Source organism: Orbicella franksi, chromosome 2 (assembly GCF_964199315.1).
Source record: "Orbicella franksi chromosome 2, jaOrbFran1.1, whole genome shotgun sequence".
In the NCBI taxonomy this organism is placed as follows: domain Eukaryota; kingdom Metazoa; phylum Cnidaria; class Anthozoa; order Scleractinia; family Merulinidae; genus Orbicella; species Orbicella franksi.
In genome coordinates this window covers 22091678-22380035 of record NC_138146.1, presented here as the reverse complement: position 1 = coordinate 22380035, position 288358 = coordinate 22091678, and the positions used below count along the sequence as shown (strand labels likewise).

Sequence of the window (288358 nt, the reverse complement as noted above, 5' to 3'; positions counted from 1 at the left end):
CCGGTGAGAAAATTAAAAAACCCTCAGTCGCACAGTGCTTTAAAAACATCAGGAAACAGTCAGGAGACTCTCTTACATTGATAGTCCCGTGAATGAAGGTCTATTGTACTTTGGTGGGTTGGTGGTTTAAGCCAATTTTGAGTGCCGGTCTGCAGGTATATTCACATTTATCTGGCGGGTAATTTACAGTTAAGAAATCATCGCGCGGTTGTGGGAAATCATAAATTTAGCTCGTGGTTTTTGGTTTTTCCGTGTTTTTGTAGCGGCAGTCTAGTGAAGGTAACGTAAATTTAGTGAAGGTAACGTAAATTTCACAATGAAATAAATAAAAAATGAAATAAAAAATGAAATGAAATAAATTTCACAAGCTCGTTTTGTCCGTAAATCCATGTTAGAATTGACAGGCCGCACAAGAACAGACAACACACCCCAGGCTCAAAATGTCTACGTTTACGTTTCGTAATAAACATCCCTCCGGAACAGCCCACCGGACGTCAAAACTTTTTGATCGAAGGCTACTGAAGGAAGTTAGAAACAATTTGTTCTGTTCTTAAGATCTTGTGGTCTTTGTGAAGAGAAATACGATTACTGAGCTAACATTTTGTAAAAAAAATTGTTACGTACTGTTAAAAGATCGGTTGTGATGATGTTAGGAGAAAACAAGAGCGATCTGCGGTTTCGAAGGCACAAAACTGTAAGGCGGTCTGAGGAAGTGAATTAGCCTGCACAGCTAGTGGGTCATACATATTTCGTGCACGTTTTTCGGGTTAAACACAGATAATCGCGTTAGCGCGATATAGCTTTGCAGGTGGACCATACCTCAACAATCTGTGATAGAACATCAAGTTCTTTCCTGTCTGTGAATTTTTGTTATGTCTTCCGAACATAATGCTGTGATACAACTGAGACCGAAGGTTACCTCGCTAGAAAAAAAAAAGTTCATGCAAACAGTCCCATGCATTGTTTCATACTCCTGTACGTGATGTCATTAGAATCCTCCCAAAATTATCTTAGTGTGTCTCGCAAATTGCACGGCGCAAATGTCCTCGGTCAAAAACAACATACTGCGAGGTATTAATTTTCTCAAATTGTGAAGCAACATCGATACAATGCAAAAGAAATGTGTAAACAACGCTATTTCAGTGACAATCTTGTGGCAGAAGCGTTGCATCAAATCTACTCTTGGTGCTTTTACAACGAGGGACGAATTTCAGTAAGGTAAATTGGAACGAAGATTCTTTGCTCGTTGAAGTGTCAGGTAACACATGAACAATTTCCTTAGGAGTCTTTTCACCATCCTGATTTTAAACTGAATAAAGAGTTCTCTATTATTTGGAATGTTATGGCATGGAAAACATTCTGTTTTTGTTTTTTAAACATGGTCTTTGCAGCTGTGTGCTCTTCCTTGAATATAACAAGTGGAGCCATTCTTACGGGTTTTTGTTTAAGCCGCACTGCTAAGCGACGGAGTTGTGTTGGTACGATACGAATCTACTATTTTGATTGTGGGCCTTTGTCTTCGGACCTGTTTGTTTAGGTAGTGAGCCATGTAAACGTCGTAACCGGTCTTATTGATTGTGCAAATCATGAACTGTGACTGGCTGACTTGTCATATTAGCAAATAACTTCACGAATTAGTTTCCATGCACATGAGTTGGCATTGTCTTTTTGAAATCATAAACTTAAAAAAATTAAGTGAATATCGCGTCCATCGACAACTACCGCCAAGCAACAAGATGTTCTAGGATATTTCTCAAGGTATCCCATGAGGTATCGCCATTATTTTGCGACCTCGTGGTTGCAAATAGTAACCACAAAGTACCAGTTGAGGTATTTTCAACCCGACTGACCACAAAAGACAGAGGCGTAAGCTTAATCTTTCTTTCACCAGCCTTAAACACTTCCTAAGCCCATTTTTGTTCAACAATTAAATGGCCCCTTCACAAAAGAAAGATACCGAGAGATAGAGCACTGTTTTGTAACGATTCTGTGCACGGCAAACACTCTCGTCTGTTCAAAAGAGGCTGTTGAAGCGAGTGTGCTTGCAGTCAGAATCACTCGCGTGACGCGGTGCGCTTTAAAATGCACGTGGGAAGCAGCCCTAATGCGGATCGCGTAACAGAGAAGGAGCAAGACGAAACCAACCGTCTGGATGAGGTACACGAGGACAAAAAACTGTCTTTAGCATTGTCCCACAAGAGCGCATGAGATATAAACAGATAGATTTTCGACAGCGTAACAGCTAAGCTCTGTTTGTCGAATTTATTCAAACCTTTGTCTCTCACATCAGGAAGGACAAAGCGCCAAAAAAGCATGATTTTGAATTCTTGAACAAACTTCACCCACGCATTGCTTGTACTGTTTGATAATGTGGAAAATAGATCATTGTGATAGTATATTGGTTATTGCGAAATCCAATCCGATAGAGAAATTATTGTGTCGAGAAACAGGTAAGCTAAACCCAAGAAAATTAAGTCTAGGACTGATGCCTTAAGTTCATTTCCATGGAGGATGAATAAAATACCCTTCTTGGCTGGCAGTCTTTTGGGCACTGTTTACTCTCCATACTGTGTGTGAAAAGTTTTCGGTGTTGTCAGCAAAAGGCAGGTTTGTGTTGCTAGGCACACACTGTGCACCTTTGAAATGTCGTGAAAACGGAATAATTTCACATGAACAACAACCTAGTTAAACTGTCAAGTGAGTTTACACAATGAGGCCTATTGTTTCCTTTTAAATGACAAAAGAACGGCTAAATGATGGGACACGTTTTGAGCTTGACTAAACTGAAATAGAGAAAACAAATCTAAAAAGTTTAGTGAGGAGAAAGCATACCATCCGAAGTCAACGAAGGGTAATATTTGATCACTAACAGTCGCCTTTCAAATATACTCAAACGAGGTTAATAATGAAGCATTTTGGAGCTCATATACCCAAAAATACACTTAGTCCTTGCTCCCAGAGGTTCATTATTTGCACGTGTTCTCTTTAAGCCGATTAATATAAACTGACACCTAGTTGTTCAATCTTTGTTCCGTTTTACAAGTTCGCTTTACGTTAAAGACAGTAAGCGTAAAAGAAGCAGTTTTCAAAGCTATAGATTTCTCCAGACGTTTACTGGATTCAGCTCAGTACAATATTTGCACGTTGTTGTGTTGTTTGAAATAAACAGGAAAAATGACGAGCAAATTTCTTTTCAGTTCGTAGAGCACTTTGGTGGCAATGTAATTGTGCTTTTAACGCGCTTTTAAGCCGCGAGTTCTATTTTTTTAATTCATCGTATTTTGTCAAACCAAAAGGCAAATGGGGTTTCCGTGTTTTTTCACCGAAACGGTATTGTTGAAAATATTATTTAACGATAATTTCTGTTCTGCTCTCCGCTTTGGTTAATTGATTTGATTTGCATAACAACTCGTCGGAAATTAAAGAAGAGCATTGCTTTAAGCAATTACTACGAAACACTTAGCAAATTTTAAGGACGAGGATCAAGCGGAAATTTTTACCACAGCAGGGAACTGACGTATAACAAAGTATTGCTGAGTTATTATCTTGAATCTGGAAAAACATCCAGAAAATAACTTGCTTACCGACGGACTGATATGGTGTTTAAACGCTATCAGAATTCATAAATCTACTTCAAGAAGTCACATAATTCATTTGCTGGGTTACTCATCCAAGCTGAAACGAACAGGAAATACGTCTTAATCCAACACTAAGCAACAGTTATTATGCGTGTTGTTTTAAATTGGCTACATTTGGGCTTTAAACATTAGCATAAGAGAAGGAAAATCCTCCAAAACAAAACTCTTGCTGTAGGCAGTTTATCAGCTGGCGAGCGAGACGAAAACACCACAAGCAGAATTGATTCTTTAAGCCTTATGTATCTTTTGTGTCGTGTACCGAGTGATGTTATCGAAGCAAAAGAACGCACTTTGTTCACGCTTAATTAATAGGAACAAAGCGGCCTACATACAAAACTAGACAATTGTCTCTATAAGTGGTGAACTGGGCTTCTTAACACGTCCTTTGCAATGTTATAGAAAGCAGAGAAACTGCGTTGTTTCCCACTAAACATTCAGCATGAAAACCGAGTGCTGATAAAAAAAATCAACGTTTTCATGATACTGCCTCAAAGTTGAACAAACCAAGTTTGATTTGTTAGTACAGCTGTAGTCGATCAAGCCACAAAGAGAGCTGCATGACATGCGCAGTAAGCCTACTGGACCATTTTGGTAAATTACTGAATTGTACGAGTCTTTTAACAAAGACAAAAGTTTGTATCAAGGCGACCAAGCGGCCGGCAAACCCGTAAAGGTGAAAACTCGTTAGGCTCATTATTAATAAAACGGCAAGAGTCTTTGTGTTGTAAAAGACATTTATTCGTTTTGCTCGTGCTGTTTAATTATCTGCCGCCATGAACTTTAAAAGACGCAAGCGGTTGAATATTTTTTCATTAGTATTTGATGGAACAATCATTGCTACCTCATACGCGTCAGCTTTCGACTGTTACATAACTTTATCATTTGAATAATAAACTATTAAAGGCCGTCGATCGCGCATAGATTGAAGCCAATAAACTTGAACAAGGCGTAGGGCCGACAACTGTACTTAATGGCACTGTTGTTAAAATAACTTTTAAATTGAGCGTTTCGAAGGCAAAGCAAAACGGACTAAAGAATGCATTTCAGAGAGACTTTTGTCCGCTAAATACACTTTTGCACTAAATTATGTAAATTCGCTATGTTATACAGGGATATTTACGGTCATTAAAAATTTTTGTGTTCATCAAACACTTTCAGTATCACAACTGCAAGTTTACTTTTTCGCATCTAGTTCCTCCAAGCAAGAAAACTGAGAACAGAAAATACGGCCTAGCCCTGTTATTTTCCAAGCGAAAGTTCAATGGCAAGGAAGACGACTGAGAAACGATCCCACTATCTCCTGCCTGAATTAAAAGAGCAAATCTTCTGTTTAATTTAAAGTCATATGCGCTAATTTCAATTTCTGTGGGTCACAGAAAACAGGAAGACATTATTGTGCATTAAAATTGTCTTGCGTAAAGGTTCAAGATACCTCTTGTGATGTAATCTCACGGAAGGACATCAACTGTTCTTTTTACCTCTCGTCCTCTGTAGATTCTTGTTTTTTTGAGGTTCCCTCGGTGTTCTTATCCTGTTTGCTATCTTTGCCGACATCCAACAAGCTCTCTAAGTGTTTAATGTACCTGATTGCGGCCCGTAATGTCTCTACCTTTGACATCCGCTTATCTGTAGGTTCGTCGGGGAGGTGTTCTCGAAGGCGCGCATAGCCTTCGTTGACGTGACGTACTCGAATTCGCTCCCTTTCGTTTCTCTTGCGAATGAAGGCTGGTTCAAGGTTATAGTCATACAACGGGTGAGGAATCGGCATAGTCATCGGCGGTCCATAATACGGAGGCAGTTGACTGAGTGGAGGATTCTCACTCGGAATTCCCAGCTGATAGCAGGTTGGCATTGAAAAGGCAAAATCTGGATACTCCATTCTGAATTAATTAGAAAAAAATCCCAAATCTCTGGAGAAAATCTCGAAGCGGAAGGGTCTTTTGCGAAGCAGGCAGTTGTAAAACCTGTAGGCAACGATCGGCGAGAGATAAGACGGTGGTCGAGCCTTGTTGACGAAATGTATCAATGTTGTTCACGAGAGCAAAAGTTAAACTAAAACGAGTTTTTGAGCGCAGTTTAATAAGACTCCACCTGCTGAGCCAGCCAATCAGGTGCCGCGTTTGTTTTGACAAACAATTAATTGGATTATCACAACTTTCGATCTCGAAAAATAAAGGAAAAAGAACCGCGTGTGCTGCCATACTAGAATTACACTCGTTAAATAGGGTAACAGGAGTGGAAAACAAGCAAAGTTAACGTGGGAGATTAAAACATGGGAATGTATGGTTGCTCAATGTTATGCTAATTGCTTGTACGGTTTAACACCTTGAGACCAGCCTGGGAATACACAGACATACGGGGACGTCATTTTTCTATAGATTTGGAAGCTCTCTCGATGAACTTAATTGAGCTTAGGTATGCTGTAAGCACAGCAATTTAAACAGGGGGCAAGCTTATGACGCAGGTTTAATCTTGTGTCCGATGTGACTGTTCTGCTTTACAATGTGAGTTTAATATCGGAAACTACATGACCCCCTCATTCAGACAGGGCGGGGGTCTTTGAAAGAAAATCTACAACACGCGGATTGAATCCAGCCACCTATTTACTGCTAGACCCCCGAGGTGATAGTGAAAGACAGATTCGAAATTACACTGAGCGAAGCTGCTGACAAACACAGTTTGGCCGACTTGGAAGTCCATAGAAGACAAACACTCAGTCCAGAAGAGATACACCACGAAAGCTTGAACTAACGATGACTGAAAAGCAGACTTCTCGGGGAATTAAACAGGATCGCCTGTTGGAAATGAGATTCGTAGGTAATAAAGAATACGTGCTTTCTGGGCTTGAATGAGACGCAGAGAACAATGGGTTATCGTGGTGTTGCAGTTCACTATAGCTTGTAATGGCAGCATTCTATATTTAGTAAACACACCTTTGAAATGGTCAACTGGATTAAACAATACATCAGGCTCTTACATGGTAGAGGTGAAAGCATTTTCCTTGGCCCCTGAGTAATCAGGCTATTCCCATTGGCTCCAAAGTGACGTCAGTAAGGGAGTCTGCCCACCGAGGCCTTGTTTAACACATGCTCATGGCATTTGTTCAAAGCACGTTGGACTTCGATTGACCGGCACGGCTGTTGCTGAGGCTCACACGTCCCAGAACACTTTTTAATCGTCTCATTTTAAACACATAGCATTGAGGTTGGCTGAAATTAATTGTTAGCACCTGCTTATTGTATTGAACTTTTGTTCCACTTGGAAATTCAGCTCACTCTCGCGGCGATGAATACAACGCGAGGACAATGCATTTTATCTTGCAAACAACCACAGAAAATCCTCAAAATACACGCCATATTGTTGCAGCTTAGCTGGCTAGCTACACTCTGCTAGTGCGCTGTATAAAAGCAGCACCAGAAACGAAGAGAAGGAACCATTTATCCCTAGGGCACGAAAGGGGTACATCACACCCTATTTTCGTCCCCCTCAGGGAGTTCTAGAATTGAACGTCTGATCAAGTCGAAGAGAATTCTTTTCATAAACATACAAAGCTTGTCCTCGATTGCCCGAAGACAATACTTCGCACAAAAGAAATTTACTCTAATTTCCATTCGACACCTTTCGCTATGTTGTTTTTACGCTAAGCACTTCACGCTACAAGGCGAAACGAGACAATGTAGAAAGGGGTCAAAGAGGACTTCTCTCCCAGGCTATATTTGGATAAGACTGAAACATGATTGAAACTTAACCTGACACTAATTCGACATCATTTGTTGAAGCACATGGAAAAGTGTATCGCTTAAGCAACCTGCGAGCAACAAAAGTAACACACAAGCTTAGCTAATCAGCACTCAAATCTTCAATTGATTATCATAAACGCTTTGTAACAGTTTAAAATTGCTATTATGCCAGAGACAAAATCGATGCTGCGTCTATTTGACTCTTAATTGCTTAGCACGAGGAAAAACAACGAGAAATGGGAATCAATCCAGTTGTTATTACCCTTGCGAAAGTGTTTTTGTCTCGTTGAGTAGCTCGTTATAGAAGTCAGTTGAAACTGTACAAAAGGAACATTTTTCTTCTTAAATACATTAGGCTAAACGCAGAAATCCTAAGTCTTCAAACCGCAGTCTGGAGTCCAAATAGGGCCAAAGAGAGTCTTACGGCATAAAACGGTGCGTAAACGCCCGGATAATTCCTCGACGTAAAAAGAAATTCATCTATGTGGGCTCGTTTTAATAGATAATCATTTACAAAGCAGTCTTTTGTTATATATTTGCATACTAATGAGGTGTTTGAGAAAAAGCGAAATTTACGACGGTTTGCTGTGGAACAAACGGGCTTGGCAAAAAGTTCTATCACCTCGCTACTCATATAATCTTCATTAACACCGATTGGACTTTTTGACCAGAGATCTTTTTCGCTCTTCAACGAAAACCAAACGGAGACAGTTCATTTCAATTAACGCAAAATTTGGTAAATATTCTAGAATATTCATGAGCTTTGGTGCAGGATAATAGAAGAAAGACGATGGAAGCAAGGCGGACAGTCGCAACTCGATCGAAATAAGCTGTGTTTTGATCGTGTGTAAACAATGAAACGACAAATCAATTTTTAATGATGATGAATGAGAAAGGAGCACAAGTGTGACTTCCACTTTTTTTTTAAGAAGTAATAATAGCCAAATAAAACAGAACAAAACAAGGAAGCAGCTGATTTTCTTTCCTTGACGCCTGCAGACAACAGAATTCTGGTTTAACAATTCTTTGCTTAAATGACCTAAGCAAGATCAAGAAAAGAATTCATCTCAGTACCTTGTTAAGTATATAAGCGCTGACTTCAGCGGTCAGAAAATTGTCATTAAAAACAACTTGACCTTTTAAATGGTCTCGATTATTTTACTCCTAGCAAACTTGATGCGAGGAAAACGCTTTGGGCATTCTTGCATCGTAATTTTAATAAGAATAATTATGCTTTTCTTCGGTTGCCTAATTGTAAGTTTATCAGCTTTAGCCAGAGTCATCCTGTTTACGGCGCAGGTGAACGGTTGCCAACCGGCGGGTTTAAAATGTCCACACCTGGAAATGGATAAATCACTGTTACCTAACCGAGAAACTTCTTTTGGAGAAGCCTGTTTATGCTCAAACGATTATTTTCATAAGCCCTAGCTAATATTACTCCACAGTTACAAGTTGCGATTCGCTTAGTTGATTTAATGTCTATCTTAACAAAATTAACGTCCATCGCTTCTGACGACTTAGGGTAAATTTATACTTTCGTGATGGCTCTGTTCTATCGATCTTTTCGAATCCTTTTCTTTATCAAAGCCCGGTACTCGGGACTGGCTTCGCATTTTATTCTGCTTTATAAAACAGTTGACTATGAGAGCCATGCCATATGCAAACAAATCTGGAATATTAATTTACTTCGTATAAAAATCAAGGAGGAATTTTGGTCCCGTACTTAGACACAGAAAATGCCTGCTAAGATCCGTCAAAGGAAGTCTGAATCATTTCCATAATTTCCGGCGTCTTCGCATGAAACATCGATTCTCTTCGTCACGGGAAAGCGAGCAGATGGACATATATTGTTTACTCCTTCTGGCAAATCTACCTTTCGCAAGCCGATTGGTCTGACTTAACAAAATATAAACGCATTATAAACTCGACAAAAGAGGCAACACGCTAAAAAGAACAGCTCCATGAACTCGCATGACACGGAAAAGAAAATGAAGCTTTTCTTTGCGTTTTCCTGATAATTGTTCCCAACAAAGTAGGCTCGAGTTTTTTGCAAGCTCACGAAGTGACACCAGTTTATGCGCCATAAATCCGTTTGGGACCTTAATTTGTAAGCTCATGCAGAGATTCAAAGAAATGTAGTGAAGAAAAAATAATTCTTTGACTGAAGAATACAAAATTTTGACCCTCGCTGCCAGCGCAGCGCAGTGATGCTCTCAAATAATCAAACTACAGCTGAAGAAACTCTTGATAGAAAACAAAAAAGGCATTTCACACTTGAAAAAGTCCATTTAAAGTCACCGGCGACACTTCACACTGCGGGCTTCGACATTCAAGTGTTTTCACAATTGTCACGATGTTAATGAAAACTCATTGAAAACCCCAAATTGCAATTTACTGAGGTTTTCAACTGAACAGGTGAAATAACTCGTGGACGAAGAGAGCAGGCTTTCGTCACTGCACTGAGTGTGAGAAGGCTTGCGAACGGAGCACATTGTTCGGACCGATAAGCTAAAGAGCATAAAAGATCCACTGGCTAATCCTTAGGTAAACACGCTTTCAAGAGGCTGCGAAGCGACAGAAAAGTCTCATAAAGCAGTCAAAGCTTTGATCCTCGCTTTACACGGAAGTTAAGCCTTTTCAACACAATAGTACGTGTGGTTCATTGCGTGATGAAGAAAGAAAAAGACTCTGTGTATAAAGCGAAGAACAGTGATCGCTCAATGTAACAAATCAAAGCATTGAAGCCGAACAAAGGCTACACGTTCCTTATTTTATATTCCTAAAGACGATTGGTTATTAAGAGCCGCAAACAGTCATCAACACATCGTGCTACAATTTGAAAGTTCTTGCCTCACAAAAAGCGTATTTGTTCACGGATGACTGTTTCTTTCTGTTTGGTGAGTTGTGGTTTTAACATATTGTGTTGACGGCAGGGATATCTGATGGACACACGTAGAAGCGTGCACAGCAAAAGCGAAAGAATTAACTAGACTTTGAGCACAATTAAACGAGCGAGTAAACAAACATGGCAAACTTTGATGGTCAGTCAGGAACTTTGTTTACAAATCTAAATTTACTTACTTCATTTTGTTCTCATATCATCCGCGTCAATATTCAGCGAAAGGTGAGGTAAGTGTACTAAAAATGGAATATGATAAGCGAACTTTTCACTGACTTAGACAGGCGTTGCGACTCAACAGTTGTCATTTTCAATAATAAAGGAATTGAAAAAGTTGTTACCCGATTGAGGTTTTCTAGATTTGACTTATTTTCGTCAGGAAAAGCCGAAACGATGGCTTTGTGAATTAAAGTTGCTCGTTAAATACTTCGTACTGATTTCTCTGCGGCCAAAATTAAACCCTCGCACTAATCTTTTAAAATTCAAAAAAGACATAAGTAATCTCTTAAATGTAGTTGCTAATTTATGTCGTGGACTACACAAAAAACCTTAAACACTTAAAATATCACTTTTGCGGACTCCCGTTGTTCAGTTAGCTACATGCTTTTGTAATAGTCCTTCGGCTTATCATTCAGTTCTGTTGCGTAATCTACGTAAAATTTCACCGTCGAAAAAGGTTGCGAGAGAATTTCAAATTGAAATACAATTGGTTGTGGATCCAGCTGGTTTTTGGTTTAACCCAAGGCAAAACAGCAACGCCATCGTAGTCATATTCTATGGCAGAGCTGTCACAAAGTTGAAAGTGAATATTTTCAGCTGATTAAACACGTGAATCGCAAGGCTGAACTGAAAGCCTTTTAGTGTAGAGCAGTGAGGCACGTTTCAATTTTTAATACACAAAAGAATTATGTTGCCTTAATTTGTTTCGAGGAAATGAAGTTTTGACTAAAGTTCAGACGTTTTTCTTTTCACAAAGGTTAACTCAACTTAATGTTTTTGATAACAAAATTTAAATCGTTTAGAATGGTTCGCAGATAGCTCTTACTGGTTACATGTAAGACATAAACAGTTTGGTTTTTCTGTAGGTGGTAAACGGTTGCACAATATTCTGAAACTAAATTTAAATGGCCAACGAAGACAAAGTAATCGTGTTCATAATAGAGACGTCTTTCTTTCATTGCTAATGAAAAATTCGCTTTTACTTTGTCATAATTTATGCTAATTGTAATTGCACGCTTTGCGGCCGTGGCGAGTGACCTCGAGTCAACTGCTATTTTTGTAGAATAGAAGAATCTTATTGGGTTTTGGTTTGACCGTAAAATCCCATTTGTGGTAAGGTTTTGAATGCACTTGTAGCCCTTGAAAATATTTAAAATTGCTGAAACGGTTTGATTCAAAGACCCTTCGGGAAAGAACCTGCGATAAATTGCGTAGCGCAACGAAAACGCACAAAATTACTCTTGACAATGCTGTAAAGCTTCATTTAAATCTTGAAATATCTCTGTCCGGCATTGTCTGTGCTTGATCAATTATTGCCTCTGAATTTCATTGCGACAAAATGAGCACACTTGGCGATTGTCTAGCGATGACCGAATCAATAAGTCTTCTCTCGAACTTCATAATCTGTCAGACAACACGTTGCGTCGTTCTGGGAGATCGTGATATCGTGATATCAACCAAGTCAAAGGAAAGAAAAGCGATCTCTTTTTCAGTAAAGAGAGAATTTTGTGAAACTGTAATTTAAAGGTGTAAACTCCAAAGTGTGATCAGCTTTGAGATCTATGTTTATTTTTCTGCATAAACACAACTTCCACTTTATAGGCGATCTGCTAAACTCCATAACAACAATGATCAGTTCTAAGCCACGTAAGGAGAAACTTCAACACGATGGACTTGTCATAACTTGAAAATCAATTATCCCTTCGTTTTAGATTACAATCAGGCTGGTTAAAAGGTCCATAAAATTAAATCAGAATGATAAAAGACAACACTTAAACTTGAGACAAAATGGATAAAACACCATTTGTTCGAAGAGCACGTTTTTCAGAAGTGCATAGAGAAATCTCCAACTACTCGGGGAAAACAACGAGGCATACGTACATTGAAGGAACCTTGTGGAGCCCGTTGTTTTTATTGTGTGGTTTGAGTCATGTCCGTAACGAAATAACGTCATAAATTTCAGGCAATTAACCTGTTTTCTGTTTGCGCATAATTAAGCAGTTAAATCGCAAGAAAAGCGAGGGCTTAGTGTTACACAGGAAAAGAATTAATCGCTTAAAGTGCCACTGAAACGAAATTTTCGTACTCTCTTTTATTAGCCCAATTTGTAGTTTCAAACGTGCTTAAAATAATGGTGAACTTTATTTCTGTCAAATCCTAACGGAAAGTGCTTTTTTTAGCTGCTGAAATCGACTTTTTGGAGCAAAACTGTGTCCGGGCTCTGGAACCGAATTTAAGGACCTTGTGACGTCACTGGTTGTATTCACGCAAGAAGCGCTATAGATTCTCTCTTGTTTTCACTTGATTTATTAAGTCTATTTTTCATATTGTCGATACCTGCTAGTTTTCTACCTTGTAATTTCTGTCCAGTCTTGACAGGAAATACATATCATGAACGTTGGAGGGCGCCAAAGAGTGTAGATTCACCAAAATAAATGCTACAGATTAGAACAGCTCAGTTACTTTTCGAACATCTTGAGTACTCGATTGGAGATTTCGAAGACGAGTGTGGCAACTTTTATATCACGTCCTAAAGCCTAAACACGATATTTCGTCGTCTGTTTTCAGCCTGGTTCTGGAATTTGGATTCTCACGTTTATCTAAGGTCTATTACACAAGGTTCGAATATATCCTCGGCAACTTTACTGCAGTAAAAGCCGTAAGCGCATCAGCCATCCGCACAATCACGAAGTTATTAACGGTCCACAAGTTTTGAGTCGAGTACTTCTTTGCACACAGAGGGCATCTTTTTATGATACTAATAAGTGAGAGTTCTTGTGGTAGACAAAATGTATCTTTGAAAATTGTGATCCGCAGCAGGGTTTGCTTTATTGCCGCATACGTATCAGTGTAAACAAAGCGGGAATTTCGCTTCTCTTTTACACGTATCTCCCAATTGCAATATTTCACGGTCGATGGATTACTTTGAGTTCTTTAGAACATACTTATGTCTATGATCTTCATTTAATGGTATCCAAATTCAAAGCAATTCGTTAAAACGTCACTAGTTTACACTCCTTTCGAAGGTTTATTAAACAGAATTTGAGCTAATTTGCATATATCATCTTTCGCCGTCGACATTGTCACGCTTTCTCTCGTTTCCTGAAAACATACCTGTAGGGTCATGGCAGCTTAGTTTACCTTTATAGTTTAAATTCGCTCCCTCACATAAAAGAAGAGGGTTTCTTAAATTGTTGCTGATTTGATAACTTGTAGGATGTAACAGATGCAACTGGACTAAAGGTCACTGTAGCACAATCTCGTCCGCGGTGAAACTCACAAAGCGTCCGGTTTCCTCGAAGCGAAGCGACTCGAAACTCGAAGCGTTGTTGCTGCGATTCGTGCAGCAGCAGTCCGGATAATAATTTCAAAAGCCGCTTTCTCTTGTTTTCATGTCTTTTTTACTTTATGAGTGTAGATATTGTTTAATTGAGTGGTGGCCATTTCACCAAGAGTCCCGATCATTTTGCGATCCAAGAACTCCCACTCGTTTGCTTGCTTACATAAAATATCCTGCAAATATCCAATTAAATAGACTGAAAAGCCCCAGGATCGACTCTCCACCTCTTCTTGTCTAAGGCTACTGTTATTATCTGCTTTACAGCTCTGAGATGTCCTTAAGATGTTTTTTTGGGGGGCTTCGAACAGTATTCTCTTCTCCCATAATCACTCTAAATTTTCAGCGCGGCATGAGAGTAATACAACCAGTGACGTCACTAGACTGTTTTGGCCGCGCCAAGATGGCCGCCAATTTTGGGCTTAACCAGTCAACTTCGAACGGCTGAAAAAGCAGTTTTCGCTTACCGTATGCGAAAAAAAGTCCGCAGTGTTTCCAAGTAAGGTTGAAACTTTATTACTAAGCAAAAATCTCACATACGAAAATTTCGTTTCAGTGGCACTTTAAGGCAGTGCCTGAAGGAACTTAAGGAACAAAACATCAATTTTACACTGAGATAGCTTTTATGCTACGTGGCCACCGTTTTCTTCTATCAGAAGGAAAGGAAAGGGTTTTGGGTTTGTGGTTACGGCAAAGAACTCACACTGCGCACTGAAAAAATCTTACTGTAGACTGTTCCAGGCGTTCAATTAGTTGGGGTCTTAGTTGGGAAGCAGCGATCGTCATTTTTCTACTCGCCGTTATTTGCACTATTAAATCCCGTTTTTCTGCACCCCAACTCGCCGAACTAGCTCAAATTTAAAGTTCTGCATTTAGTTACTCTTGCGTGTCCAAAGCAGCAACATTGTCTGCCATGTTACTAGTGGCATGTAAATTTATTTGGGCATAAATACTGCATTGATTGTTTAATTTCAAGTTACACAAGTATACCGCTGTACCATTTACAATGCCACTAGACACCAGTCTCTTGAATGTTTAGCTCCAACGTCGGAGCAGTCGACTCATCAAAATGAAACAGCGATTTGTTATTACACTTAATAAAGATCTACGCAAAATATAAGATAAAAGATAAAAGATATAAATACCTTTTCAGAGGCAGAACGTACCTTAACCTTAGAGAACCTTTTCTTAGGAAAACAACAGAAACGGCAGAGAAAATGTAGGCTCGATTTCTACCGCTCACTTGAATCCGGGCTGCTCTTCGACAAGAGAAAATGAGGTGATCTCTTGTTTTCGAACAGCAGCTGGTAACCGCGCCCAGAGAAAATGGCACCTGCGCACTTCACGTGAAATACATTATCAAGTTATTGGTACGCGCTTGTTAGCGGCTCTTCTTCCATTGGAAAACTCGGATATTTCTCTCTTTTTTTCGTACCATCACTTATTTTCTCTACTAATTACATTTTGTTAAGAATTCGTTAAAACATCCGCGCCGGTCCAATCTCAAGGTTCCCATAAGCTCTTTCTTAGTCCCTGGGGCTGTCTCGGCGTGACCAAAACAAAAAGGGAAATAGTGTCGGAAAAAGGTTGACCTGCGTTCCTTTGGAATGATCCGGATCAGGATCTATGATCCAAGATCACTCAGATCATGGTGCAACAAAAGGAAACGATGAATCTTCTTTGGGCAACAACTCATCATGTGCAATCAAACGAACCGGAATCATGAATCTCGATCATCATTAAACACTGGCTTATGAGCTCGAGCTCACGTCAACTATCACGGATAGAAATAATACTTAATACAGGGTGTCCGCTCTAAACAGCTGGTTCTAATGTATTGTGCAATAATAGTTAATTATTAACCCTTTTCTAACACAGTGTAACACGGTGTAAGATTAAAGACTGCTCATAGCGCAATGTCCAATCAGTCAATGCATCAATCTAGAATAATCTACTTAGCTGTAAAACGACATCGCTGAATAATGTTAAAGGAGTCTGAGCTGAACATTTAGAAGTAAAAAGTCCTTGAAGTGCTCACTTATTGCAGGTTTTGTACAACAAAATGGCTTACCATTGGTGTCTGCCTCCGCTTAACAGAGGTGTCCGAGGTTTGTTTTACAGTAAATGCGGGAAGAAAATTTAGGGACTCAAGCTGGTGTCCACAATGACTTGATAGAGGGTGTCCACTTAATATGGGGTCCGCTTAATGCAGGTTTCACTGTAGCGCACTCGTACAAAAAAGACGGGGCTGCTCATCGGAAATTTTGAAAAGAACCCCTAAGAGTTACCAAGATCCTGTTTTGTGGGCGTGGCTTGAAATTCTTTTCTCTCCTAGGAGGTACCAATTCTCACATAACACATTATCTCTTGTCATATTTTTTTCGGCTCAATACCCTGAAAGATACCACAAAAGTTCCCGCTGTGGACCGCTTGAGGCTTAACACCCTGAGAGGTAGGACGAGCACCCCCGTGTTTTTTACATGGCAGTCCCCCCCCCCCCTGGTGAAACACTCGCCTGTCGGCTCGTGTTCCGCACCATTTCTCGTCTCCCAAACTTCCACTCGCGTTTCTATTAAACAATTAGATTATGATCATGAGCTGGAGATTTCTATCGCGTGGTAGTTGACTAGGGCTGCGCCATCGTCAACTGTCGCGCGATAGAAATCGAGAGCAAATAATCTAATTGTTTAAGTATAAATCTACTAGTTGTTCAAAACTTAATCTAAATCCTCGTCACAGACACTTCGAAAACGCCAAGAAGCGGCCGTCATTTTTGTTAACAAGCGCACACTACGCTACTCCTTATCTATCACAGGATAGGGAGTAGCGTAGCCAGTCAGAGAACGGCATTCGTGATGGAACGCTAGTAGACTTATACTAAAACTCGATAGAAACACGGTACATGTAATCTATTTTTTAAATGTTATGTTCTTGTTTGCGAAGTTTCTCTCGGTTAGTGACAAATTAAAGGTATAATAAAAAAGAGCGTGACTCCACTGGTGAGAAAAAGGAACGTCTGACATCGTAATTAAGCGGTGTAATAAAAATAGTTTTACTGCAACACTCTATGGTACACCTGACAGTTATTTAACATTTATATTCGCTGACTTCTTCTATGGTGCAGCCTTCATTACAGCATTCCTCCACTGCATCATCCAGTGATCTTCGCTTTAACATATGACTGGACGTAGACTTAAGAAAACTACTGGCTTTTTGAGCCGACATCGTTTCTCCTGAAGATCAAAAGAGAGTTGATTAAATAAAATAAAACAATGTGTTTGGCTTTTATGTCTGAGAGGCGCGGGGGCCTAATGCTGTTACAAAAACGGTCGTATTCAGGTGAACAATACTGAATCAAATTAAGCTTATGTGGAATTTCTTTTTAAAAATATTCCGGGGAAATTTAGGTGTGCCAAGATCTTGAACCAGTAGCTTGTCGTTTCCATGGTTATTATGTTTCGTAGGGAGGCTTTTCTGTCCAAATTGAAAGTTTTTTCTTTCCTCAGGTTAGTTTTAGGTTTTAATACTTCATTATATAAATTTTGAGTTCCTTCGACAGCTTTTACGAATTCATTTCACGTTCTTAAGATATTTTCGACTTAAACAATGAATATTAGCTATTCTTTGACAGTCGGAGACTTTTAAGAAACATTTTGTTGTTTGGTTTAAAATAAAATAAACAGCCTTGATAAACATTGCACATCAACGTATTTTTACTAAACTTGACGTTTCGTACGCTGAAAATACATTTTCAAAAGTGACCGTTACAATTTTTTTGAACTATTTATATCGTAGTATTAGAGGTCCAGAATCTAAAAAAGGATAATATAATTGTTCAAAAAATTGTAACGGTCAGTTTTTAAAAGGTAGTTTGTATAGCATACGAAACGTCAAATTTAGGAAAAATACGTTGGTGTACAATGTTCATCATCGCTGTTTGAGTTATCTTTCAATCAAATTACGATGGCCTGAAAATAAGGGTTTACATTTGCGATATGGTGCCATAAATAACACATGACCATCGCTATGATAAACAATGCGGGTGCTTCATACTGTGCATAGCAAAAATAATTTTGGTCATAAGGAAGGTACAAAGGACGTATCAAAAACCAGGGGAAAATGTCTCAATATGTCTCAATATGTTTGATGTTTCAAAGCTCTGATTTTACGGAAATTATTTCAAAATTAATTCCAATCAAATAACATTTTTCGTGCCATATTTGCTTAGTCTTGCTGCGCTTTGATTGGCCGAAGAGAGCCAAGTGATCCAGAAGAACGAAATCTAGGGCTAATGCCATTAGATGATACCGATTCTAAAGGTGGGTCCAGGCTCCTTGCTCATCGATCCCAGTTGAGTCAGATAACCAGTCTAACAAGCTCCCATCAGAATAGGACGAAAACAGATATTAATTTTGTGTCGCTAGATTTCTTACCAAGTGCTCGCTTGTGCGCATGTACTCCACATCGATGCCCACAGCATTGTTCCCATATTACTCTAAAGCTACCGCCGCAGAGATGACGAATTTTACCCACTTTCTGTTCACAACACACCTGCCACGTGATCGCAGAAAGCAATACCAAGAGGTACAACGGGAATGTAAATAGTCTCATCTGTAAATTAATAAATTAATTTAGCAGTTAGCACAGGAGCCTTGCATAAAATAGTTTGTTTTGAGTGTGCCACGTCGGATGTCTTCTCTAATGCCTGTAACAACTCGTAACACAAACTTAATTTACATGGGCAGACAGAAGTTAACATTTTGAGCCGATACTTCATCCATCGAAGCCTGAAATTTTCACAAAAAGTGGCAAATGAATTAACTTTATACTTCATTTTATATTTTATTTCTAGTGTCAGCTTATATTGTAAGCAAGTTGTATTCTCAGTTGTTAGCCTTTTTATATTAGCATACAAAAGCAAATTTTTATTTTGGATTTGCTTCTTATTTATTATTATACATGACTTTCTCTGGAGTGTTTCTCGAGAGATTGCAGTCAAATTTATGTGGGGCATGCACAAAAAACAACTTTAAAAAAAAAATCTTCTGGCTTTTTAAATAAATCTTCTGGCGTCAAAAGAGGAGACGCCTCCAAGCTGTCCAGAAATCAAACTCCCTCAAGGCCGGTTTTGACCGGTACATGAATCACTGTTTGATTGACAGAGTTAAAAGACAGTGCAAATCTATCTCAACTCTGTCTATCTTTTCTCTCAGAGAAAAACCGCAACAAAAAATGCTATTCTCGGCTCTAAAACGTCGGTTTTGCAGCCAGTTCATGAAAGTGTCATGGAGTGTGACCCGGGTGAAAATACCAGCATGACATACATTAGCATCCCGCAGAATATCATAAGTTTGAATGCAACACAACATAGTAAAGTAAGTCAAAACGTCCCCATTATTGTGATCATCGATATTTCGCGCGTGAGCCCATCGTCCTAGCGAAGGAAGTTAAAGGATTTTAGATTTGAGTACGAGTACCATCAGCTTAATAATATATAGATTTAGCCAGACCTAAAACCGAAGCTCCTGGGCCGGGTTGTTGAAAGCCCGATTAAGCTAACCCAGGATAAGTTAGAATTCTGATTTGAGTTTTGTAACTTTGCGGTGAGATTTTCTGTTTATATTGTTTTGCCTCCTGTTTTGAGTTTTAATAATCTCTAAATTGGCAAAATATAAGCAGTGAAAAACATTTGTATACAAGAAAAAATTATACTTTGGTTAACTTTTAATCCTGGGTTAGCGTTAAACGGCTTCCGAACAACCCGGCCCTGATAACAGCAAGTTGACCTGACATGCGTCCGCGATCTAATCGAAAACCAGTAGTAGGTCAGCGGTCAACTTCGAAAAAACGCGTGACCTCGATGAACTCTAATTTTGGGTGATGGACAAAACACTGACCCCCAGTCCATGGACTACCCTAATGGACTACCCTAAAATGGATTACCCCTAAAAAACACTATTTAAGATGAGTGGTATGTTAAGAAGCTGCGATAAAACAAACTTTTTGTTCAAGGAGGTCCACGAATCGCAAATCTACAAAGAGCTGAGAAATCTCAAAAGGAAAAGAGCTACTGGCTTAGGTAACTTTCCACCTGGCTTGCTGAAAGATGCTGCTTCAGTAATAGCAAAGCCGCTGACCTACATTATCAATTTATCACTTAGATCTGGAACTGTTCCGGCTGAATGGAAAGAAGCCAAAGTATTACCACTCTTTTAGTCTGGCTCCTCAACTGAGATAGGCAATTACAGACCAATATCACTTCTTCCCATCCTATCAAAGATCTTAGAGAAAGTGGTGTATAGTCACCTGGTGTCCTATCTAGAAAGTAATAACCTCCTTCCTGATAATCAATTTGGTTTTCGTTCTAAACGCTCTACTGAACTGGCTGTTACATACTTCACAGACATAATAAGGAAAGAAGCTGATAATGGCAAGGTATCGGGAGCAGTTTTTATTGATCTGTCTAAAGCTTTTGATACCATTAGTCATTCAGGCCTACTAAACAAACTGCCCTTTTATGGGATTTGTGACAATGAGCTGAAGTGGTTCACAGATTACCTGTTTTTACGAAAGCAGACTGTGCAATACAACGGTGTTCTTTCAGAGCCCAATCCCGGTTTTACTGGGGTTCCACAAGGAAGCATTCTTGGGCCGCTGCTGTTCAATATATATTTTGCTGATGTTCACAAACCTCTTCAATCATCCAGAATCATCACGTATGCCGACGACACGGTAATCTTTACTTCTTCAAGCAATTTTGATGTTATCGAAAGGAATCTAAATGATGACATCAACAATCTGGCAACTTGGTTTCGCAAGAATGAACTGATCATAAATCTCAAAAAAGGGAAGTCAGAGGCGATGATCTTCGGAACTGCACAAAGGTTGAGTCGTCTCCAAGGTAAACAGCTCAATCTGACGGTAAATGGATTACATATAAACAGCACAACAACCTACAAGTACTCGGGTGTCCATTTAGATCCTACATTGAGTTTTGAAACCCATTTCGACAAAACCTACAGGAAAGCGGCCGGGAGAGTCACTCTACTGCGGAAAATTCGTTCTTCCATTACTTGTGCAGCTGCAGAAAGCATTTACAGGGCTATGATTATGCCTGTTTTTACCTATTGTAGTCTAATCACACTAAGCTATTCAAATACGCGCAGGCAACTAATTCGCAACCTCGAACATCGTGGACTAAGCTGCATTTCCTCACTGACTGCAAAACAAGACTGTCATTCGTATTCCATCAGTTGACAGTTATTTGAAAAGAAAAGTCTGTCTGTATGTTTTTGATTGTCTAATTGGAAATGTATGTACGCCTTTTAAGAACTATTTTACAAGGGCAAGTCACAATGTCAACACAAGAAATAGATTTTCCTCGATCGAACTGCCGAAAATGAACTTGGAGTTTGGCCGTCGGAGTTTTTCGTTTTTAGGGGCTTCAATTTTTAACAGTTTACCGGCGGACATAAGAACTCTGAACTCTAGGCTTTTATTTAGGCAAAAGGCCAACGAACGTTTTTACTTGTAATTTTTAATCGTGAGTTTTTATATGTTTTCCAATGTACGTAGTTTTGCCTTTTTAACTTTTTACCTTTTTTAAATTTTTAAATTTTTAAATCTTACAGGAACCCTTTGATAACAGTACTTTATAGTACTGATGGGTTAATCCTGTCTAAAGATTCGTTTATTATTATATTATTATTATCATTATTATTATTATATACTTAGACTGCACGGAGGATGCTTTTCTTTTCGTTCCGCATCGCCTTCAGCCGCCATTTTGAATAACTATACTGAATAAAACAACCGCTGAACAGAAAACGCGTAGATTCAAGCCACTCGAAGTGTCAGCAGCACATGCCAGCATGGACAGCTCAGGTAACACCTTCAATAACAAAATCTGTTTCCATCTCATAACTTGAGTAGCCTCCAGTACAGGCGGATTAGCGGGCTCTAGCGCGATACATGAGCGCGCGCAAAGCGCGAGGCGAGAAAAATCTCGCCTCGCACTTCGCGCTCGTGTATCACGCTAGAGCCCGCTAATCCGCCTGTACTGCAGGCTATAACTTGAGTTACAACTGGACGTTGTTGATTGTACGTATATTTGAATTAATCCTCAGATGAAGACTTTGATGAGTTTTGTAAATCACATGGGAGCAAGATATTTGATTTGATATGAGTCTACGCTTTTTGTGTGCAGCGGTTATTCAGTATATTTATTCAAAATGGCGACTGAAGGCGATGCAGAACGAAAAGAAAAGCATCCTCCGTGCAGTGTAAGTATATAATCGCAGCTTCTTAACATGCCACTCTTCTGAAATAGTATTTTTAAGGGGTAGTCCATTTTAGGGTAGTCCATTTGGTTAGTCCATTAGGGTAGTCCATGGACTGGGGGTCAGTGTTTTGTCCATCACCCTAATTTTGAGCTCCCGATGTGGTCACGCGAAACTGGTCACCGGATACCTTGTTTTGACAGTTGTCAATTGCCCATAACATGGATGCCCAATATCAAAGAGGGCCGCTATAAACCAAGGCAGCATTTCTCTGTAACCTATAGAGTGTGTGCATTGTCATGCAATAAAAAATAAAATCAAAAATTATTCAGTGGATAAAGTCAAGAAATTGTGATATTATAGACAATAAATAAAGAAGACAAATGTAAAACTTCAAGGTAAAAAGCTGTTAAAATTGAGTCTTAACTTTATCGATCTGTTTGATCATCATCAGAGTGAAATAATATGCATACGCTCAGTGTTCAGAAAGGGGTGTCTGGAAACCCCGAATAGCGAATAGCGAATAGTCGCGAATAGCGAACAGCGAATAATCCCGAATAGCGAAAGCGAATAGTACGAATAGTGTGAATAGTGGCGAAAAGTCTCGAATAGTGGCGAATAGTGGCAAATAGTGGCAAATAGTAACAAATAGGGTACCCAGTATCTCGCAGTTAACCTCGTAGCAACTTAGGATGGGATTTTTCCTCTAGAAAGCACAGACGCAAATCAGGACAAAAGGTGTTTCTAAACGTAATTTCTTCTGTTTTAACCGCTGCAAAAGCGCAAATACGTCTTTATTAGGATACCCTTGTGTTTTCTGTTTTCTGTTTTCTTAATGTCGGCGATGGACAGCCTACCAGCCTGAGTCCGGAGAAGAAAAGGTAATAAATTCACTGAAATTCTGTTGCTTATTTGGATAATTAATTAACGCTGGATATTAGATCTAAAGCGGTGACTATTGGCGACTATTCATCACTATTCACCACTTTTCGCGACTGTTCGCCACTATTCGCACTATTCGAGACTATTCGCACTATTCACGACTATTCGCTATTCGCTATTCGGGTTTTCCAGACACCCGGAGTATGGCCGCCATCTTGTGAGAACGAGCAATACCGCTAGCCATGAGAATCATAAGAAAATCAATTCATGGGTCTCTTTTTCTTTCTTGTATGAGTATGTGTTCCACTTGGCGGGCCTTCGGGCCTCCGGAGCTCCTCGCTACCAGTTCACAAGCTCCACATTATCACGTCACATACCCATCTCATCCCATGAGCTACCCTCTCTACCTAAAACCGACATGAAGAGCAAGGGCTCTGGAAACGTCACTGGTTTTATTTCGAAAGTCCTATTCGTACTCAATCTCGAACTCGTAGTCCAATCTAAAGGTCCCTAGGCCAAATTTGGGTAATGGTAAATACCTAGTCTTACGCTTTTGAGGAGACGCGGTTGGCTCATGGTTAGTGCGCTCGTCTCCGGATCGAGCGAGCCGTCCGGGTTTGAGCCCGGGCCGGGGTCACTGTGTTGTGTTCTTGTGCAAGAAACTTTACTCTCACGGTGCCTCTCTCCACCCAGGTGTATAAATGGGTACCGGCGAACTTAATGCCGGGGTAACCCTGCGATGGCATGGACTAGCATTCCATCCAGGGCGGAGTAGAAATACTCCAAGTCGCTTCATCATACGCGCGGAAACCGGGATAAGCTGGGACCTGATGGGCTATTTGACTTGTATGCAGACTTAACCTTACACTCTTGAGTACACGTTCAGGCTTGTTGGGTCTCGCCATGGATGTTTGTCTAGACTGTATCTTGCCAATATACGAATCATTGTTCATCCAAACTCGCCTGATATTCCGTCAAAGCGAACCAAAAAGTCATGATCAGTTATTTATGTATTACCCTTATCAACGTCAAGTTGGTAATCGACGACCGAAATGTCTCATTTGCCCACCAACACAGCAAACCAGTTTTTATAGAAACTAACCACTTTCTCGATTACGCACTGCCAAACGCGAGAGAAAAAATGGCTCTACGAAAAATTAAGATAATTAGATCTTTGTGTCTGTGGTTGTCCAAACGCAGATATTAATTTTGAGCCTTGGTAGTCTTCCTGGAGAGTTCAAACACTAATATAATGAAAAAACTATTCTCTCTCTTTTTTTTTTTCCTTGGATAAAAATGCGAGAATAAATCAAAAGATTTGTATCTATATTTCAACGATGGGCGGTACGACTGACATTTAAACTGATAAGCAGATTTATATTAGCTACTGTTTTCTTTAAAGTCAGAGACTTAATGGGTTCCCCTTATGACGCGAAATAATTAAATTCCGTGTCAACCAGCTTTATATCAATATTCTAACGTTTCATCAACGAACTGAAGACCTAATGGTCGCCATCGAGGAGTAACAAACAGGAGAAAAAGCCATTAATAGTGTAATTAGAGCGGTTTTCCATTGAGTGTCGAAAGTAATTGGTTTTGCATTGCTACGCTATGCGATTGGCTTAAATTACTCGCGCCATTTATTCATCCAACCAGAAGTAAAACCAAAACCAATCATGACTGGCTTGCACTCATATTTCCGCGCTTTGCGTCAGCTACATGGCCTGTGACTGGTTAGAGTGATTACTTTGCTTTTGGTTTTACGACACTCATTAGACCTTTTTAGCTGGGGTGGTTTGTTGCCCCATTTCAGACCATGTGATGATTAGAATTCTTGCTTTCAATTTTGAAATAGTCGCGTGTATATAAATGAATAATTTTTCGATGGATATGTAAACATCCTTTAAATAGAGAATATGGCGTGGTCTGTAATGGATAAACAAACCGCTCAAGCTAAAAGGGTCTAGTGAAAACGGCTCTAAAGTAAGACAATGTTTCGATTAAAGAGCTCTCGCGAAACAACGGCTAATTTTTGTCATTTCAGGACTTCATTAGCAAATAGTCATGAAAAACGAATTTTATCACCGGAATATCCATTTTTAATGTTAGACCTTAAACGAAGCACCACGAAGGGAGATGGCTGTGAATCTATCCAACTAGAAACCCCTTCATAAACTCGACACTTTTTTCAGTCGAGCAGTGCTACGCAAATTCTAGAAAACGAAGTAAGAAGAAGCTGAAGAAAAAAATCTGCAAACCGCTCAAAAAAGATGGAGTATTAAACTACAAAAGATTATGTAGATTTTTAGTCTGGCAGATGATGACAAATTCCGTGGAATGGGGAACCTGATATTATAGATCACACCTTCATATTTATAGAAGGTCTGTTCACAATACTTTTCCCGCAGCCACGAGGCAATCCGACAATTCAATAAAACGAAAAACGTTTATATTAAGCCGACATCTGATAAAGCAACATTTGGCTAACACGTATTCAAGTTGAAAGACATATATAAAATTCAATTACACAAGTTTATTTAAACGATATTTCATTCCTGCACCACTAAGCTACATATTAATAAAGCAGTTCACCAACGTAGTTGCTTCGTAGCTTAACTCAGGATAATTAAAATTCTCTTGAATAGTCATGTCGATAATATTTAGCTCATTCGCGAAACGAACGTATTTAAGTATTTCTAACGTATTTCTAAATTCTTATACAACAGATGACCTCTCTTACCATGAGATAGGCATAACCAGTAACTTTTATGATGTCTAGGCGGTTAAGACGAAAAAATGGAGTCAGGACTTAAGGAACTAAAACCCAAGAAACATGCGTCCCAAGAAATTTGGACAACCTTCACCAACTCGTAACCATAAAACTAAACGTATCTAAAAAGAGACTTCACTCCTTAAATCGTTTTATGGTTTACTTGTCTTGGATTGGGATTTGTGAAGCGACGAAGTCTCCGCCTGAAATAACACACCCATTGAATTCCAGACTGCGATTCTTAGAAATAATTGTCAAGATTTCCCTTCCTTAGTGCTCGTGGTACTTACACTTCTCGGAGCGTCAGAGCTAAAAATGTGGGTATTTTGGAACTGGCTGATTTATGAAATCACTTATATAGTAAATGCACTTACTTTGGCTTGCTCTGTGTAGCTCTGGCCGGTCTGTTGGTGATTGTTATCTCACAAAAGCTTGATATAACTGAAAACAGGTAAGGAACAAAATTCAACGAAATATAGTCTTGCCTTCGTTGAATGACAGAGTACCTTGTCTTTTAAAGGGAAGAAAAGTAAACAAAGCACATCCGAACATGACACCCAGCCATCCGTCACACTGCAAAATCGATTTTCTTTGCGGATGTTTTTGAGGTCAGTTTAAAATCGTACGTTTTAATATCGAGGTTATAGGTTGGTGTGTGATACAGAGCTCTCGCCGCGAATTAATGGAACTGGCAAAATAAGGAATTGGAACGGCCAAGGAAGTGCAAAGTAAGCACGTACAAATGAAGCTTAGGAACTCGGTTCTTTTTGAAGAAATACACGAAAAATAGCGTCTATTTCGCGTTATGCTACCGCCTGGTGCTGAAGCCTTCCAGTTCAAAGATAGAAATACTACTTCTCTTTACTGATCGCTACACAAAGCCATAAAGGTTAGTTCTGAGATTCTGGCGGCACATCAAGACAGTAACTCCTAGTACAGTTGATAACTAACTCAATTCTCACTACCTGTTTGCTTGAAAATTTACAAACATCGTATAGAGAAATAGTATACTGATCAAGTAGTTTTAAGTGATATTGAAAAGGCAGGTGCCGGAGAAAGCAAATACCATGTCAGATTGTGATCATCACATCATGAGAGCAAAACAAACAGTAAAGCTTTTAATCAAAGCTGCCTTCACAGTTGTTAAGACTTGAATAGTGGCTTATAGAAATATAGTTCAAACAAATTGATGGCAAATTTGCCTTGGCCGTGAAGTCGCCATCGCAAAAAAATAATACGTCTCTGTTACTTGAAACAATAAATCGCACAATAGATATCTAATTCCGTCGGTGGTTTTAACATTGAGGTACGAAAAGTGTCTCACAGGATACTTGATAACGTTGGAATAGACGCTTTTTAACCCAGCGACAATCCGTGATGGTCCAAAATCCAAATGGCTATAGCTACTTGCATCTCAAAGAAAATAGGACAGGTTTACAAACATTGTTAAATCACACTAATTCTAAAAAGGAAAAAGTACTCCAAATGACATTTCAAGTCAAAAATAAAAACAATAAATTTGACAATGTCAAAGCTATGAATGTCAATAATAAGAAACCTTTAAGTTGACAATGTACGATTTAAAATAAATAACATGTGATTTGATTTTGAGTTTATAGAAACTACCTTAAATACTTAAAAACACACTGTCGGCTGAGACGCTATTTTAAAAATTGCTTTTAGTTCATTGTTCCAAAAGTCGAACATTGGAAGGTTTGTCAACGATCTATCAATACCAAGATATTTATCAAGATAATCATGACGGATTTCTTTGTTTTCCAAACGCATCTTTCTACAGTTAGTTTTACCCTCAAGAGTGCCTGCCTGTAAAAATCAGACAAATTCTTAATTTCGCGGCAAGGGTCGAAAATTCGATTTCGCTCATATTCTTATGGTAGATAGGCTAGGGCATGACAAAAACTACTGGATGGTTTTTTTGGCAAAATATCCTTTTATTTCAAAGAAATATGCAAATTACCAAATTCCGTTAAAATCGTCATTTGACGCACCATTTTATTAAGCAAGTTTGATAGCCTCGCAAGCAAAACCACATCATTCTTCCGTCTTTAAAACACTCAAATATTTTTGTGCAATGTTTAAATGTGTACTGGGTTGATTTTAGGGAATGTTGCGTTGTCTTTTTGGGTGCAAAATAATTAAATTTCGAAGACATGTATTTCATTCACTTAAAAGTACTTCGTGAATATAATTAATTTTCACCATGTGCGAAACCTTCAAATGGATCAAGCTTCTGGTGGTTGAATCGCAGAAGGATGGTCTACAGATTCCTGCAAAAATTTCTTTGGGCAAATGATTGTGAGCGACGCGAGAGCTTTTCAAAGTACGTCAAAAATGCAAATATTTGACCATCCGTCGTCAAATTTCAATTTACGGGTTAGACGTATATTTTAGCATGTGCCACACGACTTGACCTATAATAAGTTGAAATAGACACAGAGCTGATAATTTCGAAATGTTCTAACCTTATTTGTTGTAAAAGGCAGGTCCAAAGCCGATTTGACGAGTTTCTAGTGGATCTCTCACCATTCGTCGCACATAAAGCAGAAGTTTGCTTTTGTTTACACAAGGTTAACGTCCGATGTACATCGCTTACTGTCAACCTATTATTGGTCGAATACTATGAATCTGCATCTAAGTCTAAGACGGCTGAGTCATTTGCTTTACGCTTCGCCAAAATATTGGGTTTGATCGATTGCTGACCATTGCTGATAAGCGTGTCGGCGCAGCACAATCTTACAGCCGTTATTTGTTCGTCACGCAATGCTGTCACGGCATACGCTGCACATTTTGATCTATTTTGTACAGAGTACTCTCAGGATAAGTGAAACAATTTAATCATTGTTCATCTGTTTGTTCATATATATAATAATATGTGTATATTTATAAAATCGTGTTCTATAGTGTATGTGGCGTCGGTCCAAATCACGTTTGTTGTACGTTCTGACGTTTCAGACAACAGCTGATAAAGCTAGTGCCTGTACTCACTAGAATTTTAAGAAAATCGCCATAAGCAAATTATAGATCAATGAAGCAAGAACTAGCTGAAATAAAAATAGGAAATCACAACGTGTCTAATTCGTGAGAAAAACAGACTAAATTTAATTAGTAGTTACGTGAGTAAATAGCCCTGGCCATGCCATTTTATTTGGCGTATTTTGTTTGCTTAGTGGCGAGGCATTGGTATGTAACAGAAAAAAGTGGACTGTTGTCAATACCGTCCAAAATTATCGTCAGCAAAATATTGTAAATAAAACACCTATTGACCGGTTACCTCCGCGGCCACCATTTGGTCATTCCGATAAGGGTTTCATTATTGTCTCTACCCCTATTAAGCGGCCACCCTAAAATTTAAGAACTTTGTTTTGGAAAGGGCGATGGCGGATAAGAGTCTGAAATTGAAGGTGCATGACAAGTGATAATTCAAACACACGTCTATCATGATTGTCTTGAATTGACTCCATGTTCACCAAGAAATTTATAGCCCGAAAGTGAAAAATTAAACATTCAAGGTACACCAACCTCTATTTAAGCGGCTAGCTCCATTAAGCGGTCACCACCCATTTCCCCGAGGGTAGCCCACTGTATTACATGGAAACCAAAAATAATTGCATGGCGCGAAAAGACCTAGGTTTGAGTTGAGCGTTGCAGTATTACGCAGGGCATGTAGGTAGCGGTGGTCGGGTAAAAGATAACAACAGGGGCAATGGTAAACTATTCATTCTTTTCATTTCTTAATTCAATCTCTTCCTACTCAACACGATTGTGTGCTCCCAGTGATTCAAAGCCTTACGGAGCCTTACGCATTAGGATAGAAATTGTCCTACCCCTACCCCCTAAAATGGAATCACAGCATTGCGTGACGAACAAGGAACCGCTGCAAGCAAGGATTCAAGCCATCAAACCATGATGATCAAACGTAATGTTTTGGTGTAGCGCAAAGCAAGCAACTATCTACAATTGACTTAGCCGTTTTTGACTTAGATGCAGCGGTGATCATATGTGTCGAAAGAAGGTCACAGATTCATGGTATTCGACCGTTAAATAAGTTGACAGTTGGCGATGTACATCGGACGTTATGTAAACAAAAGCAAACTTCTACTTTACGTGCGACGAATAGTGAGAGAAACACGTCAAATCGGCTTTGGACCTGCCTTTTACAGCAAATGAGGTTAGAATATTTCGAAATTATCAGCTCTGTGTCTATTTCAACTTAACAGACGTCAAGTCATGTGGTGCATGCTAAAATATACGTCTAACCCGTAAATTGAAATTTGATGACGGATGGTCAAATATTTGCATTTTTGACGTACTTTGAAAAGCTCTCGCGTCGCTCACAATCATTTGCCCAAAGAAATTTTTTGCAGGAATCTGTAGACCATCCTTCTGCGATTCAACCACCAGAAGCTTGATCCATTTGAAGGTTTCGCACATGGTGAAAATTAATTTTAGTCACGAAGTACTTTTAAGTGAATGAAATACATGTCTTCGAAATTTAATTATTTTGCACCCAAAAAGACAACGCAACATTCCCTAAAATCAACCCAGTACACATTTAAACATTGCACAAAAATATTTGAGTGTTTTAAAGACGGAAGAATGATGTGGTTTTGCATGCGAGGCTCTCAAACTTGTGTAAAAAAAAATGGTGCGTTAAATGACGATTTTAACGGAATTTGGTAATTTGCATATTTCTTTGAAATAAAAGGATATTTTGCCAAGAAAACTATCCAGTAGTTTTTGTCATGCCCTAGCCTATCTACCATGAAAATATGAGGGAAATCGAATTTTCGACCCTTGCCGAGTTATTTTCCATTTTTATGGACAGGGACTCTTAATAACCGGTTGATTATAAAGATAGCGATCAAGCCGAGGTTTGAAACCGCACATAATTCAGTAGAATCTGCTAAAAGAGGGTGGTAAAGGGTATTTTCGTGACCCGTAATCGGCCCTTTTTATTTCCAGTGAAATGCGAAATAGCCATTTTTTTCCTCGTGAATCGTGATTTCCATAGTCGCCGTGAACCGTGATTTCCCAAAACGATCTCTTTTATTTTCCGTGAAGCGTGAAATGCCAATGTTGTATTTTTCGTGAATTGTGAAAGGGCTGCTTTATTTTCCGTGAAACGTGATCTATACCCCCCCCTTTACCACCCTCCTAAAACGCTTCCGAATATCGGCAAGGATGGAAAGGAATCGAAATAATTGCAACACTCCCGCAACACGGCATCACTCAACCACACGCACTAATATCAACACACGTTGATTGGATCATGGAAAGTTTGAAGATAAACCGGATAATAATACACATAAAAAAATTACTCGAGTCTGATTGGCTAAGAGCAGTGCAGTTCAAGTGTAACACCAGTGCAAAAAGTGTAACATCAATGCAAAATGTGTAACACCAGTGCAAATTACACATCGAAATTCTGGATTATGATTGACTGAAAGACAATAGGAACTTTTCTAAGAAAATGATATCACGTAAAATGATGACGAAAATTTTGTGCTGAAACTTTGAAAAAAGTTTTCTCAAATGAGCAAAAAAGGCTTCAAGAAAGTTCTTCCGACACTTCCTCCGCGCGAATTTTTTCATGTTTATATTATTAATAAATAATCATACGGTTTTTCTCTTTCAATTTGGAGTTAATTTGCACTTGTGAGAACTCGAAACCGTATGATTACCTATACTTAGCGTATTCTGATTCCCGCTACTCCGCCCCTAACGTGATAACGAGTTAGTAAATTTGGAACCCCGGCGGACTCATCTTACAGTCGAGCTTTGTGCGAGGTCATACAGTATACAGTCTAACCTCCGGTTGCGACCACCTCTCGTAAGCGACCACCTCTCCTCAGCGACCAGTTTTCCAAAATACCAAACGTTTCCCAGTCAAATCACTATATTTGGAACCCCTTGTAAGCGACCACCTCTCGTAAGCGACCGCGATCACTCTTAGAGCTAAAAGTTTAAAATTCTCTTCTAATTTTAACCTCCCTTTAGCGACCACTTGACAGATAATAAAGAGTAAATTGGATAATAAGGGCTTGTACCATCATCGCATTCCTGGGAAGTACAAGAGACGGAAATTTCTCAGTGGGAAGTACCGGATTTTTTCTCAAAATTGACTTTTCGCATGAATAAAAACATTTAAAATATGGGGAAAGTCTTTGCAGTTAACATGTGCTAAGGAGGCAAAATTTTGACCCAATATGGTCTAAGCTCTCGACCAGGCTTGGAATTTCGGGTGGTCGCTTACGAGAGGTTTGACTGAAGTCAAATTTATTTACTCATCAGCGTGATTACAGTTGGACACGACAAATATATTTGTCCAGTTCAACCTGGTGGAATGGTTAGTTTTGGAGGCAATAATCTAATGTTTTGATCTCGCTTCTTTGCATGGTGACCTCGGGCAGAGGGCAAAGCCAAAGACCGACGAAAGTCCCGGTTAAGGCACGTGGGGAACAAGGAAAGTTTAGCAATGCAATTAACTAAGAAACACCTTACAAAAGAACTGCTTTGGTAGAAACGAAAGAAAAGAACGTTAAAATTGAAGCAAAATCCTCCTCCCTTTGTTACAGACTCATCAATCTTCCGCCAGTTACTTTGACTTTATAAATTTTAACCCCACATGATATACCTCCTTACTTCCTTCGTCATTCAAACTAGATAACGACACAGCTGCATGGTTATTCAAATATCCAGCATAATATAACGTTTGCTTGTTCCCATTACTTCCGGTTAGGTCTTAACCTTTTTATCTTCTTTTCATAGCAAGCAAATTCCTACCCTCTCTCTTCACCCACTCTCCGTAATTAAGCCCCCTTTAAAAAATTCTTTAATTGCAACCAAAATGCTTTATGTCCAACTAAACGTTATCAAAATTGCAACTATGCACTCAAAACCTAAATGAAACGTCTAAATGCGAAACACCAATTTGGGAAATTTGTGGCATTTTTTAACTTCTCTTTGCCATTTTAGCGACAAATGTTTCTCATCTCTCTTGTTTATTCAGGTTACAACCCATACACACTTGTTGGGGCAGGTAGAGCTTGCAAACAAGGGATAGTTAGTTACATTTCTCTACAGTGAAGATCAAGGTGTCAGTTCGCTTTCAGGAACATTTTTCACTTGAACAACAGAAAACAGAAGACGACCAAGACTTCGAAGTGACCCAGGAAACTGGACGTTTAGTTTCGTACTGAAGGTAGATAACACGTCTTAGTTAATCGGAGAAACATGGCTAAAAATTATTTGGTAATACCAAGAAATCACTAAATTGACAATCTTGTGTTTAAACCCCTTTTGGTCGGAGGCTTTTAGAATGTTAAACTGAGTGAGTAGATCTCACTTTTCAATAAGCTTCCTGGTTGCATAACGTAAGCATATTTTTTTCAGCACATATACCAAAACTCTTAAATCCCAGCACTCCTCATTTAGAATGAAAAATCAAAGGAATCGGCTAATTTTTGCTGCCCACTGAAACGGGAGAGTCAAACGTTCAATCAACACACAAGGATATAGGCTCGTGCCAATAAAACCAAAAATCGGTCAAGATAAGTTATCAACATGCGTGATATATCTCGGCAGTCCACCGCAGATAACGCAACGAAATTAAAAATAAATACAAGCTTTACAGAGTACATGAAACAAGAAATATGTGATAGAAACCGACGTTTCGGTGCATCTTGCGCCATTATCAAGGTTACATAATGCAGGTTATGTTGGGGACACAAAGGGCCACCTTCACACACGCGTTGAGGGACACCGTCAAAAGGCGTCATCTATTTACAAAGATTATTCCAAAGAACATAACAGTGCTGTTCCGACCAATTTCTTAGCACGCTTAAGTGTAATCAAGAAATTCACGGACAAATTTGACTGCCTTGTTAATGAAATGCTTTGTATTCAAGATCTTAACCCAGCAGTGAATGTACAGTCTGATTCTCTTCGTGCTAAAGTATTCATGTAATTAGCTTGGTACTCTCTTATGCAAATTCGCTTCAACTTAGCCTCATCACAAACCGCTATTTATCTTTAATTATGTAACCTTGATAATGCGCAAGATGCCCCGAAACGTCGGTTTCTAATACTAATAGTTCTTGTTTCATGTGTTTCGAAATCGTTTCTTTACAGAGTAAGGGACGTAATTCAGTAACAATGCAGATCACAAGGTGAAAACAAACCAAAGCAGCTTAAGCTGGTTGCGTTGTGACGGTTGTAGAGGAAGTGGTGGAAGACGAGATAATAACGAGGAAATTTCACGTTTAATTTGGGGCGTGGTCGATACCCTGCTGATGAGGGATAGGGCGAAAAGAAAAGGCCGCAGGAGGACCTGAGAGAGTCTGTTTCAAACACTTCAGCTATTATTGCATGCCCGTGTAAACATGCCAAATACTAACCTTGGAGCAGAAATATCAAACTGATGTACGCTTATGGTGAGAACGGTACGAGACTGTGGGCCAGTCTGAACGAGATGTGATGAAAACAACACCAAAGTGTGGTGATGTTAACTCGATCGAACTGCGCTTTAAATGCGATGAAACGTAATTAACCTGCGCCGGATTTAACCGGCGATGACACGTGTACCATCGTTAACTGCTTCCTCCTGTTAATCATCGAGAAGTGTAGAAACCTTTAAAATATTGATTACTAAGAAGTGCGAGGTGAAATCTTCAAGAAAAGCACAAATTATGATTTTGGCAACACGGAAAACACTGTTATTTACAATAGGTGTCTATTAACAAAAGCCACAAGCAATGCAACAACATGGTATTATGGTAAAAAGAAAAAAAAGAAGAACTCTCTGACTATAGCAACAAAGGATTGGAGGTTATTTTAAGCCTACCACTTGATGTCACCGCTGGAGGCCATGTATTTAGGTCAGTTACGGTGTTAACTTTAAAGCACAACTTTTGAAAGACGCCAAGCTTAAAGTTGTAACCAAGAATTAATTAACGCGTCGCTCACTTAACAAGGAGCTGCAATTAAAAACGGGATGGAGGAGATTAATGAAAAGAGTGTGATCTTTTATTTGTCGTAGAAACTTTTCAGTGGCCTTGAACCAGAGGTGTTACTATGAATCGGTAGCATTGCTAAATCATGCCTCGCTGAGAATGAAATTAATATCCAACTAAAAATACTAATTCTTATTACTAACTCTGAATTATTTCTTTGGAGCAGTTCTGAGAATTTGAAGGAACATCAAGTTGGTAGGCCTAGCTGATTATTTCAGGTCTTTTCTCTCGTCACCTGTGTGTTTAACTGAATGAGTTGATTTCGTAAACAGAGAATACATGGACCGGACCGGACAACGCACGCCAATTAACGGATTAAGGTGAGAACTTCACTACAAAACAACTTTACGTTCAAACAAGTTTCGAGTTCACTTATTGGGTTAACGGCTCCTGAAGCCTGAACTATTCAGAATTTCTTCTTGAATTACGTTTACATTAACATTAACAGCCAATAACGACTTTTAATTTTGAAACAAGTGAAGTAGGTATCTCGAGAAAATTACTCGCGGCTTGTGATGAAAATGAAAAAAAAAAACTCTAAATACACAAGAAAACCGCAGGTTACACGAGTCTCGATGAGCGATTATGGGACAATGAGCGTGGCAGTAATTGCTGTGTACCTGAAACGTGTTGGAAAGTAAGAACAGGTCATAATCACGAATAAACAACTGGTTAGGTGGGCGAAATTATCCATAATTCTTTTAAAACAATTGTTAGCCTTAACACTGAAGACAATATAAGTCATTCTGGAATTCCTATAAATATAATCTTGAACAAAAACCATTGAAAAAGGGTTAAGAATACAGGAAGTAAATTTGACGAGGTTTTAAAGGCCGTTTCTTTTTCTCCTGCGATGCTAAGAGACGGCGTCCCTACACGTGCGATTACACGGTCATCAACGCGTACTTATACTGAAAGAGCAGCATTTTATAATGAAAGCTAAATAACTAGTCAGCGAGACCACGTAATTCTTCAGGCAACTGTTAATTTGACACTGAAAACAATATCATTCATTGTTTCAGAACGCAAGCTGCTAGAATAGAGATTTCAATATGATTGTTGGTCGGAAGACCCGTCGAGCACCTGTGTACGCACACTACGCACACTACCACGAGCCGAGCAACATACAAGCGGGAGAATCAGATGAACTTAGGTGTTTTTCACATAATCAACTTAATGATGTCTCAAAGGTCATCACTGATATTTGCCTTTAGAATTTGTGTGTTGCTTGGCTAAAACAGGTCCCTACTTCACTCTTCTGTTCCAATGTCAAGGTATCAAATTAACGCAAACGCATGGCTAAAAGCACCATTAACTGCAAATTACTTCGCCCTGTTAATGTCGGTTATCACAGGTGACCCACGCTTTCTATATCTGCACTGAGTCAAAAGAAGAAATAGGCTGATAGGCTCCGATCTTATCGATCAATATGCCTTCTTTCCTTTAGTTTTAAGCAGCCTGAAGGGAGTCAACAGGCTCTCTTATCGGTGTCTTTATGATTAGTCAAAGATAAACTTAAGGGTTGCAGCACGAATGATTGGAGAGAACACGCAATCCGTAATGATTCAGAAAAATTTCTCGCTAAAAATTGGGCCGATCCTAGTTCCACTGTAAACTAAGCGGTGAAATGGAGAAAAAATTCCTCTTTCACTTATACAGTAATTCATGGCCTCATGAGTCAAGGGGCCTGTTTCTCGAAAGCCCCGGAAACTTTTCGGGCCTGCAAAGCCATTTTTAGTTCATCTGTATCTAAAACAGAAACGTGTATACGCCTGAAACTTCTTGTCTGAAGGGAACTTCTGGTCGTCTTAAGAATATTCAAATAAAACAGCTATGTAATCATAAGGTTTGAGATTTTGCTACGGCTTTCCGCGAAAACTATTCGGGATCTTCCAGAAACGGGCCCCTGGAGGCGTAACCCCCATTTGATGGCTTCTAAAACAATGCAAGAACGATAGGAGCTGCGATAGGTCTGCGTAGTGACTGTCGACACATGTATATGGTCAAGTCTGTGTGAAGGTGCAACTAATCAGCCTTACCTGAAAAGGAGCTCGAGACTACAACAATGCCGGTAAAATCAATCCATCCGGGAGGAGTTTCGTGGTTGTTGACTAACAACGTTACCTTCTCGCGCGAGTCAGAGTTTAGGACTTGATGAGTTGAACGGATCGGAAATGAGAGTAAGTCTGAAAACCTGACAGGTGAATGATATTTGTAGTGTGGACTCTTGATTGGCTGTTAGCTGTTAGCCACCAGGCGAATTAAAAAACGGTCGAAAAATATCTGAGACTGTTAAAATCATCGTTCATTGGCGTCTCTGTGAGCTGTTTAAAAATAAAAAATGTTGCAGAATGTTTGACTGGAATCTTGGATAGCTAGTTCTCACACCGCAGTGAAAATGTTTCATAAACCAAACAAACAAGGTCCGTCTTCAGTTAACAGGGCCTTGATCCATAACAAAAAGTTGGAACCCGAATGAAGCTTCTAGTCGATAAGTTTTACAACATCTCACTTGACTTCCGCCTTCTAGCTCCTTGTCCACCATCCCCCAAATCCCAGGTGTACAGTAGTTATGTTATAGTTCTCATTTACCTTTTATTCTGTTCAATTCTACCACAAATGGCCCTTTTCCTGTTTTCGTAAATTGATAAAAATTATAACCCGGTGCCCACTGTATGATAAATCAGTAGTAAGGTATTTATCAAAACTGAACAAGGTTATAGCTATCAAATGGGACGTAAAAAGATACAAAGCTACTAAATATATAAAACCATGCTATTTCCAGTGTTGCAATCGATGATAGACATCTTTAAGGTCTTTGAAATCTTTTTTTTTTCTGTTATGAATCTCGGTGGCTTCTGTCCACCTACCTCAGAACTGCAATGTTAAAGGTGTCGCAAGTTATATTCCTCCGACTATATACCGTAAAGCATGTCCCATACACTGGACCTTAACGTCAGGCTCAATTCAGGTAGAATTCTCATCACATAGTGGCGCGAGGTTGTAGCCTCATGTTCCACTGACAGGAGCGAAAAAAATGAGTGAGTGAGTGATTGGCACTAGGTACAATTTAATACTTCCATTTAGATCTTTTCAAGACCATTTTAGTGCCACAAACACAGTGATTGCATAATGCACCATACGGTACACTCTGAAGATATCGGCAAAAATGTTTCGATTTTGAAACAGATTCAGTTAAATTGTAGGAAAAGTATGAGTACGGTAATGGGGATTTGGATGCAAAATTTCTTTAAGGTGAAAGAGTTATGCAGCCAGACATCGACCTCGGCTAGTTGAGAAGGCGGAAAATGATGTCCACTAAGGTTTGTTAACACTGATAGCATTTTCCCCTTTTAAGACAATCAATGATATTCATGGAAGTAAATCGATTTTTTTTTTAAAGTAAAGCTCGAAACATAAGCTCAGTTTTTTTACTAATTGCCGAACATTTTTTTTTTTTCAGTTCTGAGAATGTGGCAAAAAAAACAAGTCAGTATTTTTCTAGCTGATAATTTTATATATTCTTATCACTAGCCAGCTTAAAAATGTATTGATACAGTAATGCGAAAATACATCTAGATCACTCTTAGGATTCTGAGGGGTTCTAAGCAGGTGGGGAAAAAGCAAATAATGATATTTGAGCCACATTGTGCTATTAAGAAAATTCTAATTTTGCTGTGCAAGTAGTTTTTTTTCCTTTAGTTAAACAACACATTTCCCTTCAGGTTTTCAAAATGATCACCAACTTTGCATGAACTGTGTTACACGTTAATAACTATCAAAGCTAGAAAATCGAGGAAACACAAGCTGTTTTTGCCGCAATAAGTTCACTATATGTCCATATCATTAATTTTTTCTGGATGCATCTTGTTAATTGACAGCTGAAAAGTAGAAAGTCTTCCTTTTACACTTTACGACTGCATAACATATTAAGTGAGTTCTATTGACACAAGCGCGAGCGTAAAGAGACTAAAGAGCAAATGACCAATATATCACCAGAGCAGGTAAAAGGGAAAAAAACGCCATTAAACGAAAAAAAAACGTAAAAGCGTGGGCGAAAAAGACAACCGACACTCACCCACAAACAACTAATGCAAATTACACCGAGCATATGGCAAAATGGAATAAGTTAGGAACGTAACCATTTTTGTTTTCGTTTTGCGCAGATCTTGTTGTTATCAATCAAACCAAGAAGGAAAACTCTCGAGGTACCCTCGCAAGACCGATATTTGAACACAATGACAATCATTGACACACTTTGCGACGCAGGTAAACGTCAATAACGACTGGTGGTCGTGTTATGTAAATTGTCAAAATGAAGCCTTTATTGAAGCAAACCGCCCAACTGGTCCTTAAGACTTTTTTTATGGCCTCAGTTATTAAAGTGGTAAAACTGATGGGCCCGACATGAAAATTATTCCACTTGAGCGTTGACAGGTCTATGTTCCTATATTAAATGTTTGAAATTAACCCTGAATTATTCAAAAGCAACTTTAATTTTCCCTTTATATAAACTGGGTACAATCGAAAACGCTTTTCATTATTTGGGGCAAAATTTAGATCAGGACAAAATAGGCGTCTTGCCTTATTTGTGTACTTGTCTAATTAACTTCACGATAGCATCTTAATGGACTTGTCCAGAGAGGGGTTTAAGGGGTTTGAAAAACCGGTTCTTCAAATAACTCGTTCAATATCGTACAAGATCAAACGTGCTCAACAGGTATCTTAAGGGCATTTACACCAACATAACGCTCAGTATAGCGGTCCGGGACTCTTCTCGTGAAGCGTGCGGCGACACCTGAAAAGAGGTTATTTCCCGAATGTGAGACATCGAGCGTTAAATCATAAACCAAACACCCTTATCACACACTGTTTCCTTTATTTCCTTCTCAAGCTGTTTTGATCTCCAAGCGGTGTATAAAATTCAAGCTAAGTCACGTGGTGCTCTGCGTTACCTCAAACTTAAGTCCTGGGCGGAGTTTTTCTGTTAAGCTTTAAACGCAAAACAGGACCAAAACCCAAACATTCACTTGTCTGGATGAGAGCGAAACAGGCGCGAAACAAAACCAATAATTAATCGGTCTATTGATGACTAAGCATGGCGAATTTTTCTATTATTCTGGATAAAAGAGAGATTGTTTTGTTTTTTTCCTCGATCAATGGCCATTGTCAATAACATAGCCCGCCAACAAAAAGAGAAGAAAACGTAGTTTCAGAATGCCCGTTAACATTAACCGAGAGTGAGATCTTGAGAGCTTCCCCTGTGCAGCACGGTTTCAGTTAATTGAATTTCAAGCGTAGCTTGATAGAAACGACCTTGATCTCAATAACTTCACCAGAATCGTTGCTTAGTATGCCAGGTGTAACTCATCTATGCACGGCGCGTGCGCAGTACAGCCTCTTGACCAACAGAACCCAGTTAGTATGAATTATTGAGGGCACGTGTCTTGCCTTCTTTGGCAGCAGATGGCGCCAACAATTGGAAAACTCATACAGAGCAAAATTGATCTCTCAGCTAAGGTCTGTAAATGAAAACTGCTTCTCATCAATGAGTGTTTTCCTTTGCTCGTTAATAAAAAACATCGGATCAAAAACATAATGGCAAAAATTCGAAATCGTCGAATATTGGCGCCGATATAGCGAGTTAAAACCCTCCAAGATAATTTTCGGCCTAAACTGAGAAAAGTTAAAGGCGCCTTGGGGCAAAATAACTTTCGGTGACTGTAATTTACATGACGCACTGTCCAATTTTCACATCATGTTCTGAAAAAAGTTTTTGTGTTTTTTTCTTCTTGTACTAGCAATTTTTATTTGTCCTGTCATATCTTTGTCATTTCTGAAAAGCATTAATTAATAACGAACATAATAGAAGACCCATTATCGGAGAAAATTGCGCCTCGCCGAATTGATTCTGGGAGAATACAGGTCATGTCCAAATGTCGGTAATATTTTCACTGAGGTGTTAAAACAAGGTGGTAATACCCCGCTGTAAATTCAATGTATTGAATATGGCCACGGTCGATAATCAAGGAAATGATATTCAACTCTCTGTGCGCTAAAGATAACAACATAATCGGCCTTTGGCGCGCGGAAAACCATTCGAGTGTCTTTCGGGCGCTGCCATTGGTCATTGTCTTGCGCCACCAGCCAATGGTATTAAAGTAATCCGTTTGACATGGCGCGTGTCAGGGCGCTTGACTGAATTAGCACAACAAACATACGGCGCGAGCCTGGCACAAGGTCAGAATATCCCCGAGTATAAATTGAAGTGCGCACGGCGCTAGCTCGACTCAAGACTGCATTGTATTGGGCGAGAAGCCGGCATAAACAATGTCTGTGAAGGATATGCCAAAAAGTTCAGCTTTTACAATCCCAACCACGACTATTTGCTATCCGCATCAAAGAACTGAGGAAGGTGGTTCGGATGTTTTGCGGCCCCCAGCTAAACTATCGCTGTTGTCACCTGTACTGGGCCAAACCCGCCGACGAAGAGCAGCTACTAGTGCCAAGCAAAAAGAACCGGCCGTGGTAGCGCGACGGAACGCGAGGGAGCGAAAGCGCGTTAAACTGGTCAACGACGGTTTCATGCGGCTGCGAAAACACGTGCCTACGGACCCTAAAAACAAGAAATTGTCCAAAGTTAAAACGCTGCGTAGCGCAATCGACTACATTCGGCACCTGCAACACGTTCTAGCGATGGCCAATAAACATCAAATGGAAGCTGAACATGAAGCAGCTGGTCCACAAACCCAGAGTTGGATAACCGCGTCTGACTTTGTAAGTACTACAATCAGTGCATCACTGAGGCCAGTCAATGATCAACTCTACGTACGCGTACTACAACTCGGCCAAACGCGCCGCTCGCATCGCATCTGAAAAGCGCGCTTGCCGACGATCTGTTGTTAAAATGGATACAACAGGTTCTTTAGCGCATATTTTCAGACTATGGCTTCTTTTCAGGCGCGATTTTGTGCCTAAGATACCGTAGATTTCGTCAGCAGTTGATGCGGTGTTAGTTTAACTTAGCCGTCGTCTGGTGTAATTCGCCTCGATTCGGCATCGTTAAAATTATTTGGCATCGCACCGAATCACCTAGCACTTGTTTCTGTATCAGTCAATTTCATGGATAGAGTTTTAAAATCTTGTACCTTTTATATTTACACCTGTAATATGCTAAGCTTATTCTGAATATTTACCGCGAATTCTTCGGGGGATACAGAGTGTATTCAGTATTTTAAACTATTTTTTCTCTTGACAAACGAGCGACATCTCTACTCAGGAAGTTCAAGCAGGGAGAGCTTTCCGCCCCGAACCAGATGGGTTTGTTAGTCTGTTACTGCACTGTTTGTTCGGCATATTTTTTAATTCCTCACAAGAAAGCAACGTAAAATAGCAGCGAATAAGCACATATATCTGATCGTGTTGGAGAAGATGTCCTTTACTTGGGTAACGCCCATGTAGTATATGAAAATTTATTTTATAAGAGCGCGTCCAGTCATTTTGACTGGATTCGTTTTGAATAATTTTCTTACAAGCTCTAACTCCACCTTGTTGTCTGTCTTTTGTCTTTTAGAAAACCGAAGAGGAGTACAAAAATGAATTTGGCAAGACGGTTTTCGCCTGTGGTCAGCCAAGAGTGCGGACGGCGTCGAACGTGCCAACATCGTTCTGACGGGAAAGCGCTCAAACATGATCGAAATTTTGCGACGAAAGACGCTTCGCTAGATGAGCATAAACAACTGGTAAAAACTCACTGAATGAGCCACAAGCTAGTGGCAACAAGCGCGATGAAGCCAAATTGGACGCAAACGAAAATGGGGAAAAGACGTTTTCCGCAAAAGGATCCGAGAACAATTTCATGTTTGCGACGCGGACTTATCTAACAGCCGCCAGGGAGAAATTTGGTTCTTCAATAAACAGAATAGACAGCCCAAAATGGTCAAGACGAAAATTCAAAATATAATTATTTATACGCGGCCTTCAAGCGCAATTTAACATCTACAGACAAGATGAGCTGTCAAACACTTCCCGCTTATCTTAGCTTCTTGTTGGATTGCCGAATAAATTATTTCCTTTTGAAAGAAACAGCGAATTTTGTAGAAAAAAAAAGAAACAGAGAGAAAGAGAGACATATATATATCTATATATATGTAAAATAAATCAAATTGATCTTATTCTCTTATATTCTGCCTGTAAATTATTTTTCTTCTCAGAAAAATTTTCCTTCAACGAGATAAGAAGACACTGAAAGAAATTAAAATCGTTGATGGGTCAGCAAAACGTGAATAAAAATATCTATTAAAATAAGAACAGTTTTCGTTCTATCTTTCTCTGGGAAAATATTCTTCGTGGGTTGAAGCAACTATTGCCACAAAGAATTAATTATTTATTGAAAACGACTGAGTCGCTCAAAAGGAAACCGGTCATTTACATTTCTAAGCAGTACTCGATCTGCGGAACAAAAATTAAGCATTCATGTAAATTGGAAATTCGTCAAAAGAGAGGTTAAAATACTTCACTTAAACGTCGGAAGCAATAAGCTACCCCTATATCAAGATTGGATGGTACCGCTAGTTTTAGAATACGGCGCAATAAAACCCTCGATTCTTCAGTTTAAATTTTTTGTTGTTCGTCTCTTTGTCAAGAAAGTGAAATTTTTGAGTATTTCGCGCAGCGAGAAGTTTGTGCATAATTTCCTGCTGCCCTTTCAACTCAGCCTCTACGCATAGAATTTGTTTTGGTCTCGTGGGTTGTCAATTTCCGAGTGTTCCGATCGAAAGAGACACGTGCCACACACAAAACCACTGTCACAATTATCACTGGCTCTAATTACGCTTCGGCAAACAATACCATTGGCTCGCTAATACAATTTCATTGTGTACACGTTTGTATGTCCTGTGCCACTCATGCAAATAATCCATTTCACCATCGCCGCAAGTTTCAATATAGAAACGGATGTGCTTCCATGGACTATTTAGACAAGCAGTTAAAAATATGAGATCTTATCTCCTCGTATCACCGAACTTTATATTTTCAACCTGCTAGTCCAAGCTATCACGCATGCGTCACACTCTCGAGATTGATCCACCGTTTTTTTTTTAGCGCGTCCGTCAACATGTACGAGGCCAGCGTAGACAGCGCGCCTCTCTGTTGTGTTGGTTCATTGCTCGTCATTAACTCCTTCCTAGACCAAGCGGTGTGAAGTATTTTTTCAGATTCAGGAAGTACATCAGAAGAGTTTCGCGCCTCTGTTTGGGGAAAATTAATTGCTTCGGAAAGTTTCCTTCATGCTAATGAGGTGGCAGGTGTTTTTCGGTTTTTTGAAAGAGAAGAATCTCACACGCATTAGTGAAGAGAATGGGGAATTCCTCCCTTCCGATTTATTCCAATTGAGTCCATTTCGTTGCCGATTCAATAATCCTCGCCCATTTGCGACGAGATTATGGCGCGCGGTTTTCGAACACAGATGAAAAGAAGCGCCAGAAATGGGTCTCTGGCACGAAACATTAAGTGCGTTATGAAAACTACACAATTTAGCCGGAGAAGACAGGCAAACTTAATTAGGAACGTCTGCGAGAAAACAAAACTCAATAACATACGTTTTGAGTGTAGGAACATATTGACTTGAAATTTGACCAAATAAACATGGCTGGGCTCCATAAAAAAAAGCGATTTCGCTACATTTTCATTTATGTCAGATTGGGGATCTTTTTGTTGTTGGTTCAGTTAAGCGGCCACACAGCCGGCAAAAGCGCCGAACATTTAAAAGAGGCTTCCACCAATTTATACTCAAGCGATCAAAACTCAAGTGTAAAAAATTCAGAAGCGAGGCTAGAGCGAGAGTCCCAGAACATCAGGAGACCGGGCACCAATAGCTAAATGAATTAATTGCACATAACCCACAGAATTCTACAGAAATTTATAGCTATCTTAGTTGTTTTGAGTACCCGCGCCAATTGATGTTATTGGAGCAAAAAGACTTTGAAAATGAAGAATTTCACTTAGGAACGGTTTAAAATGAAAATCCACTTTTGAAAGATGTTAACAATCGGCTTCCACAGCTTTGCACAGGAAACTGAGATAAGGACATGCTCTTTGTTCTCAAGCTAATGCGTGAAGCGTTAAAGACACAATTTCGAAAGTGTTCGTAGATCAATCTCTCGGAAAGATCTCGCGATTAAACACGACCTGCGGTTTGATCATTAAGAAATGAAAAGAAAAGATTGATTCGCGTAGATCCCATTACCTCGTTGTTCGACAACGTATTTTCCTTTCTTTTTTTTTTGTACAACTTCTCAGTCCTTCAAATATAGGAAGACAAGATTTCTTGAAAACAATAATTCAAACATAACAATATACGTAATCTTCAAATGCATATATTTACAGGAGTATAAAATAAGTATGAGGCACAAAAGATTTAGCGATTTCCTTTAATTCTATTCAATCCAGTGGAATATGAATAATTTGCAAATATGCACGAAACAAAATGCAAAGAGCAGGCGATGAAAGTCGACTTCGTTTTGTGATATTTGGTATGGAAGTGTAGATTTGGACACTGTGTTGTCACTTGGTAGATCAAGGTCGGTTTACAGTCAAAACTAAATATGCTTCCTCGGGCGGGACTTGCGGGGGTATGATATAGCTCGTCCTATCATGAAACAGGAATAAAATATTAGGCAAGCTGAGACATTCTGCTCCGTAAAAGCAAGAAATAAATTAAACGCGATTCTATCATTCCATATCGAATGGATTAAGATTCCCGCAATCGTCAAGTTCTAGAAATTCAGTTAATGAGGCGTTGGCAAAAAGTCGCCTCCCACAAAACTGCGTCTTGACATAATCACTTACCCCCGCAAAAATTACAAGATATGCACTTAAATAATTTGTCTTTTTGCGGCTTATCTCGTGAGAAAAACACATCAAACAGGATCGTCAAAATGTGGCAATTATAAAAATAAAAATTGAGTCGTAGCATTGTTAGCTCTAGTAATTTAGAAGAACGAGGCCTCGAAGAAACACATTAAGCATTTGTAGATTGACAGATGTCAATTAAGTCGCGGTTTGTTTGAATGATTGAAAATCAAAAGTCGGCTTGAAGAAATTGAATGCTTGTGAAATGTAGTGATGAAATACTTTACTGCGCACGAGTTCGTCGCTCTAAATTATTAACTTGCGCCGCCAGCCGTCATCTTCAAAACGTAAAGCTTTCCTTGTAAGAAAGATCTGAAACAGAAAAAGGTCAACTTTCCCTCTTAATGGCTGAAAAACGCAGTATATTGATAAAAGTAACAACACCAAAACACGAAGCATGAAATCAAGTGCAACTTCAGTCGATTCACTTTCCTTCGACGCAATAAATTTATCATTTTGCGGTTTTACATTCAAAAACTGAGAATTGTGTTTCGTTTAATTAAGACTTTTTCGTTTCCTTTTTTACCAAGATATTTACCTTCAGATTTAAATAAAACGCAGACTGCTATTTACCCAACTAAGCTAACCTCTGCCTATAGCCAATATAAATTATTATGGTGTTTCACTTTCAAGGTTGTTTTACATATTGACTTCCAAGAATTTAATACTGCGCGTACGAAATATTAACATCACATACCCTCCGTGCGCGCAAATGTCATACTCTTATTATAATTATTATTTTTTTGTTTTCGTTCCTTTCCAGCCTTTGTTTCATTTCATGGAGCGAATAGTAAAAATACTAAAGAAATCTACACTTCCTCAAACATGTTTTATTCATTGCCAAAAAGAAAGAAGAAAAACCAAAGAAATGTTTGTTCGTAATTCTCAATAGTTGTGTTTGACTATAAGTTAATTTTCACGAATTCGACAGTTGAACATGAACGTTTTATTACAAAATATAGCCATATGTCCCTGTGTTTGTTTAGGGAAGTGTTCTAGTGAACAGATTTTATTTTGTTCGGAAATGTGTAAAGTAAACTTGCCTTGAAAAGAATTTGCTCTGACTTTCATTGTATTCACTCGCACGTGTCATCATCACTTGACACAATACCGCACTTTACGTGAATAATTCACTTCCCTGTGAGTGGATAATTCACTTATTTACCTGGCGTGTTTTGTCGGCTTTTCGTGCTAATTCACTGACAATTTTTAGGAGAAATAGCTATGAGAGTTAACGCGTCGCGGGTAAGACGGAGACCTTCGTTAAAAGCCAGCGACCAGGATGTTTATGGTGTCAATGATTAAAGGGGCACAATATGAGGTCAAACAACAAAGCCCAACAAGAATGAACACAAGAATTGGAGATCAATGATTAGATTAAAGAAACAAGAGAACATAAGATCTGCACAAAAGGATTTAACAGGCACAGCACCGGTCAGAGGACGATTGCTAAAACTAAGGATTTACACACAATGGAGGGAAGCGAGAGATGATAGCCATGACAGAATGGATGGAAACAATCGAAAAAAAAAAACTATTTCAAAGCCTCAAATAAAAATTAAAAAAGTTCAATTTAAAAGTAAAACCTTCGTTTGCCAACTACAGTTTGGTGGGGCAATGTCCTTTCTACTAAGCACAAACAATGCTCGCAACTCTGGCAATTTTTTTTTTCGTAAATTTGCACTGCCTCTTTGAAGATGCGATTCTACTTTGCCAATAGATACGTGCTATGATGTAGCTTTAAAAGCTCTTCTGCACAATGGATAATAATATAAGCAAGCAAGCAAAAGCAAAATAAGATAGAATACTCCAGACACACCCAGACGTTATCTTATTTCCCCTATTCCGAGAAAGGAATTCAGTGTTCTACGAATTTTCTCCTTTCATTCGTTAAGACATTGACAAAAAAAATAAGTTAAACGCGCGTGTTCAGAACTATTGTTCTAAACGTTCTAATTAACGGCCGAGGTAGATAATTTTTTTTTCCTTTTTTTAAAGAAAAAATTCCTTCCTAGCGTAGCTTAGAGATTTGAATACCTTTTTGTCTCTTTCTCCAAACCAGATCGAGTCAGCTTTCGTTACAGTCTTTACTTTATTCTTTTGAGTTTCGATAATTACTGTTTTTTCTTTCTGTAACAGAGGTATCATTTTGAAACGATGGACCAAAGAAGGGGGAAAAAAAGGCACAAAAAAAATGATCATGTAAAAAGATTTTTTTATATATATTTTCCCACGGCGACGCGGTAAATTGTTGCCCCTTCTTTAAAGTATTAAGGTTTAAAAACAACCGTCGCAAACGCAATAAGATGCAGTGTATCAAGTTACACCAAGAACTTCATTTCGAAAAAAAAAACGAAATTTGTCGGTTTTGCTCTCTCCAGTATTATACATAGCAAAGCTTTTGACTGAAGAGGAAACATTCCTTCCAGTGTAACGTGAAACTCGCTGATATACTAAAGTCAGCAGGAAGCCAAAGGCAAAACTCCACCAGAAATTTATTATTATTTTTTTTACTAGATCACTTTCTCTTTAGCGCAAAATTAGAGTAGACGACAGAATGATAATTCTAAAACCCCACATAATGTATGTGCCCTATTTGATTCCGAATCTTTCAGGACGCGCAAATGGTCCACTCAAGTATCCTTAGTTCAACGTCTCTCTTCGTTACTAATTCAACGACATAATTTCCTTGGCGGAACCGCGGAACAAGTTTGCTTTTGTGCCACGTGCTCTAAGAAAAAGGCTTAAACAGTACCACACACGTGACCTCTGCACATTCAAAACAATAACAAATACAGAAGCCACAAAACCCAACTATACTTGAACATGATTCGAACAAAGCTCGAGCGTAACACACGTGTTACAAGTCAAACGCAACAATTAAAACATATGTTAATCCTTGTATTCAACGATTTTGTTCTTCACTGCCGTGATTGGTCGCGTTAATCACGAGGTGTAAACAAGACCTTTAAATTACGGAATCGAAGAGAGAATCATTGTTTAAGGTTTCGCGGTGCTAAGCGCTTGGCTTTCGCCCGTAATTGATAGTGAAAGTTGATGTAAGGGCCCATTACAAACTTGAGTGATCTGGGGGATCAACATCTGTCAGTCATTGTCTGCGATATACACTGTAATGGTTTCACATCGCGAGCGAATGGTTAAAAATTGTGAATACACTACAGGTAGTGGAAAGTTTCACCGTCCGTGCGGCACGCTTCGCGACCGATTCACTCGCCCAATATGTGGTCGATACCTGCTAAACCATCTGATATTTGCACGCAGGAAAAGTTCTAGAAAAGCACACTCTCCGTGTTTCACATAACAATTAACTTCACTCAATCATGCTCTATCTTGTATCATTACATTCATTTTAATTTGGGAACTCGTCCCCTTCGCTAGTATGAACGCTTTTTTTCACGAGTCGAACAGACCACCGTGGCGGACCAATATAAGAAAACCAAATTATAAACAAAGCCACGAGCCGCACTTAGCTCCCTTCAAATATTTACTCACTTAATTAAGTTAAAAACGTGTAAAATAAGACGGCGACATGTCTTTTTTTCACGCCAAGTGCATATGTGTGAAATTAAACTGAAACCACAAAGAGTCACCAACGTTATGATGTTTATGTCTAGGATATTTCAGTTTTTTTTTTCTTTTTTTTTTTTTTCTTTTCGTGAGTTCAAACAAGCGCGACTAGTTTAAGAACACAATGCAAAACAGTTTTGCTCTAAGTTGTTGTCTACATTACAATTCGTCCTTCCCAGGAATTTATTTTTCAGCTAGACAGTATTTTCTCAGTGACGACAACATTCAACTTCCCAAGCTTAGTCCGCATTCAGAGAGCGCAGAGATTCTTTACTTGTTATGGCGCCAAATGAAAAATGCCTCAGGAAACAACTAGAAAGACTCCAGGCGAACACAGAAACGCGCGTTTTTGTTTTTTTCGCAGTTGGATGCCACTTATTTCCGATGTTCTTCAATGGTCAATCGCGTGACAAAAGAGCTTTGTTTCAGTCACTGTCGCTGCCTAGTCGGTTATGAAAACAAGACGGAAAACTCATAAGAGAGCTGTGGCTGCACATAACGAGTGTATCTTGAGTCGGAAAAGCTTTACATGATCAAGGAATGAAAAAATTATGAGGATGTCAAAGCAGACAAGTGGCACCGAAGGATATAACGACCCGACTAATAGCGCCGTCACTCAGCAACTCAAATGTCGAACAGCTTAATTGCATTCAGTGGACGTAATTTAGAACAGTACGCCCCGGGGAAAGATTCATTAAAACCACTTGAATGATACACCAACAAACGAAATAAACGGTACATGAAATGTTATGTTAAAGCAACACGAGAGATCTAACTTGCATTTCTTAGTAAACTATATAATTTGTCAAAATTTGTAACAAGTTTATACAGGAAAGTGAGTTTGTTTTTCTATGTTCACATATTATGAAGATGTACAACTCGTAGAGTTTGTTTTCCAGCTGTACTTCCGCATAGCTGTTAGTCTCCTCGCCGTTTTTGAATATTGTCTTTGATTCTCCTTGAAAGAATCGAATATACTTAAAAAAAAACCCACATTTTTCTTCACGGTACGTCAATTAACAAAAGCTAACGACCTTCTGGCCCAATGTGTTACGGAAAGGTGCTGGGAACTGTAAGAATTAGTTACTTCTGGGGGTAACCAATTCTTCTCAATAAATCTCGATAATGGATTGAATCAAAACACGAGATCTCCACAGCTTATGCTGCATGTTTTCAAAACAATATTCTAAATGTGAATAAGTACCGCACGCGATCAGAGTACCTTTGCGTTGTAGGGGGCAGGTACAAAAGGCAACATTAAAGTAACCCAGAGCACCATTTGGGTAGTTATTCAAAACCTTTTTTGTATTTGCGGCACACTTGTATAGAAATCTATGAAAGAAAACTCCAAAGGAAAAATTTTATTCCGGGAAAAACAAAGCGAGAGAGTCGCGCTACTGACAGCTACAAAGGAGCACTGGTTCTCGTCCGAACACCAAAAATAAGCTCTCCAAGGCAGGGTTATACTCCAATGGCTGATTAAATAATTCCAAACTGCTTTTCTTCAGCTCAAATCTCAAACTCAGACTTTGCTTTACGACTCGTTAATATCTAGTGTTTAGAAACGGGCAATATAATTTTTACTCAGTACATTGTAAACCCATACATGTAGACTTTCGTTTATCAAGCCTCGATATTACGCTGCTTGCAGCCACCCGTGACTCAAGCAAGACATAAAACAATTTCTTTTACCGCATTTTAGTTCGCTTCCAATCAAAATGCAATTATTCTAAAAACCAAACTAATATTGTTCACATACACACCATGTAACGTAGACTATGAGAAGATCATTGTGCAAGAAAGGGAAACCACCCATTTATGACAGAGAAAAATTAAAGAACATTGTTGCAACTTATGAAGACATCAATGATCATCGCAGTTAAATACACAACTTAAGCAGCTGTGAAATTAAAGCCCGCGATGCGATGATCAATCATGTCTTTATATCTTTCTCCGCAGTTCATATATATGATCTTTCATATATTCACTTGCATTGTTGCAGCTTCTATAAAATAGCCAATAATTTTTACGCACCCCGGTGGGCGTATGATCTTGAGTCATACATGTAAGTTGATAGAAAAGTAAGCGAGAGACGTTTTAATGAGGTTACGACCTACATTGTAAACTAAAAACTTCTTATAAAGGAGCAGAAAAATACATTCGTATATTTCTTACTCGTCAAGTTTACGTTGTTTTTCCAACGGGCATTAAAACACATCAAACAAATTTTTATTTGAAAGTGAAACCCTGCCGTACCGCAAATTGTTTTACCAAGATAAAATACACCCTGTAGTTTTTTTTTATATACATGTGAGGAGAATGTTTCCGTCCAAAAAATGCTTCTTTTTTTTTTCTTGTCTGCACTCTTCGTAGTCAGTGACCAGCCCCAAACTCCACCGACCAATGTTCATCTAGTCCAGCTCCTTTCGATCCCAAATAGCAGAGCAGAGACTGGGCCACAGCTTGGATGCAAGACGATCACACGGTTCCGTTCTCTTCGGATCAATGCCATTCAGGGCTGGCCAAGGACTGATAAGATACCTCATGAATGAGTTCTTGAAGTGCCTCTTGCCGTCAAAACCAGCGAAGTGGCTCGGGTTCTTCTGGAGGGGTATCTGCCTGTTTTTGGGCAGATTCCTGCGCTTTTACGTCTTGATTTGGAAATAAATCGGGAAACTTGAAGGTACCGGCAGCCTGGAGAAGGAATGACAACATTTCTACGTGAAAAGACAAAGGTTAAACTGCAGCAGAGCTCCAAGAGAAAAGTGTGAAGTGTGAAGTGACAAGTGTCAAACTTCAAATCTCCATTACCAGCCTAACATTCAGGTTTGTCGGCTTGCAGTATATCGAGCAAAACACTCTAAAAGAGCTTGCATATAACAAACTGAAGGAACACAAGTTATAACTGAGTATTTTTAGAACTGACTGGTAGATTTGTTTGCAGAGGAGTAACCAAGGTACATGTATACCAGTACTGTACATACCAGCGTTACATATGCCACTTTATAATCTGGGAATTTTTTCTTCATAAGCTTGTCTTTCTTCATAACATACTTTGTTTTACCTGAAGGACAAAACAGCAGGTCAAAGAAAAAAAAAACTTTCTGGTTGCTTTATGCCACAATTGACAAATTGTTTTAAAATAATCTAATGAAAATTCTGTTCTGTACTTGACATTTCAGTCAATTGTCATTATTGAACACGAAAGAAAACTGTAAAAAAATGCCTTGGCCTCTCCTACTTTTTACATCATTTATTTGCATTTCTTGTTGAGGGGGGGGGGGGGGGGAAGGGGGCACCAAGCGTCTGCACTGATTTCAATCTCTTCTTTCTAAAACAGCTTTCAAGCTTTACAGGTCAAATGTTATGATTTATCCTAAATAACGGTAAGTCAATATCATGTGGGAACACTTTGGTGTAATAAATCAATCAATCAATCAATAAATTAACTTTACACCAATGATATTACTTGGTCAGATGAGTTTACATTTCTATGGCAACCCCACCAGTACCTGGGTTTGATAATTCATCAGAGCCACAGTGATTCCCAAGAAAGAATGAAAACAGAAATAGCCGAGTCATCCAGTGCTAAATTGAAACATTAAACTAGACAGTAACTTCAGCTTACCATGGGCTATTCTGGTGTTAACCTTGGCAATGTCAAGCTTGTAGATGCTGGTAAGGTAGTTTTTAATGTCCAATTTCGACATGCTGGAATGTAACAACATATGAAATGTGATCTTTTGCAGGGCTTGTTGTATTTAATCATAGGTCTTACGTACATGTAAGCTGTTTCAAGAAACAAAAGTAATTAATTGCTGTGACAAAGCATTTTACTGATTTGACTTAAACAACCATACAGCATGCAAGCATAGTGGCTTTCAACTTTTTGCATGTGGTATCTGAATGAAATAAATATTGTTGCAAAGTCTAGAACAAAAAAATATTTTGATTTTGAAGTTAGGGGGGCTAACTTAAAAAATGCCAAATGAAAAGGGAGAGGCTTTACTGGGGTATTAGAGAGGTAAACAGAGAAGGGGGAGCTTACTAGAGTTTCCATGGTATTAATTCATCAGACAAAAATAGCACTTCATGTTTCTTTTGAGTGATATTTTGGGATTGATAGAGTGGGGGAAGGCCTTATGCGCCACTTGGTATGAAGAAGTTAGGTGAAGGTGATAGTGGGGGGGGGGGGTGGGGGGGCAGGGGGCAGAAGGTTTGGTTGATGGCCCTCAATCAATACTAGAGATGTAAAACTAAGAATCATATTTAGCGCTACATTTTGTTAACAACAGTGCATACTATTGCTATGTAAATACCTTTTACCTCTTTGGGGTAATGAAAAGGACAAAAACAAGAATGCAAACAATACAAATAAATGAAATATGCCAGACTATTGTTTTTATTGCTATATGTCACATCAAAAGAGACAGTCTAACCAAATGTACAGTAAGACAATATATTATTCTCATTAGTCAAAAATTTAGATTCCTAGGTCGGCTTTTTTTCCTTTTTTGGCTTGGCACTAATGAAGACTGACATACCTTCTATTCAGTTTGATAGGTCGACATCCCCATTGTTCAAATCCTACAGTTTAGCTAGGTCCTAGAGAACTTTGTAACAAAGTGTGTGCTAGTCCTATCTAATTCCTATTGAGCCATCACGAATAAAACCTCTATGTATCTATGCGTATATAAGATGCCGTGTGCAGTTTCAATTTCCCTGCAAAATTTCTGTCGAGTTTAGTGCAAGTTCCTTTAGTTTAAGTTTCAGCAATGTGAAGATTATTGTGAACAATCCAAACTCTACTTTGAGCCTTTGACAAGTTAAGATGTTTACCCACACTTGAGTATTTTGACTTTGTTTGTTCACATTTTCATTGAGTATTTTTGACTTTGCTTGCCTACATTTTCATTATAATTAATTCAAAGAAGCAAATTTTTCATTGACAATTTTAAAAACCATTATTAAGCATTTTCGTTTAACCATTGCTCAACTGACTGTGGCATGTTGGGATCCTAATGACCTTTGTTTTCCTTCACCTTGCATTGTTAGAACTTTGTAGTCAATCACAAATATGACATGTTTTAGCACCCAAGTTGTTGTCATCATGTTATAAAAGAATTGGCTCATGCTTTTAGTTGTGCGTAGTATATCGAGTTAAGGATACACTTGGGAAGTTTGGAGAGAACTCAAGAAGCTAGAGTTGCTCACGGCTATCGCCCTGAGCAACTCTTACCCTTCTTTCATGCTCTCCAAACTTCCTACATGCATCCATAACTTGATATACGCATGCTATGCATGACCCAATTCTTTAGTATCTAACCATATTACAATAGCCCAAGATTGTGAGATAATTTTAAATGAGCTCTACACTTGCCTCATGTAAACCGTCACTTGAAAACAGAGTTGAACATATCATATTTGAGACCATCAAGATGCAGACAAAAATGGATTATCAAGCTGTCAGAAATATGTCTGAACACTCAAGAGTATTAAAGAATATCCAAAGGAGAAAGTGATTAGCACCCACTACCATTAGATCAACCCATGGTGAAAAATGCACATTTTTTACCACAGCATGGAAAGTTTTAATCTATTTATGGACTGTCTCCATAAAATGAACAGACTAAATTGATTAAGAAACTTGATTGGTTATAACAATTCCCTTTCTCACAACGTATTGTGAAACAGTTGTTTGTCACCAGCCTGACAGTCTTCAACTTAAAAGTATTACATTTTGTTCTTCTTTCAGGTATCACAGGGTGCATCCCCGGGGTGCATCCTACAGTGCCAAGAATACTCTATAATAAGTAACACCAGCAGTACAACATGATGATAAGAGACCACCCCTGTGATCCTGTAATGCATTGTTTTGTTAGAAATAGGGGAAAAACAATGGTCAGCAGTTGTACTTAGTGCACAAACAATAATTTGGTCTCTTGATTTGCATTTATACGGCATTTACTATGGATAAATCCTAAACATACTTATAATTTCTCGATTAACATACTTAGCAAAGCTGTAGTTACATTATTTCCTTACAGAATAAGTTAATGTAGAAATTAGAAAATGTAGAATTACTGTAGAAAATCATTTTCAAGCTATGAACAGAAATTTGCAGAAATCAGCTTGTCTCTCCGACACCTGTCAGTAATAGAGTTTAAAGGATAAAAACGTCTTTCTACTTACTCCATAGGAACATGTAACTGAACCACGTTATCTGGTTGTTCTTTTCCCGGTCTAACAACCTTCATATACCAATTACAAAGGAATATTCGAGCTTGCAGTCTCGGATTTCTAACCACATGTCGGTACGCCATCTTGAATGAGCCACTATACAAGGAGGTCTGGAACTGAGTTTACAAAAATGGAACCAGAGAGGGGAGGGTACAGGTCTTCGTTCCCAGATTCCCATCAGAAGATGGATACGTCTCTACTCTAAACGCACGTGGGTACGTACTTCGCGAAATCCAGGGTACTTACCATTTACATGGGAAAACCGGAAATTCCAGTTGGAAAATCAAATGGTTCGCGCCATTCCATTTGGGAAGCTTCAGAAATTATGGGCTGTGATTTGAGGTGATGCTATTTTTCTGCTCTTTTAAGGACGGTGCCTACTAAATACAAAGGTTTTTGCGCCAGGTAAGGACCACACGGAAAAAGTAGATCTTTGCAAGGGCTATTGGAATCCACAAAGAAAAATGGGGGTAGCCACGCATTTTTTCGAGACACTCAGCCTTGAATCTCAACAAAAATGCAGACATCAACATTTTCCTGAAAAGAGAAGGAAAGAGGATATTTCTTCACAGATTTCCATAGAATTCGCCTTTACATACAGAAAAGCAAACACATTTAAAAGATCTTTAAACTACATGGCAAATGGTGACAAAAAAAAAAAAAACATTTTTGATATGTTTTTAATAACAAAATCGTTGCAAAAGCGCTTTTAACGTATCTGACAGCCTTCCTCTGGTTCAGCTAAAATACAGTCTTAATACCTTTTGCTCACAACCAGAAACTAATCACGTATTGAATAGACTTGCCACTTCCATTTCATAACATAAAACATAGGGGTAACCACGCGTTTTTTATAGTTATTGATCTTTTTTGAAAACTTTTACGGTGCCCGTTACATTTTTTCCTGTCACCTCCCCAGTAAGTGAGACATTTGCGTATCTCGCAATTGTTTTGCGCGCGCACTACGCCATCTGCAGGTGCATGTTTACAGTTGGATTTCAGTATAATTTCCGACAGATAATAGCTAGATTTTCAGCTGGAAGACGTAAACAGTTTGTGGTTAGCGATATGCTGTTATTCTGGTGTTCCTGGTTTAAGTACAGGTTCATTAAACTTGATTTGGTCACAGTAGGAAAATTTTGCTTTCATTTTAGTCGTGTACACGATAGCGTAGTTGATTGCGTCAATGTCAGCCCCAGCGCGCGCGTGGAGCTAAACCATGGCTTGCGCGAGTGATGCGCAGAAAGTGTGCGTACTAACAAAAGTAGGCACCGTCCTTAAGTCTCTGTAGCTGATGTGGACATACTTTGTAGCGATTCCCTCTCCCGCAACGTCGCATTTAATTGTTTAATGTTTATGCCTGAAATTTCCAACCGGACGGTTTTTGTAAATGGTAAGCACCCCAGATATATATTTATACATTTATTGGCAAAAACTTCTTTAATAATTGAATAGTTTGACGCGCTCTAGTCTCTCCTTTTAAACCTACTATCAACTATCGCAAGGGCTGACGTAATTACCAGGAGCCCATGGGCTGCTGCAATTACTGAATACTCAAAGTTTTTTCTATGTTTTGATTTATGAAACCTTTCCCTCAAAACGTAGGATAAGAGGAAATGGCGTTTCCATTTCCCTAAAACTTAAAAATTTCCTGCGAGGCATGCCCCTAAACCCGGCTAACGGCTTCCGCCCTCGGCGTTCTAGTAACTTTCTCTTCGGTGCTTACTCCACATGAAAAATACACGCTCACCCTAGGCCCCTGAAAGGGCAGGTTATAATTGCGGTTAATTAGGCAAAACTCTTAAAGTTTTGTTTGATAATGAGACATTTTCAAAAGCTCTCAGCTGAGAAAATTAAAATCTCCCTGGATACTGCGTGGGGGAGGGGGGTAATTTTAACTGCAAATAGATTACATTTTGTCTTGACTAATGGGAGAGACTCGTTAGGGCCATAACCTATGTTTGTGTGTCATTTAGTTTTAACAGAGTTTTGCGAACTGAATGATACCAGAGAAATGCTCAAATCAAATTATAACTAGTGGCCAAGCCTGATTCTCGCGAGCTTTTACTGTTAACTGAAAATCAAGTGGCAAGCTCTCTTGTCAGCTTTTAGAGTAGGAGTCGGAGAGAAGGAGAGGTTTCCAGCTTTGATTAAAATGTCAGTGTTTTTGACAACATTTTTAAACTCTAAAGAACGGTTTTGAATTGTTTCCGTTTGGGATAAAGCCACGTCAATGCCCTTACCTATCCATATAATCAGTCTCACGCCGGCTTTCAGTATTAACAATCGCACTCCACCATTCTTCTGGATTCTCAAGACTTCGAGAGAAAGTCGCAGTAAGTACTATAATGTAATTGCATTGAAGTAAGACGCTATTTGCAGTGTAGAATATTCGCGTTTGTAAGACGTTTATCACGAAGTGGTATACTGGTTATTTCAGGCTTACGTCCAAAGTAGTTTCCTAAGACCTCTTTCATTAGGCATCGGCAAATACCTCGGCTATTGTTGATAGGAACATGTAACTGAATCACGTTACCTGGTTGTTCTATTCCCTCTCTGACAACCTTCATAGTAAATACATACTAGTTATTCAACGTTTTCGAGTGGTATACCATGGAATATCCTACAAGTCACTTTTATTTTCTCGGTATACACACGAGGTTGGGTGTAATACCGTCGAATATACAACGGTTTTCCTGTATTCTGATATTGGTTTTATTGTCTATGGCACGTTCTAAAAAGGAATATAGTTGTCAGAGGATTATTAAAGTATTTTGATCACAAGACGTTGTGTGCGTAGGGTCAGCATAGTAAGTTATGTAAGTATTGAAAGTGTCATAATCCGCACTGTCAGTATTGTACCTAGAGCAAGTATTTTATTGTATGTAGGGTAAGCTAATTAAAAAAATATATACTGTAAGTAGTGTAATTAACGTGAGTATCATAGGTATAAATTGTAATTAGGTAAAGCATTGAAAGTAACGGAAGTATTGCAAGTGCCGCAATTAAAGCAAGTGTCTAAATCAACGTATTGTACGCAGTGCCGCATAACAGTAAGGTAAGCTAGTAAAATGAAATTTATATTTGAAAAAGAAATTACTAGGAATTTACGAGCTTCGTACCACATGCCGGTACGCAATCTTGAATGAGCAACTACACAAGGAGGTCTGGAACTGAATTACAAAATTAGAAACAGAGAGGGAAGGGTACACTTCGTCGCCTCGTAATCTTTTCCAGAATATATATGGCTTTATCGGAGGAAGGCAGGTTACATTAAAATTATTGCGGTCAATTAGGCAAAATCCTTTATAATTTAAGTGTTCGCCCAGAACTGCCATGTTTTGACTGACAGTGAAAACCTCTCAATAGCTCCCAGCTGAGATAGTTTAAATCTTCCTGGATACTGCGGGGTGAAATTTTACTTGCAAATGTGCAGGTTACTTTCATGGTCTCAGCTTTTGTCTTGACTGATGCGAAGGACTCATAAGGACCCTAGCCTGACTATCCGTCACTCAAATTTCTCAATTATCATTTAGTTTTAACAGAGCTTTCAAGATGAACCGTTATTCTAGAAATGCTCAAATTGTTACCGGTAGCCAAGCCTAAACTTACTGATAAATGAAAATCCAATACCCCATGCGGACCCTGCCTGCTGTAGAATATAATTTCGATTATACTTGGGCCGGGCCAACCCAACAGAAAGTCTTCAACTCTGATCTTCGTATTTTCTTCCCCACTAGCGGTCGAAAGGAGAACTTTCCAAGATTTTTCAGACAGTGTTCAAACATAAATTAAAATAACCCCCTGAAAACCTTTAGAGTAGGCGACGGAGCTGATGAGAAGGAGAAATTTCCAGCTTTGATTTAAATGGCGCCCCTTAAAACTTCCTGACACTTCTGGTTGTCAGAGTTGTCAGTATTTTGACAACATTTGTTAACTCTAAAGCACATCTTTTAATTGTTTCCGTTTCGGACAAAGCCACGTCAACTCCCTTGCCTACATGTATTCATATATTCTCAAGCCGGTTCAGTATTAACAATCTCGCCAACCCTAACGTAACTCTACAATTCTTTTCGACTCTCAAGACCTCGAGAGAAAGTTACGGTAAGTGCTGTCACTTGAAGGAAAGACGCTTCTTGCGGAGTAGAATATTCGGGTTTGTAAGTCGTTTATCACAAAAGAGATACGCTACTTATTTCGGGTTAATGTCCAAAAACGTTTCCTAACGCCTCTTTCATTCGGCATCGACAAATAACTCATCTATCGTTGATAGGAACCACGTTATCTGGTTGTTCTTTTCCCGGTCCAACAACCTTCATATACCAATTACAAAGGAATATTCGACTGGTTGTTAAGCCATTATATTAAAGCATTTTGATTAAAAACGGTAGGGTTAGCATTGTAAGATATGTAAGTGTTGAAAGTACCAGTACCGAACCTAGTGTAAGTGGTGTAAGTACTTCATTGTATGCGGGGTAAGCTAATACATATATATATCTTGTAAGTAGTGTAATTACCGTAAGTATCGTAGGTTTACTTTATTTACCCTTGGCAGTGCTTATAGCAGAAAGGCTAGTGGGGCCGAGCAAATATCTGAAACAAATAATCTAAATTGAACATCACATTGTTAAGGATCCCAACTGGCCGAAGGCAAACCAGTTGGCTATTTACAAGCGGTGGCCGAGGATTTGAACTCGAGGCACCGTGAAACAAATCCAGGTGGTGGTCAGAGTGGAACTCGAACCACTCTTTAGGGAACGACTCTTTAGAACTCCCTGTCATCCAAATTTCTCAGTTATCCTTCAATTTTAACAGAGCTGTCGAAACCAACTGATTACTGAGAAACACTCAAATTATAACTGGTAGTCAAGCCTGAATCTCGTAAACCTTTTACTGATAACTGAAAATCTAGTACCCCATGTAGACCTTCCCTCATGCAGAATGGAACGATATATTTTGATTACACTCGAGCCGGGCCAACCGAACATAATGTCGTCAACTTTGATCTTTGCATTCTCTGCTCCAGTAGCGGTCGAGAGGAGGAGAACTTTCCAGTCCTTTCCAGGATGTTCTAGACAATGTTCAGACTTTAATTAAAATACCGTCCCCGAAAACTTCCTGTCGCTCGCGGTTGTCGGAGATGTCAGTGTTGGCCAATCAGTCAAACCTGCGATAAAACAAAATCCTGTTTACTAATATCACACGCTAGAGAATTGGATTCTCGAAAACCACATTAGAAATGAAATTGAAAACCATAGGTTTTGAAAGATTTTTCATAGCGCAGTACAACTACAATATATTTTTTTCTTGTTAGTGGGAAATTTCGCCCCGAAAATTCCGGCGCATGTTTAAAATACGTCACCACGAAATCCGTCTTGAAGTAGTCGGCAGGGACTCGTGTGTGGGGAAAGCATTTTCAAGGTTTTGAATAGAAAAGATAGTTAACTCCTACGTCCGCGAAGTTTACTTCCAAAATTTGCTTGAGGTCCCTGTTGAGTGATGCGACATGCTATGCTCTTACGTCACAATAAATTAAACTCCACCAATCAGATTTTAATAGCATTCGTCAGCTCTAAGCTACAACTTAAATTTCGTGTAAGAAAAACCCACACAAATGTCCTTGGCCTACCATATATTCTCACGCCGGCTTTCAGTGTTAACAATCGCGCTAACCGTAACTTAACTCCACAATTCTTCTGGCTCAAGACTTCGAGGGAGAGATACTGTAAGTATAGTCATTTAATTGTAAGTAAGTCGCTCCTTGCAAAATAATCGGGTTTATAAGGCGTTAATATAATTACAAAAGGGGTACACTGCTTATTTCGGGGTAACGTCCAAAGAAGTTCCCTGAAGCCTCTTTCATTCGGCATCGACAAATAACTCTGCTTATCGTTGATAGGGGCATGAGCCATGTTGTCTGGTTGTTCTTTTCCCGGTCTAACAACCTTCATATACCAGTTACAAAGGAATATTCGAGCTTGCAATCTCTGATTTCTAACCACACGTCATTACGCAATCCTGAATGAGCAACGGAACTGTTTTACAAAAATAGAACCAGAGAGGGGAGGGCAAATTTCGTCCCCTCGTTATCCGTTCCCCCTGAGAGTTTTTAAAAGGGAACTTAAGCACGCACGTTTTTGAGACGCGGACGGTAACCGTAAGTGAGCTTTTTTCACTTTAAACTTGTCCTCACACAACCATATTCACATTGCTAAGTATCTTTTCTTCATTAGAGATGAGTAGTATAAAAATCTGGGGGACAATACGGTCCAAGCATGCGAAATCTTCTCTTCCCGTTGCCGTCCGCGTCTCAAAAACGCGCGTGCTTAAGCTCCCCTTTATGGGCTTGGGGAAAGTAGCTTACATTTGCGGTTAATCTAGCAAAATTCTTTAAACTCTTCGTCGTAACATTAAATCTGACGGCATATACATGAGATGTGAGACGATATTTATGATCATTTTTAACTACTTTTATATTATTTTTCATTCTAGACTTAGCTAGACTAAATATTGTACCCACACTATTTTAATTCGCCAATTTTTTAAAACTTATCATATATTTATATAGGAGAATCTTTGTTTACAATATTTGCCTCATTACCATAAGCGATACAGTTTCTGATGGAGCTACAAAGAGATTAATACTGAATATTGAAAGGGCACAGCGCGATTAACTGTCCCAAGGAATTTGAGCGCGATGTATTGAGTGCTTTTTGTGCGACGCGGGTTTAAAAGCTCAAAATTGTACAAAGAATGTATGAGCTCATTTGCGCTTTTGCCACACAGAAATTTTGATGTTTTTGAAAGCCAATTTCTCCGCGAATGTTACACCCAAAGAGCCAAAAATTTCACTACTTACTAAGTTTCACAAGCTCTAAGTTTTTTTTTAGTAAAATCGTGTCTAGCATGATGCCTTCTATGCGCAAAGTCGTATGTTAATAAGGAAAAATGTAAACAATGACGTCAGCAAAGATTCGCCTATACTTCGGACTTTGCATATGATGCGTGAAATTTTTTTCAAAGATGATTTCTGCTTGACATTTTTTTCATTTTAGACTTAATTACGAATCAAAAAATTTTTAGGAACGGATTTCACTAAAAAAGTTAACGTTAAAGAGTAACGACGTTTCGACCGCTCGACGGTCATTTTCAAGTTGAAAAGTAAAATTTTTGTATGCGCCCAAATATATACAATCGATTATAAGAATGCTAATGAGACACTGACTAAAAATATTTACATAGAAACAATACAAGAAAATTGCGGCATGAGTTAATTAGACAAAATATTGTTATCTTTAATTAGACAAAATATTGTGACAATCGTTACTTTGAAATCATTTTTACAAATATCATATATTTATATGCTTCCAATGGAGTTTTTGTGTTTCTGTTTTTATCTTATTAAATCGAGAGTTGTTCAATACAAACCACTTGTTCAAGTGGTGAAGGTTAAAATTCAAGTCGTTCAAATGGCACGACTCGTAAAATGAGGCTTTTTTTACCATTTGTACGATTGGTTCAAATGGTGAATGTGGCACTTTTCAACGAGATAAAATAAAGAAGTACTTGGAGAATGTGATACTATTCAATGAGATAAAATAAAGTACTACTTGTCCTTTTGCATGTCATTATAGACACTTCAAATATTTCAGCTCAACGTTAAGGTAGGGGCCTTGTCAACTCGTACAACTCGTGCAGCTGGTGAACTGTATCTCATTTTAGTATAAATCTACTAGCGTTCAATCACGAATGCCGTTCTCTGATTGGCTACGTTACTCACTATCTATTCTGTGATAGATAGTGAGTACCGTAGCAGTGTGCCCCCAGTGTTAACAAAATTACGGCCGCTTCTTGGCGTTTTCGAAGTGTCTATAAAGAGGATTTAGATAAAGTTTTGAACGACTAGTAGATTTATACCAAAACAATTTGATTATTCGCTCTCGATTTCTATGCGTGATAGCTGACGAGGGCGCATGCACGTTTAAATCGTAGCGTACCTGAAAACTAGCTCATGGTTAAGCGTACTGACCATGTTAAAAGACTGAGTATTGGATTGGAATGCCACCGGCAGTTTTTGATTGATGGTTGAGAAATTTTCAAAAGCTCTCAGCTGAGATGGTTTTAAAAAATCTTCCTAAATACTGCGTGGGTGAAATTTTACTTGAAAATGTGTAGGTTACTTTCACGGTTTCAGCTTTTGTCTTGACTGATAAGAAGGGCTCGTTTGGACCCTAGTCAATGACTGTCCGTTACTCAGATTTCGCAGTTATCCTTTAATTTTAACAGAGCTTTGCGAATTGACTGATACCGGGGACATGATGCTCAAATTATAACTGGTGGCCAAGCCTGAATCTCGTGAACTTTTACTAGTAACTGAAAATCCAGTACCCCATGCCTCCATGCAGACCCAGCGACGTCAGCGACGAATAATGGAACGACATGTTTGATTACACTCGGGCTGAGCCAACCGAATAGAATGTCTTCAACTCTGATCTCCGCATTCTCTTGCCAACTAGTAGCTGAAAGGAGACCTTTTCAGGATATTGCAAACCTTAATTAAAATACCGCCAATGCAAATTCGGTTGTCTGTCAATGTCAGTCCATCAATGCAAACCGGAGATAAAACACAACTGTTACATATATATATATATATATATATATATATATATATATATATATATATATATATATGACCGTTTCAGTACGACGTGCTAATATTACACTCTTGAAAATTGCCTTCTCGAAAACCACTTTACAAATGAACTTGAAAAACAGCTTTTGAAAGATTTTTCATTGCGCAGTATAATCTTAATTAATATTTTTCTCTCGTTGGTGAGAAACCTGGCGCACGTTTAAAATATGCCCCTACGAAAACCGCCGTGAAGTATCAGTCGCCACTGACTCGTCTGTGGAAAAAGCATACTCAAAGTGCTGAACAGAAAAGTTAGTTAATACCTGCGTCCAAGAAGTTTACTTTCAAAATTTGCTGCTTGAGTGAAAAACACTATGCTATGCTCTTACATCATCAATGAGTTAATCTCCTCCATTCAGTCTTTTGCGTCCAACATGATTCAGAATTCTATGTGATGCGGACAAGCTCTCCTTCCCCCCCTCCTTCCTACTCTAAGCGCTGCCAAGCAGGAGGGTTTGTTCGCATCCTACTTCTCCACTTCCCCTTCGTCTGTACAAATATGGGCGGTATTAAAGTGATATACGTATAGGTAAAGCTCGGTTTCTAAAAATTATAGAGTACATTTTGGTCATACAGAAAGTAGACTTGTAAGTAGAAGATTTCTCAGTCAGACCTTTAGTTTCATTTGATTCCCAAACCTTTCCCAGCAGTCATTTTTAAGCAACAATTCTGGGCAAGGTTTAAGCTGGTTGAAGTTGACAGAAATGGTGGTGCATGGTGATACCAGCTGATCAGAAGTGGGTGTGAAGAGACCTGCTAGCAATTGCAAGAGTGGAATGGTAAAGCTTCCTCTTCCGCCTGTCCACTCTCTGTCAATAAATTCTGTCGTTAATTATTATCAGCTGGATGAATAAAACTGATGAGGGAACATTCAGATTGTACACATACATGATTGTCGCGTGGTTAGAATAGTCGTCTGTCCTGACCACAGATTTTCCTGATATCAAAGAACGAAGAATCAATTGAGTAAATAGAAATTAAAGTGAGTTGTCCAGGGTCTTTCTTACTTAATACCCTGATGGTTCAGCTGCAAACATAGCTTTACTATGAGACAAAAAAAATTCCAGACAAAAAAACTGAAAAAGCTTATAGAAAAAAACCAGTCGTAACTACTGTTTTTCTTTTTTCAAGTAATTGTCAACCAACGGCATGCTTCTTAGCTCCTTCTAAGACTGAAAATTCTAAAATCTCGTAGGTACAACTGCAGGTGAAAAGGTTTTTTAAATTTAATTAGGAATTTAATTAGGTTTTCCTTTGGCCATTAGGAACATTTTCAGACGGTGAATTTCATTTGTCTGGTGCAGTAATGCGTGTTTTGATCTGTGAAATCTCTTCATTGACCCATCAGATCTGCGTCAAAAAAGTTGCTGGAGAACATTCCAACATGACCTGAATCGTTTCTCGAAGTCTCCTTCGTTAAAAAGAACAAAATTTTGTTTGTCTGGTTCTCTCATGAAATATTTAGCGCTGCCATCGTTACAATTGTATTACTAGGTATTCCCTTTCTCAACTGTTTTCTTCATGTAACCAAAATATTGTCTAATTAAATTCTTCAGTTTAAACCAAATGTTTGATTCAAAGTGCCAATTCCAAAAAGCGAATCGCACCCCGTCTAGTTATACTGGACTTTAAAGTGGTAATAATAAACCGAGACAACAATTGTACAACAGAATTCTGTACGCATTACATGCCTATATTTCATACAGAGAAAAACTTTGACTTGGCACCTCTGACATTTGTGGTCATATCCTCTGATTCCAAAAATACACAAGGTAAATCAGGCGATCATTGATGAGCGTTGCAAAACAGAACTAACGATATTTTTCTCTCAGAGTCATAATTTGACCTCATTTAATTCGATTAATTGTATGCTTTTTATAGCTCTTAGGGACCCTTGTGCGCGTTTAATATAATTGACAACATTCGTCAGCCCTAAGCTACAGCGTCTAATTGTTTCCGTTTAGGAAAAACCCACGTAAATGTCCTTGCCTATCCATATATTCTCAAGGCAGCTTTCAGTATTAACAATTTCGCTTACCCTAACTTAACGCGACAGTTCTTCTGGACTCTCAAGACTTCGGGAGAAAGTTACGGTAAGCAATTTCATTAAGTAAGGCCCTGCTTGCAGTGAAGAATATTCGGGTTTGTAAACTAGCGTGAATCACAAAACAGGTATATATTTCTTACTTCGGGCTAACGTCTAAAGAACTTTCCTAAAACCTATTTCATTCCACATTGACAAAGAACCAAATCCATCTTTAAAACAACTCTATATCTTCGTCGTTTTACCGTTTCGTGTTCGATTAGTTTAAATTATTTGTATCTTGTTTATGAATATTGCAGTTTCCTTAAAAATAGAAACAACAAAATACAAGAGAGAAAGGCCGCCCGGCCAGCTGCTGGAATTGTTTGTATCTTTTTCGTGAGCATTGCAGTTTCCATTTAACAACAATAAGATACAAAACAGATAAGACCCCAGCTGTTTCTAAATTTAATTTTCTGTAGGTGGGCCGGTTTACTTAGAAATTTTATCCCGCTTGATTATTCTTTATTCCAGGTATATTTTCTAGTCAATTCCACAGTGTTAATAGTCCAACTTTTCTCTGACATTTATTATTCATAGCGTCAAAAAGCCATTAAAGTCTTCTATTGTCTTCAGTATTTGAACACAAGTCCTTCCATTAAGTAGTTGAGTAAGACGTAGTGACATCTAATGTACTTTCTATGATTATACACTACTCACCAGGGGGCTTTTCAACTTTTATATAATGTTAAGAAAAGTAAACTATAAGTAATTGAAAAGGCCAATACGACTTTTAAGTTTACTGACTGTTCAATGCTGAACTGAAACCTTTTGGAATAGGCCACGCAATCGACGGATCAACCAAGTGCTACAAAAAAAATTCCATGATGATGCCATCTTTTAACGTCGTGTACATGTTAACACAAAAATCGAGAGTCGAGGGAGACGGCAATGAAATGTGTCCATTTATCCCAATTAATTGCAGAATCTAAAAAGAGTATTCAGTGAACTTGTGTATGATACAGGTACAAAATTAAATTAAGAGTATTACATTACAGTTGATTATGTGAGGCTGTACCAAGATAGAGCCTGAGGGTTTGGGTCATTGAGTGCTCCTGTGGTTCAGTGAAAAACGCCAACAGCAACAACAGAAAATATCTGGTTATCACGAGAAACACAGGTATATAATGCAAAGCCGTTTGCCCTGTTCGCGTTTTGAAGGAAAAAGAATGGTAAACAAAAAAGGAAATAATTAAAAAAGAAGGTAGTCTTCAGTCTCAACAGCTCCTAATCACCGGTTATTCGTGTCTTAAGTTTGAAGCTACTGCTCTTTAAAGTAAATATCCTGGTTTAATTACTATTTCTATGCCGGAATATTTAGGGATAATCAGTTTTCGGTACATGAAACTATAAAATTTTGGCACGCACAAAAACATGTATGGGGAAAAAGGAGGATGTGCCATTCGATAATTTGCTAAGTTGATGAAACCGCTTGAGCCTGGGTAGCAACAAAGGAGGAGCCTCCGAACGCAGGGATCGTGAAAAATCCACAGAATGATCAGCAAAACCCAAAGGCAAACGCCTCAGTTATTTCCCAGTCATTCTGGATATAAAGCGAAAAAACCTTAATCATCATCAAGCTTTATCTCCGAAAATATTGCTTCACCTGATTCAATTGATTCCCGACCAAGTAGGCTCACGTTCAGCCTTTCCATAATGGGCGGATCCCGAGGAAAGTACTTTGTTTTCTTGTCTTTATCTTTCGGTTTTTCAAGCGCGGTCTCTTTTCCATTGGCGTGGGTAGTGATCAGCTAAGCTAGCCCAAGAATAGAACCGCCTCTCTTCCTGCTCCCTTCCTGGAGCCATAAGCGGAGGTTGAATTTTCCAGGTTATAATCAGGCTAATTGTTTTTACCATCCTTCAGACAAAGAGTATCTTTGCTTGCTTCATGAGCAATATCTATCTACTTCATGAGCAATATCTATCTACTCTTTAACTGTTGCATGGATCGAATTTTCAAGCGGAAATCTAAGAAGAGCGTTAGCAATACTCCTCAAAGGTAAATTTGTATTTTCGTTCCCAGTTACTCGTGGGCTCCTGAAGTTGATGAAATGTCAGAAAAAAAATAATCATTCGTTTTGTGTGTGTCGCGCAAATAAATCAGTCATGCAAATCACAAATCAAGCAAGCAATGAAAAACGCCCACAGAAAAAAAAAGATCAAAGAAAAATTTTTTTTTGTGAAAACTGTGTATCATACGTAAATATCGAATTTGCTAGAAACCAATCAAATTCTGTAGCATTCCATGATTGAGGAGGGTAGGAGTTGTGAATTTCTTAGGCTAACCTGTTTGATGCCAAATTTAACAAATGGTAAACGCCATAGCGTGTACTATTGAGTTATGGATGCACGTGGGAGGTTGCTGAGCACGAAAGAAGCGTAAGAGTCGCACGAGGCGATAGCCGAGTGCGACTCTAGCTTCTTGAGTGTTTAGCAAACCTCCCAAGTGCATCCATAACTCAATAGTGCACGCTATGGCGTTTACCATTTGTTTTATAACACAACAGTGAGACATTGGAACAACAGAAGTCTTTTTATTGAGCTACATCACAAAAAATGTTCGTGTAGTCTTACATGACAAGAGAAAACAAGCGCGCGAAAATTCATTCATGACAACCGACTGCACACCAGTAACTCGATAAAGTTTCATCTTCACACAACTGTGAAGACAGTTTCGCATTTCTGGGAGAAGGACGTCGGCCATTACTTTAGAAACAATGTCTGTCAAAAGATCTGCTTTGTAAGCATTAGCACACACGTCAGCAGCGTACACCCATAGGCAAATAGTAGACGCTAAATTAACCAATCAGAGCGCGCGCTTTGCTTTAGTTATGTTATAATTTTGATTCTTTTTAACTTTTTGACTCACAATATTCAATAACCAAAGCTGTCTACAAGGTATACCAAATCCTTGCACTGTGATTGGCTACTCGAGCTCCCATCCCCTCCCCAACCTCTTGCTCCAGTCTGGATTACCCGTTGCGCTCCCCCAAGAAAAGCGGTGTTCTTTATGTCGTGCAGTTATTATGTCGAAAGAAAGTTGGTAAATTCAAGCCATCATGAATGAACAAGCTTGGTCAATAACCCATATGTTCTGATGGTTGCTACTGAAATTCTCATAGAACTCAGTCGTCACACAAGAAAACAAAGGAACTTGCTCATCTCAAAAGAATCTACTTAGACTACGAGTAGTCCCTCTTTCGCTTAGTCCGTCGTGCGTGACGCGAAAGAAAACCGCGAGAAAAAAATGGTTGATTTCGCTCGGCCACTTTTTTCTCGCGGTTTTCTTTCGCGTCACACACGACGGACTAAGCGAAAGAGGGACTACTCTTAGTCTAGAATCTACTGTGAAAAAGCATCATAGCGCTTTAACATTTCACGATCAGTCGGAGCTAAAGAGGTCTAGGATTAAGATTAGGTGTGGCAGCCTGAGTCCACTTGACTTGACTTGCGAGAACGACAATATAAGACATGTTGGGTTCTCTTGAGTGCCTTCATGCACGTTCGTTGAATTAGAGATGTTAAAATTAAACGTACCTCTGCATATCACTAGCAAATCCTGTATGACAAGCCATTTTTCCCAATTTCATGTGAAATATGATTTTAACTGAAACTAACGAACAATATTTTTGACTTGTTTGTTATTTTGGGTTGTTAATGGTACCCAGACCGTCTAAGATGACTGCGCGCTCGCCTGCTAAATTTTCCGTGGGTAATTCTCGTCCCAGGCCGCGAACCTTTTGGACAGCAGAAAGATCGCCGTTCGCGGTCTGTGTGGACGAGAATGTCCGCAGATTTTAACTATTATTTCACGCTCCATAACTCATAGATTCGCCTTAAGTCCATCTAAAGACTACTAGGGTACCACTTAAGAACGTAATAACAAAAAGAAGCTGATTTCTCACGGTATATTAAACGATTTTCTCGCTGCTTAGCAGATTCCTATATTTTGTTTAAATATTTAAGAGAAAATCCGTGCAAATATTTCAGTTAAAAATATGTGACTCCTCTTCTAATCCTCATAATTTGTGCTCAGAATCTTTCTTAAGTGACGGATAAAAAAGGGCACAAATACTTACAAATATTTTCACCGGCAAGTTCAAGTTTTTTTTGGAATGCCGGTCATTTTCAGAATGACGAATATAGAGGTAGCTTACGTATTGCGGAGTGATAATCTTTGAATCCCACTCAACTGAGCAATCAAAACAAATTTGTTGTCTCAATTCGGAATACTGAAGATTTCTCACAATTTTCAAAATATCTTATCCAGAATAACCCTCGTTAATTGTCCTTGTAAATTAAATTTGGTGGCATTGTATCCTTTCAGAAACTCTCAAGTTATCAGGAATTGTCAAACAATGCTCAAGGATCAGAGAACAACATTTTCAATGTCATTCATCCGCATTTGGTGGTGTAAAGCAAATTTTGTAAGCGTCTGTCTTTTTTCAGCTTACAAGCGACATTTTCTTCGCAATTCTGTATGAAGAAACGTCAAAGGAAAATGAATTGTTCGATAGAAATCAATTGTTTATAATCATTTGTTTTGTTTTGTGCTCCCAAACGAACCGCTAACGAAGATGAAAGCAAAGAAAGTATTGGGACGAGGCTTCTCAAGCTCTCACTGTTCCTGATAGTTAGAGCATTAGTCAGATATTTTAGTAAGACAGGAATTTAGGGTAAACGTCTTGACAATGATAGGAAATGTAAGGAATTCATTGCAGGGAAGTAAAAACATAACGTTATTGCCTGCGCGCTAATGTATACATGATCTACGGATTAAAAGCCCGCAGTGTCTAAATAAATTCGTTAATCCGAAGAGGTTGACATTTTTCCGTTTCAATTAGAATTACTTACCAACTTGGGTAAATAGAGCGAGTAAACTTATCCGGTCGCTAACCAAGGCCTAGTCTGCCTTTATGAAAAAGATTTTGAGGTTAATTGTCAAGATTAGACAGATTGTCCGCATTCTTAAACTGAAATAACGTAGCACGATATTTTGCTAGACTTGTTAAAAAAAAAAATTAAAGACCATATCCTATATTGAGAAGAAAATCTTTTTATGGGGTATTAAACAATTTTACTACAAGCAATGAACTAACAACTCGCAGCTAAGATAATCCAGACTGAGTAGACGACTATCGCTCGCAAAGAAAGCTATGTAATTGTTTTTGTAGACGGCAGACAGAACCAGAGAATCAAGAAAAATTGTAAATCCGATCCCCACTTTCAGGGGCAACGTGCACGCGATCGTGGTATATTTAACAAATATTCCACGAGCGTGCGTTGGATATGAGATCGTAGATAGACAACGAGGCGCGTAGCCGGGCTCCGTGTTGGCTATAATCATCTCATGGGAGCGGAATAATTGTATTATTAAAACGCCTGCGAAATATACAAAATCTAACTAACATAACAGTAAAAAGCACCAAAAACTTATGAGTACGCTTAGCATATTTATAGAGCATACATGCTCATAGACCTTGATGGCCAATGCCCAGGCCAATGCCCTTGAATTGCATTATCCAGTGATTCAGTTTTTCAATAAAAGCGAATAGACAATAATGAACCAACCAATCAGGTTCTTGGATTTGCAGTAGAAAACGATGTGATGATGTAGTAATTTAGGTTCAGCTGTGAAAGGAATGATGTAAATCATCGAAATATCAGTTCTTCATATTGATTAATTGGGAGACTTTTTTAATGTTAGTTCTAGGAAAAAACTGTGGGAGACGCGGTGACCTCATGGTTAGTGTGCTCGTCTCCGGATCACCGGAGCGGTCCGAGTTCGAGCCATTTTGTTGTGTTCTTGGGCGAGACACTTTACTCTCACAGTGCCTCTCTTCACCCAGGTGTATAAATGGGTACTGCAAATGGGTATTAATGCTGGGGGTAACCTTGCGATGGACTAGCATCTCATCAGAGAGGAGTAGAGATACTCCTAGTCGCTTCATGCTACAGATACCAGGATAAGCTCCGACCTGATGGGCTATTTGGCTCGTAAGCAGAGCTTTACCTTAGTTCTAAGAATTAGCTAATACGTTGTATCTCAACACAATTCCAAAACTAAGTGATGATTTTCAATTCTTTGAGCTTGTATGAAACACCCAAAAAGCAAAAAGTAAACAGTTGTCAATCATTCTTGTGTTCCAAAAAGCGTTAAAGAAAAATTGTGCTTAAGTAAGATGTAAGTTGGTTTGCCGTTTTTTTGTGGCGAAAAAATGACGACTGCCAATTTCAAAAATAGGAGATGTGCCTGCCGTGATGCGGAAATCCGACGCCAAAAAAGCAGCGACAAAATAAAATTCGCGTTATTAAAATCAGGTCATTTGGAATGATCCGGCATGACTTAGTTGTGTAGAAATGTTTACATACCGGTGATAATTAAATTTGCCAACATTAGAAAAATAAAATCTAATTACATACACCCTTCGCCCCACACTAAGGGAAGGGTGAAAATCTCAAACCTGTATAGCTGTTTAAAAGTGACCACCAAACTCTTCATCATAGCAAACACACAACCTCAGTAACCTTTGAAACTCACTATTTCTTTCGAATCTTCGTTAACTGTTCACCATTTTACCCGTTTTTGCAATCTACGTTTTGAAAGTATCCGTACATATTGCTGCGTGCGGTGCAAAAATAGGCGCATGGCATCGCCGACACTTCGGAAGCTTGTATTTTGTTTTCGTCGAGTACACCAATATTGTACAAGGGAAGCGGTTTGCTTTATCTGTTCACCAATATTTGACTTGTTTGCAACCCGGTGGACTTGCTTTACAGCCGCCATCACAAATTACGGAAGGAAAACGCGCTCCCCCACAACTCACTGTCTGGACTGTATAAATATTTCCCTCAGGAGCTACCCCGCTAAAAACTGACAAACAAAATATATTCATAAAAAAAAAAAAACAGAATATGCGCAACACTGTCTTGCACTTTAGCCCGATCTAGATGAGATTGTTGGAGACGAGCTTCCGGAATGGAATAACGTAGGACCCATGGGAAGTTTTTTTTCGTGTTTCTTCCCTGTCCCACTCCAGCTGTATCCAAACTTTGCATACAGACAGTTCCATCTTTTGTCTCCAAACCAACGTTTGCAGGGCAAAGCAAGGATGGAAATGTTTCTAAAGTCAGAAGTTAGTTATGGCTCATTATCAGTCAATGCATGTCCTGTCCTTTTTTTTTTCATTTCAAGAGGAGCTTGTAGCTGGCAATTAACCATGAGAGGCTTGTCATGTCCATAGCCCACATCGTGCTTAAAATGGCAATCTTTCATCACAGCGAAAAATAATCTTCTTATCTCGATCCACCATTAGTATGTTTATTTTTCCCATTATCTCGCAGTTTGAACGATGTTAATGGAATACAAGTACTAGATATAGTAGCGCTTATCTTTTGCTTCAAATAACTTGGTATTGTGAACATGATTAAATCTTTCACCCATATATGTTTAATAAAGTTCTCCATCTGTAACCAACACCTGAAAAGTAGCCATACTGATGTCAAAAACCTTTCAGTATAGATAATCCACCTAGCATGCAGGCCAGTCGTGGCTCAAGGCGGCAGCGCAAAGCGGTGGTCCCCTTTTCCATTTTCATCACTCCTGTTTAGGATTTTAGTGGTCGTATTGCACTCCTCACACAACGAAATACAGGTAAAACATTTTCCGAAGAGGCAATTCCTTTTTCGCATTGACTCAAACTTGAACTTGTTTGTTACTTTGGTTATAACCTCTCGCAGTAACCAGTGGCATAATTGCAAAAGTTTCCAGGTTCCAAACTCTTGATTTTGCGACGAGAATGAAAGCGCAAGACAAGTTCAGGACTGGGGCCCGTTTCTCGAAGTTCCCGAAAAGTTTTCGTCCCCGGAAAGCCGCAGCAAAATCTCAAACCTTATGATTTACTCACATATTCTTAATATATGAAGAGAGGTTCCCTTCATACAAAAAGTTTCAGGCGTTTACACCTTTCTGTTTTTAGATACAGATTAATTAAACTGAAAATGGTTTTGCCGTCCGACAAGTTTCCGGCGCTTTCGAGAAACGGGCCCCTGGTCAGCACAAAGAACTGAAGCAGAGACTTTGGATTACATTTTACGTTAATAGTTTAGACATTGAACTTTCACTTTGAGCTCCACAGGACTTTGGTTCCAATAACAAATGACACCGGTAGATCCGATGCAACCTTTTGAGAACGTCTGCTTGGTTCACCCAAGACAAAAGCAGAAAATCGGTTTACACAGACCGAACAGCTACAATAGGAAAAGCTGTGAAGTAATTCTATGACTTGGCCTTTGTTCAACCTGCAATTAAAAATATTGACCGTATATATTTTGTTGTTCTATCTAAGAGTAAACCAAGATAAGAAAGGTGATTGCGGTGTCATGATTTTATGAAATCCTTTCAACTGATTACTTTACAAAACTTTTATGTCTAATCACTCGAGTTTCCAGAACTTCAGTTGCAAAGGTTCTCTAAAGTTCGCACGGTCATTTGTTCAATTAGGAATTAGAAATTTAACGTTCACGGTCTCCCAAGTTGATTAATATCATTCACGTCATATAGTAGGCCAAGGTGACTGATATTGCAGTATACTTCAGTATTTGTCTGGCATGATATTGTTGTTACTATCAATGTCACCTATTTTAACCATGCGAAGGAAGTGAACAAAAGGCACCTTTCTATGAAGAACAAAAAATAGTTTCAAAGGGCATATCGACTGTTATGTAATCATCACGTAAGCCTAGGAGATTAAGAGAAATGCTTTGGAAACTCGACACACCAGGTGTTACTTAATTTACTTTACTGCAGAAAAACAGATTAAACATGTTCAATTCCAATTAGAAAAGACAAGACATACTTTTCTCTGTTTCTATAGACCGGTTAAAGCAACAATGGCATTCGGCCAGTTACGTAGCAAATCGGCTCTCTATCAGATGGGCTAAATTTAAGACTGTTAAGTACAACTCGGCAATATAACGAACATCCCGCGCGACACAATCGCAATGATAGCGTTAATAGTCCGGAACGTGTCATTTAAAACTGACTACGTAGAGTTAATTAAACCACGAGGAGACGAATCAGTTCTCAATACGAGAGAACATTCTCTTTTCTTACTAAAGCAGTAAGGTATACAATAGAAATAACAGCTTAGTTGCTAGGGAAACCGGAGATATGCGCCGCGCTACTCGAGGCTATTGAATAGAACCATTACATCGCACTTTTTCAGGGAGTCGTACTATTTCGCCAGTACCGTTTGTAGACACATTTTACAAAGTGCCTTGCCAGTCACAAACATAAGGGCGTCAGTGATTCCTCATAAACCGTAGGGTCTCAAGGCTTCCGGCTCGTGCAGCCATGTGTACTTACTGCAGACTTACTTAGTGAACTGCTCGCGGGCTAAGTCATAACAGCTTCGATTCATATACGGTTGTACACTGCTACTGTTTTACCCCGACTAGGTTTGATCTCTTTCTGACTGGGTTCTCGAGGATCAAAAAACCTTAAACCCTTCGTCCTATTAGGGTCTATTAGAAAACAACATCAGATCTGCTATTTTTCACTTTGGAAAGGGTTAACGGAAATAAAGGCTTGTTTTCAATATTTGTAAATTTGGCCGCGAGCAAAACCGCCATGTCATCATGTGGTCGCGAACTGCAATTAACACTGACCCGTAATTACAATATTTAACTCCACACCCACAAAATCAAAAATAATCGCACGAAACGGTTTTCAACTTCCCCAAATACTTTTTCCTCAAATTTTTCATCATGAATTTGTGATCTGAAAAAAAAAAAAAAAAAACGTATGATACCAAGAAACATCCGAAAAGAAAGGAAACACATTACAATTAGTGACAGGTCTAATCACAATTCTTGATAACCAGCTTTCGCCTTTTGGTCTATCCATTGAAAACCGTCTGCGAAAAAAAAAAGAGAGAATTCAACGTAGTGTTATTTGCGAATATAAGACCAGTATATTTTGAAATACTGGCCCACTTTAAGAAGTACTACAATAACATGATATGAGATACGATAAGAGAAAAGCAGATATTTTCTTATCCGGCCCGTTTTTCCTGCGAAAAATATTGCGGGAGTTGTCGAGTAAGCGGACGCACGACGGTAGAAGGAATTATTCAATAACGGCTACTTTTATGGAGAGATAAATTGAAGCAAATCTGGAGAATGTTATCAAGTTACTCTCTGACTTGGGCCAGGCATTTTAAGTCTCCTACGAACTTGCTATTTTAAACAAAAACCTTTAAATGGTCTCACATCATGATACTGAAGCACCGGTTGGGAAGCCTAAAGTCTTAAACAATTTTATTTTGACGACAAAGAACAGTAAACTAATTTATTAATTTTGTAATGACATTGTCAGATCACAAACAATACGCGAGTCAAAATTGTGGTGTAAACTTCACTAAAAAGCTATGCCTCGTCCCCTACATATTTTTGTAACATTCCTGAAAGGTAAAAATATAGATGATGGTAACCGCCACTGCTTGCGAAACTGAAGAGAATCCACGAAAGTAGATTCCTGTAAACATTTGCGTAAAGCTTAAGCTATATAAATCCCAACTGTAAATACACGCCAAGAATATTTGGTTGTACAAATTAGCCACACACCACTACGTGACACCAAACTGTGACGTGGCGTGACGTTAATGAATCGCTATTTTAGGAATGCCCAAACAAGAGCGCGGTATTTGTCTGATCATAAACTAATCCCAATTTTAGGCAAAAGTGCATAGGCAAGATAGTAGTAATAAGAGGAAGTTTTGCTGTTTAACTGGATTCTTACTTTAGCTCGTGCTTACCTTTTAGTTTTGTCGTTAAACGAGTTCGTGCGTTGAATTCCATTTCCAGGTTTTCACACGTGACTGCCGTGACATAAGCGTCGTGTCTTCTGGAATGTCCCGGAATTTGATTTCGTAAGACAGACAAATCACGGTAGTTCTTATTCTACAAAGCAAAGAAGCGAAAAAGAGTCATTCCTCATTGCTTGACGGATGTTTTCGTCTATTTATAAACGTAATTATTATTTAAAAATAATAAAAAAACACAGACCCTGCGGCGGCCACTGAGGTTAGATAGATGTGACCTTGAGGCCGCCGATAATAACAACAGGAAGTAACGGCATGTCATCAGTTTCATTTGTTTTGGTTTTCCACGCCCTTCCCGCCTTACTCAGGCCATAAAAAGCGCCAGTCCTCTGTAGTTGGCTAGTTTTAATCGTATTTTAATAGCGTCAACACCACTCTTGACTACATTCTCCTCCAAAAACACTCGAGTCGCCTGGTACTACAAGAGCAAAGCTTGGAGGTCCTATAGAAGTTGATTGATTTTGAAGGTAAGTGGTATCATAGAAGATTCAACACGCAGTTGAGATATTTTGTAAGCGAAGTTTAAGACAAACAAAGATCTAGACAAAAAGCGCAGATCATGGTCGGGATGTAAAACGAGCTGTGAAGCGTCGCGTGAAGAGAGGCAGTTTCAGTGAACCTATTTGTTAAAACTATCTGCGACGGTTCTAGTGAAAGGTGTCGTAGAATATTACAAAAAATAGCCGAGTAGATGACATCTTTTACAGCTCCTCCGTTGGCATAAAAAAAATGAGCTTCCAACCTCTACATTATATAGTAACTGCGGTCAAACGCTGGAACAAAAGACTGTATTTAGATTTTGCTTCCATTTTGGACAAGAAACAAGTAAAAGTTCTTCTTTGTTGGATTTTGAGGATAGTGAAACTGTGGATCTTTAAACAACACTAAAAAAAATAGAACTGTTTCACAAAGAATGACTAAGGCATTAGTCAACGTGACAAGGGCAGGAAAAGCTTGATCAAGGCCGGGAGGCATAAGTACAAAGCGTTAATTAACTAAGTTAGTGCGGAAAACATGCGGGCCAAATTCGTGTTTGATCCCTGTTTCTCACTTAAACCAGCTGGTTCGAAACACAAAGGTGTTGTGCTGTTAAAACTGTTCACCGTAAAAAACGCCTCTTGCTGAAAGAAAATCAAATCAGATGGTTTTTGTGTGTGTTTTTCAAGACTATATATTCAAGGAAAACTATTTAGTAAAATATCAAACGAAGAAAGATCTTCCAGCTGGGATAATATTTGTTCAGAAGAAGCTTAGAAATATTGTTTACTGCAGTTGAAAAACGGTTTAAAAATTTAGCAAGTCAATTTGAAGCCAAATGGCCGGGTTTTCTCAGTATTCAGACAAGACCCAATGGGCCTTCCTCCGGATTTCCGTTGATTTTATTTTATTTTATTTTATTTATTTATTTTTTTTTTTGAAATCCAGAGAAAAAGTTTTCAGGGGTTTAGATCAAAGACTTTTCCAGCAACGCTGCGTTATTGTTACATTGTAATAAAGTTATGTTACGATATAGTTGATTCATGTTATAGACGAAATCAACGGCTTTCCGAGGGAGCCTTGAGCACACATTGTTTGGCGACACAGCATCGATCTTTTGAAACCTATAGTTTTTCACAACCGGTCAAGTTTCACGTTCAAAACTTCGCAAAGTGAATACCAAAGACATTTTAACATCTTTTCTTTTTATATTTAGGAATTTTAAAAGCTCCATACCAGACAAAATCTCGGATTCTTTTTGGCTACATAAACCGCAAATCTTCTTAGCGAAGTGAAACATTTAGCCAACCAGATTACGCCGGCTAAAATCGTGGGCGGTATTCGTTGAAATGTTATTTCAAAGTAAGTTGATTTTGTAGGAGCGGCTCAGCTTTGATGTTTTATCCTTTAATGGAGTTGATTCTTGTTAATCAGGAATGTTTCGCCTTAAGTTTGAAATCCTGTTAATTATTTCTTGGCGAGTATTGTGCGCCAGACGCGCGCGTTTGAGATAGCTCACACAACAGGGGGAGGAGTGGGGGGATGAAAGGGTAGTTCTCAAAATTTTCGTGGGGGTGTGTCCATTTCAACCAAAAAGTGTGATTTTACCCTGCTACCCATATCAGACCTGTACTTAACGTCAACGATACTCTATATTCTCTATTTTAGACCAGACTATACCCGGGAACTACGTTAGTTTGCTTAGAATATCTGAGAAAGGGCTTCAAACTCCCGGTGTTCATCAAGTCGCACTTGCTTTTCGAGAGAGGAATAATATTCGATATGGGCTTTCCTGGAATCCAGGACAGATATGCACAAAATACACCCTAGATATTTCAGATCAAAACTTTCAAAGTCTATATTCCGTTGAAGACCAAGACGGCTCAAAATTCACACCCTTTTCACCACACATATCTATATAGTTCATGTATCACCCCCCCCCCGGAACCCATACCTCGTGTAACGAACGCCAAGTATTTGACTATACCTTCTCAGTTTCAACCCTAAACTGTCTCATAGTCTCGTCTATGAACTGTTACAGGGTTGATTATCTTACTATAAACCGTCACGGATGTCAAATTAAAACATTTGACTAATAAGACCGTTGCTGATCATATGAGTGTTGCTTTGTACAAATGTTACTGTACTCCCTGCAAGTTTAACAAATGTTGTTCCGGCAATTTACGGCCAACGTCACGAACGGTTCCTTCACGAGACCATCACGGAACCGTCATATCTATTACCAATTTAGACCATCCCGGGTTTTCGGCTATCACGGGAATCACCAAAGTTCCTTTGCTAGTTATATAATCAATTAAGTTAGTAGTCCTTTGAACGTTTCAGAGGCCAAAGTTGAGAGTCGCACACGATAATCCTCAGGTCGCGGGAGACAAAATGAAAATATTTTCAAGGTTTGGTCCGTGCTGGGATGTTGAAGTGGTCCTCAGACATTTCCTTGATTATGAGAATTTCAGAAAGGTAGCTTTTGAATTAATTTAACTGAGAAACTCTTCACGTGCGAAGCCGCCGAAGGAACGTGCGAAGTCGCGTGCAAAGCCGGTCATGTGAGCTCAGAGTCAAAGTGGAAAACACCATGAAATCCTTGTAATCAGTGTAGGCGCGACTGTCAAAGAAACGAAATACAATAGTGGAAAACAACCCTTTCCAGCGATTTTCGTGGCCTAAGCAAGGAGTTTGAAAAGCGTGGATAAGAGAATCAAGACATCTCTTAGTCTTGATACCCTGCGACGCGTTTTCACAGTCGCAGGTGCATTGGTGTTATATCAGCTACCTTCTCACTGACAAGCTCTGAATATTTGGTTGTCTTCGTCCGCGAAGGACGAATATCGTCATTATTCGCAGAAAAAAGGCTAGGGCAACAGGCGTTACGTGTATACACAAGCCTCTTCAACAATTGTAACTGCATCAGGAAAACGTGACCAGATGACCGCTTGAGAATACGCCGTATTGTAGAGTTTTGGAGCAATTTTCCACTCGAGATCTCATCAGCCTTGAATAGCTCACATTCTAGTTTAACATCTTTTTGGAAGCAAAAGGAGTGAAAACTTTCATCAGGTATTTACAATATGAAATAATGCTTTGAACGTTTTGCTTTTTTTAAATAAGAGCTTAAAGTCTGATAGGCTGGCGCTTATAGAATTTCAGCTTCGTTTATTTTATTTTATTTTATTTTATTTCTTTCCATTGCACTGACGGGAGAGAGAGTAAAAAACAAATATTTGCAACTTGACAAGCAGCCAAATAGTTATCGTGTTTCAATAATGTAGTAAAGATCTGCAGAAACCAAGATGCAGTTTCGCCTTTAACAACAAAAAAAGTTAATTACCTCTGGGATATTCCCGCGAGTAAAAGGGAGGCGGGACGCTGGGGGTGGGGGGAGGTGGGAAGGTAGGGAGATGGGAGGGGGTAATTTCCGTAGCAATGCAATCTCTAAATAAGGATATTGTGTCCGAGTCCGACTGTCTTCGTTTTCGAAAGATGGGGCGGGGAGGATTTTGAAGCCCTTCTCAAATGTGTACACAAACCCCGCCATTCCCGGGTAACTTAACGGGTATCAGCACCAATCTTCGATTTTAGGGCCAGGGGCCCGTTTCTGGAAACCCCCGGAAACTTTTCGGGCCCGTAAGGCCATAGCAAAATCTCGAACCTTACGATTACAGAGCTGTTTTATTGACATATTCTTAATATGAACAGAGGTTCCCTTCATACAAGTAGTATCAGGCGTACACACTTCTCCGTTGTTAGATACACATGAACTATAAATGGCTTTACGGGCCCGAATAGTTTCCAGGCGTTTCGAGAAACGGGCCCCAGGTTTGAAAAAACGGACAAGGATGAGGATTATTCTAGGATGTAAGAAGGTGTGTCTGGTGTCATAAGCATAAATACACAGCTTCTTTTCTGGGAAAAGAAAGAAAGAAAGCTAAGGAAAGAAAGCAAACAAACACGCCCTAGTAACAAAAAAAATCACAACACGCTTATGACAATACAGTAACCTTTCTCGGACAAAAGGTGTCGCTCTCGAGATTTTGGAGTCAATCGCCGAAAAAACTGAGCACTGATTACGAGTAAACTATCTCAACAAAATTCATGGCAAGTATTGATAGCTTTTGATTGCGTTTTCAATTGCTATTTGAATGGGTGATACGCTTATCTTTAATTACCTCACAATTTGCGCTTCACTTTTTTTTGTCCTGCTCGATTACTCAATGTCGCTTTGTCAGTCACAGATCGTAGACAATAACTTTTAATTCAGGAAAAGCGAGTTTGTCAGCAACAAACATAAATCAACTTTCTCACACGGTCATGCAACTTCTGAGGCACCATATAAGCATTCCTACTGCAGCAAAATCATGCACTAAATTAACGAAAGTGAATGGTGATTCTACGTTTTTACTCAGGTGTCAGTGATGTTTTTCAAAGAGACAACGTCGACAAAATACAACGGCCGACTACGTGACTAATGACTCACACGTCGCAGTTCAAATAAAAATGGGAATATGAAATGTTCCGGATTTCCTTTGTAAAACAAACTGCATTCATTTTGCGCTTATCAACGTAATTATGTACATCAAATAAATCTGAAAATATGTCGAAATGGCGATGGGCGCACGCGACATTGGCTTTAACTAACTATTTATCATTTATTTATGGTCGTATTTTGTTTGCCCAGAGTTTGCAAACAGAATGTTTCAAAAGTTTTAGTTTTCGTGGAAATCCACGGCCGGGTTCACCTTTCGTAACAAACATTAATTTCAGCTTTTATGCGACTCAAAGATAGTTCTGCTCTCCTGCCCTTTTTAGAGACTTACAGCATATGATGTACTCTCCACGTCTTTTAAATGGTAAATAGCAACGCCTCAATGAATCAATATTACCTCTACGTGCATGTTAAAAACTCCGGATGTTTGACAGTTTGTATAACAAAAGCGCCTGTTTTGCAACCCACGTATATCCGCTTAGCAGTTCAGTTATAACAGTTTCAAGCGAACCCTCCGATACAACACGTTCTCGCTAGTATTCAGTTCCCAACATTCTGGAAGTTAAAAACTTGATGTTATTGAGCCTAAAGGTTCTCTAGATTGAACATTTTAAACTAACAATTTAATTGATCAGTCGGCTATAATTATTAGACCGGGATTTTGATGTTTTATTTCTCTTTTATTTTTCAGATGAAGAACGCATGTTTCTGGAGCATTGTGGCACTCGTGGCAATTGCTTTGTGTCTTGAAACGGCAAAAGGTATAACAAAAGTCACCAATTGTCGAGAGTACTTTCTCGCGATTCGTTTGAATCACCAAGTAAGAGGCGTAACAAAAAAGCACATAACACTTCTCGTTCGACAATCTTGTCGAATAATGCAATCTTGTCGAATAATGCAAAGTTTTCAATTGGATTTTCATCTGACCAGTTTGGCGCTTCTTCAGTCTGACCAACCTTTTTTACCTATAAAATTGGAATGCCCTGCTCTGTGAACATCAATCCAGTTTGCATACGCGCAATAGATGTGTCAGTTGTACAGGAGGAATCTCGTTCCACGCAGCACACTGCCATCACAGGAGAAAGAGAAACTTTCTTTTCCCTAACAGTTCCTTCGTTTGAACTGAGACTACAATATAAATGTGTAGAATTCGTGGCGTGATAACTCTTCTTTGTACTTTGACAGGAAAGCTGTATAAGCTAAACGAGGTAGGATCACGTAAAACTGTCGCAATATTCTGCGGAGACCGAATCCGAGCCCGTTTTGACCAGTTGTGCCCCCAAGGAGTTAGAAAGCGAAGTAAGTTGACCGCAATAGCCATTTTCACGGTTAATTTTTCTACAATATAATCCAAAATATTTTAAAAGTCCAATGTGGGTATTGTGTTTATTATCTTTCAAATAATTTTTTGCAACACGCCGGATTTAAAACTGGGGAACATCGTTCGTAATTGCATATTCCCCAGTTTTAGCTGCAAGCTGAGTCATATTCAGTCACCTGACGCGTTCAGACTAATCGCGTCCGAGCGAAAATATTTCATGGTTTATAAGGGATAATAGCGGAGCTCCTGTGCGCCGAAGTCGTGCCGCTGAACAATTACATAAGACATAAGATCCTGTGATAGCATTAACGTTTTTAAAGAGAAATGCGTCAAGCTTATAAAGAAGGGGTATGCAAATATTGAACATTTCACAATTTCTTAGTGTCCTCTAACTCTTTGTATCGCATGCACCAACAAGATTTTAGTCCATTTTATTGATGTTAGTAATTTTACCAGTTTTATACTTATTATTATTCATAGTTAGATATTTTTAAAATCATTGTGATTTATATTTTAATTGTTTAAGGGAGGGCCACGAGTTTATCAGTCAATGACTGTAAAGTGTTTTTACCCTCATTAAATAAAGTTACTTACTTACTTACTTACATGCTCACAATTGATCATTCTTTGAGTTTCTTATCCAAGAAAAACAAATCCCCTTTTTTCTTTATCGTTTAGTTGTTGCAATCTGGAGCTCCGCGTTTAGGCTTGGCTATATCTATATTATGTGGTAATATAAGCCTGAAATTGATTAACGCTTAGCTAATTCTCTTTGTTTGATGATTTGTTAGGATCAGCGTTGATGGACGAACAGGAGGCGCTGAGTTTTCTTAACTACCGGTCACCAAGAAGTGCTGCAGACGGTTCCACATCCGGTCGCACAAATATTGTTGAAGAATGTTGCCAGGAAGGTTGTGCAAGTGAAGAAATCCTTGAATACTGTTGATAGCGGACTTGAACACTTAAAAAAATAGTAACTTATTTAACAGAGGTGTTGTATATCGGTTGTATATTGTATTTTAAGATGTATTTGTCTAGGAGAACGTATAACAACAATAAACAAGAGAGAATGAACTTTCTTGGAAAACGATAAAACTAGATTTTTAAATTACATATATATATAAATAGAAACAAATAATAAAAATGCTAGGTTATTCAGTTAAACTCAAAATATCAAGTTATTTTGTATTCTGACAAAGTCGAAGATTTTCACCCGTCAATCCAACGCCACCTTAACAATTATAGCTAGAGTAACACTGGATTTTAAGTTGGATATAACGCGCGCTCTCATTGGTTGAATCTAACATGCGCAATTATGGGTTGTTTCGTCTCGGGAGGCCTCAAAATTCTCGAGCCGAGTCTCCGATACGACATACGAACAGCAAAAGTATGAAAAAGAGCGAAACAGTTTCGTTTTGTTTGTGCTCAGTTATGTTTATGTTGTCGTACCTTCGCTTACTTAATGCTTATGTTTTTGTTTAAGCGCTTAAGAAAACCAGCAGGACCCCATCCTACAAGCGTATGTCACAACATTTTTACAGATCGGTCTATTTTTAGGCTTCTATTCCCGCGAAATAGGTCAGTTCCGGTCTACATGAGCGCGCATTGGTAAGGAAGAAAATGGCTTAACCCGCATCAGGACACCGTCACTTCTTCCGGTGAAATGATGACGTCAGTTAAAAATTAAGTCCGTGTTTGGGATTGGTTACTGAGGTTGCTGTGGGGGCGGGGGGAGTCCTGAATTCGCGGTAAATTCAAACTAAAGATAGATTGGACTGTGAAAACGCCGTGACAGGAATATGGGATAACTGCACGCTCCCAGTGATGGGCTCCTGAAACCAGACGATTAAGCCTGCTTTCATTGTATGCTTGGGGACCGCGGCGGGGTTGGTGGGGAGATCAGTACTCAACAGTTACTTGCGTAGAGGTGCTACAGAGCCATTCAAACCCTGACCCGCTTCAAGCGGGTCAGGTTTTTTCTCCGGGAAATCTCTGATTTTCCTTCCTTACCTTATATTAAAGATTACTCACCATTGCGACCCGGTTTACGAACCTTAAATTTGTGAATATGCCACAATCTATCGCAAATGAGATCTGTGTTTGTGGCTGGATTTAGTTGCTAGGAAAAACTGACAGGAAATGCCTTGAAGAGTTTAATCATGTTTGAAATCGGTACAACACCCTTAAAACCACACCCTATCTCAGAGCCACTCTGTCCAGCAGTAGCTTGCGAGCAGCAAAGGCGAAGCCACGAGCGCGGAGTCGGCGTACAGCGGCACTTCCCCGGATCCGATCACAAATAATTTTCACGAAATGACCAAATAATTGTATGAGAAGGAGATCTACTGCCAAGTCAATATCGCTGTGTTTTCAGCTACACCTGCTGTGTGTAACACTGAAACACAGTCCGATGAAAGAATAAAGGGGCAGCTAACTGCCTGGTGGTGAGTGGTACCTCGCGTGCGTTTAAGCTTAAGATTACCCAGGAGGTTAGTCAATGGATACGTTTTATTCCGGAAAAACGCTGGCAAAACCGTAACAAGAAAAGAAAACTGGAAACACGCCTGTCAGAATACGGCATAAATTTACAAGAGCTTTCACTAGTGCATTTATAGTAAAGAGTTTTTTTTATATAAAACCTGTTAACTCAGTGATAACCTCTAACCTGTGTAGATAACACTCTGTTATGGTGATTCAGATGAAAACCATCGGTCTTTTTTTGGTCATTTTGGTCACTTCAGTTTCTTGAACTTTGGCTCTTTAGGTCGGAACATATTTGGTTCGAACAACACCGTCCGCTCTATAAACACTTCTACGTCTTGTGCCAAACAAGGTAAAACGCAGTTTTACAATACATTCAATTCATGACCTTTTACTCGATACCTACGTAGCTATAATACATTGCCGGACTCTAAGAACTGGAAATGCGAGTCTATAATAAAGTAGGAAAATTTCGAGAGGCGATCCGATACATGTCAGCCCAAACTGTTGAACAACAAAAGAAAAAGATAACGTAGAGAGTGGAAAAAACAATGAACAAGCCAAACAGACTGTGAACGCATGGGGAAATTCCCAGTTTTGTTGGCTAAAACTCGACGCGACAAATATTTACTTTACGAGGGTGTTCAGTAGACCTGGTATTGACGGTTTTCCCGTGAACTCAAGTAACTGACTACTAAATTAACACACTTCACAAGACGAACAGAAGGCTTTGTCAGTTACACATTGAGTTTGTATGTTTCTGTCAGTTAGCATTTCCTGAAGTACTCTTGTGGAAAAATGGATGCGTTAGCTGACGTGAATCCTTTTTAAAAGCAGGCAGTTTGAACACAAATGAAGTGAGTGTCGACCAAAGCTTTCTTCGCCGTATTTTCCCGCTTGTTAATTTGCTTTTCCCGCGTCAGTCGCTGGTTTTCTTCCACTTGACTTGCGTTCTGTACAAAACAGCTGAGCAAAGGCAAAATTATTCTTAGGTACCCCGCCCGCTGGAGTTTAAAAGTGTAAAAGGATATTTTGTTCAGTGTTGACATACGAAAAATATCAATACAATGGTAGTTAACGGAAGAGTGTTTAACGAACAAAAGACGTTTGTAGAAACAGGTTAAACTTCAAATGATTGTGCCATATTTTTACAACACACAAAAGGTGCCCTTTTTTGTTTTGCGGCCACGTGGTTCCGAGGCGAATGTGAATAAAAAGGAAGTTCATCTCATTTCTCGAATCCTGATACGGCAGTAGAAACCGCCGCGCGCGTTAACAGCGGGTTTAAGCTGGTTTTGGAGGACACATTCCCGCCAAAATTGTGAACGGAACACAAGGTACGTAAAAAGCAGTTTGATATAAAATCAAGATTTATCACAAGCCTGATCAAACATACTCGTTGTGCTTTTTTTAGGATAGATCTAGTGTTTCCCACAGACGATTAAACAACAACATGGCACAAACGATAAAAGAAACGTTTTCAGTTTTAGCTTCGTAGAAAAATTGCTTAGCTATAAATTATGACGTTACGTTTTAGAACAAGGGTGTCAAGAAATCCCTTAACATTTTTCTTCTTCTTCCAGACTTATTTACATTTCTCTCACCGAGAGTCAAAACTGACTTAATCTTCTGTCATTTTTATAACAAGTGCAGTATAGTTGAGGATACCTTTGCTTATTTTCACATATGACGCGGACAATTTTCAGCTTTATGTTATCAATGAGGCAAACCGTTATGCTTCATTCTGGTAACAAGGGCTTGCGTAGTTCGAAACGTAATGCCTCGCCGAAACTGAATAAGAACACAAAAGAGTACGCCGACAATTGTTAACATTTACATTTATCATTTTCCCCAAATATTATATTACCATTATTCAGTTTTAAAATTAGAACCACCAATACGGTACATGGAAATTATAAGAATGATCGGTAGAAATCGAGGTTTCGTTCTAGTTATAGACTCCACAAACGGTATCAATAATAACATAATAAGATATTGACTTGATGTACGAGAAATACTGCGGGAGACATGTCGATGTTGTCTATGTTCATTAGTGTTTGGTGCGTAAAAGATATTTGTTTTACACGTTTCGCTTTCTCTTGGAACATCTAGAGAAGTTTGAAAGTCTAAATCGCTAATTAGTTCAGCTTCAAATAAAATTCGAGACTTAGTCGGGCTATGAAAAAACACTTAATATTGTATTGGACTATTTTTCCAGCTGCAGTCATTATTCCTGGCTTTTATCATCAATTGAGGTTTAATCTAGAAGCTGTTTAATCTCTTTACAAACTACAAAAATTTGCATGTAAAATTAAATTTTCAGATCATTGAAATAGCAATGTATTGATAACCATGTATTGCTGTCAATATATGATATTGAAAAGCTTCCTAAGAAGACGGATTTTGCTCATCGTAATTGAAAAAGTAAAGAAACAGTCTGGAGTAACTTCGTACTATTTTCTGTTTTATTTCGTTGTAAGTTGCTATACAAAGAGTTCTTATGTTCCTGTTTCTCTGAATTCGCTAAGTGATTCAAGAGAAATCAGGCACCGAAAAACTTACACGTGTGTGATTCTGAATAGATAAAAATCACATGCCAGTAAGGGACTAAGGGCGAGTATTAACTACGTTGCAAATCGTTTGTTCAGTCGAAAATTACTGTATTGGATAACACTAAAACCAAAAAATATATATTCATTTCACACTCCATTTTTGCTTTGTTCCATCACACAAATTCGTTTCATCAGTCACTTAAGGTAATAACCAGGAAGTACGACAATATAGGTTATTTTTAAAGGAAATGAATCTGTCAGCGGCACATCTCTATCAAAATCTGCTATGGAGCGCCTTATGCATGCTTTAATTTCTTGAAAACTTGATTACTGCAACATTATTCTTTATGGTCTTCCCTCTTACAAGCTGGAGGAACTACAACCATGGCAAAATACAGCTGTAAGGCTGAATGCCTGAGTGTCAGAGCGAAGAAGTCAGCCTTTATCACTCCACTATTACTCCAATATTATTGAATTTACATTGGCGTGCAGTTAAAGAGAGAATAAATTTTAAAATTCTTCTTCCTCAATCCAGCCCATTTGAACGACCTTATATTTCATTACACGCCTCAATGTTTACTACGGTCAAGTAGCTCAAAACTGCTGTCTATTCCGCAAAGACTAAAACGGCTTTTTATGCATGGCGGTTGATCTTTCTTGGTTATCGCACCTCTGAAGTACCTAACAATAGTGTTCTTCTGTGGACTGCTATTAACAATGATCACGCCCGTGACAATGGGGTGACAGGCCTACACAACTCCTATCCACGTGTAAATAGCCGCTTTGAAAGTTTTGCTCGAACTAGTATATCTTTAAGGATCTGCCCCTTTTGTATGGCACGATAGGGGGATCTTTCAATATTTCGCTAAGCAATAATCCTGTGTTTTTAGGAGGACATTTCACCAGAGTAGAACCGTTAGAGGTCATAGGTCTGTGTGGCTTCCGCTGTAATCCGCGTGTAATTTGTAGAGTTTGACACTGTTTTTTACCACATGCTAGTTTTTTTTTTTTTTTTTTTTTGGCTCATTCAGTGTATTGCAAGATATGTTTTAAGTTCTCTAAATATTAGCTCTGGAGGGACAAAGTTTGAAATATTCCGTGAACATGTTGGTTCCTTGCGTTTTGTATTCATGATTACGCCGGGCCCGACTGCTTGATTAACTGTTGCAAGTTATGCTGCTTCTTACCACGGGTGTCATATTTATATTTGTCCGGCTTCGCTGTAGCTTTCCTTGTAGGAAGCTATAAGTCTGTCTTAGAGAGACGTTCTTATGTTTCTTGCATCAATTTCATCGAGCTTTTTGTCCTTCCAGTTGTTCGTTCTGGCACTGCGAATGTAAGTGTTCACGCGCAAGTCTGTGGACTGTTTGCGTGTTGTTTATGATATTGCGTGGTTTTGTTCAGGCAAAAGCTCTGAATTCAGGAGTTCTTCCTATGATTGTTCATCCAGCTCCACGTTGCAGTCGTCATTGCTTTTATTTTCTTGAGGCCGTAATAGCCTTCGATCCCATTGTACACAGCTCCCGGGGGGGGGGGGGTATTCCCTTATATGGGTTATACAGGTATGTACGGCCCCGAAGGGTGGGGTCTTTTAGCCGTTTTAGTCATAAATAGGGTATCGGTTTTTTCCATTTTAGTTATAAATAGGGTGTGGTTTTAGCACTCTAGTCTTTAATTGGGTATATTTCTTTTTTCATCGTTATCAATAAGAACGTCAACAAAAGTCCTTCATAACTTCAGTTTAAGGCAACTGCCCCAGCCGCAACGGTCATAAATAGGGTATCGTAATTTTGGCCAGGTCATAAATAAAAGGGTAGGAAAAATCGCAGATTTTGGTCATAAATAGGGTAAGGGTTTTGGGAAGTGGGCCGCACACTCCCACCCAACTTTTCTGGGAGTACTCCCGCCCCGGGACACAACTTGACCCTGTGTTTTCTATGATGGCTATAATGCTTATTGTCTCCAGCATGTGTAGTTTGAATTTATGGATAAAGCGTAAGACAGTTATGCGTTGTTATTATACGGCATATCTCCAAGTTTTGGAGGGTTGTGTAGCATATTTTGCACGCATTTCGTATGTTTATCCTTTGCTTTTGGTGTAGACTACAATTAGTCCCTCTTTCGCTCAGTCCGTCGTGCGTAACAAGGTAGAGGTTATCGTGCTAACGGTTGAGTGAAGGAAGTGTCAGCCGCTCCGTTTCGGGCTGATGATCCCTTAAGCACGTGTTAGAGACGCATGAGTAGTTTCAATTACAACGGACCAATAATTGAATCTTGATTTGACGATAACAAAAAAAAACGAGGCTAGCCATAATATTGTAGCTTATCACGCTGAAATTTCGAAACATTTACCAAAAAGTGTTAATACTTGCCTCTCAAACAAACACAATAATCAACGGAACCACACAAAATAGAACTGCTCAGACATGTGAGTTGTAACCAGGGAGAAAAAAAGATTTTCTGTTGGACCTAAAGATCAAGTTTACGTCGCCCAAAACTTACGACCGCCGCCGCCGCTATATCTCGAAGCTTAATTGAAAGGTTTTTCCGGCTTAAGGTCAGTAGACATCCAAGGTTTTAGAATGTATATAGGACAATTTTGTCAAACAGGCAGGGCACACCATTTCTTTGACGAGAAGCCCAAAAAATTAAGAAACGCGATGAAGAGTTGAACTAACTTAACATGTACATCGTGGAATAAGCTCGTCTTTTCTCCGAGATCACAATAGTTAACTTTTTTTTTTTCAATTTGAAAAAAAAAGGAACTAAAATCGAAGAAAACGAACCACATACAGTTCAAATCAAAAATTAAGTAAGATCAAATATTAACCGCATAACATCTGTTATCGGCTTTGTAAAATATGTTTATGTCTGGTGACATTAATTTGTCTCGTTATGTGCATACCTTATTTTAAGGACTTAACGCCAGGAGCGTTTATTAAAGTTAGCCTCGTAGACCCGGCGTAAATCGAATTTAGCGTTTATTTTAGCCTGCTCGTACGCTCTTCCCCGCGAAGAGCCTACGCGCAGACTACGTTTCTTTGACGCCAAGAGTTTATTAAACAAATTGATGTTGTCAGCATTTTAAAAAAGTCATTTTTAGTCTTAAATACCTAAAGTTTACTGGATTAAAAATACAATGAATTATTACCAGGATTCTATTATCAAACAAAACGAGAAACCCACATCGTCGACATTCTAATTGCCTTCGTAGCTGGCGGGATTGCTTTTGTTTTGGCGGCGAGTTGCGGGGCCGCGAGAGAATTGGTGAGGAGTCAAGCGAAAACCAAAAGAAATGAAGCAGGCGGAATTTTCACTCGCGGGTCCTCTGCTCGTAAATTCCCTCGCGGGCTTGACCCGCGTGAGAATACAATGGCGGCTCCCCGACCAAAAATCACTCGATAACAAATCCCGCCAGCTACGCAAGCTAAAAAAATTTGGTTCTCAGCTCATGCCGGTAACTGGAGTGCAGAGAGTGTCACGCAGACGTTCTTTAGCTGTCATACTGATTCAGTAAATCTCTTCGCAGCCCGTCTGAGAGTAACAGTGATCGATGGCAATCATTTATGTTAGGTCGGCTTCCAATAAACGCCAGCTATCACAATAAACACCGGAACCTCGATAATCACCACCGAGGAATCAGAAACATGCGCTCAAACTTTCCGCCCCACTTCATGAAACTCAACCATCGACGTCACTTAACTTAGCGGTTTTTCGAGTGCATAGCCATAGGCGTTTTTCTCTTATCTTTCAGATGAAGAACGCCTGTTTCTGGAGCGCTGTAACACTCGTGGCTATTGTTCTTTGTCTTGAATTAGTAAAAGGTAAGGAAAACTTCTATGCATGCAGTCCATGCAGTCAGCTATCTCTCAGATGAGGGTTGTTATTGTCTATTTATGTGAACTGCAAATTTTTTCCTTTATGACTTACTGCTCTATGTGATCCAGGCTTTTCAATTTTTTTGTTTACGGTGATCTTTTCATTTATCTCTTAACCTTCTATATATGTTTTAAAGCCCCGGGATCGCAACATTTCAACGCAACATATCGCAACATTGTTGGCCCAGCATTTGGATGCCCTTGTCAAACGGTGGCAACGTTTCAACGCAACATACGCAACATTCTTGGGTGCAACATGTTGCGCGCGTTCGGCTACCCTGTTGCAACGTGTTGTTGTTGGGTGTTGCAAATCGAATTAGTGCGCATGCCCTGGTGCAACTTTGTTGCAGGAACCTGGTCAAACGAATATAGCATCATACAAAATCCGCAATTAGAAAATAGCCCAAGGAAAATACGTGCGCTGATCGCTCGTGCTAGTTGTGTTTCTATCGAGTTTTAGTATAAATCTACTAGGGTTCTATCACGAAAGGCGTTCTCTGATTGGCTACTCTACTCACTATCTATTCTGTGATAGATAGTGAGTGGCGAAGCGGTGTGCCCTCCTTAACAAAATGAAGGCCGCTTCCTGGCGTTTTCAAAGTGTCTGCGAAGTGAATTTAGATGACGTTTTGAACGACTAGTAGATTTATACTAAAACAATTAGATTATTCGCTCTCGATTTCTATGCCTGATAGTTGACTCGGGCTGCGCCCTCGTCAACTATCGCGCGAAAGAAATCTCGAACTCATAATCTAATTGTTTAATAGAAACACGATTTTTAACCACTCAGCGCGTGTATTTTCCTTGGGCTATATTGTGAATAAGATGGAAAAACATGTTCTGTGTTTCCATCGAGTTATGGAAACACGAGTGGAAGTTTGGGAGAACTCGAAAAAGCTGTGGAAACACTGGCCTGTCGGCTCGTGTTCCCACAACATTTCTCGCTCTCCCAAACTTCCATTCGTGTTTCTATTTAACAATTAGATTATGACCTTGAGATTTCTATGAGGTGATAGTCGACTTTCACCTCATAGAAATCGAGAGCGAATAATCTAATTGTTTTAGTAGAATTCTTACTAACATTTTCTTCAGCTAACCATTTCCAATTGTTTTTATACATTGTATTTAACTTTTCGCTTTAGGAAAATCGCGTGGACTAAATTGTCGTTTGGAATTGCCTGTTGTGTACGCGCCGTCGACTCGAGTCTACTCCGTTTTAGTGGTATCTTTTAGGGGCTGAAATAAAGCTGAACCACACCCAGATTGGTCTCCTTTGGGGGTTAAATTCATATTTTCTGTCGAGCATCCCCGACCTTTTCATATGGGAGTCTCCCACCCCTCCCCCTCCCCCCCTCCCCCACTGTTGACTCCTGGACAAGCTCATAAATTCCATCCTTCTTTTGTTTCAATAGGATCTCGGATGAGAAAGATAAACGAGGTAGGACGGCGTCCAATTCATGGTCACTACTGTGGGGACACCTTCATACCCATGTACAACTCAGTGTGTCGTTACTACAGTGGAAAGAGAAAACGAAGTAAGCAATAGGTCTTTTAGTCTACTGACAAACAGACCCTACATCAACGCTTTGGGCATATTATGCCATGAGCGAGCCGGTGGTTCAGTTGTTAGCGTGTTGGTTTTTGTCAGTTAAAAATAACTCTAAAGCAGTAGATGTAGCTAGCAACCTTGCAGTTTGTTGATCCCTCAACGTTAGTGCACACTCTAACATCTAGCATTTTGACGTATGTTACTTTTGTTACCATTTTTCTGTTTTTTGCTTACAACAATTCCTGTACACCCACCCCTTCCTGATTTTACCCAGTGTTTCTGTGGAGATTTCGGAACCCCTTTATTACGCGATACCATACTTTTACAACTGAAATGCCACAAAGGTTTTGCTAGCTATATCTACTGCTCTGGAGGGATTTTTTGTACAAAAACTTCATAACCATTCCCCTCTAGTAACTATGCGAGCGAGCCGGTGGTTCAATGGTTAGAGTGTTGGATTTCAGAGAGTCGATGAATTCCGTAGTGTCTCGCTAGTCTACTGTTAGGGGAACCTGATAAAATGTTGGACGGGGGAGGGGAAGAAGGGAGGAGAGAGACTCTGATGGTCAGAAACCCAAGTTAACCGCGGGAGTTGTGGGCCACTAGGCCGTGAAGACTTACATCAGTCAACGTCCACAGATCGCCATGTTGTTATTTCTCTCTTTATTTTGATTTTCATCAACATGGCAAAATGGCCGTCTAGCTAATCGCGTGAAATCAAATTAAGGAACGAAGAGTTTATGGAGAAATTTTCAGTCAACCAAGCGGTTGGGTATCTTTTTAACAAACGATAGCGTAGCCAGAGGGAGTAATTAGAGTAATCAGATTATGCAAATGAGCAGTCGGTCGGTTAGTCGATCATCCGTAGACTTTTCAAAATGGCTTCCAAAGCAGTGAACTGATCGATCTTTGGCGTTTGGAGTCGAACAAGTGTTCCCAAATTAAAGACTATTTGGTAAACAACAAAAGTGGGTGTATAATTCGATCCCTCGATAGCTTTGACACCTTTTAACCAAAGCGTTGCGAAAAATCATGTTTTCATGCTCAAAAAATGCTTTTCTTCCGCGAATTATATCAAATCCCCACACTGTCTCATTTTCTTATATAATAGCACGTTACTTTTATGGCTCGAACATTTTTGACATTTGTTCTGTTCGTTCTATTTTCGGTTGATTTGGATCAATATTGTCAATCGGCATCAAACTCTGCCGAAACAGATGAGCCGGTTGAATATTTTTGGCGTCAAAACAAGAGGCAGAAAAGGAGGGAGAAATCAGGGTATAATTTTCAGATGTTTCATCTGAGCCATCTCCTTTGTGCTCCAAGTTTGATCACCGCTCAAAATAAAGAATCCAAGTATTTCTAAGAAGAATTAAGAATTGATCACCAAGCGAAGTAAATATTGATATCAGTCGCAACAATCCTTGATTATTTCTGGTTTCTTTTTTGTACTTTCCTGTTGTTTTGCTAGCTCAGAAAACTATTATTTTGAGGTTATTTTTGTTTACAGTGAAAGCTTTCGTAAACGGACACCTTCGGGACGCGAAAAAAGGGTCCGTAGCCAGAGCTGGCCGCTTACGAGAATGGTTCTCGTAAAGGGCCACTAGAGTTGTAATGTGTATATGGCCGCGGCTTACGGGAGCTTGCCCAGCCAACAATAAACTTTGGGAATACCAAAAATACCACCATTTCAAATGATTTTTTTTGTTTTTGATAAAACTGCCGTACTATGCGATATACGGATTATTACCGCAGCACTAACTGTAACACTATGCGATATACATGGGATTTCCTTTCGGGTGTCCGCTTACGGGAGATTAAAAACAACAGAAAAGCCTAAATCGTAAGCCCTCCAAGTGTCCACGGCCACTTACGCAAATGAATAAATAAAGAGTTTGTATCGGAGTTCAAACCGGGTTTTGTGAAGGCGTTCGTAAGTAGAGCTGTCCGCTTACGAGAGTATCCGTAAAGAGAACTTCCACCTTATCAGGAAAATGACCTTAAATATCGTGACATCTTTCTGAGCTGATTGTCTGTGAATGGTTGGTACAATATTATCAAAAGTACTAAAAACAGACGCTGACTTTGAAACAAAACGAGTAAACAAGAGAGCATGAAGAGTAAGTGAGTTAATTTCCCATATGGCCTTAATCCCAAGGTAATCACTCTCAAGTTATTTTTAGATCACTCTCAGTTTCGGAAATCCCAGGAGAGTCCAGAAATCCCCAATCCCACGACGCGGATTTTTGTTCACGTGGACAGCCCAGGCGGCTTTTCGAGTATTTTGATCCTCCACGCACACATCCACGCGACGTGCGAGGTAACGTTATCTGCGGAAGAACTGGGTACCATGTCTAAAAATAACTCAAGAAGAATTACTTTCTTACCTTACTTCCTCTCTTGGAGTAAATAGATCGTAATATGAGCAAGAAATTGTCCATCACTCACCTACCTCTCTTTTCGTTTTGTGTTGATAGGTTCTGCGTTAATAGACGAAAAGCAAGCATCAAGTTTTCTTCATCCCCGGGCCATACAAAGTAAACGATCTGGAACAAATGTTGTTGAAGAGTGTTGCACGGAGGGGTGTCACTATGAAGAAATCCACGAATACTGTTAAAAGCAAGATAGACTTTTAAACAATTAATTCATTTAACAGAGGTGTTGTATATCGCTGGTATATTGTATTTTAAGACAGATTTCTATAGAATGTTTTAATTTATAAGGCGTTTACTAAACGACGTTTGTAACGGAAATGAACAATAGAGAATTATATACTCTTGCAAAAATTAAAGGCTAGATTTTTAACAATATTGTTATGTGTTCAATCAGTGGTAAAGTTGTCTGTGCGAGGGATACGAGAGCTACAGAGACGCCAGCACACAGTGCCAATGAAAAGACTTTAAAATTATTCAAATTAATTCATACTTAACAACTTTGCAATCTTGTTTTCTACATCCTGTCAAAGCTTCTAATCATTCAGTGTTAGGTGTCTTTCCTTATGTTCTCTCTCTTAATACACCATCTCCATTAGTTTTACTCCCTGATTGATTTACTGCCCCTCGATTTCTTCTTTAAGCTAATTAAACTAACTGAGTAAACCTACGCAACACGAAAAGAACTTGCTCGTAAACGGGGCGGTACAAAACGTGGACCCCACAATCTGGACTCCTACTGTACCCCCTTTTGGACCCCATCTGGACCCCTTCTGCACACCCTTCTGGATCCCTTCTGGACCCCCATCTGGACCCCCTATTTTTTCTTCCAGAAAATACAACTTAGAACATAACTTGGTGGAGTCTATTTAATTAGTGAGTAAAATGTGAAGAAATTAATGAATTCACGAAGTGTTGTGTCTAGAATAATATAATAGCTGCGGCCGCAGTCAACTGGGTTTATTTTTTAGAAACCTGGTTAAAATTCCCAAATACCTTAACTCGGTTAAAGGTTGGTTATGACGAAACAACGGAGTTATATTTTATGAGCGGCCGCGTTGAAATAGGTTATGATTTCAATTCACGTCAAAACATGGATAAACCAACAAAACGACAGACTTGGAAAACTACGGTCTTTTAGTTTCTTGATTCTTTTTCATTGTCTTCGTGCGCTTCAGTTTCTTTACATTCACGGCTAAGGCAGTCTCTATTCCTTCTCGTGCGCACTATACACGAATTTCTAAGGCAGCTCTTTCGAACATGATGTTGATTTCTTGTAGACGTCAGAGTGTTCTCCATCGCCGTCGAACTGAATGAATCGTCCTCGAATTTGACTCTATCCAAAAAATCAGGTGTGGTTTGAGGAAATCACTAGGCTTTAATAGAGAGTACCTCCAAATGAACATCAACTCCTTTCACTAAGAACTTTGCGTATTTTTTTATTAATGACGAAAAGAAACACTCGCTTCCGAGCATCTTTATCGATAGAGAAGTGTGGATTGTGGCATCTATAGGAACTGGGAAACGTTCTCGGTCCACAGCTGTTATGTTTGGAAAATGTACTCCACTTAACATTTTTTACGAATTCATTCATTCATTTGCATTTCTTGCCCCTTCCCTTTAACGTACTCTTGTGTTCTTTGCGGAGGTCGATTTAAATTTCTTCTTCTAAGGTGAAAGAGCGCTTCCTATTCAGGCCATGGTTCAGGCGTGAGGGTTCCTGGCAAACTTGACTGATATGGTATAACCGACACATATAAGAAAAAAAATAAAAATCCGCTGTAGTAATGCAACTGTTTCGAACTGTTGTTACCACTCGCCATGTTCAGAAGAAGATTATGCACTTGTTTACGGTTCTTCACGCAAGAGTTAAAGATCCGTAAATTTTGGATTTCATGCTGTGGCTGGTGAATCTAAAACAAAAGCTGCGTAGATTCCAACACATGAGCATATTCACTTTACAACACGCAGCTGAGCTGCACGCGGCACGTGCGGAGTTGTCGTGAAGTGACAATACAGCTGAATCCCAGCTGAGTTTGTGAGTGACTCACCAGTAAAACCCGGCAGCGCTGTGAAGAGTGATTCATTACCTCAGTTTTGTTCACTGTTGTACAACATCAGCAGCACTAAAAACAGGTAAATCAACACAGTAACTGTCTTTCAGCATGCCACCGAAAAAAGCAAAGCATCACTGTAAGAGTGTTTCCCTTCTCCGAAGAAACGAGAAAAAAGTAGCACTCAATCGACGTAAATGTCTTCTTTTTTATTTTCAGATGGAGCGATTTAATAGAAGATTCTTCATCGTGTTGATTCTTCTTGTTTCAGACGTTCACGTAAATCGAGGTAATAATTCAACTGGTTTATTGCCTGGTAGAGCGCTTTATAATTTCGCTGCCGAAAGTAATTGGTTTTGATTTTACTACGGTTTGAGACTTGACTGAGTAGTCTAATTGCTAAGAAATTGGTTTGGTTTTGGTTTTAATACACTCAATTGAAAACCGCTCTTAGATGTATGTTTAAGTTCCTCAATTGGATATGTTCTCTGTTTCGATTTAGCTCTCTTAGTGAAAACCAATGAAGCTGGTCAGCGGCCAATCCACGGATTCTACTGCGGTCATCAAATAAAGAATGTCTACTTTAAAGTGTGTACTCAGGCAAGGAGAATAAAGAGTAAGTGAGCAGCTCCATCGTTTTCCATTTTGTCTTTGGTAAAAGGAGAAGACCGCTTGGTAAAAACGCCTTTGGCAAGCCTATTAAGTGACTCAGTAATGGGTTCGGTTTTTACCGTTTCACGGTAGTCCTTGGGATGTTGCTCTAGTGTGGTTTGTCTAACTAACAAGTGATTTTAAACTGATTTAAACATGGCCATGTGGGGGACTACTGCTACTAACCTGTTCCACGGTTATAACGAGTTACATTTTGGTCGTTTGTGTAGGGTCTGTGCTGGCGGATGAAAAAAAAGCCAACAGTTTTCTTCGTCGATTCGACAAAGATAGCCCGTCCACCGATATAGTGCAGGAATGCTGTAGAGAAGGATGCCACATGGAAGAAGTCCGGGAATACTGCTGACCATGCGAAGCAGAAAATGAGCGATTGAAGCATTGAATAGGTCTTTTAAATAATGGCTTTCCAAGGAAAAAAAGAAAACGAAATGCTTGAAAACCAAAGGGGATGTAGATAGTCAAAACTGGACAACATTAAAATGGATTGCATTGAAATGAAGTAGCTGTAATAGGACTACATGGTGTCCAACTTGTAAATAACTGAACGAAACCATTTCAAGGACTGCTAAATGTAATGCATCAGTCAATTCCAGCAGTGCCCATCCTCCCCCCCCCCCCCGGGCAACCGCGGGGCATTTGCTCACGTTGTCAGTCCCGGGGGTGGGGCATCCGCAATTTTATCGCGGCCCGGGGGCTGGGCATTTGCGTACCCCGGGGCGACCCCCGGGCATTCGACACACGTGTTTTGGAAAGCGCCATGGATGAGTTCATCGGGAAAGACGAGGCGTTTGTCGAACAGTGTTTTCCCAATTTTGTAAGCATATAAATATAAGCGACAAGGTGAACTATATTTTGTTTATCACAAAACAATCACTGAGATGAACACGACTATTTCGCATTTCGCATTCAAAACTAGCCTAGCATTTTTTAAATTCATGAAAGTGGAGTTAAAATACTTAAGGTTTGCGAATTCAAATGATGCGGTCTTCAAGACAGATCTTGCGAGCTTAAAATGCAATGCATCATCATTTAAAATGTCTTGATTCTTTACAGAAAAAGTAGCCTGCGAATACAGGCGCCTATCATTGCTCGCGGCTGGGGACACGTCCGCCGCAATCCCAGCTATCCTCTAGCAAACTGTTTGTACAAACAAATATAAGGAAATAAATATAATCAGAATCAACTAACACGTACTGTTGTCCTTGAAGTCTTACCGTTGCATTAAAATACTGAACAGTTGACCGTTTTATTCACTGATTGATTAAAAAACTGTGGAGGTGTTAAAAGGCGACGATTCCGAGGGCGGGGCATTTGTCCTCTTTCTTCGTCCCCACCCCGGGGCATTTAGACAGCTTATGTGTCCCCACCCCGGGGAATTTGCCAATTTTTTTTAAAAAATGCTAATGCCCGGGGGTTAGCCCGGGGGGGATGGGCACTGCTGGAATTGACTGATGCATAAACAACATGTATGTAAACATTTCTATTTCTGGCCTAGTTGAAAATGTAAGCACAACGGACTTCTCTACGGTGGAACTCGAAATGAATGACGAAAGATTGATTTATTTGACATCAAATTAAGGTTAGGAGTATCAAGAAGTCAATCTGGCAGAAACAAGTCGACTGTTTTGAATGTTCACACGTTGCGAATATTAAAAGGGGCAGCGGCCCCAATTCTAACGGAAGTCACTATTGAGAACCGATCGACTACACTAAATCGCTTGAATTATCCCGTAAACAGGGAAGCATGCAAAGTCCAAAATCTTCTTCAGCCATTTGAGGTAGGTAATTATCATTTACTTGTCATTTCCTCCGCTAAAAACCGGAAAAACTACCAGTTTCACAGTTTAACGGTCTTTCATAGCATGTCGAAAGATGGCATGTCGAAAGATGGTCGAAAGATGTCGCCTATGCACGTAACACTGAAAGCGGGTGTAAATTACGTACATTATTTTAAGTTAGCATTTGCAATCGCGTGGTCGTTTCGCGTGGTCGTTTATCGTGAACAAACTCCGTGCGACTAATTCGAGTATTTCCCCTGTTGAATACAGTAGTCTTACGGATCTTGCCTTCAGAGTACTTTCCACCGATTCCAAACAATAAAATTTCGACCGTATAAAGCTATCTGTCGCGACTGGAACTAATCAACAAATGCAATCAAAGTGTAGCTGTTCCCACGGTTATCATCCCAAAGCCAAGTCATGCTAATAAACAAGGACAATTCCCTCAGGTTTCGATAAATGCTACCGTCGGAGCCTTTAAATTGGCCAAAATCAAACGCTGAGAGCACATAATAGCGAAGCGTACGACGACTGAATGGAAAGAACTCAAAGAAAGATCCATCGGAAAGACGAGCTCACGTGGCCTGCACACATACTCACATGTTCGCCACATATATCATCACGTCTTAGCATTAAACGGTACCAGTTTACTGGCCGTGACATGCCCCTGTAAAAATCAAGCGGGCTGGCCATTTTGGTGTCCTTCCAGGAATGTGGGTTTTTCGGCCTATAACCGTGCACAGGGAGACTAACTCTGAAAAGCCACAGGTCAAAATTAGGTTTGCGTTCCACTTCGTAGAACGCAATTATGAGCTCTCGATTTCTATGAGGTGATAGTTGATGAGGCCGGAGGCCGAAGACCGAATCAACTATCACCTCATAGAAATCGAGAGCGAATAATCTAATGTATTTTAATAGAATTCTAACTGAAATAAAGGCAAATTACGGTTTCCCATAATTTTTCTACGTTTTATTAAGCTTCTCGCTTCAACAAAATCGCACGCACGTCGTCATTTCGTAGACGACCGACAACATGGAATGTCGACTCCATGATCGATCGATCGCACCGAAATCGTTTGAACGTCTCGTCGAACGAGTGACTGAATGAATAAAAAAAAACCTTGCATCTGCCCAAAAATATGTCCATACAAGCCACAACAAACATGATAGTAGCCTTTGGTCTGCAAGTCTACTCAGTGACAACACATCGATAATCTTACATATATTAATGTAAATTAATGACCTACAAGGCGACAAGATGGCTTAAATAGTCTATCCCGCACATGGCAATATCGCAGATTTGTTTCGTTTGATGCTAATCCCTTTGCCCAAATAAACAAGCTGGATGTTAGTCTTGGGGTTTTTGTGCCCAGTCAGGTTTAAGCAGCACGCTTGCCGTAAGCCAACATGAAATAGTTCAACACTTGTTTCGTAAGCCTTGCAGATTAATCGATAAAGCTCAATGGTCAACCGAAGCCTTGCGCATAAAAGCCATCAAATTAAATTTAGAAATTAGCTTTTAATGCGCTTGAAAGAACTTATTTAAGGTCGTTTTAACAAGGAACCTCTCAAAATGTTACATTTCGCATCGCGTGGATTTCAAAGGCTGTTTGAGGTCCACAATGTTCCGAAGACAATAGCTCCACCATAAAAGAAAAGAAAATTTAAAAAGGGTCGCTGATGTATCGATACTGGGTAGAAAATATTTCGAATCGCAGTACATCACGAGGTTGGCGAGTCTTGACAAATCAACCAAAAACGCAAGGTTAAACTAATTTCAAATAGCCGTACAATTTTGAACAACTTCACAAAAACTTTGTCCAAGAATTTAAGCGCGGCGCGCACAAAGCGACTTACTCGGGGCTATTAGCATGCAATTAGGCACATTTCAATAGACCGGGACAACAATACGCCAAATAGCACTTTAAACACCCCGCAAATTTCTATTCCTTAATCCACGGAGTACAAAAGTTTGAGCATTTACAGTGTACTTGCTTATGTCACTACAGTAACCAGTGGTTGCAGGGAAAGATCTAACCCTCAGTTTACCGAGGAGTGTAATCAGCTTGCCGATACGTATAATTTACATGAACTTCGATTTTACCTAATTGAAGAAGGATCACTTGTCCGTTAATCGGAGTTGTTGTAGTTGCATTCAGATGAGTTAGTTTCAACTTAAGTGGCTTCCCAAGAAACTTGACCGGACCAAGCGACTTGAGTGGCATACAAGCTTCAGATTTCAACCCAAGGGTTCGAATGTACGAAAACACGTCTTTATACCGATTGCTGAATTAAATACATATCTGCATTGTAAAAAGGTGTGAATTGATATCATTTACCGGTCCCGCAAAGGTTACTACTAAACCGTTCAACTTAACAATTGGACTACTTTTTCGCATTTTTCCGTCGACAGAGCAGCCAAAAAAAACGAAAAACGACGGTAACAGTGACAGAAATAACCAGTGTTCACCAAAATCAATGCATTCTTCGTCAAGGAACACAAAATCGAAGGAGCTGCGCGTTCCACTTAATCAACTTACTCAGAAATACAATGAGGGAATTTGGACGATTAATTAACTTTTTCACCGTACAGTTTGGACGCACTGAAATCAAGGTCACTGCTGAGAAATGACTGGCCAAACCTCAGGAGCGTGTGTATACAAACTAACGGAAAGGTTGGCGCGCGTTCAAAACGCGCAAGACCCTTTGACTAACAGGGTCAATTCATATTCAATTGAATTACAGCGGCTAGATAATAGGTGGTAAAATGTGATATTTCGTTGGCGTTAATTTAGCAAAATGTGTCAATAACTCCAGCGGGGCTAATTCTGTTATTTTTGTATGGCAAAAAGGGCAAGTCGGGGCACATGGCCAAAAAGTCTTTTTAAATGGAAATGAGCCTCTTCTTGTTATGAATGAGCCCTCAGAGACTTCCTTATGAAAGATACTGTTTTCCAATGTCAAATTTGTGGTTAAGTTGCACGAAAAAAAAAAAAACCGAATTTCTAGTCTCTGGGCAACCAAAATAGTCAAAAACAAGTCAATAATTTCTAGTAACAAAAATGACGGCAAGAAAGAAATAATACAATTTGAAAACCACATCTCAAATGAAGTCAAACGACACGAGGCCAGAAAGGTGAAGCATGTTTACAACAAGTAGGCCGTCACACGTAGCTGATGGCTCGTAATAATACAATCAAACCCACATAGTCTTGCTTGCCACAAGGTGGCCGACACATAATTCCTGAGAATTCTCTAGAAATGCTACTTTTTCTCCTGAGTGGGAGGCATTCCATTGCAGGTGATTCACCTCCTCCCAAATAACACCCCCTCCCCTTTTCCACCGTGGCACTGTTCCAGTCTAAATATAACTTATTTAAACACGGTGAAAAAGCCTTGAAGTGTCTTGCTCAACAACACAGTGGAAAGATTAACGACCAGGCTCGACCGAGTCAAAGCACACTTGCCGAACGGCTCTTTCAGCAAACTTAATTCTGCCCTTCGCCGGGTCGAAAGACGCCTACGATTCAACCCGTTCCACACTGACACTGGGAGATCTTACATGGTGTCTCGCCTTGGCTGTTACTTGTATGCAAAGACAGACCAACAAGGCTCTCTTGTTATAAAATAAAAAGTGAAAGTGCCCGGTTACAGATTGAAATTAATTCTAGTGTAAAAGCAGCCCCCGAGAACGATGTCACGCTCGTTTCTGAAATGTACACCGACAACAAAGGGGAGTTGTCGATCATCTTGAGAATTTTAGCCTACATCTTTCAAGTACGTCGTTTGTGATCCGCTCGTAATTTTCTTCATCTTTTAACACCCTTGATCCTTAGTTTTGGTCTGTTACCTCTTTGGCGTTTTTCTTCCCTAGTTTTTCATTATAATTTTGAGTTTTCCTACATTGGAGGAAAGTTTGTAAGTGACCCAAAATACGTGAGTGTTACGTCGGCCAACGAGCACTAACAACATTACGGGATGGGAAAAACCGATATTGTAATACAGTTGCAAAGTGAAATGTTTTTGCATTTTTTAACTAAAAACTGATTAAATAACGAAGGTGGCAGTGCTTTCTGTCCTTTGCCTATGTGAATGGTTTGCATTAAGTTGTCCTTGTTGCAGACATGGGCCGCAGTGTAATAGCAATAGTTTTGTAAAGATAGAAAGAAAATTGACAATATGTGGGATTTCTAAACCCACTTCGTATGACCACATTCTGGGAACAGAATTAGCTGGTCATTGTAGAGAGGTGACTGTTATATGGAGGACAGAGGTTCAATAAAGTGAATGGATCAACGGAATGAAAAGACCACGCCATTCAGGAGAGGAAAATTGCGTCCTTCCGCGACTTCCAAGGAATACCCAGTCAAAACTTAAGTAAATGTAGAAATACTTGCTAAAACTGAAGTAACTGTGCAGCATTTCTAAGTGACGTAATATTAGAGTGCGGTTGCAATAACTTCACATTACCCCCGGCACCAGATGCTTTCATGCGCGGCTTCCTGTTTCGGTCAAATCTTTATTGTGACCTACGCAAAGAGTTTTCCTGCGGTTTCGCTCGCCACATGTCGACCTGAGGCATCGTATGAGCGAGTGAAAACCGCCTTTGGTACCCAAGATACTCCTAAGGCCAAATTTTGTGTGATGACACACATGCCACCACATGATATATTGTGCGCTGCAGAGAAGTGTTACAAATTGTGTAGAATATCATGTTTTACGACTCGTAATCTGGATTGTAAGTCGCTAGTATTATATTCAATGCACAAAATGTTACAGGTAATTGCCGTTAAAGAATGCTGAATGTATTGGATGGATCTAGCTCATCAGCAAAATATCGACCGCAATTTGCCATCGATCGCGTGCTCAATAATTAAAGCTATAACCGGAAAAAAGCCATGAGATATTCAGCACGTGTGTACAGAAACGTACAAACTTTAATATCAAAACAAATGCGAACTGCTCAGAAGTCACTTTTACACTCAACGTTCAATTATAGAAACAAGGGTGTGTGGCCAAAGGTTGTGATGAACAAGTCATTTATCGCACGCGCAATATCCTTATCTCTCCCGCAAAAGACGCTTCGTTCAAGCAGCACTTAATTCAAATTTACATCCTGTCGCTGTTTAATAGACGGACAAAAGTAAAAACCTTACTGTGAAACATACGCTTCCTGAAACATGCAAGCATATTTTCGTGACGCATTTTCTTCCTTGGCGATTGTGAATAACAAGTTGCATTAGTTACTGGAAACAATCCAGTTGTCACATCAGTTGGGAGCATCAAATGTGTTCAGTGGCTCTAAAGGAACGCCATTCAATTAACCGTGTCCTACTATGTAAATAACAATCAGTCGAAACGGAAACCAAAAACCCTTTCACGACTTGAAGCCATTAGCTGATGGGCTGAACTGTCTGAAGTTCATTTCAAGAGGTGCAGCAGCGTGCCGCGATATCTTTGCGACGAAAGCCACGCGAATGGAAAGCGTTCGTGCACGCGCTGCGTTGATGCGCTTAGGCAACAGTCAAATATCCAAGCGTTTAACACTTGTAACTGTCGCGAATGATGGATTTATTCTGCGTTGCACACGGCGCCCGAGTTTAGTGCGTGAGATAGAAGAATAAAAGAATAGAATTCGCCAAAGCATAACTTAGAAACTGACAAGTCGGTGTCTTGTAAGCATAAAGAATGAATGGCTCAATACCGTTGCCAAGATTGTCAGCAGTCTGCCCGTTTCCAAGAGAACTAAGCTATTTGCATATCATGCTAACTGAAAACAGGAAGCTCGAAGCTCACCAATATCCGTGTCTGGCCTCTGTGTAAACCGGAGTTAAAAATGTAAATCAATGGTGTAATTTACCATTGACAAACTTTCAGGCACGCGTTTGGCGCGTGTGAGCAGAATTATCAAATAATAACCCAGCGATGGAACTGTTTGTTTGTGTAAATCAACCACTGCAAGCACACGTAGAATCAAAATTTCCACCAAGCGTTTCTGCTCCAAAAAGCGTGATGGAATGACGAAGCAAAACACGCCCTGAAAATAAAACTAAAATTGAATTCTAAATATGTGATGACAGTAATTAGTTTACATGCAGCACGCCTCGCTTCACACTTCAAAGCCAGCTCGCCACTTTAATTGATATAAACTCAAGGACATTATCAGTGTTCGGAATCTAAATAGCTTGAGACGAGAGGCGTCGTTTTGGCAGCTAATTTCGTGCTGAATTCGCGTGCCACATTGAAAGTGCCCTCATTAACCGCATCCCTGGGGCTCACTAGGAGCGGCAGGAATTCTTTGTAAAGCAAATATTTGTTACTGGAATAAAACAGTTTTATGTCTCATTACTTTGCAGCAGTTAGTAAACGACAGTGAAGGAATGCTGTCAAAAGTCGAAATTCTCTGCAAATAAGTTCGGATAAAGAAAAAAAAAGGGACAGCCAAATAGGGAATAGGATTTAATTTCGAATCACAGGAACGAAATTTTCATATCACACCGGAAGAGACCGCCTAGAAAGAGTAAGTGAACAGTACGGTTTAGCGGAAAATAAGTCGAGCTTACAGAAAACAGTTGTCACTCTTGTGTGCGAAGAAAGATTTGCATAGTAAACAGTTGATCAAACTAACAGCTTCTCTAACAATGCACACAAATCCTTAAACAAGCTAGCAGCTATCTTGGAGCGATAAAGTTGTTGTTAATTAGATAGATACCTAACATACTTCAGCCTTCTCCTTGGAGACACACGCAGCAAAAGTCATTTGACTTTGTAAATTATGCATCAGAAAACGGGCACAAAATTTAGTCAGCCCTGCGATAAGCAAATAATGAGCAACTTTGTGAATAAGCATTCTGCAATGGTGCGCGAAAACTCACAAAAAATGATGGATGGTTTGAGAGCTGTCGTGCACCAGGTCAGAGCTTGCCGCCGCCGCCCATTGGCCGCGGTGGGGTTTAAAATGTTTTGCTCCTACCCGGGGAATTAGCTGCAGAGAGCTGCAAAATGAGGCACGTGGATAAAACAAAAGCCTGGCTCACTATTGATCGGCATATAGAGCCGACACGAAGGATCGCTTGTTGACTTTGTTAGCGATTTCTAAAGGTCTGACGACAGCACGCACCGCTATTGTATTGGCCAGCTAATTATAATCGAAGCCACGCGCAGGACACGCACAAAAGACCTCAAGACAATCCCGCCCTTTCATATGAAGATTAAAGGCACAAAAACAAGCCATAGGCCATTCAATGCAGTTAGTTTGCCTAACGTGTCATTGTGCTAAATGTCTCCAGAGCCCCTCCCACATGCTAAGTCTGCCCAACAACCAGGCGTGAAGTCCCTAAGGAACAAAACAAACCGCTTTATAGGCTCCGCCACGCGTCTCATGTAATATAGTATTTGCACGCACTTGTGTAGCGTGGAGCGAGACGAGTAAGAGAGCGAAGTGAGCTAGTGAGTGCGTCGCGCTGCTGTCTACTCGTTGTCACCGCCCTGCGCAAAACTCATGGAGTTCGATTTTGACCCAGAGGACATCAGCTTCCCTTTTCCAGACCTTGACAATCTCGATTTATCAGAACTGAATTATGACTCGCCTTCACCGTCGTCTTCCTCGTCTGACTGCTCGACATTTGACTCCCCAGCGACTTCACCACTGAACTCGCCAGTTTCATCCCATTCGTCTGCACCTGGCAGCGACTGCGGTTCGCCAAGCTCCAGCCCGACGGCATCCCGGCACCGTACGCGCTGCCGAACGCCACACTGCCTGAAAAAGGAGCATGCGTCGATACTGCGAAGGAATGAAAGGGAGAGGAACCGAGTTAAGCTAGTCAGCGATGGATTTGCCACCCTACGTAAGCACATTCCCACTACACCAGCAAACAAGAAGTTGTCCAAGGTGGAGACGCTGCGTACAGCCATTGAATACATTAAGCACTTGCAGCGTGTGCTGAATGAGAGTAATAGGCATGAAAGGGAAGCACGTCTACTCCGACAAGTAGAATGGTTACAAGGTGCATACGATTTACAGGTAACTAGAACATTGTTGTGCTTTTGAACATGTAAATTGAAGGGAAAAAAATGCAACCGAACACGCGGGAACACTTCAAGGCTCGCTAGAGCGCGCTAGAAAGTTAGGCGCGCGCTTGAGTTCCTCGGAGCCACAGTTAAGAGTGCAAAGGAGGTTCAAAAAGTCCAAGCAGAACTGTGTTAAGTGACAGGCCATCAAAACTGTCAATTTGTTTCTTGAAAAATAATCAAATTTACACCCATGTCTTGGTGCAAGATCAAGTTACTTTACTAAAGAGACAATCAACTTCATTTCACTTTTGTAACTACGTATTGAATTAATGTAGCATGGTTTTAAGAGGCGCGGAAATGTTTGGCGTTGGCGGTTAGGTGCTGGACTTCTAGCTCTGGACAAGTAGGCGAGCAAATTCTGCAAAGCTATTTAACCATTGTTACTGATGCCAGTTTTCGGCACACGTGCCCCGCTATAAAACAAATACGATTTTCAGAACTGGATTTCTATTACTGGGGTAACTCACGCGCCCCCATTCATTGCGTCTTTGATTACCTTTCACTTAGCGCTTTATTAAAAACCGTTCATGCGTAACATTCAAATTATGAATGATAATAACGGCGCAAATGAAGGCTTTTTGTGGCAAGGGAATTGAAAATAGCTCTGTGTTGTAGGCTAGTTTCCTGCCGCGCACACTAATTGACTGAGCCGTTTTATTGCCTTTCCTGCAGGCCCTGTCCAGAGGGAACGCCGCCACTGCTCAACAGTTAAGCTCCTACCTTCTCCGTCTGCCAGAGATCGCTCCTTACCCGAGCGAGGTACCCTTTGTTGGAAGCTCTGTGAGTTTGCCGAACGTTTATGGTCATGTTAACTAATTCAGATTTAGTCTGATCAAATCAAGTAAGATACCGTTCATTACAATGGAATGACAAAGTGTAAGCTGAGTAACTTGGCGTTATTTTTTTAAAACGGAATTTGCGTGGTTATTTTTTTCATAGCGCGCAATTTCTACTCGTGCATGTTTTTTTGTAAGAAAAAAGTTTAATAAGCTTGGCTTAGGTGTACATAGAATTAGCTCAATCATGTTAAATAGGGCAGCATTGTTTGTTGACAAAGTGATTCTTTTCCTAAGTGAAAAGGGCAAAGTAGGTTATATATATCCAGCAGAGCTGACGTATTTTTCTTCTCAATTGGAGGTCGATCGCGTAAGCAATTTTTGAACTCTTCAGAGTTCTAATAATTTCGTAGTCTAGTGGCTTCTGAATTCGCTGTTCTTTTCACAGCGTTATTTGTGATATCTCCTTAACGGAAAATTTGTATATAGGATCTCTCGTAAGCGAGGATATTGTACTGATAGCATGCTTGTTAGTTAGAACTTTGTAGATTGCGGTGTATTTTTCAACTAATACTAGGAGGAAAGTTTCGAATTGAAAAGAATTCTGGCTGCTGTATACAGCCATTTGACATTTCCATCAAATGGAAAAAAGTCGGGGTTTTAATTCTTAGTTTTTTTTTAAGACGCCTTTGTTTTTTCTCCTGAGGGTAGAAAATCTTCGATGTTCTGTAGCTGAATAGTTGTTATTAGCTGGGCTCACGTAACTGGCGTGAAGCCAAAGTGAAATATGCATATTCTGAATGCACGAATTAATCCGGGGTACAAACTTTAATTATCTCGCGATGCGTCAAGAGAAACGGGTTAACAATAAACCACAAGAAAGCGGTAACAGAAGTTTATGGTCGCTGCAACAGAATTTGCATGTTTCATCAGTAGTAGGTCACCGTAGAAATATCGACATAACAATCAAGTAATAAATTGAACTCCAATGAGTTTTAAGAATTTCCTTCGCTAACGCTCGAAGAACTATTTTTTTGTAATGGGTCAGATGCTTGCAAGGTCAAGCGTATTGAAGTAACAACTTCGGGTTTATGAAGGTTTGAAGTAAGGACAGAGTCCATACATCATAGCACACAAAGGTAATTGAGTTTGTAGTTGATTCTACTGAGAAACTCGTGAATATTCGGTATAGCCTAAGTAGAATATACCACGATATATAAATACGAATGCACATAATTGTAGTTTAAAAACGCCATCTGATAGATTGAAGCTGAGTTGTTCAAAACGTTCACTACAATGAACGAAATAAGATTGGTGGAAAAACTCTTTTGTCTTAAGAAGAGATTGTTGAGTTCTAGTTCTAGGGTTTAAGGTGAAGATGTTTGTCCAGAAGAACTTCGATTTGAACAGTTTTGGACACCCAGCTGACATCTGTTAAAAGCGAAATTTGCTCGGCATGAACAAGAGGACCTGTAATCCGTATAAGTCTGAGAACAGACTAATTGTACCAGTGCTGTGCACCGTATAAATAATTTGTGTAGAATAAAAGATAAGCACTTGAATACCAGGTGCTCATGCCATGACAGACAGATAGAGAAACTCAATATATATACCTTATAATGGAATTTGTAAAAGAGAAATTAAAGTTGCACAAGTTATTTTTTAAGCAGTGTGGACCAGTGTTGTTGCTTTAGACTGGATTCCTGCCAAGTTGCCTTTGTAGTTTACAAATGTTTTGCAGTTCAAAGTTCTTCGACTGAGTCTTATTGAAACGCTGTTATCTGGTGATTAGGATAAAGCACATGGTGGCCTTTCGAAATGCTCGGCTGAAAGCAGCACACGAAAAGGGCTGCACTTAGGCCAGAGCGCTCAGCCAGTGTTGGTATTCACATGAAACAAGACCGCAAACCTCGCTTGAACTTTTAAACAAATGATAACTAAACGAAAACCTTGCAAGGTTAAAACCAACTACTGTACCATGAAAAAAGTATAATGGTTTGGGTATCGAGTGGGAAAATATGTTTCAGTCAGTAGAAAAGGGTAGAAAATTCGTTTTCCGCTAAAGGTGGAAGTATTTCTTAATCGACTTCACCCCCTGACGCGAGCGTGTAAAACCAAATAACGCGGCTTGTCCACAGCCACACCGTGGCAACAAATTAGCACAAGGCCACAAGGGTCTGACACAAATCACAATAACCCCGGCTAATGATAACTACCTTCATTTGCGACATCACCGAGAACAATTTACGACATGCTGCGAGAACAAATGAGCTTTCCCTTGCCACCCAGGGCAGCGCGGAACGAATAAACGAATGACAAAGATGATTGTTTTCAGCACTGTTAGAAACTGTTCTTTGCGAACGCTCTTTGAAGGTGAGAGGTGAAGCTGTGTAAGAGTGACGAGAGTTCATCTCATTCGTTTAGCTTATAGTAAAAGAACTCTGAGATATACACTGTCAATTGTCGTCTGCTGTTCTAAGGTAACAGAGCACATAACAGCTTACGCTAACAAGCTTTACTGTCTCTTACTAGCATTCCTTTAGATTTCTTCGCGCCTCTGAGACTCGAAATCTTTTCCACGCCCTCTCTGGCTTATTTGTATCTGTCTTGATAGCGAATATTGTTTCGCTTGTAGATAATTGTTGAAGATTGCCTAAGGGGTATTGGCTTTTCTGTTCATATTGCAGCACCTGTCTCGCTTAATGATAACCGACAATAACGATAGCTGCGAAAATAACGCCGTGTTCTAGTGAACCCGGCCATATGGAGTGTACTTCATACGACACTGATTTCTTCATTACATTCCCACGTTAAAAGCGTAACTGCCTGATGTATCTGGTCGCACAGCAAAAGTAGCGACAGAATTCAGGCAAAGAAGATTTGCACACTGGATTGAGTATAATGGAAAAAACCAAGGACTCCTCCCTTTGGCTTTGACTATATGCCTAAATGGACAAGATGGCTAGTTTTCTAAGTATTGTAAACTTTGTTCAACCACGCTCCCATATGACTTCTTCAAGGTTTAAGCAGGGGCGAAAATTTAACCACTAAGCGTTTTGTTTAAACTTCCTATGCACTTGTTATCTGATGTGAATTAAGTATCCTTTATGTCCATTAAGTCAAGGCAGTTAACTCGAGTTGTCGCATAATGGGGCTTACCTGTAATCAAAACACTGAATGGCAAGATATTTTTGGGTGGACTATTTATGTTGCTTTAAATTAAATGTCTTTATAAAGGACAACTGTCTGAAATGGGAGAAACAGATTGAACATATGTTTATGATAATTATCAGATTATTCTGTGCTGAAACCATAGAAGCGATCATAAAATTCTATTGGTTTGCTAGCAGATTCTTTGCAAAAATACTTCAGGGTGTACTAAACACAAAGTTACTGCGGTAACTAAGACCAAACGTCTTGAAACACGGCCTCTTTTAAGTTAATTGTAAGTGCTAGAGTATATATACGGCAAGCACGTGGGTTTGCTGAGTGGACGGGCGTACTGAAGCGCAATATACTACTGCAGATTCTCCACTGATAAGGCAAGCAAACCGCAGACAGCGAATTCATGAGCTGTAAACTAAGAGTTTTCAACGAATGATGTCTTAGAAGAGCAACGCTGGGTACACCCATCACGCAGTGACACCGAAATCCTGCAAATGAAAAGGTCAAATGCTGCTGGAAAGATTGTTTAGATTGTTAGAATCCATCAGCCTTGGATTATTAAAGCTAACAATCCAAGCACATCACAAACGCAGTAGGTTATGAGCTAAGCCGTACTAGATGTCACAACTTAAGTAAATATCACTAGCCACGGAAATTCAAATGTTTTAGCTTATCTGGGAGTGCAACTACTGTAAATATGTAGATTTTATGGTAATGAGTGTCTTCTGAGTAGTGGCACCACTCGGCTTAAAAATAACATATAATTGTTGTCAACGTTTTCATCTACTCATTAGGCTTGAGGCGCGAGAATGTTCGAGACTACAGTGTTGCGAAATCCCCGCGCGAGATTCACAAAATAACTTCTATCCTATGCGCACAGTCGCACAGTTTTGAAACGCTCCAAAGTTGTGCATCCTTCCTCTTTGCATTGTTCACTCCTTTCTTTGAAAAAAGAGTTCAAAGTCTGGCAACGGAATATTTATTTCTCAGTCTTCCGTATCACGCCCCCTCCAAACGTCCGTCTCTATAGAATTACTCCTCTTCAGTCTGTAAAACTATTTCCAACTTAACAATGGAAACCACGTGTTTTAAACCATCGAACGCGCGGTGCGGTATGGAGGCGTTGCGCAAACTGCATGCTGAAGAATTAAAATTTTAATGTTTAGAAAAAACCAGTTATATACAACTTGATTTGCAACCGTATTTACGGGGGACAAATTTTGAAGAATTGTACGTGTGGATTTGGCTTGATGAAATTTTGGTTGTCTGAGAACTAGACCAAACAATGATCACTCGAGTCGAGATGATCGCTCGATTCGAGTCGTAAAACAGTCAGTGCTAGGAACGAAGACGTTTTGGTGTATGTCAAAGATAAGATGAATGTGTACGATTTACCGCGATAACTGAAAACGGCACTAACTTAGCTACTCAGAACAAAATCATAACAAAGTCTATCACAATATGCTGAAAAGTGTGCCCGATGCTCTTATCCACTTGTGTTACAATGTCCAACAGCCGACATTGCCTCGCAAAAGCTTGATTTGTCTGAACAGGTATCCGTTCAGTCAGTCAGATGATGCGAAAGTTTGGCCCTTCATGCAAGGCCAATTTAGTTTACGCCCATGGAAAACAAGAAAACAATTTCAGTCCTAACGCTTAGTCGCTAAATTGTGCAAAACGTCTTGCAGTCTGAAAATCTTAAATACCCAAAAGCGATGTATTCGTATCCCGAGTACTTTCTCATTACAATCTGAAGAAAGTTGGCCAAAAGAAAAAAGAACATGACTATCAGAAACAAGGTAATTATATATAGTGTACAATAAACAGTAAAGAGAAGGTAGATACTGAACTGAGCGCCCTGCGGATGGATTCTGTATACAAAATAGAGACTAAGCGTTGCAGGCAGTTTTACAGATCCTGTCATATTCATTGTATTACTGTAGTAGACTACAATGATCTGATCTGCTTGCATCATAGACACGGCTTGTGGCATAATTTCCACAGCTCCCTAGAGTTCGGTCTTTGTTTCGTGTCACGCTTTAGTTCTTCACTGAGCTGTTTTGATAAGGCAACCTGGGGACATTTACAAAGACTGATACATTCGATTAAAATTGTCATTGTTATGCCTACAGGGATTGTCCGCTGGAAAACTGTGCAATTCGGGAGTGTCGTTTTCCAGGAAAAAGTATATGTAGTCGTTTATCAAAGGTTTCCGGTCAGTAAATTGTTTTGGCGATGATTGATTTTCTTCCCCGATATCTGCTGTAGGGTTTGCACCGTGTCTAGTTAAAGCGTCGCCGGGGAGACTAGGACGAGTGTAATGCATTATCTCACAGCTGCCAAGTGTAATTAAAAAGCGCTATGTCATGTTATAATTATCAATATCCACCTGTGTTGAAGTATACCGGATGACATTTAGTCAGTGAGCCACTGACTTAGAATATGTACCAAACAACTTTTAATAAACTACAGGAAAATGAGTAGATTTCCGTTGGCAAATACGAACAAAGAATCCCTTAAACAGTGCGAGCAGATCGAGAAACGACATGTGTATGGAAAAAAAAAAACAAACAATGGGGCAAAATATGACGGGACACACTGGGTTGCTAAGAAATGTCTTCCCCGCTTAATAACAACGTAAGAAAACACTTCTTAAATATTGATTTGTTTTGATGAAACCTATATCAATATAAGAGATGGAGTTAACGTGAAAAACAGGAAGACGAAAGGAAAGCAGAATTCCACAAGACAAGTCCGGGTGGTGTAATACTGCGGGTTATTAGATACTATAACATTTTCTGCTCTGCACTACGGCGGATTTTCTTGTTCTAATCGAAAATCTCTGCCTTTGCGTTGCGAGGTTTACGTTGAATTTGTTCTGAACTAATCAGTCGAAAACGTTGGTCAAGTCGTAATTTTGAAGGGCTGCTATTTAAGTATGAAAAAGCAAACACAAATCTGTGGGAGCACGTAATAGAGACCGATATTTAACATAAGAGGCCTGCACCTTTCATGAGCACACGTTAAAGAATGCTGAAGTGATTTTGAGAGGCTTGTAGATAATATTTTTAGATTGTATTTTATTTGTAACATTGTCTGTACTTTGTGAGAAACTGATATCTTAATCTGACACTTTACAAATAAAGTTATTTTGTTTAACAATGAGTAATCGGAAGCTCATTAAGGAAGTATGGATAACTGACGCTGTGGGCGAGGAAGGAAGTGGATTTTTTTTTTAATTTGAATGTCACGTTTTGTATTTTACTCAGACTAACTGTTGTAAGATTTGTCGCGAATCAGTTTGTCGGTACATAAAGTTGAATTTTTTCAATATACTCACTTTCTTTGAAAGTTCAAAAGCAGTTGTCTTTTTCTAACACGGTGAAGTTTTTGTCATGCTTTAGTCGGTCTTAAGAGGTGCGTGGGACATTAACGCGGTGGTGCTCAACATGCAGGCAAGACAAAACGTGGACTCGTTATGCGGTGGGAAGTTATATCTGTGAGTAAGAGAAAAAAAGACCTTAAAGGAGGTAAAGCGATAGTTTCCTGTTACGCAAAATAAAGTTTCAGAACATTACATGTACGTTAAACCAACCTTAAAACGAAAACAAACTGAAGCGACTTTTAAAGACTTCCTCTCAGAGCTAAAAATAGAAACCAGCTGCTTTGTTGCTAGTGAACTCAAGTAATAACATCATCATATGCCACCGTTTCCAGCCAACACATACAGTAAAAGCTAGTAAATGACGTGAACTGAACTGAGACAAGTTCTATCACAAACCAACTCGAGCGCAACCGATAACTGGCGTCAACATGTGATAAACATTTGGCTATTTAGGTTCAGTTCTTTCTTTCGTCCAAAATCTGCAGGCGAATATCGGCGGCTTTTGCACGTTCCTAAGCGTGTTAGAAGTCTTGTTTATCGTGTGGCTTTCCTCTGGCTGGCACGACGAGTGTTTCTTTCAAGTCAACCAAACCTCTAAACATTACTGCTCCCGCGCGCCGCTTGTTATTTGGTTCTGTGCAATCCTTTGCTAGTTGCAGCTGAAGTTACAGGCACTGACAAAAATATATTTAAAATATGTAACATGACAGGGGTGGCTGAAAAAAGTTTCTTCGGACTTTTTTCAAAGTATACCTTTCACTGCATGTGGAAGAACCATGAAACTGAAAATCACGCTCTATACCATAAATCAAAACAAACTGTTCACTGCCAAGTTTCCACATTTGCTGTTATCAAATGCAACTGACCAAATGATTATTGACCAAAAGCAACGAAAAGACGCGCAAAAAACGAATTTCTATAACTGAATCGATTCTCCTGCAAAACACTTTATTGAGAGTAGAAAGTATTTCATTGAACTGTATTGCATGTTAAAGGCGTAATGCTCCAAACTATTGAATAACTTAAAACAATCGATTAATTATCTTGTATATGACGCCTTTCATTGAGACAAATTAAAAAAGTATGAATATCTCCGTTTATCGGTCTACACATCTCGAAATCAAACCACATGCACAGTGTTGACCGCTAATGTTTTTTTACAAAGTTCTTTTAGTTTCTTTGATTCGTTTATTAGATTGTCACAGGTTTGGAATCACCATGAGAGTCTACCCTCCTTTCAAAATGCATTTGGACAGTACAATTCAGTTGAGCCGGGCGGAGCGGCCTTTGTCCTCTGGGTACCTCGTGAGCCACAACATCCGCCAAAACGCGCGTTACTTGAAAAACCCAAACACAGACGCTTCGACATGCCAGTGTTTAGTGAAAGTTTTATGAGTGCAGCTGGGTAATATGAAAACAAATATCGGTAGAAACAATGGCTAGACTGAAAACAACTCATTGGGGGTTCAATTTGTCCTTTTTTTCTCTCTAAAACTCCCACGACCTTGCTTGACCTCTGCTCTATGAATATCTGGGAACCAAGAGAGTTAAGAACTCATAACATAGCGCTGATGGTCTTGTTTTATGGCCTTAGTTGGCACAACTACACATACAACAACCCCACGAAAACCAACTTTTCCTATGTCTTCAAACCTGTAAGTTTTAATCCAATATGCATTGGTCATTGGTGCCCCATAAAGGCAACGTGATACATACATACTTAAATTGTCCCAATTCGGCTGTTCAGAATAAAGGTACAAAGAAATTAATAAAAAATAAATAAAAAGTCCTTTAGTGAAGGTTTCAACTTGAGCGCACAGTCTAATGAGTTCCAAAGTTTAACAATCTAGTAGAATGTTCTTTGTCCGGAAGCGGTTTTGAAAAGAAGAATCTGTAAATTCTGCGTTCCACATTACTTTTATTCTTTCTTCTCCCGCCCAACCACCGCGTGTTGCCCACGTTTCCGCGCTCGCACGTTTTCAAGGGAAAGCGTGCGAATCACACGACCTGTGTTATGCATCTGACGACTGAGAAGGCTCCTTTAATATTCACTTCAGAGTTGTAAGCAGAAATCAAAGCGATGAAGGTCAGTCGTTGGTGAAAGATTCTGCAGGTGTTTGAAATGTTCTGTTCCAAATCTTAAAGAGACTACGTCACGGTTTGTGGTTCTTGAAAAGTTTAGCCTAATTTTTTTAACATTTGTCGTTTGAAATCTGTTCAAATCTTCTCCATTCTTAAGCACCTTTGTTCCTTTCTGGTTTACTTATTATCTTTTCTAGATTTTCATCTTAGTAACCTACTGTTTTCAGGTTTCCGTCAATTTAAAGGTAATTTTGTACGCGGCCAAAATAATTAAAAATGCCGTGACTGAGCCCCGTTAACGACTGCGATATTCTATTTCCCGCCTTTGTAACATAACTGAGAAATCGACTGTTCTTCTATAGACCTTTTCTCTGTAGACATAAGGGCTTCAAACAATATTTCCATGTTTCTATAGACTAAAGGTGATGTTACACAAGCCGATCTTTAGCAACGATTTTTAACACAATGGTGCGTTAAAAACCGATATCGTGTAACAGGGCGCACAGGGCGACTTTTAACGCAACATCTCGCTGCGGCAACATGTTGCAGGTCTTTGAAAGTGCTTCAAAAACCTTTGCGAGTTGTTATTGAATTGTCGAACTGTTGTCAGCGTCCGAACTTTGCATGTTGCGTGAAAAATCGTCTTGTGTAACATGCTGTTACGGACCGTTGTCGCAACAAAGTTCTCGTGTAACGTGGATTAAAAATCGGCGTTAAACATTCGCTCGTGTAACATCACCTTAATGGTTACACGTGTGGCGATTTTGCAGAAACAGAAGAGAACGCTTCTTGATTCAACAGCTCTTTCAGGTTCTCCCAAACTATTATAAAAGTTTCAATTTCTCCGTAGAAACAAGGAAAGTAAGCAATCGAAAGACTTTACATCCAGAAGAATAAATATGTAGCGGTTAATTGCTGGGGTAGTCTATCAAAATGCTGGGGAGAAGCCTGCGATGGACTAGCATCCCATTCAAGAGTAGTTCAATACTGTTAGACACTTCATGCGTTTTGTGATCTGGGATAATCTCTGACAGCGTGGAACAGTTTGGCCCGTGTGTCACTTAACCTTAACTTCCCTAAATATAATCTGAAATGCATCAAGAATCTGTATAGGTAATCACATGATTTCGAGTGCAGCTTGGAATAAATAAGCACAAGTAATTTTTTTTTTTTCACACGCTAACAAAATTCGCGCAGTCGGTAATCTTCGGGTTTCTTCGCACTAAATTCTAAAACCTTGATCTTCGAAAATCTCTGAGTTAAAAGCTGAAAGTAATTCTCCACCGGTTTAGTAATAAATCTGTTCCAATCTTGGGATTTCGTAGCCTGAGCATGAAAACTGAAGGGGACGGTTGGAGCTTCGAGGGTTACCTGTCAACCCTTGTCAGGTTATCCCAACAATTCATCAGTAATGTCCCTAGATGGAGTGAGAAGCTATTAGAGCCGAGGGCGGTTGTAAGTACAGCATCTTGTCCAGGAAAATAAAACCGGGTTCGTGGTCAGGCTCGAAACAACGTCTATCGGTTCACACTCAAAGCTGGCCACAATTCACCCCAGTGAACGTAACATATTGCCATTTATACCATGCCATAGAAAATACAACCAATCAGAATACAGGAAATTTAATACCATTAATTCGAGCGGCAAAAACATCTGAACAGTTTGTATTTTGGGAAACGCAACCACAATATAAAACGCACAAAAATTGAAACACCGCGATGGACTAAAGTTTATCAGATAATTACAAAGACATTCTGAAAATAGAAACTTCTTGTCATGTCAAAGCCACAAACATTAACGCGTGGTAACTGAGACACTACCCTAATTGGGCCAAGGGATTCTGATCATGCAAAATTCTGTACAATGACAAAAAGGGAATTACAGTGACAAATGTGGTATAGTCGTGCGGTCGTTTCACTTAGTGAGAACCAAAGAGTAGTTTAAAGGAGCTCAGTCACGGTATTTCGAGTTATTTTGGCCACATACAAAATTACCTTTAAATGGCAAGAAACCTGAAAATAACAGTTTATAATGGTAATAGGACTGAGTGGAGTCCAATTCGGTCTGTAATCATACGAGTGATTAACAAAATCGGACGACCGCGAAGCGGGAGTCCGATTTGTTAATCACGAGTATGATTACAGACTGAATTGGACGACGCGAAGCCCTGTTACCAATTAATCAAAACTATGACAAAATTCGAGAAACAAACAAACCATCGATTGAGCGCTGAACGATCATACGTCGTTATGAATGCTGAAAAACACAGCAGTTTACTCAACAAAGTGCACCGCAACAGCGCGCGCAAAATGACGCGTACACTGTCCAATTAATGCTCAAATCGGGCTGCTGATAGCCAATCACGTTCGAGAATTTTGTTATGGTTTTGATTAAACAAGATAGAAAAACACCAAAGAGATAATAATAAACCATAAAGGAACAAGGATGGCTAAGGATGGAGAAGATTAACACGGATTACAAACGACGAATTTGAAAAATTGAGGCTAAACTTTTCAATATGTGCAAACTGTGACTAAGCTCCTTTAAAGATAAATACAATTTCCCCTGGAGGTACAAGTCTCCTGCAGAACAAAAAGTCACCTTTTGAGAAACATGATGTGGCAGCACACGTAAGCCCTTATGAATACAAGCTTCAATACGAACGCGTGCGAGCACTACCCACAAAAAAAGCGCGGCATGCGAGGACATTGAAATTTTGGGCGTGTCTTGCGCTTTACGCTCGCAGTGCCGCCCTGTTGTAAGCCACGCCACGAGCGTGTAACAGCAAACTCCACCAGGATCGCTGGGCTTAGTCTGGTGTCTGTGAAACGTCGGAGGCAGATGTGAAAAATAGCGACTGGAAATGATTTCTTGGGAAGATAAGCTAACGAACAAATTACTTGCATTCTACGAAACCTGTGCATTAAAATGTAAACTCTTTTGTAGAGGAGCTCACGCATTGGAGCTCCCGCATGCCAGCCGTAAAATGCATGCGAAAGACGCACGCAATCTCAAATCGCGCGTGTCGCGTGCTTCGCGCTCGCCATGAAGTAAACTTCGCCACGCGCGTTTTGGTAGCTTACCACGGCGCGTAAAAAGCGCGAACTCAACTAAAATAGAACGTTGAAAGACTCGTGTTTAAGTATGAAAAAACTAATCAATCAAACAGTCAGTCATAAATATCTGTGGTTGACAAAACGCTTGTTTGTGGTTGGTGGCAGCAACGCCCACAAGAGCTTTTCCAAAACAAAACCTTCCGTACGCGGAACAATAGCCTTGCCCTCGAGGTTTCGGTGAACGGGTTATTAAATTTTATCAAATCGTAAACAATGCTCTTCCCTTTGTGAAAATCCATCAGACAGAACCAAATTTACAGTAACTTTAATTCCCGCTGATGTGAACCGCTCGCGGCGATTTTTTTTTTCCCAGCCAGCAAGTCAATTGACTGCACTGATCAGATGGGAAATAGAGAATAGAACCTCCCTAAATCTAAGCCTTGATATATTCCTGTAACACATAGAAATGCAAAAAGCAAAGGCTTCAAATCGCAGTATCAATGAAGTTAGAGTTACTTTATTCCTCCTAAAATGTGCTTCAACAACGGGCAATTGGTTCGACGCCAAGCATGCTATATGTGTATCAAACCACAAGAATGTTTTCCCTTTGATGAAACTTCATCAGACAGACCGACAGAGACAGAGACAGGTAGAGCCAAAATTACGGTAACTTTAACGTCATTAATTCCCGCTGATGCGAACCGCTAACGGCAGTTTTTTTTTCTGCTAGCCGATAAATGGAATCAGCTGCCAATTCTGGACATCTAGATGTTTACAAGCTATGTAACGTCCAAAAATAAAAGATAAGAAGGCATGGTTCACCCCAAGCTATCACTTAGGTCACTTGTGGTTTTACTTAACACAAAAAAAATCCCACAAATGAAAGCGGACAATTATTTTGATATTGAACAAGCTACATCAAACCCTAAAAGGTCTCTTTATGAAGCTTCACCAGACAGGAACAAATTTTTGAGTAACTTCAATACCCGCTAGTGTGAACCGCTAACGGCGTTTTTCCTATCTACAACTGAGACCATTCTACAAATGGCCCTGATCAGCTGACTATTCTTCACATCTACACATATTTACAACTTCTTTAAGACCTTGAAATGTTAAAACACATAAAGAGAGAGTTCAGCCAAAACTATCACTCAGGTCATCTTCTCTACTTATCCACACTGTGTGTTTTAATAATGTACATAAGTTTGACGTCGAGCATGCGTCATCCGTCAAGAAAGACAGATAATGTAATTAAAAACGTCTCGGTGGACTTGCAAATCAATGTGCTCCAAAGTAGCCGGTTCATAGATAGATTACGAGTAGTCCCTTCTTCGCTTAGTCCATCGAGCAAGACCGTAAATAAGCCACGAGGAAAAAATGGCCTAGTAGTTCATAGAATTATCATTGCCATTTATCAACTTGAAGGTAGGTCAACCGCCCTAGGGAGTTAGCGAAGCTCGCGTTTCGAGCGTCAGGGCTTTGTCACCGCAAAGTAAAGTTACTACTTCTACTGCTGCGGCTACTAAAGTTACTACGACAGTGGAGCATTGTGGGTTGCATGCGTGTTTATAAAGTGGAGCACAGAGTTACGCTATTGGAGGAAGCATGGCAACAGAAAATGCCTGGATGATTTCATTAGTTAAATGAAAAATCTTCATTGATTCTATGGGGAGCTAAGGTACCGAGTTGAAAGGTAAATTTCTGTTCTGAATTTTTACGACCCTCCGCCAGTGTTGCGTTCATGGAGAGAAATACCAAAAGCAATCATGTTTCTCGAAGAATGGCCGACAAGATTGAAAAGATTGGAGACAGGAGACAGGTTGTAGACGTATTTATCCTTGTTTTTGCGACTCTGAAATGTCCGCGGAAACGCTCTCCTAAGCCATAGCGGCCGACAAAGGCGGTGCGACAGTTGTTTGTCTTGTTATATTAAAGGTGTTACACAAGGTAGCGTTTTCTCCCCACTACTCTTTACCCTTTATTTTTAAAATGAGTTACCTTACATTCCAAATAACAATGCAGTAGACCCTATTTCATTACCAGTCAGATGGTTCTCACCTGAATTGTCTTCTTTGTGGAGACGATTAACTTCTGATCTGTAACTCAGGTGAATGATTACAAGACAATCTTAACAGATTATCACTACACTGTCAGGATTGGCTACTCAGCAGTTAATCAGTCCAAAGAAGAAAAGAAGAAAAGAGGAGAATCACTAAAAGACTAACATGAATTTCTCTTTAACGAAGAACTCTTCAAATTGTTAACAATCTTAAACTAAGGTTTACCTTGATTTCTTTGGGTTAAAATAAGCTTTTTGATACTCTTCTCTTCCAATATTAACATATTGCTCGGAAGTGTGAGAGAGTATCTATGACAAACGTGATAACAGCAGTTGGGAAAAAGAATTATTGAAAAACGCGAATTTATTTCTCTAAGTTGTGTCTACAATCCTGGCCATAAGTTGTTAGGACGCCTCCCCTTTTGCGCGCTAAAATCCACGATTTCAACTATGTCCTTGACGTTTTAGAAAAAAAGATGAATAGAAGCAAGTATAATTGACCCCCCTTCCCCCTAGCAAGGTTGAAAGAAAGTGAAGCTATTCTGAAGACTAGATCGGATGTGGTTAAAAAGGAAAAAGGGACAATAGAAAGTGGTTAGACAGTTGTGTTGGAACCGAACGTGATTGCTGAAAAATCGTTATTAGTGGAATAAGACGTAAATATCTATCTTATCGTCTCTTTAGTTGGAGAATACTGTCCTAGGAGGCGAACAATTCTTGAAACGTGGCTATTCTGAAGCTATTTTCAAGGTTTTATTTCTTCAAGATTTTTATCAACATTGACAGGGGGAGGGGGTCTTGGTCTTAAGAGAGGCTGCCTGTGAAGTCATCCGCCGTGAACTGTCCCAACACTTGTGACCAGGATTGTAGGTGTGAACCAACTTGTGACATTCTACAGTCAGTCTTGCCACTCGCAAATTGGGATAAGGTACAATTTTGCTCTAGTGTTGTGTAAATAGTGTTATTTAATTTATCTCTCATTCTTTTATTATGTATTAAAACCCCAAAGGTTTAATCGTGGGTACACGGTCCCGAGTCTTCCTAATTAGAGGTTTTAGGGTTTACCTGTCTGTCTTTGGTCCACGTAGGATATCGATGAAACGGTTATCCGTTTTGCTGTAATCTTATTGATGTGTCAATTAAAATATATCTTGGGTCTGGCTGACCAACGTGCCCATCCCTCATAGCCTTGAGTGGGTTCAGTTTTGCAAGGTTAAGTCTGAAGCCAAGTGGCCCATCAGGCCGGAGCTTATCCCGGTTTCTGTAGCATGAAGCGACTAGGAGTATTTCCACTCTCCCTGGATGGGATGCTAGTTCATCCCAAGGTTACCTCCAGAATTAAATTTGCCGATACGCATTTTTACACCTGGGTGGAGAGAGGCACTGTTAGAGTTAAGTGTTTTGCCCAAGAACACAACACAATATCCCCAGCCAGGGCTCAAACCCGGACTCCTCGATTCGGAGGCGAGCGCATTAACTATGAGGCTACCGCGCCTCCACGTTTTCGGTTTTGTAGTGAGCGCAAAATTATATATTTGTTTTATTTCATTGCAAATTATATGATGACCTAAGAAATTTACTTTTTGAGAAAATCAATGAACGGAATAGACTATTAATGAATTTTGATAAGATTATGATGAAAAAGTACTGATCATTTCTTTCCAATAATGCTGACCATATGTATGTAGATTAACTTTTGGTTTTATCTTTCGAGCCATGGAGAAAAGAAAAAAAATCACATTTATTCATTCTGTAATTCTGTTATCTACAAATACGTCCACATTTCCACTTTTAATACATATTTCTTTGTTGTAATCTTAACGCGAGTATCAGTTGCTTGTACCACTATATCGGTAATGCTACGGATATAGAAATGGAAATAGTGGAATAAAGTTGTTGTGATAAATTATGTTGATAAACTATTACGTGTCACCCTCGATAAATAAAGTTTTGATTTGATTTGATTTGATTTATGCGGCGGCATAAAATAACTTCACTTGTCACCTGTCAATCATGTCATAAGTTGATCGATGACCACTTAGATACAATGTCTATCTGCATGATAATATATTTAATGGCCGCACTCAAAAAATCAGGTGATACAATTTTAGATAAAGGTCACTAAATGAAGTAAAACTTGTTTTGATAAGCGCAGAATGTTGTATGATATCTTTGAAAACCGAAACAGTGGTCCATCAATGGAAAGCTAACTCGAATCTACCAAGTTCTCAAGGTGTTCTTGGTCAACTCTATAATGCTGTAAATCGCATAAAAGGTAGTTCTTTGTCTACTCGTCCGCTTGGTAATAAAGGACTTAACAAGTCGCAAATGAGTCGAGAAAAGGCAGGATCGGACAGCCTTCTTTGGACTGATGACTTGGCTAAATTTCCCACTCGTGGTAAACCAAAACACCATACTAAAAGGAAACGTGGGAAATCGGTCTACTCGATCAACTCTGAATCCGTATACAAACATAAGATAGATACCGAACCAATCAGGACAATACAATTTTTTAAATTCTCCAATCAGCTGGCTTTTGGCATCGTGTTCCTTCTGGTCTTGCAGGGAGCGGTATATTCTAGCTGCAATGTTTGGAAAACCGTTTAATCAGTTTTAAGGAGGGGGTGAAAGGTAGTTAAAATTATAGCGATCTCTGACGTTCTATAACTCCGATTTTGTCCCATCCGTGTACAAACTTGAAATTCCCCTGAAATAACTAGCGAGAGAATTTAGAGTTCAGCACCTTCACTTCAATCTTATTTGCGAGGAGTTAAGCCCAGTCAATATCGTAGTTGAAAATGGTAGCTCTGTATTTTAATTTTTTGGAGACACCAGTCACACAACAGATATAGATGGCTTTAAAGCAACATATTCGTTTGTTAGAAGTGGAGTAATTTTGGTGAGGCTGTACAAAACCAAAGAGAGATAGATGTTATTTTCACAAATCAAGATGGGGACGAAATACCTGGATAGTTAATTGCTGCAATCATAACAAACACTGCGTTTAAATTTTTTACAATCAAAAACTTGAACACAAAGTATTTTTGAATTGATAAGTGACCGATGAAACGTGAATAACAATCGAGAGTTTTTAAGGACGTCAAGACCCATTAGAGTGCATTTTAAGTGGGATGCTTTGAATCGTTTCAGACAAATTCTTTGACAGAAACACAGCATGATGAAATTTTTAGCCAAACGATTACCAGAATACGATAGTCACCGGTAGTCTTTTCTCTAAATGCATGAAAATCTATGAAACCCAGGCTGAGGGGGGATATGGCTGGCATTGCAGGCTATATGAAACCCTGCATAGCAATGACCTTGGCACTCAACAATTCCGAGGCTTCGAGCGCTAACCTCATACGCACTTCACTTGTAGCGTGATAACAAATGGACTGTTTATGTTACGGAACACCTCTAATTGCGGTTTTACCTTTTAGGTTTCATTGTTTCTAAAATGTTGTTTTCAATAGACTCGGAGGTGCCACGAGTCACACAGTGATGAACGTGTTAAACATCACGTCACGAAACATGTGAGAAAAAGAAGAAAAGAAATTAAACCAAAGAGACAGAACTATACATCTCGAAAAGTTTTTCTCATGATTTCACACATATATATACAACAGTAGAGACAAGGGGTTTATACGAACATTACTTACTTACTTATCCTCATCCTGCCCCTCAGGACACCTAAGGCCATATATGAACATTAACATGCGTTTAATTTGTTATGATGCTCTTGAAATCTGCACTGTCAGTGTTCTTGCGGTTGTGGTAGATAACTAACTGTTGACAATGCAGAGTTCAATGTCCACCGGCGTATTGAAATTACTCTACACGCTAATTACATTAAGTACCTGCCTTAGTTTTGTCGAACTTCACAAGAAAAATACTTGAATGATTAGAGCATTTTTCGGTAAGTGTGAGTGAATCTCCGTTACATTAGAGGGTAATTTTGGAAATACACTGACGACAGCCCGACTTTCTTTAATAATAAAGGAAAATAAAAACCTGCTTGATCGCTGTATGAACTTTGCGCCCGTACGTTTGATACCCTCTAGGGTAGAGAATGAAGCATTTTACACCCATCTGGTCGCACCAGCCTCGACGGTCCGTTTCTTCGGCCATAGGGAAAGGTTAAACATGACAAAATCAAGACAAGATAATTTGTGTTACTCAGCGCAGCTTTATAAATTAGTCAATTCGAAACTTTAACATCCCTCTGACATTACACATTTCGAATTTTCAGTTGCTCACCTGGGGCGGATACAGGAATTTAGAGAAAGGGGTTCGAGATACGGACCGCCGAACGCGGTACCCTTTAGGGGTGTCCGGGGGCATCCTCCCCCTTAAATGTGAGGTGTTCAGAAATAGGATTTCCGGCATTCTGAGGCCAAGTCAGCGTGTTATAATGACCTACGTTTTTTAATTTAGGAAGTTCGACCGAATTCCCCGAACTCCCCCCCCCCCCCCCCCGTCACCGCGCGCCATGGACTGCCACACCGTACACTTGAAGTAACAATAACATAGTCTCAAAAAAACCGTCAGCAGTACTAAGCTATTACTGAGGATTCTCGGTCCTTTTGAGTAGCATAACTTGGCCTTAAAGCTCAACCTTTGCAAGATCTTGCAGTAAACCCCGATATGCTCAATAGAACCCGATCGAACTGAATTTCAATCGAACTAGATTGAGTTCGATTTAGTTGGCGATCTAATGAAATCGAACTCACACAAAAAATTTGGACAATCGAACTCAATCGATCGTTCGATTTCCGAAGTCTTGACTTTTGTAAACTAGTCTTGAAAATCAACAACAAGTTTCTGTAGGCTCGAGCTACTTCAGTGTATCACGTGTTTTTCGTAACTACAGAAATTCTGGAGAAATGGCTTCAGATGTGCTATGGGTGGTTAGCAAAACTGCGTAGTAAAGGGTTAGGTCCAAGAGTACCGCTTTGACGAGAAGGAGGACGAAGACTTCAAATTTTTAAAGAAAATAGGAGAGTAAGAAGATGTAAAAATACGCGGGAAATACGCTGGAATAATGATAGCTTTGTTCGAATCTGTTCTTTCAGTTCACTGTCGTGGTCAGTTTACTTGGTCAGTGAATAGTCAGTAAAACAGGACGGGAAAACGTGGTTTGGATGGGCTTACTATGTATGCAGGTTTACCAGAATTTAGATACAGTAACCAAGCGGAAACTCTGACTACATAACATGACCTTTGCTCAAGGGAATGTCTTCACCGAACACAACCAATGAACGCAATACACTGAACTGTGTTCGATTGTGTAACAACCCGAATGTGTATAAATTGCTTTATTTCGTTCGTTGAAAAGACATCGATGTAGCGTTATTAACCCTGCACGCAACGACATCTTTTTTTTATTAAGCTACGGTTTGTTCGCCTGTATATTTCTTGGCTATTGTCACGAAGTCTCGCATACATTAGCCAAAGCATAGCGAATGCTATGTTTGGCAGCATATCACAAGTTCTATAGTCCACATGAGCAATTCAAACGGTTTTATCGTCCTCCGCGGTTTCAGATGTTTTTTGGTCCGTCCTGTAAGGCCTGCGGTCTAAATAACTCTCATTGCTGTACTTATGCGAGGATTTTTGGTATGCATAGCCATCTAGAGCGACGAAAACCAGGGTTGTTTTCCATTTACACCGAGAAACCCGTTTGTTAACGGTTTGTGTAAATTGTAGACAAAAATGCCTAATGGTTAAGTTCCGTTCAGATTGGCCATTGACCATTTACTCGACAACCCTCAGTTTACCGAGAAAGCCAAGGACGATAATTCCACAACGGCGGCTGAGAGGTTATGTTGAACGCGCCGGATTGTTGATGCTTCAAATGACGTGGAATTACTTCTCCGCTCCGTCACGACGATAATAGAGAATTCTACTTAATATCAGCCACTTTAGCTTTCACGAAGAGAAATCTGAAAAGAATTGCTGGTTTTTATGAGGTTGTGGTACCGTCCTATTCAAATGACGACTTTCGAATGACTATAGCACTTTCAAAGTACTTGCACAAGAGTTGGCAGCCCCAGGTAAAATCCCCACAGGAAACCGTTTAGGAAGAAAATCGATTCTAGCGCCGAAGTAGGCTTTGGCCCCGGGGCTTTGGCATTCATTTGGTACATGGCAACTTGCACACGTACATTCGTAACATGTTGAAGGAGAGCTGTGCGCCGATCAAAATTCGCGAGGAGACAAGAACTGATGAAGAATTGCAAATGTAAGCACATTTTCCATCCGGGTATTTCGGTTAGAAATTTGCGACTACTCTTCCAGACGTTCCTTTTTTTTTTTTCAAAATTTTCCGGTCGGCCAAAATTGTCTCACCATTTACATTCTGACCGAATTTTTGGGTAAATGGTAAACGACTCACGTCTTTTGGGGTTAAGAAAACACTTCGTGGCTTCGAACAGAGATAAGAAGACTAAAAACTGAGGAATTTTCCCCCTACCTTACCCTAAAAGGATACAATCGTTACATCCTCCATGCTATAGATTACGTAAAGGTGAATTTACTTACTTTTACACGGCTATGCCGGATGGATCTTTTTCTATCCGTTCGTAAATCAACAGAATGACTTCGTCCAATACTAGTATTTGCCTGTGTCAAAAAAAGAAAGGAATTTCGCAGGATTTTTATCAGTCTTTTCCCACGGTTAAATATATACTTAATGTATTTCAATCATTTAAACAATACATCAAAAGCTAGGCCGTGCGCTGAATATCTTTCATGTCAAAAATAAATCATGTATTGGATGTTGCGACCTGACCAGTTCTGGTCGAACAGGCTAAGAACACAAACAGTAATGCTACTTTTTGAACAAGTTTTCGTATCTAGTAGTTTGAGAGCTGTAGTTTCATCTACAGCTGATGCACAAATGGTCAGGATAATTACTGCACTATGGTTATTTGATAACATGGAGAGCTCTTCTTTCGCAAAACCAAGAGTCCCCAAAAAAAGCAAAGAGAAAAACGTCTTTACCCTATACGTAAGAAAATTAAAAGAGTGGATATTCGCAAAACTGAGACAATGTTTCTTCACTTCACAGTCTCAGTTGAGATATGGTTTCCTTCCCATCAGTGAAGTGCCTAATTCAAGAAAAATTTCTAACATTTCAAACACATCCGGTGAATCATTAAGCTGTTCGAATATCCCGGGAATTTTTGGCAACAAATACTTCCCTTTATTTGGACCCTTTTGCTCGAAAACTCGGTGAACCTGCCGATCCCGTGCAAGGTAGACTACTGGCAGCCGGTCTTTTCTCTAAGGGTCAGACGAGTCTTTATTCGTGAACACGATTGCAAACGGGAGGTATGGGACGATCCGAAAGAGGGATGGGATCGCACCCATCATGCCGTCTGAAATGTATCGGCTCATAAACCCTGCCTGATTTCGAGAGAAAAAAACAGACTGCAAGCAGTCTAAGTACAAAGGAGCAGCATGTACAACAGGAAGAATACAAGGACACGAGAAAAAAAGGCCAGTAAAAGGTTGTCTCTTTTTCGATTCAAAATATTAACCGGCTATCCTTCTTAATTCAGTGCGATATACTTTCAGCTTCAAAACGCCAAGAAGTGGATGCAGGGCAGTGCTGAAGTCTCAATTACCCCGAGTCAAATTTTCGGCGATTTCTTGTCCACCAGTCAAAATTTTGAGTCTATTTCATGACTTTCCTAGCTAACCGTAATTTTGCAGATCGCAGATCTCAGCTGTCAGTTAAAACACGCGTCAATTCAATGGAAGGAGCTTCTTGTCTGCCGATAAGGATTGCCTCGGGGCCAACTTAATGGAGCCTGACTAGGTCCAACTACATGTAGAACGAAGAAACAGACTGTTCTGAGTGACGTACACGGGGTTCGTGGTTAGTGTACGTGTAGCTCACAACTCATTGGTATTTTACATTTTAAGTAGACCTTACTATGAAGATCTGGATTGGGATGCTGCTATCTCAATTATCAGTCATATGTGCGTGGTCTCCGGTGGTTATCAGTTAAAATTTCAGCCCCATTGCTCAGCCATCAAAACATTTTTTGCAGATCTCAGCTTTAAGTTCAAAATCGGTCGTCATATCTTAGGTGACAGTAAACATTTTCAATGAACAATTCTCAGTAATCAGTTAAATTCCATACAGACCCTCTTCAAGGGCTCATCCTTTCCTTTCCCTAGTCCCTCCGGCCTGATTTGATGAATTGCAGGAAAACGACTTTCAAGAAGGCAAGCTGTGACTTATGTGAGCACTTTCGATATGCCTCGTTCATTGCGAACCTAGAAAACTGGAGTCCAATTTAGCTTAAGCTTCCTAACGGATAATCCCTCGAGCATTACATTGAATTTTTCTATGGCCCTACACGACCTACACGGTCCACGGACGCTCTTTTTCTTTTGCTACGAGTTAGTTTTCTTCGTGTGCGCGAGAGCGCCCTTTCCCCATAGCCACCCCCTTGCATTTGCACTTTTGCTTGCGATCTCGACGAACTCAAGACAAAATAAAGTCAAACCTGTATGTAACGGTCACCCTTGGGAAATGGCCAGGTGACCGTTACGTACAGGGTTACCGCTGTACACAGGTTTCCTTTAAACTCCCCTGGAAGTCAATAAATAGCCTTTTTATGTGGAAATAATCACTCAATTTACGTTTTATTGACAATAACGAGTAACAGCAACCCAATAAACACGATAAAAAAAGGCCCACAAAATGTCCGTGGTGTACTTTAAGAGAGGTGCAGTATACTTGGATCTAAATTTCCTTGTAGGAAAAGCTATTAAGGTAACAATATGGATTTCAAGAGGAAAAAACAATCGGTAATAGTTTTCTGATATTTCGGAGCTCGAAGCTTGATTTCATGTGGTATGTCATTAACTTTACTCAGTGTGAAAGAAAGTTCTTCATGTTCATGTATTAGACTAGTAATTGTGTTTTATAGTACCTGTATTTGTAATTTTGTGAGATCCCTGCATTGGTGGCTGCTATTTAACGAGCTGATGAATAAAGCTTGTCATTATTCTTTAATCGTAACCCAATTTCGTGACCGTTATATACGGGTAAAAGATAATGAAATTGTGCATTCAGGAAGTCTAAAGGGTGACCGCGTCTGTCATATACAGATGACCGCTATATGCAGGTGAACTTAACAGTAAACATAAGGGACGACTTTTGAGAAGCTGTTCCGCGACCGTTATACACAGGGTGACCGCTATATACAGGGTCGTTATGTACAGGTTTGAGTGTAGAGGGTCTGTGGACACACTGCACACGAACTTGCTCCATTACAAGGAGCACTTAGCTGTCTATCAACTCTGAGTCGATGAAAACAGATTTTCTCGATGAAAGGAAATCCTTGTCCTTGCCCGTCGTTCTTGTTGATATACGAAACATTTCGTACCATTCATCATTGCCGCGCATTTTGTAACTGAAAACGCAACCTCGTATATCTGGTTACTTATTATCCAACTGCAGCGAATACTGTCCAAATAACAGTACAAATATACAGCAATATTGTACAGTAGAAAACCTGTTTGCCGTACAGGTCGGCGCGCGCACGCAAAACTGTCACACTCTCCCTCTTTCATTGATAAATTTATTGACTACAGTAGTTGGATAATAAATCTCTTATTAGATGTTTTGGTGTGTAGTATCGCTGTATATTTTTACTCGTCGTTTGTATTTGACTCGCTCTATGGGCTCGTCAAAATATGGCACAACTCGTAAAAATATATAGCGATACTGCACACCAAAACATCTTGTAAGATATATCATTATATGTACTTCACTTACAGTGCCAGTAATAATGGGACTCTTCCGAAAATCTAGGAAACAAGAGCCGAAAAAACCGAAAAAACCGGATGACTTACCTATCCTGAATTTGTAACAATAAGTTGCGCTGCATGTGAACGCTTCCGCGTGTGTGATACTTGAAATCAGCATTGCTCAAACGGGACCAGGGGGGGGGGGGGGGGGTGAAGAGAGATGGATATGAGGTATAATATTGTAGCCTTTCCTAGGCATTGCGTGATATAGTCCGTGAGTCACGCGATATGTGTGACATTCCCACAAAGGAATGTAACGGCCTGTCCAAACGGTAAATGTTTGGCGACCAAACATCATCAAACATTGTTTGATGACCAAACATGCTGATGTTGAAGTGAGTGGCCAAACAGTTAAATGATCACACACAGATCAAACTAGGGATACAAGCCACTGAGCAAGCGTGGGATGCATGCGCGCTCCAAACATGTTTGATACGGCTGTCCAAACGAACAAAACATCGCCCATCAAACACGAGAACAAAAGAAATGTTTCAAGTTGTTTGATCGAATGTTTGATGGCCTTCAAATTTTTTCAAACACGACTAAACACGATCAAACACGATCCAACGCCACCAAACAAGGTGGCCAAACGGTAAAATGTTTGGTCACCAAACAATGTTTGATGGTGTTTGGTCGCCAAACATTTCCCGTTTGGACAGGCCTTAATGACTGTAATTTTAAAAAGGCATCTGTAATGAACATCTGTAATCAGGCTAACTAAACCCCTTGTTTTCCCTTCAAAACGTTTGGAAATATAGTCACTGGTTATCCGTTTAGGAAGTAAGTAAGTTTCGGAATAAACGTGAACATGACATGAATCTCGGCACTCGAAATTTCTGTGCCAACCGCTTGCCGGACTATAGAAAGGAAAGGGGAGTGAAAGAAAGCTACAAGCAAGTAAAATATTGGTCCAACAACTCGACTTTGTTAAGCGGGAATAAGGCACCCTCTGATAGAATTACTCGAGGCTTCGTTAATTTATACTTGCTTAACAAACCTGAGGATCACGCCAAAGACATCGTCAACCATGCCATTCCAGATTTCACCAGCGTGGGTTATCTTCTTCCAGCGTTGCATTGCTGCTATCTCCGTGCGCCACTAGACACCATGTTTTGATATCAGAGGAAAAAGGTTAGTTTGTGTTGTTGTTTGTTGGCACTAGCTAATTCTGGTAATTTTATAAGAAAGGCCAAGCAACCAAAGGTCTCAGTGTTGACCAGCGCTTTGAAGCCAACAAAAATAAAGTTATCACTGGTGTGTCATTCGTGCCATTTAGAATGCGTTATCTGATACCTGTCTACCACATCCAAACTTTTTTCTTTGACTATGCACCGATGACAGAGAAAGGAAATGTCACTTCAAGTGGCTCACACTGCCCTCGAGTCATCACTGAATCGTTAGTGTATTTATCACAGGCGTCCCAAACTCATGATTTTAAAATTATCAATGTAAGCGTATCAAGTGGGACGTGACTACCTGAAGTACGCGGTTCCTGGCACCGTCTTGGTTGAAGGTCATTAGGTCAAACAGGGCAAAAAAAGATGGAAGTTCGAATACACAATTATTTGGGGATGAGTATTAAACATTAGAGAGTTTTCATGATTCACGAGACAAAGATACCCCGGAGAAGATTTTATCCATCAAATTAACAAGATACAGCTCCACTGGGAAGCGAGAAATCGTCAATTAAATTTTTCAGACAAATCCTTCTAAACTTTTTTTGCAATCCGCGGCTCGGTTTCGCAAACACTGTATGGAAAAGTAAAAATTTGTAAATTCTCTTACCTGGTGTCTTACGTTTTTAATTCATAAATATTTCGAAATTCTAATTTTTCGTGCTTTGTTAGACATTACATTCTCCTTCCTCCTTTCCCAAACGTTGAACTCGTGTTGCCGTGTTTGCCCCGCGCAGCAGCAAAATAGTATCGGAAGGCCTTCGTTCAACACTTAATTGTACCGTGGCTCCCTGTGGTTTGGGCTCTGTCTTGCCACACGGGTGAACAAGGCAATAATCATTGGAGCCACTGTGTGCATGTCGCCTGGCTAGATTTAGTTGTAGAATACCGGGCCACTCATTTGCATCTCATTGAGAAGCGTTGAAAGATATGTCAATAAGTGGCCCGGTGCTGTAAAATCACTCCCAAAAACGAAACACGAATGACCAGCTTATCATACCCGTAGTACTGGAGTATATAACACAAACAAACCATTAACAAATTGACCTGAATTTCACCTTTGTCCACTGTTTCTTGTGTTTAGAATGGCCGCTCAAGTAGAGCGACCGCAGTGCATGATATTTCAATTGACAACCGCATATTCTACAACGTGGGCTCACACTTGCAAATCCCCCACCCCTTCCTTCCACCTCTCAGTTACACGGGAAGCAAGAAGCTCAAGAGCTGGGAACTGGATGACATGAGCCACTAAAATTTTCCGAGGTTTGCGCGAGTCTGATTAGAGGCAATGGTTCGCTAGTAGACAGATTCTGTTTCAATTGCCTTGCAAATTATTCACTTTTCAATGTAATAGTTACAGTGCAACTTCTCGAACCGGGCTACCTAGAAGAAAACTAACGAATCAAAACGTAAACTGATAACAATGGGCTGAGTAGCTTCTCGTTACGGCAAGTAATGGTCTGTTTGACGTGAAATGAGATCACACTAAAGGCCCCTTTCACACTATGCCATAGGAATTGGAGAACGGAGGTTTCTCTCTGAAGACACATTAAATGTTCTCCGTCCACACTACGCTGGAAGAATTTAACAACGCAACAATCATTGGTGATTTTATGAAGTTTGTTTGAGGAAAACAGGGAAATCACATGATTATTGTGACGTCATCGTTTTCGAAAAGCTCCGTTTTCAAAATACTCCGTTTTCCCGCCCACACGAAAACGAAAAACAGGCGTTTTCAGATTCCTCCGGTTTGAAGAGCGTTTTCGAAGAGCTCCGTTTTCGTGACGGATTAGTGTGGACGGTAGGCCTAACCGTATAAATAAAGCTCCGTTTTCAAATTCCTCCAGCGTGGTGTTGGCGCTGCCCATGAAAAGAACGGGCAAGGCTAAATGCGCGGAAATCATCTCCTCTGATAAAGAGTGATTATTTTCCATCTACCCCGATTCCAATCTCAGGTAGTTATATCATGTCATTGTTGTCACTGGTCTCTAAGATTTTCGTTTCTGCTAGCGTTTCTGTATTATTGTTAAGCTCAAGTTTAGTTGCAACAAACGAATCTGAAAATGAAAGCTGGCTAAGGCGCGCATGGATGAATAAACTTGCGCGATACTTTTAATCTGAATTCATTATCAAATGCGGGAATTTCCCGCCCACAGCAAAGTATCTTTTGTTAAATCTATTTACCATCAAGTCAGCGCTTTTTAAATTGCACTCATTTCCCTAACAGGCAAAGTATTACTTCAGAGAACATTGAGTGCCACTTAATTCCCTAGGTGTCAGCTTTTTATATACAGGTAGATTTTCCATCTCCAGCCTGTCCTGACTTTTCCACGCGGAAAAACGGCAGCTGAGGCCCCACAATAAACATAGACATAGACATAGACAGTTCATTTTACTTGGACAACACACTTAGCTATGGTAACGGTGCGTCCCATAGACTGAACAAATAGTTACCCGTTGCATTGCGACGGAATAACAATTAACATATATTTTTGTTTATGCGGAGGCTGGATATTCTTATTTTCCTGTCAAACTTAGGCTGAAAATATTCGTTTGGACATTCTTAGATTACAGAGCGTAGTAAATGCATTTCATGTACATGTATTATGTATTTGTGGGAGGCGCGGTGGCCTCATGGTTAGTGCGCTCGACTCCGGAGCGAGCGGTCCGAGTTCCAGCCCCAGCCGGGGACATTGTGTTGTGTTCTTGGGCAAGACACTTCACTCTCACGGTGCCTCTCTCCACCCAGGTGTATAAATGGGTACCGGCGAATTTAATGCTGGGGGTAAGCCTGCGATGGACTGGCATCCCATCCAGGGGGAGTAGAAATACCCTTAGTCCCTTCATGCTACAGAAACCGGGATAAGCTCCGGCCTGATGGGCTACTTGGCTCGTATGCAGACTTGAACTTTTTAGTACATGTGTTTCAGTTAAATAAAATGGATGTGATCAGGAATTGAACTATCAAATAGAACTGTACGGTGTTTGTACGTTCCTGTACTGTGTTACAATGTGCATGTGCTTTAACCTATTCCTGCTGGAGCAGTAAACTGACTATCCAAAGACAAAAACTTGTTAAAATGTCTTTATTCCAACTTCAAAATTACTTTATTTTACATTTTTCAACATAATTATTACAAAATTCAGACAGAAGCAGCTGGGACACTTGATATTTGTTAAATTTGAGAAGTCCCATGTTTTTCTTTTCAACTAAAAAAGAAAAGGAACTAATAATTGTGAACAAGCAAAGCACACAGTAACAATTTCAAGCAAATTTACTCCTGCAGAATCACTGCGTATGCTTTGATGGATAAATGACTGTACGATGAAAAAATATCTGATTAGGAAGACTTTCCTGTCCCCTAAGACAGTGGCAGATCTAGGGGGGCCCAGAGGGCCCGAGCCCCACCCCCACTTATTTTGGGTGAAAAAAGAAGTAAATGACTGAAGGAAGAAAAGCCGGCAGAGCAAGTAAAACACCCCCCTCCTCCCCCCCCCCCTTTAGCTCAAAGTCTGGATCTGCCACTGCCCTAAGATTCCTGTTATGACCCACATCCAATAATTCTGACCTAATTAATAATGGGTAAGTTATTTGTATCTGTAAACTAATTGACCTTTTGATTATGAGCTCAATAGTGACCGAGGGTCGAATTAACTATCCCTTTCATAGAAATTGTTTATTCTTACTATTTCTAGTTTGTTCTTATAGCATTCAAACTGATTATAATTTCATTTAAATTATGATTTCCAGTAGTTTAATCTTCATTTTAAGCAGTATGACTTTAAAGCAAAATCACATGCAGACTGAACTATCAATTGAAACTTGCAGCAGTACTTGCAACCTCATCAGTTCACTCAACAATTTTGAGATTTCTTTTTAAAGTAAGAGACACAAGAAAAAGTTGCCAGTTTGTAGAGAACATCCACCACTGCACACTGGTGACTAATTTTGTACAATAGAGCTCAGTCAATCAACCAATCAATCAATCAATCAAATCATCACATTGCAGTATTTGCATTGGTATACTAGTAGAATTCTACTTATGACTGCTAGTCCTCTGGCTGTCTTATGAAAATATAGCAAACAGCTCCACTGGTTGCACTGTTACGTACTTCCAGTGTCTATATCAGTTTCTTTCCTCGCATCTTACTACCCCAGATGGGGTAACAAAGAGCCTGCAATTACAGTTGACACTGCAATCATTTTACCAACAGTTGAAACAAAGAACAAGCTAAAAAAGGTAGGAATAAATAAGAAGTAGTATTGACTCTGGCTATACATGTTACATCATCATTATCACCATATCTACACCATGCCACTGCAAATGTATGCATTTTAAAACATGAACACCATAACATCAACCTTATCTCCTTCTGATTATCTAACTCAGCATGGTTCTTGTATCATAAATGTTTTTCCTCTGCTCAGCAACTGTTCTTTTCCATTTGGCCAACTTTTCATCAAAGTTTCTAATACTTCTTCCCCCTGGTCTAAGACGCAATCTTTCTTGTACCTGAAAGCCAAGAAGCAAACAATCTTTGACTGTAATTTTTGTGTCCTTAACTTTATCTTATTGTCCACAGTTTCGTTTTGCAATTTCAAAAGATAATTATTAAAAGCTATTTGCTCACAAGTTCCAGTCAGTGGTATAATGTGGCATAAAAACATAAAAATTGTGGACAAGCATTCTTAAATGACTTTTCAAGCGATTTTTGTTTCCTGAAATGATTATGTTGTTGCTAAAAACAGTAACCATCTCTCTAATACACCCATCTCCTACAAACAGTTCATCCACCCTTTCTAATGCTTTTCACAAGAGGTAAGCCTCCCACCCCAGGCCCAGTTTGTTCAAAAGGTGGATAAAGCTATCCACCAGATAAATCAATATCCAGCAGATAGCGTGGTTTATTTTGTCAACACTGTCTTGTCCACTATAGAGTGATTTATCCAGTTCCTTCAAACAACTGGGGCCAGGAGGATAGAGAGATTTTAAAAAATGGTAAAGAAACTAATAATAATCACCTCATCTGCTGTGACGCTTAACACAACTGGTTTCCGCTTGGAATCAATAAACAGATATAAGAGGTAGACTAGCAGAAATCCAATAACAACAATAATGAAGATAATCACTACCTGCAAGGAAATTAATGGAAAAAATGGTTACAAAAAAGTGAAAGAAGAAGGTGAAAGCCAAAAGCAGCTACGACCGCAATAGGGCTGTAATTGAATAACAATTCTTTGCTAGGACAACAATGACAGAGTTCACCATCACTACAGTTCTACCACTAAAGCATACAAATGTAAGTCAATCAAAAACTTTGAAAGGCTAAATAAATGTGATATGTGTATGGAAGTCCCTGATTTATGAGTCAAATGAGTCTCTGAGTTGTAAGTCAATGAGTCAATATTATTACACTCCAGTTACCAGTAGCCCTAACAGCAGTCTGGTTAGCCTTAATATTTAATTGCACTTTGGTTAAACTAGACTACAAGTAGTCCCTCTTTTGCTTAGTCTAGGATTTTGCGTGACCCTTTTTTCCTCGCAGTTTTCTTTCGTGCCATGCATGATGGACTAAGAGAAAAAGGGACTACTCATAGTCTACATTCAGCCTAAATAGCACTCTGATTAGCCTGAGTGGCAATAGTCCAATTAGGCTAAAAAGTCCTCCAGTTTGCCTTAGCAAGACTCAGATAAGACTAAACATTGCTCATACTACAATCCTGGTCACAAGTGTTGGGACAGTTCACAGCAGATGACTTCACAGGCAGCCTCTCTTAAGACCAAGACCGCGTAAGCCTGCCTACCCCCCTCCCCCCTGTCAATTTTGATAAAAATCTTGAAGGAATAAAACCTTGACAATAGCTTCAGAATAACCACGTTTCAAGAACTGTTTACCTCCTAGAACTGTATTCTCCAACTAAAGAGACGATAAGATAGATATTCACGTCTTATTCCAATAATAACGATTTTTCAGCAATCACGTTCAGTTCCAACAAACCTGTCTAACCACTTTCTATTGACCCTTTTTCCTTTTTAACCACATCCGATCTAGTCATCAGAATAGCTTCATTTTCTTTCAACACTGCTAGGGGGGAGGGGGGTCAATTATACTTGCCTCTATTCATCTTTTTTTTCTAAAACGTCAAGAACGTACTTGAAATTGTGGGTTTTAGCGTGCAAAAGGGGAGGTGTCCCAACAACTTATGGCCAGGATTGTAGCCTATTATGGCAAGCTGTCAATAATGGTAGTAGTAACACTATGTATACTTGAATGAATTGTTGAGTCATGACTCATGGAGTCATTTGACTGAAAAATAATTTGATCTCTAAACTACCTTTATGAGGGTTGTGTTCCTGGCTTCATACATACACTGACATCTTAAACAGAACTGCTCTTCTCTTTGCACAATTTGCTCACAGTTGCTGGAAAACAAAAATCATGTGCACTTGTAGCATCCTACCACTTATCTTACAATTAACGAAGAAGGTCACTCCAAAAAAACCAATATTTTTTGTCAACTCTAGTAAAAACCTTGCACTAAGTTTAGCCAAGAGTTCACCAAAGATTCAGCCTCTAAAATGCAGGTTTTCTTGTGAAATTCATCTTTAAAGAAGCCCATTTTGAACAGTACTCAGCAGTCAGGCCACATTTTTGTGACCTCATTCTGTCCAAGAGAAACTGTCCAAATGGCTTCCGACAAGCCTTTTAACTGCCACTCTGGGTAATGGCTACTCTTGCGCCATATTATTTTGAGCCAAACAGGCTCCAAACTCTGAAATGAAAGCATTGAAGATAGTGAAGTGGATAATTGCTTGGTAAAAATTTTTTTTTTTTTTTTTTGTAATTTTTATTTTTTTTCAACATTTTGGGTTATAATACATACAATACAACACAAGACATAACACTAGTTACAATACTTACAATACGTCATAACTACAATAGATTACATACAACAAATTATAATTACTAATCGTAGCCTAATTATACCTAAAGAATATGCAATGCGTTGTTTACAATAGTGCAGCTACCCAAATACAGAGAAAAAAAAAAAAAAAAAAAAAAAAAAAAAAGAAAGTAAGTTAGTGACATGCTGAGAAGGAGAAATTACAAATTAAGCTCAACTATTATTAAGAGATGGCATTAGTTTTTCCCACTTTTTGTAATGTTTATAAAGTTGGTTATTTTTGGTAGCTATTTTTTTTTCAATGTAATAAACGGTTTTTGTCTTTGCTAAAAATATTGTTAATGTTGGTTTAATTTTATTTAATTTACATTTATAAATAAAAAACTTTCCTAGCAGTATCAAGTGATTCAGGATAATAAAGTCTTCGTTGTTGTTGAACACTCCAAACAATATATTTTCAAATGTCAAAGTGTCCAAAGATACATTCTGGTTTGAAAGCCAAGAAGAAAAAGCCCGCCAGAAGTCTTTTGTTGTATCACAATAAAAGAGCAAATGTTCGAGGGACTCGACCTCTTTCAAACAAAAGGTGCACATTGGTGATTCAATCATTTTAAAACGGAATAACCTCTCATTTGTGAAAATTATATCGTTTAATAATTTATATTGGAACTCTCTAATTTTTGTTTCAAGTGTGACAGTGAATGGTAAAGAATAAATTTTTTTCCAGTCTTCTATAACCTCTGGATATTTGTCCTTCAACTTCCTTTTGGCGGTTGGAGGAGTTTGTTTCTTTGTTTTAAATCCTTTATACAAAAGTTTTGAAGAGGCTTTTAACAGATCCGATTTGGTTTCGTCGATATAAATATACACTGTATCCAAATGCTGTTGAGGATATAGTTGCTGATGTTGAATATGTGATTCTTTGATAATTAATCTCCATTCTTTTGGTATGGCATCTACAATTCCTATTAATTTGAAGTACTGGATTGGAGATAGATTCGCTTCCAACACTTTAGGGCTTTCAAGAAATTTACCCGTATCGGATAACAAGTCACCAATTTTAACAATTCCTTTAGTAAACAAATGTTTTTCAAAAAGAGATTTTCCGTGTATCACAATATTCCTATTATTCCAAATAATTTGGTCTACAACATCCTCATAGGTGGCTACCTTGGATTTCTTTAAATTACGAAATGCCTCTAGACACTCTTTGTAGAATATTGGAAGATGAACCGGTAGTTTACTAGTTTCAAAATCACAGAACAGGATGAGTTTTCCACCTATATTTCCAAAAAAGAAATCATCTAAAATAGTTTTCCAAGTGCTGTTGCTCTCTCCTAGATACTTTTTTAAGATCATCACTCTTTGAGCCGATATCATGGATTCAATATCAAGCATTTTTAGTCCTCCATTTTCAATATCATTGATAAGCGCGGTCCGTTTAATTTTATCGTTACCTTTCCAAATGAAACCGAAAATCAGTCTGTTTATCTCCTTGACAAGATCGTTTGATATTGAAATTGCAGTCGCTTTACTCAAAAATTTTGGAATAATGAAGGTCTTAACTATTTGAATCTTACCAATCAGGGTAAGACCCCTCCACTTCCACATACTCAGCGTTTTTTTAATAGATTTGAATATTGAGTCGAAGTTTGCTTTGTCTCGTGATGGTTTGTGATAGTCAAAAACGGTACCTAATATCTTGATTGATTTTCGCACTTTGTGAGTAAAGTCATTTTGTACTAGTTTATGTGGGCCGATACCAAAAACTTCTGTTTTATCGTCGTTAATTCGGAGACCAGAATGCAATGAAAAAACCTTTAAAGTTGTACAAAGTCGCGAATATGCATTTATGTCTTTTAGAAAACAAGTCATGTCATCTGTAAAAAGCGTGAGTTTGATCTCCACGTTTTTGACCATTATTCCTTGTATGGTTTTATCCTGCCTGATTTGACATGCGAGAACTTCCAAAGCTAAGATGAATAATAAAGGTGATAGAGGGTCACCTTGTCGTACACCACGATGGATACAGAAAAGATCTGTAGTAAAGCCGTTATTTAAGATACAGCTGGATATGTTTGTATAGAATGTTTTTACCCATTGTAAAAAATACGGTCCAAAATTGAATTTTTCCAATACTTTAAATAGATATGTATGGTCCAGAGAATCAAATGCCTTTTCAAAGTCAATTGCCATTAGAATACCTGTTGTATTTGTGAGTTTTGCCAATTCAAGTAAATCATCGATTGTTCTAACTGCATCAAATGTAGACCTTCCTTTGATAAAACCATTTTGATTATGGTGAATAAGTTCTGGCAGGATTGGCTCCAGCCTTCTAGCAAACGCTTTGGATGCAATTTTAACATCTACGTTGATCAGTGAGATAGGTCGCCAGTTCTTTATAAATCGTCTATCTTTATCTTTTTTCTCCAATAGGGTAATCATTGCCTGCTTTTGCGAAGTTGATAGTTGCCCGTGTTGGTGAGAGAAGTTTAGAGACTTTTCGAGATACTTTGCAACCACGTGCCAGAACGCCAAGTAAAATTCCACAGTTAAACCGTCACTTCCAGGTGTTTTGTTTTTCGGAAATGTCTTCAATGCTTCATACAGTTCGGATCTAGTAAGTTGTTTATCTAAAGTCATTTTCTCTTCATCAGACAATTTTTTAGTATCCACTTCATTAAGGAAACGATCAATTGAATTCTCACCTAAATTATACGAGTCTCTATCATAGAGTTTTTCATAGAAATCATGAATCTCTTTCATTATTTCTTTTGGGTCTGTTATATATGAATCATTATCCACGGATAATTTCCGTATACATGTCTTTTTCTTTTTAGCACTTTCTAAATTTAAAAAATACTTGCTATTCTTTTCGCCCTCTTCATACCAACTCACCCGAGATCTTATGATTGCTCCTTGTGTTATATAATCATAATGGCGTTCGTATTCTGATTTGAGAACTTCTAAATCGCAGAGATTTTCAGCACTTGGGTGTTCGTCACATTTTCGCTGACACTCTTTTAGTCTAATTTCCAAATTTACCAGCTCTGACCTTCTCTCTTTTGCTTTCTTCTTACTATAACCAATCGTTTCATAGCGTATTTTATATTTTAAATAATCCCAGGTAACCCGCGGGTCTTCGATTTCTCTACTTTCGTCTACCCATTCACCGATTTTGTTTCTAATTAGGTCTACATATTCTTTATCTTCTGACAAACTTGCATTGAATTTCCAAAAAGACGGTCCATAGGTTGAGTTCTCTATACCATTAATGTACAACGTAATGGCGGAATGGTCAGATCTAATAGCAGGGATAATATCGACCTTATCAACTTCTTCCTGTATATTATTTGATATCAACCAATAATCTAACCGCCGTTGAATCATTGGAGTTTTCTGTCTCCAGGAGAAACGTTTTAATTTTGGGTTTCTGATTCTCCAGATGTCTATTAGATCAAGAGAAAAACATAGATTTTCTATCTTTTTGGACGATTCTTTCAATTTTGGAGATCCTCCCGATCCATCCAAATCTGGGTCGCGGATAACATTAAAGTCACCACCTATTATTATTTTGCAATCAGTGTCAATTTCCAATTTGTCGAATTCGTTCTGTATTTCGTCGTAAAAGATGCATTGTTCGTTGGTCTTATTTGGCGCATAGATATTCAAAAATAAAAAAGATTGACCTTGAACAAGACCTTTTAGAATGATATACCGACCTAGATTATCTTGTTTACATACCTCAAGTTTACAGTCAAGCCCTTCTTTGACTAGTGTTAAGACACCTCTGCTGTGTTCAGAACCATGACAAAAAAACAAGTCTCCTCTCCACTGGGATTTCCAGGTGTTTTCCACCTCGGATGTGCTGTAGGTCTCTTGTAGAAAAATTATATCAGCTTTATCCTTCATACACCAATGAAAAAGTGCTTTTCGTTTATCAAAAGATCTTATCCCCCGAACATTTAAGGATAGGATACCAAAATTTAAATTAAGTTTTGTAAATTTTTAAGGACATATTTAAGTGAAAAGGCGAGCAGTTGCAGAGAATGAGATAGTAATCTTTAGTAGATGAGCTAATGAAAAAATTTGCATGTCTCTTGAACAAGAAAAAGGTAAAACTAATTAATATTGAAAAGGAAAAAGAAACAAAAGAAAAACATTTATAACACCTACAACTACAATTGAACATGTATGTAAAACAGTAGCCAGCGATAAAAGCTGTTAATTGCGCTACTAATGGAATAGGTCTTGCACGCATTGCGCTAACTAGATGACACGCATGCAGCTCCATTTTTAAGAACAAGTGTGAATGAGGCTTACATGTTATGAATACCTAGATAGAGAGTTTATGTTCCAAAGAAATTAGAAGATTCGTATACCCTCAATAAAAAGTTTGTCCGGCTCTGATCTTTTGAAGAACGCCGATTTTCCGTCTTCTTTTGCTTTTTTGAACTTAGGCATTAATTCCTTTCTGCGGTCCACAATTTCTTTCGGAAGGTCTGGCGATATTCCGAAACCAGTTCCTTTCAGCTTTCTTGCACTTGACATGACTCGCTCTCTGTCGGAGTATCGCAAAAAACGTGCGATTATTGGTCTTGGTTTTTCTTGCGATGGGTCGCGCTTGCCAATGCGGTGCACTCGTTGATACTCAAAAGAATCCGCCTCGCTGATGTTAAGTTCCTTCTGTATAAAGCCAATTAACACCTCTTTGACATTTTCTTCTGAGAGGTGGAAAGATTCAGCAATGCCGTAGAAGCGAAGGTTTTCCCGTCTTTGATACACCTCCATATACAACTTCTCGTTTCTTAAGGCCTCGATCTTTCCCTTGAATTTGTTTTCGGTGTTTACTGTATTTTCTTGGATAGTTTGTTCCAGAAGCTTTACTTTCTTCTTTAAATTTTCTATCTCTGTATTTGCGAACGACATTCCTTCATCTAACACCTTCAGTTTTGTTGTGGCGTCCCTGCTGAAGCTTTCAAACTGCTCAGCTTTATCCTGTAACTTGTTAACCTTTCCATCGACCACTTTCACAAAACCCTCAAGGATGTCCAATTTCTTTTCCATGTTGTCTAACTTCTGCAGAACAAGGTCTAGCTTCGGCATTACAGAATTAGCCAACTCCACGGCAGCGGCGGTTTCGTCTTCTTCGCTCGATTGCACCGTGTCAGACATGTGCAACTTGACTTTGGCTTTCTTCTCCAACGGTGAAAGGGATTCTTCTTCCGACGAGTTGGATACACTTCTCCAAGTTGGCCCAGTTCTCTCTACATGAGTTTTTCGTCTGAACTTTTCTCCTTTTTCTGCCATGTAGAGGCCTCCATATACGAATTTTGAGCGGAGCTAGCAAAAACACGTCTATACTCTACCCATGCTCGGCCCAATCCCCCTGGCAAGCACAAATGCCTACACGCATTTTTGGTAAAAATAGATTTTGCTGACCTTGTGAAGGATGCCAAGTCAGTTGCACGTTTTTTCCCTTCCCGCCAATTTCGAGTTGGGTGGAATGACGTCACATAAACACAGCCTAGCTGCCAGGACAGTTTCAAAATGGCAGCTTCCGAAATCGCTTCTTTCAAGACAAATTTCTTCAGGATAGTGGGCACTTGAGAGGCTTAAACTTCTGTGAGTGGAAAAGCTGAATGTTTACTTACTATAGGCGAAGACAAAAAAAATTAGCTTTTTGGGGTGACCTCCTTTTAACAAGGAAAGCTTTGTGAAAATGAATTTTACACGCATGTACATGGCAACACAAGACTCATGTGTTAGTTCCTGTGAAAGTCCAACAATCCATACTGTACATGCATTAAGTTTAGTGCCTGAATAGAAAGGAATAAAAAAATATATAACCCAGGGGAGGCACTTTCTATAATGGACTGATGTGGAGGCTCCACCCAAAAGGGTACAATGTACCTTTATCAGGCTCAAGGCGTATAGAAGGGTAGGGTTTCATAAGCTAAAATATAGAAAAAGTTAGTGAAAACTACACGTACCATATTCTTTAAAAAGCCCCTTCAAAATATCTTGCACAAACACATCTAACAGCTGAGTCATTTAAAATTAATATTCCAAGGGGTTACACAATCCAAGGTTATAGAAAAGGGATTCAGTCAACTGCTTTCCCTCCAATGCAGATACATGAAAGGGGTAGCACTTTCTATGGAAGTTGTAAGAACAAGTTGCCTTTTCTGTCAAAAGGGTATATAAAAAGGCAAGGGTTTGAAATTGTGTGTGGTGCCTCCAAATATAAAACTTTGTCGGGTACTCCCCTTCCCTGGGTGTGCAACATGAAAAGGAATGTGGAATGCAATAATATTGTAAAGACATTAGAGACGTGACTAAAAAGACATGGCTGGGGAACAACTGTTCCTTATGTAGGTATTTGTCAATGCAGGTGAACAAAAAACTCTTAGTGGCCATAAAGGTACATGTAATGATATCTCCATCAAACTGCATGAATACTGCCAAATATTATTATTATACATTGAACTCAATATCTCTTTTCTGATCGGTCGAAGTGTACAGTGAATTTTTGAAATCAGCGCCTGAGACATCATCTCTACAGATACAATAATCATGTCAAGGACACTCAAGGTCACGGGTAATCATGTCAAGTTCACGCGCTTTGTTTTGCTTGCCGTCAGTGAAGAAGCAAAAACATGACTTCCATTTTTTCCTTCAATGTATAATAAAACAATTATTAGATTCGGTTTTTGTGATATCCAGAATAATCAAGGTCTCGGTAAGGGTTATCAGCCTCGGCCTTCGGTTTCGGCTGATAACCCCTACCTCAACCTTGATTATTCTGGATATCACAAAAACCTCATCCAATATAATAATTATTTGCATATTTTAATCACTTTAATCAAGAAATAGAAAACATGTTCCATGTTTCTGTGGAGTCATAGAAACACAAGTGCAAGATTGGGAGAACAAGAAATGCCATGGGAACACAAGCTGATAGGCCAGGGTTACCAGAGCTTTCTTGAGTTCTCCCAAACTTTTTTGAGTATTTCTATAACTCAATAGAAATACAAAAACCTATTGTCTACTTCTTTTAGAAAATACCCAAATGAAAAAAAGAAAGCAACTTGTCTACTTTGATCATCAAAATGTAAATTCTCTTTGCTCACATCATCATTACATCAACAGCTTGTGCTAGTTCTGTGTTTCTATCAAGTTTTAGTATAAATCTACCAGCGTTCTATCACAAATGCGGTTCTCTGACTGGCTACGGTCTCATTATTTATTCTGTTACAGATAGCGAGTAGCAAAGCAGTGTGTGCTTGTTAACAAACTGTTGGCCGCTTCTTAGCATTTTCGAAGTGTCTGTGAGGAAGATTTAGATATAGTTTGAGCAAAGAGTAGATTTATACTGAAACAATTAGATTGTTCACTCTCGATTTCTATACGTGATAGTTATCTAGCGCTGTGTCTTCCTCAACTATCACGCGATAGAAATCTCAAGCTCACAATCCAATTGTTAACGGAAACAATTTTTAACCATTCAGCACACATATATTTGGGGGGGGGGGGAGCTATTTTCTAATGGCCATTAATGTATATTGAGCAAAAGTGCCATTGAAATAACTTCCTAATGAACCCTTATTTTCTTTCAAACCGACCACAACCTGATACTGGTTACAAAATTCAAACCAATGTCGTCATTAGAATTTCAAATGTAATTTGCTGTAAATCACCATCAACATGGATTGTCATCTGGGGTGCCTTATCTTTCTCCCTATTTCTGTCATGATTGCATGTCGTACTCTCCTTTTCAGCTGTCCACTTGTGTCCCCCAAACAGAACCCCTCAACCAGTATCTTTTAGTAATAAAGACAAATCATTTTTCCTGACGGTTTGCCCAAACAACAGTGAAAAAGCGGGAAATGATGTCATCAATATCCTCACTAGTGAAGATGTGGAAAATACGTCCCTCATGTTCTGGTTGTAGTTTCGTATGAACTTTACCAGTGGTGTATTTACCATTATAATACAGACAGGACCATGTGCACGCTCTGATTGGTCAGAAACCCATGTTTTATCAGAGTATAAAACAAAGAAAAAGCATGTTTTATTGTTTTGTGCATGTAAAATCTATATCATAAAGCAATTGAAGAAACCTAAGCTGCGTACTACACTGTGATAAAACACTCTGGACATTTGAGAACATTCAAGAAATGTAGAAAATGCGAGCCATAGGCGAGTGTTTTCTACATTTCCCTTGGATGAACTGTCCGATAATTATTAACCTTTAAAATACGCAAACTGTCTTGAGGCGAAACTTCTTTCAGTGGAGAGCATCAAAGAATTCATCATGGGTCAAAAGCAAGAAAACCAGCAATGCAAAGAAATCAAGGTACGGCGTTTTCTTTGAGTTTCCAGAGTTTCTGGGAGAAGTTGGTTAAACCAGAGAAATGACAAACATACCTTGTGTACAGTATGATAAATTGCTCTGCAGTCTCTACATCAGTGTTGTTTGAAGAGACAAAACTGAGTACAAACACACATTCATTACCACACAGTTCATCCAGATAATAAAACTTGCTTGTGTTTAATAGTGTAATTTCCACAACACAGCAAAGCCAGCAAAGTCAGTAAACCCAGGCACTGTTTGCCAAAGCCAGCATCGGTGTCATTAATATTCAGTTACTGGTTCTCCCTCGTTCAACAGAATCCAAGAGGTTGACAAAATAGCTTGAAACAACACCGACATTTTCTAGAGTCCTCAGATGAAGAAGATTTGTGAACAATTTCAGTGAAGCGTGAAGCAAAATTTTGTCCCTCACTAAGTTTTTGATGGTTTTTACATATTATTGACAGCTTTATGTCAACTTTCTGTTGGCTTTTTAGCATGAATTGTAATTGTGGACTTGCATTGAAAAACAAAAATGAGAAAAAGAGTCATGTTTTTCGATGAATTGTGAGTTTCTTGTTCAATGCGAAGAAATAACTGACAAGTTTTTATTGTGGTTGTTCCATGTGCGGCCGTCTGATGTTATGTAATCTTCACCTATTTAGGTTCCAAACAGAATTTTCAAAATTTTCAACACAAGTGGTCACATGATAAAATGCTTATTGACTGAGTAAGGCCAGGCCGGACGGAAAAATATTTGGCTCTCGGTCAGAACGTACGGACCTCGCTGCAGTCGGTCCGTACCTCCTGACCTCGAGCCAAATATTTTCCCGTCCGGCCCTCACACTCAGTCAATAGGTACATAGCATTTTCTTAAATTGGACATACCAATCCTTTGGCTCAACAGTCTTCACAAACACATTCGGGATCTTTGCTGTTTTGTTCCCTTCCTTAGGGCAAACACACTTACACCTTACATCATCATACTGGGCCTGCGATGAAACGTTGAAAATAGCGTGAGTGCTCAGTGGCTTACACGAATTAAGCCTACATGTACATGACGAAGCACAGCTTCAAACGAAAACACAAGTACTTGATTGTTCTGTCAGTATATACTATGTTCCTTCAATTTACAGAGAAAAGTGCTTAAGAAATCAACTTATCTTACCTCAGAAATTGCTATGAAACAGGCCAACGAAGAAAATGCCACGATATAAGGGAAATTCAAAGAGATCATGATGTTGCTTCCTTGGTCAATCATCCGCCATCTTAAAATCTACTCGCGCAATTGATGATGGGTAATATGGATGATAGGCCCGTAGTCGCATGCAAAACATGTGAAAGTTGAGGGAATATAATTAATACTTAAGCATTAGGGCCAGTTAGAATTTTAATCTATAAATATCGGCCTAATAGAATTCCTCGTGAGATAAGAGACACTGCATTCTAGTGCAAGGAAGTCGAAAAAAGGTTACCAATGGAATACGAGAAATTGAATTTGTATTTGAATGTACTGGAAGGTGAAGATCTAGGACGAGCTTTTAGAAACAGATAGACTTAGTCCACTGAAAAAAGCAATCGATACACCAGGATTTATATCAGAACGAAGGTCAGAAAAACAACCACTTATGAAATGGTAACCAGTTCCTTCTCCTTATCTGTCTTTAAACTGTTGCACAAAGAGAGCCCTATTACAGTAATAATATAAGAAACAATATTTTATGTGGAGGCTTCCAATCTCCTAGTGGTGGTTTAGTGGTGGTTTTCAGGAGGGTCTTCCCAAAAAAGGTCTAAAGGGCATTTTAAGTCTAAAATATAATATCGTTCTCAGGTGATATTATGACAAATCCCGAGACTATAAAAGATATGAATTGGCCACCGTAAAGAGATTCGAAAGCTGACGTTTTGAGCGTTAGCTCTTCGTCGGAGCGAACCGGATTCGCTCCGACGAAGGGCTAACGCTCGAAACGTCAGCTTTCGAATCTCTTTACGGTGGCCAATTCACATTATCAACACAGTTGATAAGACCAAATTATCTTGTTATACCCCCTACCGACGCAGCACCACAGTTTCTATAGAAACCTACCCCCTCTGTAAAAGATATGTCTACCGTCTGCTCTAAAGGATGCAGGAAAAACTAGAAGGCTATTCAGTGCGATTCGTGTGATGGCTGGTTCCACGACAAATGCGTCAACATGAAAACTACCGAGTACAGTCGATTGTGTAATGACTCTATGGCTTGGGAATGTATGGGTTGTTTATTTCCAGGCGTAGGTACACCTGTCCGGAATACAAGCGCACCATCTAGCTTCGATAAGGGACAAGAAAGTGGCGCAAATATACGTACGGAAATGAATTCCGCTCTAGACAAAAGAGGAATGAAATTTTCCCATGTTAGTATAGGTAATCGTATGAATGCGAGTGCAATTAAGGATTTCCAGTACGAGTGATATTTGAAAAATTCTCTCAAAATTGCACGAGCCTTTAGGCGAGTGCGATTTGAAAGAATTTTCAAATATCAGGAGTAGTGTAAATCCTTAATTACTCGAGCTTTCGTACGGTTATACTAACGGAGAAACAACAATAACATTATATTAAGTGTAAATTTGACCCTTGTTCACCATAGGGTCTCCAGTAGCTCATTGGTTAGATGTCAGGGGAAAAATATAGCAATGGTCTTAAAAATAGGGCTTCTACTTTTTTTGGAGCTTCGTTTGGCTAAAATTTCTCGAACAACTTTTATGTTCGAAACTTAAACAAACAGTGTCTTGCAATAAAGCGATCTATATTGTATTTTAAGTAAATAAGTTTCAATACAATCGCGTAATGGTCGTCGCTGTTCAAATTTTAATATTGTGAAATGAGGAAAACATTGGACAAGTAATTTTCTTTTAGTTTCAAAAAACAATGTATCTTTATGCAGCTTTCTACACTATATATACAGCCTACGCATATATCTTTTGTTAAGTCTTGTTGGCACATTCATCTTTTAAACTGAGTTTAGTTAGTTGACGACTTCAATGAAGCCGATTCTATCCACACAGGCGTACGGGTACCTTCGGACTTGGGGGGCGGTGACCTTACTGCCCGAAAAAAATTATACAATGCCCTAAAGCGTGAGTGTTTCAAACGCACTCAAATCGCAGTAAAAAAAAAAAAACCTTCACAATTCTCACGTCTAATGAAACTGTTATCATTCCAAAAATAGTTATTTTGAAAGACGCATACTCCAGTTTACCTTGATCGACAGCCTAGTAAAATCAAAAACTGATAAAAGAAACAGTTAATTCTTCCTCGTACGAAAAGTTACAGAAAAATTTTAAAACGGCTCTTCGGAGCCATTCAAAACGGCTCTTTATCAGGTGCCACCACAAAAAGAAAGTCTTAGTCCTCGTTTGCTTTGATTCTTTTGTAATTGTTTTGTTGATGGAAATAATATATATAGGGCTTTCCACAAGTTAAACGCCATTTTTTTTTTTAGCTTTTTTTTTTGGCAACTTCTGGCAGGGCTTTCCACAAGTAGCTCGGGAACTTGTTGGCAACCGTTTCGTATTTCGAGCAACTTTTTTCGTTTTGAATAATTTTTTTGTTTGGAGCAACTTTTTCAACTATATGATCTTTCATATATTCACTTGCATTGGTCATCACCTACGGGTATATTACGAACTCACAACGTGACCAACTACCAGGGGCTTGACAGCTCAGTTGGTAGAACACTTCACCGGTATCGCAGAGGTAATGGGTTCGAATCCTGTTCAGGCCTGAAATTTTTTTAAAGGCTTTAATTTCACAACTGCTTGAGTGGTGTCAGGAGCCATAATCGGGGACGGAGACCGTAAGCGCGCACCATTTCAAGTATTGGGGTTGTCCCCATGATATGGGACAATAATTCTATTTTTAGAACAAATTGCGCCATCACCTGCGGCACACGCGCGTACATGCATGCTGCGAAGATTTTTGCGGATGTCGCGCGGGGGAAATGGCGTCCGAAATTCCCGAAATGTTTCATGTTTTGCCCCACAACTCAACGCGTTTACGTCTGTTGGAATTTTGCTTAAGTATTTTCGTCGTAAGCTGCTCCAGTTTGAGTGAAGTAAGACAGTGTCGAATTTAGGTATGTTCCGCCGTAAGCTTATATATATCGCTGACCAAGTTGTGTTCCGACTGATGCTTCTTTTACATGAGCTGTACATTACTCCACTTTAAATTTCACATATGTTGAAGATTAACAGCTTTTCCATTACACAGCAAAAAACTAGCTGGATATATTTAGATATACAAGAGCTTCAGGACTTCATAGTTTGCTAGCTCCTCTTGCCACACGCTTGCGAGGAATTTGTCAGTCTATCGCGACCGAAAAGTAAAACAAAATAATTGCTAGTTTGAGTTTCGCGTGAATTGTAAGGAACGCTTGATGTTTCATCAAGGCTTAATAACTTTACGTCCGTAGATACTGTTTTATTCGTGTAAAAATCCAGTAAATTCTCTGTTGTCGATGAATGAGAGCGCCCGCCGATGCGTGTTTTGTACAGTCAGTAAACATGGCAAATTGTACTTCCGCCGCACTTTCGTGTGAAAGCGTACATCGAACTCAAACAATAGCTCTATAGTTTTTAAATATGTTTAAGATTGATAAATGTTTGAGAACATATTAAAAGCTAAGCTGAAAATATGTGAATAAAGCAGAAACAATCAGCAAAGTTACGATGACGCTTTCTTTAATCAACTTGGAATAACGATTTCGATTTTGATGATCGAGTTATCAAAACTCCTTGTCTATTTTCATTTTCGCAGTGTAAAACTTCACTATGCTTATGTTGAAGAAACACACATGATGTTAGTAGCCTTTTTTGCATTCGTGAAATTTGTTGCAGCATCTCAGCACAAAAGATAACGAAAGAAATCTTTGTCAAGATTTGTTGACAATTGAAAACACCGACTCGGACTTGAAAGTGCACGAGCTGCATGCACTATGCAAATGAGCTAATTGTACGCGTCAGACTTTCCTTTCAAAAACTTTTGCAAACTCACCAAACAAGCAGAGACAATAAGAAACCATCGAAACAGGTTTTGGTTATGATTAAACATTGTCTGAGAAACTCACAAATTTACTCGATACCAGAGTAGAGAGTTTTCTTGCTATATTCTTAAGCATACGCGTAAGCTTACAACTAGCGTGAGCAGATCTTATTATTCAATCCCAGCGCGAGACTGAAGTCTTGTTTTCGACCCTGAAAAACCCACCTTTTCCGTTAGCTCAGAGCATAAAACTACATATGAGCGCCCTGGTTCGTATTCTCTGCCTTATTCCCTACCATCGCTGTGAAAAATACGCACGCAACGTGACAACATCCACGCGAGAGCCCCTGACATGTGCGTGAATCCGCGCGGATATATGACGTCAGGATGGCGCAATTTGTTCTAAAAATAGAAAAATTGTCCCATATCATAGGTGCGCGCGAATCCCGAGACTTACGGTCTCCGTCCCCGATTATGGCTCCTGCCTTGACCTATTTTGAGCAACTTTTGAGCAACTTGTTAAGAAACTGCGGGCAACTTTTTGGGAAATCTCCAGCAACTTGTGGAAAGCCCTAACATAATATCCATATCGTGGATAACCAAGATACACATTTACGAATCTACCAATAATTCGTCTAAGACGAATAAAACATCAAAGACGAATAGTTCGTCCAAAACAAATAAAACGTCTCAGACCAATAAAACGTCTCAGACCAATAAAACGTCTCAGACCAATAAAACGTCTAAGACCAATAAAACGTCTAAGACGAAAAAAACATCTAATATAAATAACTCGTCTCAGAGGAATAAAACGTCCAAGACGAATAAAGCGTCTAAGGTGAATAAAACGTGTAACGTCAGGTTCACGGCGACTTTTGAAAGGCTGAATTGTCACTTGCTAGACAACTTGTTGCGATGAGACTAGCGTGTGTGGGAGATGCTTTACTAATCGAATAAAGCCAGAGATCACGGAAAATCAGCTGTGATTGACAGTGATTTAATTGACGATAATCGAACGTAAACTGAAATATAATGCAGTGAATAAACTAATTACTAGATAATAGAAGATTACAAGATGACAAGAGTCACGAAACAATAATAGCAAACATTCCAATCATAACTGCGATGTGACAATACTTCCAGTCAAACGTCTCAGTAAAGACACAATTAAAAATCATCGGTGATCCCAAGCAGATACGCATACTGCTGACTGTCCAAATACAATAAATGATAACACTCTAAAATCTTGAAAGCAATAAAATTGCACGATGCGATAAAAACGTGCTTGCGTGAGCGCCACTGAAAGCGATGTGGGAATTTACTAGCAAGGAAAGGACTTTAACTGAATTACCAAAGATTCTTATAGGAAGTTGCTAAATAAAAACCTAAGCTAGGGGAGTATACACTATAAAGATCTATCACTAAAACAAGATGAAATAAAAACTTTGAAAACTGGGGCTCTGCCACGTGTTGGACTTGAACAATAGGCTGTTGTATAAAAACCGAGACTAAAGGTACTTAAGGTTAAAAAACGTCAAAACTTGAAACTTATACTAAAAAGCAAGCATAGAAAATAGTTTGTACTTAAACATCGGTTCCCGCTTGCACTCTAAATAGTCAAGGGTAGCTTAAAACTTAATTTACTTAAAAACACGTACTGTGCACGATAGCTGAAACTTGAACTACTGGCGGGAATATGCCGCTAACACTGTCTATATACGTCCACCTGTAAAAACTAATGACGTCGTTGCTAAGCAACAAATTGGCGAATCAGAAAGAGTCAAGATTACTCACTTAGTTAGAGAAGCCTCGATACGGTGTTCATTACAAAACGTCTAACACGAGTAAAACCTCTAAGACGAATAATTCGTCTAAGACGAAAAAACGTCTCAGACGAATAAAACGTCTCAGACGAATTAAACGTCTCAGACGAATAAAACGTCTGAGACGAGCAAAACATCTAAGATAAATAACTCGTCTTAGACGAATAAGACGTATAAAGCGTCTAAGATGAATAAAACGCCTAAGACGAACAAAACGTCCAAGATGAATGAAACGTCTCAGACGAATAAAACGTCTCAGACGAATAAAACGTCTCAGACGACTAAAACGTCTAAGACGAAAAAACGTCTCAGGTGAAAGAAACGTCTAAGACGAATAAAACGTCAAAGAGCAATAATTCGTCTAAGACGAATGAAACGTCTCAGACGAATAAAACGTCTTAGACGAATAAAACGTCTAAGACGAATAAAACGTCTAAGACGAATAAAACGTCTAAGACGAATAAAACGTCTAAGACGAATAAAACGTCTAAGACGAATGTAACGTCAAAGACAAATAAATCGTCTAAGACGAATAAAACGTCTCAGACGAATAAAACGTGTAAGATAAATAATTGGTCTAAGTCGAATGAAACGTCTTAGACAAATAAAACTTCTCAGAGGAATAAAACGTCTAAGACGAGGAAAACGTCTAAGACAAATAACGCGTCTCCGACGAATAAAACGTCTCAGACGAATAAAACGTCTAAGACGAATAATTCGTCTAAGTGGAATGAAACGTCTAAGACGAATAAAACGTGTAAGACGAATAATTCGTATAAGAGGAACAAAACGTCTCAGACGAATAAAACGCCTAAGACGAATACCGCGTCTAAGACGAATTAAACATCTAAGACGAATAACACGTCTTAGACGAATAAAACATCCAGGGCGAAAAAAACGTCTAAGACGAATAAAACGTCTAAGGCGAATAACTCGTCTCAGACAAATAAAACGTCTAAGACGAATAAAAAGTCTAAGACAAATAAAACGTCTAAGAGGAATAAAACGTCTTTGACGAATAAAACGTCAAAGACGAATAATTCGTCTAAGACGAATAAAACGTCTAAGACAAATAAAACGTCTCAGGGGAATAAAACGTCTAAGACGAATAATTCGTCTAAGTCGAATGAAACGTCTTAGACGAAGAAAACGTCTCAGACGTCTAAGAAGAATAAAACGTCTAAGACGAATAAAACGTCTAAGAACAATAAAACGTCTAGGACGAATGAAACGTCTAAGACGAATAAAACGTCTCAGACGAATAAAACGTCTAAGACGAATAATTCGTTTAAGACGAATAAAACGTCTAAGACGAATGAAACGTCTAAGACGAATGAAACGTCTAAGACGAATAAAACGTCTAAGACGAATGAAACGTCTAAGACGAATGAAACGTCTAAGACGAATGAAACGTCTAAGACGAATAAAACGTCTAAGGCGAGTAAAATGTTTCAGACGGAAAACACCTCCAACACCAATCATTCGACTCAGACGAATAAATCGTCTAAGAATAAAACGTCTAAGACGAATAAAACGTCTAAGAAGAATAAAACGTCTAAGACGAATAAAACGTCTAAGACGGAAAAACGTCTAAGACGAATGAAACGTCTAAGACGAATAAAACGTCTAAGACGAATAACACGTCTAAAGCACGAAGGTCTTAACTGGCAGGAATAAAATGTCTAAGACGAAAAATTCGTCTCAGGCGAATAAAACGTCTAAGACGAATAAAATGTCTATGACGAAGAATGCGTCTCGGAGGAATAAAACGTCTAAACCACGAAGGTCTCAAGTGGCACGAATAAAACGTCTCAGGCGAATAAGTTGTCTGATAAGAATAATTCGTCTAGGGCGAATAAAAACATTTAAAGTAAATTAGTCATCTTAGACGAATAGTGTGCGGACCAGTTTTGTTGGAATAGGGGGTGGAAAGAGAAGAGCTACCAAGGGAGCTGATTACTTGCCCGCAGGATAGATTTGAATAAGTTGGTCAAGTCAAAGGATCCGATTGAAAACGGAGTACATTTGCAAGAAATAGTTCCTAGTGGCTTAAAGTCATAACATAATTTTCCCATACACGGAACACAAATCGACATGATAAATATAGGGATGTTACAAAATTTGACCACAACCAGCTTGGAGACCTGTAAGTTTATTATCATGCTACTGCTCACACTGGAATATTCGAAGTATTTGAGATTGAAAAACAAAAGGAATTAAAATTGGCCGTATGAAAATAAGCCGAATGGGAAACCCTATAAATTACAGAATTCTCTGTGAAACAATAATCTGTACAGTCCTTAAAGAGCTACTTTTTATCTCTTCATACTCTTCATAAAATAAGACAAATTATCTAATATAAATATGTACGTACTGCAAATACAATGAAAATAAACACAGATTCAACTCTGATGTCCAACCTGTCATGAGATGTAGACTACGAGTAGTCCCTCTTTCGCTTAGTCCGTCGTGCGTGACGCGAAAGAAAACCGCGAGAAAAAAATGGCCGCGCGAAACCCTAGGGGCCAATTTCTTGCGGTTTTCTTTCGCGTACGACGGACTAAGCGCAAGATGGACTACTCATAGTCTATGAAATGTACATGGCGCGGTTGTGTCGCGCATGAACCGCAGTCCTATTGTGCGAGTACCGCGGTCGTGCCGTTCAGCCTGTAATTATTATCATTGTGTAAAGGTTCGGCATAACTCATGACAGTTTCGACGTTTGAAGTCAGCTTTATTATGATGGTACTTTAATAATGACAATAAGGCATAACAGTGTGCTTATTGCCCTCTCAAGGTATCTTTTGACGCTCTTTTCAAATTGGGGAATTCTCTTAGAAATATTATTAGATGATGTCACAGAAGAATACCAGTTACAGCAAACAAATTTTGCCGAAGTTAGCGAGCACCTAGTCGTAAACAATAAGAAACATTTGCACCTGTATGGAAGCGATATCTACCCCAAAGTTTTCAAGAAAAATCAATGTTACCAAGGGCGTTTGGTCACGAAAACCTGAATGCCACAATAAAGATATTCCTGGTGGTGAAGCGTTGAGGTATCTAGTTCTAAATAGCCTTATATACCACATCTGATTTCGAATTTGTAACACCACTATAGAGCGGTTTTCAATTGAGTGTCGTAAAACCAAAACCAAACCAATTACTTACCAATTAGACTACTAAGCCAATCTAAAACTGAAGTAAAACCAAAACCAAAACTAAAGTAATTGTCTGATTACTTTCGACACTCAATTGAAAACCGCTCTATCTACCGTTGGACATGGAGAAGCCAAATGTGTCTGTACGAAGATTCAGTCGATTAAACTGGATTATTTAACCGTACCATCAGTTTTAAGAGGTCTAGATCGACCCTGTGTATCTGGTTTATCAGTCACACGATCCTTCCTCATGATTGCAGGAACCCTGTAAGTGGGCACAACGATCAGTGGGGAACGTTTGGTCAAGCATGACTCCAACAAAACAATGAAACTTGACAAATCGTACAGTCACATCATCTTCGCTAGCTCCATTTCTGCACAGGCTATCAAAGGCAGGAATTTATCGCTCTCGGTTCTGCTTGCGATAACTACACTGACAAGCAAGCAGGTGCAGGACAACGACGAAGAAATTCACAAACTAGAGAACATTACCTTGATGTGACCCTAAATTCTCAGAACTACCATTAAAGGAATCTATGGAACTTGGTAAGGAGAATCTTCATTCCGAGCTGAGATGGCGAATTCACAGTCTCGATATTTGCAATGAATGTGAAATTTCTATAAAAAGGTTACTGCCTCTATTCAATCGTCGAAAAATAGTCTCTAATAAATGGTCGCCTGCATCATCTTTTCTTTTCCGACCCCTTTCTGGCTCTTGGGGTCCCAGACCCCTTGCTAGCACCTGAACTTCTTGTAGGTTGCATATAGCCTGGGACCGACTTGCTGCTGCTAGAGGGTGAGCCCCTGGAGGGGCTGTGGGAATCTCGTGCGCTGGGTGACGGGGGCGCCATGTTATTGACTACATTTCCTCGACGAGGGGTTTGATTGGACTGTGGAATATCAAAAATATATGCTTTTAATAACAAAAATTGAGTATTGAAGAGTGTGTGTGGACTTTCCACCGGACAAAAGATAGTGGCCGTTGTATACAGGTGGCCGTTAGTGGAAGTTCGGCTGTAAATCAAATCAACAAAGAAATACACAACGTACCGCTTTCCTGTTAGTTGACGGAGTTGCCTTCTTCGGAGCGGAGCTAGCTTTTGCAGAATTAGTCTGCTTCCTATCACTGTCCTGTAAAACAATGGCAGATTCACAGGTTATTTTCTAAAATTTGTGTCTGATACAATGCTTCTGGCACTTGTAAACACAACCTAATGTAGATGCATGAAATTGAAAGGAGCACGTGTAAGCACAACACTACCCTAGACTGATGACTTTAGATTGCAAACCGTGATATGCACAATGGAAAATATGGATAGGAGGGATAGGGTGATTTGGACCTACGTTGCATGGTGTATATTGTCATAACACATTATGCCGAAAATGACGAGTACTTTTTACTTTCACATCATGCTGTGATTTTTGAAATACGCTAAGCTGTCATTTGAATGCTGATCACCATATTGAAAGTGCGTATACAGAACATGGCTGCTATTATTGTTGAGTGAAGGAGTCTCGCCTTTCTCCTATGGGTGAATCTACAAACGTCAAAAGAAGTGCATTGTTGACAAGACGCTGCATGCCGAAGATCAGTGGAGGAATGAAACACATTCACAAGAACTGTATCTCAGTTTCTGAAAATAACTCTACCCAGGACCAAATAGGTCAGGGTTGAATCATGAGTCAAGCTAATGTATCAAAACTACACAAGGTGTTTAGTTGAAAAAATTACGGCTTCGTCCGCACTACGCCAGAGGAATTTGAAAATGTAGCTTTATTTCTACGGTTTGGCCCACCGTCCACACTAATCCGTCACGAAAACGGAGCTTTACGCAAACGTTCTTCAAACCTGAGGAACGCCGGCTTTTCGTTTTCATGTGGACAGAAGACATTTCCTTGCTCGATATTTTTTAAACACAAATCCAAAATGACCGGTGATTGCTGCGTTTTTAAATTCTCCGGCGTAGTGTGTACGGAATACATTTCATGTGTGTTCAGAGTGAAACCTCCGTTTTCAAATCCCTCCGGTGTAGTGTGGACGAGGTCTAAGTTATCTAACAAAGCCTTGCCTCTTTAGGACTTTCAGAAGAAGATCCAGGAGATGGCATCAGTCCATCTTCCATTTCACTGCTAATATTGTTATTGGTCTCTTTGTCATCATCTTGACTTTCTGAGCTCTGTGAGAATGGTTAAAGAAAAGTAATGCATCAGGCCAGTTTGTCCAAGAGATTAAAACGGAAATGATTGCCGCTAAGGAGGGAGCTTCGAGTCAGATCACTTCACTTGGAATCTTCACAGGAGCAGTTGTACATGTCTATTTAACAATTAGACCCGTAGCCCGCAAGGGCAACGGGTCAATAGCCCATGAGGCGAAGCCGAATGGCCTATTGACCCGTGGCCCTTGAGGGCAAAGGGTCTAATTGTTTTAGTATCACCCAACTAGTCGGAGAGAAAAGGCAATAATAAAGTTAGCAAATGCAAGTTGAAGAAATATTTATTTGGGAATAAAACGAAAGAAAGCGTCACGCTCGATTGCGCCAATTTTGCTACTCGAGGACTATTGCTAATAGTCCTCTAGTAGCGTAGCCAATCAAAATGCAGGATTTGCATTAGTCCACTAGTTGGGTGATACTAAATCAAAATATCCTTGTTCAAAAATGTGTGTACATAATCTTTGCTTTGGGTGATTGGAAATTCTGGATATTACTTTTAATTAGTGTCACATACTGTAGAATGGCATTGACATTTTACAAAAATGGTTGGCTAAGGCTGACATTTCTTTTTTTTTTTTTGAAACAGTCGAAAATGAAAATTTCTGCGACTTGGAAGACAATCAGCTGGGCTGATCAAATACACAGTGACATGTAATAAACAATTCCAAACACAACAAAACAGAAATAATCTGAAGCATGTGCAACCACCTTTTAAGGTAAACAGAATCACTAGACTATACAAGTGTACTCATGATAAGTGTACTCACTGGCCTTCAGATCAAGACGTTGTGTTGTGTTCTTGGGCAAGACACTTTACTCTTAGAGTTCCCCTCTCCACCCAGGTGTATAAATGGGTACCGGCAAATTTAATGCTTAGGTGTAACCCTGTGATAAACTAGCATCCCGTCCAAGGACAAGTAGAAATACTCCTAGTCACTTTACATTGTATGCTACTGAAACAGGAGATTACTGCCTGCCTGATGGGCCACTTGGCTCTTATACAGACTTTGCCATACACGTTTTACCATAGATCTTACCTTTCTTTGCTCCTTACTGAACTCTCTCATTAGTTCAAGAACATTTGATGTCTCAGAGGCATTTTGATCACCCTAAAGTATAATAAGAGTGAGAAAAATTACAATATAGTAAGCTCTGGGTGTAACGAACAAATAAATCATAGAAAAACAAACAATTGAAACCATTTCTTACTTAAACTAAAACTTGATTTGTAGTGTTCTAACAAGTAAGGACTTAACACTTCTATTCCCAAGATCCCCTTTTCCAGGACTCCAAACATTCCCATTCCCCCACAATTCAAAAAACAAAAACAAAAAATGATATCCTTTTGCTTGATATTATGAGAAAATATTTACACAGCTAAAAATGGTAAAGATGACATTATGTCAAAATTTTTTGGTGTGTTTTAGCTTTTTAACCATTTTTAAACATTTTAGTATTGTAAATATTTAGCCAAAAAAACAAAAACAAAAAATATCCATGCAGTGCCAAGTTTTACCAAAGTACTGTCCAGATAGCTTTCATTTGAATGGTCACACATTTCTCCACTAGGGTCTCATCCAGAAACCACAGCATTAACACCACCTTGTACAGCAAAGCGAAGAGCAGCTCAATAGCTCTTACTTGATGGTAACACACTGGGGTTTCATTGAAAAGTTTGAGTCACACTGCCACTCAGCTTGACTCAGGTAGTGGAAGGGTTACTCTGTAAGCTGCACACCAAGATAAAAAACCTTCACAGCTGTATCTCTTGCGGTATCAGTGACTGGTGATTGAGCCTACATGTAGTTGGAACTGTCAAGCCTAGCGAAGTGCCTAAATACAGACTATATCTGGTGACATGTACTTACTGTTATCCAGGGGTGATTCAAAATTTCTTTTGCTGTCTTTCTGTGAGCTGGATCAACTTTAAGCATTCCAAGAAGAAGGTTCTTAGCTGTGAGTTAAAAATACTGGTTGAGATTTCAGTGTTTAAACTCTTTTGAGCTTATTTGTGCTAAGAAAGTGCAAATTCAATAAAATAAAGTAACCAAATTGATGAAACCTACTGATCAGAGTAGCAAATTTGATTCACAAAAGAAACAATAGGCACAAATGTCCTAAAATAAGTTACATACTAATACTATACACAACTAGTTTTTCAAGCATGTACATGTGCACAGGGCTGTGCACTAGAAGTGCCAAGGTGCCACAGGCAACTAACTTTTGCCTTTGGGCAACAAAAACTTCCTTTTTTCATATGAGCTACAGTGTTGTGCACCCAGGATTTCACGGTTTGGAGCCTCTGGCCTCCTCTTAATTCTTCTCAGACCACAGCCTTGAGTTCATGTCAAATCTTTCACCTTAAGTCAAATATGCAATATAGTACTGCAGGAGAGAGCTAACTTGGGAAAAGAAATTACATCTCGTGAGTCGTTCGCTAATTCAACAGCAGACGAGACCACTGGTCAAATGAATTTGCATGAATAAAATTATTGTGCAGTTTCTTAAAAGAAAATTTGGAATTAAACTGTACATAATTAAGTAAGCTATTTATGACAATAGATCTTACCAGACTCATGGCATGTTTCCCAGCAGGGATCAGAAAAATCCACAATACCCTTCTTAATTAATTCATAGAGCTTTTCTTCTGTTTCTGCTACAAATGGTGGCCTCCCAGTTAAACTGACAAGGAATGAACATCAATCAGTTAACAAACCACATTAAAATTTTCGTTATTGATAATGAAGGTAACAAGGATTGAAAAACTGACAACATTACAACAATGGCAACCTCAAGGGTAAAGGATTTTAATGCAACAAACCCAAAAGTGTGATTTTTCCTTAGGGTACATTTCTTTAAGAAAATCCAAGACTGGATTCTTACATCCGAAAGAATCTGAAAACAGATTTTGCCTTTCTTTACTAAACAGATCAATCCAAGATCTCTTGGATCATGGTGGGTCACCATGATCCGAGAGATCTTGGATTGATCTGTTCAGTAAAGAAACGCAAAATCCGTTTTCAGATTCTTTCGGATTTAAGAATCCAATCTTGGATTTTCTTAAAGAAACACACCCTTTGTTAATGAATGCTATTAACTGACAAGAGAAGTAAATGCTCTGTATAGTAAAAAGCATGACAAGAAGAAGAGGAACAACTCCAACAGTTGCCATACAGGCCCCAATGGATTTGGATCCATGAACACTGCTTTAAAAGAGTGATGCAGCTCCATCAACTGAGCATGAAGTTAAACATGAAGGTTTAGATGCCAGGACTTTATTCTGAGGCTCAATTCAATTGAAAAGTTCTTTCCAGTAATTCTTGTTGTTTTTTAACTTCTCCCAAGTGGAGATTTTAGGACATTACTTTTAGGGACTTAACAGGTTGTGGAAATTAGTCATAGCTGCCTTAAAATTTTCACAATGAACTATACAGCACAAATCAACATTTTTCCCATGTGCACCAGAAATTTTCAAAGCACACTGGCTCCCCATCTAGCTGTTTTAGTTTCTTTCTTAAATTGAAAACAAATAACAGCAAGAGAGTGAAAACTTACAGAGTAAACATTATTACACCTATACTCCAAATATCACATTGTTGACTATAGCCAAGGTCATCTATAACTTCTGGAGCTGAAACACAAAGTTGGATACATTAAATATTTCCAATGTTGTAAATGCGATTTTAAGATGACACATTTGCCGCATAATGTTGGCAGCTAGTTGGGAGAAAATATATTCTTGTATATCAAGCAAAGAAAACGCCCAAGGCATGTTGTCTCTTGTAAGCAAAACTATGGGCAGATCACGATACTAGCTAATGTCATTACCACTTGGTGAACAAGGCAAACTAGCCTGGGTGGGTTGTGACTGTATTCATTTGATATCCTTGACAACTGCAGATGGGAAACACTGGGATTTGGAGGTAGATAAGTGGGAGACTTACTTAACATCATCCTTATGCTTTTTTCTAGTCATTTTTGGTTTAATTTCTTAGAAATGTATAGCAATTTCACATGTTATGTCAACCTGAAATTGTTTCACGTTTCATGAAAACAAGATTGCATTTGAACCCCACACATGTAAATTGTGAGTAATTAAGTATGTTTTTGTTGTTGTTCATTTAATGCAGCACTGCCAACTTTGAAAAAAAAAAAAAAGACCCATTTCAGAGTTACAAAAGTAGTCTAGCAGTAAACATGTTCATCACAATTAGTTCTCAAATGAGGGTCAATGAACAAATGTAGTGCCTACCCATGTAAATTGGAGTACCACAAACAGATTGCATCATTGAGTCACTGCCAACACCACCTTTCACAAATGACAGGCCAAAATCAGTTAGCTGCAAAAAAATAAAGATAAAACAATTTTAATTCAAGTTAAGGTAGCAAAATCAAGAAGTCACATAAAGCAAGGTTGATATTAAACTGACACAACAAGTAGACTTGTGACACTAACTGCTACCTATCTTGGAAGCTCACAACATAACGTCCTCCTATAGCCTCCAAATTCAAAGCACATGCACGTCATGGAATATTCTGTCATCAATTGGCAACAAATTTCACTTAACAAGCATACCAAATATGCAAGCCCATATACATGTAATATAAATTTTATTAAACTGAAAAGGATTTAATTTTATGTCACAAGGTACATGGTCACGTTCCTAACTCGTACCTTAATATTGAGCAACTCATTTCCAACCGGTTGACTGAGAAGAATATTTTCCAATTTTAAATCTCTATGAACAATATCTGAAATACAATTCATAAAGACCTCTCATAAATACAACTGGTTTGATATAAATGATAGACCCACCTTCTCTCATTCATTTACCTTTCATCCTCTGAATTTCACTTACTACTTTTCAAGAATCTTAAAGAAATGTTTCTACCTACCCAAAATTATAAAACTTGGAATATGAAGATTGAAACAATTTAATAGCTAATTTCAATCCCCACATTCCATTTTTTCCTTTTTCACTTTCTGTAATCTTGCCTATTTCATTAGTTTTAGTTTTCGATGTATACATGTACTTGGCCACACTCTTTTTTTCAACTATCAGTCTCCTCTTCAGGTTCCATTTACCTAGATTTTTCTATAGTACAGCTGTTTCAGAGACATTCTAACAAATTCCCTTGTATTCTCTTAAAGGCCTTGAAATCCAAGATATTTCTTTTTCTGCCTTAAATACATGTCTTAAATACAAATTCTTCTGACAAATTTTTGCAGCCCAAAAGACAAAAGCACAACTTAAACTATTTAATTCCTAAGACATCTGCCCATTTCATTTCAAAATATGCGCAAACTGGTATAGACAGGTGATAAAAATAAAAAAGCCATGGTACTACATACACTGATCATGGAGATAGGCAACAGCATGAGCCAGTTGTTTTATCACAGTCCACGTTTCCTGGTAAATTAAAAATATATTTTAATTTTATTTTAATCTTGATAGCACTCTACTTAATATGCTATATCAAAACTCAGTTCAAAAGCAAGGCCTAGAGGATACAAACAATTGCATTTATGAACAAAATAATATGCTACGTTTTCTTCCAAAGAGACATTTTGGCAACAAAAACTGCTGCTAATTTTACATGGTTTGATTTTGATCTTAAAATGTATGTCAATAATCATCACTCAATAGTTAAACTGGAATGACTAATAAGTAAAACAGAAATACAGTAGCATTATTGCTGCTCCATCACTAACCCTGTACATGTAGATTGTTCAGTGACACACAGACAATACACACCTTTTCTGAAAACCTTGTCTTTCTTTCTAAAAGCTTTTGTATACCACCAGCATCACATAGTTCCATTACTAAATACATACGCTGCAAACATGAAGAAATGCATTACATATTAAACGGTTACCATAAAAACGCTTTGATGGCCATAATTACCAACCTTTGATGTTATAATTAGTTAACATAAGTCAATTGTAAACATGTAAATACCAATTTCTATTTTAATTTTTCGTTATCAAATATTTTGTTGCTCGGAAATATTAGCTGGTCAAGCTACTCTGAAATTTGAGCTTAAATAAAGTTTATGTATGTATGTATGTATGTATGTATGTATGTATGTATGTATGTATGTATGTATGTATGTATGTATGTATGTATGTATGTATGTATGTATGTATGTATGTATGTATGTATGTATGTATGTATGTATGTATGTATGTATGTATGTATGTATGTATGTATGTATGTATGTGTGTGTGTGTGTGTATGTATGTATGTATGGCACTTATATCGGTCTCCACAAACTGTACTGTTTGTCAGTACCTAAAAGTTTTGTATTTTCAATTGATGCTCTTACAAACATTACAACGGTACCTTTAATGTCAGTATCAATATGTTAAACACCTTCAGTAACCAATAATTTGTGATACTCTTTGCAACAGCTAAAAATACCATGTCTCATGAGATGGCACTGCTGAATAGCCGGGGAACAGTTTAACACATTAGAAGTCCACCTGACTTCCCATAGAGATTCATTTATATTGTTCTCTAGGACCATGAGCTGGAGTTGAAACGCAATTGATGATACAGAGAAACTCTTTAGTTCTATTCCGCAGTTGCACCAATGTAAATTGCCAACTGCTCAGGGACCATGCCAATACTACATGCAACATACCTGCTCTTGAATAATTTTAAATGTTTTTGTAAGAATCAAACTAGAGCACTATTCACTACAAATGGCCATAATTACCAACCTTTGATGTTTCATATATTTCCTCCAGGTGGATTAAATGTTCATGATCAATCTTTTTCATAATTAGAACTTCTCTCTCTAATAGTTTAACTGCAGAGGTACCAGCCTGGAAGGAAAATTGAATCAGTCAGACACTACTGACAATTCTAAAACAAGCTTGCAGTGAAGTTACTTTTGAACTCTTCATGAATATAAACTGCATATTTTGATCTCATATTTTAAGCACTGCATCAATAAATAATGACCATAGTATCTCCACACAGTACATTCATGCTGTGTTTTAAAGGAGAGTCACTCACATGTAACCAAGGTCGATTGAAACCTCAGGGTAGGTGGTACTCCCTTTTCCATTTATAAGTTATATTGTTATGCATATATCTTGAAATATCAGCTTTTGGAGACAGAGTCCTACATGTTGACCAGAGGCGGTGTTTTATTGTAGTCTCATCCCTTCAACATTTTGGTATGTTACATGCATACTGTGCTATTGGAGAATTGAAAGTTTCAATTAATTCATTATAGAGCTAAACCTCTCCAGTAGAACACAAAAAGGGGCAGAACTGAATGTTTGTATTGAAGAGGTGCCTGTTTTATAGAGTAGAAATTATAAGAATTCTGGTTATTCTGAGATCAAGTGAACTGCTGCTATTCTGAGGTCTCTGTTTTATGGACAAGTTTGACAGTACATGGGATAACAATTTAATCATCTACTATAGGGTCAGCAACAGAGAACAGTTGGTGGTCATCTGTAAATCACTCTCATGGGATAGGAAAAATAGCTATCTTAGGTTTGGGAAAGGGTCAAGGTTGTGAATACCAGCAGAGCAGCCCCACCTAAGACATTGTGGAGTATCACCCCCCAACCCCTCTCCTATCCCTTGCATAGTCAATCAAACCCAGTCCAACTGAAATTCAATTGAACTCATTCAAACTCAGTTGGACTGAATCCATGGATTGAATTCAATTGAGTTTGGCAATCAAATGAAATTGAACTCACACAAAAATAATTGGACAATCCAACTCAATTGAATATTTCATTACTGAACTTCTGATTTTTGTAAAACTGGTGTTGAAAATCACTAACAAGAATTTTGAGGCTTGAATTACTTCGGTGTAACACATATTTTTGTGTTTTTGAGACCACATAACAAGATCTTTATGGAAGCAAATTTATTCACTTAACACAGTTGAACACAATCCACTGGATTGTGTTTGATTGAGTTTAGTTGCCGAACTTCATCAAAGTTCCTGCTTGATTCCATTCGATTGCTGAACTCAATCAAACTCCATCCACAGATTTAGTTTGATAAGTTTGACTAAGGTTGATTTCCAAAGGTTAGATTTACTATGCAGGACCATCCCAAACAACCCCTGCTCTGTAGGATAACAGTTACTACACTCACATGCAATCAATAGGGTGTCCAGTAAAAATAGAAATGAAAAGTATACTTGCACATTCTAGAAAACTAATCAACAATAGTAGTTTTCTCGGTCATTGATCATGCATGGGAAAAGGAAGCAAAGATAAAAATAACTTATTTTATAGCTGCATTAATGCATCAGTCATGTAAACAGAAGTTGGATTGAAAATAAAGTGCATTTTGCAATGGTATTTTTTTAAAATGTGCTCCCCAAAATAAAAAATAACATGAATTGCCATTCAGAGACTACAATTCTAATATTAACTTGTACATTTCATTATCTATAAACACAATTGCCAACTAACAAATTACAGGCTTTGGCTGTTCAACTGCAGGTACTTGAAGTGGCAGACAATTTAATTAAGAGGTGATAAACAATTACCTTGATGGAAAAGCAAGATTAGATACAGAAACACCTACTGATATCAATCATGTATAGAGCAGATTCCTAAGGAAATTCTTACTCTTCACCTCAGCCCCTTTTGCAAAGTTGGTTTTTACAGCGGAAATATGTTTGGCCTATCGCAAACTTTTTACGTAGCTCAGTTTAACCAAAGTGGTATGTACTGAGGGGAATTTAGTTTAAATTCATTTTGCACCTGACTACAAAAGCGCTCCATACCTTCTCCTTGTTAACAGCCTTTATGGCCCACACACAACCCGTTTCTCTATTCCTCGCTTCCTTTACAACTCCAAAGCTCCCTTTTCCCAGAACTTCGCCGAATTCGTAGATATCCTCTATCTGCCTCTCGTCCTCGATTCGTGTATGTGGAATAGTCCTTCCACTGGCCGATCCGTCTCTCCGATGAGACATAATTTTCGCCCACTCAAATTACGATTCGAGCTTCATTTTCTCGTGATGCGAAGTTACTTTACCTAGAAGTTCAAAAGTAAAATCAATTTCTCAAGAGGCCGACAGCGAGGTGATGGCAGTTATAGACACAGGTCTTGGTTTGTTATTGTAGATGCATAATTAACTATGTAAGATCAATGTTGATATGCAGCTCGATTTTTCAAGCTGTGAATAACCATTCAATATCAAGTCTGGCACAAATTAAAATATCCCAAGACCAGAGGTCCCAAATAAGCGGCCGGTAGGCACAACGAGAAAAGATTTCAACAGTCGATTATTTTAGTACGGATTATTCGCGGGTCATACAAGGCAAATTTGTAGGCTCGATACAGAAAAGTACTGGAAATTTCTCCGTTTATCTGACCCGTTCATCGACTTCACAGACTCAGTAGTTTACGTAACTCAACCTGCTCAACGGGTAACGTTGAAAACCCTTCCGGCCTCCTTGCACAATGTTGGGCTTACATGTAACAAATAACTTTCGTGCACGGTTTAGCATAGAATGATAATAGCCGTAGTTATCAAATCGAAGAATGTAGTCTCGAGTAGGGCATACCCTTAGCTGTGCGAGGTCACGCCACAGAAGCCAAGTGTTTGATTCTGTGAGCTTAATGGCCGCGCCGGGAGGAAAAGTCAAAAGAAGAACGCGGTGAAATTAACGACTATCTCTTTGCTCTATAGTTAAGCTCAATCCGCGCTCGTCTACGCTCACCGGGTGCTCCGTTATAAATAGTTCAATATTCAAGATAAGATAAGCCCGAAACGGCGCTATAATCGGCTTGCTCTAAAATACGGTAACTGAGATATGCTGTCGGCGGGGTTTCGTCTTCAAACTTTTCCCTCACTGACGAATCAAACTTCACGTACCTTGACAAAGTTCCATCCTTGTGAAGAGGGGAACAGCTGTATTTTTCATTGCTTTTTCTTCGTCTAAAGTCTTCTCCATAAAATACGAACTAAATCTGGAAATAAATTCATCGGTAGAGAAGCCTGCAAACTTTAGGAAACTTTGACAACAATCAAATGAAAGATGACGCGCGTTGAGTCCTGGAAACAAGTTAGATACCAGCCCCTCACCCATGAATTAACAAAATCCTATAAATCAGTGGGCTACCCCTTGAGGTTCCTGTTCCCCATTTGCGAACGCTGGCTAAGTATTGTATGTTGAAACGGAGACTAAGCCAAAATGACAAATTTTCGGAACATTCAGTTTCATACACCATGGAAAAGTAGCAAGAGTTATCAATTCATCTCCCACTTAGAGCGATCATTGGTGAACAATACATACCCTCGGTGTCCCTACTTTTCATATGGAGGATCGCAACTTTCGTCTAGCTTAATCGTATACCACATGTTTGACGATTCTCCTTAAATCTTTTCAAAATAAAAGTGTGCTCAATATATAGTTGGAAAAAAGGATAAGTCTTTCTGACCAGAATTAATGTCGTCACACCAAGCAAAGTAATACATTGCCTTTGTAGTAAGAGTCAGTCGATTACTGAAAAAATCAAAACTATAACAAAATTCTCGAACGTGATTGATTGGCTATCAGCAGCCCGATTTGAGCATTAATTGGACAGTGTACGCGTCATGCTTGTAATTGGACAGTACGCGTCATTTTGCGCGCGCTGTTGCGGTGCACTTTGTTGAGTAAACTGTTGTGTTTTTTAGCATTCATAACGACGCTTAAGGTGGCTGAACACAGTTTTTGATACCTATGTTTCATTCACCTTTTTCTCCAAAACCCTTGATCCCTCGGTCGCCAAAAATGGCAGCAAGCAAGTTAACAACACAAACTTTGGTTTTTTGATGATTAAGCTGACGTATGTGCCGTTGCCATGGCAACACGAATAAAAATAAACAGGCCTTTAAAATCGGTTTTGTTTATTTGTAGAATATCTAGTCATTAGATTTTCTTTATAATTTGCACGCACCAAGCTTGTAACGATTCTCACAAGTTAAGACCATTTTGCTAATATTTTAACAGAGATCTTTAATTATCCCTTGTTGAAGGTTTACTGGAATATCTAGAGTTTCCTTTGTCAAAGTTCAATTATTTTCAATAATCCAGTTACTTATTTCCTAAAGTATTTTCGTGCCAAATTTCGTGAAATTCTAATGAGTGGTTCTCGAGAAATAGGCGTATTTCCGAGAGTGCAAATTTTCATTCTTTCGCAATTTTTTGACTTACTACGCATGCGCTGCATTTAACTGGGTTCTTTCGGTAACAAAGAAAAAGCTGAGAATTGCTGAGTTCTTTGCATCTTTACCCTTTCTAACATATATTTATGATAAAAGACTAAAGCCATCAATACACTACGTTCAATTATAGAGAAAAATAGCACAGATAGTGCGGGTGTTGAGTAAATAAAATGATCGCTCTATTGACGGCATGTTTGTTTTTTGCAATCCTTGTGCGCGCGCAGAATTGCATCAGCAAAAGCGCGCGCGAAAACTGTGTTCGGCCACCTTAATCGTTCAGCGATCAATCGACGGTTTGTTCGTTTCTCAAATTTTGTCCTAGTTTCGATTAATTGGTAACAGGAAATTGTGTCGTCCAATTCGGTCTGCAATCATACTCGTGATTAACAAATCGGACTCCCGCTTCTCGGTCGTCCGATTTTGTTAATCACTCGTATGATTACAGACCGAATTGGACTCCACTCAGTCCTATTACCATTATAAATTAATAATGCAATTACAGTTTGTATCAGAGCAGTAAACCTCGTTTACTATATTACAACTCAAATTACCTTTAAGGTCATTGTCACTATTTTCAGATGATCGTTTCTGTAATCACTTAGGAGGGTCGCTCTTTTCAGATAGAATTTGTAACAACAATGAAATGCTATCGCTACTTTGGAAACCATTGGATTCTTGCAAAATCACCCAGTGACATGAGTGCAAGATTAAATAAACAAAATTTAAATACAAAAATAAATAGGTAAAGATCAAATCAACGAAATCAAATTGCTCAAAAAGTCTCTTTTATTGATATTCGGTATTTCACATCTGGAATAGTTTTTTACACGTATATTTAACAAGACCAGCGTATTATTACAGAGACAGTGTACAGAGGAATCTCATTGTCATGAACGCAATTCAAGCAAACAACCTGCGATCAGGCGTTCTTTTTTTCACGGTTGCGCCACCGCAGAAAAACAGAACGCCTGACCACAGGCCTTGTACACCATCTATTGCGCAGAAACGGGTTGCAGCGTGGGTTTGTCTTCCAGTTTGTCGTACTCCAAGAGGAATTCCTTGGCCACTTTTCTCCACGAACTACAGTCAAAGAAGTAGTATGTACCGCGTTCGTACGAACTCGTTTTCAGTTGAGGTTCAACACCTGGAGCTCGCGTTAGCCATAGTCTTTCGTCTTTATGATACCGCCAGTCACGTGCGTACCTAAGGGAAAAGACAAATGAGGTATGAGAAGACAGGTCGCGCACGTGATCAGAGAGTGACTTATTCACGTGACAAGGGCTTACAACTTCCATCGTTTAGCTGTAAGCGTAGAGGACATTAAGAAAAAGCCACGGATGTGACTTAAAATGAGGTGTTTCTTAGTCTAAGCACTTACGAAAGATGAGATAGAGCTGCATTAAATCCCTGGGTTAAACCAAACGCAAAAATTCAATGCAAATAACTTTTCAATACTTACAGTTCAGCCGCAGCAGCCAGTTGAAGAATATCTCCTCCGTTGGTGTAATAAAGATAGAACAGCAGATCCTCACCGTACCGACTTAGTTTTATGGGAGCAAGCTGCAAGTACACAAAAGAATGATCATCATTCCCAAGAAATGTGCCAACTAGATAACCACAAGAGGGGCTTGCTCAAACTATTGCCGGGACAGTTGTGTTAAGTGAAAAATAGTTGTCTCGTGTAGGAAGGTTCCTCTCGTTTCCCCTCCGAGCCATCTTTTGACAAACGTTACATAAAAATAATGTTTTCCAGCTGACCGAGTCGAAAAATGGCCTTCTAGGCTTTGCGCATGCTTTTCATGTTCGAATAGCCCCTACATGTACTGGGCGAGAAAAAAAGGCTTCTGTATGGGAATAAATAAGCTTGCCCATCTTTAAAGCGAGTGACCTCCACTCAAAATGTATGAAAGTTTCCTGTCTGGGGAAACTCAGTATGAAGAGTAACTGTTTTTACCTTATCTCTTATAAATGAGTTAATCCGGTACTCCGACGGAACGTGGTAATCTGTGGAGAAGGAAAATCAAGTTAACCAGAAGCTAACAGCTCACAGAAGTCTAGTGGTTTTCTTGGCAAGCTCGTTAATTGCACCAACTAGTTTTAATTCCACGCTATTTACGTTCTCCATTCACACGAATCCACACTGGGTGGTACAAGCCTTGAGGAAGGGTGCTCAGTTTAGCTGTCCGATATTCTGTTTGTCAACGTATTACGACACATATTGCCACAAATGTTTGACAAATTTGCTGTTCCCCGAGGCACCGCCAACTTTGCCCACAGAGCCAGCTGTTTCTTCTCCCTCGCTTTGACAGGAATAGCGGGAAGAATTCAAGTCATGTTTCATGTTGAATCCCTGTACTTACTAAGTGTCAAATCGGGCTACGCCAAGAGGGGTACCAAAGAAACAGATCACGAAAACACAGCAAAACAGTCAGTCAGTTTACTGCGTGCTAGCGTGTGAAGTCTTACCTATTTCATGTGGTCTACACGGACTGTCCGCAAACGGTGAACCAAACGTGTGATAAAGGCTCCTGAAACGTAACAACATCTTGTAAATGTATGCTTACGCTTATACGCTAGTGAAAACCAGCCCTTAAGAGAAAAGGTGACTACAAAACGTCGCTATATTGAAGACAGTCCTGATTCCCCCGCTGGGGCTTTTTACAAAAAGCAAAAAAAATAGTCGACATAAAAATATACAATAACGGCTGTGCGGACATTCAGTTTCTCTTCTCTTTAAAATAAGAACTCCTCGGGTTCGACAGCCAGAGTTAAAAAAGAAAGACTTCTACTTACTCAGGTGAATTTAAGTTAAGTCCTAACGTCGTAAGGTCACTGAAGAATTAAAAAGAAAATGTTTAGGCCAAGTGAGTGACATAACTCAACGAAGACAATACGAGTTATTGAACGTGCATCGTTAGGCTTAGTAACACTGACCTTCCAAGCGCTAGTGTGACAAGGTTTGGTTCCGTCTCGGCTGCCCTGATAAACGTTAACAGTCCGATCATTCCAAACTGATCCGTTACCATTCCTTTTGGAATGTTTGAGATCATTCCTGAAACACAAATACGACAAAAGGATTATGAAAGAGAAGACGGCAAGCTAGGAAAAAAAATAGTCGAACAAAAATCCCACGCAGGACGTAGACAAAACAAATGCCAAAAATATGCATCAAGTAGGAAAACCAAATGCCTTAGAAGTCCCTAGGGAATTTCCGACTCAAATTACCCAATAGGAACAGGGAATGAACCTTCTTGACGTCATCACGATGATCCCCCCCCCCAGGGGGTACTTCCTTATGTATGTGCGGCCTCAAAGGGCATTGTTTTTCAACCGTTTTGGTCATAAATAGGGTATCGATTTTGGCCATTTTGGTCTTAAGTAAGGTATGGTTTTTGTACTCTAGTCTTGCATTCGATATGTCTTAAGCTAATTTTTCGTCATTATCGATAAGACTATCAACAAATTCCCTTCACAATGCCTTTAACATCGGTCTGACAGGTCTGAAACAGGGTATTGATTTAAGAGTCAGGTCTTAAGTAAAGTCTAAATATTTTGTCAGGTCATAAATAGGGTAGGGAAAATCGCAGATTTTGCTCTTAAATAGGGTGAGGGTTTTGGGAAGCGAGCCGCACACCCCCATCCGATTTTTCTGGGAGTAACCCCCCCCCTCCCCCCCCGGGGGAAACTCAGAAACTCGTGTCCAAGAACTGAATGACAGGGGCTGGGGGTAAGTCGCAGGGGTCAGTGTTGCTAAGCAACGTAACAAGCTGACGTGTTAATTTTCCAAAAGGTGCCGAAAAGCTCTCAAATACTTCATAACCTCCTGCGATATCAGATGACTTGGTAATTTACCTGAAGGTGACGTCTGAATTCCTCTCGGTGGTTGTTTGTGATTTGACGAGTTCGACTTTGCCTCTCCTGCTGCGAATCTTCACAAAAAAATGTCTGTTAGCACAGCTTGGAAAGGTTTCGCCACCACTACTTTCACTAAAATCTTTTGAATAACTTTTTTTAAATTAATACCAGATAACCCTCTGGGTTGAACTGGAAAACTCAAAGGGCTTCAGTTCTAAAGGCATTGGGGTAATGTGGGGACATTACAATGATAAAATATAATTCGATTCACTTCAAGTCACTTTTCCTGGCCTTTTAAACATTGTTAGCGTTCATGGTTAAGAAATTGCACCTTCATTGAAGACCGAAAGAAAGACTTAAGACTTACCTCGCGTCTTTCGCAACGTCTTTTAACGCTTGTTCATAGGAAGAGCCTCCTCTTAGATCTGAGAATCATACATGCGAAACAAGCAAAAGTTAATGAAGTAGTCTCCTCAAATCTTTAAGGGTTATGAAACTCGTGCAACGCTCTTTCTAATCAGTCACCGTGAAGGTGGTGTCTCTTTGATCAACCAAATGTTATAAGGGTACTCGGCCTCAGTTTCTCGCACTTCTCCGTGCTTCGAGCCTGATTGGTTCATCGTATTACTTGCGGTTAAAGGGAATCAGATAGACTAAACGACAGAATAAAGTGAAAAAAAAAAAAAAAAAAAAACGCGGAAGAGTCACCTGTTCCAGGAAAAATGCTTGAGCTTGTGCTGAGCATCTTAAAAGGAAATGAAATGTACAATTGAGTATTTTCTGTTACGAATACAGTGGAATCCCGATTTTTCGAACCTTCTAGGGAAACGAAAACTTGTTTGAAAAACTGGGCCGTTTGAGAAATAGGGAGAAAAATTACAGTGTTCGACTAAGGGGAGGGATGGGACTTTTGGTTCGTGTTATCGGGAGTCCCACACGTCGCCCGCCGCTTTTTTTCCACTGACCGAGAGCCAGACGCAGGCTAGGGGTTCGAAAAATCGAGGCTTCCACTGAATACCCTAACACTAAAACATGAATAAACTGACTAAACACATAACGTTTTAGCTGTTTATACATTCAAAGTGTACTTACTTGAGGTTTGGATGGATCTTGAGCCACAGAACTTTCTGTTTGGTTTTCTATAAGAATACGTTTCAAATTTAGAAATAATAGGGATATCCCAAGTTCTTTCTGACAAAAACCTTTCATAAAACTAAACTACATGCAACGTAAGTTGACGCCAAAATGCATGTGTCACCATCAGCGGTGTCAAATTCTCAGACTGGGTTCCTCTGAAGTAAAATGTATAAAGTGCGTCAGTGTGTTGCATTTTTTTTTTTTTGTAATTTGTAATTCTTGTTCGTTTGGACATGTATCCTTTGCCTGCCTCCTCCTTTTCATTGCTCGTTCAGAGTGTAATTGTACATTTTATTTCCTTTGGAAACGATATAGTAACTTGGTGACAACAAAAGCCCTTGGATTTCTCGGAGGGTCCAACATAGGTTTGGTAGGATGCGGGCAACGAATAGAAATGGAGGTGGGATGCAGAACAACAGAAATTTTAATGGAGGGATGCGGGATAAAAAATACTGCGGTGGGAGTGGGATTTGCTCAGTTTGACTGGCGAGATGCGGGATAGTTTTAAAAACAAAAAATTACACGTTACGATATGTACGCGGAGAGCTGCAACTCTAGCCAGGCGAGAGTGGGCTAAACATTCCGAGTGGGGCGAAATTGAGCCAAAACTAGTGACGGGATGCGGGATATAAAAAGCCTATGTTAGACCCTGTTCTCAGGCACCCAGGTCAAAGATAAACAATGTTGAGTCCAGATTCATTGAGAGTTATGATACTAATGGAAGTGGTGATATAGAAAAGCAGTAAAAATAAATAAACGAGAAGCCTTTGGAGGAGCTAAAAGCTGAATGAGGAATTAACCTCCTTGCAGGATCAACAAGTGCTTTTCTTCAAATTAACATCACTTCAAGATAGACGTAACAATTTAGGTTGTACTACCTGACTTGAACGTATTTGAACCAGGCAGAGCAGGGAAGTCTTCATTATGAATTGAAAAGTCTGGTGGAGGCTCGGCAGGTTTAGATACTACACCATAGCTTGGCCTGCTAGGCAAGCTGCTGGGAGGTGCACTCACACCCCCTATACTGTCCAAACGTGCCACGCCCTCCACACGGCTTAGATTCTCTAGTCGGCTTCTGTTTGCGAGTGCAGGAAACTCTGAAAGATCCAACCCACTGGAACCACCGGGTGTTACATCAGAAAGGCCTGCAGGAAATGCAGTTATAAATGTCATTTAACTAATGGCAGATTCTGCATTGAGTTCTTTACTATATTCCCTTTGCAGTGGTATACTGTAGTTAAAAAGATTATCACTGTTCAGCTTGACACAGCACATTAATGCCAGAGTATATTTTGATTTCTCTTACAGTGCAATCATTATGGGATGTACTGCAGATTCCAATGTTTTGACTACTTACTCGGGGTTTTATTCTCGTTTTCAGCAGGATGGCAATTGGTTTTCACAAGCAGGCAAAACGCTTTCAACTGAGGCTCTTTATAAGGAAAACGTTCTCCAGATGGTCAAACCAGGCAAGGAAAACAAGCCTTACAGCCAGTCAATTTAACCAGTGCCTGGCCCTTAAAGTGTATATGACAGATATGTTTTTTTGTTTGATAGAGTCTACATGACATCATGACAAGAAAATCAAAAACAAAAATGGATATCATTTTTCTTCATCGCGTCTTAGCCTTCTGAAAACATGAAATTTCCCTTCCAGTTGGGTAAGAAACTGCAGGGGATTTCCAAGGCAAACAAAATCACAAGGTGACTATGACTAGATAAATGTGCACCAACATTTATTCTGAAAGTGTTTACCTTGTCCTGCTCCTGAGAAAATATGCCGAAGAGATTTAGGTGAATCAGGCGCACCTGAATGAGAAGAGAAAATTAGTGCAGAAGTGAGATGCTAGTCATCTTTTAATATTACCTGTAAATGAATATCAATTTTTGTTAAATGAAAACAAGAGTTAGAGGAAACAAAAAAAAATGGGAGGAGAGCTAGAGATGCAACATTAATAAAAACAATTGCTACCTGATGGTGCAAATGCTCCTGAAAAAAGAGGAAGCCCTGAACCACCCATACCCTGAAAAAAAAGGAATGAACACGTTAGCTAGGTACAAAGAACCATCTCATCATTTGTAAAAAGATAAAAATGACTTAAATTTCAGCTGAATAACAGTGAAAGAGAACTTTTACTTTAATTTACAAACCCTTGGACATATTATTAATTTGTTAATTCATGTACCTGTGACATTCCACTAGTTGACTGACTTCTTGTAAGACCAAAACTTGACATGGGACCAGACACAGAACTGCTAGAACTACTACAACAACAGTAAGACAGAGATCACGTCAAGTGGATGAGTGAATCACATTTTTTAATATGTATTTCAGTTCTTGAAATACCCTTCATTGCAACCTAAAGGAGTGTTCACCTAAACAATAGGTCATTTTACATTTTCTCCTTTCAACGGTTCAATACCTACCCCCCAAGGTTAAAGCCTCTCGGTTGATGTGTTTGTTGTTGTTGGGGTGCCTGTGGTGGTGTCATTCCGATTGCTAGTACTGGTGAACTTCTTGATGAGCCGCTAAAGGTTATGAAGGATATAAACAAGGGCACATGGTGAATATTGGCCCGACCAACCTCAAATGTCTCGAATTTACAAGAAGCCAGGAAATTTCTTGAAAGATTGTAAGCTTTATAATCTCCTTCTGATTTAAAATTGATTTTAATTTGGGAAACATCTAACAATAATTGTTGTCATTGTCATTATTATCATTATCATTGCCATGTTTGATTATGGATTGCTTCTTTTGTTGACTAATACCATATGTGGCTGTCATAATTTCAAAAGTTACCGTTAATGATTCAATTTAGTGCACCCTCCCAATAAGCACCCCCATAGTGAAATTAACATTCAAGACATTGTTACAGAATAGACTGATTGGATGAATGAATGATGAAGTAAGCTGTCTCATCAGAATGAAAGTTATCACATCGTGACTTGTTGTTTTTTGTTAAAGTATTGTACCACAGTCAGGTGTACATTTGTATAAGCTCGAAGAACAAAAAGTAGCCTGTCCCTGATAAGTGCCCCCATCCCATTAAGAGCCCTGCCTTGGGCTACCAAAAGTAAATTAGCACCACAGACACTAAATTGAATCATTACGGTGCTTAACAATTTGAAAACTATCAATAACCTCACAGTAGCTGTAATGTCATCTTACCTTGATAAAGATGATGGCATAGATATTGTTCTACTTGTCTTTGGCAGGCTATTGAGTGCACTCTGGTTGCCTAAATGACCTGGACCAGGAGGCATTTGCCCCATCACTCCACGTGGCCCCATTGACAAAATCCCTCTACTGTAAACACATATAAACAAGATTAACACTTACGTATATGGGTGCAGCTTAGTAAGATGGGACAAAAAGATTAAATTATGAATTCAAAACATTATCTGGCTAAACTTTTCAGTTAACCTGCACAAGTTTAGAACCTCTATTTTGATTTGTTAATCTACACCTCTCTTGTTCTTAGAGCTACGGGTTGTTTGTATTGTTTACCTTTTTCTGTTTCATTGGCAAATTATAAAGAACCTGGTTGCCATAAAATTAAATACATCAAAATTTTGATTTCCTGCCTCAACTCATGAATTTCAGTTTTACCTATCAAAGAATGTAGGCAGGCACCTGAGAGTAATCAAAAGCCAGTCCAATGATAAAACCACAGCAACGAGCTATTTCAATTATTTGTTATTTCATGTGGCTTAAAACATGTCATGCAAGGCACAACACAATGAAAGAAAACAGTGGGAACAAAGAATCTCACTTTCTTAAAACATTTAATTTAAGCAAAAATTTGTAGTCACATTCAACACTACTCAGCACACAAGGTAAGGTACACAATAACAAAGCTAAGGAGTACATATATATGTAACTAAAATCTCAAAGGTTCTACACACACTCCATTTCCACAACATATTAAAACAGACATTTCACATATCCTAAGGTTACCATTCTTACCTTGCTGACTGCGATGACATGTTCCCTCCTTGTGACCCTACCATGTTATGAAGACTTGATGGAATACTGGGTACACCAGGTGTGCTTACACTTCCAGACAATGATGTTGTGGAGTGGGTGGGTCCAGGATGTGACAAGCTTCTGCCAAACTGTGCAAATACAACAATTATCAAATTTTATCCCCACAGCTTTTTAAAAATTTTAAATTTTAAAGAGTGCTGTACGTAATGTTTCATTACAAAATCAGTAGCATTAATATTTAATTGCTTAATGCACATTACCTGTGCAGATGACATTCCTCTTGGAGCATTTGGTGGAACCTGCATGGAATTGACATTCGGAGGAAGACCTGACAAAAATATCAGTAAACTCATCAATTAAGATTCAACAGAATTTCTGCAATATAAGAACAAAGCAATTGCACAAGCAAGATAACAGAGCTGGACATCAGTTTAAAGTTTATACCTGAACTAGGGAGCCCTGAGCCATAAAAATTAGATTGGTGAGGTCCAGGTGACTGCATGCCTGAAGGTGTGCCATATAGACTCCCAAGATGAGGCTGCAAAGAAACTTCCTTTGTCAGTTGGTTAGTTAGTATTTATCATCCACTTTAAGATGTGGTCTAACCAAATTAAATTTTGAAAACATCCTGTATGAAAACCACTATACTAATTTAGTTGTACTTTTATAACTTGATAGAAACACAGAACTAGCATGTAACCATGGTAAAGCAAAGGCATTTGTATTTTGATAATTGAAATGAAAGAGTGATTTTCCTTTTTTTCTTGCAGTTGTTTCTAAATGAAAAATGACACACTTCGTATTTGTTTTTAAAACGTTATAGAAACATTCATGAAAGTTTGGGAAGAAGAGGAGACACTGCACCTAGGAGCATCAATGGTGCCCTAAAAAAACAAATTAATACCCTGTATTAACATACATGTACATGTGGAACTGCCAGCTGCAACCGGCCCAATATTCCACAAATTGTACATGTGCTAATAAGATCTTTGTAATATCCAATGCTAATTTTTTCTCATCACAAAAAAGTGGGCTGCATCACTATTCACAAGACACTACGAGTAAATTACATAAGTTAAGTGCATTTAATTTTAACCTCTTTCTCTGGCCTGTGAGGAGGAAACATTGAAGGATTGAAGTACATTCCAGCTGATCCATAATCATCATCACCCTCATCATTGAAAACAGGCAACCTTTTTTTCAAGGAGCCAATAGCTGCTGCCATGTTTTTTCTGCCACCTTAAGGTGATTAGAAATGACAAAGTTCTTCCATTATTACATGTATATTGTATTGAATCTTTTTTGTCAGAATTATACAACTCAATTCTGCTGTATAAAATAAAAGTTTGGTGCCTACACAAAGGTAAGAGAACTGTCCAGTTGTCAATCAACAGTAACTGATGATGGCTTGATAAGCCAATAAAGGGCATTAGTTAATAAATAAATAGAATCCTAACGGTGGCAAGCTTTCGTAAAATAGCTTTACAGATAAATTACTTGAAGCTGTCAAGTGCCATATAATAAACAAATTACTAACATAACTTGGTCTAGCCATACAGGAGAATATTGGCCCTTGGTCATTTTTATATGGACTGCCATGACCTCAGGCCAATATTCCCCAGCAGAGACCTTATGCTTGGTTAAGTAAGAGGTTATTATTTTTAAAAACACAATAAAAATTACAGCAAATGTGCATGTAGCTAACAAAAATTAAAAGATTGTATTACCTGGAGAAAGTTCTTGCTGACCTTTTCTAGGAGGGAATGAGTATCTGAAATACAGGATGAAACAAAAATAAGGAACTCAAAAATGTGGTCCAAAATAGAACCTTATATTAGTTATAAGTAAATGATCTATTTAGCATAACCCAGTGGCTGACTACTGTATTGTCATACATGCATCCGATTGGCTACATGGACACCTTCTTATTAATCCAAAGAGGACCCTTGCAAGAAATAACCAAGTGGCGATATACATGTACTTGTTTAAAGCAAGGTTTGAATGTATACTAATCAAACACACTTTACATACTCATAGACTACCGGTAAATGGAGTTGTCTCAAGGATGGTCATAAAAGAATAAGACCATGAATAACTTATCCTACTCACTGGTTTATTCCAGAGAGTGGATCACCCAAAGGGCGATGGTGAGCCATGAGCTGAAAACGATAAAATGAAATACAGGCTGGCCAGCACCTATGGAAAGAAAAAGTTGATATGAAATAATAATAATGTTATGTCACTTATTAATACACTCATGTATTCCACACAAATGACATCTGCGACTAGCAAGTGTGTTTTTAAGGTAGAAAATAGCACAACAGGGAAAGGTACAGTAATTGGTCTGAAAAAATACTGAGAGGTGTGAAAAACCAAGGGTAACATTCTAACAGCTTTTTTTGCCTGGAGGGACAAAGATTGCTTTGAATAATCAGTAAGGTAAAGGCTGCATTGTGCCAAGTGATCCATGCAGCTTGAGCTTATCCTGGTATCTTTAGCATTAAGTGATCAGGAGTATTTCTCCTCCCCTCTGGATGGGATGCTATATGACTGTATATACATGTAGTCCACTGCAAGGTTACCGTGCGGCATTAAATTCACCAGTACCCATTTATAAATATACACCTGGGTGGAGAGAGGCAATGAGAGCAAAGTGTCTTGCCCAAGAACAAAATGGGATCACCCTGGTTATGGCACAAATCCGAACCACTCAACCTGGAATCCAGCATGATAAACATTAACTGAATATACTGTGCCTTATCCTTTGAATAATAATTATAAATATAAAGTAGGATACCTAGTTTTTGAATCTCCTAATTATTGGGAAGTTCAAATAATCAGAGTTCCACTATATACATGTATATTTGTTTACTCTGGTTGAACAAATCTTAAATGTGATCACATAACAGCTCTGTACTACAAATAAATTCACTTCATGGTACATCAACTAGCGTGGCTCTTAATTAAGGTAAATCAGCTTGTGTTTAGAATAACAGAAGCATTATTTGTGGCCTTTGGCTCTATCTTTGTATGTGGTATCAAAGGCGGTGTAAGTCCACATTTTGTTATAATTTTCAGTATATTGAAATTATAGTATCACAACATAAGCACAAGAGTATGCATGGGAAAATTCTAAGGTTTGTGTTAATTCAAACCATTAACAACAGTTTGCATAGGGACTTTCACTAACTCACTCAAGTATTTACATCATAACTATATAAACAGAAAGTGGCCAGTTTCTACATGCGTTTTACAAACTTTAGGAGAGAAATATAAAATTACACTATATCTAATAAATTTTGTTTACAGCCTCATGGAGAAACAGCTAACTGCTAGTAACCATCCCATCAAAAGATACCTTACAGTATGTAGAAAAAAACTTTACAAATGACTCACATACATGTTTCTATTGATCAACTAGTTTCAAAGTAATTATTTTTAGAAAAAAACAGGGTGGCACACGATCCTTGTGCTCTACATGTCTGACATCAGATGAGCAGAAGCCCATGACTGAAGAATAACAAGTACCTTGATTGTTTTGTACTCTGTGTCATTAATGAGTTACAGTAAACTTGTACAGGGCAAAAAAAATATATATATATACAGCAAAAATAAAAAAAGAACAAGAACATGGGAAGGGGAAAAACATCTTTCACATCATTTGCTTCCTACAATTATAACCACAACAAACTCTATCTTTCTGTGCGCATTCTTCGAGAGGTAGGTGAAAGTAGAAAGGAATTGTGTTACGATTGTAAGGTGGGGGGTGGCAAAGTAGCTTCTTTTACATTATTGAAGGGATGCATGCCAGCTTATACGGCTAAACCAATACACACCGTTATAGGTAAATTTACAAGCGCAAGTGACGACCTATTATATGTTACCTATATTTATAAGCATGTTCAAGCATACATGCCAATTTTACGTCCTGAAAAAGCTTGCTTGTTCTATGCCAAACAAGGTAAAATGGCATCAGAACAACCTTCAAAAACCCTACCGTTCTCAGCATAGATTTCAACTATGACAAATGTCTCTGCTTAAATATACTAATAGAATCACCTGCTTCAACTGTATCCTGACGAAATTAATTCCAGGTTGATATTTTGAGGTAAATTTTGGCTACGATTTCAGTGCTTTCGTTTTCAAACTTAACTCCACTTTCGTATATGCGCAGTACTATCTTTTAACTGACCAACATGCGTGACAGGCTCACAATAACTTTGGTCGGAGAGCGGAGGAGGGGAGGGGTGTCTAGACCACCACAGCCTACCCTTCCCGTGGTGAAAAGAAGAAACACGGAAGATTTGCCTAAAAGACAATAGGGTCATAAAATGTGGACGAAGACGTCCCAAAAAGGGTAAACAAGGAACAATGTTTGCCAGAAAAGGTGAAATGTTCTGAGATGCGGAAGAAGAAGCTTAGGGCTACAGTCTACCCGGAAGAACATACCAAAAAGGAGGAATAGAGGTTTAGATTTAATTTCATATGGAAAAACAAACAAAGAAAATGCCATCACCAACATAGTTCACAATTTTTCTTGGCGAGCGGTAAATCTGGAAGAGGGCAAGCTAACCCTCAAGTTGGCTAGCCACTCCAGCAAGTGAGAGGTGTGGATCACCCAATTTTTCCTAGATATTTGTTATGGTATGTGCCGGGTACCGCGCATACGTGATGACAACTTTAAAGCAGTCACAGCAGTCTAAACTAGTAGCTGTAGCTCGCTCGTTCGCGTGTCGACCGTGTCCTGGCTGAGTCACAAAAACTCCACAGGACGTTTCCGCGTGTGCTCCCCCGTGGTTACTTTGCGTTGGCTTGTCGTTACGTTGTATATCCTTACGCTGGTTATGCAATTTTTAGAAAAGATATAAAAGGAGAGATACAAATGTACGTTCAGTTTCTTCTACAATATAAAAAATAATTTGGGACAAAAAAGTTACAAAGCACAGCACAGCCAGACATTCTTCGCATTCACGCGGGAACGAGGCCAAGTGTACTTTGAACCCTGTGTTTATTTTATTCGCTGGTGTGAGAGGAGTTGTGGAGGTGTGCGTGTTATTTACGGACAAAAACACGCAACGCTTTTGTTCAAGGGCTAACTTATTACCGTTTACGGCAAATAACGTAAATAATCTTGTGGTGTTCTCAAGGATTCAACATGGCTGAAGCGAGACTTGGCGTCGCGTTTCAATTCCAAGTAACAGAAGAGGGAATTTTCGTCAACATTGACAGAAATGCTTTGAAGTTTGTCGGCCGGGCCATGATGAAGTCTGCTAAGCGGCGGGTAAAGGGCGCGAAAAAGGCTATCCTGAAACGATCGTTCCCTGCAACGCCGGCAACCTGGATTCTTCTCGTGGCTGCACTAAGCGCTGCTCGATATACAGAGCATGAAACTACACTGGGAGTTTTAGGAAAGCTGGAGCGTGGAATGCCCTGGTGAGTAGTAATAGTACTTGGACTTTGCCCGCTTCGTAAGGTAGTTTTGATAAACTTTACATTTCACTGTGTGCCGTTAGAAAACCACACTGTTAGTCTTGAGGTTATTTAAATTTGCTGATATTATAAGTTTACATAAGTTTAAGCTTTAATATTTTTTCTCTTTGGGTGTTCTTTTCGCTAAGAGATATGCTTTCGTTTACGTTGAATATTTCAAATGGCCCGGCTAAGCTCATGACGGACATGATTATGTGTTCTTTATAGGGGATCGTTCCTTTTAAGCCTTTTTGTTTTGCTAAAGTGGACAAAAGCTATTATTTTCTGGTTACAATATCAATTTATTAAAAGTTACATATCAGGTGGCCAGGTGATTACGATAAGCGTCAAGAAATTTGCCCTCAGTTGACGATCACCAGGTTTTCACATAGGAACAACTTTCGATTCTTTGAGCTAAACTCAGAATTTGGAGCTAGTGTATTTTCTTAGAAAGAATACATAAAAGTGTTTTTAACACTTGCTAATTATCTAGTTGGCCAGATAAATACAAATAAAAAGAGATGATCTAAAGTCTTTAGTGTAACACAAGCATTACATCGATATCGAAGCACACACCGAAAGGGGGACAGGAGGTTTGAGGTGAGGGGGGAAGCAGGTGTACGGGATGACGTTCTGATAAACTTGGACAGGGAAGAAGTTAATATAGACTTCCTTATTCCTATTTCCCCTTCTTCTATTGACCTTGGGAGCCCCATCTCCTACCCTCCTTATTCTGCCTCCAATACACTTCCTGCTACCTTCGTTCACTCCTGGATTATCACATTCCTGAATACCCTCTCCTTACATATGTAATAGGAACATCTATCAATAATTAAATTAGTTACTTGTCAGATTTTAGTCTGTCAAGGTTAAATGTTTGCACTTGCTGGCATATTTTGATCAGAGGTCTTTAAACAGTAATGTTAGCTTACCCTGATTTCAAACAAAAGACGATGTTCGATAGCCAGTGACTGGTGTGTTTTAAAGTAGAACAATATGTAGGACCATTATTGCTATTGTTACAATGTTGTATGAATAGTAGCAAGTCTCGAAAAACATTCCTTGCCCTTCTTCCACTCTTTGTTTCTCAAGCTAACTGCAAACTGACTGAATACCTGGAAAGGGCTGCACTACATGAAAATACAGTACTTGTATTGATCAGAATAAGATTCAACATTTTTGTGATAAACTTAGTGGTTATCTCTTATCAAGCAAGTGTCCAGTTATCACAAGTTTATGTACTCAGTAACTTGCCAATATTATTGTTGCCACTACTTATCTTATTTTTTGTAGGAGGCATAGTTTAGACCCTAAAACAGTAATAGCAGTTGCTGTGTTGTTGTGTGCGACAATACTATGGATGCTGATTGGTCATATTCATCAATTCACTCTTCGTCAGTTGCTGCGTTATAGAGCATTTCTGTATGAACCAAGAGGGTAAGGTTGTATATCTTGTTAAAGTACAGTCATGTGATTTATTTGCCAGGTCTGTACTTTAGTAAGCCAGGCAGTTACACCTAACCTCAGGAAAGTAAGTTTAATTTCTCCTCAACTTAGGTGATGAAATAAACTATCTTTTTGCCCAAGCTACATTGTTTGATCATATACATGTATCTAGAGATCATAGAACATTGAATTTATCACATTATTTAATGTGAACACTACAGATACTTACACATTTGAGTATTTGTCCAGGAAGGGCTAGTATTTAAAAATTTTAGTTTCAATTTGATGTTAGTCAAAAGTACAACTTACTCTTAAATACTGGAAACAAATAAGTAAACATAGTTTTAAAAACTCCTTATCTTTTGCTGTAGGAAGCTGTCATTAAAAACCAAATGCTGGCTGGTAAGTTTGTTTTAGTTTTATCTTGTGTCATACAGAACATGAAAGCTAACTACATCCCTAACTTTGCTTTCTCACCGTCTAAATAAGTACAGTAAAATGTAGCAGACTGAAAGGGACTAACAAAATTTTTGTTAAAAATTAATTCATGAGAAAATATTCCCCCAGCTGCATGTGCTTTCAATGTGACATCATGTAAACGTTCAAGACTGTTTACAACTCCTGATCTATATGTACTTGAAGCTTCTATTGACCTCCTGGTATGCGGAGACTAAATCTTATTATTGTGATGTGGATGATTGGCATAACATGTGTGGCTATTGTACTACATATAAATCTACATGTACATGACTGTAGTTCAGAACATGGCATTCTCAGATGTTTTCCAAACTTTGTTTACATGGCCCTAGGTACACATCTTTACAAAAACTATTTTGTGATTACAGGGCTTAGTAAAACTTCTTGGTGGAAAGAACCCAACTCTCTACAGCTATGAGAAATCTTTACCTTACCTACCTGTTCCAGATCTTGAAGCCACTACAGGGAGAGTAAGTTATCTAAAGTCTAATGAATGTCGAATACCGGAGTTGACACATCTTTATTGCAACAAATAAATCACAATTTGTATTGCTTGTGTATTTTTCAGTATTTGGAATCAGTTAGACCTGTTCTTAGTGAAGAAAGGTTCAAGGAGATGGAAAAACTGGCTGTTGATTTTAAGGTTTGAGAGATTATCCTTAAAATTTAAGTATCTTGAGTAGTTCTAGCTTCACACTTACACAATTGCATTACAGTGGACTCCTGATAACTTGAACCCTTGCTAACTCGAACCTTGCACTAACTCCAACCAAAATTAATTTCCATTTGTTCCGTTTCTGTTTTTTCCTGATTTCCAGACATTTGTTCTCAACTTCCGATAACTCAAACTTCCGATAACCTGAACCTTTTTAGATTACCCCTGTATGTTTGAGTTATCGGGAGATGACTGTATTAATATCGATCTATAAGAGACTTAAAGATGTCACAGTGGAACCCCGCCTTACGACCATCCCGTTAATACGACCACCTCGTTATTATGGCCACGTTATTCTGGCCCCAAAAAAGCTCAGTCAGTCATTTTCTTATTTAAAGAACCCCTTTAATACGACCACCCCGTTAATGCGACCAATTTTCCATGGCCCGAAGGTGGTCGTATTAACAGGGTTCCACTGTATATAACTTTTTCTAGGATGGTCTTGGAAAGAAGCTACAACGTTACCTGGTTTGGAAATCCTGGTGGTCATCAAACTATGTATGTATTGGGCATTTACTTTAGTTTCCCTTTATCTTTCTAATATAATTTGTAGACTGGTGTCTAAGTTACATGTAAACATTTCTAGTGCTGGATTCATGATACCTTTTCAATCCTGGAGTTATAAAGTTGCGCATTTTGATTTTTAGGATACGCTGTCAGGGTTAGTGCTCTAAACTGTGGACCAAACTGTTTGGGTTTAAATATTGGCTGGAGTCATTTGTGTTGTGCTCCTGGACAATCTGACACTTAACTCTTACAGCATTTCTCACCACCCAGGTCTAGAAATGGTATCAGAAAATTAAATGCTGTGACGGTTATCCATTTCAGACGTGCAGTGAAAATACAGTTGAACCCTTATTAAGCAACCACCTATTAAATGGCCACCCCTATTAGACGGCCAGTAATCAAGTCTTGATGTGGGCTTTTCTATTGTTTTTTTACCTCTATTAAACTACCAGCCCCCTTTAACCCTTTCACTCCTGAACCGGCCAAAACCGGCCGGCCGGAAACACGCTACTATTCCTGAACCGGCCAAAACCAGCCAAAAAAAAACGTCATTGTTTACAGCTTCTCTCCCCTCCCCTAATAAAGAATATATGCTCACCAAATATTTTTCTATTGTTATTGAGATATTGACCAATCATATTGTAGTTACTGCGCATAACAAAGGCCTCCCTAGGAAGAGATAGAGGGATGCAAATTTTGTCTTCCATGATGAACAAAGCGCGCAAACATGGCGACAGTGAAAAACAATTTCTGTTAAAGAAATGTGAGAACATTGTCGTTCATGTGCGAAAACCACATAGTTTATTATCAACTTGGAGTTGATAAAGCAAAGACACTTCCTCTGTGGAAGGAATTCGCTCTATCAACTCCAAATTGATAACAACCTAAGTGGGAAAATGGCGAGGCGAGTAGATCCTTTAGATGTTAGTTTCGATGAATACAGGGCAATTTTCGGAGATTCCGATGAAGAAGACACTGGAGATATTGATGGAGATAGTTCTGATATTGATTTCGAAGGCATCGATGAAGATGGCGAGGAAATTGATGAAGAAAATGGCGATGAAGAAGCCGCTGAGAGTGACGAAGAAGAAGAACAACAATGGACGGATGACCTCAGTAACATCGCTGTTGATGAATTTTCAGCACGATCAGGAATTGTTGTAGACGTTGGAGCCGACCCTAAAGCTCATGATTTTTTTACATTCATGTTTGGTGAGGATCTTTTCGACAAAATCGTGGAGGAGACAAACCGCTATGCTCGCCAAATGTTAGCCGACAACGAACAACGTCTTGGTCGATGGCGCGACGTAACCAAAGCCGAAGTGAAAGCTTACTTTGGAATGTGCGTTATCATGGGGATGAATATTCTTCCCAAAGTCACTGATTACTGGTCAGTAGACATTTTTATGGGCAACGAGGGAATAAAGTGAGTCATGGCAAAGAACAGATTCGAAGAAATTAGCCAATTTTTGCATCTAAATGATACAAGTCGGGAACCCGCGTGTGGAGAAGCAAATTTTGACAGGCTTTACAAATGCCGCCCTGCTTTGACTGCCGTTTTGAGAAATGTTCAGCGCTGTTATTTGCCAACAAAAAACATTTCTGTCGACGAGGGAATGATAGCGTTTGAAGGAAGACTATCATTTCGCCAATATTTACCGGCTAAACCGACAAAATACGGAATAAAAGTGTGGATGGTGGCTGATTCCTCGAACGGTTACGTTGTAAATTTTTCTGTTTATTTAGGAAGCAAAGGAGAGATTCGAAGGCGACACGGGCTGGGATATGATGTTGTAATGCATATGGTCCGTCTGTTTTTCAACAGAAACTATCACGTTTTTTTCGATAATTTCTTTTCTAGCCCTGTTCTTTTAGATCATTTACTTGCTCAACAAACATACGCTTGTTCGATGGTAAGATGCACATGCAAAGAGCTCCCACAATGTGCTAAGAATAAACTTCAGGAGCCAGGGCAAATGATTACGCAGCAAAGAGGGAACCTTTTATTTGTAAAATGGCATGACAAGCGAGACGTGGCATTTTTGTCAACAAATGTTTCACCAGAAGAGCCTTCTCGGACCGTGCAGCACAAGAAGAATGGAAGAAACATCAAAAACCACGTGTCTCGGATGTCTACACAGCAAACATGGGTGGTGTAGATCGCGCTGATCAGTTTCGATCTTATTACACTGTTGGAAGACAGTCGCGAAAGTGGTACCGATACATCTTTTGGTTCCTCTTCAGTGTTGCTGCTTGCAATGGATATGTTCTGGAATGCGAACACCGAAGAGGAAACCGTGAGCGAAAACGACCACAAGCCGCTTTTCGGTTGGAGTTAGGAAAGCGCTTGATAAACAACTACTCATATAGAAAGCGATCAGCCAACCAAGTGCCTGTCCAAGAGCCAAGACAAGACCACTAATCGGTTCAAATGGAAGGCAGAAAGAAAGAATGTGTACAGTGCAAATCTGCTGGCCGAAAAACCCCAAAAGGCTATCCAGTGGAGACGAAAAATAAGTGCCAACAGTGTGGTGTTGCATTATGTAAAGTGCGGTGCTTCGTCGAGTATCACAGTGAAGATGCTTGAACATTGAAATTCATTTTATAATTTGCTATTTCTGATATATTGACTAAGCAAAACATTTAAAGATACAACAGGAACTGAATAAGCCATCTATTTTCTCTCCATTGTACATTTAGAAGTGATAAACTTGTCATTTGGCCTTTTGACCCAGGAGAAGCTTGGAACTCAGACCGCGGTAATGGCGGTAAATTCAAATTTTTTAATGAACATGAAGTTTCGAGCAACTGTACTTCAACAGCTTTTTTTGTGTGTGTATTTTCAGCTTTCCATAAAGAAGAACAATGTTTCCACAATTATTTCCACTATACAGTTCTGTCTATAAGGGCCCCAAATTCTACTGAGCATGCATGTTTTAGATTTTGATGAATATTTTGTGTGACAACTCTAATTAGCTCCAGGAATAACTGGCATTCAGGCCCATAAGGCCCACAGGAGTGAAAGGGTTAAACAGCCACTATCCATTTCCCTGGGGATGGCCATTTGATAGGGGTTGAACTGTACTTACAATGCTGTAAACTTCCGAAAGTAATGACCCTTGTAACTCTCGGAATTAACAGAGTTTGGGGCTTGTTACTTTCCCGACAGGGGGCATCGCTACTTTCCAGGGGTCATTACTTTTGGGGAGCAAAATATGTTATATACATAGTTGGTGTGGCTGGGCTCTTCCAATTTAAATAATATGTTGCTGCCACATGGGTGAGCTCTTCATCTCTAGACCGTGTTGTCAGGGTTGGCAGGAAAGGTAGTCAGGTCTATTTTAATACCCTCCTGTTGAAAATGATATTAATTTGAATCAAAGTTAATTCCTGCAATTATTATGGTTTTGTTACTTGGTTAACATTCACAATGCTTTATGGCATAAGCGATGCCCTCCCTTGTTGTAGAGTTCATTAAATCAAGTTACCATACGTAACTTTCACCTGACTATTGATTGGGAAAATAAATATATACTATTGATCCTGGGTCCCACTATTTTCGGGGAATGGTTGCATGGTTGGGGTTGGGGTTGGGGTTGGGCTTGCTACTTTTGAGGGGTTGTTACTTACGGAATTTATTAGCAGCCACAATTTTTTTGATGTTACTTTTGGGGTTCGCTACTTTCCGGGAGTTGTTACTTTTGGAAGTTTACAGTAGTCAATTCTCACTGTGGACCCTGTGTAAATTTGCTAACAATAATACAGTGTATATACATGTATATGTATGTTTGGGTGAATTATTATAAATGTTACGTGTTGTCTGTCATTAATGGTGTTCATCATTGTCAAACAGATCAGTGACTGGTGGCAACAGTTTGTTTATCTACGATCCAGGGAGCCTCTTATGATCAACAGTAACTACTATGGAGTGGTTAGTATCTGTTATTGTCATAGTTACACAATTTGAACCTTTGAAAACATTGCTGCTAATTAACTGGCCATCGCCATTTACAGGAGAAAAGTTGACCTACATGTTTTTACTCACAACAACAATCCAGTGTACTGTACATGTAGTGTAAGTAACCAGTATTCTTTTGATGATTGTTTTATTAGGATTCTTTGCTAGTTCCTTCTCGAATACAGAGTGCAAGAGCAGCCAACATGATCCACGCCTTGTTCCTCTACAGGAAACAAATCTTCAAGGAAAAGTTAGAACCAGTAAGTTTCCCTTTATCTAACTGATTGGGCTTTGAATTTGCAACAATATGATACTGTAATTTATTTATTGTTGTAAAAATAAAATAGTTATATTTCAGCAGCAGTTTGGTCTCAAGTTTCTGGGCTCACAATAACTAATTTTCAATAATGATCTTTAGAGTACCTGGATTTCTGTTGAAAGTCTGATGATTTCCAAAAAACTTTCTGTAACTCTCTGGGAAAAAAAATGCCCAAGAGTTTTCTGGAGAGGACCGACTGGCCACACGCCTATGTTACAAAGGAGTAACAATAACACCCACCCATTCCCCTCAATGCCTAACTACGGCCTACTGTACTAGGATCCCATATCAACCCCCCTCCTATCATTTTATTATTATTATTATTATCATTATCATTATCATTATCATTATCATTATCATTATCATTATCATTATCATTACTATTACTATTATTATTATTATTATTAGCTCTAGTTTTTGTTACAATAAACACTCCTCATTATTATTTTTTTAATTATTATTATTATTTTGTACTCACCTATGTGTCGATTTGAACACCTGATCTCTGACCTTGCAGTCCACCTTCATCTTCACTAAGCCATGCGAGCAATCACTGCAAATTTTTTGGTCTAATTTTTCTGGTCCTAGACCAGACTCTCCCTTCCCCTTGGATGCAAATTAAGCTAGGTTGAAAACAATCTGACCTATGAACAAATTGACCTACAACATATACCAATACAAATCAGGCATTCATCATCATCTATGCTCTCTATGTGCCTAGTTGGCAAACAGGGCTTCAGGAAATCTTCATCGCTTATTGTGGTGGATGGCCACTTGGCAGGCCTCCCACCAACTCTTCCATCCTAGCCCCTCATTTCTCTTCTTTTCAGCCATTTTATGCCATGTTTTTCTTGTTCTCCCAACTCATCTCCTACCCACTAGAAGCCAGCTTAATGCTTTTCTAGGATCGTAACCAGGCTGTATCCTCAAATCATGGCCAATCTATCATCTTCACCTCTTGTTTACTTCCTTGCTGACTGAGGAAACTTGGCCTGACTTAGTGGTCAGGGCACCAGCCATATAATAAATCGTTGTTGATACATCTACTACATTCTTAATGTGTGCTACTCTTTCCTTTGCAGCAATTTGCCATGGGTATCATTCCACTTTGCTCAGAACAATTCAGGAGAACATTCAATACAACCAGGATCCCACTTAAAGAACAAGGTGTGGATGCTAATGATAATGTGTTCTTGTTATAATCTAGTCACGTGCAGAGTCATGTTATCGGTAATCGGATATCCACGTTGTGTAATGTAGGATTTCAATTCATTCTTCTTCGTGATTATTAAATCATGTAGATCTACAATTCGCTTCACCCTGATTTATTACATTGGCGATGAGGATAAACATGCAACCTACGGGAACGTGGGAGAATTTAAGGAGTCAGAGGAATCATGGACTCAATACGTGGAAAGACTCGAGCAGTACTTTGCCGCAAATGAAATTAAAGACGAGAAGAGACAAAGAGCTATCCTGTTAAGCGTTTGTGGAAGCAAAACATACAGGTTAATTCCCGATCTGTTACAACCCCAGACACTGGGTGATGCAGGTTTAAAAGAGATCTTAGAAAAGCTGGAGAGCCATTTTTCGCCGAAGCCAAGTGTTATCGTCGAGCGATTCAAATTCCATAGCAGGAGTTGCCTCGAAGGGGAAAATGTTGCAGAGTTCGTCGCAGGACTCAGAAGGTTTTCAGAACATTGCCAGTTCAGAGCAACACTCGAAGACATGCTGCAAGATCGACTCGTTTGTGGAATCAGCGACGATCGCATTCAACGACGACTGTTGGCCAAACAAGAGCTTACATTCAGCAAGGCGGTAGAAATGGCTTCAAAGAATCTAATCAATATTGGTGGGAAGACGCCTGGGTCCAGCAGTGACAACAGCCTCAACAAGGTTGAAGAAGAAACTAAACCTCCACATTTTCAGCCAAAACGGGAGTGCTATCGCTGCAGTGGGAACCATGATCCCTCGAGCTGCAAATACAAGAACGAAGTGTGTTACAAATGTCAAAAGAAAGGCCACATGGCTAAAGTATGTCGAGGAAAGAAGAAACCTCAAAAGGAAGACAAACAAGGGCGCCGGCCAGATGGTAAACAAAGAACGCATTTTGTTGAGAAAAGCGCCGATCAAGACGATGTCTATGCCATGTATCATCTGTCCAGCGATCGAAAGAAATCGTTCAAAGTGGATGTGGAACTTTGTGGACGGAAAACCACGATGGAAATCGACACGGTTGCTTCGAAGACGATATTAAATGAAGCAACGTACGGAAGATTGCGTGACGCATTGGGTCCACTCCAGACAACAAAAGCGGTTCTAAGCACGTACACAGGAGAAAAGATTCCAGTACTGGGAGCAGTTACGGTTCCAGTAAAATATGAAAGCCAGCAGAAGAAATTAAACGCTCTCATTGTCAAAGGTGGTGGACTGAACCTACTTGGTCGAGATTGGTTTGAAGAAATTCGCTTGGATTGGGAAACAATCTTCCAGATAGCCAGTGATGATCCCCAATTGGCACTTCGAGACGTGCTTTCAAAGTACCACGATGTATTTGCTGAAGGATTGGGCACGCTAAAGGGTGTAAAGGCGAAGATCTACGTGGATCAAGATGCGGAACCAAAATACATCAAAGTCAGAGCAGTACCTTACGCATTGAGAAGCAATGTCGAACTTGAACTCGAAAGATTGGAGCGTGAAGGAATTATATCTCCGGTGGAATTCTCAGAATGGGCAGCGCCCATTGTACCTGTGGCAAAACCCAATGGGACTGTGAGGATCTGTGGAGACTATAAACTAACAGTAAATCAAGTGTCCACACTGGACAATTATCCAATACCAAAAACAAAGGATCTTTTGGCTACCCTGGGAGGTGGTGAGAAATTTACCAAGCTGGACATGTTGCAAGCATATCAGCAGATGACTCTAGATGAGGAATCTTGGAAGTTTACCACCATAAACACCCATAAAGGCCTATTTCAGTACAATAGACTGCCTTTTGGAGTGTCCTTTGCACCCGGTATTTTTCAGAGGACGATGGAAAACCTCTTGCAAGGCATTCCTCAGGTCATTGTGCAAATGGACAACATTCTCATCAGAGGGAAGGACAACAACAATCACATTGCCAATTTAGAAGCAGTACTCAAGAAGCTGTCAGAAGCTGGACTGTGGTTGCGGAAAGAAAAGTGTTTCTTCATGGTGCCGGACGTCACCTATTGTGGTTATGAGATCAATGGTCGTGGTATCAAGCCAGCAGAAGCTAAGGTGGAAGCCATACAGAATGCCCCAGTGCCTGAGAATGTTCCTCAGCTGCGTGCATTTCTGGGAATGCTAAATTATTATCACCATTTCCTACCAGACATTGCTACAGTACGAGAACCACTCCACAAGCTTCTTAGACAAGGTACAAAGTGGTGTTGGAAGACCGAGCAGCAGGTGGCTTTTGACAAATCCAAGAAACTACTCCAGTCTGCAAACCTCCTGGTACATTTCCAGCCAGATCTGGAACTAATCTTGGCGAGTGATGCCTCAGATTATGGAGTAGGGGTGGTACTCTCCCACTGGATGGCAGATGGAACAGAGCGCCCAACTGGTTACGTCTCAAGATCACTGAACACAGCTGAGCGTGGTTATTCCACTTTTTAAAAAGAGGCTTTGGCCATCATCTTCGGAGTGAAGAAGTTTAATCAGTTCTTGTACGGTCACAAGTTCACCATACAGACTGATCACAAGCCACTGGAAGGGCTTTTCAACAAGAAGAAAGGAGTACCCCAACAAGCCTCTCCGAGAGTTCAGCGGTGGGCCCTTACCTTGGCAACATATGAGTACAAGATTGCCTATAAAACAGGGACCACAAATGCCAATGCGGATGCATTAAGTTGACTCCCCTTTTCCAAGAGGCCAGAGTCTGTTCCTGTACCTGGAGAGACAGTTTTGCTCTTAGAACATCTGGACCACACCCCAATCAACTCACGTCATATCCAAGAATGGACAAGGTGTGATCCTGTTCTCTCAAAAGTGCACCAGTTTACACTTAATGGATGGCCACATCACTGCCAGGGTGTGCAGTTAAACCCATATTTGAGCTGGAAAGCAGAATTAACCATAGAAAGTGGATGCGTTCTGTGGGGAAACAGGGTGATAGTACCACCTCAAGGATGAGCACAAGTCATAGCCGAGCTTCACGAAGCCCATCCGGGCATATCAAGGATGAAAGCCCTTGCACGTGGTTATGTGTGGTGGCCAAACATGGATTGTGAGTTAGAAGATGCAGTTATAAAGTGTCAGCAATGCCAACTGCACCAGAAGGCCCCAGCAGAAGCACCTCTCCACCCATGGGAGTGGCCCGGTCAACCCTGGTCACGGGTGCACATTGATTATGCAGGGCCATATAAGGGTCACATGTATTTAGTGGTAATCGATGCACATTCCAAGTGGATGGATGTCCACATAATGCAAAGTACAACATCAGCCGCCACCATAGTGAAGTTGAGAGAAATCTACACGACCCATGGTCTCCTGGAAACCATCATCAGCGACAATGGTCCCAATTTCACAAGCGTGGAATTTGAGAATTTCCTCTCAAAAAATGGCGTCAAACACACCAAAGTATCGCCATACCATCCAGCTTCGAATGGACAGGCGGAGCGAGCAGTTAGAGCCTTCAAAGAAGGGATAAAGAAGATGGAAGAGGGAACCATGCAAGACAAGTTGTCACGTTTTCTGCTCAAGTATGGAACAACACCACACACGACAACAGGGGTTACACCAGCGGAGCTGCTGATGAAGAGAAAGCTGAGAACTAAGCTTGACCTCATAGTGCCCAACACTGCAAGTCTGGTGAGACAGAAGCAAGAACATCAAAAAACAGACCCACGACCACCATGCCAAACACAGGGACTTTGAAGCCAGTGATCCTGTGTTCATAAAGGACTTCAGTTCCCCCAAGTCCTGGCAAAAAGGAACTGTGGCGCAGACGACGGGCCCAGTCTCAGCCCTAGTTGAAAAGTCTTAAGGGGGAGGAAGGTTATAATCGAGTCACGTGCAGAGTCATGTTATCAGTAATCGGATATCCATGTTGTGTAATGTAGGATTTCAATTCATTCCTCTTCGTGATTATTAAAGCATGTAGATCTGCAATTCGCTTCACCCTGATTTACTACAGTTCTGATGGAGAACAAGTAACTCTTAATATTGCTTTTTGTAGACTATACCAATCCTTTCTCTCTGTTATTATTGAGTAGTACTGGTACTAATGTTACCTTTCCTTCACAGAAACAAGGATAACTTCTAACATTTATTGGATGTATTATTGCTGCTTTAGATCACCTCCATCATCATGGTGCAACATCACACACTGTAATCTACCACCGAGGAAGATTCTTCAGACTTGAAGCTTTCCATCGTGGAGTACTGTTGAAGCCTGCCGATCTGGAAAGGTTGGTTTATAATAAAAATAAATGAATTTTGATGTGTTTGAAATGTTGTTTTCTATTTGCCAGATTATATTTATGTGAATGATTTGCTTGTGGATGATTACATTTAGCTTGTTTTTTATCACAAAGGCAGTGGCGACATCATGCCACCAAAGTGTGTTTTACTGTGAATTTACTGCTTCTCTTTTGTAGACAAATTTTGAAAATTCTTCAGGATGAGTCGAAACCAGTCCCAGGGGAAGAACTTCTGCCAGCCATGACAAGTGCTGACAGGTTAATACATGAATATTTTGTAGTCCTTTTTTGTCTTGTTCATTGCCATCTATCACTGTGGGCTGAGGTAGGACTAAAGCATTTGATGCTACCTTCTTCTTGATGCTTTAGAAACCTGTGGGCTGAGACAAGGAGTACGTACTTCAGTACTGGTGTGAATAGGCAGTCACTGGGTTGCATTGAAGATGTAAGTTTGCCATGTTAGTTAACAACAAGATGCTTTAGGAAGCATAACTGGGTTGCATTTATGGCAGTAAATATTTCAGAATAATTTGGAAAAAGGAAATGGTAAATTGTACATGCAGCGTGGAAACTTAGATATTACAATGGTATATCTTAGGCTCAGTTCAATAATGTTATACACAGTTAAATTTCTGCAAAATAGGAGAAAGAAAAATATGAAAGAATCAAGGAAAAACCGAAGGTTTTGTCAATGTTGATGTATTAAACTCAAGCAGTTACCTTTCTCATTGATGTACTTGTTGTTTAGGCAAAATGACTGCCTCCATTTTAAAAGTGGAATTTCAAGGCATATAACAATTTTACATAAAAGAGTCTGCATATGAGTCAAGCAGCCCATCAGGACTGTATTTACATCTGGTTTACTTCTGTAGCACGGAGCAACCAGGAGTATTTCTACTCCTCCCGCATGGATGGGATGTTACAGTCCATCACAGGGTTACCCCCAGCGGTAAATTTTGCACTTAAGCCGGCTAACAGCAACATGAAGAAATAAACTGATCATATCGCGATCTCAATCATTTTTCTGATTCTTTATTAATGCAACTTTCCTCAGTGAGAGACAACTGTGTACCTATCTTCGCACTGTCATCAGCACTGACCATATTGTTACTCACTTTGAACAAAAATATCACGGGCACGTTGGCTGTCGTATTTCGCCTTAGTGTCAATTCCTTTGCTAAGTTCCACAACTATGACTGTAAACAGTGCACTAAATTATACTAGGCTTCCAACAAGTTCAAAAGCTGGAAATCATCAGGGAAAACATTTAAAATCTCACTTCATCATGGCTCCAATTATTTCCTTCATGTTATCTGGTTTCAGTTTCTTTGGGAAGGTATTGTTGCTTATATCAGGCATTGGACTGAAATGATCACTGTACCTCTCCAATTCCACATTTCTTGAATTCATCTGTGTAGCTAAATAGCCTCAGATTAAAAGCACTAACTGAAGTCACTCAGAAGGTTTCACTCTAAAGGTTTCCAATATTAACTCTTCCAATCGACCAACAGTACTGGATAACAGTTGAACCAAGTTCACTCTGAATGCTTCACTGTTAAGTCAACCTGAAGTTTCCACTCTAAAACTGGCAGCACAAACAGTCTTCTGATCGACCAAGAATAGATTTTTCTGTCATTCGAAAGACGCAAGGGAAACAAAGCACACACGCAATGTCTTCTGGGTAGCGATTGCACAATGTAGCCATTTTTTGACGCAGGAGACAGCCCCGTTCGCATTTTATGACTGGGTTCGCCTATGGCAACTGAGTAAAAAGTGTCTATCTACGTGTACAGGACATGCTTGAGTATTTTTGGTCAGTGATCTAATTGAAGATACACATACAGGATTTAAACAGGTGACATCACTGCTTGGGTGTTTCCAGTAATTCACACTATTACAGCCAAGTCTTGCTATAGCAGACATGCCTGAGGATGTCGTTTAGTGTCCGTAATAGTAAGAGTTCATAATAGTGGGGTGTGAAATAAAAAGTGCCCATAACGTGGAGTAAATAACATAGACAATGTCTTTGAAGACTACTGTGCAGGCAAAAAAGGAATTGATGTGAAAATAAACATTCCAGAAGTCTTTTGAAGTGCATTTTGTCAAATGATGAACAGCAGACTGTAATTTTACATAATTATGTTATATGAGAAGTAAGTAGTGTCTGCTTTATCAAGAGTCAAAACAATAAAATTGTCACTTTGGTACCACGAAAGTGTCCGTAATTCCGTAATAACGAGTATTCGCAATAGCGAGAGTCATTTCCAGTGAAATCTCTTCAGCTTTTGCCGGGGATCTGAATGTTGTCCTTAATAGCAAGCATCCATAATAACGGGGTGTCCGCAAGGTGAGAGTATATGGCTAGCTCTATGAGTGGGCAAGATAAACCAAATCCTGCACTGTGATTGGCTACAATCTTGCCTGCTTGGGACTGCCTGCTTTGTCCTGCAAGAAAAGTTTCCCTGAAAGCCGCATAATAAATCCGTTATTGACCAAGCTTGTTTGGTCAAAATGACTGGATATTGACCTCATTCTTTTCTGGTGAGTTTATAGACCTTGACGCCATCTTGGCCCATAAACATATCCAGCCATCTTGACCTCAAGCTTGGTCCATAACCCATACGTGTATGTATTGTAGAGCCCTGTTGGCACATGCCAGCACAATTCCAGTGTAGTTAGTTGGACATCAACAAGTTTTGTTGCATTGTTATTGATGTCTGACTATCACAGTTAAGTCTAGTTCCGTATGCCTAGAACAAGTTTGCATGAGTCATATCAACCAGATTGTTCTGGACTTTGGGACTTGCACATGTTCACACGTTCAGTCAAATGTTACTTCTAAAATTCAAGGAATATTTTTAAATGTACTTCCAAACATTGTTGCTGATTGGGGACAGTAATTTGCATGTCTACAATTTCCCCATGGTTGTCAAATTTTCAGGCAGCAGTGTTCTTGAATCTGGAGGACTTGGAGATGAATTATGGTGAGGTAAGAGTGAATGGTGGCATAATGTGTTTAATTAGATGTATAATTCTATTCAGGATGTTTACAAAGTTAATCTAAAGTACTTGTATCTCAAAATTTCTTAATCTGGTTCTTATCAGCAGGCATGATTTGAGTACCAATGAGATAGTTTGATCATATTATGCCTGTGTAATTGAACAGTTAAATGTTAACTTGTAATGCCTGACTACTTAAACAATACATATTAATTCCATGTACTGCACTTGAATGGATTCCTTCTCCCATGCACTTCAAAAAGAACTCACAGAATTGTTTAATATGTCTAAAGTTCTATGTATTCTTTAAATATCAGGAAGAGTCTGAAGATCTTGATTCTCTCTGTCGATATCTACTTCATGGCAATGGCCACAGTTGCTGGTTTGATAAGTCCTTTTCTGCATATATCTTCAAGAATGGCAGGGTAGGTTGAGTAGACTGGACAGAACATAAAATGCATTCCCTCAGCACAGGGTAATTTTAAACTGTAATATCCTGACTAGCTTTGCATATGCATGAAAGCACTGGCAAAGCGGCTGCCTGGTTAGGCCTACTGGGCTCTGGACTTCATGCTACATGTATGAGGTTGGATAAGTTAGTTCCAGTATGGGCCAGTTCAGCTATAATAATTATTACCACTCACAGACTTATGGGTGCATGTATTCTCAAATGACAAAAAAAACTTAGAACAGCATCCAAAAATTACAATTATTAGTGTAACATGGTGTTCTTTGTACAGTAAGATTACTGTTTCAAAACTACCACTGACTGTATTGAGTTCCACTGTTTTGGAAAATAATGAATATCTATGGTAGATGGAGCTGTAGGCATGAAGTACTAAGGTTAATGTTCTAGTGATAACTTTGTTAATACTAAATTATTAAGGATGCTCTTGTTTTTTTCACAGTTTGGCCTCACTGCTGAGCACTCATGGTATGAGCACATTGTCCGCTTTAAATTTTATCTTTCAAAAGAAATTTCTTATAGAAAATAGTTTCCTGCATTGTTGATCACAACATACAAAGGACAGATTTCCTTTTTGCATTTGCAGGGCAGATGCCCCAATTGTTTCTCACCTAGGAGAGTATGTGCTAATCGATGATGTTCAGATGTTAGGGTAAGGTGATATTATGATTGAGTAAGTAAATGAGAACTTTATTCATCATACATGTACATGTGTTTTCTTGCCCTTTTTACACTTATTCGAGATAAATGATTATCATTTGGACAGATCGTTTCAAAATATTCCAACACAAAGAACTATGATCCTGAAATCCTTGAATATGTGTACAGTTCTTAGACCTGTTATCCATACAGAGCCTGCATGTATTTGTAGTGAGAGCTTCAGCTTAATACAAACAAGTCTTTAATTTTCAAAGTGGTAGTAATGCTTTCAAAGCTGAAAGGTCATGGTATTACCAGTAAGCAATGGTACATGTAACACCAAGTGGAAGCCATAATTATTTATTTATTACTTCACAGCAAAAAAAATTGGCAAACCAACAACTATAATGTACAAAACGATAAAAAATTAACGTTTGTGAAAGGTGAATTGATCATCATGACACGAGCGTGACAAAGAAAAAATCTGAGTTCTGACAAGAATCAAACCCATGACCTCCCGAACACCGGGCAGGCGCTCTATCCACTGGGCTACGAGAACTCATGGAGAGCAAGGTCATTTAACCGAGTTCATATGTGACAGGTGTTCTGCATACTGCTAGGATCAGCACTGTCAAAGTCAATGTGAGTAATAATAAGTGAATAAACTCGGTAATGGAATGTGAAAGGTAAATTGATCAACATGACACAAATGTGGGACAAAATGTTTTTAGGTACAAAGAAGATGGTCATTGCAAAGGGGAGCCAGAGTTTGACCAGCTGCCATCACCAACAAGGCTCCAGTGGGATATCCCTGAAAAGGTACAATGCGACATAGCAAAATACCAATAAAATTATGGTGTGTCCTGCAACTCAAAGAAGGGAAATTACCAGCAATTTACTGATGCATGCAGTTTGAATTTTTGTGCACACACACAAGGTTTATGCAGTGTATATTAAAATTAATCAAGGTAAGTTGCAATTGATATTTTTGTTCTTCACTCAGTGTGTGTCCATCATTGAGTCTTGTCAGAAGAAGGCAGAACTGCTGATCAATGATCTTGACCTTCATGTGCTTGTACACACTGCTTTTGGTAAGTTGTTGACAATGTCATGCTGTTACTACTGAGTTATTGTAGTGTCATGTTTTGTTAAAAAACTGAGTCTTAAGATTTCCCTTAATCGCAAGCCACCGGAAAACAGACATGAAAATTACAGCAAACTATAAAATGTTAAAAAATGTCATTTTAAAACACTGGAAATTTATGTTCTGTCTGCTTTAGATAAGTCTTTGCAAGCAGCAAGTTAGTAATAACAATAATGTGATATTTTGAAAAGCTGTTGCTTACCAATCTTGTAATTTTTCTTTCAGGAAAGGGTGTCATAAAAAAGTGTCGACTTAGGTAATAGAACAAATTCCTTTATAACCTTTTTTTTAAAATCCAATTTGCTACCAAAGTTATCACATACAGTAGGCTGTGTGCTGGCTTAGTACAGCTACACTCTGCTTGTATGTGCATACTGGCCTCCAACTGAACTGACAGGCAAGACAGCTGTCCACTATTGCAATGTTCCTAAACTTGTCTAACATCTGTACAAACATTCGAACATTTTTTTTCACAGCCCAGACGCATTTATTCAGATGGGTCTTCAGCTGGCCTACTTCAAGGTTTGTGATTAATGAAGTTATGAACGTTAATTTCATGGCTTGCTGTACATTTATTTCGTTCATAAATACATGTTACTACATGTTATTATCATAAAAGGCCTTTTTTTATTACCGGTAATAATTACCTTTTGCATGTAGTTATGCTATTTCACTGTTGATTATTGCTTCCAGGACCAGCAAACCTTCAGTTTGACTTATGAATCCTCCATGACCAGACTTTTTAGGTAATTATTCGCTCCGTGTTGTTTGTATTTGCATTATTTAATGTTGATGTTATGTTTAATCTACCACTTGTATTGTTAAGGAATCAGCCTTGTTACTGAAATGTTCTGTGTTTGCTTCAGGGAGGGACGTACGGAGACAGTCAGGCCTTGTACCACCGAGTCATGCTCTTTTGTCAGAGCAATGCTGGACCCTTCTGCTACAGTATGTGGCTTGTCTTCTCTTTCACTAAATGTTGCTTTTAATCTAACTTCTGTGAGAATTACTTCATTGTTACTGGCGGAGAGCAAGCAAACTTGTCACTAATTTTTAGTTTGCACTCCTTATAAATTGATGTGCACACTATCCCTAATCTTCTCAGTCGTAATAAATGAGTGTTTTACAGTACTTATGATATTTTGAAAATCATTTCAAATTGCTTTGGATGGCTGAAGTACTTTGCAATGGCCTGTTTTCCTACGATATATTTTGAACTGCTTCAGGAATTTGATATTTTTTTGTGAAGCAAACGTAAGAAAAGGAAGTTACTTTTTTCCCTTTTTCCTCAGAAATCTGTAAAGAAGGAATTGCTCGTAAAGGCTGCGGAAGCACATGTTGATGGTTTTAGGAGGGCGATGGCTGGGCAAGGTAAAATAGTTACAATTTATGTTATCATCATAAGTAGAGGTTGAAATAGGTATGAAACAAAATAGCTTGAACTGTCAGTTTTTTCACAGCTCCTATACCATAGCCCCAGAGTTTGAGCTGATAGGCAACGAAACTACCTGGCATTTCAGGAAGAAAAATATGACAACAAAAAAATATAGTTATTCTAAAAGAAGTGGTGTTTTATTTTAGGTGTTGACCGTCATTTGTTTGGCCTGTATGTGGTGTCCAGGTACTTGGAGGAAGACTCGCCTTTTCTGAAAGAGGTTTGTACTATCATCAAGAAGGTCTTAACGCTTGATAAGTTTGGAGACTGTGGTGGATAAGCATTACTCACTCTTTCGTTTTTTCACAGGCTCTCAAAGAACCGTGGAAACTTTCAACAAGCCAAGTATGTCATGAATCTTTCTTCGTGTACACTTATTTAGCCAAGTAATCAGAGTTAGTCTGGGCATGTGGATGTCTCTCAGACAGGTTTCTAACATTAGTAGTATTAAAATGTATATTTCCAAGACACTTTTATGGCTTTAGAAGCTGTGGGAATTCAATCTAAACTTCACGTTAACCTTCGTGTACTCTCTTATCTATTTTCGACAAAGTGCAGTGCCGGCAGCCTAATTGTGCAACAGACATCTGTGAGCATCCTAATTTCAGGAAGCAAAAATTCTTCTCCAACCCTATCATAAAATCCCCGACAGATTATAATGATGACGTCACTATACGCCAATCCCTGTGTCATATGCCATCGGCTTGTGTCTCAAGATTTAGGTAGTTTTAAAAGACGTTTGATGTATTCTCAGGGTGCGTTGTCTTGTGTCTTTGCAGACTGCAACTCAGCAAACCAAGAAGACAGACTACAATAAGTATCCAGAACAGAAAACAGCTGGAGGAGGTTTTGGACCTGTAAGATATGAACATACAGTTGAACCCCGCCATTTCCAACTCTTAGGGGAAGCGAAAAATAGTTCTAAATAGCGGGAGTTCAAACAATGCCGATAGTAGTAAATGACTAAAGGGCAAATCTCCTGGGGCGAGAAAGTACGCGGCCATTTTTTTTCTCGCGGTTTTCTTTCGATTCACGCACGACGGACTAAGCGAAAGAGGGACTACTCATAGTCTACAAATCGGAGGAAAATGGTATGGAGTTCGAAATAACCGAGTTCGAATTAGCGGGGTCCAACTGAACCATGATTGCGTTTTCTTTTATATTAGCTGTGGACCTGCGTTTTGGTGTATTTGCGTTGACTACGTGTTTGCAGTTTACTCTCTATGATTGGACTGAGGCAATTTTTAACTTATTTAAAGAGGAAAAGAACTATGTAATCAGTCAGTCAACGAGTAGCAACAGACAGCTGCCTCAGTCTTGTGAAGTATCAAAGTCAACAACGCCAGTTTGCCTCCACAAGAATTATATCAGTTAGGAAGTTACAGTATATTCCACAACTTTCACGAAGGATGATTCATGTGCTGTTTATTGCCAGGTTGCCGATGATGGCTATGGAGTGTCGTATATTATTGCTGGTGAAGACATCATCTTTTATCACATCACCTGCAAGGTCTCATCTCAGTTGACTGTAAGTATCTTTTTGCACTGTGCCGTTTTGTCTTATTACTGTACCCATATTCGCAATTAGCCAATCAGAAGGCGTTTCTACTGTCCTAATAACCTGCAATACCAAGTCACTGACCTGATATGCCTATGGATGATATCATGGCTACTTGTCCGAGTTTGGGTACGGTAAATGCCTAATACTAACCGTACCTTTTTGGTGCGCTTCCCCAGTATGTCAGGCTCGTTTGGTCTTGCCATGGTTTGTATTTTAGCTCGACCAAACTCGCCTGATGTGCCACCTAATCGTACCAAAAAGGTACGATTAGGTAAAAATATTGAACAACTGTACAGTGTGAGCTCGAGTTCTCTGTCAGTTGACGAGGGAAGAATCCCCGAGTAGATATCGAAAGCTGAGGAAACCGAGAGCGAACGGTCGAACCGTTTTTACGTAGTCCGGTGGCTGAACTGTTAAACATAAAGTATCAATAAGCTGTTTTATTGGCAGGTATGTTATCAATCAAATTCCCAGTTTGCTATGGCAGTCAGTCACTGGGCTATGCTAATCTGTCACGTGAAGTGCATGTGATTTAGACTGGAAATTGATCCTCTTGGTCTTTTCGGAGATGTTGCGTGGTTTCATTTTCCCCTCCAGCTGCTCACCAATTGTAAAACTGTTTCTTTTTTTATCTTTTCATGCAGGACACCAAACGCTTCTCCGAGTTCATCAAAGAAAGTATGGCAGAAATGAAGGCCTTGTTTGAATAACTTATTTACACACCAAAAGTAAACGACCTATTCTTTAGCATAAACATGATAATTTATTTAGTTAGCTCAATCTCATTTAAAATTAACTTACCCACTACAGTTCCGTCTATCGTCTTTACAGTGCTTGTTCTCTTTCTAGCACAAGCTGGCGCAATTTCAAAAAGGTACTCGTATACCTGTATGCGCCATTTTGCGCCTACAGTTCACCTTTAAACATCCCCATTTTTCACGCGGTTTGGGGGGGGGGGGGGAGCTTGCAGTTCGCAGAGGATTTGCAGTAATTGCATGTAGTGAAAATGGTATAATTATTTTAGAATATCGCTAGTGAATTTAGCGGTCGTTGCAGATAACGTTGCTTATATTTAGATAAACACAAGCAAAATGCCAGATGTATTCATTTCTAACAGTCTTTTGCAGTAGTCGTGAATGAAGAATTAAGCTTTTTGGGTGTAACAATTAGTAAAATAGTAGGGTGTTTAAGGCTTGAGCGTGTATAAACCAAGCATTGATAATGTTGTTAGATTTGATGCAGTCTTTTTGTGGCTGACAACAGTCTCCGGCATTTGCCAGCACTTCTACTTTGACGGATCAGTTAACACTTATATATGGCATCGAGCAAATGCTGAAACCCTAAGCCAACAAGCTGTGATCATTTTCTTGACGTTAAATGTTACCATGGCATCGGTATGACCTGTAAACACAAAGTTTTCAATAATGGGAGCGGGAGAAATTTAAGTGGCTCTGAACTCTCTCCGTAAACTTCAAAGAAAATTTTACTTTAACTTGCTAAGTAAAATTCGTTAATTAAAGTTGGGGGTCGTCGGACTTCGTTTTTGAGTTATTAACCCTTTTACTAATAAAGCTAATGACTAGACTATTATGGCATCAACGGAAAACGAATGGAAGCATTGATTCATCAAAGAAGAAGGGCTAAAAAACTTCTGGAAACTGTTGTGAGCCCCCTAAACCTGCGCATGGTGTATCAACTGCAGTGAATAGACAGAAGGCAGTAATGCTGTAAAGCCTACTGCCTGTTAATGCCTGATGTTTTACCTTTCCTAACTGGAATAGAGCGGATTCCAATTGAGTGTCGTAAAAACAGAACCAAAGTAATCACTCAAGCCAATCGCAGCGGACACAGGCAATCCAATGAACCAATCAAAACTCGAAGTAACTACATGTAGCTAACACGAAGCGCGGGAAAACGTGTGTGAGCGCGTCACGATTGGTTTTGGTTTTACTTCTGTTTGGAGGAAAAGTGGCGCGAGTTTTTTAAGCCAATCGTAACGCAATAATGCAAAACCAATTACTTTTCGACACTCAAGTGAAAACCACTCTATTAAGTGCATGCAATTAACTAACGCTAGCACTCCGTTAACGACGGTGATAATTTATCTCACTGACATTTTAACTTGGTTTGACTTGATGTGGTATCTATTATATCATGGTATTTTAGTATAATGTTTATACTATTTAACTATAAAAAATTGTGAAAAAGTTGTTCACAACCTTAAAACCATCTGGTTAAAAGTTAAGAAATTAAAAAAATTTTGACGACGTTTCGATGTTCACTTAACGTCATAACCAAGTCAAAGATGAATAAAATTGTGTGCGAATATAAATGTAAAAGAACTCCTAAGAGACACGAATTAGCATGATAAAAATGTGGTGATGATGTCGTCAGGTATTAGCACGCGCAGTCACGTAAAAAGTGTAGCGCGAATAGAGTCTTTTCGAGTGTTTAACACAGGTTTTAACACCTTAATGAAGAACATCTGGAAAATTAAGCAATCAAACTTCGATCTGCACTTTTTCAATTGCCTGCACTTTTTCTGTGCGTACCAATACCTGATTACATCATCACATTTTTATTGTACTAGTTTATGTCTCTTAGGAATTCTTTACATTTATATTCGCGCGCAATTTTATTCTTCTTTTATTCATCCGTCATTGTCACGATAAAGCGCATGTGCGATCTTGATTGACACAAATTTTTTAACCAAAAGATTCGTAATACTGTTGCGCACGCCGCCGTTTGTAAAGAATATTTGTCATGTTTATGTTGTGCGAAGGCCGTGTTCGTTTTACTTTCTTCCAACTTGCATGCACATCTGCAGCTATATAAATTTTCCGATGTTCGTCCTCCAATTTTTTCTTCGTTTTCTTTACTTTTTTTTTTCTTTCGAAACAAGACGGCTAAGGGGTGATAGTAGCTTTCGCCCCTAGCCGCTTCGAAAATCCCATCTCGAGGACATTGTATTCCTCGACGATATCCAACTAAGAACACAAAATATGTCTTTTAAATCTTTCATAGATGAGCAAACAGTACTTCGATATCGGTATTACCATTTTCACACGCCTCTCAAGATCGAAACGTCAATTTTTTTTTAATTTGTTAACTTTAATACCAGATGTTTTTAAGGTTGTCAACACCTTCGCACTTCTTTATAGTTAAATTAAATAGCAAATGTTTATATTCTTGGTATGTTGAATAGCTAGGCATAGGGTTTGAGGGTTGTAGTAGTGACGTTAAATCGTGTTCGTGTGTAGCACTGAATAATGAAGAGAACTTTCTTTTCTAATCTTTAAACAGTTATTGATCGAAGTATCAAAATCGTGCAAAGAGAAACTGAGATGAAAAGTTGTTTTCGTAAAATAGTTATAACTGAGCTAGCGGTTATTAAATCACTTTTGTAAAACCGATTTTTAAGTGATCTCATCTGTGCAATCGCAATAACCACCAACACCGCAGTGAAACAATCAACTCGCAGCAAAATTGCATGCCCGCTTTCAAGCAGAGGAGAATGCGCGCTGGTGTTAAGCCTGGCGAAGTTGGCATTGCTGCTGGTTTGTTATCAATAAATCTGAAAACGTTCTGTCGTTCTCAAGCATAAACCATTCTATCAAACCAGTGAATTGCCAGATAGTTGATATTTAGTGCGAAATAGAACGTCGACCGGCGATAAGATTTGTCGCAATTTGCTCGCTACTGAAATGAATTGAGCAGCGTATCCTGAGTTTTGGAAGTCATTCAGAGAACGCAAGAATTTTATACACGGATTTAATATATACTTGCAACTAATTTAGGTGCGAGGTAGTTGCGAAAATATTTCTGTAATAAAACTTGCCTGATTTTGAATGTTATGTTGTTTTATTTGTGTGTCATCATATTCGATTGGTATTCCTTGGCGCCTCTTAACCAGACTCCTTCCCGCCGGATTGCTTTGTTCTTCGCCGCTCGCACCTGTGACTCAAAGGTGAGCCTGTTCGTAGGCTATATGCAACGAAGAGGTGGATCTCAACCTTAACGATTGGAAAGGAACTGTATGGATATTATACCTTATCACTGGTACGCTCCGGCGGCATACCAGGCGAGTTTTTTTTAAGCCATTCGTATTTTGGCGAGACGCGGTCGAGCATCGATTACCGTAGTCTCCCCCGCCGCCGTTTTTTAGCATGTCACGCAACGCTCCCCCAAAGGAGCGTTGCGTGATATGCCAAAAAACGGCTGCGGAGGAGACTACGATGACCGTAGGGAGAAAAATTACGGTCATTCCACTGAAATAGAACCTACACTGAGATTTCTGTCAAACTTTGCCTATTGATTGTTTATATTATAGGAACTTAAATTTTGAAATAAAAATTAGGGGTCCCCATGTTCGTTTAGGAGCAACAGCACCTTGTTTATACCCATATAAATCCTTATAATAACACCATGATTGTAGTCACGATTGCTTGCTAAATTCACGTTTCCGACGATTGCTTTTTGTTCTACACTGAGAATTGGTCCATATTTATTTTACACAGAGAAATTTATTACTCAATTCAAAACAACAAAAAAGTCACCATACTCGATTGCGAGAAAATGACGATTTACCTCTATGGCGAGGTCCAGCTGTAAAGAAAAAGCCGCCATTCTTTAATGCGCGCGCGCTAATCACGCGTGAAATTATGCGCAGTAGGGATGCGCAATGCAATACTGGGGAATGACCTTAAATGAGCCTGAACAGGCCTGCAAATGATCCCGGCTCGCAAGTGATCCTCGTGCCGCAAGTGATCCCCACAGTATAGTATAGTATAGTATATCTTTATTGCGCCTTACTCTCCAAAGGGAGGTATTGGTCTGTTTACAATAAAGGTTTAACATTAACTAGTACAATAAGAAATAACATTCACTTGATTCTTTTATAATTGTACCGCAGTGTACCGCGGTACCGCAGTGTACCGTGTACCACAGTGTACCGCAAATGATCCCAGGACCGGAAATGATCCCCAAATTGTACCGTAAATGATCCCGGACCGGAAACGGATCGTTTCGGTAAATTACCTGTTCGGAAGGCCTTAAATCCTCTCTGATTTTCTTAAGAGAATTCTCACCTCGAACTTTCGTGATATGAGAAATTTAATGTCTGTTGTTTTCGGATTGTTAAAAATGTCGTTTTGGGTACCGAAAAAAATTCGGAAAGGCAGTAAGACCTAAGGTTTTCGGGAAATGGACAAAAAAGGCCCTAATAAATTAGGGAATACTCAAGTTCCCCTAGAACAACCGAACAGATAAAATATTTTTAGCGCAACCTAAAATTAACCTACAGAGCTTTAAAAGTACTCCAGATAGCCTAAAGCAGCATTTAAAAACGTTCGAGAGAAAACGGTCGTTGGGTGCTCCTGGGAAATGGTCGCCTCGCCATAAAATTTGGAAATGTGAGGACTCAGGAATTTAAACAGTGGATTTAAAATTTAAGCAATCACTTTTTTTTTATTACTGTGAAACTCAGAAAACTGTGAACATTTGGATTTGATTCCAAAAGATTAAATTGGTATTGAATGGAACCAATAAAGTTCAGGACACGTGAGAAAACCTCGAAACCACAACCAATAGGCCACGTTCGATATATCAATATTCCAACATCGATCCGAGGCTTCCGGGTCAAAAGTGCAAATTTTTTAAGTTTCCTTTGTCTTTCAATTCCCAAAAGAGACTTAGAAACAAAGAAAACAGCACCAAACATAGAAGTTTGTCCTGAAAGCCTCGGAGCGATGTTAGAATATTGATATATCGAACATGGCCTATTACTCCTGGTGTTTGCGGTTTAGTTTTTTTTTTTTCTGCTTAATTGGCTTTTGCCGTGCTACACAATAATAATCCTTAAATATTTCTGGTACTGACAGTAATAATACAATATCTCGATACAACAGTTACTATATGAAATGCAAGAAAATGTGCAGTATGAACGATTTGAATGAAAATTTCACAACTTTAAAAATGGTATCCAACGTCACGAAATCCTGTGTTTGACTTTATTGGGTCCGGGCTAGACTGCAAAACAGTCGTTTTCGGACGTTCTCGGGAAGCGCCGTAAGCGCGATCCTCGCATGTGAAGCGCGCGAGCCTCACACTCCCGTGGGGCGTGTGAGACGTGAAAAACATCGTATTTTTTAGCGTCTCTCCCCAATCTCCCTCGCCGTTTTTACACTCGCTCCAGACCTTTCATTCGAACATTGACCGTCGCCAACGTTCGCAAAAAATACGGCTGTTTTTGCAGTCTAGGTCCGGGCCTGAGATGTATTATAACACAACGGGATGTTCACTATATCCTTAAATTTGGAGACAACTGAGTTCCCAAGTGGATTGACTACATTTTTACTACGGCAACTAGCACGAAGGAATCTTAGGCACTTTCGTGGGAGCCCGTGGCTATGTAGGACGCAAGTAAAAGAAGTGTACAGGGAAAAGTTCTAAGCGGTTAATTAGATGGCAGAGGCATCTTCAAAGATTCATGTTTCTTTTTGCAGTACGTTTCCTAAACGAGACATTTATGCAGTCGGCACATGTCAATTTAGTATTTTGCGCAGTATGTTAAGCGTTTTTCATTACTGCTGTTATGCCTGAGGTACTTATCTTTTCTCCACCCAACACTTTTACATACATACATACATACATACATACATACATACATACATACATACATACATACATACATACATACATACATACATACATACATACATACATACATACATACATACATACATACATACATACATACATACATACATACATACATACATACATACATACATACATACATACATACATACATACATACATACATACATACATACATACATACATACATACATACATACATACATACATACATACATACATACATACATACATACATACATACATACATACATACATACATACATACATACATACATACATACATACATACATACATACATACATACATACATACATACATACATACATACATACATACATACATACATACATACATACATACATACATACATACATACATACATACATACATACATACATACATACATACATACATACATACATACATACATACATACATACATACATACATACATACATACATACATACATACATACATACATACATACATACATACATACATACATACATACATACATACATACATACATACATACATACATACATACATACATACATACATACATACATACATACATACATACATACATACATACATACATACATACATACATACATACATACATACATACATACATACATACATACATACATACATACATACATACATGATTTATTTGATAAAGCAGGTTACAGATCAATTGGCAAGACGTTAAGTCCTGATGTGGACCTGGACTATCTAAGATAATAAATTACAATAAGATCCTACATAATACATGATCCAGAATTTATTTACAATAGCTGAATAAATAATGATAGGTAAAATAGATGAATTAATAACAATGTACAGTAAAAATAAATAAATAAATTAATCAAAAATATTTGAAGTCCAGTGATTTGTTAGTAACGCAGCAGGACGCTTTAGTGAAACTGATAGAATTTAAGAGACTCTTATTTGCCTTAAGTTTTTTCTTGAAAGAATCAAGGTTAGAGCAAGACTTGATGTCATCGGGAAGGAAATTCCAAGATAATGCAGCACGATGTTTAAAAGAAGATCTTCCCACTTCTGTTCTTGGTCTATCCACCTCAAAATTTAAGGATTTTCTAAAGCTATAAGTAGACTCGGGTTTCACTAGTAAGTCCTTTAGAGGATTGATGCTATTTCCATGGTATGTAAAATGAAACAATAGGGTTCCAATATGGAGCGTTCCTGATGTGATCACCATGGATGTAATGCGGTAGACTATTAATAATTCTTGTTGCTCTCAAATGAATTCGGTCTAAATCATCTAACAAAGCTGGAGAACAAGATCCCCAGACTGCAATACCATATAGGACACTGGGGATGATTGTTTTATAATAAATAGTTTCCAAGACTGGTTTTGGTAGGAACTTTATCCGTTTTAAGACTGCGACTTTGTTACTGAAGGACTTACAAACGTTCCCGATGTGTTCATACCATGATAGCTTGTTGTCGATTGTTAACCCAAGACATTTGGATGATTGTTTGTACTCAATAGTGCTACTGCCGTAAGTCAAACGTCGCAAGGGACCAATAAAGCTCTGTCTTGAAATTATCAGGGCTTCCGTCTTCGATTCGTGGGCTATTAATCTGTTAGACTGACACCAGGTGTATACCTGGTCTAAAATGGATTGCAGTGTCAGGGTGATATTGTCGATATCCTTGCTAATTGTGTAAATTGTGGTATCATCAGCAAACATAAAGACATTACCACTTGTTATCGATTCAGGAAGATCGTTTACGAAGATTGAAAATAATTTGGGCCCTAATATTGAGCCTTGGGGGACTCCAAACGTAATGGTTTTGGGCTCGGACTGATATTCTGATAATTGGACAAACTGCTTACGTGCAGACATGTAATCATCAAGCCAGGAAAGCAGGTCACCTGATACACCAATGGCTTTTAGCTTTTCTTGTAGGATAGTATGGTTCACAGTGTCAAAAGCTTTCCGGAAATCGATAAAAAGGACACCCACTTTCAGGCCCTTGTCCAGTGCATTTCTCCAAGTCTCTGTTAGATGAAGTAAAAGGCTCTCAGTTGAGTAATTTTTTCGAAATCCCCATTGGTTGTTGCATAATAAACCTTGTGTATCCATATGGTTGTTTAAGGTATCGCTCACAATATCTTCTAAGATTTTTCCTGGGATACTGAGAAGGGAGATAGGTCTGTAGTTGTTTACGTCTATTGGTGATCCTTTCTTAAATATGGGATTGACACGTGATAATTTCCAGCTGGAGGGGAAAGATGCATCTCTCACACTCTTCATAAAAATTGGTAATAGACTATGGATGACAGGGTCGCCAATTATGGAGAGGTCCCTTGGAGAAACATGGTCAGGACCAGTAGCCTTCTTGGGGTTAGCAGCCTTTATTAGTTTGTTTTTTACCAGTTCCCAGTTCATGTAAATATTGTCTCTGGTAGGTGTAATTCTAGTGATAAAGGTGTTTAGGGATGAGAGGTCCAAAGGATCGAGTTGCTTAGTGAGGTCTTCACTGACATTCACAAAGAAGTCATTGAAATACTCAGCCTTCTTTAAGTCATGGGTTAATAGCTCTCCGTTGTGGTTGCGGTCACAGATTGGACCAATGCTTTTGACTTTGTGTTTTCTTAAAACTTGGTTAGTCAATTTCCAAAATTCATTAGGGTTGGTAGCTTCTTTGAATAAGTTATGCCAGTAAGCAGCTTCAGCACTCTTTAATAGCTTTTTCACCTCTAGTCTCTTCTGCTTGTAGAGACTCCATAATTCAGGATTACCTGATGATTTTGCCTTTTTTAGGAGTTTGTATCTCTTGTTCATTTCTTTTCTAATGGAGGTGTCAATCCATGGAAGAGATTTATCTCTTATCTGAACATCTCGTGGGGGTAGGTGGTGGTGTAGGATTTCATCGTATAAGTATTGCCAAGCATCTACGCTGTCATCGATATCATCGAATAATCCAGTTATATGCCATGGGGCCTGATCGAAGTCGCTCCTAAATTGCTTAGTGTCTAACGATTTATAGTTCTTGGTTGAGATAACTTTGGGTTTTGGATCACTCCTTGCAACTTTAAAGACAGCGAATATTAGGTGGTGATCGGAGATGCCCAAGTCGATGGAGCCAGAGGTTTGGATTTTTGAAGGTTGACTTGTTATCACGAGGTCGATAAGCGACTTTGAGTTGGCAGTAATACGGGTTGGACTGCTTATGATGTTTTTTAGACCATAGCTACATAGGATCCTTCGTAAGCGTTTTCCATATTCAGACGCGCCGTTGCTGGGTTTGTGCAGCATATCACAGTTGAGGTCACCAACTAGGATTATATTTTTTCTCTTTAGCCAGATATTAGCAATCAAGTCCCTAAAAGGTTCGAAAAAGGAGGAGTCATTTGGTGGTCTGTAGACACAGCCAACAAGGAAGGATTGAGATCTCATGGTGACGTTTAGCCATGTTGCTTCCATGTTTGATCTTTCCCAAGAAAGAGCAGGGTGTACAGTAAGATCTTCTTTGAAATATATCAAAACACCACCTCCACAGGAATCACGGTCCCTCCTTACAAGGTTATATCCAAGGTTATTTCATGGAGTCCACGCCATTCCAAACTTTTTGCAGTGGAATCAGTTCCGGTCCCGGGATCATTTACGGTTCGGGGATCATTTGCGGGCCTGTACAGAGGTAATATCCAAGCGTGAAGTGCTCGACCCTCGCTTCGCCTTTCCCGTCTCCAAAAAAACGTTGTGTGAAATGGGTCCCAGACCCCGTTCAAACTATCCAAATCACGTGACTTTTCGAACTCATGACAAAGACGAGCTTGATTGAGTATGGTGGTCGATGGGAGGAAGTGCGCGAGAATTGGGAAATTCGAAAAGCTGTCGCGGTTGAAAGGTTTATACCGGATTTGAAATCCTCCGCTGATGGATGTAGTAATAAAAAAGGTGAGCTTTGTGTTAAATGAAAGTGAAAACAAACATGCGAGCCATACAACACCATCTAGTTTAAAAGCGTGCATACCCGCCGGAAATGGTACAATGACATTAAGAAAAGTCGCGCTCGCGGAATATTGACTTGGAACGACATTTTGAGTGGCTTTTACAGTGTTATGCTTTTGTACGTTCAATGACTTGTCGTAGGAGTCTCTAGATCTTGTAAATTAGACGGCAGATTAAATGAACTGCTACAAATTTGAGCATATCAGCTTACACGTTCTAATTAAAACCACAGGCAGCCCAAGCTCTCTCTATGAACCACACAAGCAACACAATATGGTATCGAATTATAAGGGTTTATATGGGATTTTCTACAAGATATCCATGGAGGTAGTTAAAAGTGAAAATTCTCAATAAAAATGGCTTACCTTATTCCAGACGTGTGTTGTTTGCTTCTGGTGTGGTTATTTTACCGATTACACTTGATTTAACTTAAGTGACTTTTTTGAATTCCAATTTTCCCTTTATAAAGAGAGGACAAGGTGAAACACCCCAGTTAGAACAGCCTGTCGAACGAAGTCAAAAATCCCAGGCTAAAATGTACTCACGGCCACAAATCCACCGCAGAATTCAAGGGCAAAGGTTGATCTTTCATTTCAATCCTCTAGCCACACAATCGCAGCCCTGCAAGTGACACCAGGCAGCTCTTCGTGTCCCCAGTGAAACGATAAAACTATGGAAGAGCTCCGTGTCGTTTGATCCACGACCCAACAACCGTTGAAATTGGCTTGGTAGCCTCGTCATGTTGGCAAACCAAGACTCGCCAGGGGTACTAGACCGCAATTTGTCAACTAAACTTCTTGTAATCCCCTCAGGTCGAATTTACAATGCAAAATAAAAATCGTACAGAACGCTTATGCAAAATGGCTTCAAAACCAAAGAAACTTAAGATTAACGGCAAAAGCTCCGTAGAAACTGAGGAGATTCAATCATTTTTGAAGTGGAAGTCGTGGTAAGTTTTCTCGTTTATACACCTTTGATTTGTTTGTATAAAATATTCTCGAGCTGATAAACTAAATTTGCTTCTCTTAGGGTATTGTGGAATTACGAATATTGTGAGGAAACTGTAATGGAAGCCAGCAAAATTTTGTCTAGAACATACGAAGAGAAAGAAATTGCCATAAGCAAATTGAACTCTGTTTTGCTTAAATTTGCTCGGGAGAATTCTTAACGAATTATGGGGAGATGAAGTTAAATTGGTGAGGCGAGGACCAAGTAACTCAAAGGTGCGTAAACGTGAAAACTTACCATGACTTCCACTTCAAAAATGATCTCCTCAGTTTCTACGGAGCTTTTGCCGTTAATCTTACGTTTGACAAATTTGACAAATTGCGGTCTAGTACCCCCGCGAGTCTTGGTTTGCCAACATGATGAGGTTACCAAGCCAATTTCAACGGTCGTTGGGTCGTGGATCAAACGACGCGGAGCTCTTCCATAGTTTTATCGTTTCACTGGGGACACGAAGAGCTGCCTGGCGTTGCTCGCAGGGCTGCGATTGTGTGGCTAGAGGATTGAAATGAAAGATCAACCTTTGCCCTTGAATTCTGCGGTGGATTTGTGGCCGTGAGTACATTTTAGCCTGGGATTTTTGACTTCGTTCGACAGGCTGTTCTGACTGAGGTGTTTCGCCTTGTCCTCTCTTTATAAAGGGAAAATCGGAATTCAAAAAAGTCGCTTAAATCAAGTTCAATCGGTAAAATAACCACACCAGGAGCAAACAACACACGTCTGGAATAAGGTAAGCCATTTTTATTGAGAATTTTCACTTTTAACTACCTCCATGGATATCTTGTAGAAAATCCCATATAATCCCTTATAATTCGACGCCATATTGTGTTGCTTGTGTGGTTCGTAGAGAGAGCTTGGGCTGCCTGTGTTAAAACATAGACATCTTTGTAAAGCTTACTTACTCCTCGTATTGGCTCATTGGATGTGGACCAGCAGAGTAGCAGTAAACTTATTTAAATTTTCAGTGGTTTGGGGCGCTACTACTCGCTATATGTACTGCACGAAAAAAAAATCCAACATAAGCCTTATTACATGCAGTGTTTTTACAATGTTTAATTTCTACTAAGCTTACAATTGTATTGTTGTGTGATCTCCCTTTAAAAAATGTTCGTGAGATAAAATCTCCCTTACCAAATTGGCAGGGCTGCAGCAGCTCTTTTTTTTGACTTTTTTTTGACTGCAGTTTACCTGCCACATAACTGCAGTTTGACTGTTTTTAAGTTACTGCAGTTTGCCTGTGACTCTTTGATTTTTTGACTTTTGTATGACTGCTCATGTAGTCATAATACAGTCATTCTGCAGTCAAATTTAATAGGCAGTCAAAATGCAGTCAATTCAGTTTTGTGATAGAAAGTTCAGGAATTCATGGTATTTCCTGTAACTTGGCTGCCTAGCGACTGCATTTTGACTGCAACTGTCACTAAAACCACAGACCTTTAAGGAAGTCCTGCAATAAATACTAGGTCTGCAGTTTGACTTACCTTTGACTGTTCAAGCCTTTTTGCAGCTGATAAACAGTCAAATGTATTTAACATGTTTTCTATTTATAACTTTTATGTAAAATTGGATCTTATATATCATGGAGTCATGGGGTTAAATAAAATGAAACTCGGATGAATAATAATTGAAACCTGTAAAGCATGGATCTGTTCCAGCTAAAAACTTTATTAACCGCGCGGCCATGGGCCGAGCGCGGTTCTAGGTTTACCCGGGGTTTATTATTTTTTTTTTTGTCGGTGACCAGACGCAGACCTCCGCTCGGCCAAATTTTGAGTCACGCAACGTGTGATGTTTTTGCGCCAGAAGCTGTTAAAACATAAATACACGGACAATTTTACGGATATTGTTTTCTTTTTTGTGGATAAAATATATTTCCTTTTCGTTTTATCAAAGCGTTGGATTTAAAGGGTATAATAAATACGCTAAAAAAAGGTACTACGTCAGCCATGGAATGTGTTGACGTTGCAGCTTTCACTTTCGCTACGTGACAAATAAGATCGTGTTTACTTTGCAAGTTTATTTCGCCAGAAGCGACGTTTATTAATTTATTTGTAATTTTGCGAGTATTTCTTGTGGTTTTAGGCAAATGAAGTAAATTCTTTGGCTGTTTCATCGCAGCGAGTTCATAGATCGGAAGGAAAATTAAATATTTGCAAGCCAAGCAACGAACTTGTCAGAACGTGCAAGGATTACGTCATTGGTAGGGAAATAACCACCGTACTAAAGATAGCCGTGGATAACGCAATTCTTGAATTATGTGACTTGTGTGACTTCTTTGCTAGCCCTTTACTCAAGGGAAAAAACTATTTAATTTAATCGTGATTTTTAAGAAAGAAAGCTGTTGTTAATAGTGTTCGTATCTTCATGCCCATACGTATCCCGAAGAAAGTTCCAGATTAAGACTATTACGTCATCAGAGATTTCACACCGGTTACGACTGATGGTGCAATAATACAGTTTGTGTTGATCAAGTAATGTGGTGTCTACAGTAATCAATGAATCATCAAGGATTGCTTTGGAATGTACACTGCGTTGCGACTGTAGTGCTAAGAAAACAGTTAAATTTTAAAAGCGCGGTTATAAGATCTAACAGATCTTCTTGTTTATTTTTCTTTTGCAATTGACTAGAAAAATACAAATTGTAAAATAAATTTATATGGAACAAAATTGTTTGCAACAAATGCAGCTGCATATATTACGAGCTGGGAAAAAGAAGCTCAGCTTCAGGCATTTCAAATATTTCTATATTTACTATCTTGGCTCAAATATATAACTAATATATCTTAATCACGAAGGCGCATTTAATTATATAATACAGCCAGTATCATTAACATAGATCCTAATTTGAAACTTATATAAACTTTGTATTTTTGACTTGTAGAGTGATATTATTTTTCTTATCATGCGGTATTTTGTGTGAAAAGCAACTGCCATTTTCACGGCCAAAGTTTTAAATTAAAAAACCAACTTGTGTTAATAAAAACTTACCATTAAGTATATTAAACGAATATACCTATAAATGAACTTAGAGTGTTTTAAGAGCTGCTTGGTTTGAGCCTTTGACTGCCTGTATCTCAAAAATGAAAAAATATCACTCTTTTCTGATTTCTTTTTTGGATTATGCTGCATTAGTTTAAGTGTTTACATGTCAAGTTACTAACACTTGCTATGCTACTAGTTTAACTATATGTATTACTGTCCACTTAGCTGCATCCGTGACTAGCATTAAAGCTGAAGCTGAGCTGCTTCTTTGCCTTCCTTGCAGCTGAAGTGCACTTGTTACGAACAATTTTGTTCCAGTCATACACCCTTTGTGGTTTGGACAGTTTGTTTTCTTTCTGCCACAGGGCATGGCATTTCTTTGCATAAGCTGAAAAATTATAACACAAAGAAAAGAGACAGATAAGAAATGAGAATTGCTCATTAAATCATTAAAACTGCTGCTGTATACATGAACAGTTTGTATGGTGCTTGTGCAGACGTGACCATTATTTTACGTTAATTCGCTGATCAGATTGAGAAGTCTTGCTATGCAATAATAATATTCAGCTACGAAGAAAGCTGATTCATGAGTAATAAAGTCAAGTTATAATTAAACTGTCTAAACAGACCTTGACAGAGCTCCTCTGGATCTTATTTTAACTTAAGATGACATATCAAATTATTTTTACCTATAATTGCATGTAATATCTGCTGTTGCAGAACTTTCCCTTTGGTTTTTGAGCCATTCTCCCGAAAGGGTACTGAGGTGGCCAGTTCCTCTTGGGTGAATAAAAGTGACATCATGGAAGTGATAATGTCCGCTGGATTAAATCCAGCCCTGTCATGGATGTGATGGAGCTCTACACAGGAGACGTACACACCTGCTCCAGTATAGAGCTCCTGCTTCCCATTTCCAGGAGAAAATAGATCATGGTGTTGACCCTGAATAAATAACACAACAATGATAATTACTATATAAACCTGATTGTAGAATCATTGACCTACGAAAAGCATAAACCACTAACGATGCAACCCAAATATTTGCTGGGAAATTGGGAAAAATAATCGTCATCTGTGACAGAATTAACATGATAATAAGACAGGTTACATAAATCATGCCCTTAAGGCTCTCAAAGAAAGAAAGTATCTTGATTATTTATAAAAGGATAAATGCTAACCCTACCAAGGTAGTCTACCCAGAATACCATTGGGTCATATCGTTTCAACATTTTTTCAATTATTGAGAGCTGCTCAACATTACTTCAATCATTATTATTATTATTATTACTATTTAAACAAGAAAATTAACAATAAAAAAGTGACTTGATGATTCGATGACTTCATTTCATCATCAAACATGAAATATGAAAAAATTAAGATATATATATGAAAATAGAAGTGTGAAAAAGAAGAAATACAGAATGTCATAAAACATGATTAGCGCTGCTTAAATTAAAACAAAAAGTTTCGCGCGTATCAAGTCTGCTTGAGTGTCATGTCGACAGCAGGTACAAATTTCACTTCAATCTGAGAACTATGCTAGACCATGCAAAGCGCTTGTCTTCTACACCAGAGTTCCTTTCGCAACAAAGTAAGAACTTGGAGGGTATATTTTTTAAATTAAAATATCCAGAGAAGCTTATCAACTCGGCTATCTATCACCCTCCAGACCTAATTCACGCACCATCTAACAGCTCCATATGGATGATAATACCGATCATTATGCCTTGTAAAGATCAGAAATTCGCTGATGTGGTTCGCAAACAACTTCGCAACCTCTGAAGAAAAATTGATCATGAATAGGCCTTATCACGGTTTTGATGAGTAGGCAAAGCGGGTAGAAATTACAGTGTTTGTATGGGAATCTGACGGCAAATATCTTTTACAAAAATCGAATTCTGGACAACTTATGAATTGTACGGTTAAGATACTTGGCAAAAGTTTTTATTTGCCAAGTTTGAAGTACTGTAGCTGGGTTAGAAAGCGTTCAGTTACGTTTTTAATTTTCCATACATTTGTCTATAATTTTCCCGCGAACCGCGTCAATTTGCGGGAAAAAATATAAACAAATGTATGGGAAATTAAAAATGTAACTGAACACTTTCTAGCCCAGCTACATCCTTCCAACTTGGCAAATAAAAACTTTTGCCAAGTATCTTAACCTTACAATTCATAAGCCTTACCTGGCCTTGGGAAGCACTTCCAGTCAGACACAAGTTTTTGGCTGTAAAGGCAGACTTTATTGTCTCGTTTTTTGACACTAAAGGTGTTGACGTGAAATGTTGTGTTTCACCCTTGGGAAATAAAGATAGCAAAGAATTAATGGATTGCATTAACATTTAAGTTACACCAAGATGCAATTGATTTGCCAAACATGTCTCATCATTTACCTTAAAACCATCAGTAACTTTCTGGAGATATTCAAGTACTTGAGGAGGTGGAACTGTAACATAAGTAAGATTTGGAAAACAAACCGTTAGTGTAGTTTAGTGATGCTGGGAATTTTCATAAGTGGCACCTGACTAGGTTTTTTAGAAGTTTAGCAATTGTTTAAATACCACCAAATTTTATTTGGACATGATGTCGAAAAGTTTCTGCAACCTTTCAATATTATTATGTTTTTTACTATATCAAAAATGATTCAATATGCATGGTATTCAAGTTTGTAATATTGCAGTCCTGACTGAGAAATAATAACACTGACCATACCTAGATAACGAAGCTCATCCACTTTCTCTCTGAGCAGTCTGATTTCAGCATCCTTGTCAAGACAGCTTTGGCAGTCTGAATCCATTGCCATGTCCATATCAAAGCTATTATCATTTTCCAGAGTGGTCAAGTCATCTGCAAGATGCACTGCATTGTAAATAGTAGATGACAAAGAGGAATTCAAAGAAGAAGTGGAAGCATTAAGTGACAAATCTGAGTAGGAATGGAGGTCAGTCAGGTCATGAACTTCTGGTGTAGTCTGGCCAGATTGCTTATCAAAAGTTGGAGGCAGTGGTTGATCAAGGTGTGGTACAGAAGCATTATTCACTTGTACTTCTGTTGGCTGATGGCCCGGCATTTGTTGTTGTGGTTGCAGCTGCCTTTGTTGTGGTTTCTGCTGTTGATGCAACTGAAGGTGCTGTGGATTCTGCTGCTGCTGCCCCTGTTGTTGTTGTTGCTGTTGCAATGGTTTTGGATTCTGCTGCTGTTGCAACTGGTGTTGTTGCCATGGTTGCATATTCTGCTGCTGTTGTTGTTGCTGCCATGGTTGCAGATTCTGCTGTTGTTGTTGTTGCTGGTATGGTTGCAGATTCTGCTGCTGTTGTTGTTGCTGGTATGGTTGCAGATTCTGCTGCTGTTGTTGTTGCTGGTATGGTTGCAGATTCTGCTGCTGTTGTTGTTGCTGGTATGGTTGCAGATTCTGCTGCTGTTGTTGTTGCTGGTATGGTTGCAGATTCTGCTGCTGTTGTTGCTGCTGGTATGGTTGCAGATTCTGCTGCTGTTGTTGTTGCCATGGTTGAGGATTCTTTTGCTGTTGTTGGTGCTGCCACTGTTGTGGATTCACTTGCTGTTGCAACTGCAGTTGTTGTTGCTGCTGGTCCTGTTGTTGTTGCTGCTGCTGCTGCTGCAGTTGTTGCTCTTCCTGCCACTGTTGTGGTTTCTGTTGATGTTGCAGCAGCAGTTGTTGTTGCTGCTGCTGCTGCCCTTGCAACTGTTCCTGACATTGCTGCTGGTTTTGAGGTTGCAGTGGCTGTTGCTGCTGCTGTTGCTCTTGCTTTCTCATCTTGTGTTCAAAGTACTCTGTTGCTGCCTTGTGCGAGGCTTCAATTTGCAGATTTTCTTTTTGCTTCTTAGCTTCCTTTTTTTGCTGCTTAGCTTGATTAGAAGCTTCGTTTTTTTTCTGTTTTTTCTCTGGGTCTACCTCCTGATCGTTTTTAGCCACCAACACGCTACGTTTTCGTTTCTTTGAGCTCTCGTTCTCACTAGTTGAAGGAACATTTTCTGATAGCCCTCTTTCCTTATTAGTTTTTGAAATTTCTTCAATGAGAAGATTCATTCTCTCTTCAAGCTCTTTTTTGTTTTCTGAAAGGAAAGTTATCAAAAGCCATGTCATAACGATCGCCAAACTGGTTCCAGTATTTGCAGTTATATTATTGTTATCAATTTAAATCAATTTGACTGTGTAATTTTTATATTCTGCCAAACAGATTTTGCAATTCTCAAAATTAAGAATTTAATACAATCAAGATACAATCTTTACAAATCAAACAAAACAAAGTTTCTACAGTTTCTTCCTGACACGACCAGTCTATCCGAAATGCAATAACTGTTTGAAAGGCATCCAGCGTAGCGAAGGTCCTAAAACCACTGAGCAACATGCCAATAGTTGTCGACCCAGCGCTGGTTAGACGTAGATAGCAGACATCGAACTTTTTAATGAAGTGAAGAAGAAAGGGAATGATTTTCGCTTCCTCGTAAAAATGTTTTTTTGGTCTGGAAGACAGTTTTAACAGGTTTTTAATAACAACCTAGTTCCTCGATGTCGAGTCGAATCGGCCATAGCAATATCGGAGACTTCAGATGAATCTCAACCGACGATCGCCATTCCAGCAATTCAGACACGAACAGCATCACACACTAAATCAAAATTAGTCGCTGCACTTCCTTTTGAAAGATTGTCAACTCAGTAAAATAAGAAAAAGGGGTGAAAACAGAAGCCAGCACTTCGTCTTCGAGACATAATGAACATTTCTCCGCGCCTCACTTCATGTAATTTCTCTGTTGTCTCTCGCTCATCACAACCAATCAAAGAGCGCAAAATGTGTGTGACGCTGTTGGCCTCTGTTTGAATTTCGGTTGCGCGAACTGTATTCCGTATGATCAGTGACAAATGTTGCTATGGCAAATGGAAATAATTTTTTTTCCGTGCAGCCCTTCATCAGTGGAAAAAGTCTAGATTTTGGTTTTAAATACGAAGCCAACCCGGCGTTTATCCGAGACCCGGCGTTTATTTGAGAAATTACGGTAAACAAAGCAAACCCCTGGAGTGTCACAGGTGGTCAAAGGAGAAATGTCACGAAACATCGAAAAGCACACTGTCACGCGATAGGGTGAACGTTGTAAGTTAAATTTTGGCGGTTCAACTTCATTCTCTGTATTAAATTCTGTGTCGTTTTATACTAAATAATTATACCCTTTTCTTACCCTCGACCCCTTTGAGTTTAAATTTCTTGTTCTAAGCTCCAATAGGAGGGTGCAAACTACTCTGTTTCTTGTTTTTAGAGCCAAAGCGTCTCAATTTTTTTGGCCGCTTTTGAAGAAGGGAATGGCATCACGGGCTTTACTAACAGAGATTATGGTTTAGGAGCAAGTATTAACAACAGTAGTGCAACACTTACCGCTGATTTGAACCAATTTTACAGTCCACGGCTTTCCTTCGGCTCTTATTTTCGTAATCTTTCCCTCTTCCCTACACTCTTTTGGGATCTTGGACAGGGCCATAACGTTGAATTCTTTCGTCTCCACCCAGAACACGATAACAAATTTTCGCTTTGACTTTGCCGGCTTTGGTGTTTGGGCACCTTCTTCGTCTACTTTGTCTTCGATCTGATTTTCGTGTAGCTTATTCAAATCGCTAGCAATTGATGAAAGGCCAGCCATGGTTTCGATAAGTGCTTTCCACGCTACAGCAAAAGCAACCGTCAGGATTTCACTTGAATAAACCGCCAAAACGTTGCGCATGTCTCTGCCAAGCAACCTTATCTTACGAAGATAAGAGAACCAATAACCCATTTTAATTTGATCATGTGCGTGGATAACCGTCAATAAGCACTAACTTGTAATATTTTATATCGTCTGGACTAACAGAAAGTCGGTTTTATTGTCGAGTCATGCTACGTTTTGGTGATAAAGCAACGAAAAATGCCCTTAACAAACTACATATATTATTTTCCAGTTGCGTGAGAATCTCGAAACAAATTCCGTGGGGTGATGAAATGACTTGTAAAGATCAAAGGGGCATGATCACGATATGAACTTGATCGTGGTCTCTGATTTCCACCTCATCTTGAACTTTTATATAGCGGCTCGGAGGTCAAAATTTAAATAAATTGCGGTCATGATCAAGCGCAACATCTTTTTTTAGCTCACATCCTCACATTTTTTCATTACGCTCAGCCGTTTTGAACAGATCTAGGCATATGTGGGTGCGTGTTCTAATAAACTACCAAGCTGTCATCGCCCACACTATTATGTTGCTAAAAGCCATGCCTAGAAGCCAACTCATGCGATGCTTAAGCTGAAAACGCAACCCTAACACCTCTTAATAAAAACTTTAGTACTTGCGTCATGCTTGTACCGTTTTTTTTTTGTCTGTTTCTTTTACGTTTTTCATTTGCTAGCTAGCGTGCGTGATTCGTGCGCACTGCTGGGGCCGAGGTGAAATCCAATGAGCGGAATTTCCGACACATGATGATAATCGATGCGGGACTGTTGATGGTATCGACACACGAATAAAATTTTAAAATCATACAAACGTTATCCAAATCAATCAAATACTTGTAAACTGCTGTTAGTAGCATCAATATGGAAAGGCCATCTGAGCTTGTGGAAAATTTGCATGCGAACATGACGAATGCAACTGCTGAAATCATCGAACAAGTTGTTGCTAGTTGCGTACCTGTTGGAGATCAGGCAGTTGAAAACAAGAAGTACGACATTCCGATTTTCACTGAAGAACCAGGCCCTGGACCTTGCACTAGCGGTTCAACATTACAAGACGAGTCAGACGAGCAACCTTCAAACGACATTCCGATTATCCCTGAAGAACCAGGCCCTGGATCTTGTACTAGCGGTCTAACATTACAAGAGTCAGACGAACTATTTTCAAAATATGCTCGTTTTGAGGTCCCGGACGAATATCTTGACTTGATGCACGCTTCAGCATCTCACATGGTTAAAGAAGGAGAAGAAAACGATAATTGGTTGGACGAACATATGGAAGAGTTGAAGAACCATTTAGTAGAAGAACTTACAACAATTCAGCAAGAAGTGAATCGTCCATTTACAATTGATGACGAGTGTGATGTTGAAGAGGAGAGCATTTTCTTGCCACCTCGTTTTGATCAAGCAGAAGGAGAGGGCTATGAATTCCAAGAAAGCACCGACAGCAAACCACTCTATGAAGGGGCGACAATCACTGTTGGCATAAGTATTCTTTTGATTTTGACTGTGGCAATTCGTCATTCATTAACGGGCGAGGCTTTAAATGACATTCTTTGTCTTATAAACCTTCACTGTTTATCGCCAAACTTGTGTCCAAAATCACTGTTCCAACTGAAGAGACACTTCCATAATGTCACAAACCCAATCGTCTACCATTACTTTTGCGCCGGATGTTTGGAGAAAATCACTGACAAGACTAAGACAAATATCTGCCCTAACATGATGTGCCAGCGAGACCTAAGGAGCGTTGGCGGTTTATGTTACTGCTTGGAAGTTCCCCTGATTTCCCAACTACAGTCACTATTCGCCAAGCCAAAATTCTTTAATTTACTTGATCATCGATTCAAACGTAGTAGGAGACCAAACGTGATTGAAGATGTCTACGATGGTGAACTCTACAAAGAGCACTTTGAACACGAGAACAGCTTCTTACGCGATAAGCGTAATTTATCTTTTACCTACAACACAGACGGGGTGCCCCTCTTTAAGTCTTCGAAGTTTTCCCTATGGCCGCTGTATTTTGCTATCAACGAACTTCCTTGTCCGCAGCGTTTTCAAAAAGAAAACTTGATATTGGCAGGGTTGTGGTATGGCGAATCAAAGCCAATCATGCTTAATTTCTTAAAGCCTTTTCATACTGCTCTGTCTAAGCTAGAAACTGACGGAATGGAAGCCAAAAGCCCCTCTGGAGAGAACTTTATTTCGAAGGCTATCCTTTTGCTTGGCACGTGCGACATGCCCGCTAAGTGTATGGTTTGCAACAGTGCACAGTACAATGGTTTTTTCGGTTGCTTAAAATGCAAGCAACCAGGCATCAGCGTCCGAACATCAAAAGGTGGTACTGTTCATGCATTTCCATTTGAATCATCCGATCCCACTGGACCTGCTAGAACTCATGAACAAACGCGTGAAGATGCGAGACAAGCGTTCGAAAAGCGCATGACTGTTGATGGAATAAAAGGGCCTTGCTGGTTTGCAGCTTTGAAATACCATGACCTTATTAGAGGAAGCGCTGTCGATTACATGCACTGCGTTTTAGAGGGAGTTATGAAACTGCTTCTTAAGTTATGGTTTGGCAGCGGCCATAGCAATGAAACCTACTGTATCGCAAACAGAATTTCCGAGGTGGATAATCGACTAGCAGAGATAAAGCCCCCTAACAACATTTCGCGCTGCCCTCGGTCCATCGAGAACCACAGCAAGTATTGGAAGGCATTGGAACTCCGTTCCTTTCTTCTTTTTTACGGAGCTGTAGTTCTGAACGGCATCCTTCCAGATGCTTGGTACGAACACTTTATGCTATTTAGTGAAGCGATCTTTTTGTTGTCTATGGAGCAGATAACAAACGCACAGCTTGTCCATGCAGAAAATTTAATAGAACACTTTTGTGTTACCTTTGCGGAACTTTATGGTATGAGGTACCAGACTGCCAACCTGCACTATTTGTTACATATTCCCCAGGATGTGAGGAACCTTGGGCCATTATGGAGTCATTTGTGTTTTCCCTTTGAAAACTATAATGGCGAAATATTGAAACTGTTTCACGGAACGCAAAATGTCCCCTTTCAAATTGCTTCAGCAATTTCTATCATGCAACGCTTACCCCAATTAGAAACTCAATTACCGAAGGGTTCTGGGGTGGAAGAATTCTACAAAAAAGTCACTTCCCCGCATGCGTGTACACGCGAAACAGAGATAGAACAGGGCATTTTTGCCATGGGGGGAGTAGAACAGAAACAAGTGGACGAAAGAACGTTTTGTGCGTTAGTAGACTATTTTGGATATGTCCCTGAATCAACTGGGACAAGGGTATTTACGCGAATGAGAAGAGGAAACGATGTTTACCACTCAAAAGATTACAAAAGAGTGAAATGTCGCAACAGTTATACTATAAAGTATTTTTCGAGTAAAAATGAAGTTTCATATGCGCAAGTTATTTTCTACCTCCAAGTCCAAAAGCCATGTGTCACCCCTGGGCCAGAAATGTCCACTCCAACAGTGTATAATTTAGCACTTGTCACGCCGTTGGAAAAGAAAGTAGACAGTCTTATCCAAGACAGCATCACTGGGGCATGTGCATCGCACATTCAAGTTACAAAAAAACCTAATCAAAACAAAGTTCAGGTTATTCCTATATCTTGTATTTTAGCAAAATGTGTATACATCGACGTGGCTGACTTTCCAGACCGCTCATTTGTAATTTCTTTTCCTAACCGATGTGAGAAGGATTAATTGTTTGCGAGTATTTGTTTACATGTAATTAGCGTGATATTGACCGGGTATTGATTAAAATTTTAATTTTCTCGCTACGAACTGACTGCGATCTTTAGTGGGAGGTTTCCTTTTTACACACAGTAAATGAGATGATTTCTCCTGTAAAAAAATAGCTACCAAAAACCCAATCAAAATTTTAAAAGTTTTAGAATAGTGTCGGCTTAAACGTGCTGCAAAGTACTTGGAAAAAAAACAGCGTGTCCATTTCTTTTTCTGGTTTGCTGTGTTTTCGAGTTTGCATATCGGGAAGCCGGCTTGAGCTTTCCTGTTACTACTTATCTAGACTGTTCTCAGCCTCTCTATTTTTCAGTCCAGTTCTCTCTCGCCGTTCTCACCGCGCGCTCATCGATCGAAAAATACGAAAAAATAGAGGGCTGTGAACAGTCTACTACTTATCACGCCAGCACCCTTCAATTATCACAAGTAAGGTCAGCTAGCCGGCCAGGTGACCTTTTTGTTTTGTCATAGAGAATCTACCCTTGAACGCAGATGCATTTCCGGTTGTCGCTTCGAGAAGCGACAACCGGAAATGCATCTGCGTTCGCAGGTTATAGAGTGTCCGTAGAGACTCCTGCGCGACGAGAAAAAAACAAAAACAAAAATGTCTGTTAATTTACATCGCATGCATATAGCACATGTTAGTTTCGCATTTTAAAGGAAAGAGAGTTACAGTTTTCTAGTACCTTTCGGATCATTTGGAAAGCAAGCATACCGCCATACGTGGCTTACCATTTCGTGACTCAAGCTTGAAATGGGAATTTAGAACGTGTTCCATGATTGGTTTTTCAAAGGGACCAATAAACTTCAGATATAGCGATCGAAAGTTTGCGCCATTTCTTACCGCGTGTTTCTAGCGCAACGGATCTGCTGTAAGCTTACTGCTGAACACAAGCGTTCATTGTTGTATTTGACTGCGGTTTGGAAACACTTTTACTGCTAATTCAGCTCAACTCTGAAGATCGAAGGCATTAAATTCAAATGTAGCACAAATGAATCAGGCTGAAATAAAGGTAAGCAGAGAGCTCAACAGCTATTTCGTCGTCTCTTATTTGCAAGCTTGCGAACGTATACAGTTTTATCAGTCGTGCAGATTCATTGTGTCTCGCTAGCTCGATCATTTATGTAGCGGTTCGTTTATAATTACATGCGTATATCTGTGGCTATACGCGAGAAGACCGGGAAGCCAAACTGCAGTCGTATAATTATAACGGGTTATTTCGGATTACAGCCTCAGCGGTGGACACAAATTAATTAATATTTAACGTAAGGTCGTATAACGACTTACTGATTGCATCAGAAGACAAACAACAGTCATTCAACAGCAAAAGCTGGGCTGGTAAATAACTGCAGCGTGGCTGTTGAAGATCATAGCTCGGTGCAGTCAAAGTGCAGCTAGCAGTTTTTGCTGAATTCTGTTAAATGCCTGTCATTTCACTGCTAATCAGCTGCAAAAAGGCTTCCAGTCAACGATGAGCCAAATCGCAGTCATTTTACAGGGCTTCCATTTTCGTACGGGAGCTGTCACATCTCTGTAAACGCTTTTCGTGTCGTATCCAAAATTGCTTCTCTTTTTTTTTAAGCGTTTTATGCATGTATGACTATGGAGACATAAGCTTACATTTGAATAATTTAGTCAGTATTAAACTCAAGTCAAATCAGCTTTCCATGGAAATCATGGCAATACAATACACTGAAGGGTTTCACAAAACCATTGGTCGTGGAGGGAAACAATGGGGGTTGTCTTTTTGTGGTCTTGGAGATTTTTTCATACAATAGAAGCCTGCAAATAATTTTGCCTTTAAGCAGGTCATTTGTCAGGCCAAGGACAAGTTTTGACCTGACAAAAAGTCAGTCTGGTTGGACAAAATTTTTTGGTCATTAGAAAAAATAAGAGACATTTGATATATTTTTGTATTTCGGTGTACACCCTTTGCCAAAATTCTAGTTGCAAATTCAAATGGCTTGAAAGTAAAGTCAACTCAGTGTAAAATCGATACTAGCACCAGAAAGGGGACCTTAACATTAATTATAAGTCAGGTATTATTTTACCTGTTGAAAATTAACAAATTTACAAACGTTTGTACCCCTAGTCATGCACACACCTAAATTTTAGGAATTTTAAAAATCGTGATTTCTCAAAGAAATTGTGGCATATTGCCTTAATTTTTTTCCTTATTTCTATTATTTGACATTTTAATCCAAGCTCTTCCTTGCTATGGGGCATTATATTTATCGTACAGATTGAAATTTCAGTTGTCATTTTGGAGAAGGGTCTGTTACATCTTGCTACGATACTGCTAGTGATTGATCACATGTGTGTTTCGTATTTTCCCGCATATCAAGTTTCCCAGGACATCTAAGGAAAACCATGGGAAAGCAACAAAACAATCTCCTGCATGGACTGCTTGTCAGTATAAAAACTCACAATTACATTCAGGGCTTGAAAATTGGCTGAAACGAATTCTTCGACTTTTTCTGAAAGCAATTTTCCCCTGAAAATTTTCAGGGTCGATTGAATAAAAAATTTGCCTAATGAGATGAAATTGGAAGTGGAAGTGGTCATGACTGCAAAGCATGACTAATTTGTACATTCACGCTTTACACAAAAACATGTGTGTGGTTGAACCACAGATCTAAAAAAAACTACAAAGATCTATAAAACTGATTGGTTACCTTTTAGAGGTTTTAAAGTTTTTGAAAGCGATTGCATTCAGATAAACAAATGTGAGAATTTCGTGATTTAATTTAAACAAATTCCTATGAAAGGTTGCATATTAACTACATTTGGCACTGTAAATCCTGCGGTGAGGCTTATTATTTGTCTGAATGAAAGAAATTGAAAGTGTGGCATTGGTAAAAAGGTCTGTTGCAGTCTGGCTACATGACCAGGCCATCAAGAAAAAAACTAGCCAGAATATAAACTGAGAACAATTCACTGATACAGTCAAACCTCTCTAATACAGACACAGAAGGGACAGAGCAAAGTGTCCATATTAAAGAGGTATCTGTATTGGAGAGGTCGTTATGATGGCGTCATTTTTAATTCTCCACTGACAGTTTAGAGTGTTTAGTAATGAAAATCAGGCCCAGAAGTAAACATGTTCTGGTATTGGTAACGGTGAATGATAAAGTGTCAATGTTTATAAGTGAAACTGCCAACAAGGAATGGTATATACTGCAAATTATCAAAACCTGGTCTCCAGAATGTCTGTAATATAAGAGGTTAAATTTGTATGAATTTGTTCCCTAGGGCTGAGATTTAGCATCCGTTGTCCTTTTCAGAGAGGGTCCGTATTATAGAGTTTTTTTTAGAGGAAATGTATGAGAATTTTGTCTGTACATAAGAAACTGTCCGCAGTAGAGAGGTGTCCGTATGGAGAGGTTCGACTGTATCTTTTTCCTAATTTTAATTGATTGAGCAACTTTTAAGTATGAAAGTCATAAGACTACATGTACATAGCAAGCCAATAAAATTCCACTGTGTACTGTAGAGTAAAATCACTGTAGTATTGCTTCATACCTAGTACAGTGTATGTAACCTAGAATTAGGATCTAACTCACATCAGTATTATTTGAGTAATAGAGCAATAGCTATCTATTATTTCTGTTTTTTAAGTTACCAACATTAGCTTTCCTGCCCACCCACTTCCACAGCAGTTATGAATTTTTCATTGTATCTTGTGTGTTCATAATCTTGTTGTAATTTATGTATTTATAATTATCTTGTACTGAGCCCCTTGATGGGCCTCTAGTTTTATCATAGTTTATTTCAAAGATTATTAGAGTGAATCATTTTCATGTTGTTTGTATGGGTAGGATTTAAAATAAACTGCTTGATTCGAAACACATGGTTCCAGAGTGACTTTCTACAACTAAACTGAACCATTGAAAAGCATTCAAAAGTTAGGATGGAAACTTACTAGTCAACAATTGGCAGCGATTCCTTAGAGGTCTGCAACACTTCAGACTTTTGCTTTGACAGAACGCAGTTCTAATTGCGTAATACATAAAAATTCGAGACCTGTGTATCTATCTATCTATCTATCGGGGGACACCAATTTGCCCCCCCCCCCCAAAAAAAATCTTCAGGGGCGAATGACGTCATGTCCATGCTTGTCGCATCTCCATGTGTTTATCTGCTGTTACTGGCAAGTTGCGTGTTTGAAGTTTGAAGTTAGAGTTATAGCGTTAAATGACCTTGAAGCTAAGATTTATCGATGTCTTCACGAAATAGGTACGACTTTTGGGAAAAACACAAAGGTGCAGTTTGGCTGCCTGTTGTCTACCGCCTTGTCATCGACCATAGTTAACTATGCTTCAACCAAAAACCAACACTGCTTGGTGCGGAGTAAATCGATAGAGGAAATGTGTCGTTTCACTTTGCTGGCTTTGATTTCTGTGTGCAAAGTATATTACTTTAACTTACCGAGTTGTGTAGTTCTGCAGATGGCCATGATTCGTGGTTATAGAACCATCTTACTGAGTTGTCCAGCTTGTTATACCGGGTTAAATGAATGGAAACAGAAGCCACGCATTTAACTAGAGAATGTGGGATTGTAAACAAACACCTAGAAAGAATGTTCAGCTAGTTAAACGGCTTAGTGAATAACAGTTTATTTATTTTACATGGATGTAAATGATTATGTTGTTCTGGTCCCCTTTAGTCTCAGGTCATTGAAAGTAAATTAAAAATAACAAACAAAACTTGGCACAGACGCAGAGCCTAAATTATGAAATTGTGCAAACCAAACTGAATTTCCCTTGGGGCAAGCGAGAAGATTTTCGTGAACGCAAATCGAATGGGAGCTTTAAAATTGTGTACGGGCCAGAATTTAAGCTTGTTCTTTTGTTTACGTTTTGAATTCATGCTGAGTTTATTTCAAAACATAAAATTTTGAAGGCCTACTATTTTTGCGAGTCTACGGAAACTGGTGCCAACACGCAACAGTTTGAACAATCGGCCATCGTAGTCTATACAGGGGACCTCTTCACTGGCATGGACTTTGACACTATGATATATCTGTCTGTGTAAAACCTCAGTTGTTCATGTAAAATGTTGATTTTAGCAATAGACAGAGGTTGAAAGTCAGCTAGTTAAATCATTTCAGGTATATAAATGAAAGTGACGGTGTTGAACGCACTCATGATCTTTGATTACCACTAGTTATAGAACTATTGTTTGTATTCTTCAATGTTATTGGTTAATGAAAAAGAAAAAGATCATCAAATGTTTTGATCAGTAAACTCTTTTCCAGGTGACCCAGTTCAATATTTCAGGTTCTTTTCTTTATTTTTAAGGAAAAAGATGACGATGGTTCTGGTAGCCATGGCAGCTGGCTGGACTTGGCAATTGATAACAGGACCTGTGAATGGTGTTCTGCACCTTATGATATGAGAAATCAGCTTCCAAATTATGTCAAGGTGCCATTAAATGACTGGCATAAAGATTTATTGTTAGATCTCTGCTACTGCTTTGACTGTGTTCAGGAGTATCATAGGCTCCAGGAAGAATTGGATGATGAAAGTAAAAAGGTATTTGTGCTCCACTGTAGCATGTACATTGTATATTTACGTGGAATTTTTCTGTTGCTCTGATTGGTTAAAATATATGGATGTCAGTGACATGGTACAGTACCAATCAAAGTAAGTTACCAGTTGTCATTTTTTCGAGATGAGACTCTTGTCTCACAACACGAGATTCTTGTCTCATGAAAATTAGTGACTCAACTTTTGTTTAGTCAGGCTTCAAAACATGGTCCTTCAGTTAACACAGTATTGAAAAAGACATTTGCGAGCCAGGGATGGGCTTATGTCCATGATGTAGTAGTTTTGAGCTTTAATGCAGCTACTACGGACCGCAGACTATAAAAGAGAATCTAATAAATGTAGGTTAATGATATACTGTCTCTTTGCTGGTTCCATCATTCAAACATACAGATAACAAAACACAAGTTCATTTTTATCAGTGCAGTGTAAAATCGATATTAAATGTTATACTCTTATCCACTTTCAATTCAGATTTTGCATTTGGTTGATATTCAAAGGCTAGCAAAGACAATAACTCATGCCTTGAACAATGTAGGGGAAAGAGAGGTGTTGCAGGTATGTCTTTCTATAAACAGTAAAGATCTGGACTTTCTGAATGCAAACACACCTCAAAATGTATTAGTTTTACTGAACCTAAAAAAAGATCAATATTTATCTTATGTGCGAATCAGGAGGAGGAAAATTGAAATTCATGGGAGTCATTGTGGAATGAACTCAAGTACATTGTAAATGTAACTAGGGATACCAGGGTTTTCATTAATTATTCAAGTAGAGGGGTATCTGGTATAAAGTAAGCAAGTATTGAATTAGTTGCAGGCCAAAGGCCCGAGCACGTAGGGGGGTCCAGGGGCATGGGGCATGCTCCTCCAGAAAATTTTGAAAAATTGAACTCCCGGGTATGCATTTTCCTTGATTCTGGGAGGGAAATTCTCATTTTGTTGTTAGTCCTCATTTACATTATTCTACTAGAATTAAACAGTGCTAGACATAACAGAATCACTTGCTAAAAGTAATGCGTTACACATTCCATTTTGGTTTTATTCTCTGGTGCTCACCTTTGAGTTGCACGCGCAAGCAGCAAAGAGCAAAGCGATCCGGCTTTGAGTCACACCCGGGAGTCACACGCGCGAGTGGTAAAGAACAAAGCGATCTGGTGGGAAAGAGTCTGGAGAAGAGGCGTCAAGAAAGTGGACCTGCCTTGATCTCTGTATTTTTTTCATTTCTGCTTCGTCTGAGCGAAGTGAAATACCATTGGTCGAAAAGCGGAAAAGGCGAGAAAACTCAATCTATTATGTTTGATGAGGAGCGATTAAATCCCCATGGAGTCGGTAATTTACTTCACGATAAAAAACAAGTCATCCACATTTAGAGTCAGAGGAAGAGTTGAGTGTGCGTATTACTGATGTTTTAACAAAGTTCCAGTCTATTTCTGGTTAAACTTCAAACTAAAGAGGGAGCGGGAAATAGCAGTTGAAAGTATGTTAATGAAACAAGACGTACTTGTCGTGTTGCCGACTGCATATGGGAAGAATTAAATAATTATTACAAACATACGTGATTACAAGCGGGCAACGAAACAATACGAAGGCGCTTGCCCGTTTACCAGCATCGTCAAAGACCAGATTGCCAAAGCAAGATCACTTGGAATCCAGTGTGTGGCTTTAGTAGACATAAACTTTGACAGGTTTTCTTTGGCAAAACTTTACCAACAATGGATATCTCACCTACATGTTCTTATGAAAAAGATTTACAATTTTCCCAAGAAATCTGAGCTGCCAAAGTTCATACTTTCGGTGAATGTTAATTGACTCTGTGGTTTCCAGGGTGGAAATAAAAAATTTGCAGAGATCAGAGCAGGCTCTGATTCTGGTTAAATTTCAAACACGCATGTCACATGCAAGAGTTATGTAACAGCAAAGGCTCTTCACAGGGGAAAGGCCAGATGAACACAAAGTGCTACCACCAAAAAACATTTTTCTCGCAAAAGAAAATGATGCGAGGTAATTGACAAAAAAGGGTTTTTAAAGGTAATATTCAACTCACAAAAAATAGTTAATTTTTATTAGAGGCTGACATGTGTATTTTTTTTTCATTTTGTACTTAACATACTTAAAGAATCCAGGTACTCCTTTCAAAGTACATGGGTTCTGGTACCCGGGTCCTGGCTTCTAATCTCAACCCTGAGATCCAGGTTTCTTGATTTACTTTTTTACTGTTTATGAACTGCTTTTTTGGTGAATTCCACCGTGTAGGAAAATTCTTTTACAGATAGCACACACACACACACAAAAGTAATTAAAAAATAGCACACATGAGTACAGTATGATCGTTGAGAATTTAGACTTAAAATATGTGAAGTGGCCTGTAACACAACACAAGTCAGTGTATGAATACTTGAGAAATTTATATTGACTTTTCATACAGGTACCTACATGTAAATGGTATGAACTGTACAATACATGGAAACTGAGATATCTGTGACAAAAATTCCAATGAACTTGTCATCTTCGAACAGAAAGTATGGTTTCTTGCATTGTCAAAATGTTGTACAGATGTTTCCTCAAATTCCCATCATTAAGTCTCATTGGTATTGGAAAAAACCAAGAGGACTATGGAAAATTGGATTGGATCTATTTGTTGTCATACTTTTTATTTGTCTACTCAGAACTCATCATTATGGTTGGCGAAATGGTGCAAAATTCACAAAGTTTATATTCATTCACATTTAATGTTGTTATTATTATTCACGAATATGATTATTCACATTCAACAACTAAATTTATATTCAAGAAATATATTAATTCACATTTAACGACGTATTTCGTATTCACGAATATATTTACTCACATTTACGGGATGTATTCATTCACATTCATCGGTATATATTCATTCACATTCACGATCGAAATATTGGTTCAACACGGTGCAATATTCATTCAACATTTTCTGCGCACCGCCTTCGCGCATCATTAGGTCCCAGCTCCCGCTCTATTCTGAACGAAGGAAGGCCTATTATATGAAGGGGTAGAACAAAGACAAAAGACCCCAAACATACACAACTGAACATAAACATTACATGGGCTAGATGAGATAACAGACTGCTCGATGATTTCGGATGAGCAAGTAGATAATCTCGTACAACGTTTTATGAGTGATCATGGGACTTTGTTCGGGTATTCCTTGGTGACCGGACATCTTCGATCATTATAGGTCTCAGAGTTCAACGGGAAGGAATCAGGGAGAGTATTGACCGCGTTGACCCTGGAAACTCTAGAATCCGCTAGGCTGTCGTAATTTCTAGGAGAGCGTATTCTGTGGCTGCTCCAAATAGCTTGTGGCATATTGACGGACACCATAGCCTGGTTACTGTCATGCACGGGGGTATTGATGATTTTCCTTTAATCTTTAATCTTTAAAAAGGTACTCCTAAAACAATGTAAAAAAAACTATGCTAGCGTTATTGTTGTTTTTTTTTGTTTAAATGTTCTACTAATAACAGAACTGTGCCATTGTCCTAGATTTGCACCCCTCAGCGACACGAAGGTTTTAGTGGCCATCAAGGGTGCGAAGTGATCATAGGGGTGAAAATGTGAGGGTGTCTTACGACAGCCCAGCTGATTCTAGAGTCTCCAGGGTCAACGTGGCCAATACTCTCCCTCTCTCATCCCGTTGACTGATCACTCATCATGAAACGTTCTACGAGATTGTCTAGTTGCTCATCCGAAATCAACGAGAAGCCCATACTCCACAATACGACGTTTCAAGAAGCATTTGAACTATTTCTGTCCACGTGAAACCCGACAATCTTTGTTGCAGAAGGAAAAATAAAAATCAGAAATAAATTATTTAGAGAGGAAGAGCGGGTTTTCATTCAGACCCTCTATCCTGGTCGAATTGGTATTTGGAGATGCTGTTTTTTTGTGGGGGGAGGAAAACTGGAAAACCCGGAGGAAAACCCTCGGAGCACGGCGAGAACCAACAACAAACTCATCCCCGGGTCAAACTGGTGGTAGGCGACGGCTTTCATCACTGCGCCATCCCCGCTCCCCAAGAACTACCTCCGATATTGAATATCGAGTTAAGAAGACCTCTGGGCTGGTCACAGAATACACTGCAAGGTTTGCGCAGTTTGATGAGTCGTGTCGTATCCATTCTCCATGCAAAAGACATATATTTCCCACTATTTCATTCAGTACTGCGCAATGATACTGACAAAAGGTAGTAATTGCTGGAGAGCTACACTCGAGCCTTATTTGGATGTTCTCTCTCAATCCTACTTCCGCGGTGTTCCATTCCCGTTCGCACTCTTGTAGGAGATCGAAAGTTCCTGCCTATGTAACATTTGTGTTTGGGGTCTTGGGCCTTTGTTCTACCCCTTCATATAATAAGGCTTCCTTCGTCCGCCATATTGCGTTCAGAAATTATAGAGCGTGAGCTGGAACCTAATGATGCGCGAAGGCGGTGCGCAGAAAATGTTGAATGAATATTGGACCGTGTTGAACCAATATTTCGATCGTGAATGTGAATGAATATATACCGTTGAATGTGAATGAATACATCCCGTAAATGTGAGTAAATATATTCGTGAATACGAAATACGTCGTTAAATGTGAATTAATATATTTCTTGAATATAAGTTTAGTTGTTGAATGTGAATAAATATATTCGTGAATAATAATAACAACATTAAATGTGAATGAATATAAACTTTGTGAATTTTGCACCATTTCGCCAACCATACATCATTACTGTTATGAGATTGGTCCCTTAGTCACTTGTCTGTAACCAGCATTGATCTTCATTTGGGCATACAAGCATTAATTTTCAATTGTTCTTTGATTGAAGGATATTGCAACTCATCTCCAAGTTCCCCTCCTGGAAATCTTAAAATTCCCTTATCTTTTACATCATAAACAACTGGCAGACCTATTTACAAGAGGACTTACAGCTTTGAATGTGTGCGGCTGTCCCCTAAAACTGGAAGACCTTGAAGAAAAGTTACCTGGCACTTACTTGCTGTTGGTCCATCATGACCCAGAGGTACATTGTACAAGACAGTCTTTGTTATATTTAGCATAAAATGTATCCCTCTGATGGTAGACACAATGATTGAGAACGCAAAGTGCATCACTGGGCCTATGCTCCACAACTTTGGAAAGTTATGGGTGATATCTGTTCTCAAAATGTTGAAAAAGAATATTGGATGCAACCCTTGAGTACATGTAGAAAGTAATTTAACTGTTACTGCTTTCTCCAGGTACGTGGCTGGGCAGTTAGGAGTGTGAGGGGCCAGGGTCTCATAAATCAAGACGACTATGATGTCCTAAAGCAGGTGATCGGGTGGATGATTGAAGTGGTGGAGTTTAATTTGTTTGAGAACTCTGATCTTGTGGCATCAGAGAGCAAACCTTTTGAATTCACGAACCTGCCTACTCATATCTTCATTGAACTGACCATTAAAGAGTACTGGCTTAGTTTGTTTGTGCTGTTGCGGCAAATGGATGTGGAGACAATGCAGTCATGTTTTATGAGCTTTACTGGACACCATGAGTTTTTGAATATAATTGTGTTACCTATGGAAAATCAAGAACACATGGAAGGTATTTTGTTTATCAGGTTTTGACCTTTTCAATAACAATTTTTATGTACAGCTCTGTGAAATATGACCAGTCTACTTTCTAAAAGTATTACAGGAGTTTTACAGGGAAGGTTAGGCATAATAGGAAACCATAGCAATGGTACAACCTTGAAAACACCCTTTATTTTGGATTTAAGTGCTTGCAACTCTAAGACAAATTCAGGGATTCCCATTTTTATTATCAAATTGTGATCAGCAATGCATGTTAAGAAAGAATTGTTTGCAAAGTTTAAAACACATATTAAGTAGAGGGAATAAGCCATCTCAAATTTTTGAAAACTTAAGTGCCTAGTATCTTGTTCAATTTGTAAGTAGCTATACATCTAACAATGTCATTCTAGGATTCCCTTTTCAATTCTTAGTTTTAAGTGCACTTTATCCACAGATGATGATGGAGCTTTTTGGCCAAGGTTACAGTGCTTCATAGTCTTGCTTGAGAGACTTGGAATCAGAAATATCTGGCAGATCTCAGTTCACAAACCTGATCAACTGTTTACAATTATAACTCAAAACTATTCCTTCCATAATGCTGTTATGCACTGGCAAAACAATGAAGATGGAGAGGCCTCAAGCCAAGAGATGTTTGTAGATTTGCGTGAAACCAGAACGGTTTCAGGTTCATCTGATACAAAACACTCCAGCCAATTTTATAAAACTGCACTGGCTTGGTTCCAGCCTTTTGTTCAGTCTGTTCTTGATTTTGACTCCTGTAATGACTGCCTGTCACTTGTAATTACTTATCTTCACAATCTGGCAGGTAAGTTTCATTACCAATAGCATGGTATACTGAAGCTGCTATCAGGCAGAAAGTTCTGGTCAAAAGTAATTTCACAACTTCTTGCAAAACATTTAGTAATACCAATTATCAGTATGTCTATATAAAGACTCTCTGTCAAACAGCATGCATTGTGTGCTGCGACTCGAATTTCCTTTGGTACAAAAACCTTCGTTTCAAAGTGTCTTATAGTAGCTATTTCCATATGTGATAATCTTAGCAATCTAACTTGATTTTCAAACAGGTATCATTCTTCATCATCAGTTTCAATTTCACTTTCTTGGGTAGGGTGATTATTTTAGGAGAAAAATTGGTAGTAAATTATCTGGTACAATTTGAGAAGCTAAACAATGGCCGGTACAATGTGATTTACTAAGAACCCCTGTGGAAGGTTTGGACCATACAAGCTCTTAAGAGAAAATCTCTCTGGGATCGGTGGAGAAACAGTAGGGAAGACACAAGAAAAAATACTCCCATCAACTCAAGTGAATGGCAGAATTTGGTTGTATTTTCCTTCGTATTGCTATCATTGCCCGGTGTCATTGCTAGCCTTCAGAAAAGCTATTGCATTGCTTTGTAGATTTATCCAATGTTAAGTCACCTGCGGCGAGGCTTCTTGAAATTTATTTGTTGATAAATAGTGTTTTCTCTGCTGCATTTATTCCTGGAGAAGAAAACCTTTCTTGCAAAAAAGGCAAACTGAAAACATTTTAGTATCCGTACATGACCAGTTAACAATAATAACTCTGTATGGATTCCAAAGCTTGCCAAAGCACATAATGAACTCACCAACAAAAGAAAAATGTCTGTTCATTGCCCTTATTCTATGTCATGACTGAGACGGTATTCTAAGCAAAGAAAGTGCTTTATAGTCTGTTTATAGATATACTTATGAAAGAAAATAAAAAAGTAAATTTATTTTGTGGAGTTGTTTCAATTCTCAGCATGGTGCCTATGGGGGCAGGAACTTTTTAGGGGACATTTGTCACCTCATGACGCGAGGCCAGAATTTCAAAATACAGTAGTTCTAAATCAAATGGCATTTAAAGCAAACATATACCAGTTTTACCAGTAAATTATATTTGAGGCCACTGAATGCCCCAAATCCTTCTGATTTTCTGACGCTGTCTTCAGTGACAGAATCAAAACAAAAACAAATGCTTGCAATGCATGCCGTTTGACAGAGAGTTTTTAACCATAATTATAATAATAAATTCAGCAAAGTTGCTTTTCAAGTAGCTCTGGCCTAAAAACAGAGGCAAGGTTTATTTTGGATGTGTGATTGGAGACTAATAATAACTCTAAGTTCAGGCTTAATTACCATTCTCTGTTCACAGAAGGAGCCCACCCCACACTCAGATATGACTTTGACAAATGAACGTTTGTGAAAGGTGCTTACAAGCAATGTACAAGCTATTTATTGTTACATATTCTACGTGTAACTGTAACATACAGATTACAGGTTTGGAGTGTAAAAGTGCACATGCCGTATATTTTTATAGCCCTTTTCATGGTTATTTTTTTTTCTTATTTGCTCGGTAATGCAATCCAATGCGAATGGGCGGCAATCTAGGGTAACTAACTTTTGTAGTTCTGCCCACAATTCCCCTGCATCCATGAAACATAATAAAAAAGAAAAGTTAACCATGAAATAGGCTACAATATGAGGTCTATAAATTTTCTCAATTCCACTGCAGGTGGCTGTTCCAGTGAAAATACCTTCAAGTCAGATGTGCAGTCTGTATTATTAAGCATCATTCATGAACTGTTGGTTAAAAGGAAGTTTGAGCTCCTGGTGCCCACAGTTCATGTTTGGTCCATTGATGTGGTGGATGTGGTAATTTTTGAGTTGGGGGACAAAAAGGTAACAAAAAATGCCAGGTCTTTTATCTCTCCAGCTGAATATTGTTGATCTGAAATTTAAAAAAGGTAGCCTAAGTCTTCAGTTATAGAAACACAAGTCATGTACTTGTGGCTTTTGTTAAAGTTAAATTTGTACCCCAAGTATTGTGATTGTTTTTCATTTTTCTGATTATCCCAGCATCATTTCCCTACTACTAGAAGCTAAAACACTTGGGGCCAAATCATTCACTCGCCAGCCTCACTTTGACCAGTCAAGCCTGTTCCTTAGCCTTACATTCCAACTGCCTTTTTACGTTAAAGTAGTTACCTCTTTTCATCAAGGTGCAGCACTGACCCATAACATGGAAATGGGAGAATTGTTCTCTTGTTTCAGGTGCCACTAGAGAGTATGGATATTTTAAGAGTGAAAAGACAAATGTGTTCCAAACAATTCTGAAAATTTAGTGTAGAGTTTCTGTGCCTCTACTGCCTCTACTGCCTCCATGTAGCACTGTAAGTACTGTGCTGTCCTGCGCTACTCTACTCTACTCCTAATCTTCTCTACTCCTAATCTGCTCTACTCTACTCTATGCTACAGTACAGTGTAATCTTTTCTACTCCACTCTACTATACTCTACTCCAGTCCTAATCTTCTCTACTCCTAATCTTTTCTACTCCTAATCTTCTCTACTCCTAATCTTCTCTACCCTACTCTACTGTACTGTATTCTACTCTACCTTACCCTACCCACTCCACTCCACTCCACCCCACCCCACCCCACCCCACTCCACTCCACTCCACTCAGCTCCACTCCACTCCACTCCACTCCACTCCACTCCACTCATCTCCACTCCACTCCACCCAATTCCACTCCACTCCACTCCACTCCACTCCACTCAGCTCCACTCCACTCCACTCCACTCCACTCCACTCCACTCCACTCTATGCGATCTTCTAATGTACTCTACTCTACTTTATATGGTACTGTTCTACTCTACTGTACATGGAGGTGTAGAGGTCGTACAGGAGCCGAAAAACTCTACGCTAATTTTCCAGAATTTTTTGTGCTGGGTATATAAAAAGGAAAGATCCATTGCGCTAACAATAAAAGACACATTGCTTAGCTGCTACATGTAACTCTGAAAATTCATGTTAGATTGTTGAAGTTACCCGAAGGCTGCTTCAGCATCTGCTAAAGGATAGTCATCGTCGGGGAAATAGGCAAGCGCTCAAGCACTGGCAAAAGTTTAGTTTGCCAGGACCCAAGCAACTATCAACAGAAGATCAACACGAGATCATTTCACTCCTGGTGCAAAGTTTTGAGGTACTAGTGATGTCTTGACCATTAATTACATATCCATACTTATAACTAGATATTCTTGTCACTAATGTAGTGTGCATAATTCACCAAAATAGGTATTGTGGTATATTTTTATCATTTTAGTCCAGCATTACATACTCTTACTTTTGTTCAACTGTGACCGAAAATATGGCTGAAAAATTGTGCATGCATGCCCTAATATGGCCAGAAAGTGAGCTATTGTTAGAGGTTGCTAGGCAACCCATACTATGCTTGCAGTGGGAAAAAAAAATGTGCAGAAACTGACATCCCTTAGGCAGTTGGAAGGGGGTGATTAGGAGTGTGGCCCTCAAATTGTTCATGGTGACTCCAACCTTGTTGACTGTGAGTCAACTGCAAGAATACTCCTATTGTATTATATTGTTTTTTTCTCTTGGGAAGGGGATCCTCTTGTAATATATTCTGTTTTCTCTTGGTAGAGGGATACCCCTATTGTGATATACACTTTTGTGTCACTCTTGTATCCTGTAGGCTCAGCATAACTCTGCTTTTCAAGTTACCCTTCCAACTCACAGCTCTAAAGCTCCAGTCGTTGGCTCCAGTTGCAGTACTAAAGCTTCTCTAGTTCTCCCAAATAGCAGCTCTAAAGCTACAGTGAGTTTCAGTACTCCAGTAGGTTTCAGCACTAAAGCTCCAATGGCTCACTCAAGGCATGGCACTAAAGTTGAATGGCTAACAAAGCCCAAGGATGAAATGGATTCGAAAACATCCCATCAGTCTAGTCTACAAACACAGCAGATCTTGCCTGTAAAGAAAGTGAAAGTAGAAAAGTCACTAAGTGTGGGTGATACTGATTGTTTAGGATCAGAAAGTCATGGCAAAGCCCCACATGGCAAGCTTCGATTGTGTGAAGAGCCTGACCCTAGTACACATTCGACTAGTTCTGAGGATGAAGAAACAGGGTTCTGGGCTTACAAGAAAAGGGACAAGAAGCCTAAGCGCCCCTCTGGGAAAGTCAGAATGTAAGTGTGCTGGTTTTTGTGTCCAAAGTCAGTTTTCTGTTTTAAATGTAGTTTACCTGTACTTTATTATAACTCTCCGACACTCCACGTGCAGTGATGTGTCAATTTTATGGGTCATGTTCTGCACCCACCTGCCCTAATGCCTGACCTGAGATGTTCTCTTATCTCCAGAGTGAGAGAACATAAACATCCTATCAACCTCATTCCCTTGTTTCATACACAGATCGCCGATTTTTTCACTCTATTACTTGTCCAATATTTTCTTAGTATTGTACTGAGCACTGTCTTGAATGATCCCATGTAGTTTTCTTGTAGTGAAAATGAAAGGTCAAGATTCCTTCAATCTGTTTTCATGTTTTTCTTGGCACTTCCAAAGAGTAATTCACATTTAGCAGAAAGGCCATATTGGTGGCTTCTCTGCTGCATTTTAAAGGTTTGTCCCTGGTTAGGATAACGTAAGTATTCACTTTTGTTCATTACGTCAGTCACATTGGACAATCCTTTGTTCAAGGTTTTTAAGCCTCAAAATTCTGAAGCATGTTGTTAATTTAATCAATCAAGTCCAATGTTGTGAGTAGCCTTTTCCTCCATTTTTTTATTTGTTCAGATCTAAAAGCTCTGTAAGGTTGAAGGGTATCCCTATTCATGCAAAACTCCAACTAGAAGACTGTAAGACATCTGTTTGGAAAGTGAAGACTGAAACTAGCATCGGACAGAGAGAATATCAAGGAACAACTCAGCCAAAGAAGAGGCAAAGAGCAAGGAAGTCAGCTTTCATGAAAAAGAAACATACACCTATTCAGCAGAATTCTGGTGAGTTGGAAAACGTGTCGTAAATTTAACAATAGGGTGTCCTCCCGTTCGTTGAAGAAAGAAGGTTGCTACGAAGGCTTTACAAAGCCTGTCTTGGAAAACATTCACATAAATAGTTTTCTTTGTCCCAAGCACACTGAACAAGTTAAGTTAAGTTATGGTTAGTTCTATGACGGAAAGTTAAACTTGCTTTGATTGTAAGGTGCAACATTAGACGATCCAATAGTGCTATCTGATGATGATGATGATGATGATGATGATGATGATGATGATGATGATGATGAAGGTGCAACAGAACTACCTGAACAGAAAGAGCCAACTTCTACAGGAGATAAAAGTGCTGGAATCCTGGATGATTATCTATATTATAGTAGCAGTGAAAATCACGAAGTTACTCTTCTGCAACTGAGGGATGAATACGAGTCACCTCCAAGAGCAGTTGAGACTAGCTCAACAGTTCAGGATACAGGTGCTAGCAGATTGCTGGGTAACTTCTCTAGCTGTAGCGAGCCAAATAGCTCAGACGAAGAGCTTTTGACTTCTTACATGGAAAGCAAAAACAAAAACAAAAACTCAATATCGGTGGAGCCATCAGAACAGTACAGTGTTTCTCAAATCAAGACTGAAAAGACTGACTTCAACACTGCCTATTGTACTTCCTTAAGAGATGTCTTGCATGAAAGTAGTGATATGATGGACTATGACAGTGAAAGTGATGATTTTGCCCTTCTGGAGGCTAGAACGTTAGCGTCTTGTGCAAAAACAAGACCTGTTTCTGGGATTCAAAGGGAAACTGTTAGTAATTCATCAGGGAAAGCAGATCTCTCTAGTGACTCTGATGACGAGTCTCTTTCATCTGCTGCGGCACGAAGGGCCTCAAGGTCAACAAATCTGAAGACATCAACAAGTGTCGTTGCTTCCAAGGTTAAGAATGAAGAGATTTTGCCTGAAAGTAAGACTCCTTCATTTGGTGAGGTCACCAATACAACATCAGCACATAAAACAGATTTTCCTCGGATAGAAACTGAAGCTGAATGTAGCAATTCTTTATTTACCGATGGAAATGAGATTACTCGTGAAGTTGATTATTGTATTGATGAGAATTCAGATGTAAGGAACTATGAAATGGAACTTCAAACTGTCAAACCCGAACCCGCAGAAGAGGGAGAAGACAGATTGTCTTTATCTAGTATTAGTAAACAAGTTGAAAACGTGCACTTCATTGATGATGGTATTAACTTGTGGGATGACTATGGTTACAGTCAACTCGTTGTAAATTCTCAGGAAAATGCTCTTGCACGTGTCGAGGAAGACCTTGATGACTTGTACAGCACCCAAATCGAGAATTTGGAAGGGAATGACACCATTATGTCACGTCCAGACGCTAACGATATGGCTGTTCCAGATGAAGCCATCCCAAATGCAAAAGCCAAGAAACATGTTACATTTGCCGATGATGCAAACTCAGCCAATACAGTGGCAGGTCCCAGACCATCTGTCAGCCAAGCAGCCAACACTAAACCCACTAGAGCCCTCTCAGAAGATGAGTTATTCCGTGAGATTTTAAACTGGAAAGCAGAGCGCCTCTGCAACAAACAAAGCAATGGAAGGCCTGCTAGTCTACCTCACAACAACTTTTTGGTACATCGTGTTCCAAATTACTTTGACTCCATTGACCATTATTACAAGATATTCAAGCCTTTGTTGCTCATGGAAATCTGGGAGCAGGTATTTTCATAAATTTGTTTTTTAGTCTAATGTAACATTTCACAAACAGCTGGTGTGTCCAATATCTAGGCAGCAGTCTGTATTCTTAACGAGGGTCCGACAATGTCATTGAATATTACTCCGTGCATTTATAATTTGTCGTACTACGGAAAATCGAGGTAGTGTACAATCCAAGGACCCTTAGATTTAAATGAAAACGTTTCCCTCTTGGATGCGTGCTATACTAGAAGTTGTCGTTCTAGCAGTGATTTATTGCTCTTTGGTTTTGGTACGGACACTGGTAGACATACTAGCTGGCAAACAGGCTAATATAACATTGTTTGCAAGAGAGTTATTACACATCTTGTTAATCCTTGAGGAAAACCACTGTTCTAGGCTATTGGTAGTTGGTGGGACAAGCATTTGGACAGGAAACGTGTAGTCATGGATGTTCTCGATGGAAGCAACGTGAACAGCTTCTGGCTCATCCCCTGCAGTGGTGTCATAAATGAAAATCAGCACAAAAATGCCTTGTTCCCTTTGGAGAGCGATTTGGTTCTTTTGACGCTTGCAGCCACTGATGGAAGAGGTGAGAGTAACCAGTCATAGCCATATGCCAGACGCTAAGCACACACATATACGCAATGCAGACCTATGTGTTGTGGGAGACACAAGAACCCAGTTAGTTACACTAAGTAAAGGCGTTTTATAGCAGAGATGATTGTAGCTGTTTATAACTGGTCTAGGGGTAAAATAGTTTGGACTGCCCATTTGTGCCAGATACCCAAAATAGCACATACCCAAGGGTTAACATGACTTCAACATTTGACTTGGGCAATTCGACTTGGGCTTGGATTTCACTCGGCCACTAGGCCAACCAGTAACCTCTCCGTACTTCATCAGTATAGCCAGCTATCGGCTGCAGCATCTGTAATTGAAAACCAAACCTATTGGGAAATGCAAAAGCCCTTGTACAGTGTTAACAATTTTCTCTTCCTTGTTGATTTCTCTTTTGCAGCTGGTAGTAATGAGCAGTTGTACTCCGGCCGACCAGTGTTTGGTTTTGTGGAGAAAGCTGACGTTAAAAGAGTTCAGTCAACCAGAAATGGTGGAGATGATAGTACGAGTAGATTTCCACAGTAATTCCCTTCCCCAATAAAAATAAACCCGCAGCAATCAAAGAAAAGTCCTTCCAAAATTTCCCCTCCCGAATGAAAGCCCATCCTCGGCTTGTATCTAGTTTCGTTATTGTAATTTTTCAGAGAACTAAATTTGTTCTGTATTTACAAGCATACATGTAAGAGTGTACTTACAAGCAGCATCTGGTAGGACGTAGTTTCTGTGAGGTTCATTATGCATCAAATTGCAAATCGGTGAATGCACTGTAAGAATAGAGAAACATCCGTCTTTGCTTTAAGACAATATTTCTTAGGATTTTGTCTTTTCCTTTTGATGATTTTAGTCGGTTTAAGTTTTAGGTTTCCAAAGTTGTGTTATCGCTTTTTATTGCAGAACCAAAATTCCAGCTGACATTGAACATCAAAACTGCTTGCAACTTTCGTCCAATGAGAAATTGCCACATTCAAGTAAAGTTTGTGACATCACTCCTAACAGCGCTACGTCAATGGTCTGGTTTGATGCATTTTAGCAAGAGTATCTTAGCCTGTGATATCCTGCGACCACGGAAAGCAGACTATTTTTGTTCAGTTGATTACAGTCAGTCATCACATCTCGCCAAGGTACTGTAAGGGATATTGGGAAATTGTGTATCTGTTACTCGGCTTACCTTTATGTCCACAGAGATAATTGAGGTATTTATGATATGCCATAGTTTGGGTACGCCCAGTTAGTCTGTAAAATAGCGAATACCTATCTCTATTTGCATACAAAGTAGGTTTGGTGGAGGAAACCCCAAAGGTATTAAAACTAGTTGATGTTATTTTTTGTTTGTTTGTTTCAGAACCTTTATTTAGTGATCGGATTCTATTACTTTCGATATTCAATTTACAGGAATACAATGGATCACAAGAAAAGGTCATCTCTACTGCAGTGAATTCTGTCCACAAGCCCTTCCCTATACCACGTATTTGCCTAGTGCAGGGACCTCCAGGAACAGGGAAGTCGTTCACCATTGTTGGTCTAGTCAAGGAGATATTGAATGTAAGTTGCAATATGTTGTCGGAAATTTGAATTTGTGTTCTGTTCTCTTTTCTTGGATACAAAGCAATTCGTTTTACGCTTATTACCACAGACTGTTGAGGATGACGACTTACAACAAGAAACTGTTGTAATAAATAGAAAAAATCTTCTGGAAACTCTTACTTTGAAACTCAGAAAACTGAGAACACCAGACATAGGTATGGAATATTATCATGTAGCAAGGACAAAGCTGATTAGGTGAGAGAAAACTAAAAACCAATGGTGGTTAGTTTGTGGTTTTCAGGTTTGCAAGCGTGTCCGGAACTTTACTATGATTGGCCAGGACACGACTGGCCTGTCAAAAACAAATCAAAGTGTTCACTGTTTTTTGACTCGCACAGTTACATAGTGTGGAGTGTGATAACATATATGATTAATCAGTGGTTGATCAGTAGAGATTAATGAGTAATCAATAGTCCCCAAATTTTTTCTCATGGAATATTCATTGAGTAACTGTTAAATACTTATCGGTTACTGGTTACACCTTGATTTCAATGGTCTTTGGTTAGCTACGTCTGGCAAAAACTGGTGTGTGTTAAATTATCTTGTAACAGCGTTTTGTTTTTCGTAGCGTGCTCAAGAAATGCCAGCACTTACAACGTCAGGTCCATCAAATGGAAGTCTTGCAAACAAAGTGAGAATTCTGTTATGTGCACCATCTAATGCTGCCATAGATGAGTTGATTGGCCGAATAAGGGAGGCACAGATACAGCTTGACAAACGTCATGATAACAAAGAAAATTTGAGGCATAACCGGCAAAATGCTGTTAACTCAGGTTAGTTATACAGTTTTTGTGATAGTTACATATATAGTGAATCGTGCATGCGAAGTAACGGTGCAAAGGTCAGCTATTGATCACTGTGGTTGTGAAGTGACTTGCTGTTGCACATTTGCTAGTGAGCTGCAAGCAAAGTTAAGGATGTTGGCGAGGCATTTTAACTGCTGTTAGACGGATCTGTCATTATTAATTGAATGAAGGTACTGTTGAGGTTACTGTTGTTATCTCTGGACTTCTCTTGCAACTGTGCACGCTGCTTTGATTTATCCAAGAACGATTTTTGTGTTGCACTTTCATGCCAGAGTGGAGACATGCTGGCCTCATGGTTTGTGCGCTCGCCTCCAGATCAAGGGCTCCAGGTTCGAGCCCTGGCCGGAGACACTGCATTGTGTTGTTGCATGAGCAAGGCACTTAAAAGGACTGTGGCCAGCCTCCACCATTTTCGATGCCATCGAAATTATTGATATTGCATGGTGAAGTGAAATCTTTTTGCTTTACTGTAAGTTGTGTTCCTGAAAGTATCTTTGATTATCTTTAGTAGTTTCACGGTGATTTCCTTCACTTCGACATCCTCCGACATCCTCCGAATAAAATATGATAGCCAAACTCTTGCATGCAAACAAAAACAAAGGTGTGGCTGACTAGGGCCCTTTAACTCTCACAATGTGGGTTCAAGCCCTGGCCGGGAGCATTGTGTTGTGTTCTTAGACAAGACACTTTACTCTCACAGTGCCTCTCTCCACCCAGATGAAAAAATTGGTATTGGCCAATTAAATTCTGGGGGGTGGTGGGTGGGGGGGGGAGGTAACCCTACGATGGACAAGTATCCCAATGAAATACTCCCTGTTTCTTCATGCCACTGAAACCAGACATAAGCGCCAGCCTGATGGGCCACTTTGCCTTACTTTACTTTCATGCTATTAACATGGCACTAAACATTTTCTTTTTCATTTTTCTTTGACAAAAGCATTTGCAAACAACTGTGGAGATTTGTGTCTGGTGCGAGTAGGCCGTAAATCCCATATCCACCCATCAGTGATGAAATTCTCATTAGACAGCATGACAAAGCAGATCCTAGAAAATGCATCCATGTCAACAACAGAGGATAATTTAAACAGTACCAAAGAAAAGCTTCAAAGCACTGCTGCTAATGAGAAGATATTACAACGTGAAATTTGGATATTACAGACGTCGCCTCAATCCAATGAGTGTGAGGTATTTGTTGTACTTTCTTGTTATTTTGTGGTAAAATACCTGCTTTGGAAGCCAGGGTTGCCACACGTCAGGAAATGTTCAAGGAAAAATTATTTTGAGTTAGCGAAAATTGACATTTTGAAGAAAGTCAGGGAACTTCCGAAAATTGAAATGATTTAACACGGCTGAGTTTAGGTGTAATACCATTGAAGGCTGGAAGAAACATTTTGGGGTCACAGCTGTGATCTCAACAGTGTTTATCCTTACTGAAGAAGGAAAATGTGTTGAGAACTTATCAGTCTTAATGAATGAGTGGAAAGGAAGGCTGTAAGGGAGGTTAGAAGTATTTGGTATTTATTTCGTCGGGAAATTGTTTCTTTTATGTCAGGGAAAAGTCAGGGAATTTTGAAAAGTGATGTCTGTGGCAATCATGTTCAAATTTTACAGTCAACTCTGTTAACAAGACACCTTGGGGACCAGTACCTGCCTTTGGTAGAGAGGTGTCTTACCTTGAGGGAGCCAGGCTAAAGGAAGGGAACCAGTTTTGATTCAAAAAGTGTGTTTCCAAGCCGTATTTAATTTGCTGTGCTGCATATTCAACATTAATAGTGCGGCCAGCAAAGCATTTCTCAAGTTCCAGATTAGTAGTTGTCTACAAACCAATGCGTCTGCCATAAAGAAATGACTGTTTAGACAGGGCTCACTGAATTTGCAAATACTGGTCTAATTGTGATGTGTTATCAACAGCTCGAGAAACTGGAAACCAAAAAGGCAAACCTCATCAAACTCAAAAACACCCTGGAGCAACAGTACCGTCGAGAGAAAGACAAGAAAGCCAACAAGCGTCGGGAAGAATCACGGATAAGAAAAGAAATCCTTCAGTGTGCTGATGTAATCTGTACCACTCTGAGTGGCGCTGGTAGTAGCAGCTTGAAGCAGGACCTGGCAGGACGGTGAGAACTGCTATATTGTTACTTTTTAAGCCATGTTAGACTGCTGGCAGCCGGTCATAGTCAGATGAGTGTTTATCAATGAACACGAACACATAAGGGCAGTATGGATGTGTTTCTTCTTGTGAGTGCCACACTCATTTCTCGTCCCAATCCCTTCTAGCCTGCCTTGCCTTGTAATCCTTGCCTCATTTCGAGAGAAAGACAGAATGTCAGCAGTCTTAAGTCATATTGTCTTGAGTCAATATTCTCAAAGGAAATGTTACTGAACCTTTGGAAAAACGTTCTGAGAAGGATAAGATATCTTTAGATAAACTCTCTTGCCGATCAGCAACAAAATGTTTTGTTAAGAGTAAATTCGTCACGCCTACAGCCGAACGAAGGATGAAAGAAGCCAGTCTAAAAGAACATACAATGCAACTCATTTATAGCCTTCCGTTTAATGTTACCAAGACACTAGACTCGCCATTTTCCAATACAAAATAATTCATCACATTCTTCCCACAAATTCGACACTTTTTAGAGATTCAATCAAGGAACATGATAAATGTCACCTAAAGACAAACGTTAACCCATCTTTTTGCTACCTGTTCGGAAGCTCGGCTTTTTTGGTCTCTCTTTACTAATTGGTGGAGCTCCAAAAACGGAGATAGGATCACTCTCGATAAAAATGAAATAATATATGGCGTGACAGATAACTTCGCTCGTCATCTTGGCTTAAACCTCTGCTTGATTATAGCCAAATATTATTTATATACTGCCTCAAGAAAAGAAGAAGAGTTTTATTTCGATGCTTTCTTAGCGATTTTGACAAACAAAATTAAGATTGAGAAACATAAATCTAAGTCACAAATCAATATGTGAGAAAGCCTCCTATTGTAGCTAACCTCCTACATGAAAGTAATGTAAGATATTAAGAAATTGTAAATATTGTTAGTATTGTAAGTTTTGTTGGTATCGTTAAATTGTAAGTTACGTTAACATTGTAAGTAGAGTAGGCAATTTTTGTATGTAATGTAATGTTATTGCAAAAAAAAAAGTCATATTGGGGTTTTGAGCTCATGTTATTTTGTCATTGGTGGGGCTTTGAAGTAGCTGCTTGAATTAGGACAGTCGCTATGTCACCAGCTTTTAACAATGACTTGATTTGTTTTTAATTTACCTTGTTTTGTCACGTTGTAGACGTGTCTGCCCTTTCACTTGTGTTATCGTGGATGAGGTAAGACTGGAATCAAATAGACATATTTTTGTTTATTCTTGTTCTTTTGTTGAAGCTGTTGTTATTCTACTTATGTATGTTATCCATTGTCGTAACCTCGTAACTAAAATTTAATATTGTAACTGGCCACGAGAGACGTTCCTATCAAAACATTCCTTTCGTAAAAAAAAATGTTCCTTTTTCTGAAATGACTGTTAAAGAAAATTGCCATGTATGTATCAAAAGAAAACAACAGCAGAATAAACGTGGAATTTCTTACAAAAAACTAGTATTTTGCAGGCCTGTCAGTGTAATGAACTGGATTTACTCATACCACTGTGGTTTCAAGCATCCAAACTGGTGCTCGTTGGAGATCCCGAACAGTTGCCGTCCACTGTATTGTCAATGGTATGTCAAAGCTAAGTCAGTGTTTAGTTCCGCTGCTTGCTGTTTTTCTATCGTTTTGGAGTAATGTTACCGTTTGGGTCGTATCCTGTTTAGTTTCTCAAGCCTTTACGTATCAGTTTTGGCAGATCACGCAGGTGTGTTTGGCTGAAACTGTCAATCTCTGAATCTCTTTGTGAAGTTAATTTATAATGTAGTTAAATGAAATTTAACATAGTTAACGACTAGGAGCTAGTCTGGTCAGTAGCGTTTTTATAGGCGGTTGTCAGTGTCTTGGCCGTCTGTGAGCGTTTGGTTAGCGTTTGGTGCGTTTTGTAGCGTTTGATAAAGTTCAATGAAATTTTACATAGTTTATGACCAGGAGCCAGTCTGGTCAGTAGCGTTTTTGTAGGCGTTTGTTGGTGCCTTGGCCATCTGTTAGCGTTTGTTTAGCGTTTGGTGCTTTTCTGTAGCGTTTGCAACAGTCATATGGTCGTGAGAGCCCTGGGGCTTACATTGTCCAGCGGTATATTTGGTTAGTACATGTGTTGTCGTCCCATGTGCTCGCAGTGTGTTCATCGCTCTGTTAGTGTGGCGTTGTGGATTGAATTATAGTTTAGCGGTTCTCGGCGTTCTCCCTATTGCTTCGTTAACTATCTCGGTCGCTGTCCCGGTTAAAACAGAAGTTCTTCGATCTTCGACTGTGGCGTTTTTGTTTCGTCCTGTCTCCACCGCCGTGTTGTGGTTCGTCTTCACTTCTCTCGTACCTGGTCCGATAGTGTGCTCGCCGTTCAGATAGCCTGGCTTTTTGGCTGGCCTAGTATAGCGTTTCCCAGTTGGGAAAAATTTCGTCATTCGTCAACCGTGGTATCCTCGCCCGCTGTCGTGTTTCGTCTTTAACTGTCGTGGTTCGTCTTTAACTCGCTCGTCGTTCTCTCGTACCTGGTCCGATAGTGTGCTCGCCGCTCCGATAGTGTGGAGTTTTGGCGGGCTTAGTGTAGCGGTTCCCAGTTGGGGATAAAAAGAAATTTCGTCATTCATCCACCAGGGTTTCTTCGCCCGCTCTCGTGTTTTTGGTTCGTCTTTAACCCGCTCGTCGCTGGTTTGTACATCATGCCGAACCCACCTCGTTCAACCAACAATAGCTTGTCTGCCGGACTTCGTTCGGAGGACTTCCCTCTGTTGTCTTCCGCGCCGACAGTGGTTTCAATGGCTCCCTCTGGCCCTGTGGCGCCTTTGGCCGTCGATTCGATGGCGGAGGCTGTTGTTCGCGCACTTGGAAGCTCCCTTCCTACCATCATCTCTTCAATTCAAGGGAACGCCCCCTCGCCGTTAAATTCCTCCGTCCCTGGCACTTCTGCTGGCGTTGCTCCATCTAGCTCCTCCGAATCGACTGCTGTTTCTTGTGATGCCAACGTTTCATCTGTGGCTTCTGGGGCGTCGTCAGGTATGTTTACTTTGCCTGCTTTTGTTCCTACTTTTTCTCCCGTGTCGGCCATCACTGACTCGAGCTCGGCCCGCTTCGTGGCCCCCATCACCTCTCCGTTCGCTAGTTCCAGTGTAGCCAGTAGCCTGCCAAGCCTCGGTAATTCTGCATCAGTGACCAAGTCTGAGAAGGCTTTTATTGTCGGTCCGGGTCATGCACCAATCCCGGCAAAATTGGTCAAGAAGATCATAGAGGGCCAGTTCGTGGAGTTGGCGGATCTGCTTACGGTAAATCTTTGCACTGTGGAACAGGAACCACAGACCTTCCTGGAGGGTAAACTCCTCGTGTCCAACGCCAAACGCAGGCAAGTTGAAATTAAGGATATTCTTACCTGGACTGAGGCCTTCACAATTTTCCAGCTGGTCCTGTGTGCGTCTTATCCCCTGCGCTGGTTGGACCTGACGAAGTACAAGCTCCTCATTATTCAAACAGCCTGTCAGTATCCAGGTCTGGCTTGGCTTGAATACGATCTGGCCTTCAGAAGTGATGCCGCTGCCTCGGGCCTTAATGATTGGTCCAAAATGAATTTGGATCTATATAATTTTCATCTGCGTTTGCCAACATCGTCCTCACTGCAGCCAAAGCCATCCTCCCCTTCTGGGTTTCCTCAGTCTTCCTCAGGCAACCCGGACCCCCACTTACGTACACCATTCTGCCATTCCTGGAATGAAGGGCTATGCCGGTGGCCATTTGGGAGGTGCAGGTTCCGCCACAACTGCAGCAACTGCGAGGGAGAGCATACCAAGGCTAACTGCCCCTTTCCCCGCTCAGCTGGACTTCGTTCCGGCTCCCCCTCCCCTGGGGAGAGAAGGGGACAGTACTGACGGGCGAGGTACGCCCAATGCTGTATCTGTACATAGTTTTAATAATTTGATTGTGTTGCCTGGCCAGCAGACTGGACTGCCTCAGCTGGCAAATTTGTTTTGTCCCGTTCCAGTTTCCATTCCAGTTTCAGTTCCAGCTTCAGTTCCAGTTTCAGTTCCAGCTACGCCCTGCATTACAGCTGTCTCTGTTGCTCCGTTATCTCTGGTTTCTAAGGTCTCATTATTACAGCTGGATCAATTTCAAGCGGAGTTGCGCCATCATCCCGATGAATCAGCTGTAGCTTATGTGATTTCTGGCATACAGGATGGATTTCGGATAGGATTTGACCCCTCCTTGGTGTCACTCAAATCTGCATCTTCGAACATGCATAGCTCTTCCGAACACCCAGCAGTGATTGACTCCTACTTACAAAATGAGCCTGGGAAGTGGCGTCTCATTTTGGACCTCTCCTCACCTGAGGGGAAAAGCGTTAATGACAGCATCCCTAAGCCCCCGTTTACAGTTCAGTACGTTTCAGTGGATGCCTTCATTGATGGCATAATGACTCTGGGCCGAGGAACATTAATGGCCAAGTTCGACGTGGCCAGTGCATATCGGAATGTGGCAATCCACCCGGATGATCGCCCCCTTCTTGGCATGAAGTGGCATGGGCAATATTTTGTGGATATGGTGCTCCCATTTGGGCTGCGTTCTGCACCATTCATCTTTACTGCCATTGCAGACTTGGTTGAATGGATTCTGGTTCAAAATTATGATGTCACATTTCTCCGTCATTACTTGGATGATTTCCTCACCTTGGGCCCACCGGCTTCCCCTGTCTGCCACAACAACCTTCAAACCTGTGTTCAACTGTGTAAAAAACTTGGTCTACCACTTCATCCAGATAAGCTGGAGGGACCTGCGACTCATCTTACAATCCTTGGGATTGAACTTGACTCTGAAAAACTTCAGGCGTGCCTCCCGGCTGACAAGAGAGTTAGAATTGTTACACTGTTAGATGAGTGGGCTGCAAAACGTTTTTGTAAACTTCGTGAGCTGGAATCACTGATTGGCCACCTCCATCACACCTGCAAGGTTGCCCCACAGGGTAGGACATTCCTTCGCCGGATGATCAACTTGCTTTGTGCCTTTTGCCACGATGATCACCCCATTAGGCTTAACCAGGAATTCCAACGGGATTTAACATGGTGGCGGGAGCTGTTCCAAACTTGGGATGGCCTCAGTTTTTTCTGTATGCCCACGTGGGCCCCTCTCCCGGACTTCCAGGTCTCGTCAGATGCAGCTGGCTCTTTGGGATACGAAGCTATTTTTAAATCCCACTGGTTTTCTGGTGCCTGGTCAGTTGCACAAAGTTCATTATCTATAGCGCATAAGGAACTCTTCCCAATTGTGGTAGCAGCCTATCTGTGGGGCCCTCAGTGGGTATCTCGGTGGGTCGAGTTCTTATGTGACAATGAGTCCGTGGTGGCTGTACTTAAGTCTGGCACCTCGTGGGACAAAAGCCTAATGGTGTTGCTGCATTATTTGACTATGCTGGCCATCCGTCATTCCTTTTCGTTTACAGCTTTATCAGTTCAAGGTAAAGCTAATCCAGTTGCTGATGCACTCTCTTGATTCCAATTTCAGCAGTTCAGACGCCTGGAGCCACATGCCGACCCGACCCCATCCCAGATTCCTGCTTCCCTTTTGGCAGCGCTTCAGATGCCTTGACTCAGAAGTGTCAGTTCCTACTTACCCAAGGTCTTGCACCATCCACCCAACGAGTGTGCCGATCTGCCCAACGTCGATTTATAGACTTTTGCTGCCAGGATGGTCGTGCAAACCAGGATGGCTACAGTCCCCCGGCCAATGAGGAGACTCTCATGCGCTTTGCTTCTTTATTGGCAGATAACCTGAACCATTCCTCCATCAAGGTCTATCTTTCAGCAGTACGCTCCCTTCATATTGACCATGGCCTTCCAGATCCTTTAGTCAACTGCCTTCGTTTGCAGCGTTTACTTAGGGGCATTAAGCGGGTTCAGGGTCCAGCTTCACCTAGGCGCCTACCTATCACAGTAAATCATCTGAAGGTCATTCAGCGCTCTTTGGACCTGTCTACTAGAGACCATGCGATGTTGTGGGCTGCGTGCTGCTTGGGATTTTTTGGTTCTTTGCACGCCGGGGAGTTCACAGTCAACTCTGTGTTTGATCCTAACACCCATATGACTGTTAGCGACGTGCAAGCAGACTCCTTAGTGAACCCCTCGTGTTTTAAAGTCCGTATCAAGTGCTCCAAGACAGACCCCTTCCGCATGGGTTGTGATATCTACTTAGGGCGTGGCTTGGGCTCTGTGTGCCCCATAACGGCTTTGGGCAATTACTTGTCTCTGCGTGGGTCCGCTCCAGGGCCACTGTTTATATTTAGCGATGGTCGTCCCCTTACGCAGCAGCAGTTATCATCCTCTGTGCAGTCCATCCTAAATGAGGCAGGGTACTCTGGCTCATACTCTGGTCATAGCTTCCATATTGGGGCAGCGACAACTGCAGCGGTGCAGGGAGTTCCAGATCACCTTATCAAGACCTTAGGGTGGTGGTCTAGTGATGCCTACCAGATCTATATCCGAACTCCAGTTAGTTCCATTGTCCGTGTATCCTACCAGTTGGTGGCTTAACAGGTAGCAGATTACTCTGGGTACCAGTGGGGGTGGGTGCCTCAGGCTGGGGTTGTTGGGGGCTGTGGCCTTGGTGCCCCAAGCCCCCTTACTCCAGGTTGTTCCATCCCGGAGATCCCCTCGGCATGGCGCCGGGGGCTCGTGGCTTGGTTGCAGGTTGGGCAGGCCAGTCGGGTGTTCTAGCGCCTTGGGGATGTGACTGCGGTTGCAGCCCCCGGGCTTCGTAGGCACCTTCCCTCCACTAGCGACTTGGACGTTAAATGTAGTTAAATGAAATTTAACATAGTTAACGACTAGGAGCTTGTCTGGTCAGTAGCGTTTTTATAGGCGGTTGTCAGTGTCTTGGCCGTCTGTGAGCGTTTGGTTAGCGTTTGGTGCGTTTTGTAGCGTTTGATATAGTTCAATGAAATTTTACATAGTTTATGACCAGGAGCCAGTCTGGTCAGTAGCGTTTTTGTAGGCGTTTGTTGGTGCCTTGGCCATCTGTTAGCGTTTGTTTAGCGTTTGGTGCTTTTCTGTAGCGTTTGCAACAGTCATATGGTCGTGAGAGCCCTGGGGCTTACATTGTCCAGCGGTATATTTGGTTAGTACATGTGTTGTCGTCCCATGTGCTCGCAGTGTGTTCATCGCTCTGTTAGTGTGGCGTTGTGGATTGAATTATAGTTTAGCGGTTCTCGGCGTTCCCTCCCTATCCCCCCCTTTCTTTTCAGCATTTTATTTTATTTATTTATTTATTTATTTACTTATTTACTTATTTACTTATTTATTTATTTTTTTTTTTTTTCCACCAATGCCGTCTGGCTTGAGTGTGACGGGTGCCTGTAAGGGGCTTGGCGCGGGGGGCTCGTGGCTTGGTTGCGGGTTGGGCAGGCCAGTCGGGTGTTCTAGCGCCTTGGGGATGTGACTGCGGTTGCAGCCCCCGGGCTTCGTAGGCACCTTCCCTCCACTAGCGACTTGGGCGTTAATTTATACTTAACTGCCAAATTCTAAGATATGGTATTTTCACTCTATCCCTACTGAATGCACGTCTTGTAGAAAGCAAAAGAGAAGTTATATGGACGATCCATGTTTGAAAGACTCTACAGATTCTTCAGGCATCACAAAGAGGGTAAATATTAGAGGAATCTTAGTTGTATGCTTGATTGGATACCTAAGTTGTAGCACTGTTCTCTAAAATCCAGTACATTGCGCTGGCTCCTTATCAATATTCCAACTTAGGGATATCTGCATGAACAGTTTGTCTCATCGACTCCGTTCTTTTACTTGTATGTTCCTGAAAACAGTGCAGGTTTTATTTCAACAGGGACTTACGGGTAACTAAAAGCCAAACACCGAACGTTTAGCAGTATTCTTCCTGAAATCATGGTCAACAAGAGAAAAAAGAGAGGAACTGAATCTTAACAAGCATGGTTGCGTTCAACAACCAGGGGCGACACTTGTTCCTTGTCCAAGGCCAATACGCTAACTTTAAACCACTGTATCACGGTCTGGCTTAATGGGAAAAGGTGTTGGTCGCTTGCCCTGCGTTTTTTTCAACGATTGGCTTCTCCCCTGAAATAATTTCTACGTAACGTCTGTTATTTCCTCAGCATGCACCAGGTGCTCCGTTATTTGGCTGTTATCTTTTCGATATTTATTATAATCATGATTGGCTTTTGTGCCACACTGCTCGCACGGATATAAAATGTGTAAATTATCCATAGAAATGGGGAAACCAGTACTGATGTTGGAGGAACAGTATCGAATGCATCCAGAAATTGCAGCCTTTCCTTCTAGCCATGTTTACAACAACTGTCTCAGGAGCCACAGGTTAGATACTGTTGACTAACTGCTCTTGTGTTGCTTTACTACTCAACTTGTAAAGGTGCACTGCAAATCTTAGTACAACTGTTCTTCCCAAGAATTGTTGGCTGAACGTTATTGTAATTTCTCATACTTGGTTGTGAAGTGGTCATCTTTGAATTGATCATCTGTGCAGTCTGACTGCTAAAGTCTGCTTGAGTACTAGTCATATTTTAACTTCCTGCTGCGCGAACTTCATAAAGCACTGTCTTAGATACCATATGACAACTGAGTTCATACATCCCCAACCCCTCTGCCCTTGTCTGTCACTCTGTCCGTCTGTCCGTCTGTCTGTCTGTCTGTCTGTCTGTCTAGTCTGTCAGATTGCCTTAACCCTTTTATCTGTTTGTCAGTCTGTGGCATGCCTGTTTGATTGTGTTTGAAAATCTCTTGCAAAATCATAAATAATCAAAATAAAATAATCATAATCAAATACTTACACAGTGTTAACCAAAATATGGTATGAGAGTTTTTATGTCCTACCTATTTGTCTTAATATTGTAGCTCGTTAGACAAGAGGCCCTTTCCATTGGCAAAGCACTATGCACTGTTTGACGTCCACCGTGGAGGGGAAATTTCTCAGGATAGAGGGTAAAGTTGGCCCATGATTATCTTATGTCCAGCCATAACCAACGTTCGGAATTGCCAGTTCTCCTTAGCCATTCTAAAATTGTGTTGCTTGTAGCTCGTTTTCTTAACTGTCGTTGGAAAAACGGACTGTATAGGTAATTAGTATAGGTAATCGTATGAATGCGAGTGTTATTAAGGATGCACCTTGCATTGCACGAACCTTTGGGCGAGTGCAATTTGAAACAGTTTTCAACTATCACTTGTGGGGTAAATCCCTAATTGTCCGAGCTTTGATATGATTACTCATTTATGATATGACTGAGAAAATTATGAATACGCCTGTATTTATTTCCACTGCAGTGCAAATTACAAATGTACGAGAAATTTGCATGATTTCAGCCATTCACAGTGAAGAAAAGAATAAGACTTTTCCACAAGAGAGCATGTCGGATTTGATCTTTATTGATTTTTGTCCATTTATTTCCAATACACTTGTCCCACACACCTATGCCATTTTGAAGACCAAAGACACCACGGTACAATAGTCTAGTGTATGTAGAATTAATGAAAGACAACACATTTATCAGCAATTCACTCGCAGCTCTCTTCAAGAGTCATACTGTACACCTTAAAAGTTGTCGACTGACTGTTCCTTGTTACATCTTAACCTATGTTAAAAGGGCTCAGTCACGGTATTTTGAGTTATTTTGGCCACATACAGAATCACCCTTAAGTGGTAGGAAACCTAAAAATAGCCGTTTAATAAGAAAGAAAAACACCAAAGAGATAATGATAAACCGTAAAGGAACAAGGATGGCTAAGGATGGAGAAGATTAACACAGATTACAAACGACGAATTTGAACAATTGAGGCTAAACTTTTCAATATGCGCAAACCGTGACTGAGCTCCTTTAAAGCCATTTTTGTTTCCGGTGTTGTCTACAGAGCATTATCTAACCCAGCTGAGGTAGATCTGATTGTCAAGTTGTGCCGTGATCTGGCAAAGATACTGTACGTGGAGAGTGTTGGCATTATCACACCATATCGCCAACAGAAAGGCGAGATTCAGAGTAGGCTTATGGATGAGTGAGTATAATTTTTGTTGTTAGGAAAATGTGTGAATCAAAAACTTTGTAAACCTCACCTGTGCAGACAGACAGACAGACAGACAGACAGACAGACAAGGAAACGTTTTCTAGTGCTTCAAGTAGGATGTTTCTAGTTATATGGCACCATGACTTTCGTCAGTATGAAGGCTTGCAACATTGTCACTGTATTCAGTCACTATAGACCTTTTTTCAAGGCTTTCTGCTTCCTCTGAAACGACTGTACAGGTTCTTTAATTTCAAAGTGTAGAACAGAAATCTTATCGATATGAAAGGAAAGTTGCACTCTTTGCTTTCCATTTTTGCTTCACCTGGCTTTTAAACGTTTCGTTTTGTCGACGCCCTGTTGTATGTGCTTGTTTTAGGGGTTTATCCAGAGGTGAAGCTACAATTGAAGTAAACACAGTTGATGGCTTTCAGGTAAGTTTTGAACTTTCGTATATCGTGGTAACTGTGCGACTTTTGTGATCATTCAATAAGCTGCATGTTACTATTTCATTTTCAGGGAAGGGAGAAAGATGTCATCATTTTGAGTTGTGTTCGAGCACAGAATTGTTTTGGTTCTATAGGGTAAACAGTTTTTCTTGGTCATATTACATAGATTTTAAGTTTCAGTCGCCACTAAGGGCACAGTCTGATGATCGCTTTAAGCGTGAAACTCGAGTAACTGTACTTTCTATCTCGATTTGTATTTCGCTCTGCATGCATTTGTATCGAGCACTCCTACCATTGTGTGAAACCACTTCTATTTTTCTCTGTTTAGAGTTTAAGTTGTAGATTTTAAATTAAATAACGTAGATTTGAAATTGTATATATCTTACGTTCATTCAGGACTTGATTGTAAAGACTCACGTCTCCTGACTGACGTTTTTTCAATAAGAAAGAAAGACCTCATTCATTCGTTCATTCATCCATCCATCCATCCATCCATCCATTCATTCATTAATTCATTCATTAGCTAGTAACACTCCCTGAAGCCAAACTAACATGATTACATTGGTACTATTCCATGATTCCTTAATAAGAATGAACGTTCGGAGATTACGTGGGTTATGGGTCTACCATTTTTGGAAGCCATCTAAGTAAAACAATTGTTAAATGCTCTGTGTGTACCGCGAGATACCTTACCCCAGAATTTTATCACATTCACAAGCTCACCACATTTTCATCTTCATCGTTTTCTCCTTTGACTCAACACGTATCCGTTTCGTTTGTAGGTTTCTTAGTGATAAGCAGCGAATGAGTGTCGCCCTAACAAGAGCACGACATGCACTTTATGTTTTTGGTCACATGAAAACTCTCAAGGTAGGAAAATATTGGAAATATCCTTGCATGTGTTTCTTCAATTGCAAGATTCCAGTATATCTTGGAAAAGTATTCAAATGAATACTTTTTCTGTGAGTTATGAAGAGGTTTCGATATCGGCTGTTCTCCAATTGTTTACGCGGTTAATTATGGAAGTTACATGCTCTTATCTTTGTTGTCTTGCAGGGAGGTTCTCCCGACTGGAAAGCCTTGGTCGATGATGCAGAGGAGAGACATTGCTTGTTTCCTGTTGAATCTCCACGAGAGGTGCGGTCAGTTCTTTCCATCCGCTTAACCAACGACATCCATTCTCCTGCTAAAGACCCTCGGTCAAAGACCAAACACATCTCAGCGCAAGCGAGTGATTCTCACGATAACAGTTCCAGTAGCAATGACTTTGGTGTACACCAGATGGATGCACCTCTTGAAGGTTCTTGCTCTGGTTCAGCAGTGGAACGCAATGAAGGGCAAGTGAAGCCAGTTTCTACCAGTAGAAGAGAGCCGTCGGCAACTGTGGAACGAAGGGCTCACACGTCGGCAGCAGAAATGGCCAGCAGTGAACCGTTACTTGGTAACGGTCAGCGAGATGGCCATGCTGCAGAAAGTGGGAAAATGATTGTCAATTCCTCACGCAGTACTAGGCAAGAACGACAGAAACATGAGAAGGAAGGGGTACGATATAAAGATCGTCACCAAAAAGAGACTAGGGAAGTGTCAAGACACCGTTCGAGATCTGATGATCATCGTAGTGATCCTCGCCGTCATGGAAACCGAGACATCAGGAAGAGGGACCATCACCACAGGAGTCACCATAGGCGAGAACAGAAAAATGGAGCCCCTGTTGAGTCAAATTCAAACCGCAATCAGAGGGAACATCGCAGGTACCATTCGTCACACCGCGATGGTGATTATGATCATCGTGATCGTGATCGAGATAGTGATCGTGATCGTGATCGTGATCGTGATCGTGATCGTGAGCGTGAGCGAGTTGAAGGCAGTGCATTTCAGGGAAGACAAATGGAACCAGGCCAAAATATCATGAAACTAGACACAACATTTCCCACAACATTTCCCACAACAATCACCACTTCTTTGGACGAAGATGAAGTTTCTAATGAAGACGAGATACATTGTAACAACGGACTTGAAATAGGCACACAGGATCCTCATTTCATTTCTCTTATCGAATACAGTGCGGCTCATAATGCGGAGCATTTTGTTAAATTACGCCAGCAAGAACGGCAATCCAGTAAATCTCCGGCGTCGCCTGTTGAAAATGGATGGTCACCAGCTGAGCGTGAATGGTCACCAGCTGAGCGCGAATGGTCACCAGCTGAACATGAATTCACATCAGCTGAAATTAAATTTTCACCAGCTGAAACCGCAGAGTCACCTAAGGAAACAACTTCAACCAGGGTTCCACACCCAGGGGTTCAACCTAGAGTTCAAACAACTGTAACCAGGGTGCCAAACCCAGGGGTTTCCAGAAGAATTGAGACAACTGTAAGCAGAGTTCCGAACCCAGGGGTTTCCCCTAGAGTTGAAACAACAGTAAGCAGACTTCCCAACCCAGGGGTTTCCCCTAGAGTTGAAACAACATTGAGCAGAGTTCCCAAACCAGGGGTTCAACCTGGCGTTGAAAAAAATGTAAGCAGATCGTCAAACGCAGTAGCTTCCACTAGAGTTAAAGAAGCTGTAAGCCATGCTCCAAATCCAGGGGTTTCTGCAACTCCAAACCCACTTCCCACTCGAATCACCCAACACAGGTCCTCTAGCTACTCTTCGGCTGCGACTTTGCCATTCACATCTTATACTACACATCCAAATACACTATCACGTAGAACTTCTGGAGCTGCAGCTAGTTCTTTTAGTCTCTCGTCTGGGCCTGATATTTCACAGCCCTCGACCTCAGGAGGTAACCGGTCGCTCGATCGAAGAGAAAGTAGAACTGAACTAGACCCAGGCGCTCAAAGAGCGTCAGACATAGTAAGGCAGCGGTATCCTCCTGTAAAAGGCCCACCGGTAATCCCAATTTCAAGTGTTGTTGGAATCTGGAACCTCCATGGAGGATCTCGGAAACGAAAAGCACATGCCGACACTGGAGACGTCAATTCGCTGAGACAAAGAGCCAGCGGCGGCGGCGGCAGCTCGCCACCAAAGAGATCAGCTAAAGGTGCCACCAAGAAAAAGATGCGACAAGAAACGAAGAAGTACCAAGAAAATTTCAGAGGGAGAAAGAATTGGAAATGACTGACCACAGTAATGGCTATTGTGACATTCCAGTTTATCCCTTAAACATTTTCTTCAAGAGGACACCACATTCAAGCGACAGATAGCGGCACAATTATTGCAAACTCGAATCCAGTTGTGTTTTAAAAGACTAGAACATTGTGGCAAGGAAGCAAAACATCTAATCAGCAGGTGTAAATAAGTGACTTTCCGACAAATAACACAAAGATTTTTAAATACCTCGATAAAATCTAAACGTTGGGACAGAATTCACTTAGGAAATCAATCAACCTCGAGTAGAATTCGTGTTAAAAGCGTCAACCTCGTTTTCAAAGTTCTCAAAATTGCGCGAAATGAATTCAAACCCTTTCCATTCCAAAGGAAAACTCAGCAAGTTTGAAAATGACATTTTACACTTACTCATTCAGTGGAATCCCGCCTAGAGAAACAAAAATTTGGAGATTCAAGAAATCGACCGTAAATTTTTCCTTACTTTTTTTGTCAAGTTGGCAAGATGTTTCCTCCAATAATAGGGGAGTTAGAGGGGTTTGGAAAAGTGGAATTTCCACTGTAATAGTGTTTTCACATGACGTCATCAATTTTTCAAATCCAAAACTGAAGGTTTTACCCTCATCAGGCATAAGAGGTACTAAATTTATATCTGTTTACAACGTTCCAGCTCAATAGCGTCCTTCGTTTGGAAAACAGCGCATTTTGAATTTCGGAGTTATGGCGTGCAAGACATAAAGCTAAGATCGCGTTTGTCGAAAATTACACACCTATCGTGATTTTTACGTATTTAGGAGTTAAAGTATTAGGAAGAGTGCTTGTGTAAATGTTTTGTGGTTCGGTTCAAATAATCAGTCGAATAGATACATAGGCGTAAGGGCAACTTTTTGCTAGGGGAGGCGGTGAGCCATTTGCCCAAAAAATTCGCTCAAGTTGTCCAAATATGTACGAAACTGAGTCGAAAAGAAACGAGGGTCACTAACGGTGCACTGACATAGACCTACATATGAAGAGAAAATATTCTTACATATGATTCTGTCATATGAGCTCATAAAACACGTTAAAAGATATAGCTGTCTCTGCCATTTCGACGCCCGAAGATTTCAATGATACGATCCATGTCATTGTAGACTACAGAGTTGGCATATGCCCTTTCAATGTTAATAAGTGCGATGTTGCTTACACGTTTATGCCCCATGGTGCTGCGGAGGATAGTTTTTAATCTGCGCAACGCACTGAATGATCTGCAGAACACGATGTAGCAGGTATCACTGCAAGGATATGTACCACATTAGACAATTCTGGAAACATATCAAATAGATCATTCTCGTGCATTGTCTCCAGCATTTCTGAAACAGTCATACAGCCTAATCCGCGCGGACGACGAAAACTCGCGTACATTTTCTGCTCGGCTTCCAGAATCTCGCCGTCGATTTTGTAAAATTTAGCTACGCGGGAGAAGCTTTCTTTATCAGGTGTTCACTATGACTGATATTTTCCAAAGCACAGAGTATTTTCTGGTCATTTCCGCTTAACCTGAGCTCAATATGCGAGTCATAATAATAATAAAAAGTTGTTGTTGTTGTTGTTGTTGTTGTTGTTGTTGTTGTTGTTGTTGTTGTTGTTGTTGTTGTTGTTGTTGTTGTTGTTGTTGTTGTTGTTGTCAAGCTCGGACAGCACCTTGTCGATGGACGCATAGTAAGTGTTAATACGGTGGTGCGATTCCGGTGTCAGCTGCGTTTGTCTTTGCGCATGTTCATCTACAAGGGCTTGAAGGCGGTGCGATGGCGTTTGTCTGGGGTGCCCTGGCTTCTCGTAATTCAAACTGAGAATTGGTCAGCCACTTCTTCATTTTCAGACCCATTGCTGATACTATCTGCCATACGCTGTTGAAACTTTCTACACTCCGACACTGGTGCAGGGTCTGAATGGTCATGTCGGCATTTCTACGAGCGGAGATGACGTCAACCGTCCTCCCCTGAAGATATCAGCCCAGACTATCAGTGTTGCTCAGGATTACTTTCAGCACACACAATCCGAAAATAAACTCCAAGTCACAAATTGCGGTTAATAAGGCTCTGCTCTCAGAGTAGGTTTTTGGATCTTTTTCTTAAGACAGTGTGAGCGGGGCTTTTACAGTGCGTTCCATTTGCCCAAATTTCTCTTGTTGCCCAAAAAATTCTGAGTTGCCCAAAATTTTGGTGGGGCTGCAGTCCCGCCCCCCCGGCCCGTTCGCCTATGACTAGATAGCCAAAGTAAGTTCCAGATGTTTACACTATTTTCTCCCCGCCATATTGGAGGACTAAGGAGGTCCAACAACATGGCGGGTCCATACTAGGCTCTCTAATTTTGCGCGGAACATTTCGACGAATATCTCAACTTTGGGACAAGGCACACACCTTAAACTTGGAGAACTGTCCTCTTTATTTATCGTCTGCCGTAATATCACAGTTTCTCGACTTTATCCACTGAATGGTTTTTGATTTTGTTTTTTATTGCGTGACAATGAACACACGCTATAGATATAAAGTGACTAAAAAGTTTATCTCTTCCAATCCGTAACGTTTTTTTTTTTTTTTTCTGGTGTGGTGGTTGGGGGGGGGGGGGGGAGAATTGTGTTTTGCTGTACATTATGTGACAGCTATTCCATGTATTCTTGCTCTAGTAACTGTGCTGTATATATTGTGAGAAAAGAAAAGAGAATGGAAGCTTGGAAGTTTTGTCAATAGCCGTGAAGGGGAAAAAAAATAAATGTTATTTTTATGAGCTGAGGTTAGGCTCTATATTTATATACATGTTTTGGTAAATATGTTTTATCTTGATCTTAATGTATAAATAAATTTATTTCAATTACAAAGTGCTGTTTAAATGTAATTGTCCACCTTCGCGTACGACGAGCAAAAGATCGTCAGTTTTAGTTTTTCATCAATAATTAGATAAATATAAAATGTGCCCTGTAAAATAATGTTCTACACGAACGGTTTGTTTGTTATTTAATTGTTTGTTTTTTGCTTTTCTCGTTGATTGATAACTTGAAGCAGGAGTGTTTTGGCACATTTTCAAGGCGTTTAAAGGGCCCTATTATGTGTGTCATTTGGGAAACTTTGTTGTCAAAGAACGAATTTGACAACAGAAGGACTAAAATTTGAATAACGTTACTCTACAATGAAGCTGTTTAAGGGGTTCAATCATGAGTTAAGCATGCCAGAGGTTTTGCTCCTCAATTGAAAATGTCGAGCAGACTTTTTCAACTTCTTCCGATGTCTTAATGAAATCGGCAAGAAACTAATTACAGTTTGCCCTTCCTCCAAGCATTCACTTGATGTCATGGTGTGGTTGCTCTAGGCTTGTGCATGGGCAAAGGTACTTAGTCATCACTAGCACCGTTTTTCAAACAGGATAATCACCGTGATAGTGCTTGCTCACGATTTTGGCCAATGCAGTTTTTCCAACACGTGGCGAGACAGAAATTGATGATGTGTTTTGTCGCACGAACTTTTTAATTGGCAAGGTGTGAAATTATCCGGCGTTAAGTGAAAAGCTTGTGGGTGGCAGAATGCCGCTTGCTCACGTTAATACATCCGGCCCTGTTCGAGTCCACCAGCTGCACAAAGTTTGCAACAGGCACTCACTTTTCTTAGTTCCCAGATTTCGCGCGGCAATTTTGTTCTTAGCTCGAACGAGAGTTCGAACTGCTTACCGTAGTATACAAATAAAATTGATCTTGTTTTTAAGGGAAGTATAGTTTTCGATGGGACAAATCAAAGTCACTTGTCGAGTGGATTTTTAAGTGCTCTCTGTAAGTATTTGTCAATAGTTTGTCATCTTTCTGTAATTTGCGTTTCAGGATGCCTATCGAAGATTTGCATAATTTGCACCTGTATAGCATGCATAGGTTACAGAAATTGAAACCAGCGTTAATCAAAGTTAGTGTGTCTGTTACATATAGTGTAAAATTGTGATTTTTCACTTCAAGGTTGGGTAAAGTGTTTAGACTATCAGTGACATTTTTTTGAAGTTTGATCCTTCTCTTGCTAAAAAAATGTCTTCTGTTTAATACTGTTTTTCTGTTTTTTGGTGATTTTCCCGTTGTTTTGTCAATTATTTTTTATCCGTTAGGTCATTGGTTAAAGTGCCACTAACCCCAAAACGTTTTTTACTTAAATAAAATCTACCAGTTTCCCTGATTACTTCAGCAAAAAAATTATCTCGATTGATAAAATCCCTGCGTTTCTACAAGCGTTTAAACATGTAATTTCTATGTTCACGACCGCGCAAAGTGGGATCTGGGTCGAGCTACTAGTGACGTCACTTCGGGAACCGGGCTAAAACACTCAAGAGACTTTTTTGACTGAGCTTCGAGGGCAGTCAGAACACTTTCGGGGTATCTGTGATTCATATTTTATCAAAACTGGACAAGAACTTTAAGTGAAAGAGCTGTATCATCTAGCATTACAATTCGGAGTCTAGCTACGATTTGGACGGCTGTGAAGTACATATTTTTTTTCCATTTCGAAGTGCGGGTCGCTAGTCGAGATCGCCGCGTTGTATAATTATATTAAGGCCGGGATCGACAATTTGCCAGTCCATTTGGGTTATAAAGGTACAAACAATGACTGAAGAGTTAACTTACAGCTCTTAATGGGTTATAGAGATGCCAATGAACACGAAGAGTTGGTAATTTGACTTTACGGAACGTGCAAATTTCGGAGTGACAAAACACTTTTACATTCAAATATTAATTTCCCCCGAAATACAAGTTAAAATGTGATGCAGTCGTAATCCACTCCTGCCTACTTCTCGAGATCATTGATTGAAAATAGTTTTAACATAAGAGATAAGCAGAGATGTCGGCAAATAATATTCGAAGGTGAGGTAACTTTTCGCTTCGTTATTGTCGCCCGACCGTAGAATATGCACATTCAATTACTGTGTACGAACACGAGCTACACAAATTTGCATATTCCGAACTAGTGAAATCATGGAAAATCCTTCGACAAGATCTTGAAAAGAGGTTCAGTATACTTTCAGTTAAATGAATACATTTCTACTTCACTGTTATTTTGAATGAAATGTCCATTTTACGCACGCTAATAACCTGGGAGTCCTCGACTTATTAGTTTGCGTTTCGGTTGACTGATAAGCGCATTCTCCTTTCAGCACAACAATCTCCGTCGGTAGCTATAGGGTCGAATCTCAATCGTTTGTATCACTTTCCTCATATATTTATAAATGCTTGATCCATTCTAAGTTTGTAATTTAGATGTATTTCGTTCCTCGAAGACGAAACTCCAAGAGCAAAACAATTTTGTATTCGGAATGGCCATTGAGAAACACGGCCAGATTACAGGCGACCTCCGGCGTGCATGTGTTTTTATTAAAATCCACAGATACATAGCTAGTTCACCAGTTCGAAGCCTCAACAATCTTCTTCGCGTCGTTGTAGAACGTAGGTTTAGTTTACTATTCGTTTAGACAAGTAAAGTCTCTATTTCAAAACGCGATGCGTTTAATTTACCGTGTAATTTCGTCACCTATAGTTTCGTCTGAGACTCGCGTCGGAGGATCGTTTGCGCTCGAAATAGTCAGATGGCTCCCAGCTTATCCCAAATTCGTGTCTTATGCAGTACCTTGACAATTTCAAGCTTTCCACTAGAGATAGAGAAGAATATATAGGCCATGAAAATCTCTAGGTTTTTACAGTAGCGGCGAACCCGAGATCGAAGAAATCCTCAATGGCTCCCCGGCGTTAGCTTCGCACAGATCAGCCCACTTCTTTGGTCTTTTTCTTGTTTCTGGCAGAGTTTCATCGAGATAGAGGTATTGAATGAAGAGGAATACTCTATTCTACGCATCCTGTATTGCTACAGTCTCCAACAACATATCTTCCTTGCATTCTGCAACGATTTTGACACACACTATCGCATGTTCGCATACATTCTTCTCAGAAACAAAATATTATTATTCCCGAAGTGACGTCAAAGGCCAACTCGTCGCATTCTCCGCTATTCCTCGGTCGTCAACATGGAAAAGGGCAAATTTGCAAACTTTAAAAATTCATAGAAAATTAACGAAAATTGCTAAAACGATAACTTTCGCAGTGGTGATCAGGAGAAAAAGGAAATTTATATTAGCGAAAAAAAATTTTGGGGGTTAGTGGCACTTTAAGTGAAAAGCTTGTGGGTGGCAGAATGCCGCTTGCTCACGTTAATGCATTCAGCCCTGTTCCAGTCCACCAGCTGCACAAAGTTTGCAACTTGCACTCACTTTTCTTAGTTCCCAGACTTCGCGCGGCAATTTTGTTCTTAGCTCGAACGACAGCTCGAACTGCTTACCGTAGTATACAAATAAAATTGATCTTGATTTTAAGGGAAGCGTAATTTTCGATGGGACAAATCAAAGTCACTTGTCGAGTGGATTTTTAAGTGCTCTCTGTAAGTATTTGTCAATATTTTGTCATCTTTCTGTAACTTGCGTTTCAGGATGCCTATCGAAGATTTGCATAATTTGCACCTGTATAGCATGCATAGGTTACAGAAATTGAAACCAGCGTTAATCAAAGTTAGTGTGCCTGTTAAAATTGCGATTTTCATCTCAAGGTAAGGTAAAGTGTTTAAAGTATCAGTGACATTTTTTTGAAGTTTGATCCTTCCCTTGCTAAAAAAAGTCTGCTGTTTAATACGTTTGTTTTTGGTGATTTTCCCGTTGTTTTGCTAATTATTTTTGATCCGTTAGGTCATTGGTTTTATACTAATGAGAATCGTTTGGTTTAATTTGAAATGTTTTTCGCTGTTTTTCTATTGAACATATCGATTAACAGACCGAATGGGTGTACTGCTGTGCTGTTTATGTTTGAAAAAAAAAAAAATTTGTTTTCTCTAGTTATATTACCAATTTTCCTTTTAAAATTGTATCACTTCAAACATAATTACAAAAAATCGTGTTAGTTCCACCAAGAACGCGGCATGGAGTTTGCGTTACGTAACTTAATATTTGCGTTGAGTTTACGATTCAGTACGGATCGTGTTTCCTTTACAAGGTACGTGTAAATTCACGAGTCACTTGTTTATCTTCGTTTAGTAGAGAGCTTAAGCAATGACTACGGCGACTTCGAGGACAACGCCTAGAAAAAATGAATTTATATTTTACCTTCGGATTACGCAATTGTATAGATTTGTTCAGTACGCCTATTGGTCTCAGAATTTGCTCAAGCTAAATATGTAACGCTAGCGTTCAATTCCAAATAAAGAGACGAAAACTTAGGCGCTGTCGTTCGCGTTGTCAAAAATACGCAGAACTTAATCATTTCACGTTGTTGTTTTACAGAGGACGGCAAAGAAATGTACAGAGATTTATAACGCACGTGCACAGCTATTGTTCTACTCCTTAAAACTTTTGTTTTGTGGTGTTCTCGTTGCCGTCGTGGTTTGCTTAAGCTCTCCACTCCACACCCTATAGAAGGTGTAATATTTTCGACAGCCCAAAAAACTAGAGATAAGAACCAGCTTCCTTTATTTTCACCTATTTGTTATTTTAAATATTATTGGGTTTTCGTTTTTGTTTTGTTTTGTTTGTTTGTTTGTTGTTTTTTTTTGGTTGTTGTTTTCAACCGCGGGGATCGTAAATCTATGTTCTAATTATATATACTCAGTTATTGCAGTTATTGTAATGTGTTGTCAAAAACAGGATATAAGTTGCCATCAAGGTTGGCAATATTCCAACTACTTTTTGCACTCGGGGAAAAAACAAAATCATGATATGGCCTGAATTTAAATTATGCAAGTTAACTCTTATTTTAGAATTATTTAACTCTTAGTTATTGGGAAAGAAATTTAGCTTGTTGACTCTACTTTCAATCGGAAATGCGAATTTTAAAAATTAGCAAAATCAACCTTTACGGAACCTCGTGAAATACCATTAATTTATTTCCATTTGACATAACACTTATTTTTTTGGTATTGCACGATTTCTAAGAGCCTTTTCTAGAATATCTCGACAAAAGAATAGTTTTTGAAATGTCCTACAATGTTTTCCAATTTCACTACCAATCGGTTTTTTTTTTTTTTTTTTACAGAGGCGCTCAGTGTGACATTTTCATATTTGTCTTTGTTTCAACTTGACACATGCTTACCTTGTTTGTAGAGCCTATCTTTAGTTTGGCTTGTCAGCAAAAAATTTCATTAAGTGAATTGAAAAAGAAAATTCATTTGTTCGCACCTAGCGCAGGTGTCAAAGTAAATGTGTTGGTACAAATACTAAGAAACCGAGCTCTTCAACAACGTTGAACACCAATAGTGAAGGTCGTGTAGCTTTCCCTGCTCTAGAGGCAACAGTTCACGTTTGTGTTCTGCGAAACAGGTAAATAAGCGTCTAAATACTGTCATTTGTCAACATGCAGTAACCAGACCTCAAGGTAAAGCAGTATGTTGCACATAATTTCTGTAAACCTTCCATTATTGTAGAGATTCTTCATCATGGCCATGCACTGTGCAAACGCCATGCAACAACACTGTATGTGACAGTTTTCTGGAGGAAACAAAAAGAAAGAATAGAATAGGAAATATGACAAGACAGCTCACAGAGTCTAGCTTGTCTGCTGTATTCAATTGATGGCTTAAGACCACTGATTCGTTGATACACCCGAAATGTTGCTGTAACAGTTTTTAAAACGAGTTCAGACCATCCCAGAAGTGAAAACTAGTAGATTTAAAATACACATATCATGGAATTTTGAAATTTTCACCGTCGCCCATCTGCTAAATTGAGATGAGGTTTTATTAAAAAGTAAATGACGAAAGGAAATGAGCAAACAAACAAACGTTGTCAGAGAACAAATTCAAATAAACCCAAAGTGTATACTTTTCCTGATTTGATTTAATAAAACCTGAGATGCTATCATCGTAATGAATTCTGGCACAAAAACTCAAGATTGAATTACTGAAGACGTTACATTACTTGTAACATTGCAAAATGCGCACATGAATTTACTATACTTAAGTTACTAACCTTGAGAGGCTGAAAATTTTTTGGGCCAACAGTTTTCAAAATAATCAGGTATGAGCTATTTTTAATTTGATAGAAACAGGTGTTTCCTCTTTTGTTAGATGTGTTCAGTGATCGAAGGGTTTTGCGCCCATTCTTAAGTTAGTTCAGATCTTAAAAGGCATTAGATCTTAAAGGCATTAGAATTCACTGAAAGTTTTTCTGTTAAGTTTCTTGTCCTTAATTTCACGTTTGCATCGAACGACAAGACCTACCGGCTGCCACATATATCTCTATGTATTAAATTGTTGTACCATTGAAAGTTTCGTTTTCATTGGGCAGTTAAAACATATCATATTAATTCTGGTTTATTTTTCCTTTAATACTGAGAAATAAAGCTACGTTTTATCAGCACTGTTTTTTTCCTTTACGTTGAAAAATAACGCGCATTTGCCACTTTTAGTTTATTGCAATTGCCTGTAATCTAATTTAACCTTTTGTTGGTTTGGACGCCTTGTAAATGCGCACGAAAGAAAAAAACCATAGCTGACAAGTTTTTCTAGATCACCCCTTGAAGTTTGAACTCATGTGTGAATGTTTGAACCTGGAAAGTTTGAACTTATCTGAATTTCATCTCATACGAGCCTTTTCTTTCTCACCTCAGGGGCTAGTGGGAACAAACACGTACCCATGGAGGTGTTAACTGCACCTGAAGGTTGGTATTAATTTGATTTCCTGTAACAAAGGCATGGATTAATGTGTAGAAACAATATCTTTACGATAAGGTGCAACTGTCTCTTCCTGTGCAAGCTGTATATCTTATTTATCCGTTAAATGGTGCACTTAGCAATTTCAAAGTTAAATGATCTTTTAACTTAGACAAAAAAGATCTTTCATTTCTTGGAAATATTTTTCTGAATAACATAAGGCCTTTTTAAGTGTTCCTAAATCCTGCATGTATTTCCCGCTAAAGACGATCTGGCCAGATCTCAGCTTTTTGATTTCCTTTCATTAGACTGGCGCCTTAAAACTGCAAATCATTTCTGGACAGTGTTTAACCTGAGTGTTTCTAATTCCTTGTTGCTTTTTTCTGAAAAAAAAAACTTAAAACATTGTCTAAGGAGGCTTTTAACTTGAATGTTTAACCTGGGTGTTTCTAATTCCTTGTTTCTTTTTTTAACTTTAAACATTGTCTAAATAGCTTTGTAAACCGAATGTTTCTAATTCCTTGCTGCCAAAAAAAAAAAACAAAAAACAAAAAAGGTTTAAATATTGTCTAAAGAGCTTTTTAACCTTGATTGTTTCCAATTCCTAGATTCCCTTTAAGTTTTTTTCTCCTTTTTTTTCAAATGACAGAGAAACGATGAGAACGTTATTTCTTTGCGATTGGCCGAGAGCCGGCGAATATCTCATTTATTTTTAATTACCATTACAGCGCTAATTGACGTGAGCGAGCGTTCAGACATGTAATAATTGTTTATCGTATGAATCTTCAAGCAATAATGATGGATTTGCACTACTCGTGATATTTGAAAATTCCTTCAAATTGCACTCGCCTAAAGGCTTGGAGAATGTTGAGAAAGTTTTCGAATAGCACTTGTTGTATAAATCTCTGATTGTACAGGTATACGATTACCAATGCAATCAAGTCCGTGGACAGTTTCTCGTTTCGTATGTCTTGTGTATTAACAACAGGTTTCTTACAACATGTAAAGAAGTACATTATTTGGATTATTTTTCATTTCGCCCATTAGACTGGTTTGCCTTTTAACTGTTAACAACTATTTAGAGTGTTAATGTTTCATTTCCTGGAAATGTTCTTCTGAATTAATAATAGGTTACCTTTAAAGAGCTTTCGAATTTTTCAGGCCAATATACAATTTTATTTCAACGTACACCCATCAGCTTGTCGATAACACGTTATAATTGAACATTTTTTTCTATGAAACTTGAAATGTCAAGTTTTTGTGCTTGTTTATTTAAGGTCGAACGAAGAGGCAACCATAATGTAGCTAAAACTGAAATGTAAGCTATGGACGCTCCTCAAAAAATTATTTATGTGATGCGATCGTGTTTCTCAGTTGTTCTTTAGGATAAGTGAAATAGATTTGAATCAAGATTTTTCGAGACAACTAGAGGATGGGAAATTGGGTTTTCTCCTACATTTTGCCAGTTTTCGGGAAGTTCAATGAAATTGAGAATACCAAAAGTTGGTATTTCACTGTGGTTATATTCATTAATTTATATATTTTTTCTTTTTAACAGGTATTCTTGCAGTTTATGGGAAAAACAAGATAAAAAATAAATAAGCGGGTAGGTTGTCCTAAAAGGTTAAACATGCCGATTCAAAATTCAGAAAACTGTGAACTTTAGCCGAAGTGTACGCTTTATAACTGAGTTTCCAATGCTTGGAGTTCTCGATACCTGATGTAAATTTCATCAACGTAGCTAGCCTCTTTTATTACTGATAGTTGTAAGCAAAGATCGTCTTACATGTAAAATAACGAAAGCTTCTAAAACTGCATGGTCTTCAATGCACCTTATCTCGAAAACAAGTACGGTGATCCCCCATTTTGTTTTATTGCCTTTTTGGCAAAAGTTGATCGTTACCTTACTGCATTGCATCAAGTTTAAAATAATCTTTACTTGTGAACATTTGGGTAGGAACGTCCTTAACCCTCCAGGTTTCGTAAAACGTGTTAACTGGCATTACCAGTTACTATTTTCGTGAAATCAGCTCCCAAACAAAATGCATTCCAAACTGAAAACTGCTTTGTATTTCTACGGGTTAGAAACTGTATTCATGCTAGCAAATTGCCACTTAAAAATTTCCATTAACGATGATTTTTTTTTTTAAGAAAACCAATTTTTGTTATATTTAAGAACAAGCCTTATATCGATTGCAGATTGGAAAAAAAGCAACCTTCGATTTATCCTCCTAGAGATCAAAGAGATTTAAGCTAACACAGCATGGAAGGCAACAGCACTTCACTTCCCCCGTCGACAGTCAGTCCCAATCCTCCGCCTTCGAAAAGCCTGGACCACGCCCTTCAAGTGTCATTCTGGGTGATTGCTGTTGCTTCCTTTACATTCAACTTGTCATTCTGTATCGTGCTTCTGAGGAAACCCTCCCTGTTAAAGAAACCCCACAATATCCTACTGTTCAGTTTAGCAGTGGTAGATATGCTGACTGGTGAGTAGACAACTTGTGAGTCATTTAGTCTCTGTTTTGATAGGTTGTCGTCACTTTAAATGGTTATCTTGAAAGTGTGATAAAGGGGAACTGTAAACTGGTGCTCATAATAGCCTTGCCTTCCGCCCAGGCGTCCCTAAGTTGGAGCGAGGTGCGCTTGGTGTTGTGGGTCATTTACAGAAGCAAAGTTGCCACATTCACTGCCTAACCATGAAGTCCCGCGCTCCCCGTTTTCCGCTTTTACTGACGAGCTGCAAGTGCGCCGGGGCTAAATCAATATAGTAACCTTTATATCAGTGATTACTCAAGTTGTATGGACATTCAGTCCCGGAACGAAACCACAATTTTACCAATCCCGCAGTGCATGTTTGCTATCCAGGCCTCAAATGGATTCGAAACCTTGAACACCGTGCACAGTGCGAGTGTAGAGTGTGCACCCTACATTATGAACTCTATGTACACTTGCCTTCGAGTCACCTACCTTTGTATTTGTATTATGTTATGAGCAGTGAAGAACATACATCAGCAGGCTTTCTTTTAGGCTACAACGAAACAAGCGTCAATTAACGTTTCTATATTCGTCAGTGCTGATGCATTCTTTTTCTTTCAGGAGTCTTCCTCGTAGCTACTCCTGGATACGCCATTGCAAAGTCCGCATACCCAGTCCCTCTCGGATTAGGCGGCGAGATTTTTTGTCGCCTGTTCGCAAACAGATATCTTCTGTTTGCAATGGGAAAAGTTTCCATCCTTCTTGTGGCCTGCCTTGCTATCGAGCGATGGTACTGCGTGCTTCGGCCAATCAGATATAAGGATCAGTTTAGCAGAAAACGTATCATCCTTTACGTTTTCGTCATGTTTATTATCACGTGTATTCTTTCCATGAATAAGTTGATCGAGACAAAACTTGCTGGCAAAAAGTGCATTTCGCAGAAAGCTCCGTACGGCAAGTACGGTACACGGGCTTTTATTATCGCATACAGTTTCATCGCATTTTACATTCCTTGTCTGTTGACATGGATAACGTTTGGCCATATCGCAATTAATCTCCCGTCATCCCCCGGAGAAAGTACTGAGAGTGTAAACAAACGGAGGCGGCAGAGACTACTACTGCGCATGTGCGCTTTAACTGCAGCAGCCTTGACAGTTTGCGGTTTTCCTTCGCAGACCATCTACATTCTCAGTCCTTTTGGTATCACAAAAATTGGCAGCCCAGTGCATAAGGGTTTTAATGTACTGGTGTTTATTAATTCTTGCATGAATCCTTTGATTTATTGTTTCACTAACAAAGAGTACCGGAAGGAGTTTAAAAAGCTTTTGGGATGCAATAGAGGGAGTGAGATATCTCCAGAGACTGAACTGGGCTCAACTCAGACTCACACTGCAGCTACGCGTTATACGATCAAGGATAAAGAATAAACGCAATAAAACACAACAAAAAAAGAAAAAACCGAAAACTATATATACGGCCGTTATTGATAAAGAACCCTGATAGAAAAACATTGGTTAATTTAGCTGATGTAATTTTCATGAATATCAGTCACTTAACTGAGGTCTAAGACTCTTTGCTCCATAACGAGCTATGACCGTCTGAATGTAAGTTGTGCTATTTGCATCTTTTTTTCTGAAAAAAGGTCAGTTACGAACTAAGGCCTGTCTTAGTTTTTTTTTTTAATTCATGAGTCATGACGTTTCTTTAACAAAAATGGGAAATAGAAAAAATAGGAAAAGCGTGACGTCGTTAAAAAGGTCCATTGTCCGGAGCTAAGAGTTAAGGGTGTTCGTAGCTTTTTATAACGGCACCAAACAGAAGGTAAGGCATTCATGTTTATTCACAATTTCGTATTTTAGAGCTAGTTCTGTGATTTTTAGGAAGAGTTAAGCTTATAAACAAACACATTCTACTTTACATATTAACGTAATAATTTCCAACAATTGTTTATAATCAATCGTTATTTTGTTTAATTTGTAACTTTTGAAAATCACGAAGAACTGTTTAATTGAAAAGAAAAATAATTTAGGCTGTGGTTGTAAAATGTTAAGAAAAAATAAAGATTGAGTGAGTGTCGTGAAAACCCTTGTTACTGATTTTTTAACCAGCAGTGAATGAAATCCATAAACAAGAATGGTTTTCGGAATTCTCTTATGACCTTGCCTTTTTTCACGAAGCGAGCCTCTGTGTGCTATGAGGCTGCTTGAGCCTGTCAATCATAAATCCAACGGGACCAATTTAAGTGGTCATTTGATCACCACATAGGTTTGCTTATGATACTAGTAGTAATCGTAGATTAAAGAGTGTTCGAGTTTTGGTAGGCTTGGTATGTTAAAGAAAAAAAAAACAAAAATTCTAGGGACAGCATTTTGTGCCTGAACTGTTAGGTAGGCGTGAAATTGGTCTCCCTTCAGCAGGGGCGAAAGCAAATGAATTGATCACAAAGCAGGCTTGGTATGTTAAAAAAAATTCTAGGGAAAGCATTTTGTGCCTGAGCTGTTAGGTAGGCGTGAAATTGGTCTCCCTTCAGCAGGGGCAAAAACAAATGAATTGATCCCAAAGCACGTGTATACGAGAGGGTTTGTTCTCGTTTATACATGTCTTATGTAATATTAGTTACGACTGGTCAGTGAAAAACATGGACTGCAGTCGGGAGGCCGCATTTAGTCCACAGTCCCCATTTTATACCTGAGTCCGCGCGCGTTTTATGCCCAGTCCGTAATGCTTAGTCCGCGTTTTATGCATAAGTCTGTCTTTTATACCCAGTCCGTAGTCCGTAATCTGTTGTCTGCAGTCCGCAGTCCGCAGTCCGCAGTCCGCAGTCCGCAGTCCGCAGTCCGCAGTCCGCAGTCCGCAGTTCGCAGTCCGCAATCCGCAATCCGCAGTCCGCAGTCCGCAGTCCGCAGTCCACAGTCCGCAGTCCACAGTTCACAGTTCGCAGTCCACAGTCCCCAGTCCCCAGTCCCCAGTCCCCAATGCGTGTTTTATACTGCCCGTGTAAATCGACACCAACGATGTTTGTTCCGTCGGTATGCGAGACGATGTCCTTTTAGTACCAAAACTAGGACAATTATTTTGTTTACAAACACGACTTTGGGGTAACAGCTACAGGGCATTTCCACTTCCGAAACAATGAAACGGAGGACATGTTGGTGTACCAAAGCAACCCTGTGGGAGTTGAACTCATTTCAGTCCTATGTAAACACTTTCGTTGGGTTTACATTACACAGCTTGCGCACAGAAATCTAGGCCAGCGAAGTGAAACTCATTTCCTCTTTAAGCAGCACAGGTTTCGGTCGAAGAAAAGAGAGTACACAAAACGCAGCCAAACTACAGCTTTCTGTTCGTACTGGACGAAAAGCCGTGGCATATGCTGAATCCTGATGGGACAAAAGGACACATTCTATCTTGTGATTGGCCAGAGCTGCATGCACGTTTTTTTAGTGATGCCCAATTAGCGAGTTTGAAATTCAAAAGTTAGCGTTTCGATCGATAATTAAGCCCCGTCCACACTACGCCGGGTAAATTTGAAAACGCAGCTTTTTTTCTACGGTTAGGCCAACCGTCCACACTAACCTGTCACGAAAACGGAGCTTTCTCGAAAACGCCCTTCTTCAAACCGGGAGAATTTGAAAACGCCGGCTTTTGGTTTTCGTGTTGACGGAAAACATTTTGAAAACGGAGCTTTTCGAAAACGATGACATGACGATCATCATGTGATTTTCCTGCCCGAGTTACAGGTAATTGTTGTGTTTTCAAATTTCTCCGGTGTAGCGTGCACGGAATGAAACATTTGAAGTGTTTTCAGAGTGAAAACATCGTTTTCAAATTTCTCCAGCGTAGTGTGATAGTGTGGACGGGGCCTAAGCCCTCAGTACCAAAGTCGCGACCACGGTGAATTTACCTTTATCAGCTTACAATTGAGAATCAATTTAATGCTTTCGCTTAGTTGATCATTTTGTTCATTTTGTGAAGCTAAAAGTGAAGTCAGAGTGTACACTTAGCTGCTTCCGAACATCTTAAGTTAAAAGCTCTAGTAACAACCTATCTTTTCATTTTCAGCGACTGTTTCTGTGCTATGTAGACGAAGCAAAGAAGACCATCTCGCTTGAGGAACTTATGTTACGACTCACAGCCGGAGGTTTACCAGCTGACCAAAACGAACAGCCGTTAAAAATCCTCCGCAGGACGGCTTCTTTGGTTTTCCTGGACTTTACATTCCTCTGTTTATTCACATCCACGATCGCATTCTACAAGATCTCCTTGGAACTGTTGTTTACAGAGACATGTTGACGGTTTAGATCATGATCACAAATGAGGCACAGACATACAGGCGGGGGAACGGAAGTTCTCGTAGTAATCTGATTCTTGTCGTCCAATCAGTTAGTGCTAGTTCCTTCGTTGTATGGCTCATGTTATGTTGCCTAGCAACCCGTCACACGAAACTTAGAAAACACGAGATTTCTAACAATGTCACGTGTTTGCCGACCATTTATTTAGTAGAAACGTTTGGCTGCAACCAGCTTAGTCTTCGAAGAGAAGGCTCTTTTGCTTCAGGTTTTCGTGAGTGGAGGAGATGCCACCTACGAAAAAACAAACAAGAGAGTCTGCTCACGAACTACAACGAACTTATCACTCTTGACAGCGATGGATGACTAGGCCGTTTGGGTGTTCTTCTTATAAGCCATGTGACACTATCTGCAAGGTTTATTTAAATTATTTGCTAGTTAAGAAAGAGCCTTTTCCCAAAACTTGCAGCATGGTTGCCTTTTGTAGGTAACAGTGGTAAAAGTAGGTCCACATAATGCACATGAGGCTAATGTCATGATGGCAACTTATATTTGTATCGAAAGAAAAACTGGATGAAAATATAAAGCAAACCACTAAAGGTCTGAAAGGATTAATATTATTTTATCCCCCACCCCCACCCCTCTATTTGTTAGAAAGTAAAGTGTCTGGCACAAGGTTAGGGCTCGCACACTGGTCAGGGCTCGCACACTGAAAATGCGAAATAGAGTTCAGCGCAGCTGCTACCCTTCCGATCCTTAGTGAAAACTTAATGCATATCAAGACAATTATGATTGGTCTCAGTAAACAGGCGTCTCAACTCTCAGTGCGCATGCCTCTCTTCTTTCTTTTAATTCTACAACTTTACAATATAACACCTTGAGAGTCGCGATTCGCACTCTGTAGAAATCTGCGAAGTGTCTCGGAAACGAGGTGAAGACTAAAAAGAGCTAACAAGAACAAGACGTAAGACTACCGACAAACCTGAATTTGTTGCACTTTATTGTAAAGTTTAGTTTCTGTTTAGTTTTTACTTAATTACTTTACTTTGCCTCAACGAGCTCTGATTGGTTAAAACGCTGTGTATCATTAGATTTCGTAATATGGACGATAGAGTGGATTTTGCGCTTGCAGATATTCAGTCTACCGTCTATCAAACCGTGTTTATTGTCTTGAGAGTCAAGTCTATATCATAAAGCATCTAAAGAAGTTAAGACCGTGTATTGCGCTGTCAGCATTTAACGTTCACAACTGGAAGTTGGGAAAATTTGGATAAATTGGGCCCTGTTTTATATTCTTTTTAATCTCTCGTGTTCTCAAATTTTCGTCTTGGTTTTTTTTATAGTGTAGTACACGCTTCTTAGTTTATTCTTAATTACCTTTTCAGTGTAGCTCGAAGGTGTAATTTACCATGAGATCAGGTTGAAATGTTTTGTGTTGCTTCTGGAAGGAAAAGATTATCAGAGAGGGCGCTTACATTGTCATCTAAACTGTATTTCACCTCAGTGAAAGTTAATAAGAATTTTTATGACCATGCAATCAGATAAAAAAAGTCTCACGAGTTGTCAGGGGCAATTGTATTAAAATATTTCAGCCTTTCCCAACTTTCAGATAAATCCCGTTCATACCCTTAACAGGGACGTAGCTAGGGGGGTCCTGGGATGCCCGTGACCCCCCCTTTTTTGTA

General features: G+C 39.5%; 16 protein-coding genes across 25 annotated transcripts; 8 read left to right on the top strand and 8 right to left on the bottom strand.

Moving 5' to 3' along the window:
* Positions 1-3444: 3444 nt before the first annotated feature.
* LOC145478687 (achaete-scute homolog 5-like) lies at positions 3445-7433 on the bottom strand. Its single transcript, XM_081456792.1, has one exon. It carries the CDS (start codon positions 5515-5517, stop codon positions 5113-5115), a length of 405 nt encoding a protein of 134 aa, XP_081312918.1. The 5' UTR covers positions 5518-7433; the 3' UTR covers positions 3445-5112.
* An 8894-nt stretch (positions 7434-16327) lies between these two features.
* On the bottom strand, positions 16328-38281 carry LOC145478686 (insulin-like peptide 01). 2 transcript variants are annotated; one of them, XM_081456791.1, is made up of 4 exons: positions 36836-38281; positions 26139-26205; positions 18267-18444; positions 16328-17066 (listed from the first exon to the last, which is right to left on the bottom strand). In XM_081456791.1, the coding sequence occupies exons 3-4, from the start codon at positions 18442-18444 to the stop codon at positions 16921-16923; spliced, it is 324 nt and encodes a 107-aa protein (XP_081312917.1). In that variant the 5' UTR covers positions 26139-26205; positions 36836-38281; the 3' UTR covers positions 16328-16920. The 2 variants fall into 2 exon arrangements, with proteins under 2 accessions (XP_081312917.1, XP_081312916.1); XM_081456790.1 differs by lacking the exon at positions 36836-38281 and having other exon boundaries at positions 26139-26666.
* A 2415-nt stretch (positions 38282-40696) lies between these two features.
* Positions 40697-43079, top strand: LOC145478684 (uncharacterized). 3 transcript variants are annotated; one of them, XR_014048310.1, is made up of 2 exons: positions 40697-42116; positions 42370-42446. XR_014048310.1 is itself a non-coding variant. In XM_081456788.1 (2 exons), the coding sequence occupies exon 1, from the start codon at positions 41127-41129 to the stop codon at positions 41670-41672; it is 546 nt and encodes a 181-aa protein (XP_081312914.1). In that variant the 5' UTR covers positions 40697-41126; the 3' UTR covers positions 41673-41716; positions 42370-42438. The 3 variants fall into 3 exon arrangements, 2 of the variants coding, with proteins under 2 accessions (XP_081312914.1, XP_081312912.1); XM_081456788.1 differs by having other exon boundaries at positions 40697-41716; positions 42370-42438; XM_081456786.1 differs by having other exon boundaries at positions 40699-41573; positions 42370-43079.
* A 4871-nt stretch (positions 43080-47950) lies between these two features.
* Positions 47951-56008, bottom strand: LOC145478685 (large ribosomal subunit protein uL23m-like). Its single transcript, XM_081456789.1, has 4 exons — positions 55488-56008; positions 52924-53006; positions 52280-52359; positions 47951-51989 (listed from the first exon to the last, which is right to left on the bottom strand). Exons 1-4 carry the CDS (start codon positions 55616-55618, stop codon positions 51870-51872), a joined length of 414 nt encoding a protein of 137 aa, XP_081312915.1. The 5' UTR covers positions 55619-56008; the 3' UTR covers positions 47951-51869.
* A 21535-nt stretch (positions 56009-77543) lies between these two features.
* Positions 77544-84578, top strand: LOC145478681 (insulin-like peptide 03). Of its 2 annotated transcripts, none has more exons than XM_081456782.1 (4): positions 77544-77660; positions 82863-82932; positions 83357-83470; positions 84284-84575. In XM_081456782.1, exons 2-4 carry the CDS (start codon positions 82863-82865, stop codon positions 84436-84438), a joined length of 339 nt encoding a protein of 112 aa, XP_081312908.1. In that variant the 5' UTR covers positions 77544-77660; the 3' UTR covers positions 84439-84575. The 2 variants fall into 2 exon arrangements, with proteins under 2 accessions (XP_081312908.1, XP_081312907.1); XM_081456781.1 differs by lacking the exon at positions 77544-77660 and adding an exon at positions 82730-82762 and having other exon boundaries at positions 84284-84578.
* Positions 84579-84716: 138 nt separating this feature from the next.
* On the top strand, positions 84717-96406 carry LOC145478683 (uncharacterized). Of its 3 annotated transcripts, none has more exons than XM_081456785.1 (3): positions 84717-86830; positions 92280-92349; positions 93816-96406. In XM_081456785.1, the coding sequence occupies exons 2-3, from the start codon at positions 92280-92282 to the stop codon at positions 93947-93949; spliced, it is 204 nt and encodes a 67-aa protein (XP_081312911.1). In that variant the 5' UTR covers positions 84717-86830; the 3' UTR covers positions 93950-96406. The 3 variants fall into 3 exon arrangements, with proteins under 3 accessions (XP_081312911.1, XP_081312909.1, XP_081312910.1); XM_081456783.1 differs by having other exon boundaries at positions 84717-87310; XM_081456784.1 differs by lacking the exon at positions 84717-86830 and adding an exon at positions 88387-91082.
* A 3580-nt stretch (positions 96407-99986) lies between these two features.
* Positions 99987-114143, top strand: LOC145478679 (uncharacterized). The gene is made up of 2 exons (XM_081456779.1): positions 99987-108908; positions 109631-114143. Exons 1-2 carry the CDS (start codon positions 108387-108389, stop codon positions 109772-109774), a joined length of 666 nt encoding a protein of 221 aa, XP_081312905.1. The 5' UTR covers positions 99987-108386; the 3' UTR covers positions 109775-114143.
* A 23833-nt stretch (positions 114144-137976) lies between these two features.
* Positions 137977-151027, bottom strand: LOC145478680 (putative protein 2). Its single transcript, XM_081456780.1, has 5 exons — positions 150916-151027; positions 150636-150739; positions 140822-140909; positions 139508-139618; positions 137977-138998 (listed from the first exon to the last, which is right to left on the bottom strand). Exons 1-5 carry the CDS (start codon positions 151006-151008, stop codon positions 138867-138869), a joined length of 528 nt encoding a protein of 175 aa, XP_081312906.1. The 5' UTR covers positions 151009-151027; the 3' UTR covers positions 137977-138866.
* On the bottom strand, positions 144484-146795 carry LOC145478678 (uncharacterized). Its single transcript, XM_081456778.1, has one exon. It carries the CDS (start codon positions 146699-146701, stop codon positions 145757-145759), a length of 945 nt encoding a protein of 314 aa, XP_081312904.1. The 5' UTR covers positions 146702-146795; the 3' UTR covers positions 144484-145756.
* Positions 151028-158725: 7698 nt separating the features above from the next.
* LOC145478677 (serine/threonine-protein kinase 33-like) lies at positions 158726-172237 on the bottom strand. The gene is made up of 14 exons (XM_081456777.1): positions 171825-172237; positions 170727-170980; positions 168685-168789; positions 167717-167797; positions 167314-167371; positions 166636-166712; positions 166213-166300; positions 165516-165591; positions 164530-164642; positions 163829-163914; positions 162998-163069; positions 161817-161924; positions 160798-160878; positions 158726-160637 (listed from the first exon to the last, which is right to left on the bottom strand). The coding sequence occupies exons 2-14, from the start codon at positions 170916-170918 to the stop codon at positions 160431-160433; spliced, it is 1344 nt and encodes a 447-aa protein (XP_081312903.1). The 5' UTR covers positions 170919-170980; positions 171825-172237; the 3' UTR covers positions 158726-160430.
* Positions 172238-173933: 1696 nt separating this feature from the next.
* LOC145478676 (CCR4-NOT transcription complex subunit 2-like) lies at positions 173934-186291 on the bottom strand. 2 transcript variants are annotated; one of them, XM_081456774.1, is made up of 23 exons: positions 186199-186291; positions 184249-184335; positions 183867-183910; positions 183236-183378; positions 182584-182677; positions 182400-182467; positions 182119-182267; positions 181321-181458; positions 180579-180680; positions 180338-180416; positions 180124-180175; positions 179907-179960; positions 179030-179296; positions 178107-178153; positions 177723-177759; positions 177382-177439; positions 177012-177088; positions 176094-176211; positions 175953-175991; positions 175626-175687; positions 175114-175163; positions 174619-174719; positions 173934-174362 (listed from the first exon to the last, which is right to left on the bottom strand). In XM_081456774.1, the coding sequence occupies exons 2-23, from the start codon at positions 184293-184295 to the stop codon at positions 174152-174154; spliced, it is 2037 nt and encodes a 678-aa protein (XP_081312900.1). In that variant the 5' UTR covers positions 184296-184335; positions 186199-186291; the 3' UTR covers positions 173934-174151. The 2 variants fall into 2 exon arrangements, with proteins under 2 accessions (XP_081312900.1, XP_081312902.1); XM_081456776.1 differs by having other exon boundaries at positions 184249-186291.
* A 109-nt stretch (positions 186292-186400) lies between these two features.
* On the top strand, positions 186401-209680 carry LOC145478675 (carnitine O-palmitoyltransferase 1, liver isoform-like). Its single transcript, XM_081456773.1, has 28 exons — positions 186401-187572; positions 188902-189045; positions 189426-189456; positions 189900-190001; positions 190100-190174; positions 190682-190744; positions 194607-194684; positions 194867-194971; positions 196113-196197; positions 200354-200468; positions 200658-200738; positions 200850-200925; positions 203422-203469; positions 203798-203905; positions 204389-204414; positions 204533-204598; positions 205317-205404; positions 205589-205676; positions 205955-205985; positions 206206-206251; positions 206423-206475; positions 206596-206677; positions 207022-207100; positions 207311-207384; positions 207474-207509; positions 207944-208021; positions 208600-208692; positions 209370-209680. The coding sequence occupies exons 1-28, from the start codon at positions 187295-187297 to the stop codon at positions 209433-209435; spliced, it is 2295 nt and encodes a 764-aa protein (XP_081312899.1). The 5' UTR covers positions 186401-187294; the 3' UTR covers positions 209436-209680.
* A 9362-nt stretch (positions 209681-219042) lies between these two features.
* Positions 219043-272785, top strand: LOC145478671 (uncharacterized). 2 transcript variants are annotated; one of them, XM_081456769.1, is made up of 28 exons: positions 219043-219322; positions 238148-238381; positions 238868-238951; positions 243242-243436; positions 243654-243996; positions 244420-244791; positions 246507-246673; positions 247808-247975; positions 248483-248973; positions 249581-249786; positions 249989-251514; positions 251890-252082; positions 252512-252613; positions 253006-253232; positions 253504-253653; positions 254264-254468; positions 255439-255686; positions 256413-256618; positions 257798-257834; positions 258114-258221; positions 264195-264267; positions 264863-264968; positions 265506-265592; positions 266517-266657; positions 267043-267097; positions 267183-267247; positions 267895-267982; positions 268169-272785. In XM_081456769.1, the coding sequence occupies exons 1-28, from the start codon at positions 219302-219304 to the stop codon at positions 270230-270232; spliced, it is 7962 nt and encodes a 2653-aa protein (XP_081312895.1). In that variant the 5' UTR covers positions 219043-219301; the 3' UTR covers positions 270233-272785. The 2 variants fall into 2 exon arrangements, with proteins under 2 accessions (XP_081312895.1, XP_081312896.1); XM_081456770.1 differs by lacking the exon at positions 219043-219322 and adding an exon at positions 233706-233859.
* On the bottom strand, positions 223412-227484 carry LOC145478674 (uncharacterized). The gene is made up of 5 exons (XM_081456772.1): positions 226073-227484; positions 225754-225806; positions 225547-225657; positions 224053-224305; positions 223412-223751 (listed from the first exon to the last, which is right to left on the bottom strand). The coding sequence occupies exons 1-5, from the start codon at positions 227463-227465 to the stop codon at positions 223585-223587; spliced, it is 1977 nt and encodes a 658-aa protein (XP_081312898.1). The 5' UTR covers positions 227466-227484; the 3' UTR covers positions 223412-223584.
* On the top strand, positions 229937-233574 carry LOC145478672 (uncharacterized). The gene has a single exon (XM_081456771.1). It carries the CDS (start codon positions 229937-229939, stop codon positions 232805-232807), a length of 2871 nt encoding a protein of 956 aa, XP_081312897.1. The 3' UTR covers positions 232808-233574.
* Positions 272786-278394: 5609 nt separating the features above from the next.
* LOC145468873 (allatostatin-A receptor-like) lies at positions 278395-284488 on the top strand. 2 transcript variants are annotated; one of them, XM_081452579.1, is made up of 4 exons: positions 278395-278578; positions 279867-279917; positions 282145-282395; positions 283006-284488. In XM_081452579.1, the coding sequence occupies exons 3-4, from the start codon at positions 282173-282175 to the stop codon at positions 283809-283811; spliced, it is 1029 nt and encodes a 342-aa protein (XP_081308705.1). In that variant the 5' UTR covers positions 278395-278578; positions 279867-279917; positions 282145-282172; the 3' UTR covers positions 283812-284488. The 2 variants fall into 2 exon arrangements, with proteins under 2 accessions (XP_081308705.1, XP_081308714.1); XM_081452588.1 differs by lacking the exon at positions 278395-278578 and having other exon boundaries at positions 279779-279917.
* The last annotated feature ends 3870 nt before the right edge of the window (positions 284489-288358 follow it).

What these genes read in the sequence shown, in the direction of transcription:
- LOC145478687 (XM_081456792.1), bottom strand. Translation starts at nt 5,517, where the DNA reads ATGGAGTATCCAGATTTTGCCTTTTCAATGCCAACCTGCTATCAGCTG.
- LOC145478686 (XM_081456791.1), bottom strand. Translation starts at nt 18,444, where the DNA reads ATGAGACTATTTACATTCCCGTTGTACCTCTTGGTATTGCTTTCTGCG. An exon ending in TGCGCACAAGCGAGCACTTG is followed by an intron (nt 17,067 to 18,266) that starts GTAAGAAATCTA and finishes TTTGATCTTCAG; the next exon opens with GAGAAACGATGTCGGCTCAA.
- LOC145478684 (XM_081456786.1), top strand. Translation starts at nt 41,127, where the DNA reads ATGTCTGTGAAGGATATGCCAAAAAGTTCAGCTTTTACAATCCCAACC. An exon ending in GGATAACCGCGTCTGACTTT is followed by an intron (nt 41,574 to 42,369) that starts GTAAGTACTACA and finishes TTTGTCTTTTAG; the next exon opens with AAAACCGAAGAGGAGTACAA.
- LOC145478685 (XM_081456789.1), bottom strand. Translation starts at nt 55,618, where the DNA reads ATGGCGTACCGACATGTGGTTAGAAATCCGAGACTGCAAGCTCGAATA. An exon ending in CAGTTACATGTTCCTATGGA is followed by an intron (nt 53,007 to 55,487) that starts GTAAGTAGAAAG and finishes GTTACATTCCAG; the next exon opens with CATGTCGAAATTGGACATTA. An exon ending in AAGTGGCATATGTAACGCTG is followed by an intron (nt 51,990 to 52,279) that starts GTATGTACAGTA and finishes TTCCTTCTCCAG; the next exon opens with GCTGCCGGTACCTTCAAGTT.
- LOC145478681 (XM_081456781.1), top strand. An exon ending in GTGTCTTGAAACGGCAAAAG is followed by an intron (nt 82,933 to 83,356) that starts GTATAACAAAAG and finishes GTACTTTGACAG; the next exon opens with GAAAGCTGTATAAGCTAAAC. An exon ending in CCAAGGAGTTAGAAAGCGAA is followed by an intron (nt 83,471 to 84,283) that starts GTAAGTTGACCG and finishes ATGATTTGTTAG; the next exon opens with GATCAGCGTTGATGGACGAA.
- LOC145478683 (XM_081456785.1), top strand. Translation starts at nt 92,280, where the DNA reads ATGAAGAACGCCTGTTTCTGGAGCGCTGTAACACTCGTGGCTATTGTT. An exon ending in TTGTCTTGAATTAGTAAAAG is followed by an intron (nt 92,350 to 93,815) that starts GTAAGGAAAACT and finishes TTGTTTCAATAG; the next exon opens with GATCTCGGATGAGAAAGATA.
- LOC145478679 (XM_081456779.1), top strand. Translation starts at nt 108,387, where the DNA reads ATGGAGTTCGATTTTGACCCAGAGGACATCAGCTTCCCTTTTCCAGAC. An exon ending in AAGGTGCATACGATTTACAG is followed by an intron (nt 108,909 to 109,630) that starts GTAACTAGAACA and finishes CCTTTCCTGCAG; the next exon opens with GCCCTGTCCAGAGGGAACGC.
- LOC145478678 (XM_081456778.1), bottom strand. Translation starts at nt 146,701, where the DNA reads ATGGCAGAAAAAGGAGAAAAGTTCAGACGAAAAACTCATGTAGAGAGA.
- LOC145478680 (XM_081456780.1), bottom strand. Translation starts at nt 151,008, where the DNA reads ATGATTGACCAAGGAAGCAACATCATGATCTCTTTGAATTTCCCTTAT. An exon ending in ACTGTTGAGCCAAAGGATTG is followed by an intron (nt 140,910 to 150,635) that starts GTATGTCCAATT and finishes TTTGTTTTCCAG; the next exon opens with CAACTGTGAGCAAATTGTGC. An exon ending in TAAGCGTCACAGCAGATGAG is followed by an intron (nt 138,999 to 139,507) that starts GTGATTATTATT and finishes CTTGGCTTTCAG; the next exon opens with GTACAAGAAAGATTGCGTCT.
- LOC145478677 (XM_081456777.1), bottom strand. Translation starts at nt 170,918, where the DNA reads ATGTCTCATCGGAGAGACGGATCGGCCAGTGGAAGGACTATTCCACAT. An exon ending in TGCCTATCTCCATGATCAGT is followed by an intron (nt 166,713 to 167,313) that starts GTATGTAGTACC and finishes ATTGTATTTCAG; the next exon opens with ATATTGTTCATAGAGATTTA. An exon ending in CGTCAACTAACAGGAAAGCG is followed by an intron (nt 160,638 to 160,797) that starts GTACGTTGTGTA and finishes GATATTCCACAG; the next exon opens with TCCAATCAAACCCCTCGTCG.
- LOC145478676 (XM_081456776.1), bottom strand. Translation starts at nt 184,295, where the DNA reads ATGGCTCACCATCGCCCTTTGGGTGATCCACTCTCTGGAATAAACCA. An exon ending in TTCAAATACGTTCAAGTCAG is followed by an intron (nt 178,154 to 179,029) that starts GTAGTACAACCT and finishes GTATTCTTATAG; the next exon opens with AAAACCAAACAGAAAGTTCT. An exon ending in GTGTAGACCACATGAAATAG is followed by an intron (nt 175,164 to 175,625) that starts GTAAGACTTCAC and finishes CCTTCTCCACAG; the next exon opens with ATTACCACGTTCCGTCGGAG.
- LOC145478675 (XM_081456773.1), top strand. Translation starts at nt 187,295, where the DNA reads ATGGCTGAAGCGAGACTTGGCGTCGCGTTTCAATTCCAAGTAACAGAA. An exon ending in CTCACTGCTGAGCACTCATG is followed by an intron (nt 204,415 to 204,532) that starts GTATGAGCACAT and finishes TTGCATTTGCAG; the next exon opens with GGCAGATGCCCCAATTGTTT. An exon ending in GAGGGCGATGGCTGGGCAAG is followed by an intron (nt 207,101 to 207,310) that starts GTAAAATAGTTA and finishes GTTTTATTTTAG; the next exon opens with GTGTTGACCGTCATTTGTTT.
- LOC145478671 (XM_081456769.1), top strand. Translation starts at nt 219,302, where the DNA reads ATGGATGTAGTAATAAAAAAG. An exon ending in AGTCATCACATCTCGCCAAG is followed by an intron (nt 253,233 to 253,503) that starts GTACTGTAAGGG and finishes TTCAATTTACAG; the next exon opens with GAATACAATGGATCACAAGA. An exon ending in GCAAAATGCTGTTAACTCAG is followed by an intron (nt 254,469 to 255,438) that starts GTTAGTTATACA and finishes CTTTGACAAAAG; the next exon opens with CATTTGCAAACAACTGTGGA.
- LOC145478674 (XM_081456772.1), bottom strand. Translation starts at nt 227,465, where the DNA reads ATGACATGGCTTTTGATAACTTTCCTTTCAGAAAACAAAAAAGAGCTT. An exon ending in GGATGAGCTTCGTTATCTAG is followed by an intron (nt 225,807 to 226,072) that starts GTATGGTCAGTG and finishes CTTATGTTACAG; the next exon opens with TTCCACCTCCTCAAGTACTT. An exon ending in GAAGTGCTTCCCAAGGCCAG is followed by an intron (nt 224,306 to 225,546) that starts GTAAGGCTTATG and finishes TTATTTATTCAG; the next exon opens with GGTCAACACCATGATCTATT.
- LOC145478672 (XM_081456771.1), top strand. Translation starts at nt 229,937, where the DNA reads ATGGAAAGGCCATCTGAGCTTGTGGAAAATTTGCATGCGAACATGACG.
- LOC145468873 (XM_081452579.1), top strand. Translation starts at nt 282,173, where the DNA reads ATGGAAGGCAACAGCACTTCACTTCCCCCGTCGACAGTCAGTCCCAAT. An exon ending in AGTGGTAGATATGCTGACTG is followed by an intron (nt 282,396 to 283,005) that starts GTGAGTAGACAA and finishes TTTTTCTTTCAG; the next exon opens with GAGTCTTCCTCGTAGCTACT.